This window comes from Phyllobates terribilis, unplaced genomic scaffold, assembly GCF_046119375.1.
Source record: "Phyllobates terribilis strain yellow unplaced genomic scaffold, ASM4611937v1 Scaffold_12__6_contigs__length_324123572, whole genome shotgun sequence".
Taxonomy (NCBI): Eukaryota; Metazoa; Chordata; class Amphibia; order Anura; family Dendrobatidae; genus Phyllobates; species Phyllobates terribilis.
This window is the reverse complement of record NW_027362772.1, coordinates 140887865-141176222: the sequence shown is the minus strand read 5'-3', so window position 1 is coordinate 141176222 and position 288358 is coordinate 140887865.

Here is a 288358-nt window from a genome sequence, read left to right as displayed (position 1 = left end):
TTTAGTGTAAAGGATTTATTAAAAAATATAATAGTGTTTTCGTGCACCGTCTCTTTAAAAAAGCCGGCCGGCAATTCAGCAGCGGTACCCGACAATTTATAACAGACAGAATAGAGCTTCACACATAGATTAGGTAGATAGAAACATGTCAGTCACATATATATGAAGTACTGTGACAGTGTTGCTTACTGTACTTGTCATTTACTGCAAAGGATTTATTAAAAAAAATAATAGTGTTTTCATGCACCGTCTCTTTAAAAAAGCCAGCTGGCAATTCAGCATCTGTACCCGACAATTTAGAATAGAAGGAATAGAGAATCACACATAGATTAGATAGATAGAAACATGTCAGCCACATATATATGAAGTACAGTGACAGTGTTGCTTACTGTAATTGTCATTTAGTGTAAAGGATTTATCAAAAAAAATAATAGTGTTTTCATGCACCGTCTCTTTAAGAAAGCCGACCGGCAATTCAGCATCTGTACCCGACAATTTATAACAGACAGAATAGAGCTTCACACATAGATTAGATAGATAGAAACATGTCAGTCACATATATAATAAGTACAGTGATAGTGTTGGTTACTGTACTTGTCATTTAGTATTAAAATAAAGGATTTATTATTAAAAAAAATTGGCGTGGGGTTCCCCGCAATTTTAGTCTCTAGCGGAGGTTAAGCAGACAGCTGGGGCAGATGTTTGAAGCCTGGGAAGGGGGTAATACCCACGGAGCTTCCCTGGCTACTAATATCAGCCCCCAGCTGAATACCTAGCCTTTACTAGCTATTAAAATGGAGGACCCCCCCAAAAAAAATGACGTGGGGTCCCCCCTAATTTAATAGCTAGCAAAGGCTAGGCAGACAGCTGGGGGCTGATATTAATAGCCCAGGAAGGGAGCCATGAATATTGGCCCCCTCCCAGGCTAGAAACACCAGCCGTCAGCCGCCCCAGAAATGGCGCATCCATAGGATGTGCCATTTCTGGCACTTAGCCTCGCTCTTCCACGCTGCCCTGGTGCGGTGGCAGGGGGTAATTGGGCTGGGGTTGATGTCAGCTTATAATGCCAGCTGACATCAAGCCCAGGTTAGTAATGGAGAGGCGTCTATAAGACACCCCCATTACTAACCCCATAGTCAAAGTTAAAAAAAAAACACAAACGCCCAGAATAAAGTACTTTAATTGAAATAAAGACACAATTCTTTATTGTTCTAAATTAAACCATACTTACCATCACGCCCATTCCAGCTGAAGCCAACGATCTCCTGCAATAAAAGAAAAATAATAAAGCAACCTCATCCTTACCTTTCCATGGTTCCCAGGACAGCTTCAGCTCTGCTACATCGAGATGACAGGCTGGACCTGCAGAACGCCACCATCCAGCCTGTCATCCCGCAGACGCTGAGAAGCGCAGGCATGCTTGCGCTCCTCAGTGTCTGACTGTGACGGCATCCAGATGAGCCGACAATGAACTCGGCTCACCTCATGTACGTCACTGACAGCGTGGGAAAATTCTCCTGCACTCAGCGCTTCAGCGTGAGAATTTTCCCACGCTGTCAGTGACGTGCATGAGGTGCGCCGAGTTCATTGGACATGACCTCGGCTCATCTGGATGCCGTCACAGCCAGACACTGAGGAGCGCAAGCATGCCTGCGCTTCTCAGTGTCTGCGGGATGACAGGCTGGATGGCAGCGTTCTGCTGCGGTCCAGCCTGTCATCTCGATGTAGCAGAGCTGAAGCTGTCGTGGGAGCCATGGAAAGGTAAGGATGATGTTGCTTTATTATTTTACTTTTATTGCAGGAGATCATTGGCTTCAGCTGGAATGGGCGTGATGGTAAGTATGGTTTAATTTAGAACAATAAAGAATTGTGTGTTTATTTCAATTAAAGGACTTTTTTCTGGGTGTTGTGTTTTTTTTAAATACTTTACTAGAAATTCATGGCGGTCATGTCTAATATTGGCGTGACCCCATGAATTTCGGGCTTAGGGCCAGCTGATAATGCCAAGCTGGCCTTAACCTCTTTATTACCCAGTGATCCACCGCACCAGGGCCCTGGATGAGTTGGGTACAGCGCCAGAAGATGGCGCTTCTATGAACGCGCCATTTTCCGGGGCGGCTGCGGACTGCAATTTGCAGCCGGTGGGGCCCAGAAAGCTTGGGCCTCCCTGCGCTGCAGATTCCATCCCCCAGCTGCCTAGTTGTACCTGGCTGGACACAAAAATAGGGCGAAGCTCCACGTATTTTTTTTGTAAATTCATGAAATTCATGGAATAATTAAGGAAAAAAGGGCTTCCCTATATTGTTGTGTCCAGCTAGGTACAAATAGGCAGCTGGTGGTTGGGAGCAGCCCGTTCCTGCCTGCTGTACCTGACTGGACACAAATATAGGGCGAAGCCCCACATCAATTTTATTTTCATTATTTCATGAATTTCCTGAAATAATTTAAAAAAAATTGACGTGGGGCTTCGCCCTATATTTGTGTCCAGTCAGGTACAGCAGGCAGGAACGGGCTGCCCCCAACCACCAGCTGCCTATTTGTACCTGGCCAGACACAACAATATAGGGAAGCCCTTTTTTAAAAAAATTATTTCATGAAATAATTTAAAAAAAATTGACGTGGGGCTTCGCCCTATATTTGTGTCCAGCCAGGTACAGCAGGCAGGAACGGGCTGCCCCCAACCACCAGCTGCCTATTTGTACCTGGCCAGACACAACAATATAGGGAAGCCCTTTTTTAAAAAAATTATTTCATGAAATAATTAAAAAAAAATTGACGTGGGGCTTCGCACTATATTTGTGTCCAGCCAGGTACAGCAGGCAGGGACGGGCTGCCCCCAACCACCAGCTGCCTATTTGTACCTGGTTGGACACAACAATATAGGGAAGCCCTTTTTTTCTTAATTATTCCATGAATTTCATGAAATAATTAAAAAAAAAAATGCGTGGGGCTTCGCACTATTTTTGTGCCCAGCCAGGTACAACTAGGCAGCTGGGAGCTGGAATCCGCAGCGCAGGGAGGCCCAAGCTTTCTGGGCCCCACCCGCTGCAAATTGCAGTCCGCAGCCGCCCCAGAAAATGGCGCATTCATAGAAGCGCCATCTTCTGGCGCTGTACCCAACTCATCCAGGGCCCTGGTGCGGTGGCTCACTGGGTAATAAAGGGGTTAAGGCCAGCTTGGCATTATCAGCTGGCCCTAAGCCCGAAATTCATGGGGTCACGCCAATATTAGACATGACCACCATGAATTTCTAGTAAAGTATTTAAAAAAACACAACACCCAGAATAAAGTCCTTTAATTGAAATAAACACACAATTCTTTATTGTTCTAAATTAAACCATACTTACCGTCACGCCCATTCCAGCTGAAGCCAATGTCTTCTGCAATAATAGTAAAATAATTAACCAACCTCATCCTTACCTTTCCATGGTTCCCACGACAGCTTCAGCTCTGCTACATCGAGATGACAGGCTGGACCGCAGCAGAAAGCTGCCATCCAGCCTGTCATCCCGCGGACACTGAGTAGCGCAGGCATGCTTGCGCTCCTCAGTGTCTTGCTGTGACGGCATAAAGATGAGACAAGTTCATGTCCAATGAACTCGGCGCACCTCATGCACGTCACTGACAGCGTGGGAGAATTCTCCTGCACTCAGCACTTCAGCGTGAAAATTCTCCCACGCTGTCAGTGACGTACATGAGGTCAGCTGAGTTCATTGGACATGAATGAGCTCACCTCATGCACGTCACTGACAGCGTGGGAAAATTCTCACGCTGAAGCGCTGAGTGCAGGAGAATTTTCCCACGATGTCAGTGACGTGCATGAGGTGAGCTCATTCATGTCCAATGATCTCAGCCCAATATTTTTTCAGAGATAGATGCAGATAAAAATTCTTTTAAATTTGCAACATGGTGGAGGTTAGTATAGATGGACTAATAGAACAAGTCCCACACACTGCTACAAGACCAAGCCCAAATATTTTTTCAGAGCTAGATGCAGATAAAAATTATTTTGAATTTGCAACCTGGTGGAGGTTAGTATAGATGGACTAATAGAACAAGTCCCACACACTGCTACAAGCCCAAGCCCAAATATTTTTTCAGAGCAAGATGCAGATAAAAATTATTTTGAATTTGCACATTGGTGGAGGTCAGTATAGATGGACTAATAGAACAAGTCCCACACACTGCTACAAGTCCAAGCCCAAATATTTTTTCAGAGCTAGATGCAGATAAAAATTATTTTGAATTTGCAACCTTGTGGAGGTTAGTATAGATGGACTAATAGAACAAGTCCCACACACTGCTACAAGCCCAAATATTTTTTCAGAGATAGATGCAGATAAAAATTATTTCGAATTTGCAAGCTGGTGGAGGTTAGTATAGATGGACTAATAGAAAAAGTGCCACACACTGCTACAAGCCCAAGCCCAAATATTTTTTCAGAGCTAGATGCAGATAAAAATTATTTTTAATTTGCAACCTGGTGGAGGTTAGTATAGATGGACTAATAGAACAAGTCCAACACACTGCTACAAGCCCAAGCCCAAATATTTTTTCAGAGCTAGATGCAGATAAAAATTATTTTGAATTTGCAACCAGGTGGAGGTTAGTATAGATGGACTAATAGAACATGTCACACACACTGCTACAAGCCCAAGCCCAAATTTTTTTTCAGAGATAGATGCAGATAAAAATTATTTTGAATTTGCAACATGGTGGAGGTTAGTATAGATGGACTAATAGAACAAGTTCCACACACTGCTTCAAGCCCAAGCCCAAATATTTTTTCAGAGCTAGATGCAGATAAAAATTATTTTGAATTTGCAACCTGGTGGAGGTTAGCATAGATGGACTAATAGAACAAGTACCACACACTGCTACAAGCCCAAGCCCAAATATTTTTTCCAAGTTAGATGCAGATAAAAATTATTTTGAATTTGCACATTGGTGGAGGTCAGTATAGATGGACTAATAGAACAAGTCCCACACACTGCTACAAGTCCAAGCCCAAATATTTTTTCAGAGCTAGATGCAGATAAAAATTATTTTGAAATTGCAATCTGGTGGAGGTTAGTATAGATGGACTAATAGAACAAGTCCCACACACTGCTACAAGCCCAAGCCCAAATATTTTTTCAGAGCTAGATGCAGATAAAAATTATTTTGAATTTGCAACCTGGTGGAGGTTACTATAGCTGGACTAATAGAACAAGTCCCACACACTGCTACAAGCCCAAGCCCAAATATTTTTTCAGAACAAGATGCCGATAAAAAAATTTTTTAGTTTGCAACCTGGTGGAGGTTACTATAGATGGACTAATAGAACAAGTCCCACACACTCCTACAAGCCCAAATATTTTTTCAGAGCTAGATGCAGATAAAAATTATTTTTAATTTGCAACCTGGTGGAGGTTAGTATAGATGGACTAATAGAACAAGTCTCACACACTGCTACAAGCCCAAACCCAAATATTTTTTCAGAGCTAGATCCAGATAAAAATTATTTTGAATTTGCAACATGGTGGAGGTTAGTATAGATGGACTAATAGAACAAGTCCCACACACTGCTACAAGCCCAAGCCCAAATATTTTTTCAGAGCTAGATGAAGATGAAAATTATTTTGAATTTGCAACCTGGTGGAGGTTAGTATAGATGGACTAATAGAACAAGTCCCACACACTGCTACAAGCCCAAGCCCAAATATTTTTTCAGAGCTAGATGCAGATAAAAATTATTTTGAATTTGCAAATTGGTGGAGGTCAGTATAGATGGACTAATAAAACAAGTCCCACACACTGCTACAAGTCCAAGCCCAAATATTTTTTCAGAGCTAGATGCAGATAAAAATTATTTTGAATTTGCAAATTGGTGGAGGTCAGTATAGATGGACTAATAAAACAAGTCCCACACACTGCTACAAGTCCAAGCCCAAATATTTTTTCAGAGCTAGATGCAGATAAAAAATTATTTTGAATTTTCTATCTGGTGGACGTTAGTATAGATGGACTAATAGAACAAGTCCCACAAACTGCTACAAGCCCAAATATTTTTTCAGAGCTAGATGCAGATAAAAATTATTTCGAATTTGCAAGCTGGTGGAGGTTAGTATAGATGGACTAATAGAACAATTGCCAAACACTGATACAAGCCAAAGCCCAAATATTTTTTCAGAGCTAGGTGCAGATAAAAATTATTTTGAATTTGCAACCTGGTGGAGGTTAGTATAGATGGACTAATAGAACTAGTCCCACACACTGCTACATGCCCAAATATTTTTTCAGAGCTAGATGCAGATTAAATGTATTTTGAATTTGCAACCTGGTGGAGGTTAGTATAGATGGACTAATAGAACAAGTCCCACACACTGCTACAAGCCCAAGCCCAAATATTTTTTCAGAACAAGATGCCGATAAAAATTTTTTTTAGTTTGCAACCTGGTGGAGGTTAGTATAGATGGACTAATAGAACAAGTCCCACACACTGCTACAAGCCCAAATATTTTTTCAGAGTTAGATGCAGAAAAAAAATATTTTTAATTTGCAACCTGGTGGAGGTTAGTATAGATGGACTAATAGAACAAGTCCCACACACTGCTACAAGCCCAAGCCCAAATATTTTTTCAGAGCTAGATGCAGATAACAATTATTTTAAATTTGCAACCTGGTGGAGGTTAGTATGGATGGACTACTAGAACAAGTCCCACACACTGCTACAAGCCCAAGCCCAAATATTTTTTCAGAGCTAGATGCAGATAAAAATTATTTTCAATTTGCAAACTGGTGGAGGTTAGTATAAATGGACTAATAGAACAAGTCCCACACACTGCTACAAGCCCAAGCCCAAATATTTTTTCAGAGCAAGATGCAGATAAAAATTATTTTTAATTTGAAACCTGGTCGGGGTTAGTATAGATGGACTAATAGAACAAGTCGCACACACTGCTACAAGCCGAAATATTTTTTCAGAGCTAGATGAAGATAAAAATTATTTTTAATTTGCAACCTGGTGGAGGTTAGTATAGATGGACTAATAGAATAAGTCCAACACACTGCTACAAGCCCAAGCCCAAATATTTTTTCAGAGCTAGATGCAGATAAAAATTATTTTGAATTTGCAACCAGGTGGAGGTTAGTATAGATGGACTAATAGAACATGTCACACACACTGCTACAAGCCCAAGCCCAAATATTTTTTCAGAGATAGATGCAGATAAAAATTATTTTGAATTTTCAACATGGTGGAGGTTAGTATAGATGGACTAATAGAACAAGTCCCACACACTGCTACAAGACCAAGCCCAAATATTTTTTCAGAGCTAGATGCAGATAAAAATTATTTTGAATTTGCAACCTGGTGGAGGTTAGCATAGATGGACTAATAGAACAAGTACCACACACTGCTACAAGCCTAAGCCCAAATATTTTTTCAGAGTTAGATGCAGATAAAAATTATTTTGAATTTGCACATTGGTGGAGTTCAGTATAGATGGACTAATAGAACAAGTCCCACACACTGCTACAAGTCCAAGCCCAAATATTTTTTCAGAGCTAGATGCAGATAAAAATTATTTCGAATTTGCAAGCTGGTGGAGGTTAGTATAGATGGACTAATAGAACAAGTGCCACACACTGCTACAAGCCAAAGCCCCAATATTTTTTCAGAGCTAGGTGCAGATAAAAATTATTTTGAATTTGCAACCTGGTGGAGGTTAGTATAGATGGACTAATAGATCAAGTCCCACACACTGCTACAAGCCCAAGCCCAAATATATTTTCAGAGTAGATGCAGGTAAAAATTATTTTGAATTTGCAACCTGGTGGAGGTCAGTATAGATGGACTAATAGAACAAGTCCCACACACTGCTACAAGTCCAAGCCCAAATATTTTTTCAGAGCTAGATGCAGATAAAAACGATTTTGAATTTGCAATCTGGTGGAGGTTAGTATAGATGGACTAATAGAACAAGTCCCACACACTGCTACAAGCCCAAGCCCAAATATTTTTTCAGAGCTAGATGCAGATAAAAATTATTTTGAATTTGCAACCTGGTGGAGGTTACTATAGCTGGACTAATAGAACAAGTCCCACACACTTGTGTAACATCAACTGATCTTCACTGTCCTTTTAAAGGAATAGAGGAATCCAAGTTATCTGTAAACAGAAAGATTGTGAGGGAATATTTAGCCAACATAAATGAGTTCAAGTCTCCAGGTCCAGATGAATTACACCCCAGAGTACTGAAGGAGATCGTAGAAGAAATTTTAGAACCACTCTCCATAATCTTTGAAAATTCTTGGAGAACAGGAGAAGTCCCAGAAGACTGGAGAAGAGCAAATGTTGTTCCTATCTTCAAAAAGGGGAAGAAGGTGGACCCAGGGAACTATAGGCCGGTGAGTCTGACTTCTATACCAGGAAAGATCTTTGAACAAATTATTAAACAACATGTATGTAAGTACATGGATAAGAATGAAGTGATTAACCAGAGTCAGCATGGGTTTGTAACTAACAAGTCATGTCAGACTAACTTAATTTCCTTCTATGACAGAATCACTGACTGGGTGGATCAGGAAAATGCTGTAGATATAGTATATCTTGACTTCAGCAAAGCATTTGACAAAGTATCTCACACCATCCTTATTGAAAAAATGACCAAGTATGCAATGGACCAGGCAACTGTTAGGTGGATTCATAACTGGCTTAGTGATCGGACTCAAAGGGTGGTTGTAAATGGCTTCACATCCAGCTGGATGAATGTCTCAAGAGGGGTACCACAGGGCTCCGTCCTGGGACCTGTATTGTTCAACATCTTTATCAATGATTTTGATGAAGGAATTGAGGGTAAACTGATTAAATTTGCTGATAACACAAAGCTAGGAGGGATAGCTAATACTAGAGAAGAGAGAGAGAGGATTCAAAAAGACCTAAATAAACTGGAGCAGTGGGCAGCAACCAACAGAATGGTTTTTAACAGGGAAAAATGCAAAGTACTACATCTGGGCAATAAAAATGAAAAAAGCATATACAGAATGGGAGGAATAGAGCTAAGCAACAGTACATGTGAAAAAGACTTAGGTATACTAATAGATCATAGACTGAACATGAGTCAACAGTGTGATGCAGCAGCAAAAAAGGCAAATACAATTCTGGGATGTATTAACAGAAGCATACAGTCTAGATCACGTGAAGTCATTATCGGTCTTTACTCCTCTTTGGTCAGACCTCATCTGGAATACTGTGTACAGTTTTGGGCACCACATTTTAAAAAAGACATAGACAAACTGGAGCAAGTTCAGAGAAGAGCGACCAGAATGGTGACTGGTCTGCAAACCATGTCCTATGAGGAACGGTTGCAGGATTTGGGAATGTTTAGCTTGCAAAAAAGAAGACTGAGAGGAGACTTAATAGCTGTCTACAAATATGTCAAGGGCTGTCACATTGTAGAAGGATCATCTTTATTCTCATTTGCACAAGGAAAGACTAGAAGCAATGGGATGAAACTAAATGGGAGGAGACACAGATTAGATATTAGAAAAAACTTTTTGACAGTTAGGGTGATTAATGAGTGGAACAGGCTGCCACGAGAGGTGGTGAGTTCCCCTTCAATGGACGTCTTCAAACAGAGGCTGGACAGACATCTGTCTGAGATGATCTAGTGAATCCTGCTTTGAGCAGGGGGTTGGACCAGATGACCCAGGAGGTCCCTTCCAACTCTACCATTCTATGATTCTATGATTCTATGATTCACTTCTACAAGCCCAAATATTTTTTCAGAGCTAGATGCAGATAAAAATTATTTTGAATTTGCAACCTGGTGGAGGTTAGTATAGATGGACTAATAGAACTAGTCCCACACACTGCTACATGCCCAAATATTTTTTCAGAGCTAGATGTAGATTAAAATTATTTTGAATTTGCAACCTGGTGGAGGTTAGTATAGATGGACTAATAGAACAAGTCCCACACACTGCTACAAGCCCAAGCCCAAATATTTTTTTCAGAACAAGATGCCGATAAAAAATTTTTTTAGTTTGCAACCTGGTGGAGGTTAGTATAGATGGACTAATAGAACAAGTCCCACACACTGCTACAAGCCGAAATATTTTTTCAGAGCTAGATGCAGATAAAAATTATTTTTAATTTGCAACCTGGTGGAGGTTAGTATAGATGGACTAATAGAAAAAGTCCCACACACTGCTACAAGCCCAAGCCCAAATATTTTTTCAGAGCTAGATCCAGATAAAAATTATTTTGAATTTGCAACCTTGTGGAGGTTAGTATAGATGGACTAATAGAACAAGTCCCACACACTGCTACAAGCCCAAATATTTTTTCAGAGATAGATGCAGATAAAAATTATTTCGAATTTGCAAGCTGGTGGAGGTTAGTATAGATGGACTAATAGAAAAAGTGCCACACACTGCTACAAGCCCAAGCCCAAATATTTTTTCAGAGCTAGATGCAGATAAAAATTATTTTTAATTTGCAACCTGGTGGAGGTTAGTATAGATGGACTAATAGAACAAGTCCAACACACTGCTACAAGCCCAAGCCCAAATATTTTTTCAGAGCTAGATGCAGATAAAAATTATTTTGAATTTGCAACCAGGTGGAGGTTAGTATAGATGGACTAATAGAACATGTCACACACACTGCTACAAGCCCAAGCCCAAATTTTTTTTCAGAGATAGATGCAGATAAAAATTATTTTGAATTTGCAACATGGTGGAGGTTAGTATAGATGGACTAATAGAACAAGTTCCACACACTGCTTCAAGCCCAAGCCCAAATATTTTTTCAGAGCTAGATGCAGATAAAAATTATTTTGAATTTGCAACCTGGTGGAGGTTAGCATAGATGGACTAATAGAACAAGTACCACACACTGCTACAAGCCCAAGCCCAAATATTTTTTCCAAGTTAGATGCAGATAAAAATTATTTTGAATTTGCACATTGGTGGAGGTCAGTATAGATGGACTAATAGAACAAGTCCCACACACTGCTACAAGTCCAAGCCCAAATATTTTTTCAGAGCTAGATGCAGATAAAAATTATTTTGAAATTGCAATCTGGTGGAGGTTAGTATAGATGGACTAATAGAACAAGTCCCACACACTGCTACAAGCCCAAGCCCAAATATTTTTTCAGAGCTAGATGCAGATAAAAATTATTTTGAATTTGCAACCTGGTGGAGGTTACTATAGCTGGACTAATAGAACAAGTCCCACACACTGCTACAAGCCCAAGCCCAAATATTTTTTCAGAACAAGATGCCGATAAAAAAATTTTTTAGTTTGCAACCTGGTGGAGGTTAGTATAGATGGACTAATAGAACAAGTCCCACACACTCCTACAAGCCCAAATATTTTTTCAGAGCTAGATGCAGATAAAAATTATTTTTAATTTGCAACCTGGTGGAGGTTAGTATAGATGGACTAATAGAACAAGTCTCACACACTGCTACAAGCCCAAACCCAAATATTTTTTCAGAGCTAGATCCAGATAAAAATTATTTTGAATTTGCAACATGGTGGAGGTTAGTATAGATGGACTAATAGAACAAGTCCCACACACTGCTACAAGCCCAAGCCCAAATATTTTTTCAGAGCTAGATGAAGATGAAAATTATTTTGAATTTGCAACCTGGTGGAGGTTAGTATAGATGGACTAATAGAACAAGTCCCACACACTGCTACAAGCCCAAGCCCAAATATTTTTTCAGAGCTAGATGCAGATAAAAATTATTTTGAATTTGCAAATTGGTGGAGGTCAGTATAGATGGACTAATAAAACAAGTCCCACACACTGCTACAAGTCCAAGCCCAAATATTTTTTCAGAGCTAGATGCAGATAAAAATTATTTTGAATTTGCAAATTGGTGGAGGTCAGTATAGATGGACTAATAAAACAAGTCCCACACACTGCTACAAGTCCAAGCCCAAATATTTTTTCAGAGCTAGATGCAGATAAAAAATTATTTTGAATTTTCTATCTGGTGGACGTTAGTATAGATGGACTAATAGAACAAGTCCCACAAACTGCTACAAGCCCAAATATTTTTTCAGAGCTAGATGCAGATAAAAATTATTTCGAATTTGCAAGCTGGTGGAGGTTAGTATAGATGGACTAATAGAACAATTGCCAAACACTGATACAAGCCAAAGCCCAAATATTTTTTCAGAGCTAGGTGCAGATAAAAATTATTTTGAATTTGCAACCTGGTGGAGGTTAGTATAGATGGACTAATAGAACTAGTCCCACACACTGCTACATGCCCAAATATTTTTTCAGAGCTAGATGCAGATTAAATGTATTTTGAATTTGCAACCTGGTGGAGGTTAGTATAGATGGACTAATAGAACAAGTCCCACACACTGCTACAAGCCCAAGCCCAAATATTTTTTCAGAACAAGATGCCGATAAAAATTTTTTTTAGTTTGCAACCTGGTGGAGGTTAGTATAGATGGACTAATAGAACAAGTCCCACACACTGCTACAAGCCCAAATATTTTTTCAGAGTTAGATGCAGAAAAAAAATATTTTTAATTTGCAACCTGGTGGAGGTTAGTATAGATGGACTAATAGAACAAGTCCCACACACTGCTACAAGCCCAAGCCCAAATATTTTTTCAGAGCTAGATGCAGATAACAATTATTTTAAATTTGCAACCTGGTGGAGGTTAGTATGGATGGACTACTAGAACAAGTCCCACACACTGCTACAAGCCCAAGCCCAAATATTTTTTCAGAGCTAGATGCAGATAAAAATTATTTTCAATTTGCAAACTGGTGGAGGTTAGTATAAATGGACTAATAGAACAAGTCCCACACACTGCTACAAGCCCAAGCCCAAATATTTTTTCAGAGCAAGATGCAGATAAAAATTATTTTTAATTTGAAACCTGGTCGGGGTTAGTATAGATGGACTAATAGAACAAGTCGCACACACTGCTACAAGCCGAAATATTTTTTCAGAGCTAGATGAAGATAAAAATTATTTTTAATTTGCAACCTGGTGGAGGTTAGTATAGATGGACTAATAGAACAAGTCCAACACACTGCTACAAGCCCAAGCCCAAATATTTTTTCAGAGCTAGATGCAGATAAAAATTATTTTGAATTTGCAACCAGGTGGAGGTTAGTATAGATGGACTAATAGAACATGTCACACACACTGCTACAAGCCCAAGCCCAAATATTTTTTCAGAGATAGATGCAGATAAAAATTATTTTGAATTTTCAACATGGTGGAGGTTAGTATAGATGGACTAATAGAACAAGTCCCACACACTGCTACAAGACCAAGCCCAAATATTTTTTCAGAGCTAGATGCAGATAAAAATTATTTTGAATTTGCAACCTGGTGGAGGTTAGCATAGATGGACTAATAGAACAAGTACCACACACTGCTACAAGCCTAAGCCCAAATATTTTTTCAGAGTTAGATGCAGATAAAAATTATTTTGAATTTGCACATTGGTGGAGTTCAGTATAGATGGACTAATAGAACAAGTCCCACACACTGCTACAAGTCCAAGCCCAAATATTTTTTCAGAGCTAGATGCAGATAAAAATTATTTCGAATTTGCAAGCTGGTGGAGGTTAGTATTGATGGACTAATAGAACAAGTGCCACACACTGCTACAAGCCAAAGCCCCAATATTTTTTCAGAGCTAGGTGCAGATAAAAATTATTTTGAATTTGCAACCTGGTGGAGGTTAGTATAGATGGACTAATAGATCAAGTCCCACACACTGCTACAAGCCCAAGCCCAAATATATTTTCAGAGTAGATGCAGGTAAAAATTATTTTGAATTTGCAACCTGGTGGAGGTCAGTATAGATGGACTAATAGAACAAGTCCCACACACTGCTACAAGTCCAAGCCCAAATATTTTTTCAGAGCTAGATGCAGATAAAAACGATTTTGAATTTGCAATCTGGTGGAGGTTAGTATAGATGGACTAATAGAACAAGTCCCACACACTGCTACAAGCCCAAGCCCAAATATTTTTTCAGAGCTAGATGCAGATAAAAATTATTTTGAATTTGCAACCTGGTGGAGGTTACTATAGCTGGACTAATAGAACAAGTCCCACACACTTGTGTAACATCAACTGATCTTCACTGTCCTTTTAAAGGAATAGAGGAATCCAAGTTATCTGTAAACAGAAAGATTGTGAGGGAATATTTAGCCAACATAAATGAGTTCAAGTCTCCAGGTCCAGATGAATTACACCCCAGAGTACTGAAGGAGATCGTAGAAGAAATTTTAGAACCACTCTCCATAATCTTTGAAAATTCTTGGAGAACAGGAGAAGTCCCAGAAGACTGGAGAAGAGCAAATGTTGTTCCTATCTTCAAAAAGGGGAAGAAGGTGGACCCAGGGAACTATAGGCCGGTGAGTCTGACTTCTATACCAGGAAAGATCTTTGAACAAATTATTAAACAACATGTATGTAAGTACATGGATAAGAATGAAGTGATTAACCAGAGTCAGCATGGGTTTGTAACTAACAAGTCATGTCAGACTAACTTAATTTCCTTCTATGACAGAATCACTGACTGGGTGGATCAGGAAAATGCTGTAGATATAGTATATCTTGACTTCAGCAAAGCATTTGACAAAGTATCTCACACCATCCTTATTGAAAAAATGACCAAGTATGCAATGGACCAGGCAACTGTTAGGTGGATTCATAACTGGCTTAGTGATCGGACTCAAAGGGTGGTTGTAAATGGCTTCACATCCAGCTGGATGAATGTCTCAAGAGGGGTACCACAGGGCTCCGTCCTGGGACCTGTATTGTTCAACATCTTTATCAATGATTTTGATGAAGGAATTGAGGGTAAACTGATTAAATTTGCTGATAACACAAAGCTAGGAGGGATAGCTAATACTAGAGAAGAGAGAGAGAGGATTCAAAAAGACCTAAATAAACTGGAGCAGTGGGCAGCAACCAACAGAATGGTTTTTAACAGGGAAAAATGCAAAGTACTACATCTGGGCAATAAAAATGAAAAAAGCATATACAGAATGGGAGGAATAGAGCTAAGCAACAGTACATGTGAAAAAGACTTAGGTATACTAATAGATCATAGACTGAACATGAGTCAACAGTGTGATGCAGCAGCAAAAAAGGCAAATACAATTCTGGGATGTATTAACAGAAGCATACAGTCTAGATCACGTGAAGTCATTATCGGTCTTTACTCCTCTTTGGTCAGACCTCATCTGGAATACTGTGTACAGTTTTGGGCACCACATTTTAAAAAAGACATAGACAAACTGGAGCAAGTTCAGAGAAGAGCGACCAGAATGGTGACTGGTCTGCAAACCATGTCCTATGAGGAACGGTTGCAGGATTTGGGAATGTTTAGCTTGCAAAAAAGAAGACTGAGAGGAGACTTAATAGCTGTCTACAAATATGTCAAGGGCTGTCACATTGTAGAAGGATCATCTTTATTCTCATTTGCACAAGGAAAGACTAGAAGCAATGGGATGAAACTAAATGGGAGGAGACACAGATTAGATATTAGAAAAAACTTTTTGACAGTTAGGGTGATTAATGAGTGGAACAGGCTGCCACGAGAGGTGGTGAGTTCCCCTTCAATGGACGTCTTCAAACAGAGGCTGGACAGACATCTGTCTGAGATGATCTAGTGAATCCTGCTTTGAGCAGGGGGTTGGACCAGATGACCCAGGAGGTCCCTTCCAACTCTACCATTCTATGATTCTATGATTCTATGATTCACTTCTACAAGCCCAAATATTTTTTCAGAGCTAGATGCAGATAAAAATTATTTTGAATTTGCAACCTGGTGGAGGTTAGTATAGATGGACTAATAGAACTAGTCCCACACACTGCTACATGCCCAAATATTTTTTCAGAGCTAGATGTAGATTAAAATTATTTTGAATTTGCAACCTGGTGGAGGTTAGTATAGATGGACTAATAGAACAAGTCCCACACACTGCTACAAGCCCAAGCCCAAATATTTTTTTCAGAACAAGATGCCGATAAAAAATTTTTTTAGTTTGCAACCTGGTGGAGGTTAGTATAGATGGACTAATAGAACAAGTCCCACACACTGCTACAAGCCGAAATATTTTTTCAGAGCTAGATGCAGATAAAAATTATTTTTAATTTGCAACCTGGTGGAGGTTAGTATAGATGGACTAATAGAAAAAGTCCCACACACTGCTACAAGCCCAAGCCCAAATATTTTTTCAGAGCTAGATCCAGATAAAAATTATTTTGAATTTGCAACATGGTGGAGGTTAGTATAGATGGACTAATAGAACAAGTCCCACACACTGCTACAAGCCCAAGCCCAAATATTTTTTCAGAGCTAGATGAAGATAAAAATTATTTTGAATTTGCAACCTGGTGGAGGTTAGTATAGATGGACTAATAGAACAAGTCCCACACACTGCTACAAGCCCAAGCCCAAATATTTTTTCAGAGCTAGATTCAGATAAAAATTATTTTGAATTTGCAAATTGGTGGAGGTCAGTATAGATGGACTAATAAAACAAGTCCCACACACTGCTACAAGTCCAAGCCCAAATATTTTTTCAGAGCTAGATGCAGATAAAAATTATTTTGAATTTGCAAATTGGTGGAGGTCAGTATAGATGGACTAATAAAACAAGTCCCACACACTGCTACAAGTCCAAGCCCAAATATTTTTTCAGAGCTAGATGCAGATAAAAATTATTTTGAATTTTCTATCTGGTGGAGGTTAGTATAGATGGACTAATAGAACAAGTCCCACACACTGCTACAAGCCCAAGCCCAAATATTTTTTCAGAGCTAGATGCAGATAAAAATTATTTTGAATTTGCAACCTGGTGGACGTTAGTATAGATGGACTAATAGAACAAGTCCCACAAACTGCTACAAGCCCAAATATTTTTTCAGAGCTAGATGCAGATAAAAATTATTTCGAATTTGCAAGCTGGTGGAGGTTAGTATAGATGGACTAATAGAACAATTGCCACACACTGATACAAGCCAAAGCCCAAATATTTTTTCAGAGCTAGGTGCAGATAAAAATTATTTTGTATTTGCAACCTGGTGGAGGTTAGTATAGATGGACTAATAGAACTAGTCCCACACACTGCTACATGCCCAAATATTTTTTCAGAGCTAGATGCAGATTAAATGTATTTTGAATTTGCAACCTGGTGGAGGTTAGTATAGATGGACTAATAGAACAAGTCCCACACACTGCTACAAGCCCAAGCCCAAATATTTTTTCAGAACAAGATGCCGATAAAAAATTTTTTTAGTTTGCAACCTGGTGGAGGTTAGTATAGATGGACTAATAGAACAAGTCCCACACACTGCTACAAGCCCAAATATTTTTTCAGAGCTAGATGCAGAAAAAAAATATTTTTAATTTGCAAGCTGGTGGAGGTTAGTATAGATGGACTAATAGAACAAGTCCCACACACTGCTACAAGCCCAAGCCCAAATATTTTTTCAGAGCTAGATGCATATAAAAATTATTTTAAATTTGCAACCTGGTGGAGGTTAGTATAGATGGACTACTAGAACAAGTCCCACACACTGCTACAAGCCCAAGCCCAAATATTTTTTCACAGCTAGATGCAGATAAAAATTATTTTCAATTTGCAAACTGGTGGAGGTTAGTATAAATGGACTAATAGAACAAGTCCCACACACTGCTACAAGCCCAAGCCCAAATATTTTTTCAGAGCTAGATGCAGATAAAAATTATTTTTAATTTGCAACCTGGTGGAGGTTAGTATGGATGGACTAATAGAACAAGTCCAACACACTGCTACAAGCCCAAGCCCAAATATTTTTTCAGAGCTAGATGCAGATAAAAAATATTTTGAATTTGCAACCAGGTGGAGGTTAGTATAGATTGACTAATAGAACATGTCACACACACTGCTACAAGCCCAAGCCCAAATATTTTTTCAGAGATAGATGCAGATAAAAATTATTTTGAATTTGTAACATGGTGGAGGTTAGTATAGATGGACTAATAGAACAATCCCACACACTGCTACAAGACCAAGCCCAAATATTTTTTCAGCGCTAGATGCAGATAAAAATTATTTTGAATTTGCAACCTGGTGGAGGTTAGTATAGATGGACTAATAGAACAAGTCCCACACACTGCTACAAGCCCAAGCCCAAATATTTTTTCAGAGCTAGATGCAGATAAAAATTATTTTGAATTTGCACATTGGTGGAGGTCAGTATAGATGGACTAATAGAACAAGTCCCACACACTGCTACAAGTCCAAGCCCAAATATTTTTTCAGAGCTAGATGCAGGTAAAAATTATTTTGAATTTGCAATCTGGCGGAGGTTAGTATAGATGGACTAATAGAACAAGTCCCACACACTGCTACAAGCCCAAGCCCAAATATTTTTTCAAAGCTAGATGCAGATAAAAATTATTCTGAATTTGCAACCTTGTGGAGGTTAGTATAGATGGACTAATAGAACAAGTCCCACACACTGCTACAAGCCCAAATATTTTTTCAGAGATAGATGCAGATAAAAATTATTTCGAATTTGCAAGCTGGTGGAGGTTAGTATAGATGGACTAATAGAACAAGTGACACACACTGCTACAAGCCAAAGCCCAAATATTTTTTCAGAGCTAGATGCAGATAAAAATTATTTTTAATTTGCACATTGGTGGAGGTCAGTATAGATGGACTAATAGAACAATTCCCACACACTGCTACAAGTCCAAGCCCAAATATTTTTTCAGAGCTAGATGCAGATAAAAATTATTTCAAATTTGCAACCTGGTGGAGGTTAGTATAGATGGACTAATAGAACAAGTGCCACACACTGCTACAAGACAAAGCCCAAATATTTTTTCAGAGCTAGGTGAAGATAAAAATTATTTTGAATTTGCAACCTGGTGGAGGTTAGTATAGATGAACTAATAGATCAAGTCCCACACACTGCTACAAGCCCAAATATATTTTCAGAGTAAATGCAGATAAAAATTATTTTGAATTTGCAACCTGGTGGAGGTCAGTATAGATGGACTAATAGAACAAGTCCCATACACTGCTACAAGTCCAAGCCCAAATATTTTTTCAGAGATCGATGCAGATAAAAATTATTTTGAATTTGCAATCTGGTGGAGGTTAGTATAGATGGACTAATAGAACAAGTCCCACACACTGCTACAAGCCCAAGCCCAAATATTTTTTCAGAGCTAGATGCAGATAAAAATTATTTTGAATTTGCAACCTGGTGGAGGTTACTATAGATGGACTAATAGAACAAGTCCCACACACTTCTACAAGCCCAAATATTTTTTCAGAGCTAGATGCAGATAAAAATTATTTCGAATTTGCAAGCTGGTGGAGGTTAGTATAGATGGACTAATAGAACAAGTGCCACACACTTCTACAAGCCAAAGCCCAAATATTTTTTCAGAGCTAGATGCAGATAAAAATTATTTTGAATTTGCAACCTGGTGGAGGTTAGTATAGATGGACTAATAGAACTAGTCCCACACACTGCTACATGCCCAAATATTTTTTCAGAGCTAGATGTAGATTAAAATTATTTTGAATTTGCAACCTGGTGGAGGTTAGTATAGATGGACTAATAGAACAAGTCCCACACACTGCTACAAGCCCAAGCCCAAATATTTTTTCAGAACAAGATGCCGATAAAAAAAATTTTAATTTGAAACCTGATCGGGGTTAGTATAGATGGACTAATAGAACAAGTCGCACACACTGCTACAAGCCGAAATATTTTTTCAGAGCTAGATGCAGATAAAAATTATTTTTAATTTGCAACCTGGTGGAGGTTAGTATGGATGGACTAATAGAACAAGTCCAACACACTGCTACAAGCCCAAGCCCAAATATTTTTTCAGAGCTAGATGCAGATAAAAAATATTTTGAATTTGCAACCAGGTGGAGGTTAGTATAGATTGACTAATAGAACATGTCACACACACTGCTACAAGCCCAAGCCCAAATATTTTTTCAGAGATAGATGCAGATAAAAATTATTTTGAATTTGTAACATGGTGGAGGTTAGTATAGATGGACTAATAGAACAAGTCCCACACACTGCTTCAAGACCAAGCCCAAATATTTTTTCAGAGCTAGATGCAGATAAAAATAATTTTGAATTTGCAACCTGGTGGAGGTTAGTATAGATGGACTAATAGAACAAGTCCCACACACTGCTACAAGCCCAAGCCCAAATATTTTTTCAGAGCTAGATGCAGATAAAAATTATTTTGAATTTGCACATTGGTGGAGGTCAGTATAGATGGACTAATAGAACAAGTCCCACACACTGCTACAAGTCCAAGCCCAAATATTTTTTCAGAGCTAGATGCAGATAAAAATTATTTTGAATTTGCAATCTGGCGGATGTTAGTATAGATGGACTAATAGAACAAGTCCCACACACTGCTACAAGCCCAAGCCCAAATATTTTTTCAGAGCTAGATGCAGATAAAAATTATTTTGAATTTACAACCTTGTGGAGGTTAGTATAGATGGACTAATAGAACAAGTCCCACACACTGCTACAAGCCCAAATATTTTTTCAGAGATAGATGCAGATAAAAATTATTTCGAATTTGTAAGCTGGTGGAGGTTAGTATAGATGGACTAATAGAACAAGTGCCACACACTGCTACAAGCCAAAGCCCAAATATTTTTTCAGAGCTAGATGCAGATAAAAATTATTTTTAATTTGCACATTGGTGGAGGTCAGTATAGATGGACTAATAGAACAATTCCCACACACTGCTACAAGTCCAAGCCCAAATATTTTTTCAGAGCTAGATGCAGATAAAAATTATTTCAAATTTGCAACCTGGTGGAGGTTAGTATAGATGAACTAATAAATCAAGTCCCACACACTGCTACAAGCCCAAGCCCAAATATATTTTCAGAGTAAATGCAGATAAAAATTATTTTGAATTTGCAACCTGGTGGAGGTCAGTATCGATGGACTAATAGAACAAGTCCCACACACTGCTACAAGTCCAAGCCCAAATATTTTTTCAGAGATCGATGCAGATAAAAATTATTTTGAATTTGCAATCTGGTGGAGGTTAGTATAGATGGACTAATAGAACAAGTCCCACACACTGCTACAAGCCCAAGCCCAAATATTTTTTCAGAGCTAGATGCAGATAAAAATTATTTTGAATTTGCAACCTGGTGGAGGTTACTATAGATGCACTAATAGAACAAGTCCCACACACTTCTACAAGCCCAAATATTTTTTCAGAGCTAGATGCAGATAAAAATTATTTCGAATTTGCAAGCTGGTGGAGGTTAGTATAGATGGACTAATAGAACAAGTGCCACACACTTCTACAAGCCAAAGCCCAAATATTTTTTCAGAGCTAGATGCAGATAAAAATTATTTTGAATTTGCAACCTGGTGGAGGTTAGTATAGATGGACTAATAGAACTAGTCCCACACACTGCTACATGCCCAAATATTTTTTCAGAGCTAGATGTAGATTAAAATTATTTTGAATTTGCAACCTGGTGGAGGTTAGTATAGATGGACTAATAGAACAAGTCCCACACACTGCTACAAGCCCAAGCCCAAATATTTTTTCAGAACAAGATGCCGATAAAAAAAATTTTAATTTGAAACCTGATCGGGGTTAGTATAGATGGACTAATAGAACAAGTCGCACACACTGCTACAAGCCGAAATATTTTTTCAGAGCTAGATGCAGATAAAAATTATTTTTAATTTGCAACCTGGTGGAGGTTAGTATGGATGGACTAATAGAACAAGTCCAACACACTGCTACAAGCCCAAGCCCAAATATTTTTTCAGAGCTAGATGCAGATAAAAAATATTTTGAATTTGCAACCAGGTGGAGGTTAGTATAGATTGACTAATAGAACATGTCACACACACTGCTACAAGCCCAAGCCCAAATATTTTTTCAGAGATAGATGCAGATAAAAATTATTTTGAATTTGTAACATGGTGGAGGTTAGTATAGATGGACTAATAGAACAAGTCCCACACACTGCTTCAAGACCAAGCCCAAATATTTTTTCAGAGCTAGATGCAGATAAAAATAATTTTGAATTTGCAACCTGGTGGAGGTTAGTATAGATGGACTAATAGAACAAGTCCCACACACTGCTACAAGCCCAAGCCCAAATATTTTTTCAGAGCTAGATGCAGATAAAAATTATTTTGAATTTGCACATTGGTGGAGGTCAGTATAGATGGACTAATAGAACAAGTCCCACACACTGCTACAAGTCCAAGCCCAAATATTTTTTCAGAGCTAGATGCAGATAAAAATTATTTTGAATTTGCAATCTGGCGGATGTTAGTATAGATGGACTAATAGAACAAGTCCCACACACTGCTACAAGCCCAAGCCCAAATATTTTTTCAGAGCTAGATGCAGATAAAAATTATTTTGAATTTACAACCTTGTGGAGGTTAGTATAGATGGACTAATAGAACAAGTCCCACACACTGCTACAAGCCCAAATATTTTTTCAGAGATAGATGCAGATAAAAATTATTTCGAATTTGTAAGCTGGTGGAGGTTAGTATAGATGGACTAATAGAACAAGTGCCACACACTGCTACAAGCCAAAGCCCAAATATTTTTTCAGAGCTAGATGCAGATAAAAATTATTTTTAATTTGCACATTGGTGGAGGTCAGTATAGATGGACTAATAGAACAATTCCCACACACTGCTACAAGTCCAAGCCCAAATATTTTTTCAGAGCTAGATGCAGATAAAAATTATTTCAAATTTGCAACCTGGTGGAGGTTAGTATAGATGAACTAATAAATCAAGTCCCACACACTGCTACAAGCCCAAGCCCAAATATATTTTCAGAGTAAATGCAGATAAAAATTATTTTGAATTTGCAACCTGGTGGAGGTCAGTATCGATGGACTAATAGAACAAGTCCCACACACTGCTACAAGTCCAAGCCCAAATATTTTTTCAGAGATCGATGCAGATAAAAATTATTTTGAATTTGCAATCTGGTGGAGGTTAGTATAGATGGACTAATAGAACAAGTCCCACACACTGCTACAAGCCCAAGCCCAAATATTTTTTCAGAGCTAGATGCAGATAAAAATTATTTTGAATTTGCAACCTGGTGGAGGTTACTATAGATGCACTAATAGAACAAGTCCCACACACTTCTACAAGCCCAAATATTTTTTCAGAGCTAGATGCAGATAAAAATTATTTCGAATTTGCAAGCTGGTGGAGGTTAGTATAGATGGACTAATAGAACAAGTGCCACACACTTCTACAAGCCAAAGCCCAAATATTTTTTCAGAGCTAGATGCAGATAAAAATTATTTTGAATTTGCAACCTGGTGGAGGTTAGTATAGATGGACTAATAGAACTAGTCCCACACACTGCTACATGCCCAAATATTTTTTCAGAGCTAGATGTAGATTAAAATTATTTTGAATTTGCAACCTGGTGGAGGTTAGTATAGATGGACTAATAGAACAAGTCCCACACACTGCTACAAGCCCAAGCCCAAATGTTTTTTGAGAGCAAGATGCAGATAAAAATTATTTTTAATTTGCAACCTGGTCGGGGTTAGTATAGAAGGACTAATAGAACAAGTCCCACACACTGCTACAAGACGAAATATTTTTTCAGAGCTAGATGCAGATAAAAATTATTTTGAATTTGCAACCTGGTGGAGGTTAGTATAGATGGACTAATAGAACAAGTTCAACACACTGCTACAAGCCCAAGCCCAAATATTTTTTCAGAGCTAGATGCAGATAAAAATTATTTTGAATTTGCAACCAGGTGGAGGTTAGTATAGATGGACTAATAGAACATGTCACACACACTGCTACAAGCCCACGCCCAAATATTTTTTCAGAGATAGATGCAGATAAAAATTATTTTGAATTTGCAACCTTGTGGAGGTTAGTATAGATGGACTAATAGAACAAGTCCCACACACTGCTACAAGCCCTAATATTTTTTCAGAGATAGATGCAGATAAAAATTATTTCGAATTTGCAAGCTGGTGGAGATTAGTATAGATGGACTAATAGAACAAGTGCCACACACTGCTACAAGCCAAAGCCCAAATATTTTTTCAGAGCTAGATGCAGATAAAAATTATTTTGAATTTACAACCTGGTGGAGGTCAGTATAGATGGAATAATAGAACAAGTCCCACACACTGCTACAAGTCCAATCCCAAATATTTTTTCAGAGCTAGATGCAGATAAAAATTATTTTGAATTTGCAATCTGGTGGAGGTTAGTATAGATGGACTAATAGAACAAGTCCCACACACTGCTACAAGCCCAAGCCCAAATATTTTTTCAGAGCTAGATGCAGATAAAAATTATTTTGAATTTGCACATTGGTGGAGGTCAGTATAGATGGACTAATAGAACAAGTCCCACACACTGCTACAAGTCCAAGCCCAAATATTTTTTCAGAGCTAGATGCAGATAAAAATTATTTTGAATTTGCAATCTGGCGGAGGTTAGTATAGATGGACTAATAGAACAAGTCCCACACACTGCTACAAGCCCAAGCCCAAATATTTTTTCAGAGCTAGATGCAGATAAAAATTATTTTGAATTTGCAACCTTGCGGAGGTTAGTATAGATGGACTAATAGAACAAGTCCCACACACTGCTACAAGCCCAAATATTTTTTCAGAGATAGATGCAGATAAAAATTATTTCGAATTTGCAAGCTGGTGGAGGTTAGTATAGATGGACTAATAGAACAAGTGCCACACACTGCTACAAGCCAAAGCCCAAATATTTTTTCAGAGCTAGATGCAGATAAAAATTATTTTTAATTTGCAACCTGGTGGAGGTTAGTATAGATGGACTAATAGAACAAGTCCAACACACTGCTACAAGCCCAAGCCCAAATATTTTTTCAGAGCTAGATGCAGATAAAAATTATTTTGAATTTGCAACCAGGTGGAGGTTAGTATAGATGGACTAATAGAACATGTCACACACAATGCTACAAGCCCAAGCCCAAATATTTTTTCAGAGATAGATGCAGATAAAAATTATTTTGAATTTGCAACATGGTGGAGGTTAGTATAGATGGACTAATAGAACAAGTCCCACACACTGCTACAAGACCAAGCCCAAATATTTTTTCAGAGCTAGATGCAGATAAAAATTATTTTGAATTTGCAACCTGGTGGAGGTTAGCATAGATGGACTAATAGAACAAGTCCCACACACTGCTACAAGCCCAAGCCCAAATATTTTTTCAGAGTTAGATGCAGATAAAAATAATTTTGAATTTGCACATTGGTGGAGGTCAGTATAGATGGACTAATAGAACAATTCCCACACACTGCTACAAGTCCAAGCCCAAATATTTTTTCAGAGCTAGATGCAGATAAAAATTATTTCAAATTTGCAACCTGGTGGAGGTTAGTATAGATGGACTAATAGAACAAGTGCCACACACTGCTACAAGACAAAGCCCAAATATTTTTTCAGAGCTAGGTGCAGATAAAAATTATTTTGAATTTGCAACCTGGTGGAGGTTAGTATAGATGAACTAATAGATCAAGTCCCACACACTGCTACAAGCCCAAGCCCAAATATATTTTCAGAGTAAATGCAGATAAAAATTATTTTGAATTTGCAACCTGGTGGAGGTCAGTATAGATGGACTAATAGAACAAGTCCCACACACTGCTACAAGTCCAAGCCCAAATATTTTTTCAGAGATCGATGCAGATAAAAATTATTTTGAATTTGCAATCTGGTGTTGGTTAGTATAGATGGACTAATAGAACAAGTCCCACACACTGCTACAAGCCCAAGCCCAAATATTTTTTCAGAGCTAGATGCAGATAAAAATTATTTTGAATTTGCAACCTGGTGGAGGTTACTATAGATGGACTAATAGAACAAGTCCCACACACTTCTACAAGCCCAAATATTTTTTCAGAGCTAGATGCAGATAAAAATTATTTCGAATTTGCAAGCTGGTGGAGGTTAGTATAGATGGACTAATAGAACAAGTGCCACACATTTCTACAAGCCAAAGCCCAAATAATTTTTCAGAGCTAGATGCAGATAAAAATTATTTTGAATTTGCAACCTGGTGGAGGTTAGTATAGATGGACTAATAGAACTAGTCCCACACACTGCTACATGCCCAAATATTTTTTCAGAGCTAGATGTAGATTAAAATTATTTTGAATTTGCAACCTGGTGGAGGTTAGTATAGATGGACTAATAGAACAAGTCCCACACACTGCTACAAGCCCAAGCCCAAATATTTTTTCAGAACAAGATGCAGATAAAAAAAATTTTTAGTTTGCAACCTGGTGGAGGTTAGTATAGATAGACTAATAGAACAAGTCCCACACACTGCTACAAGCCCAAATATTTTTTCAGAGCTAGATGCAGATAAAAATTATTTTTAATTTGCAACCTGGTGGAGGTTAGTATAGATGGACTAATAGAACAAGTCCCACACACTGCTACAAGCCCAAGCCCAAATATTTTTTCAGAGCTAGATGCAGATAAAAATTATTTTGAATTTGCAACCTGGTGGAGGTTAGTATAGATGGACTACTAGAACAAGTCCCACACACTGCTAAAAGCCCAAGCCCAAATATTTTTTGAGAGCAAGATGCAGATAAAAATTATTTTTAATTTGCAACCTGGTCGGGGTTAGTATAGAAGGACTAATAGAACAAGTCCCACACACTGCTACAAGACGAAATATTTTTTCAGAGCTAGATGCAGATAAAAATTATTTTGAATTTGCAACCTGGTGGAGGTTAGTATAGATGGACTAATAGAACAAGTTCAACACACTGCTACAAGCCCAAGCCCAAATATTTTTTCAGAGCTAGATGCAGATAAAAATTATTTTGAATTTGCAACCAGGTGGAGGTTAGTATAAATGGACTAATAGAACATGTCACACACACTGCTACAAGCCCACGCCCAAATATTTTTTCAGAGATAGATGCAGATAAAAATTATTTTGAATTTGCAACCTTGTGGAGGTTAGTATAGATGGACTAATAGAACAAGTCCCACACACTGCTACAAGCGATAATATTTTTTCAGAGATAGATGCAGATAAAAATTATTTCGAATTTGCAAGCTGGTGGAGATTAGTATAGATGGACTAATAGAACAAGTGCCACACACTGCTACAAGCCATAGCCCAAATATTTTTTCAGAGCTAGATGCAGATAAAAATTATTTTGAATTTGCAACCTTGTGGAGGTTAGTATAGATGGACTAATAGAACAAGTCCCACACACTGCTACAAGCCCAAATATTTTTTCAGAGATAGATGCAGATAAAAATTATTTCGAATTTGCAAGCTGGTGGAGATTAGTATAGATGGACTAATAGAACTAGTCCCACACACTGCTACATGCTCAAATATTTTTTCAGAGCTAGATGCAGATTAAAATTATTTTGAATTTGCAACCTGGTGGAGGTTAGTATTGATGGACTAATAGAACAAGTCCCACACACTGCTACAAGCCCAAGCCCAAATATTTTTTCAGAACAAGATGCCGATAAAAATTTTTTTTAGTTTGCAACCTGGTGGAGGTTAGTATAGATGGACTAATAGAACAAGTCCCACACACTGCTACCAGCCCAAATATTTTTTCAGAGCTAGATACAGATAAAAATTATTTTTAATTTGCAACCTGGTGGAGGTTAGTATAGATGGACTAATAGAACAAGTCCCACACACTGCTACAAGCCCAAGCCCAAATATTTTTTCAGAGCTAGATGCAGATAAAAATTATTTTGAATTTGCAACCTGGTGGAAGTTAGTATAGATGGACTAATAGAACAAGTCCCACACACTGCTACAAGCCCAAGCCCAAATATTTTTTCAGAGCAAGATGCAGATAAAAATTATTTTTAATTTGCAACCTGGTCGGGGTTAGTATAGATGGACTAATAGAACAAGTCCCACACACTGCTACAAGCCCAAGCCCAAATATTTTTTCAGAGCTAGATGCAGATAAAAATTATTTTGAATTTGAAAATTGGTGGAGGTCAGTATAGATAGACTAATAGAACAAGTCCCAAACACTGCTACAAGTCCAAGCCCAAATATTTTTTCAGAGCTAGATGCAGATAAAAATTATTTTGAATTTGCAATCTGGTGGAGGTTAGTATAGATGGACAAATAGAATAAGTCCCACACACTGTTACAAGCCCAAGCCCAAATATTTTTTCAGAGCTAGATGCAGATAAAAATTATTTCGAATTTGCAAGCTGGTGGAGGTTAGTATAGATGGACTAATAGAACAAGTGCCACACACTGCTACAAGCCCAAGCCCAAATATTTTTTCAGAGCTAGGTGCAGATAAAAATTATTTTGAATTTGCAACCTGGTGGAGGTTAGTATAGATGGATTAATAGATCAAGTCCCACACACTGCTACAAGCCCAAGCCCAAATATTTTTTCAGAGCTAGATGCAGATAAAAATTATTTTGAATTTGCAACCTGGTGGAGGTCAGTATAGATGGACTAATAGAACAAGTCCCACACACTGCTACAAGTCCAAGCCCAAATATTTTTTCAGAGCTAGATGCAGATAAAAATTATTTTGAATTTGCAATCTGGTGGAGGTTAGTATAGACGGAATAATAGAACAAGACCCACACAGTGCTACAAGCCCAAGCCCAAATATTTTTTCAGAGCTAGATGCAGATAAAAATTATTTTGAATTTGCAACCTGGTGGAGGTTAGTATAGATGGACTAATAGAACAAGTACCACACACTGCTACAAGCCCAAATATTTTTTCAGAGCTAGATGCAGATAAAAATTATTTCGAATTTGCAAGCTGGTGGAGGTTAGTATAGATGGACTAATAGAACAAGTGCCGCACACTGCTACAAGCCAAAGCCCAAATATTTTTTCAGAGCTAGATGCAGATAAAAATTATTTTGAATTTGCAACCTGGTGGAGGTTGGTATAGATGGACTAATAGAACTAGTCCCACACACTGCTACATGCCCAAATATTTTTTCAGAGCTAGATGTAGATTAAAATTATTTTGAATTTGCAACCTGGTGGAGGTTAGTATAGATGGACTAATAGAACAAGTCCCACAAACTGCTTTAAGCCCAAGCCCAAATATTTTTTCAGAACAAGATGCCGATAAAAACATTTTTTAGTTTGCAACCTGGTGGAGGTTAGTATAGATGGACTAATAGATCAAGTCCCACACACTGCTACAAGCCCAAATATTTTTTCAGAACTAGATGCAGATAAAAATTATTTTTAATTTGCAACCTGGTGGAGGTTAGTATAGATGGACTAATATAACAAGTCCCACACACTGCTACAAGCCCAAGCCCAAATATTTTTTCAGAGCTAGATGCAGATAAAAATTATTTTGAATTTGCAACCTGGTGGAGGTTAGTATAGATGGACTACTAGAACAAGTCCCACAAACTGCTACAAGCCCAAGCCCAAATATTTTTTCAGAGCAAGATGCAGATAAAAATTATTTTTAATTTGCAACCTGGTCGGGGTTAGTATAGAAGGACTAATAGAACAAGTCCCACACACTGCAACAAGCCGAAATATTTTTTCAGAGCTAGATGCAGATAAAAATTATTTTGAATTTGCAACCTGGTGGAGGTTCGTATAGATGGACTAATAGAACTTGTTAAACACACTGCTACAAGCCCAAGCCCAAATATTTTTTCAGAGATAGATGCAGATAAAAATTATTTTGAATTTGCAACATGGTGGAGGTTAATATAGATGGACTAATAGAACAAGTACCACACACTGCTACAAGCCCAAGCCCAAATATTTTTTCAGAGCTAGATGCAGATAAAAATTATTTTGAATTTGCAACCTTGCGGAGGTTAGTATAGATGGACTAATAGAACAAGTCCCACACACTGCTACAAGCCCAAGCCCAAATATTTTTTCAGAGCTAGATGCAGATAAAAATTATTTTGAATTTGCAATCTGGCGGAGGTTAGTATAGATGGACTAATAGAACAAGTCCCACACACTGCTACAAGCCCAAGCCCAAATATTTTTTCAGAGCTAGATGCAGATAAAAATTATTTTGAATTTGCAATCTGGCGGAGGTTAGTATAGATGGACTAATAGAACAAGTCCCACACACTGCTACAAGCCCAAGCCCAAATATTTTTTCAGAGCTAGATGCAGATAAAAATTATTTTGAATTTGCAACCTTGCGGAGGTTAGTATAGATGGACTAATAGAACAAGTCCCACACACTGCTACAAGCCCAAATATTTTTTCAGAGATAGATGCAGATAAAAATTATTTCGAATTTGCAAGCTGGTGGAGGTTAGTATAGATGGACTAATAGAACAAGTGCCACACACTGCTACAAGCCAAAGCCCAAATATTTTTTCAGAGCTAGATGCAGATAAAAATTATTTTTAATTTGCAACCTGGTGGAGGTTAGTATAGATGGACTAATAGAACAAGTCCAACACACTGCTACAAGCCCAAGCCCAAATATTTTTTCAGAGCTAGATGCAGATAAAAATTATTTTGAATTTGCAACCAGGTGGAGGTTAGTATAGATGGACTAATAGAACATGTCACACACAATGCTACAAGCCCAAGCCCAAATATTTTTTCAGAGATAGATGCAGATAAAAATTATTTTGAATTTGCAACATGGTGGAGGTTACTATAGATGGACTAATAGAACAAGTCCCACACACTGCTACAAGACCAAGCCCAAATATTTTTTCAGAGCTAGATGCAGATAAAAATTATTTTGAATTTGCAACCTGGTGGAGGTTAGCATAGATGGACTAATAGAACAAGTCCCACACACTGCTACAAGCCCAAGCCCAAATATTTTTTCAGAGTTAGATGCAGATAAAAATAATTTTGAATTTGCACATTGGTGGAGGTCAGTATAGATGGACTAATAGAACAATTCCCACACACTGCTACAAGTCCAAGCCCAAATATTTTTTCAGAGCTAGATGCAGATAAAAATTATTTCAAATTTGCAACCTGGTGGAGGTTAGTATAGATGGACTAATAGAACAAGTGCCACACACTGCTACAAGACAAAGCCCAAATATTTTTTCAGAGCTAGGTGCAGATAAAAATTATTTTGAATTTGCAACCTGGTGGAGGTTAGTATAGATGAACTAATAGATCAAGTCCCACACACTGCTACAAGCCCAAGCCCAAATATATTTTCAGAGTAAATGCAGATAAAAATTATTTTGAATTTGCAACCTGGTGGAGGTCAGTATAGATGGACTAATAGAACAAGTCCCACACACTGCTACAAGTCCAAGCCCAAATATTTTTTCAGAGATCGATGCAGATAAAAATTATTTTGAATTTGCAATCTGGTGGTGGTTAGTATAGATGGACTAATAGAACAAGTCCCACACACTGCTACAAGCCCAAGCCCAAATATTTTTTCAGAGCTAGATGCAGATAAAAATTATTTTGAATTTGCAACCTGGTGGAGGTTACTATAGATGGACTAATAGAACAAGTCCCACACACTTCTACAAGCCCAAATATTTTTTCAGAGCTAGATGCAGATAAAAATTATTTCGAATTTGCAAGCTGGTGGAGGTTAGTATAGATGGACTAATAGAACAAGTGCCACACATTTCTACAAGCCAAAGCCCAAATAATTTTTCAGAGCTAGATGCAGATAAAAATTATTTTGAATTTGCAACCTGGTGGAGGTTAGTATAGATGGACTAATAGAACTAGTCCCACACACTGCTACATGCCCAAATATTTTTTCAGAGCTAGATGTAGATTAAAATTATTTTGAATTTGCAACCTGGTGGAGGTTAGTATAGATGGACTAATAGAACAAGTCCCACACACTGCTACAAGCCCAAGCCCAAATATTTTTTCAGAACAAGATGCAGATAAAAAAAATTTTTAGTTTGCAACCTGGTGGAGGTTAGTATAGATAGACTAATAGAACAAGTCCCACACACTGCTACAAGCCCAAATATTTTTTCAGAGCTAGATGCAGATAAAAATTATTTTTAATTTGCAACCTGGTGGAGGTTAGTATAGATGGACTAATAGAACAAGTCCCACACACTGCTACAAGCCCAAGCCCAAATATTTTTTCAGAGCTAGATGCAGATAAAAATTATTTTGAATTTGCAACCTGGTGGAGGTTAGTATAGATGGACTACTAGAACAAGTCCCACACACTGCTAAAAGCCCAAGCCCAAATATTTTTTGAGAGCAAGATGAAGATAAAAATTATTTTTAATTTGCAACCTGGTCGGGGTTAGTATAGAAGGACTAATAGAACAAGTCCCACACACTGCTACAAGACGAAATATTTTTTCAGAGCTAGATGCAGATAAAAATTATTTTGAATTTGCAACCTGGTGGAGGTTAGTATAGATGGACTAATAGAACAAGTTCAACACACTGCTACAAGCCCAAGCCCAAATATTTTTTCAGAGCTAGATGCAGATAAAAATTATTTTGAATTTGCAACCAGGTGGAGGTTAGTATAAATGGACTAATAGAACATGTCACACACACTGCTACAAGCCCACGCCCAAATATTTTTTCAGAGATAGATGCAGATAAAAATTATTTTGAATTTGCAACCTTGTGGAGGTTAGTATAGATGGACTAATAGAACAAGTCCCACACACTGCTACAAGCGATAATATTTTTTCAGAGATAGATGCAGATAAAAATTATTTCGAATTTGCAAGCTGGTGGAGATTAGTATAGATGGACTAATAGAACAAGTGCCACACACTGCTACAAGCCAAAGCCCAAATATTTTTTCAGAGCTAGATGCAGATAAAAATTATTTTGAATTTGCAACCTTGTGGAGGTTAGTATAGATGGACTAATAGAACAAGTCCCACACACTGCTACAAGCGATAATATTTTTTCAGAGATAGATGCAGATAAAAATTATTTCGAATTTGCAAGCTGGTGGAGATTAGTATAGATGGACTAATAGAACTAGTCCCACACACTGCTACATGCTCAAATATTTTTTCAGAGCTAGATGCAGATTAAAATTATTTTGAATTTGCAACCTGGTGGAGGTTAGTATTGATGGACTAATAGAACAAGTCCCACACACTGCTACAAGCCCAAGCCCAAATATTTTTTCAGAACAAGATGCCGATAAAAATTTTTTTTAGTTTGCAACCTGGTGGAGGTTAGTATAGATGGACTAATAGAACAAGTCCCACACACTGCTACCAGCCCAAATATTTTTTCAGAGCTAGATACAGATAAAAATTATTTTTAATTTGCAACCTGGTGGAGGTTAGTATAGATGGACTAATAGAACAAGTCCCACACACTGCTACAAGCCCAAGCCCAAATATTTTTTCAGAGCTAGATGCAGATAAAAATTATTTTGAATTTGCAACCTGGTGGAAGTTAGTATAGATGGACTAATAGAACAAGTCCCACACACTGCTACAAGCCCAAGCCCAAATATTTTTTCAGAGCAAGATGCAGATAAAAATTATTTTTAATTTGCAACCTGGTCGGGGTTAGTATAGATGGACTAATAGAACAAGTCCCACACACTGCTACAAGCCCAAGCCCAAATATTTTTTCAGAGCTAGATGCAGATAAAAATTATTTTGAATTTGAAAATTGGTGGAGGTCAGTATAGATAGACTAATAGAACAAGTCCCAAACACTGCTACAAGTCCAAGCCCAAATATTTTTTCAGAGCTAGATGCAGATAAAAATTATTTTGAATTTGCAATCTGGTGGAGGTTAGTATAGATGGACAAATAGAATAAGTCCCACACACTGTTACAAGCCCAAGCCCAAATATTTTTTCAGAGCTAGATGCAGATAAAAATTATTTCGAATTTGCAAGCTGGTGGAGGTTAGTATAGATGGACTAATAGAACAAGTGCCACACACTGCTACAAGCCCAAGCCCAAATATTTTTTCAGAGCTAGGTGCAGATAAAAATTATTTTGAATTTGCAACCTGGTGGAGGTTAGTATAGATGGATTAATAGATCAAGTCCCACACACTGCTACAAGCCCAAGCCCAAATATTTTTTCAGAGCTAGATGCAGATAAAAATTATTTTGAATTTGCAACCTGGTGGAGGTCAGTATAGATGGACTAATAGAACAAGTCCCACACACTGCTACAAGTCCAAGCCCAAATATTTTTTCAGAGCTAGATGCAGATAAAAATTATTTTGAATTTGCAATCTGGTGGAGGTTAGTATAGACGGAATAATAGAACAAGACCCACACAGTGCTACAAGCCCAAGCCCAAATATTTTTTCAGAGCTAGATGCAGATAAAAATTATTTTGAATTTGCAACCTGGTGGAGGTTAGTATAGATGGACTAATAGAACAAGTACCACACACTGCTACAAGCCCAAATATTTTTTCAGAGCTAGATGCAGATAAAAATTATTTCGAATTTGCAAGCTGGTGGAGGTTAGTATAGATGGACTAATAGAACAAGTGCCGCACACTGCTACAAGCCAAAGCCCAAATATTTTTTCAGAGCTAGATGCAGATAAAAATTATTTTGAATTTGCAACCTGGTGGAGGTTGGTATAGATGGACTAATAGAACTAGTCCCACACACTGCTACATGCCCAAATATTTTTTCAGAGCTAGATGTAGATTAAAATTATTTTGAATTTGCAACCTGGTGGAGGTTAGTATAGATGGACTAATAGAACAAGTCCCACAAACTGCTTTAAGCCCAAGCCCAAATATTTTTTCAGAACAAGATGCCGATAAAAACATTTTTTAGTTTGCAACCTGGTGGAGGTTAGTATAGATGGACTAATAGATCAAGTCCCACACACTGCTACAAGCCCAAATATTTTTTCAGAACTAGATGCAGATAAAAATTATTTTTAATTTGCAACCTGGTGGAGGTTAGTATAGATGGACTAATATAACAAGTCCCACACACTGCTACAAGCCCAAGCCCAAATATTTTTTCAGAGCTAGATGCAGATAAAAATTATTTTGAATTTGCAACCTGGTGGAGGTTAGTATAGATGGACTACTAGAACAAGTCCCACAAACTGCTACAAGCCCAAGCCCAAATATTTTTTCAGAGCAAGATGCAGATAAAAATTATTTTTAATTTGCAACCTGGTCGGGGTTAGTATAGAAGGACTAATAGAACAAGTCCCACACACTGCAACAAGCCGAAATATTTTTTCAGAGCTAGATGCAGATAAAAATTATTTTGAATTTGCAACCTGGTGGAGGTTCGTATAGATGGACTAATAGAACATGTTAAACACACTGCTACAAGCCCAAGCCCAAATATTTTTTCAGAGATAGATGCAGATAAAAATTATTTTGAATTTGCAACATGGTGGAGGTTAATATAGATGGACTAATAGAACAAGTACCACACACTGCTACAAGCCCAAGCCCAAATATTTTTTCAGAGCTAGATGCAGATAAAAATTATTTTGAATTTGCAACGTGGTGGAGGTTAGTATAGATGGACTAATAGAACAAGTCCCACACACTGCTACAAGCCCAAGCCCAAATATTTTTTCAGAGCTAGATGCAGATAAAAATTATTTTGAATTTGCAACCTGGTGGAGGTTAGTATAGATGGACTAATATAACAAGTCCCACACACTGCTACAAGCCCAAGCCCAAATATTTTTTCAGAGCTAGATGCAGATAAAAATTATTTTGAATTTGCAACCTGGTGGAGGTTAGTATAGATGGACTACTAGAACAAGTCCCACAAACTGCTACAAGCCCAAGCCCAAATATTTTTTCAGAGCAAGATGCAGATAAAAATTATTTTTAATTTGCAACCTGGTCGGGGTTAGTATAGAAGGACTAATAGAACAAGTCCCACACACTGCAACAAGCCGAAATATTTTTTCAGAGCTAGATGCAGATAAAAATTATTTTGAATTTGCAACCTGGTGGAGGTTCGTATAGATGGACTAATAGAACATGTTAAACACACTGCTACAAGCCCAAGCCCAAATATTTTTTCAGAGATAGATGCAGATAAAAATTATTTTGAATTTGCAACATGGTGGAGGTTAATATAGATGGACTAATAGAACAAGTACCACACACTGCTACAAGCCCAAGCCCAAATATTTTTTCAGAGCTAGATGCAGATAAAAATTATTTTGAATTTGCAACGTGGTGGAGGTTAGTATAGATGGACTAATAGAACAAGTCCCACACACTGCTACAAGCCCAAGCCCAAATATTTTTTCAGAGCTAGATGCAGATAAAAATTATTTTGAATTTTCAATCTGGTGGAGGTTAGTATAGATGGACTAATAGAACAAGTCCCACACACTGCTACAAGCCCAAGCCCAAATATTTTTTCAGAGCTAGATGCAGATAAAAATTATTTTGAATTTGCAACCTGGTGGAGGTTAGTATAGATGGACTAATAGAACTAGTCCCACACACTGCTACATGCCCAAATATTTTTTCAGAGCTAGATGCAGATTAAAATTATTTTGAATTTGCAACCTGGTGGAGGTTAGTATTGATGGACTAATAGAACAAGTCCCACACACTGCTACAAGCCCAAGCCCAAATATTTTTTCAGAACAAGATGCCGATAAAAAATTTTTTTAGTTTGCAACCTGGTGGAGGTTAGTATAGATGGACTAATAGAACAAGTCCCACACACTGCTACAAGCCCAAGCCCAAATATTTTTTCAGAGCAAGATGCAGATAAAAATTATTTTTAATTTGCAACCTGGTCGGGGTTAGTGTAGATGGACTAATAGAACAAGTCCCACACACTGCTACAAGCCCAAGCCCAAATATTTTTTCAGAGCTAGATGCAGATAAAAATTATTTTGAATTTGAAAATTGGTGGAGGTCAGTATAGATAGCATAATAGAACAAGTGCCAAACACTGCTACAAGTCCAAGCCCAAATATTTTTTCAGAGCTAGATGCAGATAAAAATTATTTTGAATTTGCAATCTGGTGGAGGTTAGTATAGATGGACAAATAGAATAAGTCCCACACACTGCTACAAGCCCAAGCCCAAATATTTTTTCAGAGCTAGATGCAGATAAAAATTATTTCGAATTTGCAAGCTGGTGGAGGTTAGTATAGATGGACTAATAGAACAAGTGCCACACACTGCTACAAGCCAAAGCCCAAATATTTTTTCAGAGCTAGGTGCAGATAAAAATTATTTTGAATTTGCAACCTGGTGGAGGTTAGTATAGATGGACTAATAGATCAAGTCCCACACACTGCTACAAGCCCAAGCCCAAATATTTTTTCAGAGCTAGATGCAGATAAAAATTATTTTGAATTTGCAACCTGGTGGAGGTCAGTATAGATGGACTAATAGAACAAGTCCCACACACTGCTACAAGTCCAAGCCCAAATATTTTTTCAGAGCTAGATGCAGATAAAAATTATTTTGAATTTGCAATCTGGTGGAGGTTAGTATAGACGGAATAATAGAACAAGTCCCACACAGTGCTACAAGCCCAAGCCCAAATATTTTTTCAGAGCTAGATGCAGATAAAAATTATTTTGAATTTGCAACCTGGTGGAGGTTAGTATAGATGGACTAATAGAACAAGTACCACACACTGCTACAAGCCCAAATATTTTTTCAGAGCTAGATGCAGATAAAAATTATTTCGAATTTGCAAGCTGGTGGAGGTTAGTATAGATGGACTAATAGAACAAGTGCCGCACACTGCTACAAGCCAAAGCCCAAATATTTTTTCAGAGCTAGATGCAGATAAAAATTATTTTGAATTTGCAACCTGGTGGAGGTTCGTATAGATGGACTAATAGAACTAGTCCCACACACTGCTACATGCCCAAATATTTTTTCAGAGCTAGATGTAGATTAAAATTATTTTGAATTTGCAACCTGGTGGAGGTTAGTATAGATGGACTAATAGAACAAGTCCCACACACTGCTTTAAGCCCAAGCCCAAATATTTTTTCAGAACAAGATGCCGATAAAAACATTTTTTAGTTTGCAACCTGGTGGAGGTTAGTATAGATGGACTAATAGATCAAGTCCCACACACTGCTACAAGCCGAAATATTTTTTCAGAACTAGATGCAGATAAAAATTATTTTTAATTTGCAACCTGGTGGAGGTTAGTATAGATGGACTAATATAACAAGTCCCACACACTGCTACAAGCCCAAGCCCAAATATTTTTTCAGAGCTAGATGCAGATAAAAATTATTTTGAATTTGCAACCTGGTGGAGGTTAGTATAGATGGACTACTAGAACAAGTCCCACAAACTGCTACAAGCCCAAGCCCAAATATTTTTTCAGAGCAAGATGCAGAGAAAAATTATTTTTAATTTGCAACCTGGTCGGGGTTAGTATAGAAGGACTAATAGAACAAGTCCCACACACTGCAACAAGCCGAAATATTTTTTCAGAGCTAGATGCAGATAAAAATTATTTTGAATTTGCAACCTGGTGGAGGTTCGTATAGATGGACTAATAGAACAAGTTCAACACACTGCTACAAGCGCAAGCCCAAATATTTTTTCAGAGCTAGATGCAGATAAAAATTATTTTGAATTTGCAAGCTGGTGGAGGTTAGTATAGATGGACTAATAGAACATGTCACACACACTGCTACAAGCCCAAGCCCAAATATTTTTTCAGAGCTAGATGCAGATAAAAATTATTTCGTATTTGCAAGCTGGTGGAGGTTAGTATAGATGGACTAATAGAACAAGTGCCGCACACTGCTACAAGCCAAAGCCCAAATATTTTTTCAGAGCTAGATGCAGATAAAAATTATTTTGAATTTGCAACCTGGTGGAGGTTCGTATAGATGGACTAATAGAACTAGTCCCACACACTGCTACATGCCCAAATATTTTTTCAGAGCTAGATGTAGATTAAAATTATTTTGAATTTGCAACCTGGTGGAGGTTAGTATAGATGGACTAATAGAACAAGTCCACACACTGCTTTAAGCCCAAGCCCAAATATTTTTTCAGAACAAGATGCCGATAAAAACATTTTTTAGTTTGCAACCTGGTGGAGGTTAGTATAGATGGACTAATAGAACAAGTCCCACACACTGCTATAAGCCCAAATATTTTTTCAGAACTAGATGCAGATAAAAATTATTTTTAATTTGCAACCTGGTGGAGGTTAGTATAGATGGACTAATAGAACAAGTCCCACACACTGCTACAAGCCCAAGCCCAAATATTTTTTCAGAACAAGATGCAGATAAAAATTATTTTTAATTTGCAACCTGGTCGGGGTTAGTATAGATGGACTAATAGAACAAGTCCCACACACTGCTACAAGCCGAAATATTTTTTCAGTACTAGATGCAGATAAAAATTATTTTTAATTTGCAACCTGGTGGAGGTTAGTATAGATGGACTAATAGAACATGTCCAACACACTGCTACAAGCCCAAGCCCAAATATTTTTTCAGAGCTAGATGCAGATAAAAATTATTTTGAATTTGCAACCAGGTGGAGGTTAGTATAGATGGACTAATAGAACATGTCACACACACTGCTACAAGCCCAAGCCCAAATATTTTTTCAGAGATAGATGCAGATAAAAATTATTTTGAATTTGCAACATGGTGGAGGTTAGTATAGATGGACTAATAGAACAAGTCCCACACACTGCTACAAGCCCAAGCCCAAATATTTTTTCAGAGCTAGATGCAGATAAAAATTATTTTAAATTTGCAAGCTGGTGGAGGTTAGTATAGATGGACTAATAGAACAAGTCCCACACACTGCTACAAGCCCAAGCCCAAATATTTTTTCAGAGCTAGATGCAGATAAAAATTATTTTGAATTTGCAAATTGGTGGAGGTCAGTATAGATGGACTAATAGAACAAGTCCCACACACTGCTACAAGTCCAAGCCCAAATATTTTTTCAGAGCTAGATGCAGATAAAAATTATTTTGAATTTGCAATCTGGTGGAGGTTAGTATAGATGGACTAATAGAACAAGTCCCACACACTGCTACAAGCCCAAGCCCAAATATTTTTTCAGAGCTAGATGCAGATAAAAATTATTTTGAATTTGCAACCTTGTGGAGGTTAGTACAGATGGACTAATAGAACAAGTCCCACACACTGCTACAAGCCCAAATATTTTTTCAGAGCTAGATGCAGATAAAAATTATTTAGAAATTGCAAGCTGGTGGAGGTTAGTATAGATGAACTAATAGAACTAGTCACACACACTGCTACATGCCCAAATATTTTTTCAGAGCTAGATGCAGATAAAAATTATTTTAAGTTTGCAACCTGGTGGAGGTTAGTATAGATGGACTAATACAACAAGTCCCACACACTGCTGCAAGCCCAAATATTTTTTCAGAGCTAGATGCAGATAAAAATTATTTTTAATTTGCAACCTGGTGGAGGTTAGTATAGATGGACTACTAGAACAAGTCCCACACACTGCTACAAGACCAAGCCCAAATATTTTTTCAGAGCTAGATGCAGATAAAAAATATTTTAAATTTGCAACCTGGTGGAGGTTAGTATAGATGGACTACTAGAACAAGTCCCACACACTGCTACAAGCCCAAGCCCAAATATTTTTTCAGAGCTAGATGCAGATAAAAATTATTTTGAATTTGCAACCTGGTGGAGGTTAGTATAGATGGACTAATACAACAAGTCCCACGCACTGCTACAAGCCCAAGCCCAAATATTTTTTCAGAGCAAGATGCAGATAAAAGTTATTTTTAATTTGCAACCTGGTCGGGGTTAGTATAGATGGACTAATAGAACAAGTCCCACACACTGCTGCAAGCGGAAATATTTTTTCAGAGATAGATGCAGATAAAAATTATTTTTAATTTGCAACCTGGTTGAGGTTAGTATAGATGGACTAATAGAACAAGTCCAACACACTGCTACAAGCCCAAGCCCAAATATTTTTTCAGAGCTAGATGCAGATAAAAATTATTTTAAATTTGCAACATGGTGGAGGTTAGTATAGATGGACTAATAGAACATGTCCCACACACTGCTATAAGCCTAAGCCCAAATATTTTTTCAGAGCTAGATGCAGATAAAAATTATTTTGAATTTGCAAATTGGTGGAGGTCAGTATAGATGGACTAATTTAACAAGTCCCACACACTGCTACAAGTCCAAGCCCAAATATATTTTCAGAGCTAGATGCAGATAAAAATTATTTTGAATTTGTAATCTGGTGGAGGTTAGTATGAATGGACTAATAGAACAAGTACCACACACTGCTACAAGCCCAAGCCCAAATATTTTTTCAGAGCTAGATGCAGATAAAAATTATTTTGAATTTGCAACCTTGTGGAGGTTAGTATAGATGGACTAATAGAACAAGTCCCACACACTGCTACAAGCCCAAATATTTTTTCAGAGCTAGATGCAGATAAAAATTATTTCGAATTTGCAAGCAGGTGGAGGTTAGTATAGATGAACTAATAGAACTAGTCCCACACACTGCTACATGCCCAAATAATTTTTCAGAGCTAGATGCAGATTAAAATTATTTTGAATTTGCAACCTGGTGGAGGTTAGTATAGATGGACTAATAGAACAAGTCCCACACACTGCTACAAGCCCAAGCCCAAATATTTTTTCAGAGCTAGATGCAGATAAAAATTATTTTGAATTTGCAAATTGGTGGAGGTCAGTATAGATGGACTAATAGAACAAGTCCCACACACTGCTACAAGTCCAAGCCCAAATATTTTTTCAGAGCTAGATGCAGATAAAAATTATTTTGAATTTTCAATCTGGTGGAGGTTAGTATAGATGGACTAATAGAACAAGTCCCACACACTGCTACAAGCGCAAGCCCAAATATTTTTTCAGAGCTAGATGCAGATAAAAATTATTTTGAATTTGCAACCTGGTGGAGGTTAGTATAGATGGACTAATAGAACAAGTCCCACACACTGCTACATGCCCAAATATTTTTTCAGAGCTAGATGCAGATTAAAATTATTTTGAATTTGCAACCTGGTGGAGGTTAGTATAGATGGACTAATAGAACAAGTCCCACACACTGCTAGAAGCCCAAGCCCAAATATTTTTTCAGAACAAGATGCCGATAAAAAATTTTTTTAGTTTGCCACCTGGTGGAGGTTAGTATAGATGGACTAATAGAACAAGTCCCACACACTGCTACAAGCCCAAATATTTTTTCAGAGCTGGATGCAGATAAAAATTATTTTTAATTTGCAACCTGGTGGAGGTTAGTATAGATGGACTACTAGAACAAGTCCCACACACTGCTACAAGCCCAAGCCCAAATATTTTTTCAGAGCTAGATGCAGATAAAAATTATTTTGAATTTGCACCCTGGTGGAGGTTAGTATAGATGGACTAATAGAAAAAGTCCCACACACTGCTACAAGCCTAAGCCCAAATATTTTTTCAGAGCAAGATGCAGATAAAAATTATTTTTAATTTGCAACCTGGTCGGGGTTAGTATAGATGGACTAATAGAACAAGTCCAACACACTGCTACAAGCCCAAGCCCAAATATTTTTTCAGAGCTAGATGCAGAAAAAAATTATTTTGAATTTGCAACCAGGTGGAGGTTAGTATAGATGGACTAATAGAACATGTCACACACACTCCTACAAGCCCAAGCCCAAATATTTTTTCAGAGATAGATGCAGATAAAAATTATTTTGAATTTGCAAATTGGTGGAGGTTAGTATAGATAGACTGATAGAACAAGTCCCACACACTGCTACAAGCCCAAGCCCAAATATTTTTTCAGAGCTAGATGCAGATAAAAATTATTTTAAATTTGCAACCTGGTGGAGGTTAGTATAGATGGACTAATAGAACAAGTGCCACACACTGCTACAAGCCCAAGCCCAAATATTTTTTCAGAGCTAGATGCAGATAAAAATTATTTTGAATTTGCAAATTGGTGGGGGTCAGTATAGATGGACTAATAGAACAAGTCCCACACACTGCTACAAGTCCAAGCCCAAATATTTTTTCAGAGCTAGATGCAGATAAAAATTGTTTTGAATTTGCAATCTGGTGAAGGTTAGTATAGATGGACTAATAGAACAAGTACCACACACTGCTACAAGCCCAAGCCCAAATATTTTTTCAGAGCTAGATGCAGATAAAAATTATTTTGAATTTGCAACCTTGTGGAGGTTAGTATAGATGGACTAATAGAACAAGTCCCACACACTGCTAAAAGCCCAAATATGTTTTCAAAGCTAGATGCAGATAAAAATTATTTCGAATTTGCAAGCTGGTGGAGGTTAGTATAGATGAACTAATAGAACTAGTCCCACACACTGCTACATGCCCAAATATTTTTTCAGAGCTAGATGCAGTTTAAAATTATTTTGAATTTGCAACCTGGTGGAGGTTAGTATAGATGGACTAATAGAACAAATCCCACACACTGCTACAAGCCCAAGCCCAAATATTTTTTCAGAACAAGATGCCGATAAAAAATTTTTTTAGTTTGCAACCTGGTGGAGGTTAGTATAGATGGACTAATAGAACAAGTCCCACACATTGCTACAAGCCCAAATATTTTTTCAGAGCTAGATGCAGATTAAGATTATTTTGAATTGGCAACCTGGTGGAGGTTAGTATAGATGGACTAATAGTACAAGTGCCACACACTGCTACAAGCCTAAGCCCAAATATATTTTCAGAGCTAGATGCAGATAAAAATTATTTTGAATTTGCGACCTGGTGGAGGTTAGTATAGATGGACTAATAGAACAAGTCACACACACTGCTACAAGCCCAAGCAAAAATATTTCTTCAGAGCTAGATGCAGATAAAAATTATTTTGAATTTGCAACCTGGTGGAGGTTAGTATAGATGGACTAATAGAACAAGTCCCACACACTGCTACAAGCCCAAGCCCAAATATTTTTTTAGAGCTAGATGCAGATAAAAATTATTTTTAATTTGCAACCTGGTCGAGGTTAGTATAGATGGACTAATAGAACAAGTCCCACACACTGCTACAAGCCCAAGCCCAAATATTTTTTTAGAGCTAGATGCAGATAAAAATTATTTTAAATTTGCAACCTGGTGGAGGTTATTATAGATGGACTAATAGAACAAGTCCCACACACTGCTACAAGCCCAAGCCCAAATATTTTTTCAGACCTAGATGCAGATAAAAATGATTTTGAATTTGCAAATTGGTGGGGGTCAGTATAGATGGACTAATAGAACAAGTCCCACACACTGCTACAAGCCCAAGCCCAAATATTTTTTCAGAGCTAGATGCAGATAAAAATTATTTTGAATTTGCAACCTTGTGGAGGTTAGTATAGATGGACTAATAGAACAAGTCCCACACACTGCTACAAGCCCAAATATTTTTTCAAAGCTAGATGCAGATAAAAATTATTTCGAATTTGCAAGCTGGTGGAGGTTAGTATAGATGAACTAATAGAACTAGTCCCACACACTGCTACATGCCCAAATATTTTTTCAGAGCTAGATGCAGATTAAAATTATTTTGAATTTGCAACCTGGTGGAGGTTAGCATAGATGGACTAATAGAACAAGTCCCACACACTGCTACAAGCCCAAGCCCAAATATTTTTTCAGAACAAGATGCCGATAAAAAATTTTTTTTGTTTGCAACCTGGTGGAGGTTAGTATAGATGGACTAATAGAACAAGTCCCACACATTGCTACAAGCCCAAATATTTTTACAGAGCTAGATGCAGATTAAGATTATTTTGAATTTGCAACCTGGTGGAGGTTAGTATAGATGGACTAATAGAACAAGTGCCACACACTGCTACAAGCCCAAGCCCAAATATTTTTTCAGAGCTAGATGCAGATAAAAATTATTTTGAATTTGCGACCTGGTGGAGGTTAGTATAGATGGACTAATAGAACAAGTCACACACACTGCTACAAGCCCAAGCAAAAATATTTCTTCAGAGCTAGATGCAGATAAAAATTATTTTGAATTTGCAACCTGGTGGAGGTTAGTATAGATGGACTAATAGAACAAGTGCCACACACTGCTACAAGCCCAAGCCCAAATATTTTTTCAGAGCTAGATGCAGATAAAAATTATTTTGAATTTGCAAATTGGTGGGGGTCAGTATAGATGGACTAATAGAACAAGTCCCACACACTGCTACAAGTCCAAGCCCAAATATTTTTTCAGAGCTAGATGCAGATAAAAATTGTTTTGAATTTGCAATCTGGTGAAGGTTAGTATAGATGGACTAATAGAACAAGTACCACACACTGCTACAAGCCCAAGCCCAAATATTTTTTCAGAGCTAGATGCAGATAAAAATTATTTTGAATTTGCAACCTTGTGGAGGTTAGTATAGATGGACTAATAGAACAAGTCCCACACACTGCTAAAAGCAAAAATATGTTTTCAAAGCTAGATGCAGATAAAAATTATTTCGAATTTGCAAGCTGGTGGAGGTTAGTATAGATGAACTAATAGAACTAGTCCCACACACTGCTACATGCCCAAATATTTTTTCAGAGCTAGATGCAGATTAAAATTATTTTGAATTTGCAACCTGGTGGAGGTTAGTATAGATGGACTAATAGAACAAATCCCACACACTGCTACAAGCCCAAGCCCAAATATTTTTTCAGAACAAGATGCCGATAAAAAATTTTTTTAGTTTGCAACCTGGTGGAGGTTAGTATAGATGGACTAATAGAACAAGTCCCACACATTGCTACAAGCCCAAATATTTTTTCAGAGCTAGATGCAGATTAAGATTATTTTGAATTGGCAACCTGGTGGAGGTTAGTATAGATGGACTAATAGTACAAGTGCCACACACTGCTACAAGCCTAAGCCCAAATATATTTTCAGAGCTAGATGCAGATAAAAATTATTTTGAATTTGCGACCTGGTGGAGGTTAGTATAGATGGACTAATAGAACAAGTCACACACACTGCTACAAGCCCAAGCAAAAATATTTCTTCAGAGCTAGATGCAGATAAAAATTATTTTGAATTTGCAACCTGGTGGAGGTTAGTATAGATGGACTAATAGAACAAGTCCCACACACTGCTACAAGCCCAAGCCCAAATATTTTTTTAGAGCTAGATGCAGATAAAAATTATTTTTAATTTGCAACCTGGTCGAGGTTAGTATAGATGGACTAATAGAACAAGTCCCACACACTGCTACAAGCCCAAGCCCAAATATTTTTTTAGAGCTAGATGCAGATAAAAATTATTTTAAATTTGCAACCTGGTGGAGGTTATTATAGATGGACTAATAGAACAAGTCCCACACACTGCTACAAGCCCAAGCCCAAATATTTTTTCAGAGCTAGATGCAGATAAAAATGATTTTGAATTTGCAAATTGGTGGGGGTCAGTATAGATGGACTAATAGAACAAGTCCCACACACTGCTACAAGCCCAAGCCCAAATATTTTTTCAGAGCTAGATGCAGATAAAAATTATTTTGAATTTGCAACCTTGTGGAGGTTAGTATAGATGGACTAATAGAACAAGTCCCACACACTGCTACAAGCCCAAATATTTTTTCAAAGCTAGATGCAGATAAAAATTATTTCGAATTTGCAAGCTGGTGGAGGTTAGTATAGATGAACTAATAGAACTAGTCCCACACACTGCTACATGCCCAAATATTTTTTCAGAGCTAGATGCAGATTAAAATTATTTTGAATTTGCAACCTGGTGGAGGTTAGCATAGATGGACTAATAGAACAAGTCCCACACACTGCTACAAGCCCAAGCCCAAATATTTTTTCAGAATAAGATGCCGATAAAAAATTTTTTTTGTTTGCAACCTGGTGGAGGTTAGTATAGATGGACTAATAGAACAAGTCCCACACATTGCTACAAGCCCAAATATTTTTTCAGAGCTAGATGCAGATTAAGATTATTTTGAATTTGCAACCTGGTGGAGGTTAGTATAGATGGACTAATAGAACAAGTGCCACACACTGCTACAAGCCCAAGCCCAAATATTTTTTCAGAGCTAGATGCAGATAAAAATTATTTTGAATTTGCGACCTGGTGGAGGTTAGTATAGATGGACTAATAGAACAAGTCACACACACTGCTACAAGCCCAAGCAAAAATATTTCTTCAGAGCTAGATGCAGATAAAAATTATTTTGAATTTGCAACCTGGTGGAGGTTAGTATAGATGGACTAATAGAACAAGTCCCACACAATGCTACAAGCCCAAGCCCAAATATTTTTTTAGAGCTAGATGCAGATAAAAATTATTTTTAATTTGCAACCTGGTCGAGGTTAGTATAGATGGACTAATAGAACAAGTCCCACACACTGCTACAAGCCCAAGCCCAAATATTTTTTCAGAGCTAGATGCAGATAAAAATTATTTTAAATTTGCAACCTGGTGGAGGTTAGTATAGATGGACTAATAGAACAGGTCCCACACACTGCTACAAGCCCAAGCCCAAATATTTTTTCAGAGCTAGATGCAGATAAAAATTATTTTGAATTTGCAAATTGGTGGGGGTCAGTATAGATGGACTAATAGAACAAGTCCCACACACTGCTACAAGTCCAAGCCCAAATATTTTTTCAGAGCTAGATGCAGATAAAAATTATTTTGAATTTTCAATCTGGTGAAGGTTAGTATAGATGGACTAATAGAACAAGTACCACACACTGCTACAAGCCCAAGCCCAAATATTTTTTCAGAGCTAGATGCAGATAAAAATTATTTTGAATTTGCAACCTTGTGGAGGTTAGTATAGATGGACTAATAGAACAAGTCCCACACACTGCTACAAGCCCAAATATTTTTTCAGAGCTAGATGCAGATAAAAATTATTTAGAATTTGCAAGCTGGTGGAGGTTAGTATAGATGAACTAATAGAACTAGTCCCACACACTGCTACATGCCCAAATATTTTTTCAGAGCTAGATGCAGATTAAAATTATTTTGAATTTGCAACCTGGTGGAGGTTAGTATAGATGGACTAATAGAACAAGTCCCACACACTGCTACAAGCCCAAGCCCAAATATTTTTTCAGAACAAGATGCCGATAAAAATTTTTTTTAGTTTGCAACCTGGTGGAGGTTAGTATAGATGGACTAATAGAACAAGTCCCACACATTGCTACAAGCCCAAATATTTTTTCAGAGCTAGATGCAGATTAAGATTATTTTGAATTTGCAACCTGGTGGAGGTTAGTATAGATGGACTAATAAAACAAGTCCCACACACTGCTACAAGCCCAAGGTCAAATATTTTTTCAGAGCTAGATGCAGATAAAAATTATTTTTAATTTCGAACCTGGTCGACGTTAGTATAGATGGACTAATAGATCAAGTCCCATACACTGCTAAAAGCCCAAGCCCAAATATTTTTTCATAGCTAGATGCAGATAAAAATTATTTTGAATTTTCAACCTAGTGGAGGTTAGTATAGATGGAGTAATAGAACAAGTCCCACACACTGCTACAAGCCTAAGCCCAAATATTTTTTCAGAGCAAAATGCTTTTAAAATTATTTTTAATTTGCAACCTGGCGGAGGTTAGCATAGATGGACTAATAGAACAAGTCCCACACACTGCTACAAGCACAAATATTTTTTCAGAGCTAGATGCAGATAAAAATTATTTTTAATTTGCAACCTGGTGGAGGTTAGTGTAGATGGACTAATAGAACAAGTCCCACACACTGCTACAAGCCCAAGCCCAAATAATTTTTCAGAGCTAGATGCAGATAAAAATTATTTTGAATTTGCAACCTGGTGGAGGTTAGTATAGATTGACTAATAGAACAAGTCCCACACACTGCTACAAGCCCAAGCCCAAATATTTTTTCAGAGCTAGATGCAGATAAAAATTATTTTGAATTTGCAACCTGGTGGAGGTTAGTATAGATGGACTAATAGATCAAATCCAACACACTTCTACAAGCCCAAGCCCAAATATTTTTTTAGAGCTAGATGCAGATAAAAATTATTTTGAATTTGCAACCTGGTGGAGGTTAGTATAGATGGACTAATAGAACAAATCCCACACACTGCTACAAGCCCAAGCCCAAATATTTTTTCAGAGCTAGATGCAGATAAAAATGATTTTGAATTTGCAACCTGGTGGTGGTTAGTATAGATGGACTAATAGAACAAGTCCCACACACTGCTACAAGCCCAAGCCCAAATATTTTTTCAGAGCTAGTTGCAGATAAAAATTATTTTCAATTTGCAACCTGGTGGAGGTTAGTATAGATGGACTAATAGAACAAATCCCACACACTGCTACAAGCCCAAGCCCAAATATTTTTTCAGAGCTAGATGCAGATAAAAATGATTTTGAATTTGCAACCTGGTGGTGGTTAGTATAGATGGACTAATAGAACAAGTCCCACACACTGCTACAAGCCCAAGCCCAAATATTTTTTCAGAGCTAGATGCAGATAAAAATTATTTTCAATTTGCAACCTGGTGGAGGTTAGTATAGATGGACTAATAGACTAAGTCCCACACACTGCTACAAGCCCAAGGCCAAATATTTTTTCAGAGCTAGATGCAGATAAAAATTATTTTTAATTTCGAACCTGGTCAACGTTAGTATAGATGGACTAATAGATCAAGTCCCACACACTGCTACAAGCCCAAGCCCAAATATTTTTTCATAGCTAGATGCAGATAAAAATTATTTTGAATTTGCAACCTAGTGGAGGTTGGTATAGATGGACTAATAGAACAAGTCCCACACACTGCTACAAGCCCAAGCCCAAATATTTTTTCAGAGCAAGATGTTTTTAAAAATTATTTTTAATTTGTAACCTGACGGAGGTTAGTATAGATGGACTAATAGAACAAGTCCCACACACTACTACAAGCCCAAATATATTTTCAGAGCTAGATGCAGATAAAAATTATTTTTAATTTGCAACCTGGTGGAGTTTAGTATAGATGGACTAATAGAGCAAGTCCCACACACTGCTACAAGCCCAAGCCCAAATAATTTTTCAGAGCTAGATGCAGGTAAAAATTATTTTGAATTTGCAACCTTGTGGAGGTTAGTATAGATGGACTAATAGAACAAGTCCCACACACTGCTACAAGCCAAACCCAAATATTTTTTCAGAGCTAGATGCAGATAAAAATTATTTTGAATTTGCGACCTGGTGGTGGTTAGTATAGATGGACTAATAGAACAAGTCCCACACACTGCTACAAGCCCAAGCACAAATATTTCTTCAGAGCTAGATGCAGATAAAAATTATTTTGAATTTGCAACCTGGTGGAGGTTAGTATAGATGGACTAATAGAACAAATCCCACACACTGCTACAAGCCCAAGCCCAAATATTTTTTTTGAGCTAGATGCAGATAAAAATTATTTTGAATTTGCAACCTGGTTGAGGTTACTATAGATGGACTAATAGAACAAGTCTCAAACACTGTTACAAGCCCAAGCCCAAATATTTTTTCAGATTTAGATGCAGATAAAAATTATTTTGAATTTGCAACCTGGTGGAGGTTAGTATAGATGGACTAATAGAACAAGTCCCACACACATTGCTACAAGCCCAAGCCCAAATTTTTTTTCAGAGCAAGATGCAGATAAAAATTATTTTGAATTTGCAACCTGGTGGAGGTTAGTATAGATGGACTAATAGAAGAAGTCCCACACGCTGCTACAAGCCCAAGCCCAAATTTTTTTTCAGAGCAAGATGCAGATAAAAAATATTTTGAATTTGCAACCTGGTGGAGGTTAGTATAGATGGACTAATAGAACAAGTCCCACACACTGCTACAAGCCCAAGCCCAAATATTTTTTCAGAGCTAGATTCAGATAAAAATTATTTTGAATTTGCAACCTGGTGGAGGTTAGTATAGATGGACTAATAGAACAAGTCCCACACACTGCTACAAGCCCAAGCCCAAATATTTTTTCAGAGCTAGATGCCGATAAAAATTATTTTGAATTTGCAACCTGGTGGAGGTTAGAATAGATGGAATAATAGAACAAGTCCCACACATTGCTACAAGCCCAAGCCCAAATATTTTTTCAGAGCTAGATGCAGATAAAAATTATTTTGAATTTGCAACCTGGTGGAGGTTAGTATAGATGGACTAATAGACTAAATCCCACACACTGCTACAAGCCCAAGGTCAAATATTTTTTCAGAGCTAGATGCAGATAAAAATTATTTTTAATTTCGAACCTGGTCGACGTTAGTATAGATGGACTAATAGATCAAGTCCCATACACTGCTAAAAGCCCAAGCCCAAATATTTTTTCATAGCTAGATGCAGATAAAAATTATTTTGAATTTGCAACCTAGTGGAGGTTAGTATAGATGGACTAATAGAACAAGTCCCACACACTGCTACAAGCCCAAGCCCAAATAATTTTTCAGAGCTAGATGCAGATAAAAATTATTTTGAATTTGCAACCTGGTGGAGGTTAGTATAGATTGACTAATAGAACAAGTCCCACACACTGCTACAAGCCAAAGCCCAAATATTTTTTCAGAGCTAGATGCAGATAAAAATTATTTTGAATTTGCAACCTAGTGGAGGTTAGTATAGATGGACTAATAGAACAAATCCAACACACTTCTACAAGCCCAAGCCCAAATATTTTTTTAGAGCTAGATGCAGATAAAAATTATTTTGAATTTGCAACCTGGTGGAGGTTAGTATAGATGGACTAATAGAACAAATCCCACACACTGCTACAAGCCCAAGCCCAAATATTTTTTCAGAGCTAGATGCAGATAAAAATGATTTTGAATTTGCAACCTGGTGGTGGTTAGTATAGATGGACTAATAGAACAAGTCCCACACACTGCTTCAAGCCCAAGCCCAAATATTTTTTCAGAGCTAGATGCAGATAAAAATTATTTTCAATTTGCAACCTGGTGGACGTTAGTATAGATGTACTAATAGACTAAGTCCCACACACTGCTACAAGCCCAAGGCCAAATATTTTTTCAGAGCTATTTGCAGATAAAAATTATTTTTAATTTCGATCCTGGTCGACGTTAGTATAGATGGACTAATAGATCAAGTCCCACACACTGCTACAAGCCCAAGCACAAATATTTCTTCAGAGCTAGAAGCAGATAAAAATTATTTTGAATTTGCAACCTGGTGGAGGTTAGTATAGGTGGACTAATAGAACAAGTCCCACACACTGCTACAAGCCCAAGCCCAAATATTTTTTTAGAGCTAGATGCAGATAAAAATTATTTTTAATTTGCAACCTGGTCGAGGTTAGTATAGATGGACTAATAGTACAAGTCCCAAACACTGTTACAAGCCCAAGCCCAAATATTTTTTCAGATTTAGATGCAGATAAAAATTATTTTGAATTTGCAACCTGGTGGAGGTTAGTATAGATGGACTAATAGAACAAGTCCCACACACTGCTACAAGCCCAAGCCCAAATATTTTTTCAGAGCAAGATGCAGATAAAAATTATTTTGAATTTGCAACCTGGTGGAGGTTAGTATAGATTGACGAATAGAATAAGTCCCAAACACTGCTACAAGCCCAAGCCCAAATATTTTTTCAGAGTTCGATGCAGATAAAAATTATTTTGAATTTGCAACCTGGTGGAGGTTAGTATAGATGGACTAATAGAACAAGTCCCACACACTGCTACAAGACCAAGCCCAAATTTTTTTTCAGATCAAGATGCAGATAAAAATTATTTTGAATTTGCAACCTGGTGGAGGTTAGTATAGATGGACTAATAGAACAAGTCCCACACACTGCTACAAGCCCAAGCCCAAATATTTTTTCAGAGCTAGATGCAGATAAAAATTATTTTGAATTTGCAACCTGGTGAAGGTTAGTATAGATGGACTAATAGACTAAGTCCCACACACTGCTACAAGCCCAAGGCCAAATATTTATTCAGAGCTAGATGCAGATAAAAATTATTTTTAATTTCGAACCTGGTCGACGTTAGTACAGATGGACTAATAGATCAAGTCCCACACACTGCTACAAGCCCAAGCCCAAATATTTTTTCATAGCTAGATGCAGATAAAAATTATTTTGAATTTGCAACCTAGTGGAGGTTAGTATAGATGGACTAATAGAACAAGTCCCACACACTGCTACAAACCCAAGCCCAAATATTTTTTCAGAGCAAGATGCTTTTAAAAATTATTTTTAATTTGCAACCTGGCGGAGGTTAGTATAGATGGACTAATAGAATAAGTCCCACACACTACTACAAGCCCAAATATATTTTCAGAGCTAGATGCAGATAAAAATTATTTTTAATTTGCAACCTGGTGGAGGTTAGTATAGATGGACTAGTAGAACAAGTCCCACACACTGCTACAAGCCCAAGCGCAAATATTTTTTTAGAGCTAGATGCAGATAAAAATTATTTTGAATTTGCAACCTGGTGGAGGTTAGTATAGATTGACTAATAGAATAAGTCCCAAACACTGCTACAAGCCCAAGCCCAAATATTTTTTCAGAGTTCGATGAAGATAAAAATTATTTTGAATTTGCAACCTGGTGGAGGTTAGTATAGATGGACTAATAGAACATGTCCCACACACTGCTACAAGCCCAAGCCCAAATTTTTTTTCAGAGCAAGATGCAGATAAAAATTATTTTGAATTTGCAACCTGGTGGAGGAGAGTATAGATGGATTAATAGAACAAGTCCCACACACTGCTACCAGCCCAAGCCCAAATATTTTTTCAGAGCTAGATGCAGAAAAAAATTATTTTGAATTTGCAACCTGGTGGATGTTGGTATAGATGGACTAATAGAACAAGTCCCACACACTGCTACAAGCCCAAGCCCAAATATTTTTTTAGAGCTAGATGCAGATAAAAATTATTTTTAATTTGCAACCTGGTCGAGGTTAGTATAGATGGACTAATAGAACAAGTCCCAAACACTGTTACAAGCCCAAGCCCAAATATTTTTTCAGATTTAGATGCAGATAAAAATTATTTTGAATTTGCAACCTGGTGGAGGTTAGTATAGATGGACTAATAGAACAAGTCCCACACACTGCTACAAGCCCAAACCCAAATATTTTTTTAGAGCTAGATGCAGATAAAAATTATTTTTAATTTGCAACCTGGTCGAGGTTAGTATAGATGGACTAATAGAACAAGTCCCAAACACTGTTACAAGCCCAAGCCCAAATATTTTTTCAGATTTAGATGCAGATAAAAATTATTTTGAATTTGCAACCTGGTGGAGGTTAGTATAGATGGACTAATAGAACAAGTTCCACACACTGCTACAAGCCCAAGCCCAAATATTTTTTCAGAGCAAGATGCAGATAAAAATTATTTTGAATTTGCAACCTGGTGGAGGTTAGTAAAGATTGACTAATAGAATAAGTCCCACACACTGCTACAAGCCCAATCCCAAATATTTTTTTAGAGCTAGATGCAGATAAAAATTATTTTGAATTTGCAACCTGGTGGAGGTTAATATAGATTGACGAATAGAATAAGTCCCAAACACTGCTACAAGCCCAAGCCCAAATATTTTTTCAGAGTTCGATGCAGATAAAAATTATTTTGAATTTGCAACCTGGTGGAGGTTAGTATAGATGGACTTATAGAACAAGTCCCACACACTGCTACAAGCCCAAGCCCAAATTTTTTTTCAGAGCAAGATGCAGATAAAAATTATTTTGAATTTGCAACCTGGTGGAGGTTAGTATAGATGGACTAATAGAACAAGTCCCACACACTGCTACAAGCCCAAGCCCAAATAATTTTTCAGAGCTAGATGCAGATAAAAATTATTTTGAATTTGCAACCTGGTGGAGGTTAGTATAGATTGACTAATAGAACAAGTCCCACACACTGCTACAAGCCCAAGCCCAAATATTTTTTCAGAGCTAGATGCAGATAAAAATTATTTTGAATTTGCAACCTGGTGGAGGTTAGTATAGATGGATTAATAGAACAAATCCAACACACTTCTACAAGCCCAAGCCCAAATATTTTTTTAGAGCTAGATGCAGATAAAAATTATTTTGAATTTGCAACCTGGTGGAGGTTAGTATAGATGGACTAATAGAACAAATCCCACACACTGCTACAAGCCCAAGCCCAAATATTTTTTCAGAGCTAGATGCAGATAAAAATGATTTTGAATTTGCAACCTGGTGGTGGTTAGTATAGATGGACTAATAGAACAAGTCCCACACACTGCTTCAAGCCCAAGCCCAAATATTTTTTCAGAGCTAGATGCAGATAAAAATTATTTTCAATTTGCAACCTGGTGGAGGTTAGTATAGATGTACTAATAGACTAAGTCCCACACACTGCTACAAGCCCAAGGCCAAATATTTTTTCAGAGCTAGATGCAGATAAAAATTATTTTTAATTTCGATCCTGGTCGACGTTAGTATAGGTGGACTAATAGATCAAGTCCCACACACTGCTACAAGCCCAAGCACAAATATTTCTTCAGAGCTAGAAGCAGATAAAAATTATTTTGAATTTGCAACCTGGTGGAGGTTAGTATAGGTGGACTAATAGAACAAGTCCCACACACTGCTACAAGCCCAAGCCCAAATATTTTTTTAGAGCTAGATGCAGATAAAAATTATTTTTAATTTGCAACCTGGTCGAGGTTAGTATAGATGGACTAATAGAACAAGTCCCAAACACTGTTACAAGCCCAAGCCCAAATATTTTTTCAGATTTAGATGCAGATAAAAATTATTTTGAATTTGCAACCTGGTGGAGGTTAGTATAGATGGACTAATAGAACAAGTCCCACACACTGCTACAAGCCCAAGCCCAAATATTTTTTCAGAGCAAGATGCAGATAAAAATTATTTTGAATTTGCAACCTGGTGGAGGTTAGTATAGATTGACGAATAGAATAAGTCCCAAACACTGCTACAAGCCCAAGCCCAAATATTTTTTCAGAGTTCGATGCAGATAAAAATTATTTTTAATTTGCAACCTGGTGGAGGTTAGTATAGATGGACTAATAGAACAAGTCCCACACACTGCTACAAGCCCAAGCCCAAATTTTTTTTCAGATCAAGATGCAGATAAAAATTATTTTGAATTTGCAACCTGGTGGAGGTTACTATAGATGGACTAATAGAACAAGTCCCACACACTGCTACAAGCCCAAGCCCAAACATTTTTTCAGAGCTAGATGCAGATAAAAATTATTTTGAATTTGCAACCTGGTGGAGGTTAGTATAGATGGACTAATAGACTAAGTCCCACACACTGCTACAAGCCCAAGGCCAAATATTTATTCAGAGCTAGATGCAGATAAAAATTATTTTTAATTTCGAACCTGGTCGACGTTAGTACAGATGGACTAATAGATCAAGTCCCACACACTGCTACAAGCCCAAGCCCAAATATTTTTTCATAGCTAGATGCAGATAAAAATTATTTTGAATTTGCATCCTAGTGGAGGTTAGTATAGATGGACTAATAGAACAAGTCCCACACACTGCTACAAACCCAAGCCCAAATATTTTTTCAGATCAAGATGCTTTTAAAAATTATTTTTAATTTGCAACCTGGCGGAGGTTAGTATAGATGGACTAATAGAATAAGTCCCACACACTACTACAAGCCCAAATATATTTTCAGAGCTAGATGCAGATAAAAATTATTTTTAATTTGCAAACTGGTGGAGGTTAGTATAGATGGACTAGTAGAACAAGTCCCACACACTGCTACAAGCCCAAGCCCAAATATTTTTTTAGAGCTAGATGTAGATAAAAATTATTTTGAATTTGCAACCTGGTGGAGGTTAGTATAGATTGGCTAATAGAATAAGTCCCAAGCACTGCTACAAGCCCAAGCCCAAATATTTTTTCAGAGTTCGATGAAGATAAAAATTATTTTGAATTTGCAACCTGGTGGAGGTTAGTATAGATGAACTAATAGAACATGTCCACACACTGCTACAAGCCCAAGCCCAAATTTTTTTTCAGAGCAAGATGCAGATAAAAATTATTTTGAATTTGCAACCTGGTGGAGGTTAGTATAGATGGACTAATAGAACAAGTCCCACACTGCTACAAGCCCAAGCCCAAATATTTTTTCAGAGCAAGATGAACATAAAAATTATTTTTAATTTGCAACCTGGTGGAGGATAGTATAGATGGATTAATAGAACAAGTCCCACACACTGCTACCAGCCCAAGCCCAAATATTTTTTCAGAGCTAGATGCAGAAAAAAATTATTTTGAATTTGCAACCTGGTGGATGTTGGTATAGATGGACTAATAGAACAAGTCCCACACACTGCTACAAGCCCAAGCCCAAATATTTTTTCAGAGCTAGATTCAGATAAAAATTATTTTGAATTTGCAACCTGGTGGAGGTTAGTATAGATGGACTAATAGAACAAGTCCCACACACTGCTACAAGCCCAAGCCCAAATATTTTTTTAGAGCTAGATGCAGATAACAAATATTTTTAATTTGCAACCTGGTCGAGGTTAGTATAGATGGACTAATAGAACAAGTCCCAAACACTGTTACAAGCCCAAGCCCAAATATTTTTTCAGATTTAGATGCAGATAAAAATTATTTTGAATTTTCAACCTGGTGGAGGTTAGTATAGATGGACTAATAGAACAAGTCCCACACACTGCTACAAGCCAAAGCCCAAATATTTTTTCAGAGCTAGATGCAGATAAAAATTATTTTGAATTTGCAACCTGGTGGAGGTTAGTATAGATTGACTAATAGAACAAGTCCCACACACTGCTACAAGCCCAAGCCCAAATATTTTTTCAGAGCTAGATGCAGATAAAAATTATTTTGAATTTGCAACCTGGTGGAGGTTAGTATAGATGGATTAATAGAACAAATCCAACACACTTCTACAAGCCCAAGCCCAAATAATTTTTTAGAGCTAGATGCAGATAAAAATTATTTTGAATTTGCAACCTGGTGGAGGTTAGTATAGATGGACTAATAGAACAAATCCCACACACTGCTACAAGCCCAAGCCCAAATATTTTTTCAGAGCTAGATGCAGATAAAAATGATTTTGAATTTGCAACCTGGTGGTGGTTAGTATAGATGGACTAATAGAACAAGTCCCACACACTGCTTCAAGCCCAAGCCCAAATATTTTTTCAGAGCTAGATGCAGATAAGAATTATTTTCAATTTGCAACCTGGTGGAGGTTAGTAGAGATGTACTAATAGACTAAGTCCCACACACTGCTACAAGCCCAAGGCCAAATATTTTTTCAGAGCTAGATGCAGATAAAAATTATTTTTAATTTCGATCTTGGTCGACGTTAGTATAGATGGACTAATAGATCAAGTCCCACACACTGCTACAAGCCCAAGCACAAATATTTCTTCAGAGCTAGAAGCAGATAAAAATTATTTTGAATTTGCAACCTGGTGGAGGTTAGTATAGGTGGACTAATAGAACAAGTCCCACACACTGCTACAAGCCCAAATATTTTTTTAGAGCTAGATGCAGATAAAAATTATTTTTAATTTGCAACCTGGTCGAGGTTAGTATAGATGGACTAATAGAACAAGTCCCAAACACTGTTACAAGCCCAAGCCCAAATATTTTTTCAGATTTAGATGCAGATAAAAATTATTTTGAATTTGCAACCTGGTGGAGGTTAGTATAGATGGACTAATAGAACAAGTCCCACACACTGCTACAAGCCCAAGCCCAAATATTTTTTCAGAGCAAGATGCAGATAAAAATTATTTTGAATTTGCAACCTGGTGGAGGTTAGTATAGATTGACGAATAGAATAAGTCCCAAACACTGCTACAAGCCCAAGCCCAAATATTTTTTCAGAGTTCGATGCAGATAAAAATTATTTTTAATTTGCAACCTGGTGGAGGTTAGTATAGATGGACTAATAGAACAAGTCCCACACACTGCTACAAGCCCAAGCCCAAATTTTTTTTCAGATTAAGATGCAGATAAAAATTATTTTGAATTTGCAACCTGGTGGAGGTTAGTATAGATGGACTAATAGAACATGTCCACACACTGCTACAAGCCCAAGCCCAAATTTTTTTTCAGAGCAAGATGCAGATAAAAATTATTTTGAATTTGCAACCTGGTGGAGGTTAGTATAGATGGACTAATAGAACAAGTCCCACACTGCTACAAGCCCAAGCCCAAATATTTTTTCAGAGCAAGATGAACATAAAAATTATTTTTAATTTGCAACCTGGTGGAGGATAGTATAGATGGATTAATAGAACAAGTCCCACACACTGCTACCAGCCCAAGCCCAAATATTTTTTCAGAGCTAGATGCAGAAAAAAATTATTTTGAATTTGCAACCTGGTGGATGTTGGTATAGATGGACTAATAGAACAAGTCCCACACACTGCTACAAGCCCAAGCCCAAATATTTTTTCAGAGCTAGATTCAGATAAAAATTATTTTGAATTTGCAACCTGGTGGAGGTTAGTATAGATGGACTAATAGAACAAGTCCCACACACTGCTACAAGCCCAAGCCCAAATATTTTTTTAGAGCTAGATGCAGATAACAAATATTTTTAATTTGCAACCTGGTCGAGGTTAGTATAGATGGACTAATAGAACAAGTCCCAAACACTGTTACAAGCCCAAGCCCAAATATTTTTTCAGATTTAGATGCAGATAAAAATTATTTTGAATTTTCAACCTGGTGGAGGTTAGTATAGATGGACTAATAGAACAAGTCCCACACACTGCTACAAGCCCAAGCCCAAATATTTTTTCAGAGCTAGATGCAGATAAAAATTATTTTGAATTTGCAACCTGGTGGAGGTTAGTATAGATTGACTAATAGAACAAGTCCCACACACTGCTACAAGCCCAAGCCCAAATATTTTTTCAGAGCTAGATGCAGATAAAAATTATTTTGAATTTGCAACCTGGTGGAGGTTAGTATAGATGGATTAATAGAACAAATCCAACACACTTCTACAAGCCCAAGCCCAAATAATTTTTTAGAGCTAGATGCAGATAAAAATTATTTTGAATTTGCAACCTGGTGGAGGTTAGTATAGATGGACTAATAGAACAAATCCCACACACTGCTACAAGCCCAAGCCCAAATATTTTTTCAGAGCTAGATGCAGATAAAAATGATTTTGAATTTGCAACCTGGTGGTGGTTAGTATAGATGGACTAATAGAACAAGTCCCACACACTGCTTCAAGCCCAAGCCCAAATATTTTTTCAGAGCTAGATGCAGATAAAAATTATTTTCAATTTGCAACCTGGTGGAGGTTAGTAGAGATGTACTAATAGACTAAGTCCCACACACTGCTACAAGCCCAAGGCCAAATATTTTTTCAGAGCTAGATGCAGATAAAAATTATTTTTAATTTCGATCTTGGTCGACGTTAGTATAGATGGACTAATAGATCAAGTCCCACACACTGCTACAAGCCCAAGCACAAATATTTCTTCAGAGCTAGAAGCAGATAAAAATTATTTTGAATTTGCAACCTGGTGGAGGTTAGTATAGGTGGACTAATAGAACAAGTCCCACACACTGCTACAAGCCCAAATATTTTTTTAGAGCTAGATGCAGATAAAAATTATTTTTAATTTGCAACCTGGTCGAGGTTAGTATAGATGGACTAATAGAACAAGTCCCAAACACTGTTACAAGCCCAAGCCCAAATATTTTTTCAGATTTAGATGCAGATAAAAATTATTTTGAATTTGCAACCTGGTGGAGGTTAGTATAGATGGACTAATAGAACAAGTCCCACACACTGCTACAAGCCCAAGCCCAAATATTTTTTCAGAGCAAGATGCAGATAAAAATTATTTTGAATTTGCAACCTGGTGGAGGTTAGTATAGATTGACGAATAGAATAAGTCCCAAACACTGCTACAAGCCCAAGCCCAAATATTTTTTCAGAGTTCGATGCAGATAAAAATTATTTTTAATTTGCAACCTGGTGGAGGTTAGTATAGATGGACTAATAGAACAAGTCCCACACACTGCTACAAGCCCAAGCCCAAATTTTTTTTCAGATCAAGATGCAGATAAAAATTATTTTGAATTTGCAACCTGGTGGAGGTTAGTATAGATGGACTAATAGAACAAGTCCCACACACTGCTACAAGCCCAAGCCCAAACATTTTTTCAGAGCTAGATGCAGATAAAAATTATTTTGAATTTGCAACCTGGTGGAGGTTAGTATAGATGGACTAATAGACTAAGTCCCACACACTGCTACAAGCCCAAGGCCAAATATTTATTCAGAGCTAGATGCAGATAAAAATTATTTTTAATTTCCAACCTGGTGGAGGTTAGTATAGATGGATTAATAGAACAAATCCAACACACTTCTACAAGCCCAAGCCCAAATAATTTTTTAGAGCTAGATGCAGATAAAAATTATTTTGAATTTGCAACCTGGTGGAGGTTAGTATAGATGGACTAATAGAACAAATCCCACACACTGCTACAAGCCCAAGCCCAAATATTTTTTCAGAGCTAGATGCAGATAAAAATGATTTTGAATTTGCAACCTGGTGGTGGTTAGTATAGATGGACTAATACAACAAGTCCCACACACTGCTTCAAGCCCAAGCCCAAATATTTTTTCAGAGCTAGATGCAGATAAAAATTATTTTCAATTTGCAACCTGGTGGAGGTTAGTAGAGATGTACTAATAGACTAAGTCCCACACACTGCTACAAGCCCAAGGCCAAATATTTTTTCAGAGCTAGATGCAGATAAAAATTATTTTTAATTTCGATCTTGGTCGACGTTAGTATAGATGGACTAATAGATCAAGTCCCACACACTGCTACAAGCCCAAGCACAAATATTTCTTCAGAGCTAGAAGCAGATAAAAATTATTTTGAATTTGCAACCTGGTGGAGGTTAGTATAGGTGGACTAATAGAACAAGTCCCACACACTGCTACAAGCCCAAATATTTTTTTAGAGCTAGATGCAGATAAAAATTATTTTTAATTTGCAACCTGGTCGAGGTTAGTATAGATGGACTAATAGAACAAGTCCCAAACACTGTTACAAGCCCAAGCCCAAATATTTTTTCAGATTTAGATGCAGATAAAAATTATTTTGAATTTGCAACCTGGTGGAGGTTAGTATAGATGGACTAATAGAACAAGTCCCACACACTGCTACAAGCCCAAGCCCAAATATTTTTTCAGAGCAAGATGCAGATAAAAATTATTTTGAATTTGCAACCTGGTGGAGGTTAGTATAGATTGACGAATAGAATAAGTCCCAAACACTGCTACAAGCCCAAGCCCAAATATTTTTTCAGAGTTCGATGCAGATAAAAATTATTTTTAATTTGCAACCTGGTGGAGGTTAGTATAGATGGACTAATAGAACAAGTCCCACACACTGCTACAAGCCCAAGCCCAAATTTTTTTTCAGATCAAGATGCAGATAAAAATTATTTTGAATTTGCAACCTGGTGGAGGTTAGTATAGATGGACTAATAGAACAAGTCCCACACACTGCTACAAGCCCAAGCCCAAACATTTTTTCAGAGCTAGATGCAGATAAAAATTATTTTGAATTTGCAACCTGGTGGAGGTTAGTATAGATGGACTAATAGACTAAGTCCCACACACTGCTACAAGCCCAAGGCCAAATATTTATTCATAGCTAGATGCAGATAAAAATTATTTTTAATTTCGAACCTGGTCGACGTTAGTACAGATGGACTAATAGATCAAGTCCCACACACTGCTACAAGCCCAAGCCCAAATATTTTTTCATAGCTAGATGCAGATAAAAATTATTTTGAATTTGCATCCTAGTGGAGGTTAGTATAGATGGACTAATAGAACAAGTCCCACACACTGCTACAAGCCCAAGCCCAAATATTTTTTCAGAGCAAGATGCTTTTAAAAATTATTTTTAATTTGCAACCTGGCGGAGGTTAGTATAGATGGACTAATAGAATAAGTCCCACACACTACTACAAGCCCAAATATATTTTCAGAGCTAGATGCAGATAAAAATTATTTTTAATTTGCAACCTGGTGGAGGTTAGTATAGATGGACTAGTAGAACAAGTCCCACACACTGCTACAAGCCCAAGCCCAAATATTTTTTCAGAGCTAGATGCAGATAAAAATTATTTTGAATTTGCAACCTGGTGGAGGTTAGTATAGATTGACTAATAGAACAAGTCCCACACACTGCTACAAGCCCAAGCCCAAATATTTTTTCAGAGCTAGATGCAGATAAAAATTATTTTGAATTTGCATCCTAGTGGAGGTTAGTATAGATGGACTAATAGAACAAGTCCCACACACTGCTACAAGCCCAAGCCCAAATATTTTTTCAGAGCAAGATGCTTTTAAAAATTATTTTTAATTTGCAACCTGGTGGAGGTTAGTATAGATGGACTAATAGAACAAGTCCCAAACACTGTTACAAGCCCAAGCCCAAATATTTTTTCAGATTTAGATGCAGATAAAAATTATTTTGAATTTTCAACCTGGTGGAGGTTAGTATAGATGGACTAATAGAACAAGTCCCACACACTGCTACAAGCCCAAGCCCAAATATTTTTTCAGAGCTAGATGCAGATAAAAATTATTTTGAATTTGCAACCTGGTGGAGGTTAGTATAGATTGACTAATAGAACAAGTCCCACACACTGCTACAAGCCCAAGCCCAAATATTTTTTCAGAGCTAGATGCAGATAAAAATTATTTTGAATTTGCAACCTGGTGGAGGTTAGTATAGATGGATTAATAGAACAAATCCAAAACACTTCTACAAGCCCAAGCCCAAATAATTTTTTAGAGCTAGATGCAGATAAAAATTATTTTGAATTTGCAACCTGGTGGAGGTTAGTATAGATGGACTAATAGAACAAATCCCACACACTGCTACAAGCCCAAGCCCAAATATTTTTTCAGATTTAGATGCAGATAAAAATTATTTTGAATTTGCAACCTGGTGGAGGTTAGTATAGATGGACTAATAGAACAAGTCCCACACACTGCTACAAGCCCAAGCCCAAATATTTTTTCAGAGCAAGATGCAGATAAAAATTATTTTGAATTTGCAACCTGGTGGAGGTTAGTATAGATTGACTAATAGAATAAGTCCCACACACTGCTACAAGCCCAATCCCAAATATTTTTTTAGAGCTAGATGCAGATAAAAATTATTTTGAATTTGCAACCTGGTGGAGGTTAATATAGATTGACGAATAGAATAAGTCCCAAACACTGCTACAAGCCCAAGCCCAAATATTTTTTCAGAGTTCGATGCAGATAAAAATTATTTTGAATTTGCAACCTGGTGGAGGTTAGTATAGATGGACTAATAGAACAAGTCCCACACACTGCTACAAGCCCAAGCCCAAATTTTTTTTTAAATCAAGATGCAGATAAAAATTATTTTGAATTTGCAACCTGGTCGACGTTAGTACAGATGGACTAATAGATCAAGTCCCACACACTGCTACAAGCCCAAGCCCAAATATTTTTTCATAGCTAGATGCAGATAAAAATTATTTTGAATTTGCAACCTAGTGGAGGTTAGTATAGATGGACTAATAGAACAAGTCCCACACACTGCTACAAGCCCAAGCCCAAATATTTTTTCAGAGCAAGATGCTTTTAAAAATTATTTTTAATTTGCAACCTGGCGGAGGTTAGTATAGATGGACTAATAGAATAAGTCCCACACACTACTACAAGCCCAAATATATTTTCAGAGCTAGATGCAGATAAAAATTATTTTTAATTTGCAACCTGGTGGAGGTTAGTATAGATGGACTAGCAGAACAAGTCCCACACACTGCTACAAGCCCAAGCCCAAATATTTTTTTAGAGCTAGATGCAGATAAAAATTATTTTGAATTTGCAACCTGGTGGAGGTTAGTATAGATTGACTAATAGAATAAGTCCCAAACACTGCTACAAGCCCAAGCCCAAATATTTTTTCAGAGTTCGATGAAGATAAAAATTATTTTGAATTTGCAACCTGGTGGAGGTTAGTATAGATGGACTAATAGAACATGTCCCACACACTGCTACAAGCCCAAGCCCAAATTTTTTTTCAGAGCAAGATGCAGATAAAAATTATTTTGAATTTGCAACCTGGTGGAGGTTAGTATAGATGGACTAATAGAACAAGTCCCACACACTGCTACAAGCCCAAGCCCAAATATTTTTTCAGAGCAAGATGAACATAAAAATTATTTTTAATTTGCAACCTGGTGGAGGATAGTATAGATGGATTAATAGAACAAGTCCCACAGACTGCTACCAGCCCAAGCCCAAATATTTTTTCAGAGCTAGATGCAGAAAAAAATTATTTTGAATTTGCAACCTGGTGGATGTTGGTATAGATGGACTAAAAGAACAAGTTCCACACACTGCTACAAGCCCAAGCCCAAATATTTTTTCAGAGCTAGATTGAGATAAAAATTATTTTGAATTTGCAACCTGGTGGAGGTTAGTATAGATGGACTAATAGAACAAGTCCCACACACTGCTACAAGCCCAAGGCCAAATATTTTTTTAGAGCTAGATGCAGATAAAAATTATTTTTAATTTGCAACCTGGTCGATGTTAGTATAGATGGACTAATAGAACAAGTCCCAAACACTTTTACAAGCCCAAGCCCAAATATTTTTTCAGATTTAGATGCAGATAAAAATTATTTTGAATTTGCAACCTGGTGGAGGTTAGTATAGATGGACTAATAGAACAAGTCCCACACACTGCTACAAGCTCAAGCCCAAATATTTTTTCAGAGCAAGATGCAGATAAAAATTATTTTGAATTTGCAACCTGGTGGAGGTTAGTATAGATTGACTAATAGAATAAGTCCCACACACTGCTACAAGCCCAATCCCAAATATTTTTTTAGAGCTAGATGCAGATAAAAATTATTTTGAATTTGCAACCTGGTGGAGGTTAATATAGATTGACGAATAGAATAAGTCCCAAACACTGCTACAAGCCCAAGCCCAAATATTTTTTCAGAGTTCGATGCAGATAAAAATTATTTTGAATTTGCAACCTGGTGGAGGTTAGTATAGATGGACTAATAGAACAAGTCCCACACACTGCTACAAGCCCAAGCCCAAATTTTTTTTCAGTTCAAGATGCAGATAAAAATTATTTTGAATTTGCAACCTGGTGGAGGTTAGTATAGATGGACTAATAGAACAAGTTCCACACACTGCTACAAGCCCAAGCCCAAATATTTTTTCAGAGCAAGATGAACATAAAAATTATTTTTAATTTGCAACCTGGTGGAGGTTAGTATAGATGGATTAATAGAACAAGTCCCACACACTGCTACCAGCCCAAGCCCAAATATTTTTTCAGAGCTAGATGCAGATAAAAATTATTTTGAATTTTCAACCTGGCGGATGTTGGTATAGATGGACTAATAGAACAAGTCCCACACACTGCTACAAGCGCAAGCCCAAATATTTTTTCAGAGCCAGATTCAGATAAAAATTATTTTGAATTTGCAACCTGGTGGAGGTTAGTATAGATGGACTAATAGAACAAGTCCCACACACTGCTACAAGCCCAAGCCCAAATATTTTTTCAGAGCTAGATGCAGATAAAAATGATTTTGAATGTGCAACCTGGTGGTGGTTAGAATAGATGGACTAATAGAACAAGTCCCACACACTGCTACAAGCCCAAGCCCAAATATTTTTTCAGAGCTAGATGCAGATAAAAATTATTTTGAATTTGCAACCTGGTGGAGGTTAGTATAGATGGACTAATAGAACAAGTCCCACACACTGCTACAAGCCCAAGCCCAAATATTTTTTTAGAGCTAGATGCAGATAAAAATTATTTCTAATTTGCAACTTGGTCGAGGTTAGTATAGATGGACTAATAGAACAAGTCCCACACACTGCTACAAGCCCAAGCCCAAATATTTTTTTAGAGCTAGATGCAGATAAAAATTATTTTGAATTTGCAACCTGGTGGAGGTTAGTATAGATTGACTAATAGAATAAGTCCCAAACACTGCTACAAGCCCAAGCCCAAATATTTTTTCAGAGTTCGATGAAGATAAAAATTATTTTGAATTTGCAACCTGGTGGAGGTTAGTATAGATGGACTAATAGAACATGTCCCACACACTGCTACAAGCCCAAGCCCAAATTTTTTTTCAGAGCAAGATGCAGATAAAAATTATTTTGAATTTGCAACCTGGTGGAGGTTAGTATAGATGGACTAATAGAACAAGTCCCACACACTGCTACAAGCCCAAGCCCAAATATTTTTTCAGAGCAAGATGAACATAAAAATTATTTTTAATTTGCAACCTGGTGGAGGATAGTATAGATGGATTAATAGAACAAGTCCCACACACTGCTACCAGCCCAAGCCCAAATATTTTTTCAGAGCTAGATGCAGAAAAAAATTATTTTGAATTTGCAACCTGGTGGATGTTGGTATAGATGGACTAAAAGAACAAGTTCCACACACTGCTACAAGCCCAAGCCCAAATATTTTTTCAGAGCTAGATTGAGATAAAAATTATTTTGAATTTGCAACCTGGTGGAGGTTAGTATAGATTGACTAATAGAATAAGTCCCACACACTGCTACAAGCCCAATCCCAAATATTTTTTTAGAGCTAGATGCAGATAAAAATTATTTTGAATTTGCAACCTGGTGGAGGTTAATATAGATTGACGAATAGAATAAGTCCCAAACACTGCTACAAGCCCAAGCCCAAATATTTTTTCAGAGTTCGATGCAGATAAAAATTATTTTGAATTTGCAACCTGGTGGAGGTTAGTATAGATGGACTAATAGAACAAGTCCCACACACTGCTACAAGCCCAAGCCCAAATTTTTTTTCAGATCAAGATGCAGATAAAAATTATTTTGAATTTGCAACCTGGTGGAGGTTAGTATAGATGGACTAATAGAACAAGTCCCACACACTGCTACAGGCCCAAGCCCAAATATTTTTTCAGAGCAAGATGAACATAAAAATTATTTTTAATTTGCAACCTGGTGGAGGTTAGTATAGATGGATTAATAGAACAAGTCCCACACACTGCTATCAGCCCAAGCCCAAATATTTTTTCAGAGCTAGATGCAGATAAAAATTATTTTGAATTTTCAACCTGGTGGATGTTGGTATAGATGGACTAATAGAACAAGTCCCACACACTGCTACAAGCGCAAGCCCAAATATTTTTTCAGAGCTAGATTCAGATAAAAATTATTTTGAATTTGCAACCTGGTGGAGGTTAGTATAGATGGACTAATAGAACAAGTCCCACACACTGCTACAAGCCCAAGCCCAAATATTTTTTCAGAGCTAGATGCAGATAAAAATGATTTTGAATGTGCAACCTGGTGGTGGTTAGAATAGATGGACTAATAGAACAAGTCCCACACACTGCTACAAGCCCAAGCCCAAATATTTTTTCAGAGCTAGATGCAGATAAAAATTATTTTGAATTTGCAACCTGGTGGAGGTTAGTATAGATGGACTAATAGAACAAGTCCCACACACTGCTACAAGCCCAAGCCCAAATATTTTTTTAGAGCTAGATGCAGATAAAAATTATTTCTAATTTGCAACTTGGTCGAGGTTAGTATAGATGGACTAATAGAACAAGTCCCACACACTGCTACAAGCCCAAGCCCAAATATTTTTTTAGAGCTAGATGCAGATAAAAATTATTTTGAATTTGCAACCTGGTGGAGGTTAGTATAGATTGACTAATAGAATAAGTCCCAAACACTGCTACAAGCCCAAGCCCAAATATTTTTTCAGAGTTCGATGAAGATAAAAATTATTTTGAATTTGCAACCTGGTGGAGGTTAGTATAGATGGACTAATAGAACATGTCCCACACACTGCTACAAGCCCAGGCCCAAATTTTTTTTCAGAGCAAGATGCAGATAAAAATTATTTTGAATTTGCAACCTGGTGGAGGTTAGTATAGATGGACTAATAGAACAAGTCCCACACACTGCTACAAGCCCAAGCCCAAATATTTTTTCAGAGCAAGATGAACATAAAAATTATTTTTAATTTGCAACCTGGTGGAGGATAGTATAGATGGATTAATAGAACAAGTCCCACACACTGCTACCAGCCCAAGCCCAAATATTTTTTCAGAGCTAGATGCAGAAAAAAATTATTTTGAATTTGCAACCTGGTGGATGTTGGTATAGATGGACTAAAAGAACAAGTTCCACACACTGCTACAAGCCCAAGCCCAAATATTTTTTCAGAGCTAGATTGAGATAAAAATTATTTTGAATTTGCAACCTGGTGGAGGTTAGTATAGATTGACTAATAGAATAAGTCCCACACACTGCTACAAGCCCAATCCCAAATATTTTTTTAGAGCTAGATGCAGATAAAAATTATTTTGAATTTGCAACCTGGTGGAGGTTAATATAGATTGACGAATAGAATAAGTCCCAAACACTGCTACAAGCCCAAGCCCAAATATTTTTTCAGAGTTCGATGCAGATAAAAATTATTTTGAATTTGCAACCTGGTGGAGGTTAGTATAGATGGACTAATAGAACAAGTCCCACACACTGCTACAAGCCCAAGCCCAAATTTTTTTTCAGATCAAGATGCAGATAAAAATTATTTTGAATTTGCAACCTGGTGGAGGTTAGTATAGATGGACTAATAGAACAAGTCCCACACACTGCTACAGGCCCAAGCCCAAATATTTTTTCAGAGCAAGATGAACATAAAAATTATTTTTAATTTGCAACCTGGTGGAGGTTAGTATAGATGGATTAATAGAACAAGTCCCACACACTGCTATCAGCCCAAGCCCAAATATTTTTTCAGAGCTAGATGCAGATAAAAATTATTTTGAATTTTCAACCTGGTGGATGTTGGTATAGATGGACTAATAGAACAAGTCCCACACACTGCTACAAGCGCAAGCCCAAATATTTTTTCAGAGCTAGATTCAGATAAAAATTATTTTGAATTTGCAACCTGGTGGAGGTTAGTATAGATGGACTAATAGAACAAGTCCCACACACTGCTACAAGCCCAAGCCCAAATTTTTTTTCAGATCAAGATGCAGATAAAAATTATTTTGAATTTGCAACCTGGTGGAGGTTAGTATAGATGGACTAATAGAACAAGTCCCACACACTGCTACAGGCCCAAGCCCAAATATTTTTTCAGAGCAAGATGAACATAAAAATTATTTTTAATTTGCAACCTGGTGGAGGTTAGTATAGATGGATTAATAGAACAAGTCCCACACACTGCTATCAGCCCAAGCCCAAATATTTTTTCAGAGCTAGATGCAGATAAAAATTATTTTGAATTTTCAACCTGGTGGATGTTGGTATAGATGGACTAATAGAACAAGTCCCACACACTGCTACAAGCGCAAGCCCAAATATTTTTTCAGAGCTAGATTCAGATAAAAATTATTTTGAATTTGCAACCTGGTGGAGGTTAGTATAGATGGACTAATAGAACAAGTCCCACACACTGCTACAAGCCCAAGCCCAAATATTTTTTCAGAGCTAGATGCAGATAAAAATGATTTTGAATGTGCAACCTGGTGGTGGTTAGAATAGATGGACTAATAGAACAAGTCCCACACACTGCTACAAGCCCAAGCCCAAATATTTTTTCAGAGCTAGATGCAGATAAAAATTATTTTGAATTTGCAACCTGGTGGAGGTTAGTATAGATGGACTAATAGAACAAGTCCCACACACTGCTACAAGCCCAAGCCCAAATATTTTTTTAGAGCTAGATGCAGATAAAAATTATTTTTAATTTGCAACTTGGTCGAGGTTAGTATAGATGGACTAATAGAACAAGTCCCACACACTGCTACAAGCCCAAGCCCAAATATTTTTTCAGAGCTAGATGCAGATAAAAATTATTTTAAATTTGCAACCTGGTGGAAGTTAGTATAGATGGACTAATAGAACAAGTCCCACACACTGCTACAAGCCCAAGCCCAAATATTTTTTCAGAGCTAGATGCAGATAAAAATTATTTTGAATTTGCAAATTGGTGGGGGTCAGTATAGATGGACTAACAGAACAAGTCCCACACACTGCTACAAGTCCAAGCCCAAATATTGTTTCAGAGCTAGATGCAGATAAAAATTATTTTGAATTTGCAATCTGGTGAAGGTTAGTATAGATGGACTAATAGAACAAGTACCACACACTGCTACAAGCCCAAGCCCAAATATTTTTTCAGAGCTAGATGCAGATAACAATTATTTTGAATTTGCAACCTTGTGGAGGTTAGTATAGATGGACTAATAGAACAAGTCCCACACACTGCTACAAGCCCAAATATTTTTTCAGAGCTAGATGCAGATAAAAATTATTTAGAATTTGCAAGCTGGTGGAGGTTAGTATAGATGAACTAATAGAACTAGTCCCACACACTGCTACATGCCCAAATATTTTTTCAGAGCTAGATGCAGATTAAAATTATTTTGAATTTGCAACGTGGTGGAGGTTAGTATAGATGGACTAATAGAACAAGTCCCACACACTGCTACAAGCCCAAGCCCAAATATTTTTTCAGAACAAGATGCCGATAAAAATTTTTTTTAGTTTGCAACCTGGTGGAGGTTAGTATAGATGGACTAATAGAACAAGTCCCACACATTGCTACAAGCCCAAATATTTTTTCAGAGCTAGATGCAGATTAAGATTATTTTGAATTTGCAACCTGGTGGAGGTTAGTATAGATGGACTAATAGAACAAGTGCCACACACTGCTACAAGCCCAAGCCCAAATATTTTTTCAGAGCTAGATGCAGATAAAAATTATTTTGAATTTGCGACCTGGTGGAGGTTAGTATAGATGGACTAATAGAACAAGTCACACACACTGCTACAAGCCCAAGCTCAAATATTTCTTCAGAGCTAGATGCAGATAAAAATTATTTTGAATTTGCAACCTGGTGGAGGTTAGTATAGATGGACTAATAGAACAAGACCTACACACTGCTACAAGCCCAAGCCCAAATATTTTTTTAGAGCTAGATGCAGATAAAAATTATTTTTAATTTGCAACCTGGTCGAGGTTAGTATAGATGGACTAATAGAACAAGTCCCAAACACTGTTACAAGCCAAAGCCCAAATATTTTTTCAGATTTAGATGCAGATAAAAATTATTTTGAATTTGCAACCTGGTGGAGGTTAGTATAGATGGACTAATAGAACAAGTCCCACACACTGCTACAAGTCCAAGCCCAAATATTTATTCAGAGCTAGATGCAGATAAAAATTATTTTGAATTTGCAATCTGGTGAAGGTTAGTATAGATGGACTAATAGAACAAGTACCACACACTGCTACAAGCCCAAGCCCAAATATTTTTTCAGAGCTAGATGCAGATAACAATTATTTTGAATTTGCAACCTTGTGGAGGTTAGTATAGATGGACTAATAGAACAAGTCCCACACACTGCTACAAGCCCAAATATTTTTTCAGAGCTAGATGCAGATAAAAATTATTTAGAATTTGCAAGCTGGTGGAGGTTAGTATAGATGAACTAATAGAACTAGTCCCACACACTGCTACATGCCCAAATATTTTTTCAGAGCTAGATGCAGATTAAAATTATTTTGAATTTTCAACGTGGTGGAGGTTAGTATAGATGGACTAATAGAACAAGTCCCACATACTGCTACAAGCCCAAGCCCAAATATTTTTTCAGAACAAGATGCCGATAAAAAATTTTTTTCGTTTGCAACCTGGTCTAGGTAAGTATAGATGGACTAATAGAACAAGTCCCACACATTGCTACAAGCCCAAATATTTTTTCAGAGCTAGATGCAGATTAAGATTATTTTGAATTTGCAACCTGGTGGTTAGTATAGATGGACTAATAGAACAAGTGCCACACACTGCTACAAGCCCAAGCCCAAATATTTTTTCAGAGCTAGATGCAGATAAAAATTATTTTGAATTTGCGACCTGGTGGAGGTTAGTATAGATGGACTAATAGAACAAGTCACACACACTGCTACAAGCCCAAGCTCAAATATTTCTTCAGAGCTAGATGCAGATAAAAATTATTTTGAATTTGCAACCTGGTGGAGGTTAGTATAGATGGACTAATAGAACAAGTCCCACACACTGCTACAAGCCCAAGCCCAAATATTTTTTTAGAGCTAGATGCAGATAAAAATTATTTTTAATTTGCAACCTGGTCGAGGTTAGTATAGATGGACTAATAGAACAAGTCCCAAACACTGTTACAAGCCAAAGCCCAAATATTTTTTCAGATTTAGATGCAGATAAAAATTATTTTGAATTTGCAACCTGGTGGAGGTTAGTATAGATGGACTAATAGAACAAGTCCCAAACACTGCTACAAGCCCAAGCCCAAATATTTTTTTAGAGCTAGATGCAGATAAAAATTATTTTTAATTTGCAACCTGGTCGAGGTTAGTATAGATGGACTAATAGAAAAAGTCCCAAACACTGCTACAAGCCCAAGCCCAAATATTTTTTCAGAGTTAGATGCTGATAAAAATTATTTTGAATTTGCAACCTGGTCGAGGTTAGTATAGATGGACTAATAGAACAAGTCCCACACAATGCTACAAGCCCAAGCCCAAATATATTTTCAGAGCTAGATGCAGATAAAAATTATTTTTAATTTGCAACTTGGTGGAGGTTAGTATAGATGGACTAATAGAACAAGTCCCACACACTGCTACAAGCCCAAGCCCAAATATTTTTTCAGAGCAAGATGAACATAAAAATTATTTTTAATTTGCAACCTGGTGGAGGTTAGTATAGATGGATTAATAGAACAAGTACCAGACACTGCTACAAGCCCAAGCCCAAATATTTTTTCAGAGCTAGATGCAGATAAAAATTATTTTGAATTTGCAACCTTTTGGATGTTGGTATAGATGGACTAATAGAACAAGTCCCACACACTGCTACAAGCCCAAGCCCAAATATTTTTTCAGAGCTAGATGCCAATAAAAATTATTTTGAATTTGCAACCTGGTGGAGGTTAGTATAGATGGAATAACAGAACAAGTCCCACACATTGCTACAAGCCCAAGCCCAAATATTTTTTCAGAGCTAGATGCAGAAAAAAATTATTTTGAATTTGCAACCTGGTGGATGTTGGTATAGATGGACTAAAAGAACAAGTTCCACACACTGCTACAAGCCCAAGCCCAAATATTTTTTCAGAGCTAGATTGAGATAAAAATTATTTTGAATTTGCAACCTGGTGGAGGTTAGTATAGATTGACTAATAGAATAAGTCCCACACACTGCTACAAGCCCAATCCCAAATATTTTTTTAGAGCTAGATGCAGATAAAAATTATTTTGAATTTGCAACCTGGTGGAGGTTAATATAGATTGACGAATAGAATAAGTCCCAAACACTGCTACAAGCCCAAGCCCAAATATTTTTTCAGAGTTCGATGCAGATAAAAATTATTTTGAATTTGCAACCTGGTGGAGGTTAGTATAGATGGACTAATAGAACAAGTCCCACACACTGCTACAAGCCCAAGCCCAAATTTTTTTTCAGATCAAGATGCAGATAAAAATTATTTTGAATTTGCAACCTGGTGGAGGTTAGTATAGATGGACTAATAGAACAAGTCCCACACACTGCTACAAGCCCAAGCCCAAATATTTTTTCAGAGCAAGATGAACATAAAAATTATTTTTAATTTGCAACCTGGTGGAGGTTAGTATAGATGGATTAATAGAACAAGTCCCACACACTGCTATCAGCCCAAGCCCAAATATTTTTTCAGAGCTAGATGCAGATAAAAATTATTTTGAATTTTCAACCTGGTGGATGTTGGTATAGATGGACTAATAGAACAAGTCCCACACACTGCTACAAGCGCAAGCCCAAATATTTTTTCAGAGCTAGATTCAGATAAAAATTATTTTGAATTTGCAACCTGGTGGAGGTTAGTATAGATGGACTAATAGAACAAGTCCCACACACTGCTACAAGCCCAAGCCCAAATATTTTTTCAGAGCTAGATGCAGATAAAAATGATTTTGAATGTGCAACCTGGTGGTGGTTAGAATAGATGGACTAATAGAACAAGTCCCACACACTGCTACAAGCCCAAGCCCAAATATTTTTTCAGAGCTAGATGCAGATAAAAATTATTTTGAATTTGCAACCTGGTGGAGGTTAGTATAGATGGACTAATAGAACAAGTCCCACACACTGCTACAAGCCCAAGCCCAAATATTTTTTTAGAGCTAGATGCAGATAAAAATTATTTTTAATTTGCAACTTGGTCGAGGTTAGTATAGATGGACTAATAGAACAAGTCCCACACACTGCTACAAGCCCAAGCCCAAATATTTTTTCAGAGCTAGATGCAGATAAAAATTATTTTAAATTTGCAACCTGGTGGAAGTTAGTATAGATGGACTAATAGAACAAGTCCCACACACTGCTACAAGCCCAAGCCCAAATATTTTTTCAGAGCTAGATGCAGATAAAAATTATTTTGAATTTGCAAATTGGTGGGGGTCAGTATAGATGGACTAACAGAACAAGTCCCACACACTGCTACAAGTCCAAGCCCAAATATTGTTTCAGAGCTAGATGCAGATAAAAATTATTTTGAATTTGCAATCTGGTGAAGGTTAGTATAGATGGACTAATAGAACAAGTACCACACACTGCTACAAGCCCAAGCCCAAATATTTTTTCAGAGCTAGATGCAGATAACAATTATTTTGAATTTGCAACCTTGTGGAGGTTAGTATAGATGGACTAATAGAACAAGTCCCACACACTGCTACAAGCCCAAATATTTTTTCAGAGCTAGATGCAGATAAAAATTATTTAGAATTTGCAAGCTGGTGGAGGTTAGTATAGATGAACTAATAGAACTAGTCCCACACACTGCTACATGCCCAAATATTTTTTCAGAGCTAGATGCAGATTAAAATTATTTTGAATTTGCAACCTGGTGGAGGTTAGTAGAGATGGACTAATAGAATAAGTCCCACACACTGTTACAAGCCCAAGGCCAAATATTTTCTCAGAGCTAGATGCAGATAAAAATTATTTTTAATTTCGAACCTGGTCGACGTTAGTATAGATGGACTACTAGAACAAGTCCCACACACTGCTACAAGCCCAAGCCCAAATATTTTTTCAGAGCTAGATGCAGATAAAAATTATTTTGAATTTGCAACCTGGTGGAGGTTAGTATAGATGGACTAATAGAACAAGTCCCACACACTGCTACAAGCCCAAGCCCAAATATTTTTTCAGAGCAAGATGCAGATAAAAATTATTTTTAATTTGCAACCTGGTCGGGGTTAGTATAGATGGATAATAGAACAAGTCCCACACACTGCTACAAGCCGAAATATTTTTTCAGAGCTAGATGCAGATAAAAATTATTTTTAATTTGCAACCAGGTGTAGGTTAGTATAGATGGACTAATAGAACATGTTACACACACTGCTACAAGCCCAAGCCCAAATATTTTTTCAGAGATAGATGCAGATAAAAATTATTTTTAATTTGCAACATGGTGGAGGTTAGTATAGATGGACTAATAGAACAAGTCCCACATACTGCTACAAGCCCAAGCCCAAAAATTTTTTCAGAGCTAGATGCAGATAAAAATTATTTTGAATTTGCAACCTGGTGGAGGTTAGTATAGATGGACTAATAGAACAAGTCCCACACATTGCTACAAGCCCAAGCCCAAATATTTTTTCAGAGATAGATGCAGATAAAAATTATTTTGAATTTGCAAATTGGTGGAGGTCAGTATAGATGGACTAATAGAACAAGTTCCACACACTGTTACAAGTCCAAGCCCAAATATTTTTTCAGAGCTAGATGCAGATAAAGATTATTTTGAATTTGCAATCTGGTGGAGGTTAGTATAGATGGACTAATAGAACAAGTCCCTCATACTGCTATGAGCCCAAGTCCAAATATTTTTTCAGAGCTAGATGCAGATAAAAATTATTTTGAATTTGCAACCTTGTGGAGGTTAGTATAGATGGACTAATAGAACAAGTCCCACACACTGCTACAAGCCCAAATATTTTTTCAGAGCTAGATGCAAATAAAAATTATTTCGAATTTGCAAGCTGGTGGAGGTTAGTATAGATGGACTAATAGAACAAGTCCCAAACACTGCTACAAGCCCAAGCCCAAATATTTTTTCAGAGCTAGATGCCAATAAAAATTATTTTGAATTTGCAACCTGGTGGAGGTTAGTATAGATGGACTAATAGAGCAAGTCCCACACACTGCTACAAGCCCAAATATCTTTTCAGAGCTAGATGCAGATTAAAATTATTTTGAATTTGCAACCTGGTGGAGGTTAGTATAGATGGACTAATAGAACAAGTCCCACACACTGCTACAAGCCCAAGCCCAAATATTTTTTCAGAACAAGATGCCGATAAAAAATTTTTTTAGTTTGCAACCTAGAGGAGGTTAGTATAGATGGACTAATAGAACAAGTCCCACACACTGCTACAAGCCCAAATATTTTTTCAGTGCTAGATGCAGATAAAAATTATTTTTAATTTGCAACCTGGTGGAGGTTAGTATAGATGGACTAATAGAACAAATCCCACACACTGCTACAAGACCAAGCCCAAATATTTTTTCAGAGCTAGATGCAGATGAAAATTATTTTGAATTTGCAACCTGGTGGAGGTTAGTATAGATGGACTACTAGAACAAGTCCCACAAACTGCTACAAGCCCAAGCTCAAATATTTTTTCAGAGCTAGATGCAGATAAAAATTATTTTGAATTTGCAACCTGGTGGAGGTTAGTATAGATGGACTAATAGAACAAGTCCCACACACTGCTACAAGCCCAAGCCCAAATATTTTTTCAGAGCTAGATGCAGATAAAAAATATTTTTAATTTGCAACCTGGTCGAGGTTAGTATAGATGGACTAATAGAACAAGTTCCACACACTGCTACAGACCGAAATATTTTTTCAGAGCTAGATGCAGATAAAAATTATTTTGAATTTGCAACCTGGTGGAGGTTAGTATAGATGGACTAATAGAACAAGTCCCATACACTGTTACAAGCCTAAGCCCAATTTTTTTTTCAGATTTAGATGCAGATAAAAATTATTTTGAATTTGCAACCTGGTGGAGGTTAGTATATATGGACTAATAGAACAAGTCCCACACACTGCTACAAGCCCAAGACCAAATATTTTTTCAGAGCTAGATGCAGATAAAAATTATTTTGAATTTGCAACCTGGTGGAGGTTAGTATAGATGGACTAATAGAACAAGTCCCACACATTGCTACAAGCCCAAATATTTTTTCAGAGCTAGATGCAGATTAAGATTATTTTGAATTTGCAACCTGGTGGTTAGTATAGATGGACTAATAGAACAAGTGCCACACACTGCTACAAGCCCAAGCCCAAATATTTTTTCAGAGCTAGATGCAGATAAAAATTATTTTGAATTTGCGACCTGGTGGAGGTTAGTATAGATGGACTAATAGAACAAGTCACACACACTGCTACAAGCCCAAGCTCAAATATTTCTTCAGAGCTAGATGCAGATAAAAATTATTTTGAATTTGCAACCTGGTGGAGGTTAGTATAGATGGACTAATAGAACAAGTCCCACACACTGCTACAAGCCCAAGCCCAAATATTTTTTTAGAGCTAGATGCAGATAAAAATTATTTTTAATTTGCAACCTGGTCGAGGTTAGTATAGATGGACTAATAGAACAAGTCCCAAACACTGTTACAAGCCAAAGCCCAAATATTTTTTCAGATTTAGATGCAGATAAAAATTATTTTGAATTTGCAACCTGGTGGAGGTTAGTATAGATGGACTAATAGAACAAGTCCCAAACACTGCTACAAGCCCAAGCCCAAATATTTTTTTAGAGCTAGATGCAGATAAAAATTATTTTTAATTTGCAACCTGGTCGAGGTTAGTATAGATGGACTAATAGAAAAAGTCCCAAACACTGCTACAAGCCCAAGCCCAAATATTTTTTCAGAGTTAGATGCTGATAAAAATTATTTTGAATTTGCAACCTGGTCGAGGTTAGTATAGATGGACTAATAGAACAAGTCTCACACAATGCTACAAGCCCAAGCCCAAATATATTTTCAGAGCTAGATGCAGATAAAAATTATTTTTAATTTGCAACTTGGTGGAGGTTAGTATAGATGGACTAATAGAACAAGTCCCACACACTGCTACAAGCCCAAGCCCAAATATTTTTTCAGAGCAAGATGAACATAAAAATTATTTTTAATTTGCAACCTGGTGGAGGTTAGTATAGATGGATTAATAGAACAAGTACCAGACACTGCTACAAGCCCAAGCCCAAATATTTTTTCAGAGCTAGATGCAGATAAAAATTATTTTGAATTTGCAACCTTTTGGATGTTGGTATAGATGGACTAATAGAACAAGTCCCACACACTGCTACAAGCCCAAGCCCAAATATTTTTTCAGAGCTAGATGCCAATAAAAATTATTTTGAATTTGCAACCTGGTGGAGGTTAGTATAGATGGAATAACAGAACAAGTCCCACACATTGCTACAAGCCCAAGCCCAAATATTTTTTCAGAGCTAGATGCAGATTAAAATTATTTTGAATTTGCAACCTGGTGGAGGTTAGTAGAGATGGACTAATAGAATAAGTCCCACACACTGTTACAAGCCCAAGGCCAAATATTTTCTCAGAGCTAGATGCAGATAAAAATTATTTTTAATTTCGAACCTGGTCGACGTTAGTATAGATGGACTACTAGAACAAGTCCCACACACTGCTACAAGCCCAAGCCCAAATATTTTTTCAGAGCTAGATGCAGATAAAAATTATTTTGAATTTGCAACCTGGTGGAGGTTAGTATAGATGGACTAATAGAACAAGTCCCACACACTGCTACAAGCCCAAGCCCAAATATTTTTTCAGAGCAAGATGCAGATAAAAATTATTTTTAATTTGCAACCTGGTCGGGGTTAGTATAGATGGATAATAGAACAAGTCCCACACACTGCTACAAGCCGAAATATTTTTTCAGAGCTAGATGCAGATAAAAATTATTTTTAATTTGCAACCAGGTGTAGGTTAGTATAGATGGACTAATAGAACATGTTACACACACTGCTACAAGCCCAAGCCCAAATATTTTTTCAGAGATAGATGCAGATAAAAATTATTTTTAATTTGCAACATGGTGGAGGTTAGTATAGATGGACTAATAGAACAAGTCCCACATACTGCTACAAGCCCAAGCCCAAATATTTTTTCAGAGCTAGATGCAGATAAAAATTATTTTGAATTTGCAACCTGGTGGAGGTTAGTATAGATGGACTAATAGAACAAGTCCCACACATTGCTACAAGCCCAAGCCCAAATATTTTTTCAGAGATAGATGCAGATAAAAATTATTTTGAATTTGCAAATTGGTGGAGGTCAGTATAGATGGACTAATAGAACAAGTTCCACACACTGCTACAAGTCCAAGCCCAAATATTTTTTCAGAGCTAGATGCAGATAAAGATTATTTTGAATTTGCAATCTGGTGGAGGTTAGTATAGATGGACTAATAGAACAAGTCCCTCATACTGCTATGAGCCCAAGTCCAAATATTTTTTCAGAGCTAGATGCAGATAAAAATTATTTTGAATTTGCAACCTTGTGGAGGTTAGTATAGATGGACTAATAGAACAAGTCCCACACACTGCTACAAGCCCAAATATTTTTTCAGAGCTAGATGCAAATAAAAATTATTTCGAATTTGCAAGCTGGTGGAGGTTAGTATAGATGGACTAATAGAACAAGTCCCAAACACTGCTACAAGCCCAAGCCCAAATATTTTTTCAGAGCTAGATGCCAATAAAAATTATTTTGAATTTGCAACCTGGTGGAGGTTAGTATAGATGGACTAATAGAGCAAGTCCCACACACTGCTACAAGCCCAAATATCTTTTCAGAGCTAGATGCAGATAAAAAATATTTTTAATTTGCAACCTGGTCGAGGTTAGTATAGATGGACTAATAGAACAAGTTCCACAAACTGCTACAGACCGAAATATTTTTTCAGAGCTAGATGCAGATAAAAATTATTTTGAATTTGCAACCTGGTGGAGGTTAGTATAGATGGACTAATAGAACAAGTCCCAAACACTGTTACAAGCCTAAGCCCAATTTTTTTTTCAGATTTAGATGCAGATAAAAATTATTTTGAATTTGCAACCTGGTGGAGGTTAGTATATATGGACTAATAGAACAAGTCCCACACACTGCTACAAGCCCAAGCCCAAATATTTTTTCAGAGCTAGATGCAGATAAAAATTATTTTGAATTTGCAACCTGGTGGAGGTTAGTATAGATGGACTAATAGAACAAGTCTCACACACTGCTACAAGCCCAAGCCCAAATATTTTTTCAGAGCTAGATGCAGATAAAAATTATTTTGAATTTGCAACCTGGTGGAGGTTAGTATAGATGGACTAATAGAACAAGTCCCACACACTGCTGCAAGCCCAAGCCCAAATATTTTTTCAGAGCTAGATGCAGATAAAAATTATTTTGAATTTGCAACCTGGTGGATGTTAGTATAGATGGACTAATAGAACAAGTCCCACACACTGCTACAAGCCCAAGCCCAAATATTTTTTCAGAGCTGGAGGCATTTAAAAATTATTTTGAATTTGCAACCTGGTGGAGGTTAGTATAGATGGACTAATAGAACAAGTCCCACACACTGCTACAAGTCCAAGCCCAAATATTTTTTCAGAGCTAGATGCAGATAAAAATTATTTTGAATTTGCAACCTGGTGGAGGTTAGTATAGATGGACTAATAGAACAAGTCCCACACATTGCTACAAGCCCAAATATTTTTTCAGAGCTAGATGCAGATTAAGATTATTTTGAATTTGCAACCTGGTGAAGGTTAGTATAGATGGACTAATAGAACAAGTGCCACACACTGCTACAAGCCCAAACCCAAATATTTTTTCAGAGCTAGATGCAGATAAAAATTATTTTGAATTTGCGACCTGGTGGTGGTTAGTATAGATGGACTAATAGAACAAGTCCCACACACTGCTACAAGCCCAAGCACAAATATTTCTTCAGAGCTAGATGCAGATAAAAATTATTTTGAATTTGCAACCTGGTGGATGTTAGTATAGATGGACTAATAGAACAAGTCCCACACACTGCTACAAGCCCAAGCCCAAATATTTTTTCAGAGCTGGAGGCATTTAAAAATTATTTTGAATTTGCAACCTGGTGGAGGTTAGTATAGATGGACTAATAGAACAAGTCCCACACACTGCTACAAGTCCAAGCCCAAATATTTTTTCAGAGCTAGATGCAGATAAAAATTATTTTGAATTTGCAACCTGGTGGAGGTTAGTATAGATGGACTAATAGAACAAGTCCCACACATTGCTACAAGCCCAAATATTTTTTCAGAGCTAGATGCAGATTAAGATTATTTTGAATTTGCAACCTGGTGAAGGTTAGTATAGATGGACTAATAGAACAAGTGCCACACACTGCTACAAGCCCAAACCCAAATATTTTTTCAGAGCTAGATGCAGATAAAAATTATTTTGAATTTGCGACCTGGTGGTGGTTAGTATAGATGGACTAATAGAACAAGTCCCACACACTGCTACAAGCCCAAGCACAAATATTTCTTCAGAGCTAGATGCAGATAAAAATTATTTTGAATTTGCAACCTGGTGGAGGTTAGTATAGATGGACTAATAGAACAAGTCCCACACACTGCTACAAGCCCAAGCCCAAATATTTTTTTAGAGCTAGATGCAGATAAAAATTATTTTTAATTTGCAACCTGGTTGAGGTTACTATAGATGGACTAATAGAACAAGTCTCAAACACTGTTACAAGCCCAAGCCCAAATATTTTTTCAGATTTAGATGCAGATAAAAATTATTTTGAATTTGCAACCTGGTGGAGGTTAGTATAGATGGACTAATAGAACAAGTCCCACACACTGCTACAAGCCCAAGCCCAAATATTTTTTCAGAGCAAGATGCAGATAAAAATTATTTTGAATTTGCAACCTAGTTTAGGTTAGTATAGATTGACTAATAGAATAAGTCCCACACACTGCTACAAGCCCAAGCCCAAATATTTTTTTAGAGCTAGATGCAGATAAAAATTATTTTGAATTTGCAACCTGGTGGAGGTTAGTATAGATTGTCTAATAGAATAAGTCCCAAACACTGCTACAAGCCCAAGCCCAAATATTTTTTCAGAGTTCGATGCAGATAAAAATTATTTTGAATTTGCAACCTGGTGGAGGTTAGTATAGATGGACTAATAGAACAAGTCCCACACACTGCTACAATCCCAAGCCCAAATTTTTTTTCAGAGCAAGATGCAGATAAAAATTATTTTGAAGTTGCAACCTGGTGGAGGTTAGTATAGATGGACTAATAGAACAAGTCCCACACACTGCTACAAGCCCAAGCCCAAATATTTTTTCAGAGCAAGATGAACATAAAAATTATTTTGAATTTGCAACCTGGTGGAGGTTAGTATAGATGGACTAATAGAACAAGTCCCACACACTGCTACAAGCCCAAGCCCAAATTTTTTTTCAGAGCAAGATGCAGATAAAAAATATTTTGAATTTGCAATCTGGTGGAGGTTAGTATAGATGGACTAATAGAACAAGTCCCACACACTGCTACAAGCCCAAGCCCAAATATTTTTTCAGAGCTAGATTCAAATAAAAATTATTTTGAATTTGCAACCTGGTGGAGGTTAGTATAGATGGACTAATAGAACAAGTCCCACACACTGCTACAAGCCCAAGCCCAAATATTTTTTCAGAGCTAGATGCCGATAAAAATTATTTTGAATTTGCAACCTGGTGGAGGTTAGTATAGATGGAATAATAGAACAAGTCCCACACATTGCTACAAGCCCAAGCCCAAATATTTTTTCAGAGCTAGATGCAGATAAAAATTATTTTGAATTTGCAACCTGGTGGAGGTTAGTATAGATGGACTAATAGAACAAGTCCCACACACTGCTACAAGCTCAAGCACAAATATTTCTTCAGAGCTAGATGCAGATAAAAATTATTTTGAATTTGCAACCTGGTGGAGGTTAGTATAGATGGACTAATAGAACAAGTCCCACACACTGCTACAAGCCCAAGCCCAAATATTTTTTTAGAGCTAGATGCAGATAAAAATTATTTTTAATTTGCAACCTGGTTGAGGTTACTATAGATGGACTAATAGAACAAGTCTCAAACACTGTTACAAGCCCAAGCCCAAATATTTTTTCAGATTTAGATGCAGATAAAAATTATTTTGAATTTGCAACCTGGTGGAGGTTAGTGTAGATGGACTAATAGAACAAGTCCCACACACTGCTACAAGCCCAAGCCCAAATATTTTTTCAGAGCAAGATGCAGATAAAAATTATTTTGAATTTGCAACCTAGTTTAGGTTAGTATAGATTGACTAATAGAATAAGTCCCACACACTGCTATAAGCCCAAGCCCAAATATTTTTTTAGAGCTAGATGCAGATAAAAATTATTTTGAATTTGCAACCTGGTGGAGGTTAGTATAGATTGTCCAATAGAATAAGTCCCAAACACTGCTACAAGCCCAAGCCCAAATATTTTTTCAGAGTTCGATGCAGATAAAAATTATTTTGAATTTGCAACCTGGTGGAGGTTAGTATAGATGGACTAATAGAACAAGTCCCACACACTGCTACAATCCCAAGCCCAAATTTTTTTTCAGAGCAAGATGCAGATAAAAATTATTTTGAAGTTGCAACCTGGTGGAGGTTAGTATAGATGGACTAATAGAACAAGTCCCACACACTGCTACAAGCCCAAGCCCAAATATTTTTTCAGAGCAAGATGAACATAAAAATTATTTTGAATTTGCAACCTGGTGGAGGTTAGTATAGATGGACTAATAGAACAAGTCCCACACACTGCTACAAGCCCAAGCCCAAATTTTTTTTCAGAGCAAGATGCAGATAAAAAATATTTTGAATTTGCAATCTGGTGGAGGTTAGTATAGATGGACTAATAGAACAAGTCCCACACACTGCTACAAGCCCAAGCCCAAATATTTTTTCAGAGCTAGATTCAAATAAAAATTATTTTGAATTTGCAACCTGGTGGAGGTTAGTATAGATGGACTAATAGAACAAATCCCACACACTGCTACAAGCCCAAGCCCAAATATTTTTTCAGAGCTAGATGCCGAAAAAAATTATTTTGAATTTGCAACCTGGTGGAGGTTAGTATAGATGGAATAATAGAACAAGTCCCACACATTGTTACAAGCCCAAGCCCAAATATTTTTTCAGAGCTAGATGCAGATAAAAATTATTTTGAATTTGCAACCTGGTGGAGGTTAGTATAGATGGACTAATAGAACAAGTCCCAAACACTGTTACAAGCCTAAGCCCAATTTTTTTTTCAGATTTAGATGCAGATAAAAATTATTTTGAATTTGCAACCTGGTGGAGGTTAGTATATATGGACTAATAGAACAAGTCCCACACACTGCTACAAGCCCAAGCCCAAATATTTTTTCAGAGCTAGATGCAGATAAAAATTATTTTGAATTTGCAACCTGGTGGAGGTTAGTATAGATGGACTAATAGAACAAGTCTCACACACTGCTACAAGCCCAAGCCCAAATATTTTTTCAGAGCTAGATGCAGATAAAAATTATTTTGAATTTGCAACCTGGTGGAGGTTAGTATAGATGGACTAATAGAACAAGTCCCACACACTGCTGCAAGCCCAAGCCCAAATATTTTTTCAGAGCTAGATGCAGATAAAAATTATTTTGAATTTGCAACCTGGTGGATGTTAGTATAGATGGACTAATAGAACAAGTCCCACACACTGCTATACAAGCCCAAGCCCAAATATTTTTTCAGAGCTGGAGGCATTTAAAAATTATTTTGAATTTGCAACCTGGTGGAGGTTAGTATAGATGGACTAATAGAACAAGTCCCACACACTGCTACAAGTCCAAGCCCAAATATTTTTTCAGAGCTAGATGCAGATAAAAATTATTTTGAATTTGCAACCTGGTGGAGGTTAGTATAGATGGACTAATAGAACAAGTCCCACACATTGCTACAAGCCCAAATATTTTTTCAGAGCTAGATGCAGATTAAGATTATTTTGAATTTGCAACCTGGTGAAGGTTAGTATAGATGGACTAATAGAACAAGTGCCACACACTGCTACAAGCCCAAACCCAAATATTTTTTCAGAGCTAGATGCAGATAAAAATTATTTTGAATTTGCGACCTGGTGGTGGTTAGTATAGATGGACTAATAGAACAAGTCCCACACACTGCTACAAGCCCAAGCACAAATATTTCTTCAGAGCTAGATGCAGATAAAAATTATTTTGAATTTGCAACCTGGTGGAGGTTAGTATAGATGGACTAATAGAACAAGTCCCACACACTGCTACAAGCCCAAGCCCAAATATTTTTTTAGAGCTAGATGCAGATAAAAATTATTTTTAATTTGCAACCTGGTTGAGGTTACTATAGATGGACTAATAGAACAAGTCTCAAACACTGTTACAAGCCCAAGCCCAAATATTTTTTCAGATTTAGATGCAGATAAAAATTATTTTGAATTTGCAACCTGGTGGAGGTTAGTATAGATGGACTAATAGAACAAGTCCCACACACTGCTACAAGCCCAAGCCCAAATATTTTTTCAGAGCAAGATGCAGATAAAAATTATTTTGAATTTGCAACCTAGTTTAGGTTAGTATAGATTGACTAATAGAATAAGTCCCACACACTGCTACAAGCCCAAGCCCAAATATTTTTTTAGAGCTAGATGCAGATAAAAATTATTTTGAATTTGCAACCTGGTGGAGGTTAGTATAGATTGTCTAATAGAATAAGTCCCAAACACTGCTACAAGCCCAAGCCCAAATATTTTTTCAGAGTTCGATGCAGATAAAAATTATTTTGAATTTGCAACCTGGTGGAGGTTAGTATAGATGGACTAATAGAACAAGTCCCACACACTGCTACAATCCCAAGCCCAAATTTTTTTTCAGAGCAAGATGCAGATAAAAATTATTTTGAAGTTGCAACCTGGTGGAGGTTAGTATAGGTGGACTAATAGAACAAGTCCCACACACTGCTACAAGCCCAAGCCCAAATATTTTTTCAGAGCAAGATGAACATAAAAATTATTTTGAATTTGCAACCTGGTGGAGGTTAGTATAGATGGACTAATAGAACAAGTCCCACACACTGCTACAAGCCCAAGCCCAAATTTTTTTTCAGAGCAAGATGCAGATAAAAAATATTTTGAATTTGCAATCTGGTGGAGGTTAGTATAGATGGACTAATAGAACAAGTCCCACACACTGCTACAAGCCCAAGCCCAAATATTTTTTCAGAGCTAGATTCAAATAAAAATTATTTTGAATTTGCAACCTGGTGGAGGTTAGTATAGATGGACTAATAGAACAAGTCCCACACACTGCTACAAGCCCAAGCCCAAATATTTTTTCAGAGCTAGATGCCGATAAAAATTATTTTGAATTTGCAACCTGGTGGAGGTTAGTATAGATGGAATAATAGAACAAGTCCCACACATTGCTACAAGCCCAAGCCCAAATATTTTTTCAGAGCTAGATGCAGATAAAAATTATTTTGAATTTGCAACCTGGTGGAGGTTAGTATAGATGGACTAATAGAACAAGTCCCACACACTGCTACAAGCCCAAGCACAAATATTTCTTCAGAGCTAGATGCAGATAAAAATTATTTTGAATTTGCAACCTGGTGGAGGTTAGTATAGATGGACTAATAGAACAAGTCCCACACACTGCTACAAGCCCAAGCCCAAATATTTTTTTAGAGCTAGATGCAGAAAAAATTATTTTTAATTTGCAACCTGGTTGAGGTTACTATAGATGGACTAATAGAACAAGTCTCAAACACTGTTACAAGCCCAAGCCCAAATATTTTTTCAGATTTAGATGCAGATAAAAATTATTTTGAATTTGCAACCTGGTGGAGGTTAGTATAGATGGACTAATAGAACAAGTCCCACACACTGCTACAAGCCCAAGCCCAAATATTTTTTCAGAGCAAGATGCAGATAAAAATTATTTTGAATTTGCAACCTAGTTTAGGTTAGTATAGATTGACTAATAGAATAAGTCCCACACACTGCTATAAGCCCAAGCCCAAATATTTTTTTAGAGCTAGATGCAGATAAAAATTATTTTGAATTTGCAACCTGGTGGAGGTTAGTATAGATTGTCCAATAGAATAAGTCCCAAACACTGCTACAAGCCCAAGCCCAAATATTTTTTCAGAGTTCGATGCAGATAAAAATTATTTTGAATTTGCAACCTGGTGGAGGTTAGTATAGATGGACTAATAGAACAAGTCCCACACACTGCTACAATCCCAAGCCCAAATTTTTTTTCAGAGCAAGATGCAGATAAAAATTATTTTGAAGTTGCAACCTGGTGGAGGTTAGTATAGATGGACTAATAGAACAAGTCCCACACACTGCTACAAGCCCAAGCCCAAATATTTTTTCAGAGCAAGATGAACATAAAAATTATTTTGAATTTGCAACCTGGTGGAGGTTAGTATAGATGGACTAATAGAACAAGTCCCACACACTGCTACAAGCCCAAGCCCAAATTTTTTTTCAGAGCAAGATGCAGATAAAAAATATTTTGAATTTGCAATCTGGTGGAGGTTAGTATAGATGGACTAATAGAACAAGTCCCACACACTGCTACAAGCCCAAGCCCAAATATTTTTTCAGAGCTAGATTCAAATAAAAATTATTTTGAATTTGCAACCTGGTGGAGGTTAGTATAGATGGACTAATAGAACAAATCCCACACACTGCTACAAGCCCAAGCCCAAATATTTTTTCAGAGCTAGATGCCGATAAAAATTATTTTGAATTTGCAACCTGGTGGAGGTTAGTATAGATGGAATAATAGAACAAGTCCCACACATTGTTACAAGCCCAAGCCCAAATATTTTTTCAGAGCTAGATGCAGATAAAAATTATTTTGAATTTGCAACCTGGTGGAGGTTAGTATAGATGGACTAATAGACTAAGTCCCACACACTGTTACAAGCCCAAGGTCAAATATTTTTTCAGAGCTAGATGCAGATAAAAATTATTTTTAATTTCGAACCTGGTCGACGTTAGTATAGATGGACTAATAGATCAAGTCCCATACACTGCTAAAAGCCCAAGCCCAAATACTTTTTCATAGCTAGATGCAGATAAAAATTATTTTGAATTTGCAACCTAGTGGAGGTTAGTATAGATGGACTAATAGAACAAGTCCCACACACTGCTACAAGCCTAAGCCCAAATATTTTTTCAGAGCAAGATGCTTTTAAAAATTATTTTTAATTTGCAACCTGGCGGAGGTTAGCATAGATGGACTAATAGAACAAGTCCCACACACTACTACAAGCACAAATATTTTTTCAGAGCTAGATGCAGATAAAAATTATTTTTAATTTGCAACCTGGTGGAGGTTAGTATAGATGGACTAATAGAACAAGTCCCACACACTGCTACAAGCCCAAGCCCAAATAATTTTTCAGAGCTAGATGCAGATAAAAATTATTTTGAATTTGCAACCTGGTGGAGGTTAGTATAGATTGACTAATAGAACAAGGCCCACACACTGCTACAAGCCCAAGCCCAAATATTTTTTCAGAGCTAGATGCAGATAAAAATTATTTTGAATTTTCAACCTGGTGGAGGTTAGTATAGATGGACTAATAGAACAAATCCAACACACATCTACAAGCCGAAGCCCAAATATTTTTTTAGAGCTAGATGCAGATAAAAATTATTTTGAATTTGCAACCTGGTGGAGGTTAGTATAGATGGACTAATAGAACAAGTCCCACACACTGCTACAAGCCCAAGCCCAAATATTTTTTCAGAGCTAGATGCAGATAAAAATGATTTTGAATTTGCAACATGGTGGTGGTTAGTATAGAGGGACTAATAGAACAAGTCCCACACACTGCTACAAGCCCAAGCCCAAATATTTTTTCAGAGCTAGATGCAGAAAAAAATTATTTTCAATTTGCAACCTGGTGGAGGTTAGTATAGATGGACTAATAGACTAAGTCCCACACACTGCTACAAGCCCAAGGCCAAATATTTTTTCAGAGCTAGATGCAGATAAAAATTATTTTTAATTTCGAACCTGGTCGACGTTAGTATAGATGGACTAATAGATCAAGTCCCACACACTGCTACAAGCCCAAGCCCAAAAATTTTTTCATAGCTAGATGCAGATAAAAATTATTTTGAATTTGCAACCTAGTGGAGGTTAGTATAGATGGACTAATAGATCAAGTCCCACACACTGCTACAAGCCCAAGCCCAAATATTTTATCAGAGCAAGATGTTTTTAAATATTATTTGTAATTTGCAACCTGACGGAGGTTAGTATAGATGGACTAATAGAACAAGTCCCACACACTACTAGAAGCCCAAATATATTTTCAGAGCTAGATGCAGATAAAAATTATTTTTAATTTGCAACCTGGTGGAGTTTAGTATAGATGGACTAATAGAACAAGTCCCACACACTGCTACAAGCCCAAGCCCAAATAATTTTTCAGAGCTAGATGCAGGTAAAAATTATTTTGAATTTGCAACCTTGTGGAGGTTAGTATAGATGGACTAATAGAACAAGTCCCACACACTGCTACAAGCCCAAGCCCAAATATTTTTTCAGAGCTAGATGCAGATAAAAATTATTTTGAATTTGCAACCTGGTGGAGGTTAGTATAGATGGACTAATAGAACAAGTCCCACACACTGCTACAAGCCCAAGCCCAAATTTTTTTTCAGAGCAAGATGCAGATAAAAAATATTTTGAATTTGCAATCTGGTGGAGGTTAGTATAGATGGACTAATAGAACAAGTCCCACACACTGCTACAAGCCCAAGCCCAAATATTTTTTCAGAGCTAGATTCAAATAAAAATTATTTTGAATTTGCAACCTGGTGGAGGTTAGTATAGATGGACTAATAGAACAAATCCCACACACTGCTACAAGGCCAAGCCCAAATATTTTTTCAGAGCTAGATGCCGATAAAAATTATTTTGAATTTGCAACCTGGTGGAGGTTAGTATAGATGGAATAATAGAACAAGTCCCACACATTGTTACAAGCCCAAGCCCAAATATTTTTTCAGAGCTAGATGCAGATAAAAATTATTTTGAATTTGCAACCTGGTGGAGGTTAGTATAGATGGACTAATAGACTAAGTCCCACACACTGTTACAAGCCCAAGGTCAAATATTTTTTCAGAGCTAGATGCAGATAAAAATTATTTTTAATTTCGAACCTGGTCGACGTTAGTATAGATGGACTAATAGATCAAGTCCCATACACTGCTAAAAGCCCAAGCCCAAATACTTTTTCATAGCTAGATGCAGATAAAAATTATTTTGAATTTGCAACCTAGTGGAGGTTAGTATAGATGGACTAATAGAACAAGTCCCACACACTGCTACAAGCCTAAGCCCAAATATTTTTTCAGAGCAAGATGCTTTTAAAAATTATTTTTAATTTGCAACCTGGCGGAGGTTAGCATAGATGGACTAATAGAACAAGTCCCACACACTACTACAAGCACAAATATTTTTTCAGAGCTAGATGCAGATAAAAATTATTTTTAATTTGCAACCTGGTGGAGGTTAGTATAGATGGACTAATAGAACAAGTCCCACACACTGCTACAAGCCCAAGCCCAAATAATTTTTCAGAGCTAGATGCAGATAAAAATTATTTTGAATTTGCAACCTGGTGGAGGTTAGTATAGATTGACTAATAGAACAAGGCCCACACACTGCTACAAGCCCAAGCCCAAATATTTTTTCAGAGCTAGATGCAGATAAAAATTATTTTGAATTTTCAACCTGGTGGAGGTTAGTATAGATGGACTAATAGAACAAATCCAACACACATCTACAAGCCGAAGCCCAAATATTTTTTTAGAGCTAGATGCAGATAAAAATTATTTTGAATTTGCAACCTGGTGGAGGTTAGTATAGATGGACTAATAGAACAAGTCCCACACACTGCTACAAGCCCAAGCCCAAATATTTTTTCAGAGCTAGATGCAGATAAAAATGATTTTGAATTTGCAACATGGTGGTGGTTAGTATAGAGGGACTAATAGAACAAGTCCCACACACTGCTACAAGCCCAAGCCCAAATATTTTTTCAGAGCTAGATGCAGAAAAAAATTATTTTCAATTTGCAACCTGGTGGAGGTTAGTATAGATGGACTAATAGACTAAGTCCCACACACTGCTACAAGCCCAAGGCCAAATATTTTTTCAGAGCTAGATGCAGATAAAAATTATTTTTAATTTCGAACCTGGTCGACGTTAGTATAGATGGACTAATAGATCAAGTCCCACACACTGCTACAAGCCCAAGCCCAAAAATTTTTTCATAGCTAGATGCAGATAAAAATTATTTTGAATTTGCAACCTAGTGGAGGTTAGTATAGATGGACTAATAGATCAAGTCCCACACACTGCTACAAGCCCAAGCCCAAATATTTTATCAGAGCAAGATGTTTTTAAATATTATTTGTAATTTGCAACCTGACGGAGGTTAGTATAGATGGACTAATAGAACAAGTCCCACACACTACTAGAAGCCCAAATATATTTTCAGAGCTAGATGCAGATAAAAATTATTTTTAATTTGCAACCTGGTGGAGTTTAGTATAGATGGACTAATAGAACAAGTCCCACACACTGCTACAAGCCCAAGCCCAAATAATTTTTCAGAGCTAGATGCAGGTAAAAATTATTTTGAATTTGCAACCTTGTGGAGGTTAGTATAGATGGACTAATAGAACAAGTCCCACACACTGCTACAAGCCCAAGCCCAAATATTTTTTCAGAGCTAGATGCAGATAAAAATTATTTTGAATTTGCAACCTGGTGGAGGTTAGTATAGATGGACTAATAGAACAAATCCAACACACTTCTGCAAGCTCAAGCCCAAATATTTTTTTAGAGCTAGATGCAGATAAAAATTATTTTGAATTTGCAACCTGGTGGAGTTTAGTATAGATGGACTAATAGAACAAGTAACACACACTGCTACAAGCCCAAGCCCAAATAATTTTTCAGAGCTAGATGCAGGTAAAAATTATTTTGAATTTGCAACCTTGTGGAGGTTAGTATAGATGGATTAATAGAACAAGTCCCACACACTGCTACAAGCCCAAGCCCAAACATTTTTTCAGAGCTAGATGCAGATAAAAATTATTTTGAATTTGCAACCTGGTGGAGGTTAGTATAGATGGACTAATAGCACAAGTCCCACACATTGCTACAAGCCCAAATATTTTTTCAGAGCTAGATGCAGATTAAGATGATTTTGAATTTGCAACCTGGTGGAGGTTAGTATAGATGGACTAATAGAACAAGTGCCACACACTGCTACAAGCCCAAGCCCAAATAATTTTTCAGAGCTAGATGCAGATAAAAATTATTTTGAATTTGCGACCTGGTGGAGGTTAGTATAGATGGACTAATAGAACAAGTCCCACACACTGCTACAAGCCCAAGCAAAAATATTTCTTCAGAGCTAGAAACAGATAAAAATTATTTTGAATTTGCAACCTGGTGGAGGTTAGTATAGATGGACTAATAGAACAAGTCCCACACACTGCTACAAGCCCAAGCCCAAATATTTTTTAGAGCTAGATGCAGATAAAAATTATTTTTAATTTGCAACCTGGTCGAGGTTAGTATAGATGGACTAATAGAACAAGTCCCAAACACAGTTACAAGCCCAAGCCCAAATATTTTTTCAGATTTAGATGCAGATAAAAATTATTTTGAATTTGCAACCTGGTGGAGGTTAGTGTAGATGGACTAATAGAACAAGTCCCACACACTGCTACAAGCCCAAGCCCAAATAATTTTTCAGAGCAAGATGCAGATAAAAATTATTTTGAATTTGCAACCTGGTGGAGGTTAGTATAGATTGACGAATAGAATAAGTCCCAAACACTGCTACAAGCCCAAGCCCAAATATTTTTTCAGAGTTCGATGCAGATAAAAATTATTTTGAATTTGCAACCTTGTGGAGGTTAGTATTGATGGACTAATAGAAGAAGTCCCACACACTGCTACAAGCACAAGCCCAAATTTTTTTTCAGATCAAGATGCAGATAAAAATTATTTTGAATTTGCAACCTGGTGGAGGTTAGTATAGATGGACTAATAGAACAAGTCCCACACACTGCTACAAGCCCAAGCCCAAATATTTTTTCAGAGCTAGATGCAGATAAAAATTATTTTGAATTTGCAACCTGGTGGAGGTTAGTATAGATGGACTAATAGACTAAGTCCCACACACTGCTACAAGCCCAAGGCCAAATATTTATTCAGAGCTAGATGCAGATAAAAATTATTTTTAATTTCGAACCTGGTCGACGTTAGTACAGATGGACTAATAGATCAAGTCCCACACACTGCTACAAGCCCAAGCCCAAATATTTTTTCATAGCTAGATGCAGATAAAAATTATTTTGAATTTGCAACCTAGTGGAGGTTAGTATAGATGGACTAATAGAACAAGTCCCACACACTGCTACAAGCCCAAGCCCAAATATTTTTTCCAAGCAAGATGCTTTTAAAAATTATTTTTAATTTGCAACCTGGCGGAGGTTAGTATAGATGGACTAATAGAATAAGTCCCACACACTACTACAAGCCCAAAAATATTTTCAGAGCTAGATGCAGATAAAAATTATTTTTAATTTGCAACCTGGTGGAGGTTAGTATAGATGGACTAATAGAACAAGTTCTACACACTGCTACAAGCCCAAGCCCAAATATTTTTTTAGAGCTAGATGCAGATAAAAATTATTTTGAATTTGCAACCTGGTGGAGGTTAGTATAGATTGACTAATAGAATAAGTCCCAAACACTGCTACAAGCCCAAGCCCAAATATTTTTTCAGAGCAAGATAAACATAAAAATTATTTTTAATTTGCAACCTGGTGGAGGATAGTATAGATGGATTAATAGAACAAGACCCACACACTGCTACCAGCCCAAGCCCAAATATTTTTTCAGAGCTAGATGCAGATAAAAATTATTTTGAATTTGCAACCTGGTGGATGTTGGTATAGATGGACTAATAGAACAAGTCCCACACACTGCTACAAGCCCAAGCCCAAATAATTTTTCAGAGCTAGATGCAGGTAAAAATTATTTTGAATTTGCAACCTTGTGGAGGTTAGTATAGATGGACTAATAGAACAAGTCCCACACACTGCTACAAGCCCAAGCCCAAATATTTTTTCAGAGCTAGATGCAGATAAAAATTATTTTGAATTTGCAACCTGGTGGAGGTTAGTATAGATGGACTAATAGAACAAATCCAACACACTTCTTCAAGCTCAAGCCCAAATATTTTTTTAGAGCTAGATGCAGATAAAAATTATTTTGAATTTGCAACCTGGTGGAGGTTAGTATAGATGGACTAATAGCACAAGTCCCACACATTGCTACAAGCCCAAATATTTTTTCAGAGCTAGATGCAGATTAAGATGATTTTGAATTTGCAACCTGGTGGAGGTTAGTATAGATGGACTAATAGAACAAGTGCCACACACTACTACAAGCCCAAGCCCAAATATTTTTTCAGAGCTAGATGCAGATAAAAATTATTTTGAATTTGCGACCTGGTGGAGGTTAGTATAGATGGACTAATAGAACAAGTCCCACACACTGCTACAAGCCCAAGCAAAAATATTTCTTCAGAGCTAGAAGCAGATGAAAATTATTTTTAATTTGCAACCTGGTCGAGGTTAGTATAGATGGACTAATAGAACAAGTCCCAAACACAGTTACAAGCCCAAGCCCAAATAATTTTTCAGATTTAGATGCAGATAAAAATTATTTTGAATTTGCAACCTGGTGGAGGTTAGTGTAGATGGACTAATAGAACAAGTCCCACACACTGCTACAAGCCCAAGCCCAAATATTTTTTCAGAGCAAGATGCAGATAAAAATTATTTTGAATTTGCAACCTGGTGGAGGTTAGTATAGATTGACGAATAGAATAAGTCCCAAACACTGCTACAAGCCCAAGCCCAAATATTTTTTCAGAGTTCGATGCAGATAAAAATTATTTTGAATTTGCAACCTGGTGGAGGTTAGTATAGATGGACTAATAGAAAAAGTCCCACACACAGCTACAAGCCCAAGCCCAAATTTTTTTTCAGATCAAGATGCAGATAAAAATTATTTTGAATTTGCAAACTGGTGGAGGTTAGTATAGATGGACTAATAGAACAAGTCCCACACACTGCTACAAGCCCAAGCCCAAATATTTTTTCAGAGCTAGATGCAGATAAAAATTATTTTGAATTTGCAACCTGGTGGAGGTTAGTATAGATGGACTAATAGACTAAGTCCCACACACTGCTACAAGCCCAAGGCCAAATATTTATTCAGAGCTAGATGCAGATAAAAATTTTTTTTAATTTCGAACCTGGTCGACGTTAGTACAGATGGACTAATAGATCAAGTCCCACACACTGCTACAAGCCCAAGCCCAAATATTTTTTCATAGCTAGATGCAGATAAAAATTATTTTGAATTTGCAACCTAGTGGAGGTTAGTATAGATGGACTAATAGAACAAGTCCCACACATTGCTACAAGCCCAAATATTTTTTCAGAGCTAGATGCAGATTAAGATGATTTTGAATTTGCAACCTGGTGGAGGTTAGTATAGATGGACTAATAGAACAAGTGCCACACACTGCTACAAGCCCAAGCCCAAATATTTTTTCAGAGCTAGATGCAGATAAAAATTATTTTGAAATTGCGACTTGGTGGAGGTTAGTATAGATGGACTAATAGAACAAGTCCCACACACTGCTACAAGCCCAAGCAAAAATATTTCTTCAGAGCTAGAAGCAGATAAAAATTATTTTGAATTTGCAACCTGGTGGAGGTTAGTATAGATGGACTAATAGAACAAGTCCCACACACTGCTACAAGCCCAAGCCCAAATATTTTTTAGAGCTAGATGCAGATAAAAATTATTTTTAATTTGCAACCTGGTCGAGGTTAGTATAGATGGACTAATAGAACAAGTCCCAAACACAGTTACAAGCCCAAGCCCAAATATTTTTTCAGATTTAGATGCAGATAAAAATTATTTTGAATTTGCAACCTGGTGGAGGTTAGTGTAGATGGACTAATAGAACAAGTCCCACACGCTGCTACAAGCCCAAGCCCAAATATTTTTTCAGAGCTAGATGCAGATAAAAATTATTTTGAATTTGCAACCTGGTGGAGGTTAGTATAGATGGACTAATAGACTAAGTCCCACACACTGCTACAAGCCCAAGGCCAAATATTTATTCAGAGCTAGATGCAGATAAAAATTATTTTTAATTTCGAACCTGGTCGACGTTAGTACAGATGGACTAATATATCAAGTCCCACACACTGCTACAAGCCCAAGCCCAAATATTTTTTCATAGCTAGATGCAGATAAAAATTATTTTGAATTTGCAACCTAGTGGAGGTTAGTATAGATGGACTAATAGAACAAGTCCCACACACTGCTACAAGCCCAAGCCCAAATATTTTTTCAGAGCAAGATGCTTTTAAAAATTATTTTTAATTTGCAACCTGGCGGAGGTTAGTATAGATGGACTAATAGAATAAGTCCCACACACTACTACAAGCCCAAATATATTTTCAGAGCTAGATGCAGATAAAAATTATTTTTAATTTGCAACCTGGTGGAGGTTAGTATAGATGGACTAATAGAACAAGTCCTACACACTGCTACAAGCCCAAGCCCAAATATTTTTTTAGAGCTAGATGCAGATAAAAATTATTTTGAATTTGCAACCTGGTGGAGGTTAGTATAGATTGACTAATAGAATAAGTCCCAAACACTGCTACAAGCCCAAGCCCAAATATTTTTTCAGAGTTCGATGAAGATAAAAATTATTTTGAATTTGCAACCTGGTGGAGGTTAGTATAGATGGACTAATAGAACAAGTCCCACAAACTGCTACAAGCCCAAGCCCAAATATTTTTTCAGAGCAAGATGAACATAAAAATTATTTTTAATTTGCAACCTGGTGGAGGATAGTATAGATGGATTAATAGAACAAGACCCACACACTGCTACCAGCCCAAGCCCAAATATTTTTTCAGAGCTAGATGCAGATAAAAATTATTTTGAATTTGCAACCTGGTGGATGTTGGTATAGATGGACTAATAGAACAAGTCCCAAACACTGCTACAAGCCCAAGCCCAAATATTTTTTCAGAGCTAGATTCAGATTAAAATTATTTTGAATTTGCAACCTGGTGGAGGTTAGTATAGATGGACTAATAGAACAAGTCCCACACACTGCTACAAGCCCAAGCCCAAATATTTTTTTAGAGCTAAATGCAGAAAAAAATTATTTTTAATTTGCAACCTGGTCGAGGTTAGTATAGATGGACTAATAGAACAAGTCCCAAACACTGTTAAAAGCCCAAGCCCAAATATTTTTTCAGATTTAGATGCAGATAAAAATTATTTTGAATTTGCAACCTGGTGGAGGTTAGTATAAATGGACTAATAGAACAAGTCCCACACACTGCTACAAGCCCAAGCCCAAATATTTTTTCAGAGCAAGATGCAGATAAAAATTATTTTGAATTTGCAACCTGGTGGAGGTTAGTATAGATTGACTAATAGAACAAGTCCCACACACTGCTACAAGCCCAATCCCAAATATTTTTTTAGAGCTAGATGCAGATAAAAATTATTTTGAATTTGCAACCTGGTGGAGGTTAATATAGATTGACGAATAGAATAAGTCCCAAACACTGCTTCAAGCCCAAGCCCAAATATTTTTTCAGAGTTCGATGCAGATAAAAATTATTTTGAATATGCAACCTGGTGGAGGTTAGTATAGATGGAGTAATAGAACAAGTCCCACACACTGCTACAAGCCCAAGCCCAAATTTTTTTTCAGATCAAGATGCATATAAAAATTATTTTGAATTTGCAACCTGGTGGAGGTTAGTATAGATGGCCTAATAGAACAAGTCCCACACACTGCTACAAGCCCAAGCCCAAATATTTTTTCAGAGCAAGATGAACATAAAAATTATTTTTAATTTGCAACCTGGTGGAGGTTAGTATAGATGGATTAACAGAACAAGTCCCACACACTGCTACCAGCCCAAGCACAAATATTTTTTCAGAGCAAGATGCAGATAAAAATTATTTTTAATTTGCAACCTGGTGGAGGTTAGAATAGATGGACTAATAGAACAAGTCCCACACACTGCTACAAGCCCAAATATTTTTTCAGAGCTAGATGCGGATAAAAATTATTTTTAATTTGCAACCAGGTGTAGGTTAGTATAGATGGACTAATAGAACATGTTACACACACTGCTACAAGCCCAAGCCCAAATATTTTTTCAGAGATAGATGCAGATAAAAATTATTTTCAATTTGCAACATGGTGGAGGTTAGTATAGATGGACAAATAGAACAAGTCCCACATACTTCAACAAGCCCAAGCCCAAATATTTTTTCAGAGCTACATGCAGATAAAAATTATTTTGAATTTGCAACCTGGTGGAGGTTAGTATAGATGGACTAATAGAACAAGTCCCACACATTGCTACAAGCCCAAGCCCAAATATTTTTTTAGAGATAGATGCAGATAAAAATTATTTTGAATTTGCAAATTGGTGGAGGTCAGTATAGATGGACTAATAGAACAAGTCCCACACACTGCTACAAGTCCAAGCCCAAATATTTTTTCAGAGCTAGATGCACATAAAAATTATTTTGAATTTGCAACCTTGTGGAGGTTAGTATAGATGGACTAATAGAACAAGTCCCACACACTGCTACAAGCCCAAATATTTTTTCAGAGCTAGATGCAAATAAAAATTATTTCGAATTTGCAAGCTGGTAGAGGTTAGTATAGATGGACTAATAGAACAAGTGCCACACACTGCTACAAGCCAAAGCCCAAATATTTTCTCAGAGCTAGGTGCAGATAAAAATTATTTTGAATTTGCAACCTGGTGGAGGTTAGTATAGATGGACTAATAGAGCAAGTCCCACACAATGCTACAAGCCCAAATATTTTTTCAGAGCTAGATGCGGATAAAAATTATTTTTAATTTGCAACCAGGTGTAGGTTAGTATAGATGGACTAATAGAACATGTTACACACACTGCTGCAAGCACAAGCCCAAATATTTTTTCAGAGATAGATGCAGATAAAAATTATTTTGAATTTGCAACATGGTGGAGGTTAGTATAGATGGACTAATAGAACAAGTCCCACATACTTCTACAAGCCCAAGCCCAAATATTTTTTCAGAGCTAGATGCAGATAAAAATTATTTTGAATTTGCAACCTGGTGGAGGTTAGTATAGATGGACTAATAGAACAATTCCCACACACTGCTACAAGTCCAAGCCCAAATATTTTTTCAGAGCTAGATGCAGATAAAGATTATTTTGAATTTGCAATCTGGTGGAGGTTAGTATAGATGGACTAATAGAACAAGTCCCTCATACTGCTATGAGCCCAAGCCCAAATATTTTTTCAGAGCTAGATGCAGAAAAAAATTATTTTGAATTTGCAACCTTGTGGAGGTTAGTATAGATGGACTAATAGAACAAGTCCCACACACTGCTACAAGCCCAAATATTTTTTCAGAGCTAGATGCAAATAAAAATTATTTCGAATTTGCAAGCTGGTGGAGGTTAGTATAGATGGACTAATAGAACAAGTGCCACACACTGCTACAACCCAAAGCCCAAATATTTTTTCAGAGCTAGTAGCAGATAAAAATTATTTTGAATTTGCAACCTGGTGGAGGTTAGTATAGATGGACTAATAGAGCAAGTCCCACACACTGCTACAAGCCCAAATATTTTTTCAGAGCTAGATGCAGATGAAAATTATTTTGAATTTGCAACCTGGTGGAGGTTGGTATAGATGGACTACTAGAACAAGTCCCACACACTGCTACAAGCCCAAGCCCAAATATTTTTTCAGAGCTAGATGCAGATAAAAATTATTTTGAATTTGCAACCTGGTGGAGGTTAGTATAGATGGACTAATAGAACAAGTCCCACACACTGCTACAAGCCCAAGCCCAAATATTTTTTCAGAGCTAGATGCAGATAAAAATTATTTTTAATTTGCAACCTGGTCGAGGTTAGTATAGATGGACTAATAGAACAAGTTCCACACACTGCACAAGCCAAAATATTTTTTCAGAGCTAGATGCAGATAAAAATTATTTTGAATTTGCAACCTGGTGGAGGTTAGTATAGATGGACTAATAGAACAAGTCCCAAACACTGTTACAAGCCTAAGCCCAAATTTTTTTTCAGATTTAGATGCAGATAAAAATTATTTTGAATTTGCAACCTGGTGGAGGTTAGTATATATGGACTAATAGAACAAGTCCCACACACTGCTGCAAGCCCAAGCCCAAATATTTTTTCAGAGCTAGATGCAGATAAAAATTATTTTGAATTTGCAACCTGGTGGAGGTTAGTATAGATGGACTAATAGAACAAGTCCCACACACTGCTACAAGCCCAAGCCCAAATATTTTTTCAGAGCTAGATTCAGATAAAAATTATTTTGAATTTGCAACCTGGTGGAGGTTAGTATAGATGGACTAATAGAACAAGTCCCACACACTGCTGCAAGCCCAAGCCCAAATATTTTTTCAGAGCTAGATGCAGATAAAAATTATTTTGAATTTGCAACCTGGTGGATGATAGTATAGATGGACTAATAGAACAAGTCCCACACACTGCTACAAGCCCAAGCCCAAATATTTTTTCAGAGCTAGAGGCATTTAAAAATTATTTTGTATTTGCAACCTGGTGGAGTTTAGTATAGATGTACTAATAGAACAAGTCCCACACACTGCTACAAGCCCAAGCCCAAATATTTTTTCAGAGCTAGATGCAGATAAAAATTATTTTGAATTTGCAACCTGGTGGAGGTTAGTATAGGTGGACTAATAGAACAAGTCCCACACATTGCTACAATCCCAAATATTTTTTCAGAGCTAGATGCAGATTAAGATTATTTTGAATTTGCAACCTGGTGGAGGTTAGTATAGATGGACTAATAGAACAAGTGCCACACACTGCTACAAGCCCAAACCCAAATATTTTTTCAGAACTAGATGCAGATAAAAATTATTTTGAATTTGCGACCTGGTGGTGGTTAGTATAGATGGACTAATAGAACAAGTCCCACACACTGCTACAAGCCCAAGCACAAATATTTCTTCAGAGCTAGATGCAGATAAAAATTATTTTGAATTTGCAACCTGGTGGAGGTCAGTATAGATGGACTAATAGAACATGTCCCACACACAGCTACAAGCCCAAGCCCAAATATTTTTTTAGAGCTAGATGCAGATAAAAATTATTTTTAATTTGCAACCTGGTTGAGGTTACTATAGATGGACTAATAGAACAAGTCTCAAACACTGTTACAAGCCCAAGCCCAAATATTTTTTCAGATTTAGATGCAGATAAAAATTATTTTGAATTTGCAACCTGGTGGAGGTTAGTATAGATGGACTAATAGAACAAGTCCCACACAATGCTACAAGCCCAAGCCCAAATATTTTTTCAGAGCAAGATGCAGATAAAAATTAATTTGTATTTGCAACCTAGTGGAGGTTAGTATAGTTTGACTAATAGAATAAGTCCCACACACTGCTACAAGCCCAAGCCCAAATATTTTTTTAGAGCTAGATGCAGATAAAAATTATTTTGAATTTGCAACCTGGTGGAGGTTAGTATAGATTGTCTAGTAGAATAAGTCCCAAACACTGCTACAAGCCCAAGCCCAAATATTTTTTCAGAGTTCGATGCAGATAAAAATTATTTTGAATTTGCAACCTGGTGGAGGTTAGTATAGATGGACTAATAGAACAAGTCCCACACACTGCTACAATCCTAAGCCCAAATTTTTTTTCAGAGCAAGATTCAGATAAAAATTATTTTGAATTTGCAACCTGGTGGAGGTTAGTATAGATGAACTAATAGAACAGGTCCCACACACTGCTACAAGCCCAAGCCCAAATATTTTTTCAGAGCAAGATGAACATAAAAATTATTTTGAATTTGCAACCTGGTGGAGGTTAGTATAGATGGACTAATAGAACAAGTCCCACACACTGCTACAAGCCCAAGCCCAAATATTTTTTCAGAGCTAGATGCCGATAAAAATTATTTTGAATTTGCAACCTGGTGGAGGTTAGAATAGATGGAATAATAGAACAAGTCCCACACATTGCTACAAGCCCAAGCCCAAATATTTTTTCAGAGATAGATGCAGATAAAAATTATTTTGAATTTGCAAATTGGTGGAGGTCAGTATAGATGGACTAATAGAACAAGTCCCACACACTGCTACAAGTCCAAGCCCAAATATTTTTTCAGAGCTACATGCAGATAAAGATTATTTTGAATTTGCAATCTGGTGGAGGTTAGTATAGATGGACTAATAGAACAAGTCCCTCATACTGCTATGAGCCCAAGCCCAAATATTTTTTCAGAGCTAGATGCAGATAAAAATTATTTTGAATTTGCAACCTTGTGGAGGTTAGTATAGATGGACTAATAGAACAAGTCCCACACACTGCTACAAGCCCAAATATTTTTTCAGAGCTAGATGCAAATAAAAATTATTTCGAATTTGCAAGCTGGTGGAGGTTAGTATAGATGGACTAATAGAACAAGTGCCACACACTGCTACAAGCCAAAGCCCAAATATTTTTTCAGAGCTAGGTGCAGATAAAAATTATTTTGAATTTGCAACCTGGTGGAGGTTAGTATAGATGGACTAATAGAGCAAGTCCCACACACTGCTACAAGCCCAAATATTTTTTCAGAGCTAGATGCAGATGAAAATTATTTTGAATTTGCAACCTGGTGGAGGTTGGTATAGATGGACTACTAGAACAAGTCCCACACACTGCTACAAGCCCAAGCCCAAATATTTTTTCAGAGCTAGATGCAGATAAAAATTATTTTGAATTTGCAACCTGGTGGAGGTTAGTATAGATGGACTAATAGAACAAGTCCCACACACTGCTACAAGCCCAAGCCCAAATATTTTTTCAGAGCTAGATGCAGATAAAAATTATTTTTAATTTGCAACCTGGTCGAGGTTAGTATAGATGGACTAATAGAACAAGTTCCACACACTGCTACAAGCCGAAATATTTTTTCAGAGCTAGATGCAGATAAAAATTATTTTGAATTTGCAACCTGGTGGAGGTTAGTATAGATGGACTAATAGAACAAGTCCCAAACACTGTTACAAGCCTAAGCCCAAATTTTTTTTCAGATTTAGATGCAGATAAAAATTATTTTGAATTTGCAACCTGGTGGAGGTTAGTATATATGGACTAATAGAACAAGTCCCACACACTGCTACAAGCCCAAGCCCAAATATTTTTTCAGAGCTAGATTCAGATAAAAATTATTTTGAATTTGCAACCTGGTGGAGGTTAGTATAGATGGACTAATAGAACAAGTCCCACACACTGCTGCAAGCCCAAGCCCAAATATTTTTTCAGAGCTAGATGCAGATAAAAATTATTTTGAATTTGCAACCTGGTGGATGTTAGTATAGATGGACTAATAGAACAAGTCCCACACACTGCTACAAGCCCAAGCACAAATATTTCTTCAGAGCTAGATGCAGATAAAAATTATTTTGAATTTGCAACCTGGTGGAGGTTAGTATAGATGGAATAATAGAACAAGTCCCACACACTGCTACAAGCCCAAGCCCAAATATTTTTTTAGAGCTAGATGCAGATAAAAATTATTTTTAATTTGCAACCTGGTTGAGGTTACTATAGATGGACTAATAGAACAAGTCTCAAACACTGTTACAAGCCCAAGCCCAAATATTTTTTCAGATTTAGATGCAGATAAAAATTATTTTGAATTTGCAACCTGGTGGAGGTTAGTATAGATGGACTAATAGAACAAGTCCCACACACTGCTACAAGCCCAAGCCCAAATATTTTTTCAGAGCAAGATGCAGATAAAAATTAATTTGAATTTGCAACCTAGTGGAGGTTAGTATAGATTGACTAATAGAATAAGTCCCACACACTGCTACAAGCCCAAGCCCAAATATTTTTTTAGAGCTAGATGCAGATAAAAATTATTTTGAATTTGCAACCTGGTGGAGGTTAGTATAGATTGTCTAATAGAATAAGTCCCAAACACTGCTACAAGCCCAAGCCCAAATATTTTTTCAGAGTTCGATGCAGATAAAAATTATTTTGAATTTGCAACCTGGTGGAGGTTAGTATAGATGGACTATTAGAACAAGTCCCACACACTGCTACAATCCCAAGCCCAAATTTTTTTTCAGAGCAAGATTCAGATAAAAATTATTTTGAATTTGCAACCTGGTGGAGGTTAGTATAGATGGACTAATAGAACAAGTCCCACACACTGCTACAAGCCCAAGCCCAAATATTTTTTCAGAGCAAGATGAACATAAAAATTATTTTGAATTTGCAACCTGGTGGAGGTTAGTATAGATGGACTAATAGAACAAGTCCCACACACTGCTACAAGCCCAAGCCCAAATTTTTTTACAGAGCAAGATGCAGATAAAAATTATTTTGAATTTGCAACCTGGTGGAGGTTAGTATAGATGGACTAATAGAACAAGTCCCACACACTGCTACAAGCCCAAGCCCAAATATTTTTTCAGAGCTAGATTCAGATAAAAATTATATTGAATTTGCAATCTGGTGGAGGTTAGTATAGATGGACTAATAGAACAAGTCCCACACACTGCTACAAGCCCAAGCCCAAATATTTTTTCAGAGCTAGATGCCGATAAAAATTATTTTGAATTTGCAACCTGGTGGAGGTTAGAATAGATGGAATAATAGAACAAGTCCCACAAATTGCTACAAGCCCAAGCCCAAATATTTTTTCAGAGCTAGATGCAGATAAAAATTATTTTGAATTTGCAACCTGGTGGAGGTTAGTATAGATGCACTAATAGACTAAGTCCCACACACTGCTACAAGCCCAAGGTCAAATATTTTTTCAGAGCTAGATGCAGATAAAAATTATTTTTAATTTCGAACCTGGTCGACGTTAGTATAGATGGACTAATAGATCAAGTCCCATACACTGCTAAAAGCCCAAGCCCAAATATTTTTTCATAGCTAGATGCAGATAAAAATTATTTTGAATTTGCAACCTAGTGGAGGTTAGTATAGATGGACTAATAGAACAAGTCCCACACACTGCTACAATCCCAAGCCCAAATTTTTTTTCAGAGCAAGATTCAGATAAAAATTATTTTGAATTTGCAACCTGGTGGAGGTTAGTATAGATGAACTAATAGAACAAGTCCCACACACTGCTACAAGCCCAAGCCCAAATATTTTTTCAGAGCAAGATGAACATAAAAATTATTTTGAATTTGCAACCTGGTGGAGGTTAGTATAGATGGACTAATAGAACAAGTCCCACACACTGCTACAAGCCCAAGCCCAAATATTTTTTCAGAGCTAGATTCAGATAAAAATTATTTTGAATTTGCAATCTGGTGGAGGTTAGTATAGATGGACTAATAGAACAAGTCCCACACACTGCTACAAGCCCAAGCCCAAATATTTTTTCAGAGCTAGATGCCGATAAAAATTATTTTGAATTTGCAACCTGGTGGAGGTTAGAATAGATGGAATAATAGAACAAGTCCCACACATTGCTACAAGCCCAAGCCCAAATATTTTTTCAGAGATAGATGCAGATAAAAATTATTTTGAATTTGCAAATTGGTGGAGGTCAGTATAGATGGACTAATAGAACAAGTCCCACACACTGCTACAAGTCCAAGCCCAAATATTTTTTCAGAGCTAGATGCAGATAAAGATTATTTTGAATTTGCAATCTGGTGGAGGTTAGTATAGATGGACTAATAGAACAAGTCCCTCATACTGCTATGAGCCCAAGCCCAAATATTTTTTCAGAGCTAGATGCAGATAAAAATTATTTTGAATTTGCAACCTTGTGGAGGTTAGTATAGATGGACTAATAGAACAAGTCCCAAACACTGCTACAAGCCCAAATATTTTTTCAGAGCTAGATGCAAATAAAAATTATTTCGAATTTGCAAGCTGGTGGAGGTTAGTATAGATGGACTAATAGAACAAGTGCCACACACTGCTACAAGAAAAAGCCCAAATATTTTTTCAGAGCTAGGTGCAGATAAAAATTATTTTGAATTTGCAACCTGGTGGAGGTTAGTATAGATGGACTAATAGAGCAAGTCCCACACACTGCTACAAGCCCAAATATTTTTTCAGAGCTAGATGCAGATGAAAATTATTTTGAATTTGCAACCTGGTGGAGGTTGGTATAGATGGATTACTAGAACAAGTCCCACACACTGCTAAAAGCCCAAGCCCAAATATTTTTTCAGAGCTAGATGCAGATAAAAATTATTTTGAATTTGCAACCTGGTGGAGGTTAGTATAGATGGACTAATAGAACAAGTCCCACACACTGCTACAAGCCCAAGCCCAAATATTTTTTCAGAGCTAGATGCAGATAAAAATTATTTTTAATTTGCAACCTGGTCGAGGTTAGTATAGATGGACTAATAGAACAAGTTCCACACACTGCTACAAGCCGAAATATTTTTTCAGAGCTAGATGCAGATAAAAATTATTTTGAATTTGCAACCTGGTGGAGGTTAGTATAGATGGACTAATAGAACAAGTCCCAAACACTGTTACAAGCCTAAGCCCAAATTTTTTTTCAGATTTAGATGCAGATAAAAATTATTTAGAATTTGCAACCTGGTGGAGGTTAGTATAGATGTACTAATAGACTAAGTCCCACACACTGCTACAAGCCCAAGGTCAAATATTTTTTCAGAGCTAGATGCAGATAAAAAATTTTTTTAATTTCGAACCTGGTCGACGTTAGTATAGATGGACTAATAGATCAAGTCCCATACACTGCTAAAAGCCCAAGCCCAAATATTTTTTCATAGCTAGATGCAGATAAAAATTATTTTGAATTTGCAACCTAGTGGAGGTTAGTATAGATGGACTAATAGAACAAGTCCCACACACTGCTACAAGCCTAAGCCCAAATATTTTTTCAGAGCAAGATGCTTTTAAAAATTATTTTTAATTTGCAACCTGGCGGAGGTTAGCATAGATCGACTAATAGAACAAGTCCCACACACTACTACAAGCACAAATATTTTTTCAGAGCTAGATGCAGATAAAAATTATTTTGAATTTGCAACCTGGTGGAGGTTAGTATAGATGGACTAATAGAACAAGTCCCACACACTGCTACAAGCCCAAGCCCAAATAATTTTTCAGAGCTAGATGCAGATAAAAATTATTTTGAATTTGCAACCTGGTGGAGGTTAGTATAGATTGAGTAATAGAACAAGTCCCACACACTGCTACAAGCCAAAGCCCAAATATTTTTTTAGAGCTAGATGCAGATAAAAATTATTTTGAATTTGCAACCTGGTGGAGGTTAGTATAGATGGACTAATAGAACAAATCCAACACACTTCTACAAGCCCAAGCCCAAATATTTTTTTAGAGCTAGATGCAGATAAAAATTATTTTGAATTTGCAACCTGGTGGAGGTTAGTATAGATTGACTAACAGAACAAGTCCCACACACTGCTACAAGCCCAAGCCCAAATATTTTTTCAGAGCTAGATGCAGATAAAAATGATTTTGAATTTGCAACCTGGTGGTGGTTAGTATAGATGGACTAATAGAACAAGTCCCACACACTGCTACAAGCCCAAGCCCAAATATTTTTTCAGAGCTAGATGCAGATAAAAATTATTTTCAATTTGCAACCTGGTGGAGGTTAGTATAGATGGACTAATAGACTAAGTCCCACACACTGCTACAAGCCCAAGGCCAAATATTTTTTCAGAGCTAGATGCAGATAAAAATTATTTTTAATTTCGAACCTGGTCGACGTTAGTATAGATGGACTAATAGATCAAGTCCCACACACTGCTACAAGCCCAAGCCCAAATATTTTTTCATAGCTAGATGCAGATAAAAATTAATTTGAATTTGCAACCTAGTGGAGGTTAGTATAGATGGACTAATAGAACAAGTCCCACACACTGCTACAAGCCCAAGCCCAAATATTTTTTCAGAGCAAGATGTTTTTAAAAATTATTTTTAATTTGCAACCTGACGGAGGTTAGTATAGATGGACTAATAGAACAAGTCCCACACACTACTACAAGCCCAAATATATTTTCAGAGCTAGATGCAGATAAAAATTATTTTTAATTTGCAACCTGGTGGAGTTTAGTATAGATGGACTAATAGAACAAGTCCCACACACTGCTACAAGCCCAAGCCCAAATAATTTTTCAGAGCTAGATGCAGGTAAAAATTGTTTTGAATTTGCCACCTTGTGGAGGTTAGTATAGATGGACTAATAGAACAAGTCCCACACACTGCTACAAGCCCAAGCCCAAATATTTTTTCAGAGCTAGATGCAGATAAAAATTATTTTGAATTTGCAACCTGGTGGAGGTTAGTATAGATGGACTAATAGAACAAATCCAACACACTTCTACAAGCTCAAGCCCAAATATTTTTTTAGAGCTAGATGCAGATAAAAATTATTTTGAATTTGCAACCTGGTGGAGTTTAGTATAGATGGACTAATAGAACAAGTCCCACACACTGCTACAAGCCCAAGCCCAAATAATTTTTCAGAGCTAGATGCAGGTAAAAATTATTTTGAATTTGCAACCTTGTGGAGGTTAGTATAGATGGACTAATAGAACAAGTCCCACACACTGCTACAAGCCCAAGCCCAAATATTTTTTCAGAGCCAGATGCAGATAAAAATTATTTTGAATTTGAAACCTGGTGGAGGTTAGTATAGATGGACTAATAGCACAAGTCCCACACATTGCTACAAGCCCAAATATTTTTTCAGAGCTAGATGCAGATTAAGATGATTTTGAATTTGCAACCTGGTGGAGGTTAGTATAGATGGACTAATAGACTAAGTCCCACACACTGCTACAAGCCCAAGGCCAAATATTTATTCAGAGCTAGATGCAGATAAAAATTATTTTTAATTTCGAACCTGGTCGACGTTAGTACAGATGGACTAATAGATCAAGTCCCACACACTGCTACAAGCCCAAGCCCAAATATTTTTTCATAGCTAGATGCAGATAAAAATTATTTTGAATTTGCAACCTAGTGGAGGTTAGTATAGATGGACTAATAGAACAAGTCCCACACACTGCTACAAGCCCAAGCCCAAATATTTTTTCAGAGCAAGATGCTTTTAAAAATTATTTTTAATTTGCAACCTGGCGGAGGTTAGTATAGATGGACTAATAGAATAAGTCCCACACACTACTACAAGCCCAAATATATTTTCAGAGCTAGATGCAGATAAAAATTATTTTTAATTTGCAACCTGGTGGAGGTTAGTATAGATGGACTAATAGAACAAGTCCTACACACTGCTACAAGCCCAAGCCCAAATATTTTTTTAGAGCTAGATGCAGATAAAAATTATTTTGAATTTGCAACCTGGTGGAGGTTAGTATAGATTGACTAATAGAATAAGTCCCAAACACTGCTACAAGCCCAAGCCCAAATATTTTTTCAGAGTTCGATGAAGATAAAAATTATTTTGAATTTGCAACCTGGTGGAGTTTAGTATAGATGGACTAATAGAACAAGTCCCACACATTGCTACAAGCCCAAGCCCAAATATTTTTTCAGAGCAAGATGAACATAAAAATTATTTTTAATTTGCAACCTGGTGGAGGATAGTATAGATGGATTAATAGAACAAGTCCCACACACTGCTACCAGCCCAAGCCCAAATATTTTTTCAGAGCTAGATGCAGATAAAAATTATTTGAATTTGCAACCTGGTGGATGTTGGTATAGATGGACTAATAGAACAAGTCCCACACACTGCTACAAGCCCAAGCCCAAATATTTTTTCAGAGCTAGATTCAGATAAAAATTATTTTGAATTTGCAACCTGGTGGAGGTTAGTATAGATGGACTAATAGAACAAGTCCCACACACTGCTACAAGCCCAAGCCCAAATATTTTTTTAGAGCTAGATGCAGATAAAAATTATTTTTAATTTGCAACCTGGTCGAGGTTAGTATAGATGGACTAATAGAACAAGTCCCAAACACTGTTACAAGCCCAAGCCCAAATATTTTTTCAGATTTAGATGCAGATAAAAATTATTTTGAATTTGCAACCTGGTGGAGGTTAGTATAAATGGACTAATAGAACAAGTCCCACACACTGCTACAAGCCCAAGCCCAAATATTTTTTCATAGCTAGATGCAGATAAAAATTATTTTGAATTTGCAACCTGGTGGAGGCTAGTATAGATTGACTAATAGAATAAGTCCCACACACTGCTACAAGCCCAAGCCCAAATATTTTTTCAGAGTTCGATGCAGATAAAAATTAATTTGAATTTGCAACCTGGTGGAGGTTAGTATAGATGGATTAATAGAACAAGTCCCACACACTGCTACAAGCCCAAGCCCAAATTTTTTTTCAGATCAAGATGCAGATAAAAATTATTTTGAATTTGCAACCTGGTGGAGGTTAGTATAGATGGCCTAATAGAACAAGTCCCACACACTGCTACAAGCCCAAGCCCAAATATTTTTTCAGAGCAAGATGAACATAAAAATTATTTTTAATTTGCAACCTGGTGGAGGTTAGTATAGATGGATTAATAGAACAAGTCCCACACACTGCTACCAGCCCAAGCCCAAATATTTTTTCAGAGCTAGATGCAGATAAAAATTATTTTGAATTTGCAACCTGGTGGATGTTGGTATAGATGGACTAATAGAACAAGTCCCACACACTGCTACAAGCGCAAGCCCAAATATTTTTTCAGAGCTAGATTCAGATAAAAATTATTTTGAATTTGCAACCTGGTGGAGGTTAGTATAGATGGACTAATAGAACAAGTCCCACACACTGCTACAAGCCCAAGCCCAAATATTTTTTCAGAGCTAGATGCAGATAAAAATGATTTTGAATTTGCAACCTGGTGGTGGTTAGTATAGATGGACTAATAGAACAAGTCCCACACACTGCTACAAGCCCAAGCCCAAATATTTTTTCAGAGCTAGATGCAGATAAAAATTATTTTGAATTTGCAACCTGGTGGAGGTTAGTATAGATGGACTAATAGACTAAGTCCCACACACTGCTACAAGCCCAAGGCCAAATATTTATTCAGAGCTAGATGCAGATAAAAATTATTTTTAATTTCGAACCTGGTCGACGTTAGTACAGATGGACTAATAGATCAAGTCCCACACACTGCTACAAGCCCAAGCCCAAATATTTTTTCATAGCTAGATGCAGATAAAAATTATTTTGAATTTGCAACCTAGTGGAGGTTAGTATAGATGGACTAATAGAACAAGTCCCACACACTGCTACAAGCCCAAGCCCAAATATTTTTTCAGAGCAAGATGCTTTTAAAAATTATTTTTAATTTGCAACCTGGCGGAGGTTCGTATAGATGGACTAATAGAACAAGTCCCACACACTACTACAAGCCCAAATATATTTTCAGAGCTAGATGCAGATAAAAATTATTTTTAATTTGCAACCTGGTGGAGGTTAGTATAGATGGACTAATAGAACAAGTCCCACACACTGCTACAAGCCCAAGCCCAAATACTTTTTCAGAGCTAGATGCAGGTAAAAATTATTTTGAATTTGCAACCTTGTGGAGGTTAGTATAGATGGACTAATAGAACAAGTCCCACACACTGCTAAAAGCCCAAGCCCAAATATTTTTTTAGAGCTAGATGCAGATAAAAATTATTTTGAATTTGCAACCTGGTGGAGGTTAGTATAGATTCACTAATAGAATAAGTCACAAACACTGCTACAAGCCCAAGCCCAAATATTTTTTCAGAGTTCGATGCAGATAAAAATTATTTTGAATTTGCAACCTGGTGGAGGTTAGTATAGATGGACTAATAGAACATGTCCCACACACTGCTACAAGCCCAAGCCCAAATAATTTTTCAGAGCTAGATGCAGGTAAAAATTATTTTGAATTTGCAACCTTGTGGAGGTTAGTATAGATGGACTAATAGAACAAGTCCCACACACTGCTACAAGCCCAAGCCCAAATATTTTTTCAGAGCTAGATGAAGATAAAAATTATTTTGAATTTGCAACCTGGTGGAGGTTAGTATAGATGGACTAATAGAACAAATCCAACACACTTCTACAAGCCCAAGCCCAAATATTTTTTTAGAGCTAGATGCAGATAAAAATTATTTTTAATTTGCAGCCTGGTCGAGGTTAGTATAGATGGACTAATAGAACAAGTCCCAAACACAGTTACAAGCCCAAGCCCAAATATTTTTTCAGATTTAGATGCAGATAAAAATTATTTTGAATTTGCAACCTGGTGGAGGTTAGTATAGATGGACTAATAGAACAAGTCCCACACACTGCTACAAGCCCAAGCCCAAATATTTTTTCAGAGCAAGATGCAGATAAAAATTATTTTGAATTTGCAACCTGGTGGAGGTTAGTATAGATTGACGAATAGAATAAGTCCCAAACACTGCTACAAGCCCAAGCCCAAATATTTTTTCAGAGTTCGATGCAGATAAAAATTATTTTGAATTTGCAACCTGGTGGAGGTTAGTATAGATGGACTAATAGAACAAGTCCCACACACTGCTACAAGCCCAAGCCCAATTTTTTTTCAGACCAAGATGCAGATAAAAATTATTTTGAATTTGCAACCTGGTGGAGGTTAGTATAGATGGACTAATAGAACAAGTCCCACACACTGCTACAAGCCCAAGCCCAAATATTTTTTCAGAGCTAGATGCACATAAAAATTATTTTGAATTTGCAACCTGGTGGAGGTTAGTATAGATGGACTAATAGACTAAGTCCCACACACTGCTACAAGCCCAAGGCCAAATATTTATTCAGAGCTAGATGCAGATAAAAATTATTTTTAATTTCGAACCTGGTCGACGTTAGTACAGATGGACTAATAGATCAAGTCCCACACACTGCTACAAGCCCAAGCCCAAATGTTTTTTCAGAGCAAGATGCTTTTAAAAATTATTTTTAATTTGCAACCTGGCGGAGGTTAGTATAGATGGACTAATAGAACAAGTCCCACACACTACTACAAGCCCAAATATATTTTCAGAGCTAGATGCAGATAAAAATTATTTTTAATTTGCAACCTGGTGGAGGTTAGTATAGAAGGACTAATAGAACAAGTCCCACACACTGCTACAAGCCCAAGCCCAAATAATTTTTCAGAGCTAGATGCAGGTAAAAATTATTTTGAATTTGCAACCTTGTGGAGGTTAGTAGAGATGCACTAATAGAACAAGTCCCACACACTGCTACAAGCCCAAGCCCAAATATTTTTTTAGAGCTAGATGCAGATAAAAATTATTTTGAATTTGCAACCTGGTGGAGGTTAGTATAGATTGACTAATAGAATAAGTCCCAAACACTGCTACAAGCCCAAGCCCAAATATTTTTTCAGAGTTCGATGCAGATAAAAATTATTTTGAATTTGCAACCTGGTGGAGGTTAGTATAGATCGACTAATAGAACATGTCCCACACACTGCTACAAGCCCAAGCCCAAATTTTTTTTCAGAGCAAGAAGCAGATAAAAATTATTTTGAATTTGCAACCTGGTGGAGGTTAGTATGGATGGACTAATAGAACAAGTCCCACACACTGCTACAAGCCCAAGCCCAAATATTTTTTCAGAGCAAGATGAACATAAAAATTATTTTTAATTTGCAACCTGGTGGAGGTTAGTATAGATGGACTAATAGAACAAGTCCCACACACTGCTACAAGCCCAAGCCCAAATAATTTTTCAGAGCTAGATGCAGGTAAAAATTATTTTGAATTTGCAACCTTGTGGAGGTTAGTATAGTTGGACTAATAGAACAAGTCCCACACACTTCTACAAGCCCAAGCCCAAATATTTTTTCAGAGCTAGATGCAGATAAAAATTATTTTGAATTTGCAACCTGGTGGAGGTTAGTATAGATGGAATAATAGAACAAATCCAACACACTTCTACAAGCCCAAGCCCAAATATTTTTTTAGAGCTAGATGCAGATAAAAATTATTTTGAATTTGCAACCTGGTGGAGGTTAGTATAGATGGACTAATAGACTAAGTCCCACACACTGCTACAAGCCCAAGGCCAAATATTTATTCAGAGCTAGATGCAGATAAAATTTATTTTTAATTTCGAACCTGGTCAACGTTAGCACAGATGGACTAATAGATCAAGTCCCACACACTGCTACAAGCCCAAGCCCAAATATTTTTTCATAGCTAGATGCAGATAAAAATTATTTTGAATTTGCAACCTAGTGGAGGTTAGTATAGATGGACTAATAGAACAAGTCCCGCACACTGCTACAAGCCCAAGCCCAAATATTTTTTCAGAGCAAGATGCTTTTAAAAATTATTTTTAATTTGCAACCTGGCGGAGGTTAGTATAGATGGACTAATAGAATAAGTCCCACACACTACTACAAGCCCAAATATATTTTCAGAGCTAGATGCAGATAAAAATTATTTTTAATTTGCAACCTGGTGGAGGTTAGTATAGATGGACAAATAGAACAAGTCCTACACACTGCTACAAGCCCAAGCCCAAATATTTTTTTAGAGCTAGATGCAGATAAAAATTATTTTGAATTTGCAACCTGGTGGAGGTTAGTATAGATTGACTAATAGAATAAGTCCCAAACACTGCTACAAGCCCAAGCCCAAATATTTTTTCAGAGTTCGATGAAGATAAAAATTATTTTGAATTTGCAACCTGGTGGAGGTTAGTATAGATGGACTAATAGAACAAGTCCCACACACTGCTACAAGCCCAAGCCCAAATATTTTTTCAGAGCAAGATGAACATAAAAATTATTTTTAGTTTGCAACCTGGTGGAGGATAGTATAGATGGATTAATAGAACAAGTCCCACACACTGCTACCAGCCCAAGCCCAAATATTTTTTCAGAGCTAGATGCAGATAAAAATTATTTGAATTTGCAACCTGGTGGATGTTGGTATAGATGGACTAATAGAACAAGTCCCACACACTGCTACAAGCCCAAGCCCAAATATTTTTTCAGAGCTAGATTCAGATAAAAATTATTTTGAATTTGCAACCTGGTGGAGGTTAGTATAGATGGACTAATAGAACAAGTCCCACACACTGCTACAAGCCCAAGCCCAAATATTTTTTTAGAGCTAGATGCAGATAAAAATTATTTTTAATTTGCAACCTGGTCGAGGTTAGTATAGATGGACTAATAGAACAAGTCCCAAACACTGTTACAAGCCCAAGCCCAAATATTTTTTCAGATTTAGATGCAGATAAAAATTATTTTGAATTTGCAACCTGGTGGAGGTTAGTATAAATGGACTAATAGAACAAGTCCCACACACTGCTACAAGCCCAAGCCCAAATATTTTTTCAGAGCAAGATGTAGATAAAAATTATTTTAAATTTGCAACCTGGTGGAGGTTAGTATAGATTGACTAATAGAATAAGTCCCACACACTGCTACAAGCCCAATCCCAAATATTTTTTTAGAGCTAGATGCAGATAAAAATTATTTTGAAATTGCAACCTGGTGGAGGTTAATATAGATTGACGAATAGAATAAGTCCCAAACACTGCTACAAGCAGAAGCCCAAATATTTTTTCAGAGTTCGATGCAGATAAAAATTATTTTGAATTTGCAACCTGGTGGAGGTTAGTATAGATGGAGTAATAGAACAAGTCCCACACACTGCTACAAGCCCAAGCCCAAATTTTTTTTCAGATCAAGATGCAGATAAAAATTATTTTGAATTTGCAACCTGGTGGAGGTTAGTATAGATGGCCTAATAGAACAAGTCCCACACACTGCTGCAAGCCCAAGCCCAAATATTTTTTCAGAGCAAGATGAACATAAAAATTATTTTTAATTTGCAACCTGGTGGAGGTTAGTATAGATGGATTAATAGAACAAGTCCCACACACTGCTACCAGCCCAAGCCCAAATATTTTTTCAGAGCTAGATGCAGATAAAAATTATTTTGAATTTGCAACCTGGTGGATGTTGGTATAGATGGACAAATAGAACAAGTCCCACACACTGCTACAAGCGCAAGCCCAAATATTTTTTCAGAGCTAGATTCAGATAAAAATTATTTTGAATTTGCAACCTGGTGGAGGTTAGTATAGATGGACTAATAGAACAAGTCCCACACACTGCTACAAGCCCAAGGCCAAATATTTATTCAGAGCTAGATGGAGATAAAAATTATTTTGAATTTGCAACCTGGTGGAGGTTAGTATAGATTGACCAATAGAATAAGTCCCAAACACTGCTACAAGCCCAAGCCCAAATATTTTTTCAGAGTTCGATGCAGATAAAAATTATTTTGAATTTGCAACCTGGTGGAGGTTAGTATAGATGGACTAATAGAACAAGTCACACACACTGCTACAAGACCAAGCCCAAATTTTTTTTCAGAGCAAGATGCAGATAAAAATTATTTTGAATTTGCAACCTGGTGGAGGTTAGTATAGATGGACTAATAGAACAAGTCCCACACACTGCTACAAGCCCAAGCCCAAATATTTTTTCAGAGCAAGATGAACATAAAAATTATTTTTAATTTGCAACCTGGTGGAGGTTAGTATAGATGGATTAATAGAACAAGTCCCACACACTGCTAGCAGCCCATGCCCAAATATTTTTTCAGAGCTAGATGCAGATAAAAATTATTTTGAATTTGCAACCTGGTGGATGTTGGTATAGATGGACTAATAGAACAAGTCCCACACACTGCTACAAGCCCAAGCCCAAATATTTTTTCAGAGCTAGATTCAGATAAAAATTATTTTGAATTTGCAAATTGGTGGAGGTTAGTATAGATGGACTAATAGAACAAGTCCCAGACACTGCTACAAGCCCAAGCCCAAATATTTTTTCAGAGCTAGATGCAGATAAAAATGATTTTGAATTTGCAACCTGGTGGTGGTTAGTATAGATGGACTAATAGAACAAGTCCCACACACTGCTACAAGCCCAAGCCCAAATATTTTTTCAGAGCTAGATGCAGATAAAAATTATTTTGAATTTGCAACCTGGTGGAGGTTAGTATAGATGGACTAATAGACTAAGTCCCACACACTGCTACAAGCCCAAGGCCAAATATTTATTCAGAGCTAGATGCTTTTAAAAATTATTTTTTATTTGCAACCTGGCGGAGGTTAGTATAGATGGACTAATAGATCAAGTCCCACACACTACTACAAGCCCAAATATATTTTCAGAGCTAGATGCAGATAAAAATTATTTTTAATTTGCAACCTGGTGGAGGTTAGTATAGATGGACTAATAGAACAAGTCCCACACACTGCTACAAGCTCAAGCCCAAATAATTTTTCAGAGCTAGATGCAGGTAAAAATTATTTTGAATTTGCAACCTTGTGGAGGTTAGTATAGATGGACTAATAGAACAAGTCCCACACACTGCTACAAGCCCAAGCCCAAATATTTTTTCAGAGCTAGATGCAGATAAAAATTATTTTGAATTTGCAACCTGGTGGAGGTTAGTATAGATGGACTAATAGAACAAATCCAACACACTTCTACAAGCCCAAGCCCAAATATTTTTTTAGAGCTAGATGCAGATAAAAATTATTTTTAATTTGCAACCTGGTGGAGGTTAGTATAGATGGACTAATAGAACAAGTCCCACACACTGCTACAAGCCCAAGCCCAAATATTTTTTCAGAGCTAGATGCAGATAAAAATGATTTTGAATTTGCAACCTGGTGGAGGTTAGTATAGATGGACTAATAGAACAAGTCCCACACACTGCTACAAGCCCAAGCCCAAATATTTTTTCAGAGCTAGATGCAGATAAAAATTATTTTGAATTTGCAACCTGGTGGAGGTTAGTATAGATGGACTAATAGAACAAGTCCCACACACTGCTACAAGCCCAAGCCCAAATAATTTTTCAGAGCTAGATGCAGGTAAAAATTATTTTGAATTTGCAACCTTGTGGAGGTTAGTATAGATGGACTAATAGAACAAGTCCCACACACTGCTACAAGCCCAAGCCCAAATATTTTTTCAGAGCTAGATGCAGATAAAAATTATTTTGAATTTGCAACCTGGTGGAGGTTAGTATAGATGGACTAATAGAACAAATCCAACACACTTCTACAAGCCCAAGCCCAAATATTTTTTTAGAGCTAGATGCAGATAAAAATTATTTTGAATTTGCAACCTGGTGGAGGTTAGTATAGATGGACTAATAGAACAAGTCCCACACACTGCTACAAGCCCAAGCCCAAATATTTTTTCAGAGCTAGATGCAGATAAAAATGATTTTGAATTTGCAACCTGGTGGAGGTTAGTATAGATGGACTAATAGAACAAGTCCCACACACTGCTACAAGCCCAAGCCCAAATATTTTTTCAGAGCTAGATGCAGATAAAAATGATTTTAAATTTGCAACCTGGTGGTGGTTAGTATAGATGGACTAATAGAACAAGTCCCACACACTGCTACAAGCACAAGCCCAAATATTTTTCAGAGCTAGATGCAGATAAAAATTATTTTGAATTAGCAACCTGGTGGAGGTTAGTATAGATGGACTAGTATACTAAGTCCCACACACTGCTACAAGCCCAAGGCCAAATATTTATTCAGAGCTAGATGCAGATAAAAATTATTTTTAAATTTGAACCTGGTCGACGTTAGTACAGATGGACTAATAGATCAAGTCCCACACACTGCTACAAGCCCAAGCCCAAATATTTTTTCAGAGCTAGATGCAGATAAAAATTATTATGAATTTGCAACCTGGTGGAGGTTAGTATAGATGGACTAATAGAACAAGTCCCACACACTGCTACAAGCCCAAGCCCAAATATTTTTTCACAGCTAGATGCAGATAAAAATGATTTTGAATTTGCAACCTGGTGGAGGTTAATATAGATGGACTAATAGAACAAGTCCCACACACTGCTACAAGCCCAAGCCCAAATATTTTTTCAGAGCTAGATGCAGATAGAAATTATTTTGAATTTGCAACCTGGTGGAGGTTAGTATAGATGGACTAATAGAACAAGTCCCACACATTGCTACAAGCCCAAGCCCAAATATTTTTTCAGAGCTAGATGCAGATAAAAATTATTTTGAATTTGCAACCTGGTGGAGGTTAGTATAGATGGACTAATAGAATAAGTCCCACACACTGCTGCTAGCCCAAGCCCAAATATTTTTTTAGAGCTAGATGCAGATAAAAATTATTTTGAATTTGCAACCTGGTGGAGGTTAGTATAGATGGACTAATAGTACAACTCCCACACACTGCTACAATCCCAAATATTTTTTCAGAGCTAGATGCAGATAAAAATTATTTTTAATTTGCAACCTGGTGGAGGTTAGTATAGATGGACTAATAGAACAAGTCCCACACACTGCTACAAGCACAAGCCCAAATATTTTTTCAGAGCTAGATGCAGATAAAAATTATTTTGAATTTGGCAACCTGGTGGAGGTTATTAGAGATGGACTAATAGAACAAGTCCCACACACTGCTACAAGCCCAAGCCCAAATATTTTTTCAGAGCAAGATGAACATAAAAATTATTTTTAATTTGAAACCTGGTGGAGGTTAGTATAGATGGATTAATAGAACAAGTCCCACACACTGCTACCAGCCCAAGCCCAAATATTTTTTCAGAGCTAGATGCAGATAAAAATTATTTTGAATTTGCAACCTGGTGGATGTTGGTATAGATGGACTAATAGAACAAGTCCCACACAGTGCTACAAGCCCAAGCCCAAATATTTTTTCAGAGCTAGATTCAGATAAAAATTATTTTGAATTTGCAACCTGTTGGAGGTTAGTATAGATGGACTAATAGAACAAGTCCCACACACTGCTACAAGCCAAGCCCAAATATTTTTTCAGAGCTAGATGCAGATAAAAATGATTTTGAATTTGCAACCTGGTGGTGGTTAGTATAGATGGACTAATAGAACAAGTCCCACACGCTGCTACAAGACCAAGCCCAAATATTTTTTCAGAGCTAGATGCAGATAAAAATTATTTTGAATTTGCATCCTGATGGAGGTTAGTATAGATGGACTAATAGACTAAGTCCCACACACTGCTACAAGCCCAAGGCCAAATATTTATTCAGAGCTAGATGCAGATAAAAATTATTTTTAATTTCGAACCTGGTCGACGTTAGTACAGATGGACTAATAGATCAAGTCCCACACACTGCTACAAGCCCAAGCCCAAATATTTTTTCATAGCTAGATGCAGATAAAAATTATTTTGAATTTGCAACCTAGTGGAGGTTAGTATAGATTGACTAATAGAACAAGTCCCACACACTGCTACAAGCCCAAGCCCAAATATTTTTTCAGAGCAAGATGCTTTTAAAAATTATTTTTAATTTGCAACCTGGCGGAGGTTAGTATAGATGGACTAATAGAACAAGTCCCACACACTACTACAAGCCCAAATATATTTTCAGAGCTAGATTCAGGTAAAAATTATTTTTAATTTGCAACCTGATGGATGTTAGTATAGATGGACTAATAGAACAAGTCCCACACACTGCTACAAGCCAAAGCCCAAATAATTTTTCAGAGCTAGAGGCAGGTAAAAATTATTTTGAATTTGCAACCTTGTGGAGGTTAGTAGAGATGGACTAATAGAACAAGTCCCACACATTGCTACAAGCCCAAGCCCAAATATTTTTTCAGAGCTAGATGCAGATAAAAATTATTTTGAATTTGCAACCTGGTGGAGGTTAGTATAGATGGACTAATAGAACAAATCCAACACACTTCTACAAGCCCAAGCCCAAATATTTTTTTAGAGCTAGATGCAGATAAAAATTATTTTGAATTTGCAACCTGGTGGAGGTTAGTATAGATGGACTAATAGAACAAGTCCCACACACTGCTACAAGCCCAAGCCCAAATATTTTTTCAGAGCTAGATGCAGATAAAAATGATTTTGAATTTGCAACCAGGTGGAGGTTAGTATACATGGACTAATAGAACAAGTCCCACACACTGCTACAAGCCTAAGCCCAAATATTTTTTCAGAGCTAGATGCAGATAAAAATTATTTTTAATTTGCAACCTGGTGGAGGTTAGTATAGATGGACTAATAGAACAAGTCCCACACACTGCTACAAGCCCAAGCTCAAATATTTTTTCAGAGCTAGATGCAGATAAAAATTAATTTTAATTTGCAAGCTGGTGGAGGTTGGTATAGATGTACTAATAGAACAAGTCCCACACACTGCTAGAAGCCCAAGCCCAAATATTTTTTCAGAGCTAGATGCAGATAAAAATTATTTTGAATTTGCAACCTGGTGGAGGTTAGTATAGATGGACTAATAGAACAAGTCCTACACATTGCTACAAGCCCAAGCCCAAATATTTTTTCAGAGCTAGATGCACATAAAAATTATTTTGAATTTGCAACCTGGTGGTGGTTAGTATAGATGTACTTATAGAATAAGTCCCACACACTGCTGCAAACCCAAGCCCAAATATTTTTTTAGAGCTAGATGCAGATAAAAATTATTTTGAATTTGCAACCTGCTGGAGATTAGTATAGATGGACTAATAGAACAAGTCCCACACACTGCTACAAGCCCAAATATTTTTTCAGAGCTAGATGCAGATAAAAATTATTTTGAATTTGCAACCTGGTGGAGTTTAGTATAGATGGACTAATAGTACAAGTCCCACACACTGCTACAATCCCAAATATTTTTTCAGAGCTAGATGCAGATAAAAATTATTTTTAATTTGCAACCTGGGGAGGTTAGTATAGATGGACTAATAGAACAAGTCCCACACACTGCTACAAGCACAAGCCCAAATATTTTTTCAGAGCTAGATGCAGATAAAAATTATTTTTAATTTGCAACCTGGTGGAGGTTAGTATAGATGGACTAATAGAACAAGTCCCACACACTTCTGCAAGCCCAAATATTTTTTCAGAGCTAGATGCAGAAAAAAATTATTTTGAATTTGAAACCTGGGGAGGTTAGTATAGATGGACTAATAGAATGATGCTATGCCCAAAAGGTTTTACTTGGCTAGGTGCAGTAAAAAAATTTGTATTCTATACACAGGTGGTGTAGCTTGCAACACAGATAGGCTACTCCACTGACTAACACACACTGCAAGAGGCCAAAAAGGATTTGCTTAGCTAGATTTAGCCAAATGCTGTGAAAAAAACTTGCACAGCACTGGCACAGACCTGCCTGGCAAAAAGTGATAGGAACTGATGTAACCTAGCCCTCAAAAGGACAGCAATTACAATTAGTCTTTACTCCCAACCTATCTATTTAAGAGCACAGACCTGCCTGATAAAAAGTGATAGGAACTGATGTAACCTAGCCCTCAAAAGTACTGCAATTAAAAATAGTCTTTACTCCCAACCTATCTATTTAAGAGCACAGACCTGCCTGATAAAAGTCGTAGGAAATGATGTGACCTAGTCCTCAAAAGGACTGCAATCACAAGTATTCCCTACTCCCAAGCTATCTGTAGATATGTGCGAAAATTGGCTTGAAATTAACACTCAAAGTATAGCGCACACAGCAACAGCAGTGCCGTCTAACATGCAGCTGCAGCAGTGAGAAAATGGTGGCTACGTGGAAAATGGCTGGGTCTTATAGGGCAAGGACTTGTGACATACACTGCCAATGACACATGCCCTTGCTTGTGTGAAAAAAAGCAATTTGCTCCGTGTGTACGCTGCTGATAGGCTGACAGATTGCACCTCCAGACTGTAAATGCGGGAAAGAGAAAAAAAAATGGAGCTTTTCTTTTGTTATACAGAGCTCTATCCCCTGCCCCTCCCCCCGCCCCGCTGTACACTCAAACTAGAGATGAGCGTTGTTCCACTCGAACTGTTCGCCAATCTCAAATTCGAGCTGTTTTGGGCGGTGTTCGAGCCGTTCGGTGAACACGAACGATTTGAGAAAAATTCGGCTGTTCGAGGTTATGTTCGATAACTGTTCGTGCACCAAAATCATAAGTGGATTTTTTCTCAGTAATGATGAAAATTAATGATAATACGCAGTTTGAGTGTACAGCGGGGTGGGGGGAGGGGCAGGGGATGGATCTCTGCAGGAATAATGAAGATCTCCATTTTTTTTTCTCTTTCCCGCATTTACAGTGGGGAGGTGCAATCTGTCAGACTATCAGCAGCGCACACACGGAGCGAAGTGCTTTTTTTCACACAAGCAAGGGCATGTGTCATTGGCAGTGTATGTCACATGTCCTTGCCCTATAAGACCAAGCCATTTTCACCGTCGCCACCATTTTCTCACTGCTGCAGCTGCGTGTTAGACGGCACCGCTGTTGCTGTGTGCGCTATACCTTGTTAATTTCAAGCCAATTTTCGCACAAATCTACAGATAGCTTGGGAGTAGGGAATAGTTGTGATTGCAGTCCTTTTAAGGACTAGGTTACAGCATTTCCTACGACTTTTATCAGGCAGGTCTGTGCTCTTAAATAGATAGATTGTGGGAGTAAAGACTAATTGTATTTGCAGTCCTTTTCAGGACTAGGTTACATCAGTTCCTATCAGTTTTTGCCAGGCAGGTCTGTGCCAGTGCTGTGCAAGTTTTTTTTCACAGCATTTGGCTGAATCTAGCAAAGATAATCCTTTTTGGCCTATTGCAGAGTGTGTTAGTCAGTGGAGTAGCCTATCTGTGTTGCAAGATATACCACCTGTGTATAGAACACCAATTTTTTTACTGCACCTAGTGAAGTAAAATCTTTTGGGCATAGCATCATTCTATTAGTCCATCTATACTGACCTCCTTCAGGTTGCAAATTTAATATAATTTTTTTCTGCATCTAGCTCTGAAAAAATATTTGGCCTTCTAGCAGTGTGTGGGACTTTCTCTATTAGTCCATCTATACTGACCTACATCAGGTTGCAAATTAAAAATAATTTTTTGTCTGCATCTAGCTCTGAAAAAATATTTGGCCTTCTAGCTGTGTGTGGGACTTGTTCTATTAGTCCATCTATACTGACCTCCATCAGGTTGCTAACTGAATATAATTTTTTTCTGCATCTAGCTCTGAAAAAATATTTGGCCTTCTAGCAGTGTGTGGGACTTTCTCTATTAGTCCATCTATACTGACCTCCATCAGGTTGCAAATTAAAAATAATTTATATCTGCATCTAGCTCTGAAAAAATATTTGGCCTTCCCGCAGTGTGTGGGACTTTCTCTATTAGTCCATCTATATTGACCTCCATCAGGTTGCAAATTAAAAATAATTTTTTGTCTGCATCTAGCTCTGAAAAAATATTTGGCCTTCTAGCAGTGTGTGGGACTTTCTCTATTAGTCCATCTATACTGACCTCCATCAGGTTGCAAATTTAAAATAATTTATATCTGCATCTAGCTCTGAAAAAATATTTGGCCTTCTAGCAGTGTGTGGGACTTTCTCTATTAGTCCATCTATACTGACCTCCATCAGGTTGCAAATTCAAAATAATTTTTTGTCTGCATCTAGCTCTGAAAAAATATTTGGCCTTCTAGCAGTGTGTGGGACTTTCTCTATTAGTCCATCTATACTGACCTCCATCAGGTTGCAAACTGAATATATTTTTTTTCTGCATCTACCTCTGAAAAAATATTGGGCTTCTAGCTGTGTGTGGGACTTGTTCTATTAATCCATCTATACAGACCTCCATCAGGTTGCAAACTGAATATAATTTTTTTCTGCATCTACCTCTGAAAAAATATTTGGGCTTCTAGCTGTGTGGGACTTGTTCTATTAATCCATCTATACTGACCTCCATCAGGTTGCAAACTGAATATAATTTTTTTCTGCATCTGGCTCTGAAAAAATATTTGGCCTTCTAGCAGTGTGTGGGACTTTCTCTATTAGTCCATCTATACTGACCTCCATCAGGTTGAAAATTAAAAATAATTTTTATCTGCATCTAGCTATGAAAAAATATTTGGCCTTCTAGCAGTGTGTGGGACTTTCTCTATTAGTCCATCTATACTGACCTCCATCAAGTTGCAAATTGAAAATAATTTTTTGTCTGCATCTAGCTCTGAAAAAATATTTGGCCTTCTAGCAGTGTGTGGGACTTTCTCTACTAGTCCATCTATACTGACCTCCATCAGGTTGCAAATTAAAAATAATTTATATCTGCATCTAGCTCTGAAAAAATATTTGACCTTCTAGCAGTGTGTGGGACTTTCTCTATTAGTCCATCTATACTGACCTCCATCAGGTTGCAAACTGAATATATTTTTTTTTTGCATCTACCTCTGAAAAAATATTGGGCTTCTAGCTGTGTGTGGGACTTGTTCTATTAATCCATCTATACAGACCTCCATCAGGTTGCAAACTGAATATAATTTTTTTCTGCATCTACCTCTGAAAAAATATTTGGCCTTCTAGCAGTGTGTGGGACTTTCTCTATTCGTCCATCTATACTGACCTCCATCAGGTTGCAAATTAAAAATAATTTTTATCTGCATCTAGCTCTGAAAAAATATTTGGCCTTCTAGCAGTGTGTGGGACTTTCTCTATTAGTCAATCTATACTGACCTCCATCAGGCTGCAAATTAAAAATAATTTTTATCTGCATCTACCTCTGAAAAAATATTTGGCCTTCTAGCTGTGTGTGGGACTTGTTCTATTAGTCCATCTATACTGACCTCCATCAGGTTGCAAACTGAATATATTTTTTTTCTGGATCTAGCTCTGAAAAAATATTTGGCCTTCTAGCAGTGTGTGGGACTTTCTCTATTAGTCCATCTATACTGATCTCCATCAGGCTGCAAATTAAAAATAATTTTTATCTGCATCTACCTCTGAAAAAATATTTGGCCTTCTAGCTGTGTGTGGGACTTGTTCTGTTAGTCTATCTATGCTGACCTCCATCAGGTTGCAGACTGAATATAATTTTTTTCTGCATCTAGCTCTGAAAAAATATTTGGCCTTCTAGCAGTGTGTGGGACTTTCTCTATTAATCCATCTATACTGACCTCCATTAGGTTGCAAATTAAAAATAATTTATATCTGCATCTAGCTCTGAAAAAATATTTGGCCTTCTAGCAGTGTGTGGGACTTTCTCTATTAGTCCATCTATACTGACCTCCATCAGGTTGCAAACTAAATATATTTTTTTTCTGCATCTACCTCTGAAAAAATATTTGGGCTTCTAGCTGTGTGTAGGACTTGTTCTATTAGTCCATCTATACTGACCTCCATCAGGTTGCAGACCGAATATAATTTTTTTCTGCATCTAGCTCTGAAAAAATATTTGGCCTTCTAGCAGTGTGTGGGACTTTCTCTATTAGTCCATCTATATTGACCTCCATCAGGTTGCAAATTAAAAATAATTTATATCTGCATCTAGCTCTGAAAAAATATTTCGCCTTCTAGCAGTGTATGGGACTTTCTCTATTAGTCCATCTATACTGACCTCCATCAGGTTGCAAACTGAATACAATTTTTTTCTGCATCTACCTCTTAAAAAATATTGGGCTTCTAGCTGTGTGTGGGACTTGTTCTATTAGTACATCTATACTGAACCCCATCAGGTTGCAAATTGAATATAATTTTTTTCTGCATCTAACCCAGCCAATAGTTTTGGCTTAATACCACAGTTTGGCCACTCAGCTCTGCTCGGTTCCCATCCATTGTTTTTTTGTGCAAACAACTCCAGAGTTGTGAATTAGTTAACCACCAAAATGAGTGGAAAAAGGCCTGCTGCTGGTGGAAAGGGGAATAGGTGTGTTGGGAAGGGGAAAAAAGGTTGTGTCCGTGGGGTAGGTGTTAAAGCAACAGTAACATCTGCAGAAGAAAGACCATCTTCCAGCCAAACTAAAATGTCTACTTCTTTTAGCGGACAATGTGATAAGATCCCTTTCTTACGGCCACGCCAATCGCTACAAATTCCAGATGAGGCACAAAAACAGCAGGTGCTTCAACAGATATCAAGTGCTCCTTTAAGTGGGCTCTCCTCCACATCAACTTCAACATCACAAATACTCCAGTCCTCAAGGGTGTCACCCCAATCGCACTTGCTTCCTCACAGCTCCCAAATCTCCAGCTGCCCGTCTGAGTATGAGGTAGAACAGATGGTTGAGTCTGCAGAGCTGTTTACTCATACTATAGCCTGGGAATCAGAGGTCGACTCCAGCGCTTCTGTGAATCCAGACGAGGAAATGATCTGCACTGATGCCCAGAATCTTTATGAGTCGGATCCAGGACCAGACGCAGAAGGTTCTGACCATAATGTAGACCCTCATTCCCAAACTGTAACTCCTGTTGGTGGAGACAATGAGGAAGACGATGATGAGACTCAAATACCTGATTGGAGCGACAACTTTAGTTTTTTGTCAGGGCAGGAACAGGTTGGCTCTGAGGACGACGGGTGTGATAACGCACAGGGTAATGATGATGAGGTTGGAGATCCCACTTACTGTCAACCCACAGTCAGCCAAGAGATGAGGTCAACAGAGGAGGTGGAGGAAGATGCTTGTGACGACGAGGTCAGGTTGCGCCTTCCTGGGCAGAGACGTAGTACTGGATGCACGTCAACAACTGCATCCTCAAACACAACTCTGCCTCTCACCACAAGTCGTGGTGGCTCTTCAGGTCGCATGGGTGCTAAGCCTTGCATAGCCTGGGCATTTTTTTCAGATCGATAAAGATGACCCAACTCGTGTTTTCTGCAACATTTGTCAGCAAAAGCTAAGTAGAGGCCAAAAAATACATAGTTTGAGTACTTCATGCATGAACCGGCACATGGACATGAAGCATAAGTTGCAGTGCGAATCTCACTGTGCTACAATGCGGCCTAGCCGGCCGGGCCAACCGCCGTCTGCCTCATCTTGTGCATCCGTGGCCTCTTCATCCTCTGTGACTGGGGGGACAGCAGTCACACCTGTTTTGGGGCGCAGACCTGCCACCTCTTTACCCGCAACAGCCAGCGTGATTGGCAGGTCATCATTTTCTTTGGAGGTGGTAACACCAGCTGGTGTTGAGCGCTGTCCGACATCGATAGCACCACCTTTGGATCAAGGCAACCTAACATGTCCGCCTGCATCTTCCTCACAGACCGGCAGTTTGCCAGGGACACCCTTATCAACCCTGTCTAAGCACAATAGCCAGCCCTCGGTCCCTCAGATGTGGACAAGTAAAAGACCATTTCCTCCTAGCCATGAGAAAGCTAAGAGGTTGAATTTCACCATCTGCAAGCTCTTGGCTACAGAAATGCTGTCTTTCCGCCTGGTGGACACAGAGGATTTTCGAGACCTTATGTCCGTCGCAGTGCCCCAGTACCAGATGCCCAGTCGGCACTACTTCTCAAAGAAAGGTGTGCCTGCGCTCCATCAGCATGTCGCACACAACATCACCGCTTCTTTGAGAAACTCTGTGTGTGACAGGGTGCATTTCACCACAGACACTTGGATGAGTAGGCATGGACAGGGGCGTTACATGTCGCTGACTGGGCGCTGGGTAACTATGGTGACAGCAGGACAAGGGGCTGCTGTCCAAGTCTTGCCGTCACCCCTCTTTATGTCAAATTTCCTCCACTGCTTCTGCCTCCTCAACCTCCTCTCGGTCTTCCACCTGCACCCAAAGCCTGTCTGGTCATATCACAAGATTTCTAACTGCGCAGAAGGGATCCTGCACACCTCCTTACTATGCTGGCAGTAGGGCTCAACGTCATCAGGCGGTTTTTACTTTGAAATGTCTGGGAAATGTGAGTCACACAGCTGAGGAGTTGTGGTCAGCTCTGGAGAACCAATTTCATGAAAGGTTGTCTCCACTGGACCTGAAACCAGGGAAGGCCGTGTGCGACAATGCTGCAAACCTGGGTGCGGCCCTTCGCCGGGGCAATGTCACACACGTGCCTTGTATGGCTCACGTGTTGATCCTGGTTGTCCAGCAATTTTTAGCCCACTATCCCAGACTAGATGGCCTTCTGCAGAGGGCACGGTCGCTGTGTGCTCACTTCCGCCTTTCGCATCCCGCAGCTCAGCAACTTACATCTCTACAGAAGTCGTTGGGCCTGCCACTTCACCGGCTAAAATGCGATGTGCCTGCCCGGTGGAATTCAACTCTGCACATGTTGCAGCGACTGTGGCAGCACCGACAAGCCCTGGTGCAATACGTTCTGATGTATAGCCTGAGCCAACGAGATGCAGAGGTGGGGCAAATCACGCTGGAGGAGTGGTCTCAGATCAGGGACCTATGCACCCTTCTGCACAGTTTTGAAATGGCGACGAAGATGTTTAGTGCTGACGATGCCATTATCAGCATGACTATTCCGGTGATTTACATGCTGGAGCACATGTTAAACAGAATTCGGAGTCAGGTGGTGGCACAAGAGGAGGTGGAGGAAGTAGAGGAGGAGGAGTTGTATGCGGAAGGGCTAACATCTGCAAGGTCCAGACGGTCGGCAGCACCAAGGCGGCAGGCATGTGAGGGTGGGGGAGATGGTTTTACCAGGGCGCATGTTAGCAGCCAAACTAGTGAGAAAGGTGCAGGAGCCCAGGAAGAAGTGGAGGACGAACTGATGGAAGACTCATCAGATGAGGGAGACCTTGATCACATTTCTGTTGTGCGAGGTTGGGGGGAGAGGACAGAGGAAGGAAGCATGATTGTTACCTCGCCACCAACACAACAGGGACTTGGTGCTCCTGGATGCGCAACACACATGAGTGCCTTCTTGCTGCACTACCGGCAACATGACCCTCGAATTGTGAGAATTAGAAATAATCCTGACTACTGGGTTGCCACACTGTTAGATCCCCGGTACAAAAGTAAATTTGCAGAAATTATTCCTGCCATAGAAAGGGATGCACGCATGCAGGAGTATCAGCAGAGACTGTTGCAGAATCTTACATGTGCTTTTCCACAAAACACCAGTGGTGCACGTAGTGAATCTCACAGTTCCAACTTGCCAACCGTGGGACCGTCAAGTGTTCAGCACTCAAACCATAACAGAACCACAGTATCTGCTGGTAACATCAATTTTGCGGAATCATTTCACTTTTTTAGCCCATCCTTTGCAAGGCCACAGGAGACAAGAAGTCGGACACATAGTCAACGCCTAGAGACGATGGTACAGGAGTATCTCCAAGTAAACATTGAAGCCATGACTCTGTCACTGGACCCTTGCTTTTTTTGGGCTTTCAATCTGGATAAATGGCCGGAGCTAGCCACTTACGCCTTGGAGATCTTGTCATGCCCCGCAGCCAGCGTTCTGTCTGAACTGTCTGAACGTGTGTTCAGCGCTGCTGGTGGTGTGCTGACAGATAAGCGCACGCAGCTCTCCACTGATAATGTAGACAGACTCACGTTCATAAAGATGAACAAATCATGGATCCGAAACGACTTTTCTACCTCTGTGTCATCCTGGGGAGAGTAAAAGCTTGATGATTGGTTAAAATCACCCTACCAACCGTTTTAAGCTTTCAAATTACTAATCATGTTTATCTGTATCTTGGCTGGAAAATAATTTGGGCTTTGTAGCAGTGTGCAGCACTGATTCTATTAGGCCATCTATAATAAGCTCCACCAGATTTGAAATTACTAATCATGTTTATCTGTATCTTGACTGGAAAATTATTTGGGCTTTGTAGCAGTGTGCAGCACTGATCCTATTAGGCCATCTATACTAAGCTCCACCAGATTTAAAATTAATAATAATTTTTAACTACATCTAGCCCGGAAAATAATTTTGGGGCTCCGAGATGTGCAAGACACATAAGTGCCTTCTTGCTGCACTACCTGCAACATGACCCTCATATTGTCAGAATTCGAAGTAATCATGACTACTGGATTGCCACACTCTTAGATCCCCCAAACTTTTCGATCAACCTTTTCATTTTAATAAAGACCAAAAAAATGGTCATTTTTGAAATTATAAGCATTAGCAGGTTATTAGAAACTGAAATCAAACAGTTTTCAACTCAAAACTTTATTCTAGGTGATGTTACATTTTCACATAGGACCCCTTGTTCGAAAGGAGCTTCTGAACTCTCTCGTCCATTGAATTTGTCAGGTTTTGGATGGTTTCTGCTTCAATTGTTTTGCATGAGGACAGAATACCCTCCCAGAGCTGTTGCTTAGATGTGAACTGCCTCCCGCCATCATAGACACTCCTTTTGATGATGCTCCAGAGGTTCTGAATGGGGTAGAGGTCAGGGGAGCATGGGGGTCACACCATAAGTTTGTCCCCTTTTATGCCCATATCAGCCAGAGATGCAAATGTTTTATGTGCAGCATGAGATGGTGCATTATCATGCAAAAAAATGATCTTGCTGTGAAATACACGGTTCTTCTTCTTGAACCATGGCAGGAAGTGCTGTTTGAAAAAATCCACATACATTATGGAGTTCATATTTAGCGCCTTCAGGGATCCTAAAGGAGCCGACAATCTCTCTCCCCATGATTCCAGCCCAAAACATTACTCCACCTCCTCCTTGTTGGCGCTGTAGCCGTGTTTGCGTGCTGTGTCCATCAACCAGCCATCCTCCACTCCATCCATCTGGACCATCGAGCGCTGCACGGCACTCATCCGTGAACAAAACAGTTTTGAAATCAGTCTTCATGTAATGTTTGGCCCACTGGAGCCGTTTCTGCTTGTGTGCAGTGGATAGAGGAGGTCGACAGGATGGGGTATGCACAGCTGCAAACCTCTGAAGGACCCTGCATCTTGTTGTTCAGGGGAAGTTTGGAGGCACCAGCAGCTTCAAAATCTTGTCTGCTGCTATGACAAGGCTTTTTTGCCGCTGCTCTTTTAACCTCACATAATTGCCTGTAGGAAAGAGTCCTCAATTTGCCCTTATCAGCACGCACACGTGTGTACTGTGAATCAGCTACATGCTTCTTGATTGCCAAGACACTTCATCCTGATCATCGCACAATGTTGATTGTAGTCATGCCTTGACCTAAACACTCCTCAATTTGTTGCTTCTCAGCAGCCGACACATCCTTTTTCTTTCCCATTTTGGCAGAAAATGTAGGCTGCTTAATAATGTGAGCCAGCCTTCTTAAGTAGTCTTGCCTTTCATTGGACACACCTGCCAAACTAATTAGCACAGGTGTCTGCAATTGCTTACAGTGATATAAAGAGCCCTGACACACATCACCATCAATGAGTTTAACTGACAAACAAACAAATTCTTCCCTTATCACTCCTAAACACTTTTTGCATAATAATTTGGAACACAGTGTACATGTGCTTTTCCACAAAACACCAGTGGTTCACGTAGTGAATCTTACAGTTCTAACTTGCCAACCGTGGTCTGTATGGAGTTGTTCAATAAAGGGCCCAAAATTAAGATAACATAGATGGGAGAGGTCTCTATGAATAGGAATTCCTAAGTATTTGATACCCTGTGAGGGCCAGGCAAAGGGAAAGTTGGACTGGATGGAATCCTATATGGATTTGGGGAGGGAGACATCGAGGGCCTCAGACTTCGCTGCATTGATTTTAAAATTTGACCATGTAACAAAGTGATCTATTTCAGCCATAACAGCATGGATGGATATATGTGATTGAGTGATATATACTAGGACATCATCAGCAAATAGAGAGCACTTGTACTCGGTGCCTCCCACCTCAATCCACCTAATATTGGGGTTATGGCGAATTGATGAGAGCAGGTGCTCCGTCACTAGGATGTATAAGAGAGGGGACAGAGGACATCCCTGCCTTGTCCCATTGGTGATTGTGAAAGGTGATGAAAATGTTCTGACGCACCCCCTGGGCCTTGGGACACCCGGAGCCGGACCTTTTTTGGTGGATGCTGGTGGTTGTAGTCTTTGTGGCGGCGACCCGGTTCCGTGGCTCAGGGTGGTCAAACCAGTGGCAGAACTATTTATGTGGTTTTGATGTTCAAATGTCCGACTACGCCACCCGTGGATTGCGGTCAGAGTGAACCGCCGCTGCAGGGCAGACCGCTGAGGCTGGTGTTGTGGGTGCAGCAGAGCGTAGCATAACTCCCCACGGGAGGAGTATAGCCTCAGGGCAGTGTATGCGGAGGATGGGGGTGATGGTGCAGGGCAGCAGCAGTAACGACACGGAGTCAGTGATGCAGTCCAGGGCCTTTACTCACAGTTCTTATTATCCAGACCACGTCAGCAGGTAACGGCTGCCCACGTCGTACTGTGCTCACCAGGTGAGGGGCTCAGACAACTCCCAGATAACTTTGGAGCGCTTCACAGGACCCCCTTTGTGTGTCCTTTGTCTGGCCTTTCTTACCAACGCTTCTGTCCGGCTGCCTCGGGCCTTCTCTTGGTAAACTTGGCACCAGTTTCCCTGACCGTATGTGGTGCCTTCCTAGCGGGTGTAGCGAGGGGCTGCGCCACATAAAATGTCACAGCCTCCGGTTTCTAGCTGAGGGTCGTTTCCCGCCTCTACTAGTTTCAGGGACCGGTCTCCCCCTTTTGCCTGACCCCTCTACGCAGGTGGATTCGGGCGTGCGGTGGCGACTCGCCCGTCCGCAACCCTGGGATCCCTTCGTTCCTCGTTCCTGGAGCCTTCTCCGCTCCTCTTACTTCCTTCTCCCTCTTCCAGGCCTGGGCCTGTGTTACTAGGCCCGCCTCTGGAGCAGAGCTCATGCAGAGCCCCTGCTCCCTGTCACTTCTGCTCAGACTTCTCTGCACTGAACTAATATGGTGCCCACCTTTTATACTCCCTTATCAATGCACCCAGGAACTGCTTCCTCCCTGCTCCTGCACTACAGGGTTCCCCTTCCTCAGTGTTCCCTCCCCCCACTCCATCCAGGGTCAGTGACTGTCATGCCCATCTCAGGGGCATATTGGTCGCTCTGCCCCACGGCAATGTGGTGTAATGCATGCAGGTGTCGGGGTCCTGATCAACACTCCATCCTTACCTGAGAGTGAGATATCACACCTCTGGGTGAGGTGCAATACCTCTGTAGCAACCGAGCCCTCAGGGTGCTACAGTTCCATTTATCTTCAGCCTAGGTGACGTATTGTGATACAGGGCCGTGATTTTGGCTATAAAAGGGTCCCCTAGACCCCTACCCCAAGCTTTTTAAGAGAATCATATATGACGTGCCAGGAGACTCTATGGAATGCTTTCTCAGCATCCAACGAGAGTATCTAATTACAAATTTTTAACTGCATCTAGCCCAGGAAATACTTTGTGCCTAGTAGCAGTGTCTGCTAGTCAGCGGATTATCCCGGCTGTTAAGCAAGCTACACCACCTGTAGTTTGGACACTTAATTTTTTCAAAGGAAATGCTTCGGGACCACGGGATACTCAGTGAAGAGCATCAGGAGGCACCCCAAGGCATAGGGGCTGGGACTGGCAGTAGGATGCCTTGCGGTGGACAGCCGAGCTCGATCCTTATAAAAGCTTTTTAACTGCAGCAGCTTTAGTGGACGCTACTGGAGCTGGAATTACGCGGCTGCTGGCATGAGACTTGCCCTCCAATAGATCCTTGTAAATGGATTTAAAGTGTATTCATTCAAATTAGAGAGACAATTTAAATTAAAAAGCTTAGAGCTGCCTCCACCACAGGGGGGCTCGCTCGACCCACCAGCGGACAGGCACTAGTATTGGGAGTAGGGGGCTGGCCATCAGGGTTCACCGCGGCTGTGGCACAAACCCGGCGACACGGAGGTGGCACGGGCAGGAGCGGACTGAACGTGTCGGCTTCTCACTTTTTGGATTTTAGAAGGGCATATCTCCCCCTCCTTTTACTCCTCCACCTCTTTTCTTTTCGCATGACTATATGTACTTGTCACTTTTCCATGTGTTAGTTGTGTCTTCTGAGCAGTTTGTCAGCTTTTGGACACCTTTGAAGGTGTTTTTTATGTGTTTCTATGTGTTTTTGTTTGCCTGCCATTGGTTTTAACGGTGTTCGAAGGTGTTCGACGAACAGTTCGATGAACAGTTCGGCGAACACACGGGTGTTCGACGAACCGAACCGAACTCGAACACTACGGGGGTGGCTCAACACTAATCTCTACTCCTGAACAGTGGATTGGTCTGTAGTGTTCACAGTTCTTTTACACCATTTATACTCAATGAACTGTAAGTTCTAACGTGAAATGTTGCCTAAATTGAAATACTGTGGTTATTCGATAAGGAAAGAAAGTGTTCATCAATAAAATCTCTTGAGGCAAACCCAACATTTTGGAGTGCTGTTATATTTAGGAAGCCTGGATGAGAAATAGTAAAGTCCTTCCAGAATACACACCCATTTCATATCATAATCAGCAATAAAAGTTACGCTGCCTGATCTTGAAACCTTGGAAGGCAATAAAGCAGGTAATATAGACCCTCAATGCTAATTTTAGATAAATTAAATAAATTACAGAATTTTCACAGTTTAACTCTTATTTTTGTACATTCCACGTTAAAACCAAGAAATTGAGAATACACTGTAAGGCTGAAAAGAAATTTTACTTTTCAATAAAATAATTGAATTTACGTCCTGACATTGAATATATATAATTTATTACAATTAAATGCATTCTCATTCAGTAATGATAACGGCAATGTTCTCAATTATGATTTTGTCTCTACACACTGTAATAATATATCAATTACTTTTAATAGCTGTTTACCTAATCTTACTAGCCATGGAATTTGTAGAGCATTGCTTTAGCTTCTGCTTTAAAATTAAGTCATTGAATATAGTATAAAATTATAGAGGCCCTTACTTGACCTCATTGCTATTAGACTCCTACTTTTCGGAAATTCAGGAGCAAGGTTTATAAACACAGTCAGTAATTACTCCAGCCTTTGTGAATGCGATAGCTATAATATGATGGTTGAAGGGTACTTATTAGATGTATATCACAATATAAATTGCATATACAGTACATTATTCCACTAGCCTTCGGCTGTTTAGCACCATTAAAAAAGAGTCACAAAACACATAGCATTTCATAAAAAGTTGGGCATAAAAAGATTTCTGTGGACTTCTATTATATTGCAACGTTAGGAGACAAGTGAAAATTGAAAAGTATTCTTAGTCAATGATTTTCTGATTGCCGAATATTCTACTACTGAGCTGAGTTTATGAGAAGGATCAAGACAAGTTCTCTTGGCAGGGGGTCTAGAGTGCTCCCCACTGTTATAAGACCCTAAAGTGTAGATGTTTATGCACCTTTATCAAACCAATCTCTAACTTTCTTATTTATAATACAATGTTCCCAGGTTCTATCACGTCTGTTTCTTCCACAATTGTATGGTTATAAAAGCAGGGCCAAATGTACACTAAGACATATCTTGGGTTTACATCCTTCTGCATCTCTTCTTATGATCATTTCCTTTACGTCTATTTAATATTTTTTCAAGTATACACTAAAGCCCAACACTTAGGCAGGGTTTCCATTTTGCTTGCTTACAGTGGCTCTGTTGGGGCTTATGTCCAAATCCCGTGATTCAGGAGTATGTGCCGACAGATCTATTGACTATAATCATGCAGAGTCACAGGGGGCTATATCGTGCATGATTTTCAGCCGTATGCACCTAGTTGAGACGAGAAGCAAGACATAGTCAGTGGGCAGAGCTGGTGTGGGACAGGGACTGGGAGATTGCAGCTCATCATAATTCATTTTTTATACCACAAATTTTAATCCAGCAGGAACTGCAGTAAGATTTTTGTTGAGTCGTACACTGAAATGCCATTTGTCAGATACTCTTGATTCAATAAAAGAAGTGTGTGACATCTGTATCGGTGCCTGCCCTTCCTGTTTCTGCTTCTGTCGCCGTGTAGCACTGCACTCTCATTCAGTTCAAGTTCTTGGCCCTCTGAGACTCATAGTTCCATCTAGGCTGGGAGATCAAGAGTTAATTTCGGTAAGTGTTTTCTCCCTGCTGTGTGGTTTTGGAAGGGCTGCAAGATATTTAAGCTTCCGCTTCCCACTGCCGGTTATAAAACCCAAGATAAAAACAAAATGAGCAAATACCCTGCAGTAAATATATAAAAAACAATAGTGCATGAAAATAATTTAGGGTACTTGGTTAACATAATTTTGATTACAATAGAATGTAAAAAACACCCCACCACGTCAAGGTGACCCCAATCGGGATGGTTGTGACCTCTAGTATTAAAATCGTCAGATATGTCTAATGACTTAAATGTGAATAAAGACTGAGAAAAATCGAGGCTCTGACTAATGGACACTGAGTAGTGAGGAGCTATATAAACATAACGTCCAGGTCAAAGAAAAGGGAGGCCATATCCTTATTTGCACAGAGTGCAAAAACTAAAACAAAAAAACAAAAGCCACTGTTGGGTATCCACTACTGGGCGTTAACCAAGTAAGCTATATTATTTTCATGCACTATTGGCATTTATTTATTTACTGTAGGGTATTTGTTCATTTTTGTTTTTATCTTGGGTGTTGTCTGTTTACAATTTTGTTCCTACACTGACCTCATGGTTCTGACTCAGCTATCAGACTATTCTCTGGTCTGGTTCTATCCTCCAGAAAATGGCTCCTCAGTGGAAGCTATCCTGTATAACCTGGTGAAAGACCTGGTGCCTGTACTGTGGTTAATGGGTGAAGGTCAGGGTTCCCCTGGAATCTGCCATATGGAGCGGCTTGCGCTAACTCTGTCCGAGGTTGCATTTTTAAGTCTGCAATGTGTGAATCAGGAGATTCACACTTGATTCTGCTCTCTTCATCTTGAAGAATAAAGGCCAAAGTGGATATTTTATGCCAGTCTATAGGCGACATTTCCACTGGATGAATATTCTATGGATTCACCATACATATGTGTTTATTAATTTTCTACAGACATTGTAGAACTGAACTGAAGGAAAAAGTGCATGGTTTCCTATCTTGACTTCCATGTTTTTTCCCTTTAGAGGGGTGAAAGTTTAAATAAAACTGGTAAAGTAGTTGGATTACCGTTAGTAATAGTATTTATTGAGGTATTATTAGCATAAAAAAAGAATGTAGATCACATGTTAACTAGTGTTGAGCGAGCATGCTCGACACTGCTCGGTACTCGCCCGAGCATCTTGCTACTCGGGATGTTCGGCGAGCACCAAGCATTTTCGGGTTACTCGGGCGGGACCTCGGGTCTCCGCCCTGCATATTGGACACTCTTTACAGAGCCAATGAACATGCAGGGATTGCCAGCCAGTCACTGTAATGCCACAGCAAATGTTGGTTGTGGGCATTACAGTGATTGGCTGGCCGCACAGCGTCACCTCAAGTATTTAAAACCGGGCTCCGCCATCTTGGACACAGTCGCTCCGGATCACACTGTGTAGGGAGAGTGCTGCTGAGCTAGGGAGAGATTTATACTGTGAAATAGGTAGTGTAGGGTCTCTAAAGCCTGCAAAATCAAACAAACAGTCCTTCTGAGGACTAATATCCATTCCAGATATCAGGCAGGCAGGCTGAATAGGAGACGCAGTGGTTATACCAACAAACACTTCATTACAGTCCTGTGTGCTGCTGCTGCTCAAATTGCTAGACTTAGCCCCAGGTCTCAGGGGCCAGGAAAAATCCTTTTTTTTTTCATCTAAATCCTCTTTTTTTTTTCCCCTCAGTCAGACTGTACAAATACCCGTCTTATTAACCTTTTGGTATTCCCCCCCCCCAAAAAAAAATTGAGTCTGTCTGTGAGTGTTCAGACACAAATATATCTGTTTAAAAGAGTCCGGTTTCGGCCAGATAACTAGAACTGTGGTTTTGCAGTTCCACGGTTCAAATCTCTGTATTATCCACTTTTTTGCCTTTTTTCCATAAAAAAAACAGTTTGAGTGTCTCGCTGACTGTTCAGACACAAATATATCTATTTAAAATAGTCTGGTATACGCCAGGAAACTAGAACTGTGTTTTTCCTCTTCCACGATTCAAATCTAGGTGTTATCCACCTTTTTGCCGTTTTTCCATAAAAAAAACAGTTTGAGTGTCTCGGTGATTGCTCAGACACAAATATATCTATTTTAAAAAGTTTGGTATTCACCAGGAAATTAGAACTGTGGTTTTCCTCTTTCACGGGTCAAATCTGGGTGTAATCCACCTTTTTGCCTTTTTTCCATTAAAAAAAACAGTTTGAGTGTCTCGCTGACTGTTCAGACACAAATATATCTGTTTAAAAGATTCTGGTGTAGGCCAGAGAACTAGAACTGTGGTTATCCTCTTCCACGGTTCTAATCTCCTTTTTATTACCCTTTTGCCATTGATAGTGTGAGTGTAAGATATTTTACTTCATTTACAATGTGCAAGGCGCGTGGCAAGGGACGTGGAACTGGACGTTCTGGTGATGGTGCGTGCAGAGGACGGGGCCGTGGAAAAGGTGAAAATGTGCCACAACCAACAGCCACATCTTCTCGCTTCCAGTTCTTGACCGAATTACTAGGGAAGCACACAACAACACCACTATTGCCAGCTGATCAGTGTGAACAGGTTATTAATTGGATAGCAGATAATACTTCCAGTCACCTGGGCACCACCACCTCCGGTCTGTCTTCCACGAGGTCAAGTTTAGTAGCCGGAAGTCTCGACTGCATACTCCTCCTCACCCTGATGCTCCTTCCTCCCACCATGCCGAGTGTCGTCAGACAGCAACTGATCCCACAGTTGGACACTCTGAAGAGCTGTTAACTGGTCCATTTCCATAATTGGACCCCTCGCCTGCTCTGCTTGAAGGGGTGGAAGAGGAGATCTCATGTAGCGATGGCCAAATATTTGAACAGACACAGCCACAGGAAGGCGACGCTGGCAATTTGTCACAAGAGGTGGACGATGACGAGACACAATTGCCATGAAGTGAGGAGGAGGACCATGTTGCGGAAGTGGAAGAGGAGGAGGTGGTGGATGATTTAGTAATTGACCCAACGTGGCAGGAGGACACGCAGAGCGAGGCAAGCAGCACACAGGGGGAGGGAGGCAGAGTACCCCAACAGGCAGGAAGAAGCAGTGTGGTGGCCGCACACAGAAGGCGGGCAACAATTCCCCATAACACCAACACGAGGGACGTTGCCAGTACAACCGGTAGGTCTTCCAGAGTCTGGAATTTTTTTAAAGACTCTGCTGATAACCCCAAAAATGCCATTTGTACCACCTGCCAGGTCAGCATCAGCAGGGGTGACAAAACTACCAGCCTCACCACCACCAGCATGATCAGGCACATGTCAGCAAAGCACCCGACTTTGTGGGGCCAACCCCAGGGTCCACGACCAGTGTCAGTGGGTGTCATCACTGCTTCTTCCGCTGTTGTGCGTGTAAGAGAACCCCCTGTTGTGCGTGCAAGGCAATCCACTGTCCATACTGCATGCAAAGATGCCCCCTCCTCTCAGTCTTCACTTGTTATGGCAGTTTCTCCAGAAACAGCATCAATGTCCACGTCCATGTCCCACCGCAGCGTTCAGTTGTCCATATTCCAGACCTTTGAACGAATGCGCAAATTCGCAGCCAACGCCCCACAGGCCACAGTCCTAAATTTGCACATTTCACAACTGCTTGCATTGGAAATGCTGCCTTTTAGGCTGGTGGAGACGGAATCCTTCCACAACCTTATGGCGGTGGCCGTCCCTGGGTACTCGGTCCCCAGCCAACAATATTTTGCCTGGTGTGCCATCCCCGCCATACACGTGTCCCAAAACATCTGCCGTGCCCTCAACAACGCAGTTACTGGGAGAGTCCTCCTGACAACGGACACGTGGACATGTGTTTGTGGCCAGGGATGGTACATCTCCCTGACGGCACACTGGGTAAACATAGTGGAAGCTGGGACCCAGTCGGACCTTGGGACGGAACATATCCTCCCCACACCGAGGATTGTGGGCCCTATGTAAGTCAGAGTTGGCCCTACAGTGTACAGCTCCTGCGTATCATCCTCCTCCTCCTCCTCATGTTCAGCCTCCAACTCAGATATCACCACATCAGTTACAAGCTGGAAGCACTGCAGTACTGCCTCAGCCAAGCGGCAACAGGCTGTGCTGAAACTCATAAGCTTAGGTGATATGCCTCACACTGCTTGTGAGTTGTGGACAGCTGTGAAAGAGCAGGCAGATCTGTGGCTGAGACTGCTGAACCTGCATCCAGGCATGGTCGTGTTTGACTATGGCGGTAACCTGGTGGCGGCTCTGAGGTGAGGCAAGATCACACACGTACCATGCCTGGCTCATGTGCTTAACCTTGTGGTTCAGCGGTTTCTTAAATCGTACCCCGAGTTGCCAAATCTGCTCATCAAAGTACGCCACCTGTCAGCTCATTTTCGGAAGTCGGCTACAGCTTCCGCCGCCCTTGCTGTGTTGCAGTAGTGTTTGCAGCTTCCGACACACTGACTGAGGTGTGGTGTCCCCACACGTTGGAACTCAACCCTCCACATGTTGCAAAGGATTGATGAGCAGAAGAGAGCAGTTGTGGAGTACCAGCTGCAATAAGGCTATCGATATTCAGGTCAGACTTCACACATAAGACATCAGGAGTGGACCTGGATGTCTGACATATTTACCATCCTGAAAAACTTTGAGGAGTCCACCAAGAAGGTGAGTGGCGATGACGCCTTCATTAGCGTCAGCATCCCACTTGTCTGTCTTTTGCAATGCTCTCTGCAGAGAATTAAAGAGGATGCATTGCAGCCAGAGTATGAAGAGATGGATCAAGAAGCCGTAGCGGGCAATTACACACAGCCCAGCCTCATGTCATCCCAATGTACACTGGGGGACAATGAGGGAGAGGAGGAGGAGGAGAAGGAGGAAGAACAGGAGCTGGTATCATGCGCTGTAGACGGTAGTACGTGTAGAACAGTCATACCGTCGATTGAGCGTGGGTGGCCTGAGGACAGGGGGGAGGAGGAGGAGGAGGAGAGCATGGTCAGTCGTCATCTTGGTGAGGACGCTGAAGTCTTGCCCGTTACCAGTCTGGCACGCATGGCTGTCTTTATGTTACGCTGCCTTAACCGTGACCCTTGCGTTGTCAAAATGTTGGGTGACAGTCATTACTTGTTGGTGACACTTTTAGACCCCCGCTACAAGGAGAACTTTCACTCTCTTATTCCTGAGATGGAGAGGTCTACAAAAATGGGGCAGTACCAGAAAGCCCTTGCTGCAGAACTGTTAAAAAAAATTCCCATCTGAAATCTGAACACGCTAGCGGCAGAGGTCACAGTTCGTTGCCCAACCAAGACGTACAGGCGAGAGAGACGCAACTCCAATCCAGCAGAGGCAGGGGAACACTGTCAACGTTCTGGGACAGTTTTCTGAGAACCGCCCAGCTTACAGGCCCTGAGGCGCGGGGTGCTCTCACAAGGAGTGGAAAGTTTCAAAAGATGGTGAGGGAGTACCTTGCCGACAGTACCAGCATCCTCCGTGATTCCTCTGTGCCTTTTAACTATTGGGTATCCAAGCTGGACACTTGGAATGAACTCGCTCTTTATGCCTTGGAGTTCCAGGCCTGCCCTGCCGCTAGCGTGTTATCGGAGCATGTTTTTAGTGCCGCTGGGGGAATTAAAATTGACTAGCGCACTCGCCTGTCAACTGACAATGCTGACAAGCTGACCCTTACCAAATGAACAAGGGCTGCATTGGGCTAGACTTCTCATAACCACCAAATGACAGCAGAGAAACATAAAGTCAAATCCACTGTGTTATTTGGGAGGTGTACTCGCATGCACCGCTTCACACCCACACATTGGTATACGCTTCCTCTTTTCGGCTATTTTTTGCTCTTCTCCTTATCCTCAGCCTCCACCACCACTATACCACCAGGGTGACCATGGTCCGTGTTGCCATTATTGCAAGTTCCTCAGTCCTAATTTTTGGCAGCTTTTGATTGGAAGGCATAGGCAAAGACTATGGGAAACCTACTCCCCAATAATGGGAATAATGTTTTTAATATGCTGTACTGCATGGCTCTTGTAAGGGGCATTGCAAGTTCCTCCGTCCTAATTTTTGGCATCTTTTGCTTGGAAGGCATAGGCAAAGACTATGGGAGACCCACTCCCCAATAATGGGAATAATGTTTTTAATATGCTGTACTGCATGGCTCTTGTAAGGGGCATTGCAAGTTCCTCCGTCCTAATTTTTGGCAGCTTTTGCTTGGAAGGCATAGGCAACGACTATGGGAGACCCACTCCCCAATAATGGGTATAATATTTTTAATATGCTGCACTGCACTTGTAAGGGGCATTGCAAGTTCCTCCGTCCTAATTTTTGGCAGCTTTTTCTTGGAAGGCTTAGGCATAGACTAGGGGAGACCCACTCCCCAAAAATGGGAATAATGTTTTTAATATTCTGTACTGCATGGCTCTTGTAAGGGGCATTGCAAGTTCCTCCGTCCTAATTTTTGGCAGCTTTTTCTTGGAAGGCTTAGGCAAAGACTATGGGAGACCCACTCCCCAATAGTGGGAATAATGTTTTTAATATGCTGTACTGCATGGCTCTTGTAAGGGGCATTAAAATCATCTTATTAAGCTACTGTGACCTCCACGTGTCTTCCAAGGGTCATTGACATTGTCTTTTTATTCCACTGTGACCTCCACCACTCTTCCAAGTTGCATTGATATTGTCTTTTTATTCCACTGTGACCTGTACCATTCTTCCAAGGGGCATTAAAACTATCTTGTTAAGCTACTGTGACTTCCACATCTCTTCCAAGGGGCATTAAAATCGTGTTAAGCTACTGTGACCTCCACGTCTCTTCCAACGGTCATTGATATTGTCTTTTTATTCCACTGAGACCTCCACCACTCTTCCAAGGGGCATTGATATTGTTTTTTTATTCCACTGCGACCTTCACCACTCTTCCAAGGGGCATTGATATTGTCTTTTTATTCCACTGTAACCTCTACCACTCTTCCAAGGGGCATTGATATTATCTTTTTATTCAACTGGGACCTCCACCACTCTTACAAGGGGCATTGATATTGTCTCTTTATTCCACTGGGACCTCCACGTCTCTTCCAAGGGAATAAAATTACCAACTTTTATTAAGTAGTTAATATAAAAAAATATATAGAAAGAAAAGAACAAGAAATGGTAAAATGGGAAAGGTTAATCAGACCACACACAAAAGGACACTACAATATAAAATGGTAAACCTATCAATATAATCATATGCACATCAATCAAGTGTAACCAGAATGTATATATCTCCACAAATAACAGATAAAGTGCACTGTGCAATTAGGTACAAAGCTAATAAATTCATCCGTGTGAAAAAGATTATATGTATATAGAAAATAAATCCAAGTGGATATGTATTATTAAATGAATCTATAAATATGTGTATTGCACTCCAAAAATAGATATAATAAGGGCAAATACACTAAAATGCAAATGAATAAATAAACAGATAAGTACTAACCCTCAAGATAAGTAGTGTCACATGTGTGAGTCCTGCATCCAACGCACGTTTCGCTGTCGCTTTCTCAAGGATACTGAGGTGAAAAGGGGAGAGAGTATATATATATATATGTCTGGATCCGCCATAATCGATTTTATTCAGGTGGAGCAGGGAGGGAGAAATTAATACCATGCATGGTAACATCCGGAATGACATCCTCCAACAGCAGGTGCGTCTCATGGGAGCGCAACCGCCCAGGAAGACGAAAAACCGGAGTGCGTTCCACAGTGGAACGAATAAGGGCAGGAAATGCGCTCCACCGTGGAGCGCTGGGAGCGGAGCCGGAAGTGATGTCACTAAGGGGGATTACATAGACGCTGGTAAGAAATGGGTCAGATAGTAGAAAGATGCATTCCACAGTGGAACGCAATGAGCAGAGCCCAAAATAATAGCAGCGCTAAATAGCAGCCTATGATGAAGAGACCATAAGGAAAACAAATAGATAGATCAATTGAAGTGACTAAGTGAAGTGCTTAAATAATAAAAAGGGTCATATAAAAAGAATATATATGAATAAAAAGATAAATATGAATAAAAAGATATATAAAAAGTGTAAGTGATCTCATATATATTCTATAATGTAAAAGTATATGATATAGCACAAGAGTGTATCATAGCCCAATTTTATGTGAGTGAATATAATGAAGCTACACGATGCAGACAAAAACAATGCCTATCAATGTAGGTATAAACATATATAAAATAAACATCAATGTGAATATATGTGTACAAACATGTGCCTACATATTCAAAAGATGAATATAAAATACATAAATGAGTAAATAATAAACAAAACAAAAATAGACAAACAATACAAAGACGATCAAATTGTGTGAAGAATCAGATGAAAACAGGATCCTCATAGGCTGCCCAGTAAACCCAATGTCACCTCAGAAAAGACGCAGATGGGCTAAACAGAGAAGAAGAAAAAACAATTAGAAATTAAGAAAAAGAAATATATATAGAAGATAAAAACCAAATAAAATAAGACAAATAAAAAATGATGAAGCGTATAATAAACTTAATAGACTAAATCTGAAGAAACTCACAGAAAAGGGGCAAAACTATACGATTCATTAAGGCCATGTGGAGAGAGAGAATTTAGAATGGTAATCCATTTTACCTCCCTCTGGGCAAGAGCCTTCTTCCAATTGCCCCCCCTGATACCTGGGTACACTCGATCTATCCCACTTACCTTTAAAGATGATGGATCGCAATTGTGATACTTCTTGTAATGGCGAGGGATAGTCTTTAAATCTTCAAGGTTTTCAATTTCGCTGGCTGCCCGGATGTCCAATACATGCTCGCGTGTCCGCCTTCTCAACTCTCATGATGTCATTCCGATATAGATTTTATTACAAGGACATCTGGCGCTATAAATAACGCCGGTTGTATTGCAAGAGACAATATGGGTAATTTTGTAGTTCTTTGAGCCCTCTGCATTAGTAAAATTGTTGGTGCATTCTATGTTAGGACATGCAACACACCCACTGCAAGGGCGACATCCCCATTGAGGTCCTTTTGAATTAAAAATAAATTTCTTGCCAGATGTCAAATGACTATGGACTAAAATGTCACGTAAATTTCGTGCTCTACGATAAGTGATGGTAGGATGGTTAGAGATGAATGGTGATAATGAATGATCTAGTTTAAGAATACGCCAATGTTTTTTGAGCGCAGCCCGAACATCGGAGCTCCTGGCATTAAAGGTAGAAATGAAGCGAACTGTATCTGTTGTTTCCACCTTACGTCGTTTGTATAGTAGGTCCTTACGATCAGAAAATTTAGCCCTCCTATAACTGCGTTGAATGACCTTCTCACTGTAACCCGTATCACGGAAACGTTCTTTCAATTGATTGGCTTGAATTTCAAATTCCGTATCATTTGAGCATATGCGGCGTATCCTTAGAAATTGTCTGGTAGGAATATTGTTAACCAGACTCCTGGGATGTGACGAAGTGGCACACAATAAAGAATTAGCCGAGGCTGGTTTTCGGTAAACATCAGTCTGAAGAAAGCCATCATCTTCTATGTCAACCAAAACATCCAGAAAATCCATTTTACATCGTCCAGCCTTGAAGGTAAGTTTGATATTGAGATTGTTTGCGTTAAGAGTATTCATAAATGATGACAGGTCAGCATCAGAACGCTGCCACAAAAAGAAAACATCATCGATAAAGCGACCCCAAAAGATTACTTTATCAATATTTGAAATGGGGTTAATTAGGAAAATGTTCACAAGTAGCATTTTTTATGCGTTTTTGCACTTTTGTATTGCTTTCAACTATGACAAATGCATTCACCGTGAAATGTCATTTTAACATTTTACAACCTTATCTGGCCATGTGCTGTGTGACACATGCATAAAGTGCTGAAAAGACAAGGGAACAGCATGGGGAAGACCCCTGGAAGCATCTCTGACTCCCAGGTCACTGTCTAAAAGTGTGGCCATCATAAGTGATCCTTACCGCATCAGAAGATGCAGACTTGCAACTATCCCCATGCAAGTTCTAGTCCCAGGGCAGTGTTCAATTGTACCTCCCCCATTCATTGCAATACAAGCTCAAGTATGCAGCCTGCCACCCACCCACCCCCAGGCTGCAATACCATACTGCTTGCTTGCTTGAACTTGAAATTGGGCCTTTTAGGCATGTGGAGGCGGAATCTGACCACCACGTCATGGCTGTGTTGGCGGCCTGGAATCCATACTCAGTCCCCAGCCGCCCGGCGGCCGGGTGTCCATACTTGGTCCCCAGCCGCCCCACGGCCGGGTGTCCACACACGGTCCCCAGCCGCCTGGGGGCAGCCGGATGTCCATAAACGGTCCCCAGCCGCCCCTATTTCTCCTTGGAACATCCCCCCACACACTTTTCTTAGCCCGGCCTGCTTTAGGCAGCATTGGACGAGCCCACCAGAGAACCAGACTCCTCCGGTGGGCCCTGACTTCTCCATCGGTGGAGTCGAAAGTGTCAAGGTGAGGAGCATGATGATGATGACAGAAGTTAGCATCTGCTATGTTTTCTTTTAATGCAAGTGTAAGTGTGCAGCCTGCCACCCACCCACCCCCAGACTGCAATTCCATACTGCTAGCTTGCACTTGAAATGGGGCCTTTTAGTTTGGAGGAGGCCGAAGCTGGCCACTACCTCATGGCTGCTTCGGCAGCGAGGTATCCATACTCTGTCCCCAGCCGCCCATATTTGTCCTGGTGTGCCTTATACATAAGATTAAGCGTGTATACCAAAACATTACCTGTGCCCTCCCCAGTGCATTTAGTGGGAAGGAGAGCCTATTCCGCTGTAGTGTGTGCATGCCAAACCCCTGTTCATGGTACATGCAAAGATGCCTCCCACCCTGCACCTGTCATTGCAGACTTGCAACTATCCCCTTTCAAGTCCTTGTCCCAGGGCAGTGTTCAATTGTACCTCTCCCATTCCTTGCAATGCAAGCGCAAGTATGCAGCCTGCCACCCACCCACCCCCAGGCTGCAATACCATACTGCTTGCTTGCATGCACTTTAAATTGGGCCTTTTAGGCATGTGGAGGCAGAATCTGGCCACCACGCCATGGCTGTGTCGGCGGCCTGGTATCCATACTTAGTCCACAGCCGCCTGGTGGCCGGGAGTCCCCGCTTGCTCCCCAGCATCCATGGGGTGGCCGGGTGTCCATACTCGGTCCCCAGCCACCCCTATTTGTCCCGGTAACCTTTCCCACACTTTTCTTAGCCTGGCCTGCTTTAGGGCAGCATTGGCCGAGCCCACCAAACAATCAGACTCCTCCGGTGGGCCCTGGCTTCTCCATCAGGGGAGTTGAGAGTGCCAAGGTGAGGAGCATGATGAGGATGATAGAAGTTAGCATCTGCTTTGTTTTGTTGTAATGCAAGCGCATGTATGTAGTAGCGGCTAGGCCTGAGGTGGTCAGCGTTTTGGCGCATATCCTACCTCCTCCGAGGATTGCTGGATGTTTTCCTGCTACTATCCAAGTTCTATGACTCCCGTTAAAACAAAGCTTCAGGTGACAAAAGATGGATGAGGTAGTGTCAAAGGGGGATGAGCAGGAGGAACAGGGACCATTCACATCAATATCAGGCTAATCAACCAGATATGTCTGGTAGGATATGTTTCTGTAACAAAAGGAGCGGTTCGGCTACACAGTTATAGGGCATACAGTGAGTGCAATGCCTACCAAAAATTTCGAGCCACTCCAATGCCCTTTGGAAATGACATGGAGGTCAGAGGGCGTTAACTAAACCTTTTTTTCCATTTATAGCAACTGGGTCTCCCGTGCACTGTTGGCCTAAGCAGTGAATGGAAGGCTTTCCAAAAATTATGAGGATCTGCAATGCCCCTTACAAGAGCCATGTGTGGCACCCCAGGGGTCTGGTCACCACAGTAATAGAGATATTATTTCGGAGAGCAAGTGGAAGGTTTCCTGGTCAGAATCCCTTAAACATGCAACATCCTCCTGCCCCAATCCTGGGAGAGGAGAATTCTGCCTTTATAAACTGGATCTGGGGTGGGGTTGAGTGAGTCAGAGAACAGTCAGAGTCAGAGTGAGAGCAAGGGAAAGTAACAGCAAGGAGCTCTGTAGGAGCTAGGAGCTAAAGACCAGGGGCAGGAAGCTGAGCAGAGCTCACCCTGGAAGAAGACAATAGGAACCGGACACAGGAGTCCGAAGCTGTGAGGACTTATATATCCAGCAGCAGAAACCAGCCGGCAGGGGATTTCAGGTCCTCTGGCCATAGAAGCCCGGAGGCTCAGTCACAAGCAAGGGACCAGTACCGCCGTCGTGGAGCGGAGGCTAACAGAAGGCCCCAAGTCACCAGCCATACGGGTGAGCACTACACGGTACACTTAGGGACGTGGGATACTTCTACCCGCTTACAGCAAGGTAGCCAGGAAGAGTGCAGACAGACGGGGAGGTCTACAACTCCACCTGGCCAGGGGAACTCCTGCTTGCTCACAGACTGACCAGGCCTCTTATGCTAGCCAGTACTCCCGGGACGGTCTACCTTATAATCATCAGTAAAGACCCTGAACTGCACTGCAAAGACTCTGAGTCATTCCTGCTGTGCTCGTGCACCATCACCCCCATCATCCACACTAACTGCCCTGAGGCTATACTCCTCCCGAGGGGAGTTATCCCATTTTATGCTGCGCACACAACACCAGCCTCAGCGGTCTGCTCGCAGCGGTGGTACTCCCTGACCGCAATCCACGGGTGGCGCAGTCGGACAATAAACCTCAAAACCTAAGAAAGACTGCCACTGGTTTGACCAGCCTGAGCCACGGGACCGGGTCACCGTCACAGAGACTACAGACCCCAGAGACCCGGCACCGGGTATCCCACACACGTGTACACACGGCCCAGGGGGCGCGTCAAATGCAGTACAGCATATTACAAACATAAGTCCCATTATTGGGGAGTGGGTGTCCCATGGTATTTGCTTATGCTTTCCAAGCAAAAGCTGCCAAAAATTAGGACGGAGCAACTTGCAATGCCCCTTACAAGAGCCATGCAGTACAGCATATTACAAACATAAGTCCCATTATTGGGGACTGGGTGTCCCATAGTATTTGCTTATGCTTTCCCAGCAAAAGCTGTCAAAAAATAGGACGGAGCAACTTGCAATGCCCCTTACAAGAGCCATGCAGTACAGCATATTACAAACATAAGTCCCATTATTGGGGAGTGGGTGTCCCATAGTATTTGCTTATGCTTTCCCAGCAAAAGCTGCCAAAAATTAGGACGGAGCAACTTGCAATGCCCCTTACAAGAGCCATGCAGTACAGCATATTACAAACATAAGTCCCATTATTGGGGAGTGGGTGTCCCATAGTATTTGCTTATGCTTTCCCAGCAAAAGCTGGCAAAAATTAGGACGGAGCAACTTGCAATGCCCCTTACAAGAGCCATGCAGTACAGCATATTACAAACATAAGTCCCATTATTGGGGAGTTGGTGTCCCATAGTATTTGCTTATGCTTTCCCAGCAAAAGCTGCCAAAAATTAGGACGGAGCAACTTGCAATGCCCCTTACAAGAGCCATGCAGTACAGCATATTACAAACATAAGTCCCATTATTGGGGAGGGGGTGTCCCATAGTATTTGCTTATGCTTTCCCAGCAAAAGCTGCCAAAAATTAGGGCGGAGCAACTTGCAATGCCCCTTACAAGAGCCATGCAGTACAGCATATTACAAACATAAGTCCCATTATTGGGGAGTGGGTGTCCCATAGTATTTGCTTATGCTTTCCCAGCAAAAGCTGCCAAAAATTAGGACGGAGCAACTTGCAATGCCCCTTACAAGAGCCATGCAGTACAGCATATTACAAACATAAGTCCCATTATTGGGGAGTGGGTGTCCCATAGTATTTGCTTATGCTTTCCCAGCAAAAGCTGCAAAAAATTAGGACTAGGCAACTTGCAATGCCCCTTAGAAGAGCCATGCAGTACAGCATATTACAAACATAAGTCCCATTATTGGGGAGTGGGTCTCCCATAGTATTTGCTTATGCTTTCCCAGCAAAAGCTGCCAAAAATTAGGACGGCGCAACTTGCAATGCCCCTTACAAGAGCCATGCAGTACAGCATATTACAAACATAAGTCCCATTATTGGGGAGTGGGTGTCCCATGGTATTTGCTTATGCTTTCCCAGCAAAAGCTGCCAAAAATTAGGACGGAGCAACTTGCAATGCCCCTTACAAGAGCCATGCAGTACAGCATATTACAAACATAAGTCCCATTATTGGGGAGTGGGTGTCCCATAGTATTTGCTTATGCTTTCCCAGCAAAAGCTGCCAAAAATTAGGACGGAGCAACTTGCAATGCCCCTTACAAGAGCCATGCAGTACAGCATATTACAAACATAAGTCCCATTATTGGGGAGTAGGTGTCCCATGGGTATTTGCTTATGCTTTCCCAGCAAAAGCTGCCAAAAATTAGGACGGAGCAACTTGCAATGCCCCTTACAAGAGCCATGCAGTACAGCATATTACAAACATAAGTCCCATTATTGGGGAGTGGGTGTCCCATAGTATTTGCTTATGCTTTCCCAGCAAAAGCTGCCAAAAATTAGGACGGAGCAAATTGCAATGCCCCTTACAAGAGCCATGCAGTACAGCATATTACAAACATAAGTCCCATTATTGGGGAGTGGGTGTCCCATAGTATTTGCTTATGCTTTCCCAGCAAAAGCTGAAAAAAAAAAGGACGGAGCAACTTGCAATGCCCCTTACAAGAGCCATGCAGTACAGCATATTACAAAGATAAGTCCCAATATTGGGGAGTGGGTGTCCCATAGTATTTGCTTATGCTTTCCCAGCAAAAGCTGCCAAAAATTAGGACGGAGCAACTTGCAATGCCCCTTACAAGAGCCATGCAGTACAGCATATTACAAACATAAGTCCCATTATTGGGGAGTAGGTGTCCCATGGGTATTTGCTTATACTTTCCCAGCAAAAGCTGACAAAAATTAGGATGGAGCAACTTGCAATGCCCCTTACAAGAGCCATGCAGTACAGCATATTACAAACATAAGTCCCATTATTGGGGAGTATGTGTCCCATGGGTATTTGCTTATGCTTTCCCAGCAAAATCTGACAAAAATTAGGACGGAGCAACTTGCAATGCCCCTTACAAGAGCCATGCAGTACAGCATATTACAAAAATAAGTCCCATTATTGGGGAGTGGGTGTCCCATAGTATTTGCTTATGCTTTCCCAGCAAAAGCTGCCAAAAATTAGGACGGAGCAACTTGCAATGCCCCTTACAAGAGCCATGCAGTACAGCATATTACAAACATAAGTCCCATTATTGGGGAGTGGGTGTCCCATAGTATTTGCTTATGCTTTCCCAGCAAAAGCTGCCAAAAATTAGGACGAAGCAACTTGCAATGCCCCTTACAAGAGCCATGCAGTACAGCATATTACAAACATAAGTCCCATTATTGGGGAGTGGGTGTCCCATAGTATTTGCTTATGCTTTCCCAGCAAAAGCTGCCAAAAATTAGGACGGAGCAACTTGCAATGCCCCTTACAAGAGCCATGCAGTACAGCATATTACAAACATAAGTCCCATTATTGGGGAGTAGGTGTCCCATGGGTATTTGCTTATGCTTTCCCAGCAAAATCTGACAAAAATTAGGACGGAGCAACTTGCAATGCCCCTTACAAGAGCCATGCAGTACAGCATATTACAAACATAAGTCCCATTATTGGGGAGTGGGTGTCCCATAGTATTTGCTCATGCTTTCCCAGCAAAAGCTGCCAAAAATTAGGACGGAGCAACTTTCAATGCCCCTTACAAGAGCCATGCAGTACAGCATATTACAAACATAAGTCCCATTATTGGGGAGTGGGTGTCCCATAGTATTTGCTTATGCTTTCCCAGCAAAAGCTGCCAAAAATTAGGACGGAGCAACTTGCAATGCCCCTTACAAGAGCCATGCAGTACAGCATATTACAAACATAAGTCCCATTATTGGGGAGTGGGTGTCCCATAGTATTTGCTTATGCTTTCCCAGCAAAAGCTGCCAAAAATTAGGACGGAGCAACTTGCAATGATCCTTACAAGAGGTATGCAGTACAGCATATTACAAACATGAGCCCCATTATTGGGGAGTGGGTGTCCCATAGTATTTGCTTATGCTTTCCCAGCAAAAGCTGGCAAAAATTAGGACTAGGCAACTTGCAATGCCCCTTACAAGAGTAATGCAGTACAGCATATTACAAACATAAGTCCCATTATTGGGGAGTGGGTGTCCCATAGTATTTGCTTATGCTTTCCCAGCAAAAGCCGCCAAAAATTAGGACGGAGCAACTTGCAATGCCCCTTACAAGAGCCATGCAGTACAGCATATTACAAACATAAGTCCCAATATTGGGGAGTGGGTGTCCCATAGTATTTGCTTATGCTTTCCCAGCAAAAGCTGCCAAAAATTAGGACGGAGAAACTTGCAATGCCCCTTACAAGAGCCATGCAGTACAGCATATTACAAACATAAGTCCCATTATTGGGGAGTAGGTGTCCCTTGGGTATTTGCTTATGCTTTCCCAGCAAAAGCTGACAAAAATTAGGATGGAGCAACTTGCAATGCCCCTTACAAGAGCCATGCAGTACAACATATTGCAAAAATAAGTCCCATTATTGGGGAGTGGATGTCCCATAGTATTTGCTTATGCTTTCCCAGCAAAAGCTGCCAAAAATTAGGACGGAGCAACTTGCAATGCCCCTTACAAGAGCCATGCAGTAAAGCATATTACAAATATAAGTCCCATTATTGGGGAGTGGGTGTCCCATAGTATTTGCTTATGCTTTCCCAGCAAAAGCTGCCAAAAATTAGGACGGAGCAACTTGCAATGATACTTACAAGAGCCATGCAGTACAGCATATTACAAACATAAGCCCCATTATTGGGGAGTGGGTGTCCCATAGTATTTGCTTATGCTTTCCAAGCAAAAGCTGCCAAAAATTAGGACTAGGCAACTTGCAATGCCCCTTACAAGAGCCATGCAGTACAGCATATTACAAACATAAGTCCCATTATTGGGGAGTGGGTGTCCCATAGTATTTGCTTATGCTTTCCCAGCAAAAGCTGAAAAAAAAAAGGACGGAGCAACTTGCAATGCCCCTTACAAGAGCCATGCAGTACAGCATATTACAAACATAAGTCCCAATATTGGGGAGTGGGTGTCCCATAGTATTTGCTTATGCTTTCCCAGCAAAAGCTGCCAAAAATTAGGACGGAGCAACTTGCAATGCCCCTTACAAGAGCCATGCAGTACAGCATATTACAAACATAAGTCCCATTATTGGGGAGTAGGTGTCCCATGGGTATTTGCTTATGCTTTCCGAGCAAAAGCTGACAAAAATTAGGATGGAGCAACTTGCAATGACCCTTACAAGAGCCATGCAGTACAACATATTGCAAAAATAAGTCCCATTATTGGGGAGTGGGTGTCCCATAGTATTTGCTTATGCTTTCCCAGCAAAAGCTGCCAAAAATTAGGACGGAGCAACTTGCAATGCCCCTTACAAGAGCCATGCAGTACAGCATATTACAAATATAAGTCCCATTATTGGGGAGTGGGTGTCCCATAGTATTTGCTTATGCTTTCCCAGCAAAACCTGCCAAAAATTAGGACGGAGCAACTTGCAATGCCCCTTACAAGAGCCATGCAGTACAGCATATTACAAACATAAGTCCCATTATTGGGGAGTGGGTATCCCATAGTATTTGCTTATGCTTTCCCAGCAAAAGCTGCCAAAAATTAGGACGGAGCAACTTGCAATGCCCCTTACAAGAGCCATGCAGTACAGCATATTACAAACATAAGTCCCATTATTGGGGAGTGGGTGTCCCATAGTATTTGCTTATGCTTTCCCAGCAAAAGCTGCCAAAAATTAGGACGGAGCAACTTGCAATGCCCCTTACAAGAGCCATGCAGTGCAGCATATTACAAACATAAGTCCCATTATTGGGGAGTGGGTGTCCCATAGTATTTGCTTATGCTTTCCCAGCAAAAGCTGCCAAAAATTAGGACTAGGCAACTTGCAATGCCCCTTACAAGAGCCATGCAGTACAGCATATTACAAACATAAGTCCCATTATTGGGGATTGGGTGTCCCATAGTATTTGCTCATGCTTTCCAAGCAAAAGCTGCCAAAAATTAGGACGGAGCAACTTGCAATGCCCCTTACAAGAGCCATGCAGTACAGCATATTACAAACATAAGTCCCATTATTGGGGAGTGGGTGTCCCATAGTATTTGCTTATGCTTTCCCAGCAAAAGCTGCCAAAAATTAGGACGGAGCAACTTGCAATGCCCCTTACAAGAGCCATGCAGTACAGCATATTACAAACATAAGTCCCATTATTGGGGAGTGGGTGTCCCATAGTATTTGCTTATGCTTTCCCAGCAAAAGCTGCCAAAAATTAGGACGGAGCAACTTGCAATGCCCCTTACAAGAGCCATGCAGTACAGCATATTACAAACATAAGTCCCATTATTGGGGAGTGGGTGTCCCATAGTATTTGCTTATGCTTTCTCAGCAAAAGCTGCCAAAAATTAGGACGGACCAACTTGCAATGCCCCTTACAAGAGCCATGCAGTACAGCATATTACAAACATAAGTCCCATTATTGGGGAGTGGGTGTCCCATAGTATTTGCTTATGCTTTCCCAGCAAAAGCTGCCAAAAATTAGGACGGAGCAACTTGCAATGCCCCTTACAAGAGCCATGCAGTACAGCATATTACAAACATAAGTCCCATTATTGGGGAGTATATGTCCCATGGGTATTTGCTTATGCTTTCCCAGCAAAATCTGACAAAAATTATAACGGAGCAACTTGCAATGCCCCTTACAAGAGCCATGCAGTACAGCATATTACAAAAATAAGTCCCATTATTGTGGAGTGGGTGTCCCATAGTATTTGCTTATGCTTTCCCAGCAAAAGCAGCCAAAAATTAGGACGGAGCAACTTGCAATGCCCCTTACAAGAGCCATGCAGTACAGCATATTACAAACATAAGTCCCATTATTGGGGAGTGGGTGTCCCATAGTATTTGCTTATGCTTTCCCAGCAAAAGCTGCCAAAAATTAGGACGGAGCAACTTGCAATGCCCCTTACAAGAGCCATGCAGTACAGCATATTACAAACATAAGTCCCATTATTGGGGAGTGTTTGTCCCATAGTATTTGCTTATGCTGTCCCAGCAAAAGCTGCCAAAAATTAGGACGGAGCAACTTGCAATGCCCCTTACAAGAGCCATTCAGTACAGCATATTACAAAAATAAGTCCCATTATTGTGGAGTGGGTGTCCCATAGTATTTGCTTATGCTTTCCCAGCAAAAGCTGCCAAAAATTAGGACGGAGCAACTTGCAATGCCCCTTACAAGAGCCATGCAGTACAGCATATTACAAACATAAGTCCCATTATTGGGGAGTGGGTGTCCCATAGTATTTGCTTATGCTTTCCCAGCAAAAGCTGCCAAAAATTAGGACGGAGCAACTTGCAATGCCCCTTACAAGAGCCATGCAGTACAGCATATTACAAACATAAGTCCCATTATTGGGGAGTGTTTGTCCCATAGTATTTGCTTATGCTGTCCCAGCAAAAGCTGCCAAAAATTAGGACGGAGCAACTTGCAATGCCCCTTACAAGAGCCATGCAGTACAGCATATTACAAACATAAGTCCCATTATTGGGGAGTAGGTGTCCCATGGGTATTTGCTTATGCTTTCCCAGCAAAAACTGACAAAAATTAGGACGGAGCAACTTGCAATGCCCCTTACAAGAGAAATGCAGTACAGCATATTACAAACATAAGTCCCATTATTGGGGAGTGGGTGTCCCATAGTATTTGCTCATGCTTTCCCAGCAAAAGCTGCCAAAAATTAGGACGGAGCAACTTGCAATGCCCCTTACAAGAGCCATGCAGTACAGCATATTACAAACATAAGTCCCATTATTGGGGAGTGGGTGTCCCATAGTATTTGCTTATGCTTTCCCAGCAAAAGCTGCCAAAAATTAGGACGGAGCAACTTGCAATGATCCTTACAAGAGCCATGCAGTACAGCATATTACAAACATAAGCCCCATTATTGGGGAGTGGGTGTCCCATAGTATTTGCTTATGCTTTCCCAGCAAAAGCTGGAAAAAATTAGGACTAGGCAACTTGCAATGCCCCTTACAAGAGCCATGCAGTACAGAATATTACAAACATAAGTCCCATTATTGGGGAGTGGGTGTCCCATAGTATTTGCTTATGCTTTCCCAGCAAAAGATGCCAAAAATTAGGACGGAGCAACTTGCAATGCCCCTTACAAGAGCCATGCAGTACAGCATATTACAAACATAAGTCCCATTATTAGGGAGTAGGTGTCCCATGGGTATTTGCTTATGCTTTCCCAGCAAAAGCTGACAAAAATTAGGATGGAGCAACTTGCAATGCCCCTTACAAGAGCCATGCAGTACAACATATTGCAAAAATAAGTCCCATTATTGGGGAGTGGGTGTCCCATAGTATTTGCTTATGCTTTCCCAGCAAAAGCTGCCAAAAATTAGGACGGAGCAACTTGCAATGCCCCTTACAAGAGCCATGCAGTACAGCATATTACAAATATAAGTCCCATTATTGGGGAGTGGGTGTCCCATAGTATTTGCTTATGCTTTCCCAGCAAAAGCTGCCAAAAATTAGGACGGAGCAACTTGCATTGCCCCTTACAAGAGCCATGCAGTACAGCATATTACAAACATAAGTCCCATTATTGGGGAGTGGGTGTCCCATAGTATTTGCTTATGCTTTCCCAGCAAAAGCTGCCAAAAATTAGGATGGAGCAACTTGCAATGCCCCTTACAAGAGCCATGCAGTACAGCATATTACAAACATAAGTCCCATTATTGGGGAGTGGGTGTCCCATAGTATTTGCTTATGCTTTCCCAGCAAAAGCTGCAAAAAATTAGGACGGAGCAACTTGCAATGCCCCTTACAAGAGCCATGCAGTGCAGCATATTACAAACATAAGTCCCATTATTGGGGAGTGGGTGTCCCATAGTATTTGCTTATGCTTTCCCAGCAAAAGCTGCCAAAAATTAGGACTAGGCAACTTGCAATGCCCCTTACAAGAGCCATGCAGTACAGCATATTACAAACATAAGTCCCATTATTGGGTAGTGGGTGTCCCATAGTATTTGCTCATGCTTTCCCAGCAAAAGCTGCCAAAAATTAGGACGGAGCAACTTGCAATGCCCCTTACAAGAGCCATGCAGTACAGCATATTACAAAGATAAGTCCCATTATTGGGGAGTGGGTGTCCCATAGTATTTGCTTATGCTTTCCCAGCAAAAGCTGCCAAAAATTAGGACGGAGCAACTTGCAATGCCCCTTACAAGAGCCATGCAGTACAGCATATTACAAACATAAGTCCCATTATTGGGGAGTGGGTGTCCCATAGTATTTGCTTATGCTTTCCCAGCAAAAGCTGCCAAAAATTAGGAAGGAGCAACTTGCAATGCCCCTTACAAGAGCCATGCAGTACAGCATATTACAAACATAAGTCCCATTATTGGTGAGTGGGTGTCCCATAGTATTTGCTTATGCTTTCCCAGCAAAAGCTGCCAAAAATTAGGACGGAGCAACTTGCAATGCCCCTTACAAGAGCCATGCAGTACAGCATATTACAAACATAAGTCCCATTATTGGGGAGTGGGTGTCCCATAGTATTTGCTTATGCTTTCCCAGCAAAAGCTGCCAAAAATTAGGACGGAGCAACTTGCAATGCCCCTTACAAGAGCCATGCAGTACAGCATATTACAAACATAAGTCCCATTATTGGGGAGTATGTGTCCCATGGGTATTTGCTTATGCTTTCCCAGCAAAATCTGACAAAAATTAGGACGGAGCAACTTGCAATGCCCCTTACAAGAGCCATGCAGTACAGCATATTACAAAAATAAGTCCCATTATTGGGGAGTGGGTGTCCCATAGTATTTGCTTAGGCTTTCCCAGCAAAAGCTGCCAAAAATTAGGACGGAGCAACTTGCAATGCCCCTTACAAGAGCCATGCAGTACAGCATATTACAAACATAAGTCCCTTTATTGGGGAGTGGGTGTCCCATAGTATTTGCTTATTCTTTCCCAGCAAAAGCTGCCAAAAATTAGGACGGAGCAACTTGCAATGCCCCTTACAAGAGCCATGCAGTACAGCATATTACAAACACAAGTCCCATTATTGGGGAGGGGGTGTCCCATAGTATTTGCTTATGCTTTCCCAGCAAAAGCTGCCAAAAATTAGGGCGGAGCAACTTGCAATGCCCCTTACAAGAGCCATGCAGTACAGCATATTACAAACATAAGTCCCATTATTGGGGAGTGGGTGTCCCATAGTATTTGCTTATGCTTTCCCAGCAAAAGCTGCCAAAAATTAGGACGGAGCAACTTGCAATGCCCCTTACAAGAGCCATGCAGTACAGCATATTACAAACATAAGTCCCATTATTGGGGAGTGGGTGTCCCATAGTATTTGCTTATGCTTTCCCAGCAAAAGCTGCCAAAAATTAGGACGGAGCAACTTGCAATGCCCCTTACAAGAGCAATGCAGTACAGCATATTACAAACATAAGTCCCATTATTGGGGAGTGGGTGTCCCATAGTATTTGCTTATGCTTTCCCAGCAAAAGCTGCCAAAAATTAGGACTAGGCAACTTGCAATGCCCCTTACAAGAGCCATGCAGTACAGCATATTACAAACATAAGTCCCATTATTGGGGAGTGGGTGTCCCATAGTATTTGCTTATGCTTTCCCAGCAAAAGTTGCCAAAAATTAGGATGGAGCAACTTGCAATGCCCCTTACAAGAGCCATGCAGTACAGCATATTACAAACATAAGTCCCATTATTGGGGAGTGGGTGTCCCATAGTATTTGCTTATGCTTTCCCAGCAAAAGCTGCCAAAAATCGGGACGGAGCAACTTGCAATGCCCCTTACAAGAGCCATGCAGTACAGCATATTACAAACATAAGTCCCATTATTGGGGAGTAGGTGTCCCATGGGTATTTGCTTATGCTTTCCCAGCAAAATCTGACAAAAATTAGGACGGAGCAACTTGCAATGCCCCTTACAAGAGCCATGCAGTACAGCATATTACAAAAAGAAGTCCCATTATTGGGGAGTGGTTGTCCCATAGTATATGGTAATGCTTTCCCAGCAAAAGCTGCCAAAAATTAGGACGGAGCAACATGCAATGCCCCTTACAAGAGCCATGCAGTACAGCATATTACAAACATAAGTCCCATTATTGGGGAGTGGGTGTCCCATAGTATTTGCTTATGCTTTCCCAGCAAAAGCTGCCAAAAATTAGGACGGAGCAACTTGCAATGCCCCTTACAAGAGCCATGCAGTACAGCATATTACAAACATAAGTCCCACTATTGGGGAGTGGGTGTCCCATAGTATTTGCTTATGCTTTCCCAGCAAAAGCTGCAAAAAATTAGGACGGAGCAACTTGCAATGCCCCTTACAAGAGCCATGCAGTACAGCATATTACAAACATAAGTCCCATTATTGGGGAGTGGGTGTCCCATAGTATTTGCTTATGCTTTCCCAGCAAAAGCTGCCAAAAATTAGGACGGAGCAACTTGCAATGCCCCTTACAAGAGCCATGCAGTACAGCATATTACAAACATAAGTCCCATTATTGGGGAGTGGGTGTCCCATAGTATTTGCTTATGCTTTCCCAGCAAAAGCTGCCAATAATTAGGACTAGGGAACTTGCAATGCCCCTTACAAGAGCCATGCAGTACAGCATATTACAAACATAAGTCCCATTATTGGGGAGTGGTTGTCCCATAGTATTTGCTTATGCTTTCCCAGCAAAAGCTGCCAAAAATTAGGACGGAGCAACTTGCAATGCCCCTTACAAGAGCCATGCAGTACAGCATATTACAAACATAAGTCCCATTAATGGGGAGTGGGTGTCCCATAGTATTTGCTTATGCTTTCCCAGCAAAAGCTGCCAAAAATTAGGACGGAGCAACTTGCAATGCCCCTTACAAGAGCCATGCAGTACAGCATATTACAAACATAAGTCCCATTATTGGGGAGTGGGTGTCCCATAGTATTTGCTTATGCTTTCCCAGCAAAAGCTGCAAAAAATTAGGACGGAGCAACTTGCAATGCCCCTTACAAGAGCCATGCAGTACAGCATATTACAAACATAAGTCCCATTATTGGGGAGTGGGTGTCCCATAGTATTTGCTTATGCTTTCCCAGCAAAAGCTGCCAAAAATTAGGACGGAGCAACTTGCAATGCCCCTTACAAGAGCCATGCAGTACAGCATATTACAAACATAAGTCCCATTATTGGGGAGTGGGTGTCCCATAGTATTTGCTTATGCTTTCCCAGCAAAAGCTGCCAAAAATTAGGACGGAGCAACTTGCAATGCCCCTTACAAGAGCCATGCAGTACAGCATATTACAAACATAAGTCCCATTATTGGGGAGTGGGTGTCCCATAGTATTTGCTTATGCTTTCCCAGCAAAAGCTGCCAAAAATTAGGACGGAGCAACTTGCAATGCCCCTTACAAGAGCCATGCAGTACAGCATATTACAAACATAAGTCCCATTATTGGGGAGTGGGTGTCCCATAGTATTTGCTTATGCTTTCCCAGCAAAAGCTGCCAAAAATTAGGACGGAGCAACTTGCAATGCCCCTTACAAGAGCCATGCAGTACAGCATATTACAAACATAAGTCCCATTATTGGGGAGTAGGTGTCCCATGGGTATTTGCTTATGCTTTCCCAGCAAAATCTGACAAAAATTAGGACGGAGCAACTTGCAATGCCCCTTACAAGAGCCATGCAGTACAGCATATTACAAAAATAAGCCACATTATTGGGGAGTGGGTGTCCCATAGTATTTGCTTATGCTTTCCCAGCAAAAGCTGCCAAAAATTAGAACGGAGCAACTTGCAATGCCCCTTACAAGAGCCATGCAGTACAGCATATTACAAACATAAGTCCCATTATTGGGGAGGGGGTGTCCCATAGTATTTGCTTATGCTTTCCCAGCAAAAGCTGCCAAAAATTAGGGCGGAGCAACTTGCAATGCCCCTTACAAGAGCCATGCAGTACAGCATATTACAAACATAAGTCCCATTATTGGGGAGTGGGTGTCCCATAGTATTTGCTTATGCTTTCCCAGCAAAAGCTGCCAAAAATTAGGACGGAGCAACTTGCAATGCCCCTTACAAGAGCCATGCAGTACAGCATTTTACAAACATAAGTCCCATTATTGGGGAGTGGGTGTCCCATAGTATTTGCTTATGCTTTCCCAGCAAAAGCTGCCAAAAATTAGGACGGAGCAACTTGCAATGCCCCTTACAAGAGCTATGCAGTACAGCATATTACAAACATAAGTCCCATTATTGGGGAGTGGGTGTCCCATAGTATTTGCTTATGCTTTCCCAGCAAAAGCTGCCAAAAATTAGGACTAGGCAACTTGCAATGCCCCTTACAAGAGCCATGCAGTACAGCATAATACAAACATAAGTCCCATTATTGGGGAGTGGGTGTCCCATAGTATTTGCTTATGCTTTCCCAGCAAAAGCTGCCAAAAATTAGGATGGAGCAACTTGCAATGCCCCTTACAAGAGCCATGCAGTACAGCATATTACAAACATAAGTCCCATTATTGGGGAGTGGGTGTCCCATAGTATTTGCTTATGCTTTCCCAGCAAAAGCTGCCAAAAATTAGGACGGAGCAACTTGCAATGCCCCTTACAAGAGCCATGCAGTACAGCATATTACAAACATAAGTCCCATTATTGGGGAGTGGGTGTCCCATATTATTTGCTTATGCTTTCCCAGCAAAAGCTGCCAAAAATCGGGACGGAGCAACTTGCAATGCCCCTTACAAGAGCCATGCAGTACAGCATATTACAAACATAAGTCCCATTATTGGGGAGTAGGTGTCCCATGGGTATTTGCTTATGCTTTCCCAGCAAAATCTGACAAAAATTAGGACGGAGCAACTTGCAATGCCCCTTACAAGAGCCATGCAGTACAGCATATTACAAAAATAAGTCCCATTATTGGGGAGTGGTTGTCCCATAGTATTTGGTAATGCTTTCCCAGCAAAAGCTGCCAAAAATTAGGACGGAGCAACATGCAATGCCCCTTACAAGAGCCATGCAGTACAGCATATTACAAACATAAGTCCCATTATTGGGGAGTGGGTGTCCCATAGTATTTGCTTATGCTTTCCCAGCAAAAGCTGCCAAAAATTAGGACGGAGCAACTTGCAATGCCCCTTACAAGAGCCATGCAGTACAGCATATTACAAACATAAGTCCCACTATTGGGGAGTGGGTGTCCCATAGTATTTGCTTATGCTTTCCCAGCAAAAGCTGCCAAAAATTAGGACGGAGCAACTTGCAATGCCCCTTACAAGAGCCATGCAGTACAGCATATTACAAACATAAGTCCCATTATTGGGGAGTGGGTGTCCCATAGTATTTGCTTATGCTTTCCCAGCAAAAGCTGCCAAAAATTAGGACTAGGGAACTTGCAATGCCCCTTACAAGAGCCATGCAGTACAGCATATTACAAACATAAGTCCCATTATTGGGGAGTGGGTGTCCCATAGTATTTGCTTATGCTTTCCCAGCAAAAGCTGCCAAAAATTAGGACGGAGCAACTTGCAATGCCCCTTACAAGAGCCATGCAGTACAGCATATTACAAACATAAGTCCCATTAATGGGGAGTGGGTGTCCCATAGTATTTGCTTATGCTTTCCCAGCAAAAGCTGCCAAAAATTAGGACGGAGCAACTTGCAATGCCCCTTACAAGAGCCATGCAGTACAGCATATTACAAACATAAGTCCCATTATTGGGGAGTGGGTGTCCCATAGTATTTGCTTATGCTTTCCCAGCAAAAGCTGCCAAAAATTAGGACGGAGCAACTTGCAATGCCCCTTACAAGAGCCATGCAGTACAGCATATTACAAACATAAGTCCCATTATTGGGGAGTGGGTGCCCCATAGTATTTGCTTATGCTTTCCCAGCAAAAGCTGCCAAAAATTAGGACGGAGCAACTTGCAATGCCCCTTACAAGAGCCATGCAGTACAGCATATTACAAACATAAGTCCCATTATTGGGGAGTGGGTGTCCCATAGTATTTGCTTATGCTTTCCCAGCAAAAGCTGCCAAAAATTAGGACGGAGCAACTTGCAATGCCCCTTACAAGAGCCATGCAGTACAGCATATTACAAACATAAGTCCCATTATTGGGGAGTGGGTGTCCCATAGTATTTGCTTATGCTTTCCCAGCAAAAGCTGCCAAAAATTAGGACGGAGCAACTTGCAATGCCCCTTACAAGAGCCATGCAGTACAGCATAATACAAACATAAGTCCCATTATTGGGGAGTGGGTGTCCCATAGTATTTGCTTATGCTTTCTCAGCAAAAGCTGCCAAAAAATAGGACGGAGCAACTTGCAATGCCCCTTACAAGAGCCATGCAGTACAGCATATTACAAACATAAGTCCCATTATTGGGGAGTGGGTGTCCCATAGTATTTGCTTATGCTTTCCCAGCAAAAGCTGCCAAAAATTAGGACGGAGCAACTTGCAATGCCCCTTACAAGAGCCATGCAGTACAGCATATTAAAACATAAGTCCCATTATTGGGGAGTGGGTGTCCCATAGTATTTGCTTATGCTTTCCCAGCAAAAGCTGCCAAAAATTAGGATGGAGCAACTTGCAATGCCCCTTACAAGAGCCATGCAGTACAGCATATTACAAACATAAGTCCCATTATTTGGGAGTGGGTGTCCCATAGTATTTGCTTATGCCTTGCAAGCAAAAGCTGCCAAAAATATGGACGGAGGAACTTGCAATGCTGGCACCCTGGTGGTATAGTGGTGGTGGAGGCTGAGGATAAGGAGAAGAAGATTAAACAGCCGAAACGAGGAACCGTATACTCATGTGTGGGTGTGAAGCGGTGCATGTGAATACACCTCCCGAAATAACACAGTGGATTTGACTTTATGTTACTCTGCTGTCATTTGATGCTGATGAGAAGTCTGGCCCAATCCAGCCCTTGTTCATTTTGATAAGGGTCAGCTTGTCAGCATTGTCACTTGACAGGCGAGTGCCCTTATCAGTTATAATTCCCCCAGCGGCACTAAAAACACGATCCGATAACACGCTAGCGGCAGGGCAGGCCAGGACCTCCAAGGCGTACAGAGCGAGTTCATTCCAAGTGTCCAGCTTGGATACCCAATAATTAAAAGGCACAGAGGAATCACAGAGGACGCTGGTACGATCGGCAAGGTATTCCCTCACCATCTTTTGAAACTTTCCACTCCTTGTGAGAGTACCCCGCGCCTCAGGGCCTGTAAGCTGGGCGGGTGTCAGAAAACTGTCCCAGAACATTGACAGTGTTCCCCTGCCTCTGCTGGATTGGAGTTGCATCTCTCTCACCTGTACGCCTTGGTTGGGCAACGAACTGTGACCTCTGCCGCTAGCGTGTTCAGATGGAAATTTTTTTAAGAGTTCAGCAGCAAGGGCCTTCTGTTATTGCCCCATTTTTGTAGACCTCTCCACCTCAGGAATAAGAGAGTGAAAGTTCTCCTTGTAGTGGGGGTCTACAAGTGTCAACAACCAGTAATGACTGTCACCCAACATTTTGACAACGCGAGGGGCACGATTAAGGCAGCGTAACATAAAGTCAGCCATGCGTGCCAGACTGGTAACGGGCAATATTTCCGTGTCCTCACCAAGATGACAACTGACCATCCTCTCCTCCTCCTCCTCCTCTTCCTCTTCCCCCCTGTCCTCAGGCCACCCACGCTGAACCGACGGTATGACACTTGTACAGGTACTACCGTCTACAACGAATGATAGCAGCTCCTGTTCTTCCTCCTCCTGCTCCTCTCCCTCATTGTCCCCCAGTGCACGTTGGGATGTGATGAGGCTGGGCTGTGTGTAATCGCCCGCTACGGCTTCTTGATCCATCTCATCATACTCTGGCTGCAATGCCTCCTCTTTAATTCTCTGCAGAGAGCGTTGCAAAAGACAGACAAGTGGGATGATGACACTAATGATGCCGCTTGTACTGGCAAAGTCCCTCGTGTTGGTGTTACGGGGAACGGTTGCCTGCCTTCTGTCTGCGGCCACCACACTGCTTCTTCCTGCCTGTTGGGGTACTCTGCCTCCGTCCCCCTGTGTGCTGCTGGCCTCACTCTGCATGTCCTCCTGCCACGTTGGGTCAGTTGCTAAATCATCCACCAACTCCTCCTCTTCCACTTGCGCACCACGATCCTCCTCCTCACTTCCTGGCAATTGTGTCTCGTCATCGTCCACCTCTTGTGACAGATTGCCAACGTTGACTTGCTGTGGCCGTGGCTGTTCAAATATTTTTGCATCGCAACATGGGATCTCCTCTTCCACCACTTCAAGCGTATCAGGCGAGTGGCTCAAATATTGAAATGGACCAGTGAACAACTCTTCATAATGTCCAAGTGTGGGATCACTTGCTGTTTGACGACACTCGGCATGGTGGGAGGAAGGAGCATCAGGGTGAGGAGGAGTATGCGGTCGAGACTCACGGCTACCAAGAGTTGACCGTGTGGAAGACAGAACGGAGGTGGTGGTGCCCAGGTAACTGGAAGTATTATCTGCTATACAATTAATAACCTGTTCACACTGATCAGTTCTCAATACTGGTGTTGTTCTGTGCTTCCCTAGTAATTCGGTCAAGAAGTGGGAGCGAGAAGATGTGGCTGTTGGTTGTGGCACATTTTCACCTTGGCCACGGCCCCGTCCATTGCACGAACCATCACCAGAACGTTCACTTCCACGTCCCTTGCCACGCGCCTTGCCCATTGTAAATGAAGTAAAATAGCTTACACTTGCACTATCAATGGAAAAAGGGTAATAAAGAGTAGATTAGAACCGTGGAAGAGGAAAACCACAGTTATTGTTTACTGGGGTAAACCACACTTTTTTAAATAGAGATATTTGCGGTTGAACAGTGAGCGACACACTCAAACTGCTTTTTTTTTATATACCAAAGGCCCAAAACTAGATAGTACAGCGATTTGACCCGTGGAATTGCGAAACCACACTGGCATGTCGGGCCTACACAAGACTATTTTCAACAGATATATTTTTGTGTCACAACAGTCAGGAGACACTACTGTTTTTCTTTACAGAAAAAACTACCAAAACCTGAATAATAGAGATTTTTTTACCGTGGGATGGCAAAACCACAGTTATTGTTTACTGGGGTATACCACACTTTTTTAAATAGAGATATTTGCGGCTGAACAGTGAGTGACACACTCAAACTGCTTTTTTTTTAGATACCAAAGGCCCAAAACTGGATAGTACAGCGATTTGACCCGTGGAACTGCGAAACCACACTGGGATGTCGGGCCTACACAAGACTATTTTCAACAGATATATTTTTGTGTCACAACAGTCAGGAGACACTACTGTTTTTCTTTACGGAAAAAACTACCAAAACCTGAATAATAGAGATTTTTTACCGTGGGATGGCAAAACCACAGTTATTGTTTACTGGGGTATACCACACTTTTTTAAATAGAGATATTTGCGGCTGAACAGTGAGCGACACACTCAAACTGCTTTTTTTTTAGATACCAAAGGCCCAAAACTGGATAGTACAGCGATTTGACCCGTGGAACTGCGAAACCACACTGGGATGTCGGGCCTACACAAGACTATTTTCAACAGATATATTTTTGTGTCACAACAGTCAGGAGACACTACTGTTTTTCCTTACGGAAAAAACTACCAAAACCTGAATAATAGAGATTTTTTACCATGGGATGGCAAAACAACAGTTATTGCTTACTGGGGTATACCACACTTTTTTAAATAGATATTTTTGCGGCTGAACAGTGAGCGACACACTCAAACTGCTTTTTTTTTAGATACCAAAGGCCCAAAACTGGATAGTACAGCGATTTGACCCGTGGAACTGCGAAACCACACTGGGATGTCGGGCCTACACAAGACTATTTTCAACAGATATATTTTTGTGTCACAACAGTCAGGAGACACTACTGTTTTTCTTTACGGAAAAAACTACCAAAACCTGAATAATAGAGATTTTTTACCGTGGGATGGCAAAACCACAGTTATTGTTTACTGGGGTATACCACACTTTTTTAAATAGAGATATTTGCGGCTGAACAGTGAGCGACACACTCAAACTGTTTTTTTTTTTAGATACAAATGGCCCAAAATGGATAATACAGAGGTTTGAACCGTGGAAGTGCAAAACAACACTTCTGTTTCTCTAGCCTACACCAGACTATTTTCAACAGTTATATTTGTGTCTGAAAAATCAGAGACATGTTTTTTTTTTGGGGGGTGGGGGGACACACCAAAAGGTTAATAAGAAGGCTATTTGTACAGTGTGAAGGAGGAAAAAAAACGGAGGATTTAGATGAAAAAAGAAGGATTTTTCCTGGCCCCCGACACCTGGTGCTAAGTCCAGCAATTTCAGCAACAGGAGCACACAGGACTGTAATGCGGCGTTTGCTGGTATAACCACTGTGTCTCCTATACAGCCTGCCTGCCTGGTATCTGGGATGGATATTAGTCCTGAAAAGGACTGTTTGTTTGTTCTGGCAGCCTTTACAGACCCTACACTAACTATTTTGCAGTTTATATCTCTCCCTAAATCAGCAGCGCTGTCCCTACACTGTCTAATCCGGAGCGACTGTGTCCAAGATGGCGGCGCCCCATTTTAAATACTCGAGGTGACGCTGTGCGGCCAGCCAATCACTGTAATGCCCACAACCAACATGGCTGCAGCATTACAGTGACTGGCTGGCAATCCCTGCATGTTCATTGGCTCTGTAAAGAGCGCCAAACATGCAGGGCGGAGACCCGAGCTCCGGCCCGAGTATCCCGGAAATGCTCGGTGCTCGCCGAACATCCCGAGTAGTGTTGAGCCACCCCCGTAGTGTTCGAGTTCGGTTCGGTTCGTCGAACACCCGTGTGTTCGCCGAACTGTTCGTCGAACTGTTCGTCGAACACCTTCGAACACCGTTAAAACCAATGGCAGGCAAACAAAAACACATAGAAACACATAGAAAACACCTTCAAAGGTGTCCAAAAGCTGACAAACTGCTCAGAAGACATAACTAACACATGGAAAAGTGACAAGTACATATAGTCATGCGAAAATAAAAGAGGTGGAGGAGTAAAAGGAGGGGGAGACACAGATATAGGCATGTCATGCCCTTCTAAAATCCAAAAAGTGAGAAGCCGACATGGCCAGTCCGCTCCTGCCCGTGCCACCTCCGTGTCGCCGGGTTTGTGCCAGAGCCGCGGTGAACCCTGATGGCCAGCCCCCCTCTCCCAATACTGGTGCCTGTCCGCTGGTGGGTCGAGCGAGCCCCCCTGTGGTGGAGGCAGCTCTAAGCTTTTTAATTTAAATTGTCTCTCTAATTTGAATGAATACACTTTAAATCCATTTACAAGGATCTATTGGAGGGCAAGTCTCATGCCAGCAGCCGCGTAATTCCAGCTCCAGTACCGTCCACTAAAGCTGCTGCAGTTAAAAAGCTTTTATAAGGATCGAGCTCGGCTGTCCACCGCAAGGCATCCTACTGCCAGTCCCAGCCCCTATGCCTTGGGGTGCCTCCTGATGCTCTTCACTGAGTATCCCGTGGTCCCGAAGCATTTCCTTTGAAAAAATGAAGTGTCCAAACTACAGGTGGTGTAGCTTGCTTAACAGCCGGGATAATCCGCTGACTAGCAGACCCTGCTACTAGGCACAAAGTATTTCCTGGGCTAGATGCAGTTAAAAATTTGTAATTAGATACTCTCATTGGATGCTGAGAAAGCATTCCATAGAGTCTCCTGGCACGCCATATATGATTCTCTTAAAAAGCTTGGGGTAGGGGTCTAGGGGACCCTTTTATAGCCAAAATCACGGCCCTGTATCGCAATACGTCACCTAGGCTGAAGATAAATGGAACTGTAGCACCCTGAGGGCTCGGTTGCTACAGAGGTATTGCACCTCACCCAGAGGTGTGATATCTCACTCTCAGGTAAGGATGTAGTGTGGATCAGGACCCGACACCTGCATGCATTACACCACATTGCCGTGGGGCAGGGCGACCAATATGCCCCTGAGATGGGCACGACAGTCCCTGTCCCTGGCTGGAGTGGGGGGAGGGAACACTGAGGAAGGGGAACCCTGTAGTGCAGGAGCAGGGAGGAAGCAGTTCCTGGGTGCATTGAGAAGGGAGTATAAAAGGTGGGCACCATCTTAGTTTAGTGCAGAGAAGTCTGAGCAGAAGTGGCAGGGAGCAGGGGCTCTACATGAGCTCTGCTCCGGAGGCGGGCCTAGTAACAGAGGCCCAGGCCTGGAAGAGGGAGAAGGAAGGAAGAGGAGCGGAGAAGGCTCCAGGAACGAGGAACGAAGGGATCTCAGGGGTGCGGACGGGCGAGTCGCCACCGCACGCCAGAATCCACCTGCGTGGAGGGGTCAGGCCAAAGGGGGAGACCGGTCCCCGAAACTAGTGGAGGCAGGAAACGACCCTCAGCTAGAAACAGGAGGCTGTGACATTTTAGGTGGCGCAGCCCCTCGCTACACCCGCTAGGAAGGCACCACATAGGGTCAGGGAAACTGGCGCCAAGTTTACCAAGAGGAGGCCCGAGGCAGCCGGACAGAAGGGTTGGTAAGAAAGGCCAGACAAAGGACACACAAAGGGGGTCCTGTGAAGCACTCCAAAGTTATCTGGGCGTTGTCTGAGCCCCTCACCTGGTGAGCACAGTACGACGTGGGCAGCCGTTACCTGCAGACGTGGTCTGGATAGAACTGTGAGTAAAGGCCCTGGACTGCATCACTGACTCCGTGTCATTACTGCTGCTGCCCTGCACCATCACCCCCATCCTCCGCATACACTGCCCTGAGGCTATACTCCTCCCATGGGGAGTTATGCTACGCTCTGCTGCACCCACAACACCAGCCTCAGCGGTCTGCCCTGGAGCGGCGGTTCACTCTGACCGCAATCCACGGGTGGCGTAGTCGGACATTTAAACATCAAAACCACATAAATAGTTCCGCCACTGGTTTGACCGCCCTGAGCCACAGAACCGGGTTGCCGCCACGTAGACTACAACCACCAGCATCCACCAAAAAGGGTCCGGCTCCGGGTGTCCCAAGGACCAGGGGGGGCGTCAGAACATTTTCATCACCTTTCACAATCACCAATGGGACAAGGCAGGGATGTTCTCTGTCCCCTCTCTTATACATCCTAGTGACGGAGCACCTGCTCTCATCAATTCGCCATAACCCCAATATTAGGTGGATTGAGGTGGGAGGCACCGAGTACAAGTGCTCTCTATTTGCTGATGATGTCCTAGTATATATCACTCAATCACATATATCCATCCATGCTGTTATGGCTGAAATAGATCACTTTGTTACATGGTCAAATTTTAAAATCAATGCAGCGAAGTCTGAGGCCCTCGATGTCTCCCTCCCCAAATCCATATAGGATTCCATCCAGTCCAACTTTCCCTTTGCCTGGCCCTCACAGGGTATCAAATACTTAGGAATTCCTATTCATAGAGACCTCTCCCATCTATGTTATCTTAATTTTGGGCCCTTTATTGAACAACTCCATACAGACCACGGTTGGCAAGTTAGAACTGTAAGATTCACTACGTGAACCACTGGTGTTTTGTGGAAAAGCACATGTACACTGTGTTCCAAATTATTATGCAAAAAGTGTTTAGGAGTGATAAGGGAAGAATTTGTTTGTTTGTCAGTTAAACTCATTGATGGTGATGTGTGTCAGGGCTCTTTATATCACTGTAAGCAATTCCAGACACCAGTGCTAATTAGTTTGGCAGGTATGTCCAATGAAAGGCAAGACTACTTAAGAAGGCTCTCTCACATTATTCAGCAGCCTACATTTTCTGCCAAAATGGGAAAGAAAAAGGATGTGTCGGCTGCTGAGAAGCAACAAATTGTGGAGTGTTTAGGTCAAGGCATGACTACAATCAACATTGTGCAATGATCAGGATGAAGTGTCTTGGCAATCAAGAAGTATGTAGCTGATTCACAGTACACACGTGTGCGTGCTGATAAGGGCAAATTGAGGACTCTTTCCTACAGGCAATTACGTCAGGTTGAAAGAGCAGCGGCAAAAAAGCCTTGTCATAGCAGCAGACAAGTTTTTGAAGCTGCTTGTGCCTCTAACGTCCCCCGAACAACAAGATGCAGGGTCCTTCAGAGGTTTGCAGCTGTGCATACGCCATCCTGTCGACCTCCTCTATCCACTTCACACAAGCAGAAACGGCTCCAGTGGGCCAAACATTACATGAAGACTGATTTCAAAACTGTTTTGTTCACGGATGAGTGCCGTGCAGCGCTCGATGGTCCAGATGGATGGAGTGGAGGATGGCTGGTTGATGGACACCCCACGCAAACACGGCTATAGCGCCAACAAGGAGGAGGTGGAGTAATGTTTTGGGCTGGAATCATGGGGAGAGAGATTGTCGGCCCCTTTAGGATCCCTGAAGGCGCTAAAGATGAACTCCATAATGTATGTGGATTTTCTCAAACAGCACTTCCTGCCATGGTTCAAGAAGAAGAACCGTGTATTTCACAGCAAGATCATTTTTCTGCATGATAATGCACCATCTCATGCTGCACATAAAACATCTGCATCTCTGGCTGATATGGGCATAAAAGGGGACAAACTTATGGTGTGACCCCCATGCTCCCCTGACCTCTACCCCATTCAGAACCTTTGGAGCATCATTAAAAGGAGTGTCTATGATGGCGGGAGGCAGTTCACATCTAAGCAACAGCTCTGGGAGGGTATTCTGTCCTCATGCAAAACAATTGAAGCAGAAACCATCCAAAACCTGACAAATTCAATGGACGAGAGAGTTCAGAAGCTCCTTTCGAACAAGGGGTCCTATGTGAAAATGTAACATCACCTAGAATAAAGTTTTGAGTTGAAAACTGTTTGATTTCAGTTTCTAACAACCTGCTAATGCTTATAATTTCAAAAATGACCATTTTTTTGGTCTTTATTAAAATGAAAAGGTTGATCGAAAAGTTTGGGGGATCTAAGAGTGTGGCAACCCAGTAGTCATGATTACTTCGAATTCTGACAATATGAGGGTCATGCTGCAGGTAGTGCAGCAAGAAGGCACTTATGTGTCTTGCGCATCTCGGAGCCCCAAAATTATTTTCCGGGCTAGATGCAGCTAAAAATTATTTTTAATTTTAAATCTGGTGAAGCTTTAGTATAGATGGCCTAATAGAATCAGTGCTGCACACTGCTACAAAGCCCAAATTATTTTCCAGTCAAGATACAGATAAACATGATTAGTAATTTGAAAGCTTAAAACGGTTGGTAGGGTGATTTTAACCAATCATCAAGCTTTTACTCTCCCCAGGATGACACAGGGGTAGAAAAGTCGTTTCGGATCCATGATTTGTTCATCTTTATGAACGTGAGTCTGTCTACATTATCAGTGGAGAGCCGCGTGCGCTTATCTGTCAGCACACCACCAGCAGCGCTGAACACACGTTCAGACAGAACGCTGGCTGCGGGGCATGACAAGATCTCCAAGGCGTAAATGGCTAGCTCTGGCCATTTATCCAGATTGGAAGCCCAAAAAGAGCAAGGGTCCAGTGACACAGTCGTGGCTTCAATGTTTACTTGGAGATACTCCTGTACCATCGTCTCTAGGCGTTGACTATGTGTCAGACTTCTTGTCTCCTGTGGCCTTGCAAAGGATGGGTTAAAAAAGTGGTGAAATGATTCCGCAAAATTGATGTTACCAGCAGATACTGTGGTTCTGTTATGGTTTGAGTGCTGAACACTTGACGGTCCCACGGTTGGCAAGTTGGAACTGTGAGATTCACTACGTGCACCACTGGTATTTTGTGGAAAAGCACATGTAAGATTCTGCAACAGTCTCTGCTGATACTCCTACATTCATGCATCCCTTTCTATGGCAGGAATAATTTCTGCAAATTTACTTTTGTACCGGGGATCTAACAGTGTGGCAACCTAGTAGTCAGGATTATTTCTAATTCTCACAATTCGAGGGTCATGTTGCAGGTAGTGCAGCAAGAAGGCACTCATGTGTGTTGCGCATCCAGGAGCACCAAGTCCCTGTTGTGTTGGTGGCGAGGTAACAATCATGCTTCCTTCCTCTGTCCTCTCCCCCCAACCTCGCACAACAGAAATGTGATCAAGGTCTCCCTCATCTGATGAGTCTTCCATCAGTTCGTCCTCCACTTCTTCCTGGGCTCCTGCACCTTACTCACTAGTTTGGCTGCTACCATGCGCCCTGGTAAAACCATCTCCCCCACCCTCACATGCCTGCCGCCTTGGTGCTGCCGACCGTTTGGACCTTGCAGATGTTAGCCCTTCCGCATACAACTCCTCCTCCTCTACTTCCTCCACCTCCTCTTGTCCCACCACCTGACTCCGAATTCTGTTTAACATGTGCTCCAGCATGTAAATCACCGGAATAGTCATGCTGATAATGGCATCGTCAGCACTAAACATCTTCGTCGCCATTTCAAAACTGTGCAGAAGGGTGCATAGGTCCCTGATCTGAGACCACTCCTCCAGCGTGATTTGCCCCACCTCTGAATCTCGTTGGCCCAGGCTATACGTCAGAACGTATTGCACCAGGGCTTGTCGGTGCTGCCACAGTCGCTGCAACATGTGCAGAGTTGAATTCCACCGGGTAGGCACATCGCATTTTAGCCGGTGAAGTGGCAGGCCCAACGACTTCTGTAGAGATGTAAGTCGCTGAGCTGCGGGATGCGAACGGCGGAAGTGAGCACACAGCGACCGTGCCCTCTGCAGAAGGCCATCTAGTCTGGGATAGTGGGCTAAAAATTGCTGGACAACCAGGTTCAACACGTGAGCCATACAAGGCACGTGTGTGACATTGCCCCGGCGAAGGGCCGCACCCAGGTTTGCAGCATTGTCGCACACGGCCTTCCCTGGTTTCAGGTCCAGTGGAGACAACCATTCATGAGATTGGTTCTCCAGAGCTGACCACAACTCCTCAGCTGTGTGACTCACATTTCCCAGACATTTCAATGTAAAAACCGCCTGATGACGTTGAGCCCTACTGCCAGCATAGTAAGGAGGTGTGCAGGATCCCTTCTGCGCAGTTAGAAAGCTTGTGGCATGACCAGACAGGCTTTGGGTGCAGGTGGAAGACCGAGAGGAGGTTGAGGAGGCAGAAGCAGTGGAGGAACTTTGACATAAAGAGGATTGACGCACAACTCGTGGGGAGGGCAAGACTTGGACAGCAGCCCCTTGTCCTGCTGTCACCATAGTTACCCAGTGGCCAGTCAGCGACATGTAACGCCCCTGTCCATGCCTACTTGTCCAAGTGTCTGTGGTGAAATGCACCCTGTCACACACAGAGTTTCTCAAAGAAGCGGTAATGTTGAGTGCGACATGCTGGTGGATCGCAGGCACACCTTTCTTTGAGAAGTAGTGCCGACTGGGCATCTGGTACTGGGGCACTGCGACGGACATAAGGTCTCGAAAATCCTCTGTGTCCACCAGGCGGAAAGGCAGCATTTCTGTAGCCAAGAGCTTGCAGATGGTGAAATTCAACCTCTTAGCTTTCTCATGGCTAGGAGGAAATGGTCTTTCACTTGTCCACATCTGAGGGACCGAGGGCTGGCTATTGTGCTTAGACGGGGTTGATAAGGGTGTCCCCGGCAAACTGCCGGTCTCTGAGGAAGATGCAGGCGGACATGTTAGGTTGCCTTGATCCAAAGGTGGTGCTATCGATGTCAGACAGCGCTCAACACCAGCTGCTGTTACCACCTCCAAAGAAAATGATGACCTGCCAATCACGCTGGCTGTTGCGGGTAAAGAGGTGGCAGGTCTGCGCCCCAAAACAGTTGTGACTGCTGTCCCCCCAGTCACAGAGGATGAAGAGGCCGCGGATGCACAAGATATGGCAGACGTTGGTTGGCCCGGCCGGCTAGGCCGCATTGTAGCACACTGAGCTTCCCACTGCAACTTATGCTTCATGTCCATGTGCCGGTTCATGCATGAAGTACTCAAACTATGTATTTTTTGGCCTCTACTTAGCTTTTGCTGACAAATGTTACAGATAACACGAGTTGGGTCATCTTTATCGATCTGAAAAAATGCCCAGGCTATGCAAGGCTTAGCACCCATGCGACCTGAAGAGCCACCACGACTTGTGGTGAGAGGCAGAGTTGTGTTTGAGGATGCAGTTGTTGACGTGCTTCCAGTACTACGTCTCTGTCCAGGAAGGCGCAACCTGACCTCGTCGTCACTAGCATCTTCCTCCACCTCCTCTGCTGACCTCATCTCTTGGCTGACTGTGGGTTGACAGTAAGTGGGATCTCCAACCTCATCATCATCACCCTGTGTGTTATCACACCCATCGTCCTCAGAGCCAACCTGTTCCTGCCCTGACAAAAAACTAAAGTTGTCGCTCCAATCAGGTATTTGAGTCTTATCATCGTCTTCCTCATTGTCTCCACCAACAGGAGTTACAGTTTGGGAATGAGGGTCTACATTATGGTCAGAACCATCTGCGTCTGGTGCTGGATCCGACTCATAAAGATTCTGGGCATCAGTGCAGATCATTTCCTCGTCTGGATTCACAGAAGCGCTGGAGTCGACCTCTGATTCCCAGGCTATAGTATGAGTAAACAGCTCTGCAGACTCAACCATCTGTTCTACCTCATACTCAGACGGGCAGCTGGAGATTTGGGAGCTGTGAGGAAGCAAGTGCGATTTGGGTGACACCTTTGAGGACTGGAGTATTTGTGATGTTGAAGTTGATGTGGAGGAGAGCCCACTTAAAGGAGCACTTGATATCCGTTGAAGCACCTGCTGTTTTTGTGCCTCATCTGGAATTTGTAGCGATTGGCGTGGCCGTAAGAAAGGGATCTTATCACATTGTCCGCTAAAAGAAGTAGACATTTTAGTTTGGCTGGAAGATGGTCTTTCTTCTGCAGATGTTACTGTTGCTTTAACACCTACCCCACGGACACAACCTTTTTTCCCCTTCCCAACACGCCTATTCCCCTTTCCACCAGCAGCAGGCCTTTTTCCACTCATTTTGGTGGTTAACTAATTCACAACTCTGGAGTTGTTTGCACAAAAAAACAATGGATGGTAACCGAGCAGAGCTGAGTGGCCAAACTGTTGTATTAGGCCAAAACTATTGGCTGGGTTAGATGCAGAAAAAAATATATTCAGTTTGCAACCTGATGGAGGTCAGTATAGATGGACTAATACAACCAGTCCCACACACAGCTAGAAGCCCAATATTTTTTCAGAGGTAGATGCAGAAAAAAATATATTCAGTTTGCAACCTGATGGAGGTCAGTATAGATGGACTAATACAACAAGTCCCACACACAGCTAGAAGCCCAAATATTTTTTCAGAGGTACTGTAGATGCAGATAAATTAGTTTTAATTTGCAACCTGATGGAGGTCAGTATAGATGGACTAATACAACAAGTCCCACACACAGCTAGAAGCCCAAATATTTTTTCAGAGGTACTGTAGATGCAGATAAAAATTTGTTTTAATTTGCAACCTGATGGAGGTCAGTATAGATGGACTAATAGAGAAAGTCCGACACACTGCTAGAAGGCCAAATATTTTTTCAGAGCTAGATGCAGAAAAAAATTATATTCAGTTTGCAACCTGATGGAGGTCAGTATAGATGGATTAATAGAACAAGACTCACACACAGCTAGAAGCCCAATATTTTTTCAGAAGTAGATGCAGAAAAAAATATATTCAGTTTGCAACCTGATGGAGGTCAGTATAGATGGACTAATACAACAAGTCCCACACACAGCTAGAAGCCCAATATTTTTTCAGAGGTAGATGCAGAAAAAAATATATTCAGTTTGCAACCTGATGGAGGTCAGTATAGATGGACTAATACAACAAGTCCCACACACAGCTAGAAGCCCAAATATTTTTTCAGAGGTACTGTAGATGCAGATAAAAAATAGTTTTAATTTGCAACCTGATGGAGGTCAGTATAGATGGACTAATACAACAAGTCCCACACACAGCTAGAAGCCCAAATATTTTTTCAGAGGTACTGTAGATGCAGATAAAAAATAGTTTTAATTTGCAACCTGATGGAGGTCAGTATAGATGGACTAATAAAGAAAGTCCAACACACTGCTAGAAGGCCAAATATTTTTTCAGAGCTAGATGCAGAAAAAAATTATATTCAGTTTGCAACCTGATGGAGGTCAGTATAGATGGATTAATAGAACAAGACCCACACACAGCTAGAAGCCCAATATTTTTTCAGAGGTAGATGCAGAAAAAAATATATTCAGTTTGCAACCTGATGGAGGTCAGTATAGATGGACTAATACAACAAGTCCCACACACAGCTAGAAGCCCAATATTTTTTCAGAGGTAGATGCAGAAAAAAATATATTCAGTTTGCAACCTGATGGAGGTCAGTATAGATGGACTAATACAACAAGTCCCACACACAGCTAGAAGCCCAAATATTTTTTCAGAGGTAGATGCAGAAAAAAATATATTCAGTTTGCAATCTGATGGAGGTCAGTATAGATGGACTAATACAACAAGTCCCACACACAGCTAGAAGCCCAAATATTTTTTCAGAGGTACTGTAGATGCAGATAAAAATTAGTTTTAATTTGCAACCTGATGGAGGTCAGTATAGATGGACTAATACAACAAGTCCCACACACAGCTAGAAGCCCAAATATTTTTTCAGAGGTACTGTAGATGCAGATAAAAATTAGTTTTAATTTGCAACCTGATGGAGGTCAGTATAGATGGACTAATAGAGAAAGTCCGACACACTGCTAGAAGGCCAAATATTTTTTCAGAGCTAGATGCAGAAAAAAATTATATTCAGTTTGCAACCTGATGGAGGTCAGTATAGATGGATTAATAGAACAAGACCCACACACAGCTAGAAGCCCAATATTTTTTCAGAGGTAGATGCAGAAAAAAATATATTCAGTTTGCAGCCTGATGGAGGTCAGTATAGATGGACTAATACAACAAGTCCCACACACAGCTAGAAGCCCAAATATTTTTTCAGAGGTACTTTAGATGCAGATAAAAATTAGTTTTAATTTGCAACCTGATGGAGGTCAGTATAGATGGACTAATACAACAAGTCCCACACACAGCTAGAAGCCCAAATATTTTTTCAGAGGTACTGTAGATGCAGATAAAAAATAGTTTTAATTTGCAACCTGATGGAGGTCAGTATAGATGGACTAATAGAGAAAGTCCAACACACTGCTAGAAGGCCAAATATTTTTTCAGAGCTAGATGCAGAAAAAAATTATATTCAGTTTGCAACCTGATGGAGGTCAGTATAGATGGATTAATAGAACAAGACCCACACACAGCTAGAAGCCCAATATTTTTTCAGAGGTAGATGCAGAAAAAAATATATTCAGTTTGCAACCTGATGGAGGTCAGTATAGATGGACTAATACAACAAGTCCCACACACAGCTAGAAGCCCAATATTTTTTCAGAGGTAGATGCAGAAAAAAATATATTCAGTTTGCAACCTGATGGAGGTCAGTATAGATGGACTAATACAACAAGTCCCACACACAGCTAGAAGCCCAAATATTTTTTCAGAGGTAGATGCAGAAAAAAATATATTCAGTTTGCAATCTGATGGAGGTCAGTATAAATGGACTAATACAACAAGTCCCACACACAGCTAGAAGCCCAAATATTTTTTCAGAGGTACTGTAGATGCAGATAAAAATTAGTTTTAATTTGCAACCTGATGGAGGTCAGTATAGATGGACTAATACAACAAGTCCCACACACAGCTAGAAGCCAAAATATTTTTTCAGAGGTACTGTAGATGCAGATAAAAATTAGTTTTAATTTGCAACCTGATGGAGGTCAGTATAGATGGACTAATAAAGAAAGTCCGACACACTGCTAGAAGGCCAGATATTTTTTCAGAGCTAGATGCAGAAAAAAATTATATTCAGTTTGCAACCTGATGGAGGTCAGTATAGATGGATTAATAGAACAAGACCCACACACAGCTAGAAGCCCAATATTTTTTCAGAGGTAGATGCAGAAAAAAATATATTCAGTTTGCAGCCTGATGGAGGTCAGTATAGATGGACTAATACAACAAGTCCCACACACAGCTAGAAGCCCAAATATTTTTTCAGAGGTACTTTAGATGCAGATAAAAATTAGTTTTAATTTGCAACCTGATGGAGGTCAGTATAGATGGACTAATACAACAAGTCCCACACACAGCTAGAAGCCCAAATATTTTTTCAGAGGTAGATGCAGATAAAAATTAGTTTTAATTTGCAACCTGATGGAGGTCAGTATAGATGGACTAATAGAGAAAGTCCAACACACTGCTAGAAGGCCAAATATTTTTTCAGAGCTAGATGCAGAAAAAAATTATATTCAGTTTGCAACCTGATGGAGGTCAGTATAGATGGATTAATAGAACAAGACCCACACACAGCTAGAAGCCCAATATTTTTTCAGAGGTAGATGCAGAAAAAAATATATTCAGTTTGCAACCTGATGGAGGTCAGTATAGATGGACTAATACAACAAGTCCCACACACAGCTAGAAGCCCAAATATTTTTTCAGAGGTACTGTAGATGCAGATAAAAATTAGTTTTAATTTGCAACCTGATGGAGGTCAGTATAGATGGACTAATAGAATGATGCTATGCCCAAAAGATTTTACTTCACTAGGTGCAGTAAAAAAATTGGTATTCTATACACAGGTGGTATATCTTGCAACACAGATAGGCTACTCCACTGACTAACACACTCTGCAATAGGCCAAAAAGGATTAGCTTTGCTAGATTGAGCCAAATGCTGTGAAAAAAACTTGCACAGCACTGGCACAGGCCTGCCTGGCAAAAACTGATAGGAACTGATGTAACCTAGTCCTGAAAAGGACTCCAATTACAATTAGTCTTTACTCCCACAACCTATCTATTTAAGAGCACAGACCTCCCTGATAAAAGTCGTAGGAAATGCTGTAACCTAGTCCTTAAAAGGACTGCAATCACAACTATTCCCTACTCCCAAGCTATCTGTATATTTGTGCGAAAATTGGCTTGAAATTAACAAGGTATAGCGCACACAGCAACAGCGGTGCCGTCTAACACGCAGCTGCAGCAGTGAGAAAATGGTGGCGACGTGGAAAATGTCTTGGTCTTATAGGGCAAGGACATGTGACATACACTGCCAATGACACATGCCCTTGCTTGTGTGAAAAAAAGCACTTCGCTCCGTGTGTGCGCTGCTGATAGGCTGACAGATTGCACCTCCCCACTGCAAATGCGGGAAAGAGAAAAAAAAATGGAGATCTTCATTGTTCCTGCAGAGATCCATCCCCTGCCCCTCCCCCCACCCCGCTGTACACTCAAACTGCGTATTAACATTAATTTTCATCATTACTGAGAAAAAATCCAGTTATGATTTTGGTGCACGAACAGTTATCGAACATAACCTCGAACAGCCGAATTTTTATCAAATTGTTCGTGTTCGCCGAACGGCTCGAACACCGCCCAAAACAGCTCGAATTTGAGATTGGCGAACAGTTCGAGTAGAACAACGCTCATCTCTAATCCCGAGTAGCGTGATGCTCGGGCGAGTACCGAGCAGTGTCGAGCATGTTCGCTCAACACTAGTAGGCACATGTTTGTACACATTTATTCACATTGATGTTTATTTTATATATGTACAGTGGTGGCCAAAAGTATTGGCACCCCTGCAATTCTGTCAGATAATACTCTGTTTCTTCCTGAAAATGATTGCAATCACAAATTCTTTGGTATTATTATCTTCATTTAATTTGTCTTCAATGAAAAAACACAAAAATAATTGTCCTAAAGCCAAATTGGATATAATACCACAGCAAACCTAATAAAAGGGGTGGACAAAAGTATTGGCACTGTTTGAAAAATCATGTGATGCTTCTCTAATTCGTGTAATTAACAGCACCTGTAACTTACCTGTGACACCTAACAGGTGTTGGCAATAACTAAATCACACTTGCAGCCAGTTAACATGGATTAAAGTTGACTCAACCTCTGTCCTGTGTCCTTGTGTGTTCCACATTGAGCATGAAGAAAAGAAAGAAGACCAATGAACTGTCTGAAGACTTGAGAAACGAAATTGTGAGGAAGCATGAGCAATCTCAAGGCTACAAGTCCATCTCCAAAGACCTGAATGTTCCTGTGTCTTCCGTGCGCAGTGTCATCAAGAAGTTTTAAAGCCCATGGCACTGTGGCTAACCTCCCTAGATGTGGACGGAAAAGAAAAATTGACGAGAGATTTCAACGCAAGATTGTGCGGATGGTGGATAAAGAACCTCGACTAACATCCAAACAAGTTCAAGCTGCCCTGCAGTCCGAGGGTACAACAGTGTCAACCCGTACTATCCGTCGGCGTCTGAATGAAAAGGGACTGTATGGTAGGATACCCAGGAAGACCCCACTTCTTACCCCGAGACATAAAAAAGCCAGGCTGGAGTTTGCCAAAACTTACCTGAGAAAGCCTAAAACATTTTGGAAGAATGTTCTCTGGTCAGATGAGACAAAAGTAGAGCTTTTTGGGAAAAAGCATCAACATAGAGTGTACAAGAAAAAAAAGAGGCATTCAAAGAAAAGAACACGGTCCCTACAGTCAAATATGGTGGAGGTTCCCTGATGTTTTGGGGTTTCTTTGCTGCCTCTGGCACTGGACTGCTTGACCGTGTGCAAGGCATTATGAAGTCTGAAGACTACCAACAAATTTTGCAGCATAATGTATGGCCCGGTGTGAGAAAGCTGGGTCTCCCTCAGAGGTCATGGGTCTTCCAGCAGGACAATGACCCAAAACACACTTCCAAAAGCACTATAAAATGGTTTGAGAGAAAGCACTGGAGACTTCTAAGGTGGCCAGCAATGAGTCCAGACCTGAATCCCATAGAACACCTGTGGAGAGATCTCAAAATGGCAGTTTGGAGAAGCCACCCTTCAAACATCAGGGACCTGGAGCAGTTTGCCAAAGAAGAATGGTCTACAATTCGAGCAGAGCATTCTAAGAAACTCATTGATGGTTATCGGAAGCGGTTGTTCGCAGTTATTTTGGCTAAAGGTTGTGCAACCAAGTATTAGGCTGAGGGTGCCAATACATTTGTCTGGCCCATTTTTGGAGTTTTGTGTGAAATGATCAATGATTTGATTTTTGCTTCAATCTCTTTTGTGTTTTTTCCTTGCAAGCAAATTAAATGAAGATAATAATACCAAAGAATTTGTGATTGCAATCATTTTCAGGAAGAAACTGAGTATTATCTGACAGAATTGCAGGGGTGCCAATACCTTTGGCCACCACTGTATATACCTACATTGATCGGCATTGTTTTTGTCTGTATCGTGAAGCTTCATTATATTCACTCACATAAAATTGGGCTATGATACACTCTTGTGCTATATCATATACTTTTACATTATAGATTATATATGAGATCACTTACACTTTTTATATATCTTTATATTCATATTTATCTTTTTATTCATATATATTCTTTTTATATGACCCTTTTTATTATTTATGCACTTCACTTAGTCACTTCAATTGATCTATCTATTTGTTTTCCTTATGGTCTCTTCATCATAGGCTGCTATTTAGCGCTGCTATTATTTTGGGCTCTGCTCATTGCGTTCCACTGTGGAACGCATCTTTCTACTATCTGACCAATTTCTTACCAGCGTCTATGTAATCCCCCTTAGTGACATCACTTCCGGTTCCACTCCCACCGCTCAACGGTGGAGCGCATTTCCTGCCCTTATGCGTTCCACTGTGGAACGCACTCCGGTTTTTCATCTTCCTGGGCGGTTGCGCTCCTATGAGACACACCTGCTGTTGGAGGATGTCATTCCGGATGTTACCATGCATGGTATTAATTTCTCCCTCCCTGCTCCACCTGGATAAAATCGATTATGGCGGATCCAGACATATATATATATATACTCTCTCCCCTTTTCACCTCAGTTTCCTTGAGAAAGCGACAGCGAAACGTACGTTGGATGCAGGACTCACACATGTGACACTACTTACCTTGAGGGTTAGTACTTATCTGTTTATTTATTCATTTGCATTTTAGTGTATATGCCCTTATTATATCTATTTTTGGAGTGCAATACTTATTATATGTACACATATTTATAGATTCATTTAATAATACATATCCACTTGGATTTATTTTCTATATATAATCTTTTTTACACGGATGAATTTATTAGCATTGTACCTAATTGCGCAGTGCACTTTATCTGTTATTTGTGGAGATATATACATTCTGGTTACACTTGATTGATGTGCATATGATTATATTGATAGGTTTACCATTTTATATTGTAGTGTCCTTTTGTGTGTGGTCTGATTGACCCTTCCCATTTTACCATTTCTTGTTCTTTTCTTTCTATATATTTTTTTATATTAACTACTTAATAAAAGTTGGTAATTTTATTCATTTTAGTGGCTATGTGTCTATTTGTCGGTTATATGTTAGTTACTGACACATTATCCTACTTACTTGTATATATTTGTTGTGTTTCTTCCAAGGGGCATTAAAACCGTCTTGTTAAGCTACTGTGAACTCCACATCTCTTCCAACGGGCATTAAAATCGTCTTGTTAAACCACTCTGAACTCCACAGCTCTTCCAAGGGGAATTGAAATGTTGTTTTTAATTACCTTTAACCTCCACGACTCTTCCAACCGACATTGCATTTCCTCCTAATTTTAGCCAGCTTTTTCTTTTCAATGCATAGGCGAACACTAAGGGAGACCCACTCCCCAATAATGGGTAGAAGGTTTTTAGTACGCTGTAATCCACATCTGTTTCAAGGGGCATTGCAGTTCTTCATAATTTTTGGAAAGCCTTCCATTCACTACTTAGGCCAACAGTGCACAGGAGACCCAGTTGCTATAAATGGAAAAAACTGTTTAGTTAAGGCCCTCTGACCTCCATGTCACTTCCAAGGGGCATTGGAGTGCCTCGAAATTTTTGGTAGGCATTGCACTCACTGTATGCCCTATAACTGTCTAGCCGAACCGCTCCTTTTGGTACAGAAACATATCCTACAAGACATGTGTGGTTGACTGGCCTTATATTGATGTGAATGGTCCCTGTTCCTCCTGCTCTTTCTCCTTTGCCACCACTTCATCCATCATTCATCACCTGAAGCTTTGTTTTAACTGGAGTCATAGAACTGGGATAGTAGCAGGAAAACATCCAGCAATCCTCGGAGGAGGTAGGATATGCGCCAAAACGCTGACCACCTCAGGCCTAGCCGCTACTACACATATATGCTTGCATTCCGAGAAACAGAAAGTTAAGGAGATGGATGGCCTCATGATCATGAATAATTTACTCATTGTGTAGGATGCCGACCACTGCTGCTGTCTACCTTCTGAACTTTGTGTTGAAGCCTGATGACCCAGGACCCGCAATCCTCTATGTCTGGAGGACATATTGCATCCCAGTGTCCAACTGTGTCCCGGCTTCCACAATATTAACCCAGTGTGAAGGCGTCAGTGAGATGGACCATCCCTGTCCACATTCACTTTTCCACGTGTTTGTAGTTAGGCTGTCCTTTCCACTAAATGCACTGGAGAGGGCACAGGTAATGTTTTGGTATGTGCTCTTGTGTATAAGGCGCAATGGGACAAATAGGGGCGGCTGGGGACCGCTTATGGACACCCGGCCACCCCCAGGCGGCTGGGGACCGTGTGTGGGCACCAGGCCGCGGGGCGGCTGGGGACCGAGTATGGACACCCTGCCGCCCCCTGGTGGCTGGGGACCAAGCATGGACACCCGGCCGACGGGCGGCTGGGGACTGAGTATGGATACCAGGCCGTCGATGCAGCCATAACATGGTGGCCAGATTCCACCTCCACATGCCTAAAAGGCCCAATTTCAAGAGCAAGCAAGCAAGCAGTATGGTATTGCAGCCTGGGGGTGGGTGGGTGGCAGGCTGCATACTTTCGCTTGCATTGCAAGGAATGAGGGAGGTACAATTGAACACTGCCCTGGGACAAGGACTTGAATGGGGATAGTTGCAAGTCTGCAACGACAGGTGCAGGGCGGGAGGTTTCTTCGCATGTGCCAAGAACAGGGGGTTGGTGTGCACACACTACAGCGGAATATGCTGTCCTTCCCACTAAATGCACTGGGGAGGGCACACGTAATGTTTTGGTATGCGCGCTTGTGTATATGGCGCACCGGGACAAATATGGGCTGCTGGGGACCGAGTATGGACACCCGGCCTCCGGGCGGCTAGGGACTGAGTATGGATACCAGGCTGCTGACGCAGCCATGGCATGGTGGCCGGCGTCTGCCTCCACAAGCCTAAAAGTCCTCATTTCAAGTGCAAGCAAGCTAGCAGTAAGGTATTTGTGCCTGGGGGTGGGTGGGTGGCAGGCTGCACACTTATGCTTGCATTCCAAGAAAACAAAGCAGATGCTAACTTCTATCATCATCATCAAGCTCCTCACCTTGGCACTCTCAACTCCCCTGATGGAGAAGCCAGGGCCCACCGGAGGAGTCTGGTTGTCTGGTGGGCTTGTCCAATGCTGCCCTAAAGCAGGCCAGGCTAAGAAAAGTGTGGGGAAGGTTACCGGGACAAATAATGGCAGCTGGGGACTGAGTATGGAGACCTCGCTGCCGAAGCAGCCATGAGGTAGTGGCCAACTTCGGCCTCCTCCAAACTAAAAGGCCCCATTTCAATTGCAAGCTAGCAGTATGGTATTTCAGCCTGGGGGTGGGTGGGTGGCAGGCTGCACACTTACGCTTGCATTCCAAGAAAGCAAAGCAGATGCTAACTTCTATCATCATCATCATGCTCCTCACCTTGGCACTCTCAACTCCCCTGATGGAGAAGCCAGAGCCCACCGGAGGAGTCTCTGGTTGTCTAGTGGGCTAATCCAATGCTGCCCTAAAGCAGGCCAGGCTAAGAAAAGTGTGGGGAAGGTTCCCGGGACAAATAGTGGCTGGGGACTGAGTATGGGGACCTCGCCGCCGACGCAGCCATGAGGTAGTGGCCAGCTTCGGCCTCCTCCAAACTAAAAGGCCCCATTTCAAGTGCAAGCTAGCAGTATAGTATTGCAGCCTGCTGGTGGGTGGGTGTTTGGCTGCATATTTGCGCTTGCATTGCAAATAATGAGGGAGGTACAATTGAACACTGCCCTGGGACAAGGACTTGCACCGGGATAGTTGCAAGTCTGCATTTTCTGATGCGGCAAGCATCACTTCTGATGGGCACACTTTTAGGCAGTGACCTGGGTGTCAGAGATGCTTCCAGGGGTCTTCCCCATGCTGTTCCCATGTCTTATCAGTACTGTATGCATGTGTCACACAGCACATGGGCAGATAAGGTTGTAAAATGTTAAAATGACATTTCCCGGTGAATGCATTTGTCACGGTTGAAAGCAATACAAAAGTGCAAAAATGCATAAAAAATGCTACTTGTGAACATAGCCCAAGGTGTGGAGGAGTATTTCTGCTTTTGGTTATTTATTTTACCTTATACACAAGTCTTTACCCTGGAAAGGATGTTCCTTAACATATTTCATAGGAAAGCAGTTTCAGTTTTGTTTTTGAACGTTTTATTGTGAGTCCGTAAAAGTGGCTTAATACCTCTGACCACGTTGTTGACAGTAGTGTACTGAGGTTCAGAAATGCTTCCTGGGGCAATTCCCATGCTGTCCTCATGTCATTTGAGCACTGTCACTATCGCTTTGGGCACTTTTTAGGCTTTCTACAGACTGCTGGGGGGGCCGCCGCAAAAATGCTCGGGTCTCCCATAGACTAACATTGGGCTCGTTGCTCGGGTCGAGCACCCGAGTATCACGGCGAGCTCGGCCCGAGCTACGAGCACCCGAGCATTTTAGTGCTCGCTCTTCCCTAATGTTAACGTCTTATTGTTGCTAACCACAATCTTGAGGAGCAACATTGAGCACTTCATTTACAAGTCAACATTTCTGCTTTACACACTGCATTAATCTGCTCAGGCTGTGATTAATTGGCCCAGGTTAAATGTATGTTACACACAATATTCAACATTATAATAATGTCATCACATAACTAGTGAGTGTCATTTTTAAGACAAGTGTAACACATTTTGTTATTAAGATGGTATGCAGACATCCATATTTCAGAGGCCAAGTACAGATATCACAATGCGTGTATCAGGCATGGTTCTCCACACCAAAACTTGACAGCCTCATAGACATCTACGATGCTGTCGAGTTTGGGACAGCAGACGCGCGGCCTGAAAATATCCAGTTATGGGCAAATTGAGGGTAATAAGTGGTAACCAGCAGCTTATTTAATTTTTTGGGGGGGCATATATTTGCTTGCTGGCTTGCTGGTGTTTATTTAACAGGCAGTGCAAATAGAAAAAAATGGCTTTTCTAAATAGGAGGATACAAAAGTTATCCTGTTTGTGGAGTATCAAGAGCTTTGAACTTTTTTAAATGAAGAAGGGATACATTTTTGACAAGTCATCCAAAAATTATCCCTTCATTTAGGGAGCAGAAATAGGTTTGCTGTTTTGAAATTAAAGAAGCCATGGCTTCTCAATGAGAAGTGAAAAAAGTATCCCTTTTTTTGGATCTGCAACAGTTTTGCTTTCTCAAAGTGCCACACATTCCTTGCTTTGAGTATTTTTGTTTAGTCAAATTAGTACAGAGGGGCATTTAATTGCTCTTATTGTTTTAAGTATGCAAGAATGCTAAAATAAAAAATGTCATAAGTTACTATTACTGCATTATATTATGGATCAATCAAACCAGTCACAATGACTTTGCAGGTGCAGCGCCTCCCTATCACTTGAATATTTGCATTGTTATTCAAAGACTGAGACTACCACTCCCATGTTCAAGGTTTTTCAGCACTGCAGTACTACACCACTATCAGATTTAGGCCTTTCTATCTTTATCTGTAATAATAAGCTGCGTGTTCTGATGTTCTCTCTTTATGCTGCAAAATTGTAAAATGGCTACAGTTTTGATTTCCTTGCTCCCATCTTTTCTAATCCCTGTGTAAGACCCCTTGATTGGCTGGGCGGAACCATGTGATATGATTGCTGCAGGGAATTATGGGGAAGCCCACATGGCCACACTAAATTTCATGAGCCCCGATTTGCTACAATAATGTATTACCCTGTCTTACACTGCTGCTCACCATTTTTGGCACCTTTTCATTTTTTCATAGACTGTAAAATATCTTCAGAAAAAAATGGAAATGTACCAAAGTTATATCCTCAAGATTAATTAATCCTAAGTAATTAGTAATTAGTCCAAAGTAATACAAAAATAAAACATTATTTTTCAACTTCCATGTTGCAATTTCAAAGAAGAAACAAAATAAACAGAATGTGCAGCAATAAAGTCACCCCTAGTTAATACTTGGTTGCACACCATTTGGTATTGATGACAGCCTCCAAACATTTCTTGTAGCCATCTATTAGCTTTTTGCACTTCTCAGCTGGAATTTTCTCCCACTCTTCCTTTGCAGTTTGTTCAAGGTCTTGAATGTTTGCAGGGTTCTTTTTCCCAGTGGCAGATTTAAGCTCACCACAAAGATTTTCATGGGATTTGAGGTCATTAAGGACTCATTGCTGGCCGTTTTAAAACAGTCCATTTTTTCTTTTTCAATCATTCCTGTGTACTTTTGGATGTTAGCTTTGGGTCATTGTCTTGATGGAGGACCCATGATCTTCGACTCAAACCAAGTTTTATACACTGAGTAGGACATTTCGCTTTAAAATCTCTTTATAATTCTCTGATTTCATAATTCCTATGATACGGTCAAGGTCTCCAGTACCAGACACAGCAAAGCAACCTCACAGAATTATGGATCCTCCACCATTCTTAACTCTTGGTAAGGTGTTTCCTTATAAGATTCATTGCGCCATCTTAAAGCAAACTGTTGCTTTGCATTGCCAAAAATCTCTATTTTTGTTTCATTTGTCCACAATACATTTTCCCAGAAGTATTGTGGTTTGTCAAGGTACTCTTTAGCAAAATCAGTAATTCCTTTTTAGGTCTTTTCTTCAACAATGGTTTCCTTTGCCCATAAAGCTCTGCTTGGTTTACTGTGCAGTGTATGGTACTTGTTGAAACCATGACTCCAGACTGTTCCAGGTTGGCCTTCAGGTCTTTGGATGTTTATTGTGATGTTTTTTCCACCATTCACACCAACCTTCGAAGACATCTTCTGTCAATTTTCCTCTTTCCTCCACGTCCAGGGAGGTTCTTGACAGTTCCATGCTTGGCAAACTTCTTAATAACATTGCGCACTGTTGAAACTGGGATACCAAGGTCTTTGGAGATGACCTTATACCCTTTGGAAGTCTTTTGTTTGCTAATAATAGCAGTTCTGATGTCCTCAGACAGCTAATTTGTCTTCACCATTTTAATAAAGGAACAGGGCCTACCATGTGGCTTTTTAAAACAATGAAGTCATCATTCATTGGCTAATTCATGTCACATGGGCACTGACAGTTAATCCCAGGAGAATCTCTTTTGTGATATATCACAGGCGAGTCAAAATCTGTTTCCATACTAAATTAATGTAAAGGGTGCCAATACCAGTGTCACAGCTTTAGGTTTTTCTATTTTCCCTCCATTGTTTTTGGTTTTAAATTATTTTTTATCATTTGCTCTTTTGTATTTAACACGAGTGCTCTATACAAAAAAACTGTTTCACTTGATTCATTTTTTTCAGGAGATATTCCACATTATGTACTTAAACTTCATGGGTGCCAATAACCATGAGCAGGACTGTAACCATAGATTTTAGCAAGAATTTGCATCTATGGTTCTTCTCCACTGATTTAAAGATAATTCTAGTGTACACATATGCCCAGATTCATTATTGCATTTGAGTATGTTTTTTGTCTAGTTTTTGTACTTGGCGACTTTTTTCTTTGTGCCATATACATCTTTCCATTTGTGTCTTTTTTAAAGACTACTTTATATAAACTGTATGCTTGTTTGTTTTTTATTTTATTGTTTTTAGTTCACCACTTTGGGGTTTTCAGGCTTTTTCATCTGATTCATCAGTTTTGACTTTTTGAAAAATTAAAAAAAATAGTTGTACATGTACTCCAGTCTCCCCTGTAGTGATTTTATTTAGAGCAAGTGATATTAAAATATTGTAAAAAAAAAAGAGTTAATGATAAAAATAAAGTCAATATTTGACTGTGAGCAAAATTAATTTACAGCATGCTCCATTTTGAAGTGTTTGGGGCAAAAAGCAATAATAAATATCACAAGACAAAAAATAAAAGTGACTTAGAAAAACAACAACTCATGAATCGGGAACAGATGTCCATACGTTTTGACAGCTAAGACTCAGCAACTCAGCAATGGATGTGTACTGTATGTTTGCAAAGAAACAGTTTGGCCCAATCAGAAAAAAATGGCATGAGAAAAGGCCACCTAATACACAGCTCACACAATGGTGTATGGTGGTGCTCTGCTTAAAGTCCAACAGTGAGAGTGGGCAGCATAGCATATTATGCAAGGAAAGCTGTAATCGCCATATGTCTAATGTTTCATTAAAGTGCATTAAAATAGAACATGTAGCATGTGAGGGTGTGGCCAGACAATGACCATTTTCGAGTGTCAATAAGCTTCCATGGGTCTAACCCACCACCGATCAAAGGCAACAAGCCCCAACTCTTCTGCACTCTGTGACATGCTACCCAGGACAGTGAGACAGTTCTCGAAATCTGGGTCAATTCCACTTTATTTAGGATGTTTGCGATATAGACAGAGCTTGATAACAAAACAATCCAATAGCATGTGTCTGTGTATATGTATGTGCGTGTGGTGTGGGTGCATGCGTGTGCTACCCTCACATCTTAGGAACTTGAAATATTGCTTACTTTTCTAAATGCCATTTTTCCTAGTTTATGAACCCATATTCCTTAATGTCGTTTTGGCAAACATACCAGAGTTATGCATTCTAAAAGTAAATAAGACGAAGCACAATGACCAAAGAGCATGTAATTGAAAAATGCAACTGTTCCTTGAAGATCAAGGCTTGCTTTTATAAGTCTTGACGGCACTTAGGAAAGCAAAGGACTGAAATGATCAGCAAAGATGAAATTATGTATTTCCCCCCCAAGTTCGAAGTAAATTACATTTTTCATCAGACACACAAATTTTTTAACTAATGCGCTGTTTAATTTCTATGTAAATTAACTTTTGGCAAAGTGAAAGCAATCAGATGTACTGAACTTTCTGTCTCTTGTAATTGGATAAATACAAGGTCTGGAAGCCCTCTGTCTTCTGTAAATCATGCCCTTTGGGCTGCATGCAGTGCTGTGGAACAAGTACTGCACGCCCTAGATTTTATTGGTTTATATTATCTATTACATTTGTATCCTCACTTTTATATAAAATAGAAGTTTAACCTCCATATTTTTACCACACATTATAGCATTTATAGTCTGTATTTTTCAGAGACAAGACTGGGGTTAATAGGGATGAATCAGTTTCACGTGCTCAGGTCATTGCTGTTCTTGTTCGTTTGTAGCTGGGTAAAGCGGTGCGAAGTAGAAAAGTCCTTTCAGGGCATTACCTGTCTAAATTTACTATGCAAATATCTGCAGTATATTATTTTAACAGTTTTTTGAATGTCAATGTATAAAATATGACCGTCAAGGGAGCAAATAACACAAAGTTTCTATCCTGCCACTTAAAGAGGTTATCGCACAAGTAAATCTAATCTAAAAAGTCTCAAAGGTCTATTACTTGCCATTTTAAAATATTTTTTGCTGTGTTCCTATATAAAAAAAATCTCCAACTTTTTTTTCGTTTCTGCATCCCCCCAGCACTACTGTTGAACTGCACCATCATGAGCAGGCATCTAGGCAGGGTTACATGTCCTGCCTACGGCTTCCAAAATCTGATGTAGTTTTTTTATTCTCCATTCTCCCTGCTCCAAATATTCTCAAGTCGACCTCTTGTAGCTCTAAATAAATCCCTTGTAAGTTCACAGTCAGTACTTTCCCCTCTGGTGGCTGTAAATATAAATCTTATTAGGTTTACCAGTTTGTCTACTTTCCCCTCTGATAGTTATACAGTAAGTTAATGTCCTCGGTCCTCTCATAGTTGCAAATGTAGCCTCTTTAAGTTCAGAGTCAGTCTACTGCTGCCCTAGGAGCTGTAATTATAGTCTCCATTACCATCTAGTCAGTTTCCTACTTGTTCTGCCAGTGAGAATAAATAAAATCAATATATGATGTGATCACCCTTTGCCTTCAAAAGAGAATCAAAGCATCACTTCTAGGTTCAATATCACATAGTGTTTTGAGGAACGTGGCAGAGAGGTTGTTCATAGTGTTGAGCGAACATGCTCGACACTGCTCGGTAGTCGCCCGAGCATCACGCTACTCGGGATGTTCGGCGAGCTCCGAGCATTTCCGGGTTACTCGGGCGGGAGCTCGGGTCTCCGCCCTGCATGTTTGGCACTCTTTACAGAGCCAATGAACATGCAGGGATTGCCAGCCAGTCACTGTAATGACGCAGTCATGCTGGTTGTGGGCATTACATTGGTTGGCTGGCCGCACAGCGTAACCTCGAGTAAAAAAAAAAAAAACTAATAGTGTCCCCCTGATTTTTCAGACACAAATATATCTGTTGAAAATAGTCTGGTGTAGGCCAGAGAGACAGAAGTGTGGTTTTGCAGTTCCACAGTTCAAACCTCTGTATTATCCACTTTTGGGCCATTTGTATCTAAAAAAAAACTGTTCGAGTGTGTCGCTCACTGTTCAGCCGCAAATATATATATTTTAAAAAGTCTGTAAAATATAACTGTGGTTTTGCCGTTCCATGGTAAAAAATCTCTATTATCCAGCTTTTGTTAATTTTTCTGTAAAGAAAAACAGTAATATTTTCTCCCTGATTGTTCAGATTGTTTAAAAGAGTCAGGTGTAGGCCAGAGAAATAGAACTGTGGTTTTCCTCTTCCACGGTTCTAATCTACTTTTTCTTATCGTTTTCCATTGATAGTGCGAGTGTAAACTATTTTACTTCCTTTACAATGGGTAAGGCACGTGGCAAGGGACGTGGAACTGGACATCCTGGTGATGGTGCGTGCAGAGGACGGGGCAGTATCCAAGGTAAAAATGTGCCACAACCAACAGCCACATCTTCTCGCTCCCACTTCTTGACCGAATTACTAGGGAAGCACAGAACAACACCAGTTTTGCGAACTGATCAGTGTGAACAGGTTATTAATTGGATAGCAGATAATACTTCCAGTTACCTGGGCACCACCACCTCCGGTCTGCCTTCCACACGGTCAAATCTTAGTAGCCGTGAGTCTTGACCGCATACTCCTCCTCACCCTGATGCTCCTTCCTCCCACCATGCCAAGTGTCGTCAGACAGCAACTGATCCCACACTTGGACACTCTGAAGAGCTGTTCACTGGTCCATTTCCAGATTTGTGCCCCTCGCCTGCTCCGCTTGTAGTGGTGGAAGAGGTGATCCCATGTAGCGATGCCCAAATATTTGTACAGCACGGCCACAGGAAGTTGACGCTGGCAATTTGTCACAAGAGGTGGACGATGACGAGACACAATTGCCAGGAAGTGAGGAGGAGGATCGTGGTGCGCAAGTGGAAGAGGATGAGGTGGTGGATGATCTAGTAACTGACCCAACACGGCAGGAGGACACGTAGAGCGAGGCCAGCAGCACACAGGGGGACGGAAGCAGAGTACCCCAACAGGTAGGTAGAAGCAGTGTGGTGGCCGCACACAGAAGGCAGGCAACAGTTCCCCGTAACACCAACAGGAGGGACATTGCCAGTACAACCGGTAGGTCTTCCAGAGGCTGGAATTTTTTTAAAGACTCTGCTGATAACCCAAAAAAGGCCATTTGTACCACCTGCCATGCCAGCATCAGCAGGGGTGACAAAACTACCAGCCTGACCACCACCAGCATGATCAGGCACATGGCAGAAAAGCACCCAACTTTGTAGGGTGGACCCCAGGGTCCACGACCAGTGTCAGCGGGTGTCACCACTGCTTCTTCCACTGTTTTGCATGCAATAGAACCCCCTGTTGTGTGTGCAAGGCAATCTCCTGTCCATACTGCATGCAAAGATGCCCCCTCCTCTCAGTCTTCACTTGTAATGGCAGTTTCTCAAGAAACAGCATCAACGTCCACGTCCACGTCTCACCACAGCGTTCAATTGTCCATATCCCAGACCTTTGAACGAAAGCGGAAATTCGCCGCTAGCGCCCCACAGGCCAGAGTCCTAAATTCGCACATTTCATGACTGCTTGTGTTGAAAATGCTGCGTCTTATGCTACTGGAGAGGGAATCCTTCCACAACCTTATGGCGGCGGCCGTCCCTCGGTACTCGGTCCCCAGCCGACACTATTTTGCCCGGTGTGCCATCCCCACACTACATAAGCACGTGTCCCAAAACATCTGCCGTGCCCTCAACAACTCAGAGTCCACCTGACAACGGACACATGGACAGGTGCTTGTGGCCAGGGACGGTACATCTCCCTGACGGCACACTGGGTAACCGTAGTGGAAGCCGGGACCCAGTCAGACCTTGGGATGGAAGACATCCTCCCCACGCTGAGGATTGCGGGCCCTATGTCAGTCAGAGTTGCCCCCACAGTGTACAGCTCCTGCGCATCATCCTCCTCCTCATGTTCAGCCTCCATCTCAGATATCACCACATCAGTTACAAGCTGGAAGCACTGCAGTACTGCCTCCACCAAGTGGCAGCAGGCGGTGCTGAAACTCATAAGCTTAGGTGAGAAACCTCACACTGCTTGTGGGTTGTGGACAGCTATGAAAGAGCAGGCAGATCTGTCACTGAGACCGCTGAACCTACATCCAGGCATGGTCGTGTGTGACAATGGCCATAACCTAGTGGCGGCTGCGAGGCGAGATCACACACGTACCATGCCTGGCTCATGAGCTTAACCTCGTGGTTCAGCGGTTTCTTAAATTGTACCCTGAGTTGCCAGATCTGCTCATCAAAGTACGCCGCCTGTCAGCTCATTTTTGCAAGTCGGCTACAGCTTCCGCCGCCCTTGCTGTGTTGCAGCAGCGTTTCCAGCTTCCGTCACACCGACTGGTGTGTGATGTCCCCACACGTTGGAACTCTACCCTCCACATGTTGCAAAGGATTTGTGAGCAGAAGAGAGCAGTTGTGGACTACCAGCTGCAACAAGGCCATCGATATTCAGGTCAGACTCCACACATAAGACCTCAGGAGTGGACCTGGATGTCTGACATATGTACCATCTTGATAAACTTTGAGGAGTCCACCAAGATGGTGAGTGGCGATGACGCCATCATTAGCGTCAGCATTCCACTTGTCTGTCTTTTGCAATGCTCTCTGCAGAGAATTAAAGAGGATGCATTGCAGCCAGAGTATGATGAGTTGGATCAAGAAGCCGTAGCGGTCGATTACACACAGCCCAGCCTCATCTCATCCCCATGTGCATTGGGGGACAATGAGGGAGAGGAGGAGGAGGAGGAAGAACAGGAGCTTGTATCATGCGCTGTAGACGGTAGTACGTGTGCAACTGTCATACCGTCGGTTCAGCGTGGGTGGCCTGAGGACAGGGGGGAGGAGGAGGAGGAGGAGAGCATTGTCATTCGCCATCTTGGTGAGGAAACGGAAGTCTTGTCCGCTACCAGCATGGCACGCATGGCTGACTATATGCTATGCTGCCTTAACCGTGACCCTCGCGTTGTCAAAATGTTGGGTGACAGTCATTACTGGTTGGGGACACTTTTAGACCCCCGCTACAAGGAGACCTTTCACTCTCTTATTCCTGAGGTGGAGAGTTCTACAAAATAGGGGCAGTACCAGAAGGCCCTTGCTGCAGAACTCTTAAAAAAATTCCCATCTGAACACGCTAGCGGCAGAGGTCACACTTCGTTGCCCAACCAAGGCGTACATGCGAGAGAGACGCAACTCCAATCCAGCAGAGGCAGGGGAACACTGTCAACGTTCTGCGACAGTTTTCTCAGACCCTCCCCTTGGACAGACCCTGAGGCGCGGGGTACTCTCGCAAGGAGTGGAAAGTTTCAAAAGATGGTGAGGGAGTACCTTGCCAACTGTACCAGCATCCTCTGTGATTCCTCTGTGCCTTTTAATTATTGGGTATCCAAGCTGGACACTTGGAATGAACTCGCTCTGTACGCCTTGGAGGTCCTGGCCTGCCCTGCCGTTAGCGTGTTATTGGAGCGTGTTTTTAGTGCCGCTGGGGGAATTATAACTGATAAGCGCACTCACCTGTCAACTGACAATGCTGACAAGCTGACCCTTATCAAAATGAACAAGGGCTGTATTGGGCCAGACTTCTCATCACCACCAAATGACAGCAGAGTAACATAAAGTCAAATCCACTGTGTTATTTCGGGAGGTGTATTCTCGTGCACCGCTTCACACCCACACATGGGTTTACACTTCCTCATTTCGGCAGTTTTATGTTCTTCTCCTTCTCCTCAGCCTCCACCACCACTTTACCACCAGGGTGACCATGGTCCATGTTGCCATTATTGAAAGTTCCTCCGTCCTTATTTTTGTCAGCTTTTGCTTGCAAGGCATAGGCAAAGACTGTGGGAGAGCCACTCCCCAATAATGGGAATAATATTTTTAAGATGCTGTACTGTATGGCTCTTGTAAGGGGCATTAAAACCATCTTGTTAAGCTACTGCAACCTCCACCACTTTTCCAAGGGGCAGTAAAACCGTCTTGTTAAGCTACTGTGACCTCCACCAGTTTTCCGAGGGGCAATAAAACCGTCTCGTTAAGCTACTGGGACCTACACTACTTTTCCGAGGGGCATTAAAACCGTCTTGTTAAGCTACTCCGACCTCCACCACTCTACCGAGGGGCATTAAGTCCGTCTTTTTAAGCTTCTGGGACCTCCACGTCTCTTCTGAGGGGCATTAAAACCGTCTTGTCAAGCTACTGTGACGTCCACTTCTCTCCCAAGGGGCATTCAAACTGTCTTGTTAAGCTTCTGGGACCTCCACGTCTCTTCCGAGGGGCATTCAAACCGTCTTGTTAAGCTACTGTGACCTCCACCACTTTTCCAAGGGGCATTAAAACCGTCTAGTTAAGCTACTGTGACCTCCACGTCTCTTCCAAGGGGCATTCAAACCATATTGTTAAGCTACTGGGACCTCCATTTCTCTTCCGAGGGGCATTCAAACCGTCTTGTTAAGCTACTGCAACCTCCACCACTTTTCCAAGGGGCATTAAAACCGTCTAGTTAAGCTACTGTCACTTCCACGTCTCTTCCAAGGGGTATTCAAACCGTCTTGTTTAGCTACTGGGACCTCCACGTCTCTTCCAAGGGGCATTCAAACCATGTTGTTAAGCTACTGCGACCTCCACCACTTTTCCGAGGGGCATTAAAACCGTCTTGTTAAGCTACTGCGACCTCCACCACTCTACCGAGGGGCATTAAATCCATCTTTTTAAGCTACTGGGACCTCCACGTCTCTTCTGAGGGGCATTAAAACCGTCTTGTCAAGCTACTGTGACGTCCACTTCTCTCCCAAGGGGCATTCAAACTGTCTTGTTAAGCTTCTGGGACCTCCACGTCTCTTCCGAGGGGCATTCAAACCGTCTTGTTAAGCTACTGCGACCTCCACCACTTTTCCAAGGGGCATTAAAACCGTCTAGTTAAGCTACTGTGACCTCCACGTCTCTTCCAAGGGGCATTCAAACCGTCTTGTTAAGCTACTGGGACCTACACTACTTTTCCGAGGGGCATTAAAACCGTCTTGTTAAGCTACTGCGACCTCCAACACTCTACCGAGGGGCATTAAATCCGTCTTTTTAAGCTACTGGGACCACCACGTCTCTTCTGAGGGGCATTAAAACCGTCTTGTCAAGCTACTGTGACGTCCACTTCTCTCCCAAGGGGCATTCAAACTGTCTTGTTAAGCTTCTGGGACCTCCACGTCTCTTCCGAGGGGCATTCAAACCATCTTGTTAAGCTACTGCGACCTCCACCACTTTTCCAAGGGGCATTAAAACCGTCTAGTTAAGCTACTGTGACCTCCACGTCTCTTCCAAGGGGCATTCAAACCGTCTTGTTAAGGTACTGGGACCTCCATTTCTCTTCCGAGGGGCATTCAAACCGTCTTGTTAAGCTACTGCAACCTCCACCACTTTTCCAAGGGGCATTAAAACCGTCTAGTTAAGCTACTGTCACTTCCACGTCTCTTCCAAGGGGCATTCAAACCGTCTTGTTTAGCTACTGGGACCTCCACGTCTCTTCCAAGGGGCATTCAAACAGTCTTGTTAAGCTACTGCGACCTCCACCACTTTTCCGAGGGGCATTAAAACCGTCATGTTAGCTACAGCGACCTCCACCACTTTTCCGAGGGGCATTAAAACTGTCTTGTTAAGCTACTGGGACCTCCACGTCTCTTCCGAGGGTCATTAAAACCGTCTTGTTAAGCTACTGTGACCTCCACGTCTCTTCCAAGGGGCATTCAAACCGCCTTGTTAAGCTACTGGGACCTCCATGTCTCTTCAAAGGGGCATTAAAAGCATCTTCTTAAGCTACCCTGAACTCCACAGCTCTTCCAAGGGGCATTGAAATGTTGTTTTTAATTACCTCTAACCTCCACGACTCTTTCAGCAGGCATTGCATTTCCTCCTAATTTTAGTCAACTTTTGCTTTTCAATGCAAAGGCGAAAACTAAGGGAGACCCACTCCCCAATAATGGGTAGAAGGTTTTTAGTACGCTGTAATCCACATCTGTTTTAAGGGGCAGTGCATTTCATCATCATTTTTGGAAAGCCTTCCATTCACTGCTTAGGCCAACAGTGTACAGGAGACCCAGTTGCTATAAATGGAAAAAATGGTTTAGTTAAGGCCCTCTGACCTCCATATCATTTCCAAGGGGCATTGGAGTGCCTCAAAATTTTTGGTAGGCAATGCACTCACTGTATGCCCTATAACTGTGTAGCCGAACCGCACCTTTTGTTACGGAAACATATCCTACAAGACATATGTGGTTGACTGGCCTGATATTGATGTGAATGGTCCCTGTTCCTCCTGCTCTTTCTTCTTTGCCACCACCTCCCTCATCCATTATTTATCACCTGAAGCTTTGTTTTAACCGGAGTCATAGAACTGGGATAGTAGCAGGAAAACATCCAGCAATCCTCGGAGGAGGTAGGATATGCGCCAAAACGCTGACCACCTCAGGCCTATTCGCTACTACATACATGCGCTTGCATTCCAAGAAAACAAAGCAGATGCTAACTTCTATCATCATCATCATGCTCCTCACCTTGGCACTCTCGACTCCCCTGATGGAGAAGCCAGGTCCCACCGGAGGAGTCTGGTTCTCTGTTGGGCTCATCCAATGCTGCCCTAAAGCAGGCCGGGCTAAGAAAAGTTTGTGTGGGGAAGTTGACAGGAGGAATAGGGACGGCTGGGGACCGTTTATGGACACCCGGTTGCCCCCAGGCGGCTGGGGACCATGTGTGGACACCCGGTCACGGGGCGGCTGGGGACCGAGTATGGACATCCGGCCGCCCCCTGGCGGCTGGGGACCGAGCATGGACACCCAGCCGCCGGGCGGCTGGGGACTGAGAATGGATACCAGGCCGCCAACGCAGCCATGACGTGGTGGCCATATTCCGCCTCAACACATGCCTAAAAGGCCCAATTTCAAGTGCAAGCGAGCAGTATGGTATTGCAGCCTGGGGTGGGTGGGTGGTTGGCTGCATATTTGCACTTGCATTGCAAGGATTGGGGGAGGTACAATTGAACACTGCCCTGGGACAAGGACTTGCACGGGGATAGTTGCAAGTCTGCATCTTCTGATGCGGCAAGGATGACTTCTGATGGCACACTTTTAGGCAGTGACCTGGGTGTCAGAGATGCTTCCAAGGGTCTTCCCCATGCTGTTCCCATGTCTTTTCAGCACTGTATGCATGTGTCACACAGCACATGGCCAGATAAGGTTGTAAAATGTTAAAATGACATTTCCCGGTGAATGCATTTGTCACGGTTGAAAGCAATACAAAAGTGCAAAAACGCATAAAAAATGCTACTTGTGAACATAGCCCAAGGTGTGGAGGAGTATTTTTTTTGAGGTTATTTATTTTACCTTATACACAAGTCTTTACCCTGGAAAGGAACTTCCTTAACATATTTCACAGGAAAGCAGTTTCAGTTTCGTTTTTGAACGTTTTATTGTGAACCCTTAAAAGTGGCTTAATACCTCTGATCACGTTGTTGACAGTAGTGACGTCGGGGTCAGAAACGCTTCCTGGGGCAATCCCCATGCTGTCCCCATGTCATTTGAGCACTGTCGCTATCGTTTTGGGCACTTGTTAGGCTTTTAAAATACTGCCTGGGGTGACGCCGCAAAAATGCTCGGGTGTCCCATAGACTAACATTGGACTCATTGCTCGGGTCGAGCACCCGAGTATCACGGCGAGCTCGGCCCGAGCTTCGAGCACCCGAGCATTTTAGTGCTTGCTCAACACTAGTTGTTCCAAATATTTTGGAGAACTAACCACAGATCTTCTGTGGATGTTGCTTTTGCAAATCCTTTGGTCTCTTCTATAATCCCACACTGACTGGATGATATCGAGATCAGGCCTCTCTGTGGGCCATATCATCACTTCCAATACTCTTTGTTCTTCTATACACTAAAGATAGTTCTTAAAGACAATGTCTGTAAGATTGGGGTTGGTTTCCTGCTGCAGAATAAATCTGGAGCTAATAAGACGCCTCCCTGATTGTACTTCATGACGGATGATTATCTACTTATGCTTCTCAGCATTGAGGTCTTCATTAATCTTGACCAAATTGTCATCTCAAATTCGATTTGCAGTGAAGTTATTATTTTGAACCCAGAGCATAATGGACATAATATGCGAAAAAACAAAAAAAACGTATGCTTACCTCACTGCTCACCTGTCTGACTCTTCCGCTACCAGCTGCCCACCATCTTGTAGTCAGAACTGCCTCTTCTTTTCCTTATCACAAGCCACATCTCCTGGCCTGTTCACTCCTGGTTGGCACCTCTGGCCACTGCATGTCACTTGTCATTACATCACAATGTGTGGCGTGCAGTGACTTCAGAGTGCTAGACACGGCTAGAAGTTCGGGCCTAAAGTGAATAGGTCATGGGATGCAGCTTGATATGGGGACATAAAAATGACAAGCAGAGGAGGGATCGGACAGGTTATTAGTGAGTATGTTTTTTTTTTACTTTTGCCAACCATCTATAGTTCAGCAAAATAGCATCTATTCAGCCTCCATTTTGCAAAATCAGCATGGAGCGAATTTCCAGAAATTTGTTTTCTCAAAAATGCTGATTTTTTTGTATATTCCAGTACAATTAAACTGTACTAAAATTTAGAACTTTCTCAAATTCGAAATTCAAATTCAAAAATTAAATTTGAAAATCAAATATGAAATTCAAATTCAAATTTTTTATATTCTAGTAGAATTTAATTTTACTCGAATGAATTTGCACATGTTGAGGTACCGTAGCAATGATGTGTCTTTCATTTTTTGGATTAAGTTTCCTTGGCCGACCATTGTGTTTATATACCTCAACAATGCACATTTTCTGGTGTTCTCAATGCTGAGAAATATAGGCCGCTACTTATCTATCGTGCAATACCATAAGGAAAGCATCTGACTGCCTTCAAATTTATGCTGAAGCCGAGCTTTGGCCCCAAGCATACAGCCAATGACATTAAGAACAATCTTCAGAGTAAAGAAGAGTCCTGAAAGAGATGATGTGGCCCTCACAGAGCCCTGATCACAACATCATTGAGTCTGTCTGAAATTGCATTAAGAGAAAGAGGGATTTGAATAAGACTATATTCACAGAAGAGCTGTGGTTAGTTCTCCAAAATGTTTGGCACAACCTACCTACAGATTTCCTTCTAAAACTGTGTGCAACTGTATTTAGAAAATTGTATGCTTTGATGCTGTTTTGAGGTAAAGGGGTGTTCACTGGATATTAGCAGATCTGACAAAATTTGAATTTGCTTATTTGCACGGATCTTATCATGAAATTTGATTTACAGAGACGTTATTCTCCCCAAATAGAATGTCCCTCACTATGCTCAGAGCTCTCTCCATGCCCTAGAGCAGAATATATGTAAGATGTAAAAAAATAATAACAAAAATACTTATGCTTACCGCTCACTTCTTCAGCTCCTCCTGCTGCTTACAGCCTGCTGTCCTGCTGACTTAAGCATTATAGTAGGGGCACTCAGTGTTGTGACCGTAAAATGTGCACATAAGGGCATTACTATCTAGGGGTAAAATGTGCACACTTTTCTAAGACATGTACAGGGCAATAATAAGTTCTAGGCAACAATATAACCATCTAGAGGGCACAAAGAGGGCATTTTACTTTGTAATGGGCAGAGTGGTGGGCAGTATTGTGTGGGACTGTAAGAGGAACCCCGCTTTTGTGCCACACAGCAGGTGCAGTAACAGGAGCACATTCGGCAGCAACGACTCATAATTGGGGTTTGTGTAGGTTGGGATTAGATGGGGACAGTGCTGGAAATGTGAGAAGCCAAGTGTCTTTGTTGTGATTTCTACAGACTAGACGTGGCTGGGAGAAGATGTTATGTCAGTCTGGGCCAGATGAAAAAGATGGGAAAAATGGACGACTCCATCAGAAAGAATGCCAGCTCTTCGGTAATCACTTGCATGTTCTGCCGGACTGGTATCTACCACTATATAGTGACCATATTGCGTTAATATTAGTGGAATATAATTGGATAGAGATTTATTTTCAGTACAACCCTGGCCATCTGCTAAGGTTCCTCTATACCCATAATTAGGGTCCGCCACCATTGTTATATTCAGGGTTACCTGGTTAGGGGCCCACTCAGATGTTTCATCATCCCTGAGATGAACCCCTAGCTACGCCTCTGAATAGTACAGTATATTCTAGGTTTAACATAGTACATTTAACACTGATGATTCATTTTATATTTTTATTTTTTGCAATATTCTGTAGGCACTAGCAATATGAGCTAGAAATAATGAAATATTTCAAGTATCTTGTAATTGGAATATATAGTTTAGTGACTTTGCAAGAACAATATATGGGCCCTTTCCAGAACAATAGCTCATCATAATGTACAATTCCACCGGCTTTGGAGGTTGAAATGGGCCCCCTTATCTCTTTGACCCCTGTGCAGCTGCACGAGTTGCACCAATGATATGCCCACCCCTGCTTCCACTCATCTAAGTGCACCGCACTGCCAGTTCATACATCCACACAACACTTCTTGCCAACAATTGCTATTTTGTTTGGCGAGTGAGATGCCTGCCCTGTGTAACATGCTAAAACAAATACACACCCAACATTCCTGAGCCCTTTATAGGTATTCTTCTTGCAGTTTGGCATACATAAAGTATCACAGCCAGGCTAAACTTTCCCTCTTTGTGGTTGTGGGTACGATTAGAGCAGCAAGGAACAAACTTATTTATATTTTAGATTTGATATAAAAAGAAATTCAGTGCTCAAAAAGTGACCAAAAAAATGAAAAAATTCAAGAAATACACATAAAGCAAAAGAGTCTAAAGCAAAAAAAGATAAATAAAATCCTTACAGATTAAATCCATAAGCAATTGATGAGAAATGGAAGCAGGACCTAATCTTAATTTATGTGATATTTTTCTAGACAAATCTTCTAGTGCAATAATAAAACCACCATATTTCCAACACTATTTTCACCATTCTAAACAAGCCAAACATGATACAGTATATCCATAATTCAGGTTGATATTAACGTTTTGTGGTTTTTCAAGGCAAAAAATCCTGATGCTTGAACTCTCAGAAGCGATTATGTCTCCACAATCACAGGCATATCTGTGGATGGTGTTGATATCAGATTAGAAATGATATGGTATGGAGATATTGCATTTAAATTGTCATGTGATGTGCCAGGTTAAATGAAGACATCCAGTGTAACGGGTCTGGGAGGTGGAACCTCTGAGCAACTATACAAAGAGGCAGTCCTTGTAAGGAAGCGGGTGGCTCCCAGGGTAGGCGGGCAGGTAGTCACGGCTAGTGACGGGGACAGTCTCTGGGTAGAAGGGCAGGAGGTCACGGCAAGTGACGGGGACATTCTCTTGACAGGCGGGTGGTCACGGCAAGTGATGGCTAAGCCTCCAGATAGGCTAGCAGGCGGGGAGCAGGTGGACGCTTCCAGGTGAGCGGGCAAGAGTCTCTGGACAGGCAGGTGGTCACAGCAAGTGACGGCTAAGCCTCCAGATAGGCTAGCAGGCAGGTAGCAAGTGGACGCTCCCAGGTGAGCGGGCAAGAGCCTCTGGACAGGCAGGTGGTCACAGCAAGTGATGGCTGAGCCTCCAGGTAGACTAGCAGGCAGATAGCAGGCGGATGCTCCGAGGTGAGCGGGTAAGAGTCTCTGGACAGGTAGGTGGTCACAGCACGTGACGGCAGAGCCTCCAGGTAGGCTAGCAGGCAGGTAGCAGATGAGCGCTCCCAGGTGAGCGGGTAAGAGTCTCTGGACAGGCAGGTGGTCACAGCACGTGACGGCAGAGCCTCCAGGTAGGCTAGCAGGCAGGTAGCAGATGAGCGCTCCCATGTGAGCGGGCAAACAGATCCATAGACAGACTGGCAGGGCTGGTAGGCAGACTGTCGGACTGCAGGAATGTAAGGAGATAGACAAGTATCAGGCAGGTATCAAGCAGGAATCTGGCAGGTAACTGGCAGGTAACTGGCAGGTATCTGGTAACGGGACCTGAGGGCTGAAGCAGAGTGATAGGCTATGCAACAACATTGCTCGGGCACCTCCATTTTGGAGGAGGTGCCTTATATATGGTGAGGTCCTCCGGCCATTGGCCGGGGACTCCTTAGGACGCGCCCTAAGCACAGTGGCCGGGAAGCAGCACGCGCTGCCAGCAGAGCGGGAGGAAGATGCCGGGCACAGAGCGGAGAGGTGAGGGGAACAGCGTTCCTGCCTAGCAGGAGGCAGGGATGCCGACACTACAGTACCCCACCCTTTAGGCCCCCCTTTTTTAGGCCAGACAGAAATTTATCAAGGATGAGAAGGGCATGGATGTTCTCCCGGGGCTCCCAAGTTCTCTCCTCAGGACCAAACCCCTTCCAATCTACTAGAAAAAAGGTCTTTTCTCTTACCCTTTTGGTGGCCAGAATGTTCTCTACCTCAAACTCATTTTCAGTGGAAACCGGAGCAGGAGGTGTACCTGTAGACTTGGAAAAAGAGTTAAGTACCACGGGTTTGTGGAGAGATACATGGAAGGAGTTAGGGATCCGCAAGTTGGCCGGGAGTTTCAATTTATAGGCCATCGGGTTGATTTGTTTGATAACTTCCAGTGGGCCGATGAACCGAGGCCCTAACTTGTAGGAAGGAATCTTGAGCCGGACATACTTGGACGAGAGCCAGACTTTATCTCCAGGACGGAATTGTGGAGGATCCAGGCGTTTTTTGTCAGCGTGTTTTTTCATCCGCTGGGACGACTGAAGGAGTGCGGATCGGGTAATCTCCCAAATGGAGGAGAATTCGCTAACGAGAGATTCCGCAGCCGGATTGTCCACCGAGGTGGAAACGGGAAATGGGATCCGAGGATGCTGACCGAAGACTACAAAAAACGGGGATTTGGAGGAAGATTCGCTCTCGTGATTATTGTAAGAGAACTTGGCCCATGGTAGGAGATCCACCCAGTCCGAATGGAGGGCATTAACGAAGTGCCGGAGGTAACTGGTCAGGATCTGATTGATCCGCTCCACTTGACCATTGGACTGTGGGTGGTAAGCGGAGAAGAAGTCCAGGGTGACGTCAAGCAGCTTACATGTGGCTCTCCAGAAGCGTGAGGTGAACTGAACCCCACGATCCGACACGATGTGGAGGGGCAGGCCATGGAGACAGAAGATGTGGCGGACAAAGTCTTTAGCCAGCTCGGGTGCAGACGGGAGGCCCGGCAGGGAAATGAAGTGAGCCATCTTGGAAAAGCGGTCAGCGACCACCCAAATGACCGTACAACCGGCAGAGACAGGGAGATCCGTTATAAAGTCCATAGCTATATGCTGCCACGGGGCAGCAGGTACTGGAAGAGGAAGGAGGCGACCGGCTGGCAGGTGTCTCGGAACCTTGTTGCGAGCGCAGGACACGCAGGCTGAAAACAAAGTCTATTACGTCCTTGTGCAGGGTAGGCCACCAGTAATGCCGGGTAATAAGCTGGAGGGTCTTTTTCTGACCGGCGTGGCCAGCTAGCTTAGACGAGTGACCCCAGTGTAGGACCTTCTTCCGATCAGGCACTGTTACGAATGTCTTACCAGGAGGGAGACGATTTAGATTCACGGGGCCACCTGCATTACTCTGGCGGGATCAATGATGTGCTTAGGCTCCTCCTCTAGATCAGACACCAGGAAGGATCGGGACAAGGCGTCAGCTTTGATGTTTTTGTCTGCCGGGCGAAAATGAAGAACGAAATCAAAGCGGGCAAAAAACAAGGACCACCGGACTTGGCGCGAGTTAAGTCTCTGGGCACTCTGGAGGTAAGCCAAGTTCTTGTGGTCCATGTAAATAATTACGGGGTGAAGAGCCACCTCGAGCAGGTAACGCCACTCCTCCAGTGCCAGCTTAATGGCCAATAACTCTCGGTCTCCTATAGAATAATTGCGCTCAGAAGGGGAGAAGAGTTTGGAGAAGAAGCCGCAAGTTACCATTCTTCCACAAGACGACTTTTGGGTAAGTACCGCTCCGGCTCCAGAGGAGGAGGTGTCCACTTCCAGGAAGAATTGTTTGTTGCCGTCCAGACGATGCAGCACTGGGGCGGAAGAGAAAGCCTGTTTTAAGGAAAGAAAGGCTTCCTCTGCTTCGGGCGGCCATTCTCTGGGATTAGTGCCCTTACGGGTGAGCGCAGAGATTGGGGCAGTCCGGGAAGAGATGTGCAGTATGAAGAGGCGGTAGTAGTTGGCGAAGCCCAGGAACTGCTGAATAGCCTTCAACCCCTCTGGTCGGGGCCACTTCTGGATGGCAGACAGTTTCTCAGGATCCATTCGTAGGCCGGTCTGAGAGATTATGTAGCCCAAAAACGGAAGCGAGGTCTGCTCAAAGAGGCACTTCTCATATTAAGCGTAGAGGTGGTTCTGCCTGAGCCTGAGCAGGACCTGACGAACATCCCTCCGGTGACTGAGAAGATCCGGAGAGAAGACCAAGATGTCGTCCAGGTACACCACTACGCAGGAGTAGAGAAGGTCCCGGAAGATGTCATTGACCAACTCTTGAAAGACGGCGGGAGTGTTACAGAGACCGAAGGGCATTACCAGGTATTCATAGTTGCCGTCCCGGGTGTTGAATGCCGTCTTCCATTCATCCCCTTGACGGATAAGGACCAGGTTATACGCCCCACGGAGGTCCAGCTTGGTGAAGATTCTAGCCCCCCTCAGATGGTCAAATAATTCCGGAATGAGCGGAAGGGGGTATTTATTCTTCACCGTGATCTGGTTAAGGCCTCTATAGTCTATATAGGGACGGAGTGAGCCGTCCTTCTTTTTGACGAAGAAGAAGCCTGCTCCCGCCGGGGAGGTCGATTTCCGGATAAATCCCCGGGCCAGATTCTCCTCAATATATTCAGACATGGACCAGGTCTCAGCAGCGGACAAAGGGTAAATACGCCCACGGGGAGGAGTAGCGCCGGGTATCAGGTCAATTGGGCAGTCGTATGGTCTTTGAGGGGGTAATGTCTCTGCCTCCTTTTTATTAAAGATGTCCGCATAAGACCAATAGGGAACCGGAAAACCAGGTAGATTGGCTGGGGTAGGAGAAGACGGACAGGATGTACGGGAACTAAACAAGTCTTATGTCAGTCCTGTCCCCAGCGAAGGACTTCTCTGATCTGCCAATCAAGCACGGGTGCATGTTTCTGAAGCCAAGGTAGGCCTAGCGAGAGGGCATGAGAGAGTCCAGGCAGAACATGAAAGAAGATGCTCTCTGAGTGCAGCATTCCCACCTGCAGCGTTATGGATTCGGTGATGAGTAGAGATGAGCGTTGTTCTACTCGAACTGTTCGCCAATCTCAAATTCGAGCTGTTTTGGGCGGTGTTCGAGCCGGTCGGCGAACACGAACAATTTGAGAAAAATTCGGCTGTTCGAGGTTATGTTCGATAACTGTTCGTGCACCAAAATCATAACTGGATTTTTTCTCAGTAATGATGAAAATTAATGTTAATACGCAGTTTGAGTGTACAGCGGGGCGGGGGGAGGGGCAGGGGATGGATCTCTGCAGGAACAATGAAGATCTCCATTTTTTTTTCTCTTTCCCGCATTTGCAGTGGGGAGGTGCAATCTGTCAGCCTATCAGCAGCGCACACACGGAGCGAAGTGCTTTTTTTCACACAAGCAAGGGCATGTGTGATTGGCAGTGTATGTCACATGTCCTTGCCCTATAAGACCAAGCCATTTTCCCCGTCGCCACCATTTTCTCACTGCTGCAGCTGCGTGTTAGACGGCACCGCTGTTGCTGTGTGCGCTATACCTTGTTAATTTCAAGCCAATTTTCGCACAAATATACAGATAGCTTGGGAGTAGGGAATAGTTGTGATTGCAGTCCTTTTAAGGACTAGGTTACAGCATTTCCTACGACTTTTATCAAGCAGGTCTGTGCTCTTAAATAGATAGATTGTGGGAGTAAAGACTAATTGTAATTGGAGTCCTTTTCAGGACTAGGTTACATCAGTTCCTATCAGTTTTTGCCAGGCAGGTTTGTGCCAGTGCTGTGCAAGTTTTTTTCACAGCATTTGGCTGAATCTAGCAAAGCTAATCCTTTTTGGCCTATTGCAGAGTGTGTTAGTCAGTGGAGTAGCCTATCTGTGTTGCAAGATATACCACCTGTGTATAGAATACCAATTTTTTTACTGCACCTAGTGAAGTAAAATCTTTTGGGCATAGCATCATTCTATTAGTCCATCTATACTGACCTCCATCAGGTTGCAAATTAAAAATAATTTTTTTCTGCATCTAGCTCTGAAAAAATATTTGGGCTTCTAGCAGTGTGTGGGACTTGGTCTATTAGTCCATCTATACTGACCTCCATCAGGTTGCAAATTAAAAATAATTTTTTTCTTCATTTATCTCTGAAAAAATATTTGGGCTTCTAGCAGCGTGTGGGACTTGTTCTATTAGTCCATCTATACTGACCTCCATCAGGTTGCAAATTAAAAATAATTTTTTTCTGCATCTAGCTCTGAAAAAATATTTGGGCTTCTAGCAGTGTGTGGGACTTGGTCTATTAGTCCATCTATACTGACCTCCATCAGGTTGCAAATTAAAAATAATTTTTTTCTTCATTTATCTCTGAAAAAATATTTGGGCTTCTAGCAGCGTGTGGGACTTGTTCTATTAGTCCATCTATACTGACCTCCATCAGGTTGCAAATTAAAAATAATTTTTTTCTGCATCTAGCTCTGAAAAAATATTTGGGCTTCTAGCAGTGTGTGGGACTTGGTCTATTAGTCCATCTATACTGACCTCCATCAGGTTGCAAATTAAAAATATTTTTTTTCTTCATTTAGCTCTGAAAAAATATTTGGGCTTCTAGCAGTGTGTGGGACTTGTTCTATTAGTCCTTCTATACTGACCTCCAGCAGGTTGCAAATTGAATATAATTTTTTTCTGCATCTAGCTCTGAAAAAATATTTGGGCTTCTAGCGGTGTGTGGGACTTGGTCTATTAGTCCATCTATACTGACCTCCATCAGGTTGCAAATTAAAAATAATTTTTTTCTGCATCTAGCTCTGAAAAAATATTTGGGCTTCTAGCAGTGTGTGGGACTTGGTCTATTAGTCCATCTATACTGACCTCCATCAGGTTGCAAATTGAATAAAAAAATTTTCTGCATCTAGCTCTGAAAAAATATTTGGGCTTCTAGCGGTGTGTGGGACTTGGTCTATTAGTCCATCTATACTGACCTCCATCAGGTTGCAAATTAAAAATAATTTTTTTCTGCATCTAACCCAGCCAATAGTTTTGGCCTAATACCACAGTTTGGCCACTCAGCTCTGCTCGGTTACCATCCATTGTTTTTTTGTGCAAACAACTCCAGAGTTGTGAATTAGTTAACCACCAAAATGAGTGGAAAAAGGCCTGCTGCTGGTGGAAAGGGGAATAGGCGTGTTGGGAAGGGGAAAAAAGGTTGTGTCCGTGGGGTAGGTGCAGAAGAAAGACCATCTTCCAGCCAAACTAAAATGTCTACTTCTTTTAGCGGACAATGTGATAAGATCCCTTTCTTACGGCCACGCCAATCGCTACAAATTCCAGATGAGGCACAAAAACAGCAGGTGCTTCAACGGATATCAAGTGCTCCTTTAAGTGGGCTCTCCTCCACATCAACTTCAACATCACAAATACTCCAGTCCTCAAAGGTGTCACCCAAATCGCACTTGCTTCCTCACAGCTCCCAAATCTCCAGCTGCCCGTCTGAGTATGAGGTAGAACAGATGGTTGAGTCTGCAGAGCTGTTTACTCATACTATAGCCTGGGAATCAGAGGTCGACTCCAGCGCTTCTGTGAATCCAGACGAGGAAATGATCTGCACTGATGCCCAGAATCTTTATGAGTCGGATCCAGGACCAGACGCAGAAGGTTCTGACCATAATGTAGACCCTCATTCCCAAACTGTAACTCCTGTTGGTGGAGACAATGAGGAAGACGATGATAAGACTCAAATACCTGATTGGAGCGACAACTTTAGTTTTTTGTCAGGGCAGGAACAGGTTGGCTCTGAGGACGACGGGTGTGATAACGCACAGGGTGATGATGATGAGGTCGGAGATCCCACTTACTGTCAACCCACAGTCAGCCAAGAGATGAGGTCAGCAGAGGAGGTGGAGGAAGATGCTAGTGACGACGAGGTCAGGTTGCGCCTTCCTGGACAGAGACGTAGTACTGGAAGCACGTCAACAACTGCATCCTCAAACACAACTCTGCCTCTCACCACAAGTCGTGGTGGCTCTTCAGGTCGCATGGGTGCTAAGACTTGCATAGACTGGGCATTTTTTCAGATCGATAAAGATGACCCAACTCGTGTTATCTGTAACATTTGTCAGCAAAAGCTAAGTAGAGGCCAAAAAATACATAGTTTGAGTACTTCATGCATGAACCGGCACATGGACATGAAGCATAAGTTGCAGTGGGAAGCTCAGTGTGCTACAATGCGGCCTAGCCGGCCGGGCCAACCACCGTCTGCCATATATTGTGCATCCGCGGCCTCTTCATCCTCTGTGACTGGGGGGACAGCAGTCACACCTGTTTTGGGGCGCCGACCTGCCACCTCTTTACCCGCAACAGCCAGCGTGATTGGCAGGTCATCATTTTCTTTGGAGGTGGTAACACCAGCTGGTCTTGAGCGCTGTCCGACATCGATAGCACCACCTTTGGATCAAGGCAACCTAACATGTCCCCCTGCATCTTCCTCACAGACCGGCAGTTTGCCGGGGACACCCTTATCAACCCCGTCTAAGCACAATAGCCAGCCCTCGGTCCCTCAGATGTGGACAAGTAAAAGACCATTTCCTCCTAGCCATGAGAAAGCTAAGAGGTTGAATTTCACCATCTGCAAGCTATTGGCTACAGAAATGCTGCCTTTCCGCCTGGTGGACACAGAGGATTTTCGAGACCTTATGTCCATCGCAGTGCCCCAGTACCAGATGCCCAGTCGGCACTACTTCTCAAAGAAAGGTGTGCCTGCGCTCCACCAGCATGTCGCACACAACATCACCGCTTCTTTGAGAAACTCTGTGTGTGACAGGGTGCATTTCACCACAGACACTTGGACGAGTAGGCATGGACAGGGGCGTTACATGTCGCTGACTGGGCACTGGGTAACTATGGTGACAGCAGGACAAGGGGCTGCTGTTCAAGTCTTGCCGTCCCCACGAGTTGTGCGTCAATCCTCTTTATGTCAAAGTTCCTCCACTGCTTCTGCCTCCTCAACCTCCTCTCGGTCTTCCACCTGCACCCAAAGCCTGTCTGGTCATGCCACAAGCTTTCTAACTGCGCAGAAGGGATCCTGCACACCTCCTTACTATGCTGGCAGTAGGGCTCAACGTCATCAGGCGGTTTTTACATTGAAATGTCTGGGAAATGTGAGTCACACAGCTGAGGAGTTGTGGTCAGCTCTGGAGAACCAATTTCATGAATGGTTGTCTCCACTGGACCTGAAACCAGGGAAGGCTGTGTGCGACAATGCTGCAAACCTGGGTGCGGCCCTTCGCTGGGGCAATGTCACACACGTGCCTTGTATGGCTCACGTGTTGAACCTGGTTGTCCAGCAATTTTTAGCCCACTATCCCAGACTAGATGGCCTTCTGCAGAGGGCACGGTCGCTGTGTGCTCACTTCCGCCGTTCGCATCCCGCAGCTCAGCGACTTACATCTCTACAGAAGTCGTTGGGCCTGCCACTTCACCGGCTAAAATGCGATGTGCCTACCCGGTGGAATTCAACTCTGCACATGTTGCAGCGACTGTGGCAGCACCGACAAGCCCTGGTGCAATACGTTCTGACGTATAGCCTGGGCCAACGAGATTCAGAGGTGGGGCAAATCACGCTGGAGGAGTGGTCTCAGATCAGGGACCTATGCACCCTTCTGCACAGTTTTGAAATGGCGACGAAGATGTTTAGTGCTGACGATGCCATTATCAGCATGACTATTCCGGTGATTTACATGCTGGAGCACATGTTAAACAGAATTCGGAGTCAGGTGGTGGCACAAGAGGAGGTGGAGGAAGTAGAGGAGGAGGAGTTGTATGCGGAAGGGCTAACATCTGCAAGGTCCAGAGGTCGGCAGCACCAAGGCGGCAGGCATGTGAGGGTGGGGGAGATGATTTTACCAGGGCGCATGGTAGCAGCCAAACTAGTGAGGAAGGTGCAGGAGCCCAGGAAGAAGTGGAGGACGAACTGATGGAAGACTCATCAGATGAGGGAGACCTTGATCACATTTCTGTTGTGCGAGGTTGGGGGGAGAGGACAGAGGAAGGAAGCATGATTGTTACCTCGCCACCAACACAACAGGGACTTGGTGCTCCTGGATGCGCAACACACATGAGTGCCTTCTTGCTGCACTACCTGCAACATGACCCTCGAATTGTGAGAATTAGAAATAATCCTGACTACTGGGTTGCCACACTGTTAGATCCCCGGTACAAAAGTAAATTTGCAGAAATTATTCCTGCCATAGAAAGGGATGCACGCATGCAGGAGTATCAGCAGAGACTGTTGCAGAATCTTACATGTGCTTTTCCACAAAATACCAGTGGTGCACGTAGTGAATCTCACAGTTCCAACTTGCCAACCGTGGGACCGTCAAGTGTTCAGCACTCAAACCGTAACAGAACCACAGTATCTGCTGGTAACATCAATTTTGCGGAATCATTTCACCACTTTTTTAGCCCATCCTTTGCAAGGCCACAGGAGACAAGAAGTCTGACACATAGTCAACGCCTAGAGACGATGGTACAGGAGTATCTCCAAGTAAACATTGAAGCCACGACTGTGTCACTGGACCCTTGCTCTTTTTGGGCTTCCAATCTGGATAAATGGCCGGAGCTAGCCACTTACGCCTTGGAGATCTTGTCATGCCCCGCAGCCAGCGTTCTGTCTGAACGTGTGTTCAGCGCTGCTGGTGGTGTGCTGACAGATAAGCGCACGCAGCTCTCCACTGATAATGTAGACAGACTCACGTTCATAAAGATGAACAAATCATGGATCCGAAACGACTTTTCTACCCCTGTGTCATCCTGGGGAGAGTAAAAGCTTGATGATTGGTTAAAATCACCCTACCAACCGTTTTAAGCTTTCAAATTACTAATCATGTTTATCTGTATCTTGACTGGAAAATAATTTGGGCTTTGTAGCAGTGTGCAGCACTGATCCTATTAGGCCATCTATAATAAGCTTCACCAGATTTAAAATTAAAAATAATTTTTAGCTGCATCTAGCCCGGAAAATAATTTTGGGGCTCCGAGATGCGCAAGACACATAAGTGCCTTCTTGCTGCACTACCTGCAGCATGACCCTCATATTGTCAGAATTCAAAGTAATCATGACTACTGGGTTGCCACACTCTTAGATCCCCCAAACTTTTCGATCAACCTTTTCATTTTAATAAAGACCAAAAAAATGGTAATTTTTGAAATTATAAGCATTAGCAGGTTGTTAGAAACTGAAATCAAACAGTTTTCAACTCAAAACTTTATTCTAGGTGATGTTACATTTTCACATAGGACCCCTTGTTCGAAAGGAGCTTCTGAACTCTCTCGTCCATTGAATTTGTCAGGTTTTGGATGGTTTCTGCTTCAATTGTTTTGCATGAGGACAGAATACCCTCCCAGAGCTGTTGCTTAGATGTGAACTGCCTCCCGCCATCATAGACACTCCTTTTAATGATGCTCCAAAGGTTCTGAATGGGGTAGAGGTCAGGGGAGCATGGGGGTCACACCATAAGTTTGTCCCCTTTTATGCCCATATCAGCCAGAGATGCAGATGTTTTATGTGCAGCATGAGATGGTGCATTATCATGCAGAAAAATGATCTTGCTGTGAAATACACGGTTCTTCTTCTTGAACCATGGCAGGAAGTGCTGTTTGAGAAAATCCACATACATTATGGAGTTCATCTTTAGCGCCTTCAGGGATCCTAAAGGGGCCGACAATCTCTCTCCCCATGATTCCAGCCCAAAACATTACTCCACCTCCTCCTTGTTGGCGCTGTAGCCGTGTTTGCGTGGGGTGTCCATCAACCAGCCAACCTCCACTCCATTCATCTGGACCATCGAGCGCTGCACGGCACTCATCCGTGAACAAAACAGTTTTGAAATCAGTCTTCAGGTAATGTTTGGCCCACTGGAGCCGTTTCTGCTTGTGTGAAGTGGATAGAGGAGGTCGACAGGATGGCGTATGCGCAGCTGCAAACCTCTGAAGGACCCTGCATCTTGTTGTTCGGGGGACGTTGGAGGCACAAGCAGCTTCAAAAACTTGTCTGCTGCTATGACAAGGCTTTTTTGCCGCTGCTCTTTCAACCTGACGTAATTGCCTGTAGGAAAGAGTCCTCAATTTGCCCTTATCAGCACGCACACGTGTGTACTGTGAATCAGCTACATACTTCTTGATTGCCAAGACACTTCATCCTGATCATCGCACAATGTTGATTGTAGTCATGCCTTGACCTAAACACTCCACAATTTGTTGCTTCTCAGCAGCCGACACATCCTTTTTCTTTCCCATTTTGGCAGAAAATGTAGGCTGCTTAATAATGTGAGAGAGCCTTCTTAAGTAGTCTTGCCTTTCATTGGACACACCTGCCAAACTAATTAGCACAGGTGTCTGCAATTGCTTACAGTGATATAAAGAGCCCTGACACACATCACCATCAATGAGTTTAACTGACAAACAAACAAATTCTTCCCTTATCACTCCTAAACACTTTTTGCATAATAATTTGGAACGTGGTGTACATGTGCTTTTCCACAAAACACCAGTGGTTCACGTAGTGAATCTTACAGTTCTAACTTGCCAACCGTGGTCTGTATGGAATTGTTCAATAAAGGGCCCAAAATTAAGATAACATAGATGGGAGAGGTCTCTATGAATAGGAATTCCTAAGTATTTGATACCCTGTGAGGGCCAGGCAAAGGGAAAGTTGGACTGGATGGAATCCTATATGGATTTAGGGAGGGAGACATCGAGGGCCTCAGACTTCGCTGCATTGATTATAAAATTTTACCATGTAACAAAGTGATCTATTTCAGCCATAACAGCAGGGATGGATATATGTGATTGAGTGATATATACTAGGACATCATCAGCAAATAGAGAGCACTTGTACTCGGTGCCTCCCACCTCAATCCACCTAATATTGGGGTTATGGCGAATTGATGAGAGCAGGTGCTCCGTCACTAGGATGTATAAGAGAGGGGACAGAGGTCATCCCTGCCTTGCCCCATTGGTGATTGTGAAAGGTGATGAAAATGTTCTGACGCACCCCCTGGGCCTTGGGACACCCGGAGCCGGACCCTTTTTGGTGGATGCTGGTGGTTGTAGTCTTCGTGGCGGCAATCCGGTTCCGTGGCTCAGGGCGGTCAAACCAGTGGCGGAACTATTTATGTGGTTTTGATGTTTAAATGTCCGACTACGCCACCCGTGGATTGCGGTCAGAGTGAACCGCCGCTACAGGGCAGACCGCTAAGGCTGGTGTTGTGGGTGCAGCAGAGCGTAGCATAACTCCCCACGGGAGGAGTATAGCCTCAGGGCAGTGTATGCGGAGGATGGGGGTGATGGTGCAGGGCAGCAGCAGTAACGACACGGAGTCAGTGATGCAGTTCAGGGCCTTTACTCACAGTTCTTATTATCCAGACCACGTCTGCAGGTAACGGCTGCCCACGTCGTACTGTGCTCACCAGGTGAGGGGCTCAGACAACTCCCAGATAACTTTGGAGCGCTTCACAGGACCCCCTTTGTGTGTCCTTTGTCTGGCCTTTCTTACCAACACTTCTGTCCGGCTGCCTCGGGCCTCCTCTTGGTAAACTTGGCGCCAGTTTCCCTGACCCTATGTGGTGCCTTCCTAGCGGGTGGAGCAAGGGGCTGCGCCACATAAAATGTCAGAGCCTCCGGTTTCTAGCTGAGGGTCGTTTCCTGCCTCCACTAGTTCGGGGACCGGTCTCCCCCTTTGGCCTGACCCCTCCACACAGGTGGATTCGGGCGTGCGGTGGCGACTCGCCCGTCCGCACCCCTGGGATCCCTTCATTCCTCGTTCCTGGAGCCTTCTCCGCTCCTCTTCCTTCCTTCTCCCTCTTGCAGGCCTGGGCCTCTGTTACTAGGCCCGCCTCCGGAGCAGAGCTCATGCAGAGCCCCTGCTCCCTGCCACTTCTGCTCAGACTTCTCTGCACTGAACTAAGATGGTGCCCACCTTTTATACTCCCTTCTCAATGCACCCAGGAACTGCTTCCTCCCTGCTCCTGCACTGCAGGGTTCCCCTTCCTCAGTGTTCCCTCCCCCCACTCCAGCCAGGGACAGGGACTGTCGTGCCCATCTCAGGGGCATCTTGGTCGCCCTGCCCCACGGCAATGTGGTGTAATGCATGCAGGTGTCGGGTCCTGATCCACACTCCATCCTTATCTGAGAGTGAGATATCACACCTCTGGGTGAGGTGCAATACGTCTGTAGCAACCGAGCCCTCGGTGCTACAGTTCCATTTATCTTCAGCCTAGGTGACGTATTGTGATACAGAGCCGTGATTTTGGCTATAAAAGGGTCCCCTAGACCCCTACCCCAAGCTTTTTAAGAGAATCATATATGGCGTGCCAGGAGACTCTATGGAATGCTTTCTCAGCATCCAACGAGAGTATCTACTTACAAATTTTTAACTGCATCTAGCCCAGGAAATACTTTGTGCCTAGTAGCAGTGTCTGCTAGTCAGCGGATTATCCCGGCTGTTAAGCAAGCTACACCACCTGTAGTTTGGACACTTAATTTTTTCAAAGGAAATGCTTCGGGACCACGGGATACTCAGTGAAGAGCATCAGGAGGCACCCCAAGGCATAGGGGCTGGGACTGGCAGTAGGATGCCTTGCGGTGGACAGCCGAGCTCGATCCTTATAAAAGCTTTTTAACTGCAGCAGCTTTAGTGGACGCTACTGGAGCTGGAATTACGCGGCTGCTGGCATGAGACTTGCCCTCCAATAGATCCTTGTAAATGGATTTAAAGTGTATTCATTCAAATTAGAGGGACAATTTAAATTAAAAAGCTTAGAGCTGCCTCCACCACAGGGGGGCTCTCTCGACCCACCAGCGGACAGGCACCAGTATTGGGAGAGGGGGGCTAGCCGTCAGGGTTCACCGCGGCTCTGGCACAAACCCGGCGACACGGAGGTGGCACGGGCAGGAGCGGACTGGCCGTCTCGGCTTCTCACTTTTTGGATTTTAGAAGGGCATGACATGCCTATATCTGTGTCTCCCCCTCCTTTTACTCCTCCACCTCTTTTCTTTTCGCATGACTATATGTACTTGTCACTTTTCCATGTGTTAGTTGTGTCTTCTGAGCAGTTTGTCAGCTTTTGGACACCTTTGAAGGTGTTTTCTATGTGTTTCTATGTGTTTTTGTTTGCCTGCCATTGGTTTTAACGGTGTTCGAAGGTGTTCGACGAACAGTTCGACGAACAGTTCGGCGAACACACGGGTGTTCGACGAACCGAACCGAACTCGAACACTACGGGGGTGGCTCAACACTAGTGATGAGTTGGATGGGATGTGGTAAGAGGCCCCCCATCTACGGCAGCGACAGATAAGGGTACAGCTAGAGGTTTGGTGGGAATGCGGTATTTCTCTACCAGGGACTGAGAAATGAGATTTCTGGCAGCTCCAGAGTCAAGTTGGGCTAGTTCAAAATAACGGTTCTCCCCGCAGATGATAGAGACCGACAGCAACAGAGATGGAGAGGGTTTATTCTTATCTAGGACGACCTCTCTGAGCGATCCTAGACACAGGCGTTTCCCGACCTCTCCGGGCAGGAACGGATCCGGTGCTCCTTACTGCCACAGTAGAAGCAGCTCCCCTCGGCTCGGCATAACTCTTGACGGGTCTTGACCATCTTGGTCTGGTCGACCTGCATAGGCTCGGGTGAGTGCGCCTGGGGAGTAACGGGAGAAGTGACGAGTTTCAGGAAGGTAGGGGCTAGACGTGGAAACCTCCTCTCACGGGTGACCTCTTTGGCGCGCTCCTGGAACCGGATGTCAATCCGGGTGGCAAGTGGTATTAAGTCGTCGAGAGTGGTAGGAATGTCCCGACCGGCGAGTTCATCTTTAATACGGCCGGACAGACCCTTCCAAAAGACAGACACCAGGGCGTCGTTATCCCAGGCCAGCTCCGAATCAAGGGTATGGAACCGTATGGCATATTGGCCCACGGTGAGATTTCCTTGACGGAGGCGTAGCAGAGATGATGCGGATGAGGTCTTCCGTCCTGGTTCGTCGAAGACTTTCCGGAAAGCCGTGAGAAAGGCTGGCAGGTTGGACACCAGGGGGTCTCCTCTCTCCCATAGAGGATTTAGCCAAGCCAGTGCCTCTCCCGTGAGATGGGACATGATGAAGGCTACTTTGGCTCGGTCGGTGGAAAACTGGTGTGCCAACAGTTCAAAGTGCAGAGTGCACTGGTTAATGAAGCCCCGTGCCTGGCTGGGATCTCCGCCAAAATGAGGAGGAGCGGAGAGGCGGGGACCGGGAAGAGATGCCATGGTGTTGATGGGCTGCAGCGGTGTCGGGGTAGTAAGTGTGCGTGTAGAGGCAGCTCCCGAAGAGGTAGACAATGTGTCCAGGCGGGAGTTAACACTACGCAGGTGACTCAGGATGGACTCCTGTTGGGACCTCTGACGGGAAAGTTCATGACATAAGTCCGAGAGCGAGGGAGCTTGGGTGCCACCGGGTTCCATGGCCCGAGCAAACTGTAACGGGTCTGGGAGATGGAACCTCTGAGCAACTATACAAAGGGGCAGTCCTTGTAAGGAAGCGGGTGGCTCCCAGGGTAGTCACGGCTAGTGATGGGGACAATCTCAGGGTAGAAGGGCAGGAGGTCACGGCAAGTGATGGGGACAGTCTCTGGGTAGAAGGGCAGGAGGTCACGGCAAGTGACGGGGACAGTCCCTTGACAGGCGGGTGGTCACGGCAAGTGACGGCTAAGCCTCCAGATAGGCTAGCAGGCAGGTAGCAGGTGGACGCTCCCAGGTGAGCGGGTCGGAGTCTCTGGACAGGCAGGTGGTCACAGCACGTGACGGCAGAGCCTCCAGGTAGGCTAGCAGGCAGGTAGCAGGTGGACGCTCCCAGGTGAGCAGGCAAGAGTCTCTGGACAGGCAGGTGGTCACAGCACGTGACGGCAGAGCCTCCAGGTAGGCTAGCAGGCAGGTAGCAGATGAGCGCTCCCAGGTGAGCGGGTAAGAGTCTCTGGACAGGCAGGTGGTCACAGCACGTGATGGCAGAGCCTCCAGGTAGGCTAGCAGGCAGGTAGCAGATGAGCGCTCCCAGGTGAGCGGGCAAACAGATCCATAGACTGACTGGCAGGGCTGGTAGGCAGACTGTCGGACCGCAGTAATGTAAGCAGATAGACAAGTATCAGGCAGGTATCTAGCAGGAATCTGGCAGGTAACTGGCAGGTAGCTTGTAATGGGACCTGAGGGCTGAAGCAGAGAGATAGGCTATGCAACAACATTGCTCGGGCACATCCATTTTGGAGGAGGTGCCTTATATATGGTGAGGTCCTCCGGCCATTGGCCGGGGACTCCTTAGGACGGCGCTCGCGGCCCCTTTAAGAGAGGGGGAGCGCGCGCGTGCCCTAAGCACAGTGGCCGGGAAGCAGCGCGCGCTGCCTGCAGAGCTGGAGGAAGATGCCGGGGACGGAGCGGAGAGGTGAGGGGAACAGCGTACCTGCCTAGCAGGAGGCAGGGACGCCGACGCTACATCCAGACTGCATTAGGGGCAGTATTCTACACCTTTGATGTAACCACTAGTGTTGAGCGAGCATGCTCGACACTGCTCGGTACTCGCCCGAGCATCTCACTGCTCGGGATGTTCAGCGAGCACCGAGCATTTCCGGGTTACTCGGGTGGGAGCTTGGGTCTCCGCCTTGCATGTTTGGCGCTCTTTACAGAGCCAATGAACATGCAGGGATTGCCAGCCAGTGACTGTAATGCCGCAGCCATGTTGTTAGTGGGCATTACAGTGATTGGCTGGCCGCACAGCGTCACCTCGAGTATTTAAAACCGGGCGCTGCCATCTTGGACACAGTCGCTTCAGATCAGCCAGTGTAGGGTCAGTGCTGCTGAGCTAGGGAGATATTTATACTCCGAAGTAGTTAGTGTAGGGTCTCTAAAGCCTGCCAAATCAAACAAACAGTCCTTCTCAGGACTAATCTCCATCCCAGATATCAGGCAGGCAGGCTGTATAGGAGACGCAGTGGTTATACCAGCAAACGCTGCATTACAGTCCTGTGTGCTCCTGTTGGTCAAATTGCTAGAATGGCTAGGGGCCAGGAAATTTTTTTTTTTTCATCTAAATCATGTATTTTTTTTCCTCAGTCAGACTGTCCAAATATGCATCTTATTAACCTTTTGGTAACCCCCCCCCAAAAAAAAAAAATTGAGTGGGTCTGTGACTGTTAGAACACCAATATATCTGTTTAAAAGAGTCTGCTGTAGGCCAGAAAAATATAACTGTGGTTTTGCAGTTCCACGGGTCAAATCTCTGTATTATCCTGTTTTTGGTATTTTTTACCGCAAAAAAAAAAAAATTTGTAATAGTGTCTCCCTGACTGGTCTGACACAAATATATCGGTTTAAAAGAGTCTGGTGTATGCCACATAACTATAACAGTGGTTTTGCAGTTCCATGGGTCAAATCTCTGTATTATCCGGCTTTTGGCATTTTTTGCGGTAAAAAAAAAACGTAATAGTGTCTCCCTGACTGGTCAGACACCAATATATCTGTTTAAAAGAGTCTGGTGTAGGCCAGAAAAATATAACTGTGGTTTTGCAGTTCCACGGGTCAAATCTCTGTATTATCCTGTTTTTGGCATTTTTTGCCGTAAAAAAACCCCGTAATAGTTTCTCCCTGACTGGTCAGACACCAATATATCTGTTTAAAAGAGTCTGGTGTAGGCCAGAAAAATATAACTGTGGTTTTGCAGTTCCACAGGTCAAATATCTGTATTATCCAGCTTTTGGCCTGTTTTACGTAAAAAAAACAAAAAAAACAATAGTGTCTCCCTGTCTGTTCAGTCACAAATATATCTGTTTAAAAGATTCTGGTGTAGGCCAGAGAAATAGAACTGTGGTTTTCCTCTTCCACGGTTCTAATCTCCTTTACATTACCCTTTTTCCATTGATAGTGCGAGTGTTAGCTATTTTACTTAATTTACAATGGGCAATGCGCGTGGCAAGGTACGTGAAACTGGACGTTCTGGTGATGGTGCGTGTAGAGGACGGGCCCGTGGCCATGGTGAAAATGTGCCACAACCAACAGCCACATCTTCTCACTCCCACTTCTTGACCGAATTACTAGGGAAGCACACTACAGCACCAGTATTGCGAACTGATCAGTGTGAACAGGTTATTAATTGGATAGCAGATAATACTTCCAGTTACCTGGGCACCACCACCTCTGGTCTGTCTCCCACACGGTCAAGTTTTAGTAGCCGTTAGTCTCGACCGCATACTCCTCCTCACCCTGATGCTCCTTCCTCCCACCATGCCGAGTGTCGTCAGACAGCAACTGATCCCACACTCGGACACTCTGAAGAGCTGATCACTGGTCCATTTCCATATTTGTGCCCCTCGCCTGCTCCGTTTGAAGTGGTGGAAGAGGAGATTAATGAAAAATACTCAGAATCGGTCTCAGTTAACAGTGGGGTACCACAGGGGTCAGTATTGGGCCCCCTTCTTTTTAACATATTTATTAATGACCTTGTAGGGGGCATACAGAGTAATATTTCAATATTTGCAGATGACACTGAACTCTGCAGGGAAATCAATACAGAGGTGGACAATTTTTTATTACAGGAGGATCTATGTAAACTAGAAGCTTGGGCTGATAAATGGCAAAAGAGCTTTAATGTGGATTAATGTAAGGTAATGCACTTGGGCAGAGGAAATAAAATGTATAATTATATGCTTAATTGTAAAGCACTGGGCAAAACTGTAACTGAAAAAGACCTGGGTGTATTGGTGGATGACAAGCTTACGTTTAGTGGCCAGTGTCAGGCAGCTGCTGCAAAGGCAAATAAAATAATGGGATGCATTAAAAGAGGCATAGATACTCATGAGTAGAGATGAGCGTTGTTCGACTCGAACTATTCGCCAATCTCAAATTCGAGCTGTTTTGGGCAGTGTTCGAGCCGTTCGGCGAAAACGAACGATTTGAAAAAAATTCGGCTGTTCGAGGTTATGTTCGATAACTGTTCATGCACCAAAATCATAACTGGATTTTTTTTCAGTAATGATGAAAATTAATGTTAATACGCAGTTTGAGTGTACAGTGGGGCGGGGGGAGGGGCAGGGGATGGATCTCTGCAGGAATAATGAAGATCTCCATTTTTTTTTTATCTTTCCCACATTTACAGTGGGGAGGTGCAATCTGTCCGCCTATCAGCAGTGCACACATGGAGCGAAGTGCTTTTATTCACACAAGCAAGGGCATGTGTCATTGGCAGTGTATATCACATGTCCTTGCCCTATAAGACCCAGCCATTTTCCCCGTCGCCACCATTTTCTCACTGCTGCAGCTGCGTGTTAGACGGCACCGCTGTTGCTGTGTGCGCTATACCTTGTTAATTTCAAGCCAATTTTCGCACAAATCTACAGATAGCTTGGGAGTAGGGAAGAGTTGTGATTGCAGTCCTTTTAAGGACTAGGTGACAGCATTTCCTTCGACTTTTATCAGGCAGGTCTGTGCTCTTAAATAGATAGGTTGTGGGAGTAAAGACTAATTGTAATTGCAGTCCTTTTCAGGACTAAGTTACATCAGTTCCTATCAGTTTTTGCCAGGCAGGTCTGTGCCAGTGCTGTGCAAGTTTTTTTCACAGCATTTGGCTAAATCTAGCTAAGCTAATCCTTTTTGGCCTATTGCAGAGTGTGTTAGTCAGTGGAGTAGCCAATCTGTGTTGAAAGCTACACCACCTGTGTATAGAACACCAATTTTTTTACTGCACCTAGTGAAGTAAAACCTTTTGGGCATAGCATCAATCTATTAGTCCATCTATACTGACCTCCATAAGGTTGCAAATTGAATATCATTTTTTTCTGCATCTAGCTCTGAAAAAATATTTGGCCTTCTAGCTGTGTGTGGAACTTGTTCTATTAGTCCATCTATACTGACCTCCATCAGGTTGCAAACTGAATATAATTTTTTTCTGCATCTACCTCTGAAAAATTATTTGGGCTTCTAGCTGTGTGTGGGACTTGTTCTATTAGTCCATCTATACTGACCTCCATCAGGTTGCAAATTGAAAATATTTTTTTTCTGCATCTAGCTCTGAAAAAATATTTGGCCTTCTAGCAGTGTGTGAGACTTGTTCTATTAGTCCATCTATACTGACCTCCATCAGGTTGCAAACTGAATTTAATTTTTTTCTGCATCTACCTCTGAAAAATTATTTGGGCTTCTAGCTGTGTGTGGGACTTGTTCTATTAGTCCATCTATACTGACCTCCATCAGGTTGCAAATTGAAAATATTTTTTTTCTGCATCTAGCTCTGAAAAAATATTTGGCCTTCTAGCAGTGTGTGGGACTTGTTCTATTAGACCATCTATAATGACCTCCATCAGGCTGCAAATTAAAAATAATTTTTATCTGCATCTAGCTCTGAAAAAATATTTGGCCTTCTAGCAGTGTGTGGGACTTGTTCTATTAGGCCATCTATACTGACCTCCATCAGGTTGCAAATTGAATATGATTTTTTTCTGCATCTAGCCCTGAAAAAATATTTGGCCTTCTAGCAGTGTGTGAGACTTGTTCTATTAGTCCATCTATACTGACCTCCATCACGTTGCAAATTGAATTTAATTTTTTTCTGCATCTAGTTCTGAAAAAATATTTGGGCTTCTAGCAGTGTGTGGGACTTGTTCTATTAGTCTATCTATACTGACCTCCATCAGGTTGCAAACTGAATATAATTTTTTTCTGCATCTAGCTCTGAAAAAATATTTGGCCTTCTAGCAGTGTGTGGGACTTGTTCTATTAGTCCATCTATACTGACCTCCATCAGGTTGCAAATTGAATATAATTTTTTTCTGCATCTAGCTCTGAAAAAATATTTGGGCTTCTAGCAGTGTGTGGGACTTGTTCTATTAGTCCATCTATACTGACCTCCATCAGGTTGCAAACTGAATATAATATTTTTCTGCACCTAGCTCTGAAAAAATATTTGGCCTTCTAGCAGTGTGTGGGACTTGTTCTATTAGTCCATCTATACTAACCTCCATCAGGTTGCAAATTCAAAATATTTTTTTTCTGCATCTAGCTCTGAAAAAATATTTGGCCTTCTAGCAGTGTGTGGGACTTGTTCTATTAGTCCATCTATACTGACCTACATCAGGTTGCAAACTAAATATAATATTTTTCTGCATCTACCTCTGAAAAAATATTTTGGCTTCTAGCTGTGTGTGGGACTTGTTCTATTAGTCCATCTATACTGACCTCCATTAGGTTGCAAACTGAATATAATATTTTCCTGCATCTAGCTCTGAAAAAATATTTGGCCTTCTCGCAGTGTGTGGGACTTGTTCTATTAGTCCATCTATACTGACCTCCATCAGGTTGCAAACTGAATATAATTTTTTTCTGCATCTAACCCAGACAATAGTTTTGGCCTAATACCACAGTTTGGCCACTCAGCTCTGCTCGGTTCCCATCCATTGTTTTTTTGTGCAAACAACTCCAGAGTTTTGAATTAGTTAACCACCAAAATGAGTGGAAAAAGGCCTGCTGCTGGTGGAAAGGGGAATAGGCGTGTTCGGAAGGGGAAAAAAGGTTGTGTCCGTGGAGTAGGTGTTAAAGCAACATTAACATCTGCAGAAGAAAGACCATCTTCCAGCAAAACTAAAATGTCTACTTCTTTTAGCGGACAATGTGATAAGATCCCTTTCTTACGGCCACGCCAATCGCTACAAATTCCAGATGAGGCACAAAAACAACAGGTGCATCAATGGATATCAAGTGCTCCTTTAAGTGGGCTCTCCTCCACATCAACTTCAACATCACAATACTCCAGTCCTCAGAGGTGTCACCCCAATCGCACTTGCTTCCTCCCAGCTCCCAAATCTCCAGCTGCCCGTCTGAGTATGAGGTAGAACAGATGGTTGAGTCTGCAGAGCTGTTTACTCATACTATAGCCTGGGAATCAGAGGTCGGCTCCAGCGCTTCTGTGAATCCAGACGAGGAAATGATCTGCACTGATGCCCAGAATCTTTATGAGTCGGATCCAGGACCAGACACAGAATGTTCTGACCATAATGTAGACCCTCATTCCCAAACTGTAACTCCTGTTGGTGGAGACAATGAGGAAGACGATTATGAGACTCAAATACCTGATTGGAGCGACAACTTTAGTTTTTTGTCAGGGCAGGAACAGGTTGGCTCTGAGGACGACGGGTGTGATAACACACAGGGTGATGATGATGAGGTTGGAGATCCCACTTACTGTCAACCCACAGTCAGCCAAGAGATGAGGTTAGCAGAGGAGATGGAGGAGGATGCTAGTGACGACGAGGTCTGATTGCGCCTTCCTGGACAGAGACGTAGTACTGGAAGCACGTCAACAACTGCATCCTCAAACACAACTCTGCCTCTCACCACAAGTCGTGGTGGCTCTTCAGGTCGCATGGGTGCTAAGCCTTGCATAGCCTGGGCATTTTTTCAGATCGATAAAGATGACCCAACTCATGTTTTCTGTAACATTTGTCAACAAAAGCTAAGTAGAGGCCAAAAAATACATAGTTTGAGTACTTCATGCATGAACCGGCACATGGATATGAAGCATAAGTTGCAGTAGGAAGCTCACTGTGCTACAATGCGGCCTAGCCGGCCGGGCCAACCGCCGTCTGCCCCATCTTGTGCTTCTGCGGCCTCTTCATCCTCTGTGACTGGGGGGACAGCAGCACACCTGTTTTGGGACGCAGACCTGCCACCTCTTTACCCGCAACAGCCAGCGTGATTGGCAGGTCATCATTTTCTTTGGAGGTGGTAACACCAGCTGGTGTTGAGCGCTGTCCAACATCGATAGCACCACCTTTGGATCAAGGCAACCTATCATGTCCACCTGCATCTTCCTCACAGACCGGCAGTTTGCCGGGGACACCCTTCTCAACCACGTCTAAGCACAACAGCCAGCCCTCGGTCCCTCAGATGTGGACAAGTAAAAGACCATTTCCTCCTAGCCATGAGAAAGCTAAGAGGTTGAATTTCACCATCTGCGAGCTCTTGGCTACAGAAATGCTGCCTTTCCGCCTGGTGGACACAGAGGATTTTCGAGACCATATGTCCGTCGCAGTGCCCCAGTACCAGATGCCCAGTCGGCACTACTTCTCAAAGAAAGGTGTGCCTGCGCTCCACCAGCATGTCGCACACAACATCACCGCTTCTTTGAGAAACTCTGTGTGTGACAGGGTGCATTTCACCACAGACACTTGGACGAGGAGGCATGGACAGGGGCGTTACATGTCGCTGACTGGGCACTGGGTAACTATGGTGACAGCAGGACAAGGGGCTGCTGTCCAAGTCTTGCCGTCCCCACGAGTTGTGCGTCAATCCTCTTTATGTCAAAGTTCCTCCACTGCTTCTGCCTCCTCAACCTCCTCTCGGTCCTCCACCTGCACCCAAAGCCTGTCTGGTCATGCCACCTGCTTTCAAACTTCGCAGAAGGGATCCTGCACACATCCTTACTATGCTGGCAGTAGGGCTCAACGTCATCAGGCGGTTTTTACTTTGAAATGTCTGTGAAATGTGAGTCACACAGCTGAGGAGTTGTGGTCAGCTCTGGAGAACCAATTTCATGAATGGTTGTCTCCACTGGACCTAAAACCAGGGAAGGCCGTGTGCGACAATGCTGCAAACCTGGTTGCGGCCCTTGGCCGGGGCAATGTCACACACATGCCTTGTATGGCTCACGTGTTGAACCTGGTTGTCCAACAATTTTTAGCCCACTATCCCAGACTAGATGGCCTTCTGCAGAGGGCACGGTCGCTGTGTGCTCACTTCCGCCGTTCGCATCCCGCAGCTCAGCAACTTACATCTCTACAGAAGTCGTTGGGCCTGCCACTTCACCGGCTAAAATGCGATGTGCCTACCCGGTGGAATTCAACTCTGCACATGTTGCAGCGACTGTGGCAGCACCGACAAGCCCTGGTGCAATACGTTCTGACGTACAGCCTGGGCCAACGGGATCCAGAGGTGGGGCAAATCACGCTGGAGGAGTGGTCTCAGATCAGGGACCTATGCACCCTTCTGCACAGTTTTGAAATGGCGACGAAGATGTTTAGTGCTGACGATGCCATTATCAGCATGACTATTCCGGTGATTTACATGCTGGAGCACATGTTAAACAGAATTCGGAGTCAGGTGGTGGCACAAGAGGAGGTGGAGGAAGTAAAGGAGGAGGAGTTGTATGCGGAAGGGCTAGACGGTCGGCAGCACCAAGGCGGCAGGCATGTGAGGGTGGGGGAGATGGTTTTACCAGGGTGCATGGTAGCAGCCAAACTAGTGAGGAAGGTGCAGGAGCCCAGGAAGAAGTGGAGGACGAACTGATGGAAGACTCATCAGATGAGGGAGACCTTGATCACATTTCTGTTGTGCGAGGTTGGGGGGAGAGGACAGAGGAAGGAAGCATGATTGTTACCTCACAACCAACACAACAGGGACTTGGTGCTCCTGGATGCGCAAGACACATGAGTGCCTTCTTGCTGCACTACCTGCAACATGACCCTCGAATTGGGAGAATTAGAAATAATCCTGACTACTGGGTTGCCGCACTGTTAGATCCCCGGTACAAAAGTAAATTTGCAGAAATAATTCCTGCCATAGAAAGGGATGCACGCATGCAGGAGTATCAGCAGAGACTGTTGCAGAATCTTACATGTGCTTTTCCACAAAACACCAGTGGTGCACGTAGTGAATCTCACAGTTCCAACTTGCCAACCCTGTGTTCAGCACTCAAACCGTAACAGAAACACAGTATCTGCTGGTAACATCAATATTGCGGAATCATTTCACCACTTTTTTAGCTCATCCTTTGCAAGGCCACAGGAGACAAGAAGTCTGACACATAGTCAATGCCTAGAGACGATGGTACAGGAGTATCTCCAAGTAAATATTGAAGCCATGACTGTGTCACTGGACCCTTGCTCTTTTTGGGCTTCCAATCTTGATAATTGGCCGGAGCGCGCCACTTACGCCTTGGAGATCTTGTCATGCCCCGCAGCCAGCGTTCTGTCTGAACGTGTGTTCAGCGCTGCTGGTGGTGTGCTGACAGATAAGCGCACGCGGCTTTCCACTGATAATGTAGACAGACTCACGTTCATAAAGATGAACAAATCATGGATCCGAAACGACTTTTCTACCCCTGTGTCATCCTGTGGAGAGTAAAAGCTTGATGATTGGTTAAAATCACCTCACAAACCGTTTTAAGCTTTCAAATTACTAATCATGTTTATCTGTATCTTGGCTGGAAAATTATTTGGGCTTTGTAGCAGTGTGCAGTAAAGATTCTATTAGGCCATCTATACTAAGCTCCACCAGATTTAAAATTACCAATCATGTTTATCTGTATCTTGGCTGGAAAATTATTTGGGCTTTGTAGCAGTGTGCAGTAAAGATTCTATTAGGCCATCTATACTAAGCTCAACCAGATTTAAAATTACTAATCATGTTTATCTGTATCTTGGCTGGAAAATTATTTGGGCTTTGTAGCAGTGTGCAGTAATTATTCTATTAGGCCATCTATACTAAGCTCCACCAGATTTAAAATTACTAATCATGTTTATCTGTATCTTGGCTGGAAAATAATTTGGGCTTTGTAGCAGTGCGCAGTACTGATTCTATTAGGCCAGCTATACTAAGTTCCACCAGATTTAAAATTAGTAATAATTTTCAGCTGCATCTAGCCCGGAAAATAATTTTGGGGCTCAGAGATGCGCAAGACACATAAGTGCCTTCTTGCTGCACTACCTGCAACATGACCCTCAGATTGTCAGAATGCGAAGTAATCCTGACAACTGGGTTGCCACACTCTTAGATCCTCCACACTCTTCGATCAACCTTTTCATTTTAATAAAGACCAAAATTGGTCATTTTTTGAAATTATAAGCATTAGCAGGTTATTAGAAACTGAAATCAAACAGTTTTCAACTCAAAACTTTATTCTAGGTGATGTTACATTTGCACATAGGACCCCTTGTTTGAAAGGAGCTTCTGAACTCTCTCGTCCATTGAATTTGTCAGGTTTTGGATGGATTCTGCTTCAATTGTTTTGCATGAGGAGGACAGAATACCCTCCCAGAGCTGTTGCTTAGATGTGAACTGCCTCCCGCCATCATAGACACTCCTTTTGATGATGCTCCAGAGGTTCTGAATGGGGTAGAGGTCAGGGGAGCATGGGGGTCACACCATAAGTTTGTCCCATTTTATGCCCATATCAGCCAGAGATGCAGATGTGTTATGTGCAGCATGAGACGGTGCATTATCATGCATGAAAATGATCTTGCTGTGGGATACACGGTTCTTCTTCTTGAACCATGGCAGGAAGTGCTGTTGGAGAAACTCCACATACATTATGGAGTTCTTCTTTACCCCTTCAGGGATCTGAAAGGGGCTGACAATCTCTCTCTCCATGATTCCAGCCCAAAACATTACTCCACCTCCTCCTTGTTGGCGCTGTAGCTGTGTTTGCGTGGGGTGTCCATCAACCAGCCATCCTCCACTCCATCCATCTGGACCATCGAGCGTTGCACGGCACTCATCCGTGAACAAAACAGGTTTGAAATCAGTCTTCATGTAATGTTTGGCCCACTGGAGCCGTTTCTGCTTGTGTGCAGTGGATAGAGGAGGTCGACAGGATGGCGTACGCATAGCTGCAAACCTCTGAAGGACCCTGCATCTTGTTGTTCAGGGGACGTTGGAGGCACCAGCAGCTTCAAAAACTTGTCTGCTGCTATGACAAGGCTTTTTTGCCGCTGCTCTTTTAACCTGACATAATTGCCTGTAGGAAAGAGTCCTCAATTTGCCCTTATCAGCACGCACACGTGTGTACTGTGAATCAGCTACATACTTCTTGATTGCCAAGACACTTCATCCTGATCATCGCACAATGTTGATTGAAGTCATGCCTTGACCTAAACACTCCACAATTTGTTGCTTTTCAGCAGCCGACACATCCTTTTTCTTTCCCATTTTGGCAGAAAATGTAGGCTGCTTAATAATGTGGGACAGCCTTCTTAAGTAGTCTTGCTGTTCATTGGACACACCTGCCAAACTAATTAGCACAGGTGTCTGCAATTGCTTACAGTGATATAAAGAGCCCTGACACACATCACCATCAATGAGTTTAACTGACAAACAAACAAATTCTTCCCTTATCACTCCTAAACACTTTTTGCATAATAATTTGGAACACAGTGTACATGTGCTTTTCCACAAAACACCAGTGGTTCACGTAGTGAATCTTACAGTTCTAACTTGCCAACCGTGGTCTGTATGGAGTTGTTCAATAAAGGGCCCAAAATTAAGATAACATAGACGGGAGAGGTCTCTATGAATAGGAATTCCTAAGAATTTGATACCCTGTGAGGGCCAGGCAAAGGGAAAGTTGGACTGGATGGAATCCTGTATGGATTTGGGGAGGGAGACATCAAGGGTCTCAGACTTCTCTGTATTGATTTTAAAATTTGACCATGTAACAAAGTGATCTATTTCAGCCATAACAGCCTGCTGATGGATATATGTGATTGACATCATCAACAAATGCAGAGCACTTGTACTCGGTGCCTCCCACCTCAATCTACCTAATATTGGGGTTATGGCGAATTGATGAGAGCAGGTGCTCCGTCACTAGGATGTATAAGAGAGGGGACAGAGGACATCCCTGCCTTGTCCCATTGGTGATTATGAAAGGTGATGAAAATGTTCTGCTGACTAGTGTTGAGCCACCCCCGTAGTGTTCGAGTTCGGTTCGGTTCGTCGAACACCCGTGTGTTCGCCGAACTGTTCGTCGAACTGTTCGTCGAACACCTTCGAACACCGTTAAAACCAATGGCAGGCAAACAAAAACACATAGAAACACATAGAAAACACCTTCAAAGGTGTCCAAAAGCTGACAAACTGCTCAGAAGACACAACTAACACATGGAAAAGTGACAAGTACATATAGTCATGCGAAAAGAAAAGAGGTGGAGGAGTAAAAGGAGGGGGAGACACAGATATAGGCATGTCATGCCCTTCTAAAATCCAAAAAGTGAGAAGCCGACACGGCCAGTCCGTTCCTGACTGTGCCACCTCTGTGTCGCCGGGTTTGTGCCAGAGCCGCGGTGGACCCTGACGGCCAGCCCCCCTATCCCAATACTGGTGCCTGTCCGCCGGTGGGTCGAGGCCCCCCACCGTGGGGGGGGGGAGTAACATCTGCAGAACAAAGACCATCTTCCAGCCAAACTAAGATGTCGACTTCTTTTCGTGGACAATGTGATACGATCCCATTCTTACGGACACGCCCATCGCTACAAATTCTAGATGAGGCACAAAAACAGCAGATGCTTCAACGGATATCAAGTGCTCCTTCAAGTGGGCTCTCCATCACCTCAATTTCAACATGACAAATACTCCAGTCCTCAGAATTGTCACCCCAATCGCACTTGCTTCCTCACAGCTCCCAAGTCTCCAGCTGCCCGTCTGAGTATGGGGTAACACAGATGGCTGAGTCTGCCCAGCTGTTTACTCATACTATAGCCTGGGAAACGGAGGTCTGCTCCAGAGCTTCTGTTAATCCAGATGAGGAAATGATCTGATCCGATGCCCAGAATCTTTATAAGTTGGATCCAGGACCAGATGAAGAAGGTTCTGAGCATAATGTAGACCCTTGTTCCCAAACTGTAACTCCTGTTGGTGGAGACAATGATGAAGACGATGATGAGACTCAAATACCTGATTGGAGCGACAACTTGACTTTTCGGTCAGGGCAGGAAGAGGTTGGCTCTGAGGGCGACGGGTGTGATAACACACAGGGTGATGATGACGAGGTTGGAGATCCCACTTACTGTCAACCCACAGTCAGTCGATGAGGTCAGCAGAGGAGGTGGAGGAGGATGTGACTAGCCCTGGGGATGGGGATGACTCGGTACCCGGGCATTTTCCTGGCCTTGGGGATGTCGCGGTGGTCGGCTCCCTGGCCCGTACCCTGGGGTCTCTCTTTAAAAGGGTGGATAATTGTTAATTTTATAAGAGTTCATGACGCCACCTGTGGTATCTGGTGACAAGCACCAGCGCTGCAGCAGTCCACTGAGGCCGGTGATAAGGCAGCTCGATGGTATAGCTCCCCACAGGTGGAGCTAGGTCTCAGGGCAGCGTATGCAGGGGGAATGCAGGACAGGCGAGACCCAGCTGGGTCAGAGCAAGAACGGGAACGGACACGGTAGTCACTTCAGTACCTTTTACTGGAGGAAATTCAGGCACATCCCGGAGCACTGTAGGGTGAAGGGTGCATATCAGGATCCTCCCCAATGAGCGGGTGTAGGGCCTCCTGTTTCTTGCCTCTGCGTAGTAAGTTTCTGACCTGCCTGGAGCTAGGCCTAACTTTGTCTCTGTCCTGCGCTGGCTGACATTGTGGTAGGGCCTTCTCTTGGAGTTCACGCTCCCAGTATGCGGGGCCTAAGCGTCTCCTGGCTCTGTTACATATCAGCACCTTAGCGATCCAGGGACTTGTAGTTCTCCAGGGATTCCGGTTATGCCTTACTGGGTCATAGAGATACCGGTAAGCTCGGATCCTGTGTCCGGTAAATGCTTCGGGGTGAGCTGGTTAAGCTCCTCTGCCCCTTATGTACTAACTCGCCACTCGCCTTCGGTCTACTCGGGCCCTCACTAGGCTATACACACTAACGGCAGCTTGCCGCGATTCACTGATCTTACGGCACCGGCACACCTTAAGCTCTATCTGGGCTCCCTGAATCTAGCAAGCAGGAGCCTCGTGCTCCACTGCTGAACTATTAACTGCGTTCTCTAGACTAGACTGAGCTCCACTGCAGACTGACCTCTCTTAGGCTTCTGTACTGCAGGAACTCTTCAGAGGAACTGAACTGCCTAGCTCCACCTTCCCTATTTATATCCCTAACGGGCTCCCTCTGCTGGTCTGAGGTGGAAGGTGGAGATGTGTGAATGTTTATGGGGGCCTCTTGTGGAGGATTCCATCAATGCACTCTTGTAGGATCTGTGATACCAAGCGCAGCGGGGCATCACAGATGCTATTGACGACGAGGTTAGGTTGCGCCTTCCTGAACAGAGACGGAGTACTTGAAGCACGTCAACAACTGCATCCTCAACCACAACTCTGCCTCTGACCACAAGTCGTAGTGGCTCTTCAGGTCACATGGGCTCTAAGCCTTGCATAGCCTGGGCATTTATTCAGATCGATAAGGATGACCCAACTCGTGTTATCTGTAATATTTGTCAGCAAAAGCTAAGTAGAGGCCAAAAAATACATAGTTTGAGTACTTCATGCATGTACCGTCACATGGATATGAAGCATAAGTTGCAGTGGGAAGCTCACTGTGCTACAATGTGGCCTAGCCGGCTGGGCCAACCACCGTCTGCCCCATCTTGTGCATCCGCAGCCTCTTCATCCTCTGTGACTGGGGGGACAGCAGTCACACATGTTTTAGGACGCAGACCTGCCACCTCTTTACCCGCAACAGCCAGTGTGATTGGCAGGTCGTCAGTTCATTGGGAAGTGGAAACACCTGCTAGTGTTGAGCGCTCTCCGACATTGAGAGCACCACCTTTGGATCAAGGCAACCTAACATGTCCACCTGCATCTTCCTCACAGACCGGCAGTTGCCGGGGACACCCTACTCAACACCGTCTAAGCACAACAGCCAGCCCTCGGTCCCTCAGATGTGGAAAAGTAAAAGACCATTTCCTCCTAACCATGAGAAAGCTAAGAGGTTGAATTTCACCATCTGCAAGCTGTTGGCTACAGAAATGCTGCCTTTCCACCTGGAGGACACAGAGGATTTTCAAGACCTTATGTCCGTCACAGTGCCCCAGTACCAGATGCCCAGTCGGCACTACTTCTCAATGAAAGGTGTGCCTGCGCTCCACTAGCATGTCGCACACAACATCACCGCTTCTTTGAGAAACTCTGTGTGTGACAGGGTGCACTTCACCACAGACACTTGGACGAGAAGGAATGGACAGGGGCGTTACATGTCGCTGACTGGGCACTGGGTAACTATGGTGACAGCAGGACAAGTGGCTGCTGTCCAAGTCTTACCGTCCCCACGAGTTGTGTGTTAATCCTCTTTATCTCAAACTTCCTCCACTGCTTCTGCCTCCTCAACCTCCTCTCGGTCCTCCACCTGCACCCAAAGCCTGTCTGGTAATGCCACCTGCTTTCTAACTGAGCAGAAGGAATCCTGCACACCTCCTTACTATGCTGGCAGCAGGGCTCAACGCATCAGTGTTTACTTTGAAATGTCTGGGAAATGTGAGTCACACAGCTGAGGAGTTTTGGTCAGCTCTGGAGACCCAGTTTCATGAAAGGTTGTCTCCACTGGACCTGCAACCAGGGAAGGCCATGTGCGACAATGCTGCAAACCTGGGAGCGGCACTTCGCCGGGGCAATGTCACACACGTGCCTTGTATGGCTCACGTGTTGAACCTGGTTGTCCAGCAATTTTTAGCCCTCTATCCCGGACTAGATGGCCTTCTGCAGAGTGCACGGTCGCTGTGTGCTCACTTCCGCCGTTCGCATCCCGCAGTTAAACGACTTACATCTCTACAGAAGTCGTTGGGCCTGCCAGTTCACCGGCTGAAATGCGATGTGCCGACACGGTGGAATTCAACTCTGCACATGTTGCAGCGACTGTGGCAGCACCGACAAGCCCTGGTGCAATACGTTCTGACGTATAGCCTGGGCCAACGAGATCCAGAGGTGGGGCAAATCATGCTGGAGGAGTGGTCTCAGATCAGGGACCCATGCACCCTTCTGCACAGTCTTGAAATGGCGACGAAGATGTTTAGTGCTGACGATGCCATTATCAGCATGACTATTCCGGTGATTTACATGCTGGAGCACATGTTAAACAGAAATCGGAGTCAGGTGGTGGGACAAGAGGAGGTGGAGGAAGTAGAGGAGGAGTCGTATGCGGAAGGGATAACATCTCCAAGGTCCAGACGGTTGGCAGCACCAAGGCGGCAGGCATGGGAGGGTGGGGGAGAGGGATTTACCAGGGCGCATGGTAGCAGCCAAACTGTTGAGGAAGATGCAGGAGCCGAGGAAGAAGTGGAGGACGAACTGGCAATGGGCATGGAAGACTCATCAGATGAGGGAGACCTTGATCACATTTCTGTTGTGCGAGGTTGGAGGGAGAGGGCAGAGGAAGGAAGCATGATTCTTACCTCGCTATCAACACAACAAGTACTTGGTCCTTCTGGATGCGCAAGACACATGAGTGCCTTCTTGCTGCACTACCTGCAACATGACCCCCGGATTGTCAGAATTCGAAGTAATCCCGACTACTGGGTTGCCACACTCTTAGATCCCCGGTACAAAAGTATATTTGCCGAAATAATTCCTGCCATAAAAAGGTATTGACGAATGCAGGAGTATCTGTTGCAGAATCTTACATGTGCTTTTCCACAAAACACCAGTGGTGCACGTAGTGAATCTCACAGTTCTAACTTGCCAACGGTGGGACTGTCGAGTCTTCATCACTCAAACAGTAACAGTAACACAGTATCTGCTGGTAACAGCAATTTTGTGGAATCGTTTCACCACTTTTTTAGACCATCCTTTGCAAGGCCACAGGAGACAAGAAGTCTGACACATAGTCAATGCCTAGAGAGGATGGTACAGGAGAATCTCCAAGTGAACATCGAAGCCATGACTGTGTCACTGGACCCTTGCTCATTTTGGTATTCCAATCTTGAAAAATCGCCGGAGCTTGCCACTCACGCCTTGGAGATCTTGTCATGCCATGCAGCCAGCGTTCTCTCTGAACGTGTGTTCAGCGCTGCTGGTGGTGTGCTGACAGATAAGCGCACGAGGCTGTCCACTGAGAATGTAGACAGACTCACGTTCATAAAGATGATCAAATCATGGATTCGCAAGGACATTTCTACCCCTGTGTCATCCTTGGGAGACTAAAAGCTTGGGGATTTGGTAAAATCACCTCACCAACCGTTTTAAGCAACAGTGGGGCAATTGATGCCACTTAACCCTAGAACGCATGACCATAAAAATCTACACTTTCACATACCTGGGGCCCTTTAGGCCCGTGTGCAAGTAACATGGAATAACTCAAACTCAAATGACAAACAACTATATACATGAAGAATACCTAGAGTTTCAAAATTCTAACTAAAGCAATCTTGCAGAAAATAGAAAACAATTAACTGGGCGGGCCTGCAAGGCCACAGGTATGCGTTCTAGGGTTAAGTGGTGTCTGTGCCACAATTTTGGGAGTCCCCTTGCTGTGTCTTACGTGACGTTGGCATCATCAATTCCAGGTGGGTTGGGTCGCACCCCCCCTTTTAACTGTAAGAAACTACATACACTATGGCTTGGGGTAACACAGATGGTTGAGTCTGAAGAGCTGTTTACTCAGAGGTCTGCTCCAAATCTTCAGTGTCTGCTAGTCAGCGTAGAATTTTTAACTGCATCTAGCCTAGGCAATACTTTGGGCGTAGTAGCCCAGCTGCGAAGCAAGCTGCACCGCCTGTGTATCTAATAAGAATTTTTAAATTAATCTAGCCTAGGCAGACTGTGGGGACCCCCAACCAAACCCAGATGCTCAGCCCCCCTACCGCCCCCCTTTCATGGACAACCCAATACTGTAACTCTTACAACTGGATGGGTGAGGATCGGTCACAGCTTTATTAACTCTTTATACTCATTCCATTAGAAAGGCATTTTATTTCTAAAATAATTCAGCTTGTTGCAGCATGCCCTGGGTCCCCACTCCGGCAAGTTGGCCAACAAGTGTAACTCTCCAACATGTCCTTTCTATTTCCAGGCCACGGAGGATCCTGCGTACTCGTATGCAGGACTCTGACCCCCACCCATCACTCTTAATGCTTGTTCCACTCCGTCCTGGAGTCCTGACAGGAATATGTCCAGTCCAATATCTATTAAGTGAACACCGTCGGGCCGTATGAGGCCTGCTTTATCTCCTTCCAGTTGTCGGTGTCGTATCACTACACCGCCTCTGTCTCTTCTAAATTTTGCCATCCGAATATTTATTACCCGCCTTGTCCATTCGATGGCCGTGATGTCTCGCGCACCTTGCCATACCGCTATCGGCACAATCTCTGACCATACTATAGCTAATTTTGTGAAAAATTCTCTGAAGCGCTCAGTGTCTAGTTTCATTATTGCCATTAGTTATGCGCTCTTGTGATGACCTAGGTTGTTTCCCCCGGCCTGTATAACTAAGATGACCGCACCTCTTGCCTCTCTCGCTACCTTGATTACCTCCATTAGTACCTGTGGCCATAGCAGGCCTCTAATACCTCTCCAGTTGAAATATGTGTTATGAAACTCTAATTTCCTCCCGCCTGGGCGGACTTTCGCCCTTTTTTGTGCCCAATATATATACGAGTGGCCTATCACTCACACTGTTGGCTTAGCGTCACCTGTAAAAGAAACAAACTACGTTAGGATAACAAGTCCGGTCTTATGTATCTCGCCAAACACGTGGATCGCCATCTCCCTATCCTCTGAACTTCCGTTTCTGACAGTCCTGCTCTTGCTGCTTCCGTGGCCGCACCTATGCGGAATGAGTGTGTCCCGTAATCTTTGGGGTGGTTCCCTGCCGATGTTATGCATTTATTAAATATAGCTTGGAACAGGTATCTTGATAATGGCGTTCCATCAATGTGTGATACGAAGAAATTACTTTGTGATCTGATGGTTAGATATGTTTTTACTATTGTTACCCGACTCAGTGTACCGTTTGTGGGTTGTAGAAGTACCCAAGTACCCCTGCCCGCTGGAACCGTTTTCGATTGGTGTATGCGTACACGTATTGCATTATTGGCTATGACTACTTCCTGGTGTAATAAGCGTCCACTGGTGGTAATTTTGGATTGAGGGACTAATTCGCTTATACATAGCGCCCCGAAGAAGGCGATCACAAATGCAGTAGACATTAGTGTTGCTTCAAATTGTGAGTGTCATGTTAATGGTGTTAGGGATAAGATGTGAGAAATCAGTTTTAGTGACACGGGACGGGACATCTACATTCCTGACTTGGCTGACCCCTTTTCCACCCTTTTATGGATTGTCTGATGATGAATCTTTGTCACATCTCCGCAATTCAGTAGTTGGAAGTGAAATGCTACTCCGGTCAGACACCACTGCGCTGACGCCCCTGATATGCCCCTCATCATTAGCTGGTGGAGAAATTCTATGGTGACTTGTGATCTGGCTTGTTCACATTGGTCAACCCGTCTGCCTGCTACTAGTCATGTCCACTCTTCCCATGCCTTACCGTATGCTTGCCACGTTGACGGGGCAACTGACGCTCTGATTAATGGCATCAACTATTCGCCACTAGATCCCATAGGGAGGGTGGGCAACTGTTGCCCGATGGGTGGGCGTTGTGGAAGAGCTCTGTGAAAATCTGCAAATTGAATTGTTATAAGACGTTAGCAGCAGCTTTATACCCCTCAGCATCGTGGCTAGCGCGGACCCATACATTGTGTTTTAGGCACAGGAATACTAGCCTGCGTAGTAGGCCTAGCACTGGGAGAGACGCTGATGCCATCTTATTAATGCAGTGCGCTAGGCTGGTGAAGCGTATATTTTTGTTAGCCAGGCGCGCGCCCCATATTTCTTTTGCTACCACTATTGGGAAAAATTATTTTCAGGGCTAGATGCAGCTAAAAATTATTAATAATTTCAAAGCTGGTGGAGCTTGGTATAGATGGCCTAATACAATGAGTCCCACACACTGCTAGAAGCTCAAATATTTTTTCAGAGGTAGATGCAGATAAAAATTATTTTTAATTTGCAACCTGATGGAGGTCAGTATAGATGGACTAATAGAGAAAGTCCCACACACTGCTAGAAGGCCAAATATTTTTTCAGAGGTAGATGCAGAAAAAAATATATTCAGTTTGCAACCTGATGGAGGTCTGTATAGATGGATTAATAGAACAAGTCCCACACACAGCTAGAAGCCAAATATTTTTTCAGAGGTAGATGCAGAAAAAAATATATTCAGTTTGCAACCTGATGGAGGTCTGTATAGATGGATTAATAGAACAAGTCCCACACACAGCTAGAAGCCCAATATTTTTTCAGAGGTAGATGCAGAAAAAAATATATTCAGTTTGCAACCTGATGGAGGTCAGTATAGATGGACTAATACAACAAGTCCCACACACAGCTAGAAGCCCAATATTTTTTCAGAGCTAGATGCAGAAAAAAATTATTTTGAATTTGCAACCTGAAGGAGGTCAGTATAGATGGACTAATAGAGAAAGTCCCACACACTGCTAGAAGGCCACATATTTTTTCAGAGGTAGATGCAGAAAAAAATATATTCAGTTTGCAACCTGATGGAGGTCTGTATAGATGGATTAATAGAACAAGTCCCACACACAGCTAGAAGCCCAAATATTTTTTCAGAGGTAGATGCAGATAAAAATTATTTTTAATTTGCAACCTGATGGAGGTCAGTATAGATGGACTAATAGAGAATGTCCCACACACTGCTAGAAGGCCAAATATTTTTTCAGAGCTAGATGCAGATAAAAATTATATTCCATCTGCAACCTGATGGAGGTCAGTATAGATGGACTAATAGAACAAGTCCCACACACAGCTAGAAGCCCAAATATTTTTTCAGAGGTACTGTAGATGCAGATAAAAATTATTTTTAATTTGCAACCTGATGGAGGTCAGTATAGATGGACTAATACAACAAGTCCCACACACAGCTAGAAGCCCAATATTTTTTCAGAGGTAGATGCAGAAAAAAATATATTCAGTTTGCAACCTGATGGAGGTCTGTATAGATGGATTAATAGAACAAGTCCCACACACAGCTAGAAGCCCAATATTTTTTCAGAGGTAGATGCAGAAAAAAATATATTCAGTTTGCAACCTGATGGAGGTCAGTATAGATGGACTAATACAACAAGTCCCACACACAGCTAGAAGCCCAATATTTTTTCAGAGCTAGATGCAGAAAAAAATTATATTCAATTTGCAACCTGATGGAGGTCAGTATAGATGGACTAATAGAATGATGCTATGCCCAAAAGATTTTACTTCACTAGATGCAGTAAAAAAATTGGTATTCTATACACAGGTGGTATATCTTGCAACACAGATAGGCTACTCCACTGACTAACACACTCTGCAATAGGCCAAAAAGGATTAGCTTTGCTAGATTCAGCCAAATGCTGTGAAAAAAACTTGCACAGCACTGGCACAGACCTGCCTGGCAAAAACTGATAGGAACTGATGTAACCTAGTCCTGAAAAGGACTCCAATTACAATTAGTCTTTACTCCCACAACCTATCTATTTAAGAGCACAGACCTGCCTGATAAAAGTCATAGGAAATGCTGTAACCTAGTCCTTAAAAGGACTGCAATCACAACTATTCCCTACTCCCAAGCTATCTGTAGATTTGTGCGAAAATTGGCTTGAAATTAACAAGGTATAGTGCACACAGCAACAGCGGTGCCGTCTAACACGCAGCTGCAGCAGTGAGAAAATGGAGGCAACGGGGAAAATGGCTTGGTCTTATAGGGCAAGGACATGTGACATACACTGCCAATGACACATGCCCTTCCTTGTGTGAAAAAAAGCACTTCGCTCCGTGTGTGCGCTGCTGATAGGCTGACAGATTGCACCTCCCCACTGTAAATGCGGGAAAGAGAAAAAAAAAATGGAGATCTTCATTGTTCCTGCAGAGATCCATCCCCTGCCCCTCCCCCCACCCCGCTGTACACTCAAACTGCGTATTAACATTAATTTTCATCATTACTGAGAAAAAATCCAGTTATGATTTTGGTGCACGAACAGTTATCGAACATAACCTCGAACAGCCGAATTTTTCTCAAATTGTTCGTGTTCGCCGAACGGCTCGAACACCGCCCAAAACAGCTCGAATTTGAGATTGGCGAACAGTTCGAGTAGAACAACGCTCATCTCTTCTGCTGACGCGTCCCCTGGGCCTTGGGACATCCGGAGCCGGACCCTTTTTGGTGGATGCTGGTGGTTGTAGTCTCCGTGGCGGCGACCCGGTTCCGTGGCTCAGGGCGGTCAAACCAGTGGCGGAACTATTTATGTGGTTTTGATGTTTAAATGTCCGACTACGCCACCCGTGGATTGCGGTCAGAGAGAACCGCCGCTGCAGGGCAGACCGCTGAGGCTGGTGTTGTGGGTGCAGCAGAGCGTAGCATAACTCCCCACGGGAGGAGTATAGCCTCAGGGCAGTGTATGCGGAGGATGGGGGGTAATGGTGCAGGGCAGCAGCAGTAACGACACAGAGTCAGTGATGCAGTCCAGGGCCTTTACTCACAGTTCTTATTATCCAGACCACTTCTGCAGGTAACGGCTGCCCACGTCGTACTATGCTCACCAGGTGAGGGGCTCAGACAACTCCCAGATAACTTTGGAGCGCTTCACAGGACCCCCTTTGTGTGTCCTTTGTCTGGCCTTTCTTACCAACCCTTCTGTCCGGCTGCATCGGGCCTCCTCTTGGTAAACTTGGCGCCAGTTTCCCTGACCCTATGTGCTGCCCTCCTAGCGGGTGTAGCGAGGGGCTGCGCCACATAAAATGTCACAGCCTCCGGTTTCTAGCTGAGGGTCGTTTCCCGCCTCCACTAGTTTCGGGGACCGGTCTCCCCCTTTGGCCTGACCCCTCCACGCAGGTGGATTCGGGCGTGTGGTGGCGACTCGCCCATCCACACCCCTGGGATCCCTTCGTTCCTCGTTCCTGGAGCCTTCTCTGCTCCTCTTCCTTCCTTCTTCCTCTTCCAGGCCTGGGACTCTGTTACTGGGCCCGCCTCTGGAGCAGAGCTCATGCAGAGCCCCTGCTCCCTGTCACTTCTGCTCAGACTTCTCTGCACTGAACGAAGATGGTGCCCACCTTTTATACTCCCTTCTCAATGCACTCAGGAACTGCTTCCTCCCTGCTCCTGCACTACAGGGTTCCCCTTCCTCAGTGTTCCCTCACCCCACTCCAGCCAGGGACAGGGACTGTCGTGCGCTTCTCAGGGGCATATTTGTCGCCCTGCCCCACGGCAATGTGGTGTAATGCATGCAGGTGTCGGGGTCCTGATCCACACTCCATCCTTACCTGAGAGTGAGATATCACACCTCAGGGTGAGGTGCAATACCTCTGCAGCAACCGAGCCCTCGGGGTGCTACAGTTCCATTTATCTTCAGCCTAGGTGACGCATTGTGATACAGGGCCGTGATTTTGGCTATAAAAGGCTCCCCTAGACCCCTACCCAAAGCTTTTTAAGAGAATAATATATGGGGTGCCAGGAGACTCTATGGAATGCTTTCTCAGCATCCAACGAGACTATCTAATTACAAATTTTTAACTGCATCTAGCCCAGGAAATACTTTGTGCCTAGTAGCAGTATCTGCTAGTCAGCGGATTATCCCGGCTGTTAAGCAAGCTACACCACCTGTAGTTTGGACACTTAATTTTTTCAAAGGAAATGCTTCGGGACCACAGGATGCTCAGTGAAGAGCAGCAGGAGGCACCCCAAGGCATAGGGGCTGAGACTGGCGGTAGGACGCCTTGCGGTGGACAGCCGAGCTCGATCCCTATAAAAGCTTTTTAACTGCAGCAGCTTTAGTGGACTCTACTGGAGCTGGAATTACGCGGCTGCTGGCATGAGACTTGCCCTTCAATAGATCCTTGTAAAAGGATTTAAAGTGTATTCATTCAAATTAGAGAGACAATTTAAATTAAAAAGCTTAGAGCTGCCTCCACCACAGAGGGGCTCGCTCGACCCACCATCGGACAGGCACCATTATTGGGAGAGGGGGGCTGGCCGTCAGGGTCCACCGCGGCTCTGGCACAAACGGAGGTGGCACGGTTAGGAACGGACTGGCCGTGTCGGCTTCTCACTTTTTGGATTTTAGAAGGGCATGACATGCCTATATCTGTGTCTCCCCCTCCTTTTACTCCTCCACCTCTTTTCTTTTCGCATGACTATATGTACTTGTCACTTTTCCATGTGTTAGTTATGTCTTCTGAGCAGTTTGTCAGCTTTTGGACACCTTTGAAGGTGTTTTCTATGTGTTTCTATGTGTTTTTGTTTGCCTGCCATTGGTTTTAACGATGTTCGAAGGTGTTCGACGTACAGTTTGATGAACAGTTCGGCGAACACAAGGGTGTTCGACGAACCGAACCGAACTCGAACACTACGGGGGTGGCTCAACACTACTCATGAGGAGAACATAATTTTACATAGTTACATAGTTACATAGTTTATAAGGCTGAAAAAAGACAAGCGTCCATCCAGTTCAGCCTATTTCTTGTGCACTGCAGCTATTCCGCTATTCCTATACCATGCGGTATAGGCCAATTTACATCATTGAGGAAAAATTCACTTCCCGACACCAATCTGGCAGTCAGATTAAATCCCTGGATTAATTAACTAAGCATAAGATGTAATTTTATTGTTCTCAAGAAAGGCGTCCAGGCCTCTCTTGAACTCATTAAGTGAGTTGGACATCACCACTTCCTCTCCCAGAGAGTTCCAGAGTCTCACGGCTCTGACCGTAAAGAATCCCCTTCTATGCTGGTGCAGGAACCTCCTTTCCTCCAGACGCATAGTGTGCCCCCTCGTCTTTGTCACCATCCTTGGTATAAACAGGTCATGGGAGAGATCTCTGTACTGCCCCCTGATGTATTTATACATGTTTATGAGGTCTCCCCTAAGCCTTCTCTTTTCCAATGTAAATAGGCCTAATTTTGACAACCTCTCTGGGTATTCTAGTCCCTCCATTCCCTTTATTACCTTAGTCGCCCTCCTTTGTACCCTCTCTAGCTCCAGTATATCTTTCCTGAGCACCGGAGCCCAGAACTGTGCACAATATTCTAAGTGCGGCCTTACCAGCGCTTTATACAGAGGAAGAACAATGTTCTCATCATATGCCCCTATTCCTCTTCTGATGCATGCCATGACTCTATTTGCCTTCGCAGCTGCTGCCTGACACTGGGCACTCCAATTTAATTTGCTATTAACCAAGACGCCCAGGTCCTTCTCCATGTCAGATTTCCCCAACGGTTTCCCATTTAATATGTATGGGTGACTGCTGTTTTTCTTTCCCATGTGCATGACCTTACATTTATCGGCATTGAACCCCATTTGCCATTTTTTGGCCCAACTCCCCAATTTATCTAAATCCTCCTGTAGCTGTGCCCTATCCTCATCTGTATTAACTACTTTACAAAGTTTAGTATCATCTGCAAATATTGCTATTTTACCTCTATACAAGTCATTAGTGCGACCACACTTAGAATACTGTGTACAGTTTTGGTCTCTGGTGTATAAAAAAGACATAGCTGAACTAGAGAGGGTGCAGAGAAGAGCGACCAAGGTTATTAGAGGACTGGGGGTCTGCAATACCAAGACAGGCTATTACACTTGGGGTTATTTACTGTGGAAAAAAGAAGGCTTAGGGGTGATCTTATTACTATGTACAAGTATATGAGGGGACAGTACAAAGACCTTTCTACTGATCTTTTTACTCTGAGGCCAGAGACGGGGACAAGGGGGCATCTTCTATGTCTGGAGGAAAGAAGGTTTAATCATAATCACAGACGCGGATTCTTTACTGTAAGAGCAGTGAGACTATGGAACTCTCTGCCGCATGATGCTGTAATGAGTGATTCACTATTAAAATTTAAGAAGGGCATGGATGTCTTTCTTGAAAAGTATAATATTACAGGTTATATATACTAGATTCCTAGATAGGGCGTTGATCCAGGGAACTAGTCTGATTGTCGTATGGAGTCGGGAAGGATTTTTTTTCCCCAATGTGGAGCTTAGTGTTTGCCACATGGTTTTTTTTTGCCTTCCTCTGGATCAACATGTTAGGCTATGGGTTGAACTAGATGGACTTAGTCTTCCTTCAACCTTAAAAACTATGTTACTATATTACTATGTTATCCCATGTAGCGATGCCCAAATAATTGAACAGCCACGGCCACAGGAAGTCGACCCTGGCAATTTGTCACAAGAGTTGGACGATGACGAGACACAATTCCCACAAAGTGAGGAGGAGGATCGTGGTGCGCAAGTGGATGAAGAGGAGGTGGTGGATGATCTAGTAACTGACCCAACGTGGCAGGAGGACACGCAGAGCGAGGCCAACAGCACACAGGGGGAGGGAGGCAGAGTACCACAACAGGCAGGAAGAAGCAGTGTGGTGGCCACACACAGAAGGCGGGCAACCGTTCCCCGTAACACCAACACGAGGGACGTTGCCAGTACAACCGGTAGGTCTTCCAGAGGCTGGAATTTTTTTAAAGACTCTGCTGATAACCCCAAAAAGGCCATTTGTACCACCTACCATGACAGCATCAGCAGGGGTGACAAAACTACCAGCCTGACCACCACCAGCATGATCAGGTACATGGCAGCAAAGCACCCGACTTTGTGAGGCGAACCCCAGGGTCCACAACCAGTGTCAGCGGGTTTAATCACTGCTTCTTCCGCTGTTGTGAGTGTAATATAACTCCCTGCTGTGCGTGCAAGGTAATCCCCTGTCCATACTGCATGCAAAGATGCCCCCTCCTCTCAGTCTTCACTTGTTATGGCAGTTTCACAAGAAACAGCATCAACGTCCACGTCCATGTCCCACTGCAGCGTTCAATTGTCTATATCCCAGACCTTTGAATGAAAGCGCAAATTTGCAGCCAACACCACAGTCTTAAATTCGCACATTTCACGACTGTTTGCGTTGGAAATACTGCCTTTTAGGCTGGTGGAGACGGAATCCTTCCGCAACCTTACGGCTGTGTCCGTCCCTCGGTACTCGGTCCCCAGCCGACACTATTTTGCCCGGTGTGCCATCCCCACACTACACAAGCACGTGTCCCAAAACATCTGCTGTGCCCTCAACAACACAGTTACTGTCCACCTGACAACGGACACGTGAACAAGTTCTTGTGGCCAGGGACGGTACATCTCCCTGACGGCACACTGGGGAAACATAGTGGAATCCGGGACCCAGTCGGACCTTAGGACGGAACACATCCTCCCCACACCGAGGATTGCGGGCCCTATGTCAGTCAGAGTTGCCCCCACTGTGTACAGCTCCTGCGCATCATCCTCCTCCTCCTCATGTTCAGCCTCCATCTCAGATATCACATCAGTTACAAGCTGGAAGCACTCCAGTACTGCCTCAGCCAAGCGGCAACAGGCTGTGCTGAAACTCATAAGCTTAGGTGATAAACCTCACACTGCTTGTGAGTTGTGGACAGCTGTGAAAGAGCAGGCAGATCTGTGGCTGAGACCGCTGAACCTACATCCAGGCATGGTCGTGTGTGACAATGGCCGTAACCTGGTGGTGGCTCTGAGGAGAGGCGAGATCACACACGTACCATGCCTGGCTCATGTGCTGAACCTCGTGGTTCAGCGGTTTCCTAAATCGTACCCCGATTTGCCAGATCTGCTAGTCAAAGTACGCTGCCTGTCAGCTCATTTTTGCAAGTCGGCTACAGCTTCCACCGCCCTTGCTGTGTTGCAGCAGAGTTGGAAGCTTCCGTCACACCGACTGGTGTGTGATATCCCCACACATTGGAACTCTACCCTCCACATGTTGCAAAGGATTTGTGAGCAGAAGAGAACAGTTGTGGAGTACCAGCTGCAACAAGGCCGTCGATATTCAGGTCAGACTCCACACATAAGACCTCAGGAGTGGACCTGGATGTCTGACATATGTACCATCCTGACAAACTTTGAGGAGTCCACCAAGATGGTGAGTGGCGATGACGCCATCATTAGTGTCAGCATCATCTCATCCCAACTGGGGGACAATGAGGGAGAGGAGGAGGAGGAGGAGGAAGAACAGGAGCTGGTATACTGTCATACCGTCGGTTCAGCGTGGGTGGCCTGAGGACAGGGGGGAGAAGGAGGAGGAGGAGGAGGAGAGCATGATCAGTCGTCATCTTGGTGAGGACACGGAAGTCTTGCCCGTTACCAGTCTGGCACGCATGGCTGACTTTAGATTACGCTGCCTTAACCGTGACACTCACGTTGTCAAAATGTTGGGTGACAGTCATTACTGGTTGGTGACACTTTTAGACCCCTGCTTCAAGGAGAACTTTCACTCTCTTATTCATGAGATGGAGAGGTCTACAAAAATGGGGCAGTACCAGAAATGTGTGGTTGACTGGCCTGATATTGATATGAATGGTCCCTGTTCCTCCTGCTCTTTCTCCTTTGCCACCACCTCATCCATCATTCATCACCTTTTTTTTAACGGGAGTCATAGAACTGGGATAGTAGCAGGAAAACATCCAGCAATCCTCGGAGGAGGTAGGATATGCGCCAAAACGCTGACCACCTCAGGCCTAGCCGCTACTACATACATGCGCTTGCATTCCAAGAAAACAAAGCAGACACTAACTTCTATCATCATCATCATGCTCCTCATCTTGGCACTCTCAACTCCCCTGATGGAGAAGCCAGGGCCCACCGGAGGAGTCTGGTTCTCTGGTGGGCTCGTCCAATGCTGCCCTAAAGCAGGCCGGGCGCAGAAAAGTGTGTGGGGGGATGTTCCAAGGAGAAATAGGGGCGGCTGGGGACCATTTATGGACACCCAGCCGCCCCCAGGTGGCTAGGGAGCGTGTGTGGACACCCGGCCGTGGGGCGGCTGGGGACCGAGTATGGACACCCGGCCACCCCCTGGCGACTGGGGACAGAGCATGGACACCTGGCCACCGGGCGGCTGGGGACTGAGTATGGATACCTCGCTGCCGAAGCAGCCATGAGGTAGTGGCCAGCTTTGGCCTCCTCCAAACTAAAAAGCCCAATTTGAAGTGCAAGCAAGCTAGCAGTATGGTATTGCAGCCTGGGGGTGGGTGGGTGGCAGGCTGCATACTTGCGCTTGCATTGCAAGGATTGGGGGAGTTACAATTGAACACTGCCCTGGGACAAGGACTTGCACGGGGATAGTTGCAAGTCTGCATGCGGAAAGGATCATTTCTGATGGGCACACATTTATGCAGTGACCTGGGTGTCAGAGATGCTTCCAAGGGTCTTTCCCATGCTGTTCCCATGTCTTTTCAGCACTGTATGCATGTGTCACACAGCACATGGCCAGATAAGGTTGTAAAATGTTAAAATGACATTTCCCGGTGAATGCATTTGTCACAGTTGAAAGCAATACAAAAGTGCAAAAACGCATAAAAAATGCTACTTGTGAACATAGCCCAAGGTGTGGAGGAATATTTTTGTTTTTGGTTATTTATTTTACCTTATACACAAGTCTTTACCTTGGAAAGGAAGTTCCTTTACATATTTCACAGGAAAACTGCTTCAGTTTTGTTTTTGTATGTTTTATTGTGAGCCCGTAAAAGTGGCTTAATAACTTTGACCACGTTGTTGACAGCAGTGACCTGGGGGTCAGAAATGCTTCCTGGTGTGATGCTCATGCTGTCCCCATGTCTTTTGAGCACCGTCACTATCGTTTTGGGCACTTTTTAGGCTTTCTCCAGACTGCCGGGGGTGCCGCCGCAAAAATGCTCGAGTCTCCCATAGACTAACATTGGGGTCGAGCACCCGAATATCACGGCGAGCTCGGCCCGAGCTTCGAGTACCCGAGCATTTTAGTGCTCGCTCAACACTAGTAACCACCCATTTGCTAACGAGTAAGTACATAGTAAAACTTTGCTCTTCAAAAAATTGTCAAATACTAATTAAATTAATTTACCTCCACAGTGATTTTGAAGTTTGATTTATCTGATCCATAACTCAATTCATAGAGTTTAATTTTTGTAATTATATTTGAAGTTTTCATCAAATAAAAAATGCAACTGTGCCTTGGTGTATGTTTCATGTTGTTTAGTGCTTATCTTACTGAAGAAAGTGTTACATTAATTCTGTATGATGCCAAATATTTATAGTTTTTTCATTATTTTTTGGGGGTGAAAAAATATTTTATTTTATGTATTTGTAAATTTTTAGTAAACTTTTTTTGTTCACTATAGAACTTTTATTTATGATTTTTACTTTTAACCAATAATGTCTTTGTACAGAGGGAAACAAAAGAAAAAAAAGTCCACACTCTCTCAGGGAGCTCAGTTGGGTCAAAGGACACACAATAGAGGACACTATCTCACCCTGTCAAGTTTTGCAACTCTAATTAAAGCAAGTAACTATATACTACATCAAGGGGCCTTGAGACCAGCTGACGGACAATTCCTTCAAATAGTACTACAAGCTGGATTGTAGATGGGTGATTAAATGTTGCAAAAACCACACAAACACAAGGGACCTCAGTAGCATAACTGTTTTCTATAGAGACTGGAGATTATTCTTTAGAGAAAATGTATCGATAAACGCATATCTCATTTCAAAATCTAGTGAGCTTCATTGTCATTCACAAAATCCAATACTCTTCAGAGCATGACTGGAGAAGCCTAAATAATAATGCTTTGAAAAACTGATAGACAAACTATTAGACCATATATAAAGTAAAATTTAAGAGGCATCTAAAAGAAATAAAGACATTTTTAAAACCCTGGGCTGCCATATTTTGTAGCCAACTTTGATTTGACCTAGGAAGCTGAGGAGGCCAAAAAAAAATTATCACCAAACTTATGCCACCAGAGCTATTGTCAATCAATACAGAAGTATATGAAGCATATTTTCATACTTTTTAAGGTTGAAGGTAGAGATTTCCATTGATTTCAATCTATAACCTAACATGTTGATCCAGAGGAAGGCAAAGACTCCATAAGGCAGATGCTTATTGCCCCCTTAGGGGAAAATTTTCTTACTGACTCCACACACGGCAATCAGACTTGTTCCCCAGAAAAATGTCCCATCACAGACTCTAGTACCCATAAAGTGTAATATTATATTTTTGAAGAAAGATATCCAAGCTCTCCTTGAACTTTATTAGTGAATTAAACAATACAAATCATGTGGCAGAGAGTTCAATAATCTTCATCTGTTACGATGATTAAACCTTCTACTTCCCCTAGAAGTAAAGGTTGCCTGGTTGCTACCATTTCAGATCTACATGTAAAAAGATCATTAGAAAGATCTCAGTACTGACTCATATATTTGTACATTGTAATAAATTTTCCCCTAAGCCTTTGTTTTTCTAAGCAAAATAACCTCAGGTTCGATAATCCATTTTGATATTTTAGTTACTACTTTTCCTTAATAACCTTGGTTGCTCTTCTGCTCCTGCTCAAATTCTGCTATGTCCTTCTTAAATAATGCTGAACAAAATTATACACAGTATTTTAAATGTGGCCACATATGTGACTTATATACAGGCAAAACTATGTTCTTGTCATGAGCACTTATGCCTCTTTTAATGCATCCTTTGATTTTATTTGTCTTGGCAGCAGCTGCCTGGCATTGGTCACTAAAGTTGATCTTTCCCTCCACCCTTACACCCAAGTTGTTTTCAGTGACAGTTTTACCCAGTGTTTTCCATTTAGTACATAGTAATACTTTTTTATTTCCTCTTCCCAAGTGCATGATATTACATTTATCTAAATTAAACTTCAATTGCCAATTCTCTGCCCAGTCACTCCAGCTTATATAAATCCATCTATAATATTAAATTATCCACATCTGTAATGATTACCCTGCAAAGTTTAGTATCATCTGCAAATATTAAAATTCTATTCTATATGTCCTCTACAAGGTCATCAATGAATATGTTAAAAAGAAAAGGGTCCAATACTGACCCCTGAAATACTCTACTGTTAAATGTGACTCCATCTGAGTGTGTTCAATTAATGACCACCCTCTGGGTCCTATCATTGAGCCAGTTGTTAACTCAATTACATATATTCTTTCTGGCCACTATGCTATAATTTTAAGTACCAACCTTCTATGTGGCACTTTATTAAATGCCATTGAAAAATTCAGATAGACAACATCCTCAACAGCAACCTTATCCAGTCTGGAACTTACCTCTTCATAGAAGTTTAATAGATTAGTTTGACAGGACTGATCCCCCATAAGCCCATCTTGGTATTGGGTCATGACGATATGTTTATTGAGATGCTCCATGATATCATTTCTTAGAAAACCCTAAAAGATTAGAGGTTAGAAGGGTTACATCATCATAAACGTGTCTTGGAATAAAACTACTAAGTTAAACCACATACTACAGGTTTTATATCAAAGACATCATAAATATATGAGTGAATTACATATGAATACAATATTTCCCTATAGCATTGTGATTTGACTACATGTACTGTAAAAAATAGAAATTTTTTATGTCACCTGCAATTGTACAATAAATGGACAATTTTGATGAACAAAACCTGAACTCTGCTTAGGGCACACAGGATAAATGCACTGACATTACTCAATCGCACATAGGGTAAACTCTAAAGGCCTAGGGCAGGAAAAGGAAAAATATATCTCAATAAATTCTCAAATCATTGAAAATACTTTATTGATTAGAAGTTTAAATTTATTAACCATTAACCCAGAAGGTTAAAATGAAAATATTGATAGGGGTATAAAAGATTAAATGGGGATTAGTGTTGTCCAATTCATACTGAGTAATTGGAATCCATCCCTATCTGTCTGCAAACTGCTATTCTATCTATTATTATCTATTTTGCTACATAGAAAAAGTTATCTTGATGGTTTTAGTCAAGGGATTGTCATTGGGGTATAGATGATTTCCATATACACTAAAAATTTGGAGTCACCAAAATAAATTCAATCTAGAATTTTAGATTATGCTCTGCTGATACTGTTTTGTGAATGTGCGATAAATATGCTATAGATGCTACTGAGAATATAACTCACAATTATGGCCAGACCGGGACAAAAAGCATTTGTCAAGTTGCTGTTGTCTGACAACTCTGGACCAGGGGCTCCTACCCTGTCCCTAACAGCGCCCTATCTATCACTGTTGCCCAGGTTACTTCAGATGGCAAAGATGCTGGGGTAAAGTACCTTACTGTTCTTCTGAATCAGCCCTTATCTGTTCCTTCCACTACCCAGGGATGTGGGGAGGAAAAGTGTATGTACTGTATATACACAAACCAGACAAACAAGGAAGGGCTTACAGGGACAAATGAAAATATCAAACGCAAAATATGCACTCACAGAAGACAGCAGGAAACACCAAAGGGATTAGGAAGGCAAAAAAAATAGAAGAGGAAGGAACTATGCACACAGCCAAAACTCCAAGCAACACTGAATCTTTCACTCCTCACCAGGCTGTATAAGACAAACAGTGGTGGCCAAAAGTATTGGCACCCCTGCTATTCTGTCAGATAATACTCAGTTTCTTCCTGAAAATGATTGCAATCACAAATTCTTTGGTACTATTATCTTCATTTAATTTGCTTGCAAGGAAAAAACACAAAAGAGAATGAAGCAAAAATCAAATCATTGATCATTTCACACAAAACTCCAAAAATGGGCCAGACAAAAGTATTGGCATCCTCAGCCTAATACTTGGTTGCACAACCTTTAGCCAAAATAACTGCGAACAACCGCTTCCGATAACCATCAATGAGTTTCTTAGAATGCTCTGCTGGAATTGTAGACCATTCTTCTTTGGCAAACTGCTCCAGGTCCCTGATGTTTGAAGGGTGGCTTCTCCAAACTGCCATTTTGAGATCTCTCCACAGGTGTTCTATGGGATTCAGGTCTGGACTCATTGCTGGCCACCTTAGAAGTCTCCAGTGCTTTCTCTCAAACCATTTTATAGTGCTTTTGGAAGTGTGTTTTGGGTCATTGTCCTGCTGGAAGACCCATGACCTCTGAGGGAGACCCAGCTTTCTCACACTGGGCCCTACATTATGCTGCAAAATTTGTTGGTAGTCTTAAGACTTCATAGTGCCATGCACACAGTCAAGCAGTCCAGTGCCAGAGGCAGCAAAGCAACCCCAAAACATCAGGGAACCTCCGCCATGTTTGACTGTAGGGACCGTGTTTTTTTCTTTGAATGCCTCTTTTTTTTTCCTGTACACTCTATGTTGATGCTTTTTCCCAAAAAGCTCTACTTTTGTCTCATCTGACCAGAGAACATTCTTCCAAAACATTTTAGGCTTTCTCAGGTAAGTTTTGGCAAACTCCAGCCTGGCTTTTTTATGTCTCGGGGTAAGAAGTGGGGTCTTCCTGGGTATCCTACCATACAGTCCCTTTTCATTCAGACGCCGACAGATAGTATGGTTTGACACTGTTGTACCCTCGGACTGCAGGGCAGCTTGAACTTGTTTGGATGTTAGTCGAGGTTTTTTATCCACCATCCGCACAATCTTGCGTTGAAATCTCTCGTCAATTTTTCTTTTCCGTCCACATCTAGGGAGGTTAGCCACAGTGCCATGGGCTTTAAACTTCTTGATGACACTGTGCACGGAAGACACAGGAACATTCAGGTCTTTGGAGATGGACTTGTAGCCTTGAGATTGCTCATGCTTCCTCACAATTTGGTTTCTCAAGTCCTCAGACAGTTCTTTGGTCTTCTTTCTTTTCTCCATGCTCAATGTGGTACACACAAGGACACAGGACAGAGGTTGAGTCAACTTTAATCCATGTTAACTGGCTGCAAGTGTGATTTAGTTATTGCCAACACCTGTTAGGTGCCACAGGTAAGTTACAGGTGCTGTTAATTACACGAATTAGAGAAACATCACATGATTTTTCAAACAGTGCCAATACTTTTGTCCACCCCTTTTTTAGGTTTGGTGTGGAATTATATCCAATTTGGTTTTAGGACAATTCTTTTTGTGTTTTTTCATTGAAGACAAATTAAATGAATATAATAATACCAAAGAATTTGTGATTGCAATCATTTTCAGGAAGAAACTGAGTATTATCTGACAGAATTGCAGGGGTGCCAATACTTTTGGCCACCACTGTAACACTGGCAATCCCAGAGAGCCAGAGCAGAGACTATATAGGAGAGAGGAGTGGCTGATGCTGCACTGCTGAGAACTTCCAAATAGAAGGCACAGAGGCTCAAAGCTGAGCACATTAACTCCTACACTGCTGAAAGAAACTCTCATAATTTAATATGAGGGAGAAATGCTTCTATTCAATGCAGGAGTATGTGAACTCAGACGCTTTCATCTTCTGTCTCATGTCTGTCATGATAAACCCGTGACAGCATCTCTGGGCAACTGGAACTTTTCAAGAAAGCCAGCGTAGGATAAATCAATATTAATTATTAATTTACGTTTGGCAATTTGTAATTAAAAAATCATCTCTGGCTCACAAACCCCACCAGTCCACATAATATAATACACTACTTTCCAATTGCAATGCAAGATTCAGAAATCTTTGCTTTCTTTTTTTTACTTTTTTCCTAGTCATGCTCCTCACCACTACCTATCCTCGATCCAAATGGTACTGTGTAGTGTACATATAAGGAATAATAGCATATACTGATAACTACACTGAGCATACATGACTGGAGAAGTGGCACTGTAAACTTTGTGTATATAAAGAGCAATTCAGATACTGAGAATTACACCCAGTATACAGGACATGAAATGTAGTACTGTGCAGTATGAATATACAGTGCCTTGAAAAAGTATTGCTAAACCATGAACTTTTCCACATATTTTCACGTTACACCCACAACCTTAAAAGCATTTATTGTAATTTTATGTGATATTAGATGGAGGCCCGATGCTCTAGCATCGGGAGGGGAGTAATGTCACGATGGGGGCAGGCCTTGCAGCGTTGAGAATCTCTCCCCCCCCATGTGCTCACCCACCTATCCACTCTCTCTTTCCCCCATGTGCTGACTTCTCCCGTCTGTGCTCTCTTCTTTGACCAGTCTACCCCATGTGCTATCCCCCTTCTCTCCTGTCTCTCTCCTTCCTGTGCTGTCTTCTCCCCTCATGTGCTGTCCCGTTTGAGCTGTCTCCCCCCCTGTGCTCTGTCTCTCTCCCCCCTGTGCGCTTTCTCTCCCCTATCAGCTGTCTTCTCCTCTCTTGCGATCTCTTCTTTGACCTCTGTACCCCATGTGCTTTCCCTCTTGTCTGCTCTCTCTCCAACCTGTGCTGTCTTCTTCCCTCATGTGTTTTCTCATTTGAGCTGTCTCCCCGCGCAGTAAATCAGACCGCAGCCATCTTTGTGCAGGCAGATAGCGGCGGTCGCATTAAAAATGCGCATGCGCTCCTCCTGTACAAAGATTGCGGCGGTCAGTGAATCATTCGGCTGATCCTGGCAGCGGCGGCATGTGCGGCGTGATCGCGATGGTGTTCCGCTGGTGGTACCGCGCAAGAGGCTGCGTACAGCGTATACATAGTGTGTGTGGTGTGTACGGCGTATACAGTGTGTGTGTGTGGTGTGTACGGTGTATACAGTGTGTGTATGGTGCATACGGCATACACAGTGTGAGTGTATGTGGTGCATACGGCCTATATAGAGCGTGTGTGTGTGGTGCGTATGTCGCATACAGTGTGTGTGGTGCGTACCATGTATACAGTGTGTGTGGTGGTGTGTACGGCATATACAGTGTTTGTGTGGTGCGTACAGCATATACAGTGTGTGTGTGTGGTGCATACAGCGTATACAGTGTGTGTGTGGTGCGTACAGCGTATACAGTGTATGTGGGGGGTGCGTACGGCGTAAACAGTGTGTGTGTGGTCCATACGGCATATACAGTGTGTGTGTGTGTGGTGAGTATGGAGTATACAGTGCGTGTGGTGTGTACGGAATATACAGAGTGTGTGTGTGGTGATGAGTACAGCGTATACAGTGTATGTGTGGTGCATACGGCGTATACAGTGTGTGGTGCGTACGTCGTATACAGTGTGTGTGTGTGTCTGGTGCGTACGGTGTATACAGAGTGTGTGTGTGTGTGTGTGTGTGTGGTGATGCATACGGAGTATACAGTGTGTGTGTGGTGGTGCGTACAGCATATACAATGTGTGTGTGGTGGTGCGTACGGCGTATACAGCGTGTGTGTGGTGCATACGGCCTATACAGAGTGTGTTTGTGGTGTTGCGTATGGCGTATACAGTGTGTGTGTGTGTGTGGTGCGCACAGAGTATATAGTGTGTGTGTGTGGTGAGTACAGTGTATACAGTGTGTGTGTGTGTGTACAGCGTAAACAGTGTGTGTGGTGAATACGGCGTATACAGTGTGTGTGTGGTGAAAACGGCGTATACAGTGTGTTTGTGTGTGTGTGGTGGTTCGTACTGCGCATACAGTGTGTGTGTGGTGCATACGGCCTATACAGAGTGTGTTTGTGGTGTTGCGTACGGCGTATACAGTGTGTGTGTGTGTGGTGCGTACAGAGTATATAGTGTGTGTGTGTGGTGAGTACAGTGTATACAGTGTGTGTGTGTGTGTGTGTGTACAGCGTAAACAGTGTGTGTGGTGAATACGGCGTATACAGTGTGTGTGTGGTGAAAACGGCGTATACAGTGTGTTTGTGTGTGTGTGGTGGTTCGTACTGCGTATACAGTGTGTGTGTGGTCCATACGGCCTATACAGAGTGTGTTTGTGGTGGTGCGTATGGCGTATACAGTGTGTGTGTGTGTGTACAGCGTATACAGTGTGTGTGTGTGTGTGTGTGTGTGGTGAATACGGCGTAAACAGTGTGTGTGTGGTGGTTCGTACGGCATATACAGTGTGTGTGTGTGGTGCGTACGGCATATACAATGTGTGTGTGGTGGTGCGTACAGCGTATACAGTGTGTGTGTGTGGTGCATACGGCATGTACAGTGTGTGTGTGGTGTGTACGCCGTATACAGAGTGTGTGTGTGGTGGTTCGTACGGCGTATACAGTGTGTGGTGCATAGGGCGTATACAGTGTGTGTGTGGTGAGTACAGAGTATATAGTGTGTGTTTGGTGTGTACGGCGTAAAAAGTGTGTGTGGGGTGCGCACAGCGTATACAGTGTGTGTGGTGAATATGACGTATACAGTGTGTGTGTGGTGCGTACGGCGTATACAGTGTGTGTGTGTGTGGTGGTGAGTATGGCGTATATAGTTTGTGTGTGGTGCGTACGGCGTATACAGAGTGTGTGTGTGGTGCTGCGTACGACGTATTCAGTGCATATGTGGTGCGTACGGCGTATACAGTGTGTGGAGCGTACGTCGTATACAATTTGTGTGTATGTGTGGTGCGTACGACGTACACAGTGTGTGTGTTGGTGGGTAGGGCATATAAAGTGTGTGTGTTGCATTTGGCGTATACAGAATGTGTGTTTGGTGGTGCGTATGGCTTATACAGTGTTTGTGGGGCGCATAGCGAATACAGTGTGTGTGTGGTGCGTACGGCGTATATAGTGTAATTGTGGTGCATACGGCGTATACAGTGTGTGTGTGTGTACGGCATATACAGTGTGTGTGTGTGTGTGGTGCATAAGTCTTATTCAGAGTGTGTGTGTGGTGCCTATGGCGTATATAGTGTGTGTGTGGTGTGTAAGCCGTATACATAGTGTGTGTGTGGTGGTGCGTACGGCGTATACAGTGTGTGGTGCATACGGCGTATACAGTGTGTGTGTGTGGTGCATACAGAGTATATAGTGTGTGTTTGGTGCGTACGGCGTATACAGTGTGTATGTACAGCGTATGCAGTGTGTGTGGGGGGGTGCGTATGGCGTGAACAGTGTGTGTGTGGTCCGTACGGCGTATACAGTGTGTGTGTGGTGCGTACGGTGTATACAGTGTGTGTGTGGTGCGTACGGCATATACAGAGTGTGTGTGTGGTGGTGCGTATGGCATATACAGTGTGTGTGTGGTGCGTACGGCGTATACAGTGTGTGGTGCGTACATCTTATACAGTGTGTGTGTGTGTGTCTGGTTCGTACGGTCTATACAGAGTGTGTGTGTGTGTGTGTTTGGTGATGCGTACGGAGTATACAGTGTGTGTGTGGTGGTGCGTACGGTGTATACAGTGTGTGTGTGGTGAGTATGGCATATACAGAGTGTGTGTGTGGTGGTGCGTACGGCATATACAGTGTATGTGTGGTGCGTACGGCGTATACAGTGTGTGGTGTGTGGTGCGTACGGCGTATAGTGTCTGTGTTTGTGTGTGGTGCGTACCATGTATACAGTGTGTGTGTGGTGGTGTGTACGGCATATACAGTGTTTGTGTGGTGCATACATCGTATACAGTGTGTGTGTGTGTGAGGTGTATACAGCGTATACAGTGTGTGTGGTGGTGTGTGTAGTGCATACGGCGTATACAGTGTGTGTGTAGTGCGTACGGTGCATGCAGTGTGTGTGTGTATGTGGTGCATACGGCACATACAGTGTGTGTGTATGTGGTGCGTACGGCGAACACAGTGTGTGTGTGTGTGGTGTGTACGCCGTATACAGAGTGTGTGTGTGGTGGTGCGTACGGCGTATACAGTGTGTGGTGCAAACGGCGTATACAGTGTGTGTGTGTGTGTGTGTGGTGCGTACGGAGTATAAAGTGTGAGTTTTGCGCGTACGGTGTATACTGTGTGTGTGTGTTTGGTGCATACGGCGTATACAGTGTGTGTGTACAGCGTATACAGTGTATGTGGGGGGGTGTGTACGGCGTAAACAGTGTGTGTGTGGTCCATACGGCATATACAGTGTGTGTGTGGTGAGTACGGAGTATATAGTGCGTGTGTGGTGCGTACAGCGTATACAGTGTGTGTGGTGCATACGGCGTATACAGTGTGTGGTGAGTACGTCGTATACAGGGTGTGTGTGTGTCTGGTGTGTACAGCATATACAGAGTGTGTGTGTGTGTGTGGTGATGCGTACGGACTATACAGTGTGTGTGGTGGTGCGTACGGCATATACAATGTGTGTGTGGTGGTGCTTACGGCGTATACAGTGTGTGTGTGGTGCATAAGGCCTATACAGAGTGTGTTTGTGGTGTTGCTTACGGCGTATACAGTGTGTGTGTGGGGGGGGGCGTACAAAGTATATAGTGTGTGTGTGTGGTGAGTACAGCGTGTACAGTGTGTGTGTGGTGAGTATGGCGTATACAGTGTGTGTGTGTGTACAGCGTAAACAGTGTGTGTGGTGAATACGGCGTATACAGTGTGTGTGTGGTGAAAACGGCGTATACAGTGTCTTTGTGTGTGTGTGGTGGTTCGTACTGCGCATACAGTGTGTGTGTGGTGCATACTACAGCCTATGCAAAGTGTGTTTGTGGTGGTGCGTATGGCGTATACAGTGTGTGTGAGTACAGCGTAAACAGTGTGTGTGTGTGTGTGTGTGGTGGTTCGTACGGCATATACAGTGTGTGTGTGTTGTGCGTACGGCATATACAATGTGTGTGTGGTGGTGCGTACAGCGTATACAGTGTGTGTGTGTGGTGCGTACGGCATATACAGTGTGTGTGTGTGTGTGGTGTGTACGCCGTATACAGAGTGTGTGTGTGGTGGTGCGTACGGCGTATACAGTGTGTTGTGCATACGGCGTATACAGTGTGTGTGGTGTGTACAGAGTATATAGTGTGTGTTTGGTGCGTACGGTGCATACAGTGTGTGTGTGGTGCGTATGGAGTATACAGTGTGTGTGGTGGTGCGTACGGCGTATACAGTGTGCGTGTGGTGCATACGGCATATACAGAGTGTGTGTGGTTGTGTGTATGGCGTATACAGTGTGTGTGTGTGTGTGTCTGGTTCGTACAGCTCATACAGAGTGTGTGTGTGTGTGTGTGTGTGGTGATGTATATGGAGTATACAGTGTGTGTGTGGTGGTGCGTACGGTGTATACAGTGTGTGTGTGGTGCATATGGCATATACAGAGTGTGTGTGTGGTGGTGCGTACGGCATATACAGTGGATGTGTGGTGCGTACGGCGTATACAGTGTGTGGTGCGTACCTCGTATACAGTGTGTGTGTGTCTGGTTCGTACGGCGTATACAGAGTGTATGTGTGTGTGGTGATGTGTACGGCGTATACAGTGTGTTTGTGTGTGGTGTGTGTGACGCTCGCAAGCCCTGCCCTGGGAGGATGGGGGATACTCGAAGCCGGGTCAGATGTTGAGGGGGATGCAGCCGTGGCCCAGACCCGTTCCGTGCCCAGGGCCGTCACATTGAAAATTATGTTAGGGCTTTCCTGGTTGAGTGGTAATTGTCGACTACGCCACCTGTGGTGTCTGTTGATGCGCCACGAGCACCGCTACAGTCCGCTGAGGCCCGATGTCATGGCAGCTAAAGTTCTCGCTGCTCCCCACAGGCGGAGCGCGGCCTCAGGGCAGGCAAGGCAGGATGAAGGGGGTAGTAGTAGTAGCGCGGGGAGTATGAACACGATGTCGCATGGTATGGCGCGTAATGAACAGTCCGGAGGCCATAGGGATGAACTTCCAAGGCTTTACTCACAGTTCTCATAAGCAGCGCAAGGCTTCTCCCTGCTCCTCGCGGAGTCCTGTAGCCACCAGGGACGGGGGTCCGGCTACCTCCGAGTAAGTCCAGTGTTCGGTAGAGACCCAGCACCAGAGTGTTCCTGCACTACAGACTTTCCCTTTTCCCGTCTGTGCGTGTGTGGATAGGCCGGGTCTCCCTCTGAGCTCCTCTCAGGTGTGGGGCTCGGGTGGCAATTCCTCTCCATCCGAGGCCAGGCGGGATCCTCAGGGCCTAACCGGGCTTTCCCGTCCTGGACGTAGAGTACGAGGTCGGGTGTCGGGGGCCGGTACCCCTCTTGCAGCCGGAATCCCTCTGAATAGATCAGGTAGGAGAGGACAGATGGCGTACTCCGCTCCGTCTGCATCCTCCCCGGGACCCATTTGCTAGGGAGCCACACTCTAAAGCTCCCAGGCCTTCTTGATCCTGGTCCTTGGCCGGGTTGAGACATTCCTACGTCTGCAACCTCCCTCTCGTCCCAAGAACAGGGTACGAGGGCTGTGTTCCATGCCGGTGCAGGCCCACACAGGATCTGCACTCCCGGAGGGAAGTCGCATACACACAGTATTTTGACAGCACAGTATGACCACTTGACAGACAGACTGTCCGAGTCCACACAGGACTGAAGAACCAAAAGACCAAAGACCAAAGACCAAGATCAATGATGGCATTCTATTAAATATGAAATTAGAAGTGTCACTAACTAACTGTTTCTCCACCCACACCCACTAACTGGTTCCTACCACTTTGTGTTCTCCAGTCTCCCTGTAACCAGGGGAGCCGCACTAGTGCATACTAGCTCCCTCTGGTGGAAATGTGGTGCTGGATGCAAAAGGCTAGGTCACTACCATCACACCGGCCTTACCTCAGAGGAGGAACACCACACTACATTAAAGAAGTGCAGCATTCCTGTGGCGGTCGAACCCTCAGGGGCGCCACATGTGTACGGCGTATACAGTGTGTGTGTGTGTGCGTGGTGCGAACCATGTATACAATGTGTGTGTGGTGGTGTGTACAGCGTATACAGTGTGTGTGTGTGGTGCGTACGGCATATACAGTGTGTGTGTGTGGTGTGTACGCCGTATACAGAGTGTGTGTGTGGTGGTGCGTACGGCGTATACAGTGTGTTGTGCATACGGCGCATACAGTGTGTGTGTGGTGTGTACAGAGTATATAGTGTGTGTTTGGTGCATACGGCGTAAACAGTGTGTGTGTGGTGCGTACAGCGCATACAGTGTGTGTGGTGAATACGACGTATACAGTGTGTGTGTGTGTGTGGTGCGTACGGCGTATACAGTATGTGTGTGTGGTGGTGCGTATGGCATATACAGTTTGTGTGTGGTGCGTACGGCACATACAGAGTGTGTGTGTGGTGGTGCATACGGCGTATACAGTGTATATGTGGTGCGTACGGCGTATACAGTGTGTGGAGCGTACGTCGTATGCAATTTGTGTGTGTGTGGTGCGCACGGCGTACACAGTGTGTGCATTTGTGCGTAGGGCATATAAAGTGTGTGTGGTGTATTCGGCATATACAGAGTGTGTGTTTGGTGGTGCGTATGGCATATACAGTGTGTGTGTGGTGCATACGGCGTAAACAGTGTGTGTGTGGTGCGTACTGCATATACAGTGTGTCTGTGTGGTGCGTACGGCATATACAGTGTGTGTGGTGCGTACGGCATATACAGTGTGTGTGTGGTGCGCCTATGGCGTATACAGTGTGTGTGTGTGTTGCGTACGGCGTATACAGTGTGTGTGTGGAGCTTTCTGCGTAAACAGTGTGTGTGTGGTGCATATGGCGTAAGCAGTGCATGTGTGTGTGTGTGTGTGTGATGCATAAGGCGTATACAGTGTGTTTGTGTGTGTGTGGTGCGTACCGCGTATACATTTTGAGTGTATGTGTACGGCGTATATAGTGTGTGCATGGTGCGTACCGCGTATACAGTGTGTATGTGGTGCGTACAGAGTATACAATGTGTGTGGTGCGTACAGTGTGTGTGTGTGTAATGCGCATGGCGTATACAGTGTGTATATGTGTGTGTGGTGCGTACGGCTTATACAGTGTGTGTGTGTGTTGCGTACGGCGTATATAGTGTGTGTGTGGTGGTGGTGCATATGGCGTATACAGTGTGTGTGTGGTGCATACAGCATATACAGAGTGTGTGTGTGCTGGTGCGTATGGCGTATACAGTGTATGTGTGGTGCGTATGGCGTATACAGTGTGTGGAGCATACATCGTATACAATATGTGTGTGTGTGTGTGTGGTGCATACGGCATATACAGAGTGTGTGTGTGTACAGCGTATACAGTCTGTGTGGGGGGTGCGTATGGTGCAAACAGCGAGTGTGTGTGTGTGGTGCGTACGGCGTATACAGTGTGTGTGTGTGGTGCTTTCTGCGTAAACAGTGTGTGTGTGTGTACGACGTATGCAGTGTGTGTGTGGTGCGTACAGCATATACAGAGTGTGCTTGTGGTGGTGCGTACGGCGTACACAGTGTGTTTGTTGGTGCATAGGACGTATACAGTGTGTGTGGTGCGTACGGTGTATACAGAGTGTGTGTGTGGTGGTGCGTACGGCATATGCAGTGTTTGTGGAGCGCATAGCGTATACAGTGTGTGTGGTGCGTACGGCGTACATAGTGTAATTGTGGTGCATACGGCGTATAAAATGTGTGTGTGTGTACGGCATATACAGTGTGTGTGTGTGTGTGTGGTGCATAAGTCGTAAACAGTGTGTGTGTGTGGTGCATAAGGCGTATACAGTGTGTGTGTGGTGTGTACGCCGTATACAGAGTGTGTGTGTGGTGGTGCATACGGCATATACAGTGTGTGGTGCATACGGCGTATACAGTGTGTGTGTGTGTGTGTGGTGCGTACAGAGTATATAGTGTGTGTTTAGTGCATACTGCGTATACAGTGTGTGTGTGTACAGCGTATACAGTGTGTGTGTGGGGGGTGCGTACGGCATAAACAGTGTGTGTGTGGTCCGTACGTCGTATACAGTGTGTTTGTGGTGGTGCGTAAGGCGTATACAGTATGTGTGTGGTGCATACGGCATATACAGAGTGTGTGTGTGGTGGTGCGTACGGAGTATACAGTATATGTGTGGTGCGTACGGCGTATACAGTGTGTGGCTCGTACACCGTATACAGTGTGTGTGTGAGTCTGGTGCGTCTGGTGCGTAAGGCGTATACATAGTGTGTGTGTGTGTGTGGTGATGCGCACGGCGTATACAGTGTGTGTGGTGCGTATGGCATAAACAGAGCGTGTGTGGTGGTGCGTACGGCGTATACAGTGTATGTGTGGTGTGTACGGCGTATACAGTGTGTGGTGCGTACGGCGTATACAGTGTGTGGTGCGTACGGTGTATACAGTGTGTGTGCTGGTGCAAAGGGCGTATACAGTGTGTGTGTGGTGCGTATGGCGCATACAGTGTGTGTGTGGTGCGTACGGCGTATACAGTGTGTGTGTACGCCGCATACAGAGTGTGTGTGTGGTGGTGCATACAGCGTATACAGTGAGAGTGTGGTGCATATGGCGTATACAGTGTGTGTGGAGCGTATGGCGTATACAGTGTGTGTGTGGTTCCTGTGTCGTATACAGTGTGTGTGTGGTAAGTATGGCGTATACAGTGTGTGTGTGGTTCCTGTGTCGTATACAGTGTGTGTGTGGTGAGTACGGCATATACAGTGTGTGTGTGGTGCGCATGGCGTATACAGTGTGTGTGTGTGTGTGTGTGTGTTGCATACGGCATATACAGTGTGTGTGTGTGATGCATACGGCGTATACAGTGTGTGTGTGGTGCTTTCTGCGTAAACAGTGTGTGTGCGTACGGCGAACACAGAGTGTATGTGTGTGTGTGGTGCGTACGGCATATGCAGTTTGTGTGTGTACGGCGTGTACAGTATGTGTAGTGCGTACAGTGTATACAGTGTGTGTGTGTGGTACGTACGGTGTATACAGTGGGTGTGTGTGGTGCGTACAGCGTATACAGTGTGTGTGGTGCGTACGGCGTATACAGTTTGAGTGTGGTGCGTACGGCGTATACAGTATGTATGTGTGTGTCTGGTGCATACAGCATATACAGTTTGTGTGTGTATGGCATATACAGTGTGTGCGTGGTGTGTACGGCGTATACATTGTGTGTATGTGGTGTGTACCGCGTATACAGTGTGTGTGTGGTGCGTACGGCATATACAGTGTGTGTGTGTTGCGTACAGCGTATACAGTTTTGGGTGTGTACGATGTATACAGTGTGTGTGTGGTGCGTACGGCGTATACAATGTGTGTGCGGAGCGTACGGCGTATACAGTGTGTGTGGTGCATTCAGCGTATAAAGTGTGTGTGATGAGTACGGCGTATACAGTGTGTGTGTGGTGCGTACGGCGTATACAGTGTGCGTATGTGGTGCGTACGGCGTATACAGTGTGTATGTGTTGCGTACGTCGTATACAGTTTGTGTGGGTGTACGGTGTATACAGTGTGTGCGTGGTGTGTACGGCGTATTCAGTGTGCGTATGTGGTGCGTTCGGCGTATACAGTGTGTGTGTGTGTCTGTGGTGCGTACGGCACATACAGTGTGTATGTGTGTGTGTGGTGCGTACGTCGTATACAGTTTGCGTGTGGTGTGTATGGCGTATACAGTGTGCGTATGTTATGCGTTCGGCGTATACAGTGTGTGTGTGTGTCTGTGGTGTGTACGGCGCATACAGTGTGTGTGTGTCTATGGTGCGTACGGCGCATACAGTGTGTGTGTGATGTGTACGGCGTATACAGTGTGTGTGTGTGGTGCATACGGCGTATACAGTGTGTGTGTGGTGCGAACGTTGTATACAGTGTGTATGTGTGGTGCTTGCGGCGTATACAGTGTGTGAGTGTGGTGCGTACGGCTTATACAGTGTTTGTTTGGTGTGTACGGTGTACACACCACACACACACTGTATACGGTGTACACACCACACACACACTGCATACGCCGTACACACCACGCACACACTGTATATGCCGTACGCACCACACACACACACACTGTATACGCCGTATGCATGACACACACAAAATGTATGCGCTGTACAGACCACACACACTCTATACTCAGTACGCACCACACAAACACACTGTATACGCCGCATGCACCACATACACACTGTATATGCCATACGCACCACACATACACACTGTATACGCCGTACGCACCACATACACACTGTATATGCCATACGCACCACACATACACACTGTATACGCCGTACGCACCACATACACACTGTATACGCCGTACGCACCACATACACACTGTATATGCCATACGCACCACACATACACACTGTATACGCCGTACGCACCACATACACACTGTATACGCCGTACGCACCACATACACACTGTATATGCCATACGCACCACACATACACACTGTATAAGCCGTACGCACCACACACACACTGTATACGCCGTACGCACCACATACACACTGTATACGCCGTACGCACCACATACACACTGTATACGTCGTGCGCACCACACACACACACTGTATACGCCGTGCGCACCACACACACACACTGTATACGCCGTGCGCACCACACACACACACTGTATACGCCGTACGCACCACACACACACACACTGTATACGCCGTACGCACCACACACACACTGTGTGTGTGATACCAATAAAACGTACCAAGTATTTGTGAAGCATACAGGAAATGATACATGGTTTTCTAAATATTTAAAAAATATAAATCTGAAAATTGTGACGTGCATTTGTATTCAGCCTCTCGAATCAATGCTATCTAGGACCACCTTTTGCTGTAATTACTGCTGCAAGTTTTTGGGGTATGTCTCTACCAGCTTTGCACATCTAGAGCCTGAAATGTTTGCCCATTTTTTTGCAAACTAGCTCTAGTTAAATTGGAAGGAGGCATCTGTGAACAGCAATTTTCAAGTATTGCCACAGATTCTCAATGGGATTTAGGTCTGGACTGTGACTGGGCCATTCACACACATGAATATACTTTGATATAAACCATTCCGGTTTAGGGTCATTGTCTTGCTGAAAGGTGAGCCTACTTCCCAGTCTTGAGTCTATAAGTAGAGATGAGCGGTGTTCGACTCGAACTGTTCGCCAATCTCAAATTCGAGCTGTTTTGGGCGGTGTTCGAGCCGTTCAGCGAACACGAACAATTTGAAAAAAATTCGGCTGTTCGAGGTTATGTTCGATAACTGTTCGTGCACCAAAATCATAACTGGATTTTTTCTCAGTAATGCTGAAAATTAATGTTAATATGCAGTTTGAGTGTACAGCGGGGTGGGGGGAGGGGGAGGGGATGGATCTCTGCAGAAATAATGAAGATCTCCATTTTTTTTCCTCTTTCCCGCATTTACAGTGGGGAGGTGCAATCTGTCAGCCTATCAGCAGCGCACACACGGAGAGAACTGCTTTTTTTCACACAAGCAAGGGCATGTGTCAATGGCAGTGTATGTCACATGTCCTTGCCCTATAAGACCCAGCCATTTTCCCCGTCACCATCATTTTCTCACTGCTGCAGCTGCGTGTTAGATGGCACTGCTGTTGCTGTGTGCGCTATAGTTTAAGTGTTAATTTCAAGCCAATTTTCGCACAAATCTACAGATAGCTTTGGGAGTAGGGAATAGTTGTGATTGCAGTCCTTTTGAGGACTAGGTTACATCAGTTCCTACGACTTTTATCAGGCAGGTCTGTGCTCTGAAATAGATAGGTTGGGAGTAAAGACTAATTGTAATTGCAGTCCTTTTGAGGACTAGGTTACATCAGTTCCTATGACTTTTATCAGGCAGGTCTGTGCTCTTAAATAGATAGGTTGGGAGTAAAGACTAATTGTAATTGCAGTCCTTTTGAGGGCTAGGTTACATCAGTTCCTATCACTTTTTGCCAGGCAGGTCTGTGCCAGTGCTGTGCAATTTTTTTTCACAGCATTTGGCTAAATCTAGCAAAGCAAATCCTTTTTGGCCTCTGGCAGGGTGTGTTAGTCAGTGGAGTAGCCTATCTGTGTTGCAAGCTACACCACCTGTGTATAGAATACAATTTTTTTTACTGCACCTAGTGAAGTAAAACCTTTTGGGCATAGCATTATTCTATTAGTCCATCTATACTAACCTTCACCAGGTTGCAAATTCAATATAATTTTTATCTGCATCTAGCTCTGAAAAAATATTTTGGCTTGTAGCAGTGTGTGGGACTTGTTCTATTAGTCCATCAATACTAACCTCCATCAGGTTGCAAATTCAATATAATTTCTATCTGTATCTAACCCAGCCAATACTTTTGGGCTAATACCACAGTTTGGCCACTCAGCTCTGCTCGGTTCCCATCCATTGTTTTTGGGCAAACAACTCCAGAGTTGTGAATTAGTTAACCACCAAAATGAGTGGAAAAATGCCTGTTCCTGGTGGAAAGGGGAATAGGAGTGTTGGGAAGGGAAAAAAAGGTTGTGTCCGTGGGGTAGGTGTTAAAGTAACAGTGACATCTGCAGAAGAAAGACCATCTTCCAGCCAAACTAAGATGTCTACTTCTTTTAGTGGACAATGTGATAAGATCCCTTTCTTACGGCCACGCCAATCGCTACAAATTCCAGATAAGGCACAAAAACAGCAGGTGCTTCAATGGATATCACGTGCTCCTTTAAGTGGGCTCTCCTCCACCTCAACTTCAACATCACAAATACTCCAGTCCTCAGAGGTGTCACCCCAATCGCACTTGCTTCCTCACAGCTCCCAAGTCTCCAGCTGCCCGTCTGAGTATGGGGTAGAACAGATGGTTGAGTCTGCAGAGATGTTTACTCATACTATAGCCTGGGAATCAGAGGTCGGCTCCAGAGCTTCTGTGAATTCAGACGAGAAATGATCTGCACTGATGCCCAGAATCTTTATGAGTTGGATCCAGGATCAGACGCAGAAGGTTCTGACCATAATGTAGACCCTCGTTCCCAAACTGTAACTCCTGTTGGTGGAGACAATGAGGAAGACGATGATGAGCCTCAAATTGCTGATTGGAGCGACAACTTTAGTTTTTTGTCAGGGCAGGAATAGGTTGGCTCTGAGGACGACGGGTGTGATAACACACAGGGTGATGATGACGAGGTTGGGGATCCCACTTACTGTCAACCCACAGTCAGCCAAGAGATGAGGTCAGCAGAGGAGGTGGAGGAGGATGCTAGTGACGACGAGGTCAGGTTGCGCCTTCCTGGACAGAGACGTAGTACTGGAAGCACGTCAACAACTGCATCCTCAAACACAACTCTGCCTCTGACCACAAGTCGTGGTGGCTCTTCAGGTCGCATAGGTGCTAAGCCTTGCATAGCCTGGGCATTTTTTCAGATCCATTAGAATGACCCAACTCGTGTTATCTGTAACATTTGTCAGCAAAAGCTAAGTAGAGGCCAAAAAATACATAGTTTGAGTACTTCCTGCATGAACCGGCACATGGATATGAAGCATAAGTTGCAGTGGGAAGCTCACTGTGCTACAATGCGGCCTAGCCGGCCGGGCCAACCACCGTCTGCCACATCTTGTGCATCCGCGGCCTCTTCATCCTCTGTGACTGGGGGGACAGCAGTCACACCTGCTTTGGGACGCAGACCAGCCACCTCTTTATCCACAACAGACAGCGTGATTGGCAGGTCATCATTTTCTTTGGAGGTGGAAACACCTGCGATCCACCAGCATGTCGCATACAACATCACCGCTTCTTTGAGAAACTCTGTGTGTCACAGGGTGCATTTCACCACAGACACTTGGACGAGTAGGCATGGACAGGGGCGTTACATGTCGCTGACTGGGCACTGGGTAGCTATGGTGACAGCAGGACAAGGGGCTGCTGTCCAAGTCTTGCCATCCCCATGAGTTGTGCGTCATTCCTCTTTATCTCGAAGTTCCTCCACTCCTTCTGCCTCCTCAACCTCCTATCGGTCCTCCACCTGCACCCAAAGCCTGTCTGGTCATGCCACAAGCTTTCTAACTGCGCAGAAGGAATCCTGCAAACCTCTTTACGATGCTGGCAGCAGGGCTCAACGTCATCAGGCGTTTTTTACTTTGAAATGTCTGAGAAATGTGAGTCACACAGCTGAGGAGTTGTGGTCAGCTCTGGAGAACCAGTTTCTTGAATGCATGTCTCCACTGGACCTGATACCAGGGAAGGCCGTGTGCGACAATGCTGCTAACCTGGGTGCGGCCCTTCATCGGGGCAATGTCACACACGTGCCTTGTATGGCTCATGTGTTGAACCTGGTTGTCCAGCAATTTTTAGCCCACTATCCCGGACTAGATGGCCTTCTGCAGAGGGCACGGTCGCTGTGTGCTCACATCCGCCTTTCGCATCCCGCAGCTCAGTGACTTACATCTCTGCAGAAGTCGTTGAGCCTGCCACTTCACCATCTAAAATGCGATGTGCCTACCCGGTGGAATTCAACTCTGCACATCTTGCAGCGACTGAGTGCCTTCTTGCTGCACTACCTGCAACATGACCCTCAAATTGTCAGAATTCGAAATAATCCTGACTACTGGGTTGCCACACTCTTAGATCCCCCACACTCTTCAATCAACCTTTTAATTTTAATAAAGAACAAAAAAATGGTCATTTTTGAAATTATAAGCATTAGCAGGTTATTAGAAACTGAAATCAAACAGTTTTCAACTCATAACTTTATTCTAGGTGATGTTACATTTGTACATAGGACCCCTTGTTCGAAAGGAGCTTCAGAACTCTCTCGTCCATTGAATTTGTCAGGTTTTGTATGGTTTCTGCTTCAATTGTTTTGCATGAGGACAGAATACCCTCCCAGAGCTGTTGCTTAGATGTGAACTGCCTCCCGCCATCATAGACACTCCTCTTGATGATGCTCCAGAGGTTCTGAATGGGGTAGAGGTCAGGGGAGCATGGGGGGGTCACACCATAAGTTAGTCCCCTTTTATGCCCATATCAGCCAGAGATGCAGATGGGTTATGTGCAGCATGAGACGGTGCATTATCATGCATGAAAATGATCTTGCTGCGGAATACACGGTTCTTATTCTTGAACCATGGCAGGAAGTGCTGTTTGAGAAACTCCACATACATTATGGAGTTCATCTTTACCCCTTCAAGGATCCTAAAGGGGCCAACAATCTCTCTCCCCATGATTCCAGCCCAAAACATTACTCCACCTCCTCCTTGTTGGCGCCGTAGCCGTGTTTGCGTAGGGTGTCCATCAACCAGCCATCTTCCATTCCATCCATCTGGACCATCGAGCGTTGCACGGCACTCATCGGTGAACAAAACAGTTTTGAAGTCAGTCTTCATGTTTTGTTTGGCCCACTGGAGCCATTTCTGCTTGTGTACAGTGGATAGAGGAGGTCGACAGGATGGCTTATGCACAGCTGCAAACCTCTGAAGGACCCTGCATCTTGTTGTTTGGGGGACGTTGGAGGCACCAGCAGCTTCAAAAACTTGTCTGCTGCTATGACAAGGCTTTCTTGCCACTGCTTTTTTAACCTGACGTAATTGCCTGTAGGAAAGAGTCCTCAATTTTCCCTTATCAGCACACACACATGTGTACTGTGAATCAGCTACATACTTCTTGATTGTGCGATGATCAGGATGAAGTATCTTGGCAATGTTGATTGTAGTCATGCCTTGACCTAAACACTCCACAATTTGTTGCTTCTCAGCAGCCGACACATCCTTTTTCTTTCCCATTTTGGCAGAAAATGTAGGCTGCTTAATAATGTGGGACAGCCTTCCTAAGTAGTCTTGCCTTTCATTGGACACACCTGCCAAACTAATTAGCACAGGTGTCTGCAATTGCTTACAGTGATATAAAGAGCCCTGACACACATCACCATCAATCAGTTTAACTGACAAAGAAAAAAATTCTTACCTTATCACTCCTAAACACTTTTTGCATAATAATTTGGAACACAGTGCACATGTGCTTTTCCACAAAACACCAGTGGTTCACGTAGTGAATCTTACAGTTCTAACTTGCCAACCATGGTCTGTATGGAGTTGTTCAATAAAGGGCCCAAAATTAAGATAACCTAGACGGGAGAGGTCTCTATGAATATGAATTCCTAAGTATTTGATACCCTGTGAGGGCCAGGCAAAGGGACAGTTGGACAGGATGGAATCCTGTATGGATTTGGGGAGGGAGACATCGAGGGCCTCAGACTTCACTGCATTGATTTTAAAATTTGACCATGTAACAAAGTGATCTATTTCAGCCAGAACAGCAGGGATGGATATATGTGGTTGAGTGATATATACTAGGACATCATCAGCAAAATGCAGAGCACTTGTACTCGGTGCCTCCCACCTCAATCCACCTAATATTGGGGTTATGGCGAATTGATGAGAGCAGGTGCTCCGTCACTAGGATGTATAAGAGAGGGAACAGAGGACATCCCTGCCTTGTCCCATTGGTGATTATGAAAGGTGATGAAAATGTTCCATTTATCTTCAGCATAGGTGACGTATTGCGATACAGGGCCGTGATTTTGCCTATAAAAGGGTCCCCTAGACCCCTACCCCAAGCTTTTTAAGAGAATAATATATGGCGTGCCAGGAGACTCTATGGAATGCTTTCTCAGCATCCAACGAGAGTATCTAATTACAAATTTTTAACTGCATCTAGCCCAGGAAATACTTTATGCCTAGTAGCAGTGTCTGCTAGTCAGCGGATTATCCCAGCTGTTAAGCAAGCTACACCACCTGTAGTTTGGACACTTAATTTTTTCAAAGGAAATGGTTCGGGTCCCTGGGACACTCAGTGAAGAGCATCGGGGAGGCACCCCAAGGCACAGGGACTGGGACTGGCGGTAGGACGCCTTGTGGTGGACTGCCAAGCTCGATCCTTATAAAAGCTTTTTAACTGCAGCAGCTTTAGTGGACGCTACTGGAGCTGGAATTACGCGGCTGCCTGCATACGACTTGCCCTCCAATAGATCCTTGTAAAAGGATTTAAAGTGTACTCATTCAAATTAGAGAGACAATTTAAATTAAAAAGATTAGACCTGCCTCCACCGCAGGGGGGCTCGCTTGACCCACCAGCGGACAGGCACCAGTATTGGGAGAGGGGGGCTGGCCGTCAGGGTCCACCGCGGCTCTGGCACAAACCCGGCGACACGGAGGTCGCACGGGCAGGAACGGACTGGCCGTGTCGGCTTCTCACTTTTTTGGTTTTAGAAGGGTATGACATGTCTATATCTGTGTCTCCCCCTCCTTTTACTCCTCCACCTCTTTTCTTTTTGCATGACTATATGTACTTGTCACTTTACCATGTGTTAGTTGTGTCTTCTGAGCAGTTTGTCAGCTTTTGGACACCTTTGAAGGTGTTTTCTATGTGTTTCTATGTGTTTTTGTTTGACTGCCATTGGTTTTAACGGTGTTCGAAGGTGTTCGACGAACAGTTCGACGAACATACGGGTGTTTGACGAACCGAACCGAACTCGAACACTACGGGGGTGGCTCCTATCTATCTATTAGCCTCTAACAGGTTTTCCTCCAGGATTTCCCTGTATTTAGCTCCATACTTCCAACTTAATTTATGGATGTCTATGGTTTGATTTCTTTGCGTGTGTGGACTGGATGAGTTGTTACTGAAATTCATGCCAAGAGCACCTTTAGCCCTCCGTCACATACAATAGGCCTGACAGGCACATCTCTTTTACTTTCATTTCTCCTTCCTCACCAGATTGTGAGGAAATCCCCTCCCTCCAGGTAGTCTCCTGTCTCTAGCAGCTCTGTGAAACCTCATACCACAGTTGGATTGCAGAGCTTCAGGAGGACAGATATAACTGCGCTAATCTCTCAGGCTCATTGTATGTGAACACGTCACACTCAATAAGGTTGGTATTTTATGTTTTTATTCATCACAATTGTTTATTTAGCTTGTTTTATGAATGTATAGCACAAAGTGTGAGGATATTTCATAGAAATAAACCAGATTAAAAAAGAAAGTGCGCTGCTCAGGCATATACAGTAGTTTCCTAACACATATTCCTTCTCTTGCTTCAGATTATCTGCTGAAATGGAGAGGAAAATGTACAATTTATCAAAAAACCTTGATGTTGAGGAAGTAAGAAACATGCTGTTAGATGATGCAGACCCCACACTGAATGAGGATTTAGGAGAGGAAAGTGAGATTGATTCTCATGATAAGGTGGAAGTATGTGAAGTGGATTCTGAAAGAGAGCAAGATGGTGACAGTGATGAGGATGAAGATGTAGAATCTTATTATATGGGAAATGATAAAAAAAAACAATGGGACAAGAAGCCACTCCAGAAAAAATGTAGGGAACCTCAAAACATTATTACTCACCTTCCTGCAGTTATAGGAACTGCAAGTAATGCAAAAACTGCAGTTGAATGCTGGAATAGTTTATTCACAGATGACATTCTGGACTCTATTGTCACATATACCAACCAATATAGAGACTAGAGATGAGCGTTGTTCTACTCGAACTGTTCGCCAATCTCAAATTCGAGCTGTTTTGGGCGGTGTTCGAGCCGGTCGGCGAACACGAACAATTTGAGAAAAATTCGGCTGTTCGAGGTTATGTTCGATAACTGTTCGTGCACCAAAATCATAACTGGATTTTTTCTCAGTAATGATGAAAATTAATGTTAATACGCAGTTTGAGTGTACAGCGGGGCGGGGGGAGGGGCAGGGGATGGATCTCTGCAGGAACAATGAAGATCTCCATTTTTTTTTCTCTTTCCCGCATTTGCAGTGGGGAGGTGCAATCTGTCAGCCTATCAGCAGCGCACACACGGAGCGAAGTGCTTTTTTTCACACAAGCAAGGGCATGTGTGATTGGCAGTGTATGTCACATGTCCTTGCCCTATAAGACCAAGCCATTTTCCCCGTCGCCACCATTTTCTCACTGCTGCAGCTGCGTGTTAGACGGCACCGCTGTTGCTGTGTGCGCTATACCTTGTTAATTTCAAGCCAATTTTCGCACAAATATACAGATAGCTTGGGAGTAGGGAATAGTTGTGATTGCAGTCCTTTTAAGGACTAGGTTACAGCATTTCCTACGACTTTTATCAGGCAGGTCTGTGCTCTTAAATAGATAGATTGTGGGAGTAAAGACTAATTGTAATTGGAGTCCTTTTCAGGACTAGGTTACATCAGTTCCTATCAGTTTTTGCCAGGCAGGTCTGTGCCAGTGCTGTGCAAGTTTTTTTCACAGCATTTGGCTGAATCTAGCAAAGCTAATCCTTTTTGGCCTATTGCAGAGTGTGTTAGTCAGTGGAGTAGCCTATCTGTGTTGCAAGATATACCACCTGTGTATAGAATACCAATTTTTTTACTGCACCTAGTGAAGTAAAATCTTTTGGGCATAGCATCATTCTATTAGTCCATCTATACTGACCTCCACCAGGTTGCAAACTGAATATAATTTTTTTCTGCATCTAGCTCTGAAAAAATATTTGGGCTTCTAGCAGTGTGTGGGACTTGGTCTATTAGTCCATCTATACTGACCTCCATCAGGTTGCAAATTAAAAATAATTTTTTTCTGCATCTAGCTCTGAAAAAAATATTTGGGCTTCTAGCAGTGTGTGGGACTTGGTCTATTAGTCCATCTATACTGACCTCCATCAGGTTGCAAATTAAAAATAATTTTTTTCTTCATTTATCTCTGAAAAAATATTTGGGCTTCTAGCAACGTGTGGGACTTGTTCTATTAGTCCATCTATACTGACCTCCATCAGGTTGCAAATTAAAAATAATTTTTTTCTGCATCTAGCTCTGAAAAAATATTTGGGCTTCTAGCAGTGTGTGGGACTTGGTCTATTAGTCCATCTATACTGACCTCCATCAGGTTGCAAATTAAAAATAATTTTTTTCTGCATCTAGCTCTGAAAAAATATTTGGGCTTCTAGCAGTGTGTGGGACTTGGTCTATTAGTCCATCTATACTGACCTCCATCAGGTTGCAAATTGAATAAAAAAATTTTCTGCATCTAGCTCTGAAAAAATATTTGGGCTTCTAGCGGTGTGTGGGACTTGGTCTATTAGTCCATCTATACTGACCTCCATCAGGTTGCAAATTAAAAATAATTTTTTTCTGCATCTAGCTCTGAAAAAATATTTGGGCTTCTAGCAGTGTGTGGGACTTGGTCTATTAGTCCATCTATACTGACCTCCATCAGGTTGCAAATTAAAAATAATTTTTTTCTTCATTTAGCTCTGAAAAAATATTTGGGCTTCTAGCAGTGTGTGGGACTTGTTCTATTAGTCCTTCTATACTGACGTCCAGCAGGTTGCAAATTGAATATAATTTTTTTCTGCATCTAGCTCTGAAAAAATATTTGGGCTTCTAGCGGTGTGTGGGTCTTAGTCTATTAGTCCATCTATACTGACCTCCATCAGGTTGGAAATTAAAAATAATTTTTTTCTGCATCTAGCTCTGAAAAAATATTTGGGCTTCTAGCAGTGTGTGGGACTTGGTCTATTAGTCCATCTATACTGACCTCCATCAGGTTGCAAATTAAATATAATTTTTTTCTGCATCTAGCTCTGAAAAAATATTTGGGCTTCTAGCAGTGTGTGGGACTTGGTCTATTAGTCCATCTATACTGACCTCCATCAGGTTGCAAATTAAAAATAATTTTTTTCTGCATCTAGCTCTGAAAAAATATTTGGGCTTCTAGCAGTGTGTGGGACTTGGTCTATTAGTCCATCTATACTGACCTCCATCAGGTTGCAAATTAAAAATAATTTTTTTCTTCATTTAGCTCTGAAAAAATATTTGGGCTTCTAGCAGTGTGTGGGACTTTTTCTATTAGTCCTTCTATACTGACCTCCAGCAGGTTGCAAATTGAATATAATTTTTTTCTGCATCTAGCTCTGAAAAAATATTTGGGCTTCTAGCGGTGTGTGGGACTTGGTCTATTAGTCCATCTATACTGACCTCCATCAGGTTGCAAATTAAAAATAATTTTTTTCTGCATCTAGCTCTGAAAAAATATTTGGGCTTCTAGCGGTGTGTGGGACTTGGTCTATTAGTCCATCTATACTGACCTCCATCAGGTTGCAAATTAAAAATAATTTTTTTCTGCATCTAGCTCTGAAAAAATATTTGGGCTTCTAGCAGTGTGTGGGACTTGGTCTATTAGTCCATCTATACTGACCTCCATCAGGTTGCAAATTGAATAAAAAAATTTTCTGCATCTAGCTCTGAAAAAATATTTGGGCTTCTAGCGGTGTGTGGGACTTGGTCTATTAGTCCATCTATACTGACCTCCATCAGGTTGCAAATTAAAAATAATTTTTTTCTGCATCTAACCCAGCCAATAGTTTTGGCCTAATACCACAGTTTGGCCACTCAGCTCTGCTCGGTTACCATCCATTGTTTTTTTGTGCAAACAACTCCAGAGTTGTGAATTAGTTAACCACCAAAATGAGTGGAAAAAGGCCTGCTGCTGGTGGAAAGGGGAATAGGCGTGTTGGGAAGGGGAAAAAAGGTTGTGTCCGTGGGGTAGGTGCAGAAGAAAGACCATCTTCCAGCCAAACTAAAATGTCTACTTCTTTTAGCGGACAATGTGATAAGATCCCTTTCTTACGGCCACGCCAATCGCTACAAATTCCAGATGAGGCACAAAAACAGCAGGTGCTTCAACGGATATCAAGTGCTCCTTTAAGTGGGCTCTCCTCCACATCAACTTCAACATCACAAATACTCCAGTCCTCAAAGGTGTCACCCAAATCGCACTTGCTTCCTCACAGCTCCCAAATCTCCAGCTGCCCGTCTGAGTATGAGGTAGAACAGATGGTTGAGTCTGCAGAGCTGTTTACTCATACTATAGCCTGAGAATCAGAGGTCGACTCCAGCGCTTCTGTGAATCCAGACGAGGAAATGATCTGCACTGATGCCCAGAATCTTTATGAGTCGGATCCAGGACCAGACGCAGAAGGTTCTGACCATAATGTAGACCCTCATTCCCAAACTGTAACTCCTGTTGGTGGAGACAATGAGGAAGACGATGATAAGACTCAAATACCTGATTGGAGCGACAACTTTAGTTTTTTGTCAGGGCAGGAACAGGTTGGCTCTGAGGACGACGGGTGTGATAACGCACAGGGTGATGATGATGAGGTCGGAGATCCCACTTACTGTCAACCCACAGTCAGCCAAGAGATGAGGTCAGCAGAGGAGGTGGAGGAAGATGCTAGTGACGACGAGGTCAGGTTGCGCCTTCCTGGACAGAGACGTAGTACTGGAAGCACGTCAACAACTGCATCCTCAAACACAACTCTGCCTCTCACCACAAGTCGTGGTGGCTCTTCAGGTCGCATGGGTGCTAAGCCTTGCATAGCCTGGGCATTTTTTCAGATCGATAAAGATGACCCAACTCGTGTTATCTGTAACATTTGTCAGCAAAAGCTAAGTAGAGGCCAAAAAATACATAGTTTGAGTACTTCATGCATGAACCGGCACATGGACATGAAGCATAAGTTGCAGTGGGAAGCTCAGTGTGCTACAATGCGGTCTAGCCGGCCGGGCCAACCACCGTCTGCCATATCTTGTGCATCCGCGGCCTCTTCATCCTCTGTGACTGGGGGGACAGCAGTCACACCTGTTTTGGGGCGCAGACCTGCCACCTCTTTACCCGCAACAGCCAGCGTGATTGGCAGGTCATCATTTTCTTTGGAGGTGGTAACACCAGCTGGTCTTGAGCGCTGTCCGACATCGATAGCACCACCTTTGGATCAAGGCAACCTAACATGTCCGCCTGCATCTTCCTCACAGACCGGCAGTTTGGCGGGGACACCCTTATCAACCCCGTCTAAGCACAATAGCCAGCCCTCGGTCCCTCAGATGTGGACAAGTAAAAGACCATTTCCTCCTAGCCATGAGAAAGCTAAGAGGTTGAATTTCACCATCTGCAAGCTCTTGGCTACAGAAATGCTGCCTTTCCGCCTGGTGGACACAGAGGATTTTCGAGACCTTATGTCCGTCGCAGTGCCCCAGTACCAGATGCCCAGTCGGCACTACTTCTCAAAGAAAGGTGTGCCTGCGCTCCACCAGCATGTCGCACACAACATCACCGCTTCTTTGAGAAACTCTGTGTGTGACAGGGTGCATTTCACCACAGACACTTGGACGAGTAGGCATGGACAGGGGCGTTACATGTCGCTGACTGGGCACTGGGTAACTATGGTGACAGCAGGACAAGGGGCTGCTGTCCAAGTCTTGCCGTCCCCACGAGTTGTGCGTCAATCCTCTTTATGTCATTTTTCCTCCACTGCTTCTGCCTCCTCAACCTCCTCTCGGTCTTCCACCTGCACCCAAAGGCTGTCTGGTCATGCCACAAGCTTTCTAACTGCGCAGAAGGGATCCTGCACACCTCCTTACTATGCTGGCAGTAGGGCTCAACGTCATCAGGCGGTTTTTACATTGAAATGTCTGGGAAATGTGAGTCACACAGCTGAGGAGTTGTGGTCAGCTCTGGAGAACCAATTTCATGAATGGTTGTCTCCACTGGACCTGAAACCAGTGAAGGCCGTGTGCGACAATGCTGCAAACCTGGGTGCGGCCCTTCGCCGGGGCAATGTCACACACGTGCCTTGTATGGCTCACGTGTTGAACCTGGTTGTCCAGCAATTTTTAGCCCACTATCCCAGACTAGATGGCCTTCTGCAGAGGGCACGGTCGCTGTGTGCTCACTTCCGCCGTTCACATCCCGCAGCTCAGCGACTTACATCTCTACAGAAGTCGTTGGGCCTGCCACTTCACCGGCTAAAATGCGATGTGCCTACCCGGTGGAATTCAACTCTGCACATGTTGCAGCGACTGTGGCAGCACCGACAAGCCCTGGTGCAATACGTTCTGACGTATAGCCTGGGCCAACGAGATTCAGAGGTGGGGCAAATCACGCTGGAGGAGTGGTCTCAGATCAGGGACCTATGCACCCTTCTGCACAGTTTTGAAATGGCGACGAAGATGTTTAGTGCTGACGATGCCATTATCAGCATGACTATTCCGGTGATTTACATGCTGGAGCACATGTTAAACAGAATTCGGAGTCAGGTGGTGGCACAAGAGGAGGTGGAGGAAGTAGAGGAGGAGGAGTTGTATGCGGAAGGGCTAACATCTGCAAGGTCCAGACGGTCGGCAGCACCAAGGCGGCAGGCATGTGAGGGTGGGGGAGATGATTTTACCAGGGCGCATGGTAGCAGCCAAACTAGTGAGGAAGGTGCAGGAGCCCAGGAAGAAGTGGAGGACGAACTGATGGAAGACTCATCAGATGAGGGAGACCTTGATCACATTTCTGTTGTGCGAGGTTGGGGGGAGAGGACAGAGGAAGGAAGCATGATTGCTACCTCGCCACCAACACAACAGGGACTTGGTGCTCCTGGATGCGCAACACACATGAGTGCCTTCTTGCTGCACTACCTGCAACATGACCCTCGAATTGTGAGAATTAGAAATAATCCTGACTACTGGGTTGCCACACTGTTAGATCCCCGGTACAAAAGTAAATTTGCAGAAATTATTCCTGCCATAGAAAGGGATGCACGCATGCAGGAGTATCAGCAGAGACTGTTGCAGAATCTTACATGTGCTTTTCCACAAAATACCAGTGGTGCACGTAGTGAATCTCACAGTTCCAACTTGCCAACCGTGGGACCGTCAAGTGTTCAGCACTCAAACCGTAACAGAACCACAGTATCTGCTGGTAACATCAATTTTGCGGAATCATTTCACCACTTTTTTATCCCATCCTTTGCAAGGCCACAGGAGACAAGAAGTCTGACACATAGTCAACGCCTAGAGACGATGGTACAGGAGTATCTCCAAGTAAACATTGAAGCCACGACTGTGTCACTGGACCCTTGCTCTTTTTCGGCTTCCAATCTGGATAAATGGCCGGAGCTAGCCACTTACGCCTTGGAGATCTTGTCATGCCCCGCAGCCAGCGTTCTGTCTGAACGTGTGTTCAGCGCTGGTGGTGGTGTGCTGACAGATAAGCGCACGCGGCTCTCCACTGATAACGTAGACAGACTCACGTTCATAAAGATGAACAAATCATGGATCCGAAACGACTTTTCTACCCCTGTGTCATCCTGGGGAGAGTAAAAGCTTGATGATTGGTTAAAATCACCCTACCAACCGTTTTAAGCTTTCAAATTACTAATCATGTTTATCTGTATCTTGACTGGAAAATAATTTGGGCTTTGTAGCAGTGTGCAGCACTGATCCTATTAGGCCATCTATAATAAGCTTCACCAGATTTAAAATTAAAAATAATTTTTAGCTGCATCTAGCCCGGAAAATAATTTTGGGGCTCCGAGATGCGCAAGACACATAAGTGCCTTCTTGCTGCACTACCTGCAGCATGACCCTCATATTGTCAGAATTCGAAGTAATCATGACTACTGGGTTGCCACACTCTTAGATCCCCCAAACTTTTCGATCAACCTTTTCATTTTAATAAAGACCAAAAAAATGGTCATTTTTGAAATTATAAGCATTAGCAGGTTGTTAGAAACTGAAATCAAACAGTTTTCAACTCACAACTTTATTCTAGGTGATGTTACATTTTCACATAGGACCCCTTGTTCGAAAGGAGCTTCTGAACTCTCTCGTCCATTGAATTTGTCAGGTTTTGGATGGTTTCTGCTTCAATTGTTTTGCATGAGGACAGAATACCCTCCCAGAGCTGTTGCTTAGATGTGAACTGCCTCCCGCCATCATAGACACTCCTTTTAATGATGCTCCAAAGGTTCTGAATGGGGTACAGGTCAGGGGAGCATGGGGGTCACACCATAAGTTTGTCCCCTTTTATGCCCATATCAGCCAGAGATGCAGATGTTTTATGTGCAGCATGAGATGGTGCATTATCATGCAGAAAAATGATCTTGCTGTGAAATACACGGTTCTTCTTCTTGAACCATGGCAGGAAGTGCTGTTTGAGAAAATCCACATACATTATGGAGTTCATCTTTAGCGCCTTCAGGGATCCTAAAGGGGCCGACAATCTCTCTCCCCATGATTCCAGCCCAAAACATTACTCCACCTCCTCCTTGTTGGCGCTGTAGCCGTGTTTGCGTGGGGTGTCCATCAACCAGCCATCCTCCACTCCATTCATCTGGACCATCGAGCGCTGCACGGCACTCATCCGTGAACAAAACAGTTTTGAAATCAGTCTTCATGTAATGTTTGGCCCACTGGAGCCGTTTCTGCTTGTGTGAAGTGGATAGAGGAGGTCGACAGGATGGCATATGCACAGCTGCAAACCTCTGAAGGACCCTGCATCTTGTTGTTCGGGGGACGTTGGAGGCACAAGCAGCTTCAAAAACTTGTCTGCTGCTATGACAAGGCTTTTTTGCCGCTGCTGTTTCAACCTGACGTAATTGCCTGTAGGAAAGAGTCCTCAATTTGCCCTTATCAGCACGCACACGTGTGTACTGTGAATCAGCTACATACTTCTTGATTGCCAAGACACTTCATCCTGATCATCGCACAATGTTGATTGTAGTCATGCCTTGACCTAAACACTCCACAATTTGTTGCTTCTCAGCAGCCGACACATCCTTTTTCTTTCCCATTTTGGCAGAAAATGTAGGCTGCTTAATAATGTGAGAGAGCCTTCTTAAGTAGTCTTGCCTTTCATTGGACACACCTGCCAAACTAATTAGCACAGGTGTCTGCAATTGCTTACAGTGATATAAAGAGCCCTGACACACATCACCATCAATGAGTTTAACTGACAAACAAATTCTTCCCTTATCACTCCTAAACACTTTTTGCATAATAATTTGGAACGCGGTGTACATGTGCTTTTCCACAAAACACCAGTGGTTCACGTAGTGAATCTTACAGTTCTAACTTGCCAACCGTGGTCTGTATGGAATTGTTCAATAAAGGGCCCAAAATTAAGATAACATAGATGGGAGAGGTCTCTATGAATAGGAATTCCTAAGTATTTGATACCCTGTGAGGGCCAGGCAAAGGGAAAGTTGGACTGGATGGAATCCTATATGGATTTAGGGAGGGAGACATCGAGGGCCTCAGACTTCGCTGCATTGATTTTAAAATTTTACCATGTAACAAAGTGATCTATTTCAGCCATAACAGCAGGGATGGATATATGTGATTGAGTGATATATACTAGGACATCATCAGCAAATAGAGAGCACTTGTACTCGGTGCCTCCCACCTCAATCCACCTAATATTGGGGTTATGGCGAATTGATGAGAGCAGGTGCTCCGTCACTAGGATGTATAAGAGAGGGGACAGAGGACATCCCTGCCTTGTCCCATTGGTGATTGTGAAAGGTGATGAAAATGTTCTGACGCACCCCCTGGGCCTTGGGACACCCGGAGCCGGACCCTTTTTGGTGGATGCTGGTGGTTGTAGTCTTCGTGGCGGCGATCCGGTTCCGTGGCTCAGGGCGGTCAAACCAGTGGCGGAACTATTTATGTGGTTTTGATGTTTAAATGTCCGACTACGCCACCCGTGGATTGCGGTCAGAGTGAACCGCCGCTACAGGGCAGACCGCTAAGGCTGGTGTTGTGGGTGCAGCAGAGCGTAGCATAACTCCCCACGGGAGGAGTATAGCCTCAGGGCAGTGTATGCGGAGGATGGGGGTGATGGTGCAGGGCAGCAGCAGTAACGACACGGAGTCAGTGATGCAGTTCAGGGCCTTTACTCACAGTTCATATTATCCAGACCACGTCTGCAGGTAACGGCTGCCCACGTCGTACTGTGCTCACCAGGTGAGGGGCTCAGACAACTCCCAGATAACTTTGGAGCGCTTCACAGGACCCCCTTTGTGTGTCCTTTGTCTGGCCTTTCTTACCAACACTTCTGTCCGGCTGCCTCGGGCCTCCTCTTGGTAAACTTGGCGCCAGTTTCCCTGACCCTATGTGGTGCCTTCCTAGCGGGTGGAGCAAGGGGCTGCGCCACATAAAATGTCAGAGCCTCCGGTTTCTAGCTGAGGGTCGTTTCCTGCCTCCACTAGTTCGGGGACCGGTCTCCCCCTTTGGCCTGACCCCTCCACGCAGGTGGATTCGGGCGTGCGGTGGCGACTCGCCCGTCCGCACCCCTGGGATCCCTTCATTCCTCGTTCCTGGAGCCTTCTCCGCTCCTCTTCCTTCCTTCTCCCTCTTGCAGGCTTGGGCCTCTGTTACTAGGCCCGCCTCCGGAGCAGAGCTCATGCAGAGCCCCTGCTCCCTGCCACTTCTGCTCAGACTTCTCTGCACTGAACTAAGATGGTGCCCACCTTTTATACTCCCTTCTCAATGCACCCAGGAACTGCTTCCTCCCTGCTCCTGCACTGCAGGGTTCCCCTTCCTCAGTGTTCCCTCCCCCCACTCCAGCCAGGGACAGGGACTGTCGTGCCCATCTCAGGGGCATATTGGTCGCCCTGCCCCACGGCAATGTGGTGTAATGCATGCAGGTGTCGGGTCCTGATCCACACTCCATCCTTATCTGAGAGTGAGATATCACACCTCTGGGTGAGGTGCAATACGTCTGTAGCAACCGAGCCCTCGGTGCTACAGTTCCATTTATCTTCAGCCTAGGTGACGTATTGTGATACAGGGCCGTGATTTTGGCTATAAAAGGGTCCCCTAGACCCCTACCCCAAGCTTTTTAAGAGAATCATATATGGCGTGCCAGGAGACTCTATGGAATGCTTTCTCAGCATCCAACGAGAGTATCTACTTACAAATTTTTAACTGCATCTAGCCCAGGAAATACTTTGTGCCTAGTAGCAGTGTCTGCTAGTCAGCGGATTATCCCGGCTGTTAAGCAAGCTACACCACCTGTAGTTTGGACACTTAATTTTTTCAAAGGAAATGCTTCGGGACCACGGGATACTTAGTGAAGAGCATCAGGAGGCACCCCAAGGCATAGGGGCTGGGACTGGCACTAGGATGCCTTGCGGTGGACAGCCGAGCTCGATCCTTATAAAAGCTTTTTAACTGCAGCAGCTTTAGTGGACGCTACTGGAGCTGGAATTACGCGGCTGCTGGCATGAGACTTGCCCTCCAATAGATCCTTGTAAATGGATTTAAAGTGTATTCATTCAAATTAGAGGGACAATTTAAATTAAAAAGCTTAGAGCTGCCTCCACCACAGGGGGGCTCTCTCGACCCACCAGCGGACAGGCACCAGTATTGGGAGAGGGGGGCTGGCCGTCAGGGTTCACCGCGGCTCTGGCACAAACCCGGTGACACGGAGGTGGCACGGGCAGGAGCGGACTGAATGTGTCGGCTTCTCACTTTTTGGATTTTAGAAGGGCATGACATGCCTATATGTGTGTCTCCCCCTCCTTTTACTCCTCCACCTCTTTTCTTTTCGCATGACTATATGTACTTGTCACTTTTCCATGTGTTAGTTGTGTCTTCTGAGCAGTTTGTCAGCTTTTGGACACCTTTGAAGGTGTTTTCTATGTGTTTCTATGTGTTTTTGTTTGCCTGCCATTGGTTTTAACGGTGTTCGAAGGTGTTCGACGAACAGTTCGACGAACACACGGGTGTTCGACGAACCGAACCGAACTCGAACACTACGGGGGTGGCTCAACACTAATAGAGACATTATAAAGGACAAGTTCATCTGCAACAGAACCATCAAGGCCACAGATTAAATAGAACTGCATGCTTCTTTTGGATTATTATACCTTGCAGGAGCTTATAGGGCACATAGACAAAGTTTGGAGGAACTTTGGAGTAAATATGGGGATGGAGTTGAAAAATTTGGCCTTGTTATGTCCATAAACAGATTCAAGCTTCTAATTCGTTGCCTTCGGTTTGACGACAGAACTAGCCGAACCGAAAGTAAAACACATGACCGACTT